This window comes from Misgurnus anguillicaudatus, chromosome 22 (genome assembly GCF_027580225.2).
Source record: "Misgurnus anguillicaudatus chromosome 22, ASM2758022v2, whole genome shotgun sequence".
NCBI classification, from domain to species: domain Eukaryota; kingdom Metazoa; phylum Chordata; class Actinopteri; order Cypriniformes; family Cobitidae; genus Misgurnus; species Misgurnus anguillicaudatus.
This window is the reverse complement of record NC_073358.2, coordinates 11,028,839-11,316,018: the sequence shown is the minus strand read 5'-3', so window position 1 is coordinate 11,316,018 and position 287,180 is coordinate 11,028,839. Positions and strand designations below refer to the sequence as shown.

Here is a 287,180-nt window from a genome sequence, read left to right as displayed (position 1 = left end):
ATATTGGACTTCTGACTCAGAAGACAGGCAAGCGTAAACAGTACCACAATACCAGCAATTACACTCTTAAAAGTAAAGCTTTTATAAAGGGCTCTTTGCAGTGATGCCATAGAAGAACCATCTTTAGTTCTCCAAAGAACCTTTTGGTAAAAGGTTCTCAAAAGAACAATTTTTCTACCTTTTATAGTCTGTAGAAGGTTTTTTATGGAACAGAACCTTTTATTAACCTGTATTTTCAGAAGTGTATTAGGAGTGTAGTCTGCTGTACCTGTGGCTACAGACACATTGAGGGATTCTACTCCCGGCTGCAGGTCTCTGCGTGGAGGAATGGTGAGGAGGACATCACATAGTTGCCTCAGATCGGAAGACAAACCCTGTCCCTCTCCACCTATCAACACAGACAGACAGACTGGTGTTTCAAGAACACAAAGTACACAGCATTTACAGTACTGTATGAATCCAAACATGTTTAAATCACATACCCATTATCAGCAGTGTAGGTCTGGACATCTTAAAATCAGAACACGGCATAATTGGGCCTTCACAATTTCCAATCTCGAATCCAACTGTGCCAACTACTTGCCAACCTTGTACTGCTTTTGCCTATATTGACAAAATTACAATATGATAATTGAATTTACCAATATGCCCTTAAACAGCCTAAAGTAGCAAATTGTGCCACACTACATAGTCAATATTCTTTTCTATAAAAATAATCATGCATTTAACCCATTTAACAGAGTTGTGTTATTAAGCATGACAAAAATTAAATGCAAAGTTAGCAAAATCACTATTTTTAGTTACAGCGAGTTTGACCCAGACAAGTCTGAACACAAACATAACACAAATGAATGCTTTAACTGCCCTCTAGAGGTCGCAAATGGAAACAATTGAACTTATTTTAAAGGAAGTGTTCACCCAAATACGAAAATTCCAAAATGCACACATAATTACCATTAAGGCCAACCAAATGACTCCAGTGGGTTAATTATGTCTTCTGAAGCAAGTTTGTATTAATATTTGAATCTTATTTATCAATCAATTATTTAGTAATAATGAATGAGAGAGTTTTCATAATTGGATCAACTAGTCCTTTAGATAAAGCGATACACTTCCATACCTTTATAATATCTTCCAGACTGCTGTAGCCAAACACTTCCATGACCTCCATCACACCAGCACTGGCTTTGCTTACTGTGGGCGTCAATGGACAGCTAACAAACATTGCACATAATCAGTGTCCATGGGTCAAAATACATCAAACATAATCCATGGTGCACTATAGTAAATCTTGACAAATATGTTTAAAATTATATACACGCACATAGATGAAACCCCAGCCAATATTTACTTTATCCTGGTAACCCCCCATAATATTGGTAACATAAATAATCTACACCAATACATAATTAATAAAGTAAGAAATATTTAATAAAGTATTATTTACAAAAGAATATTTGGTTTCCACCTGTTATGAATGCTGCTGGCCACCCGATCCACTCCCAGGAAGTATGCAGACCGTAAAATGGCACCAAGATTCATAGGATCTTGTATTCCATCCAAAACAAGCCATAATGTCCCTTGGTTCTCCTTGTGCTGTAATGTTACTGATCTTTCTTCTCTGATAAAACCTAGTGAACTTGCTAAAAGACACAACCCCTGGTGCACTTTACCACCACACATCTTGTCAAGTGTTTTCTTATTGACTCTTTGGATCTGCACACCGTGCCTGATGCCCTCCTGACAGACCCTAAGGACTGCGTCTCGCTGGGGCCCTTTATCTTCTTTTACAAAGAGACGACTGGGTTTTCTCCTACCTCGCATGAGGGCCAGCATGCATGGGGCCACCCCATACACAATCTCCAACTGCTTGTCTTCATCAATGTCTTTATGGATACCAAAGATCTTTCCAGATTCAGACTCATCAAAATCTTCAAACCTAAGTTTCTGAAGCTCAGAAGACACTTTTCTCTCTGGTATTGATCTTTTCTCTACAGCCGCTTGAGATTGTCTGCTTGGTATTTTTGTTAATTTGGGAATAGTAGCATCTTGTAAATGTTCATACTGCCTAGATACATTTGTCTTTGTGACTTTATTAGAACGTAAAGGATTTTTTCTCAACCATTCAATATCTCTTGGCAAAAGAAGTGGACTTGCGCAGTGATAAGCAGACATAGGGGTAAAACGTAATTGATACAGGCCTACCAAATAATGGCTATTGCTAACTTGGCTGGAGACTTGGTATATTCTTTTGCACATCTGCATATTTGCAATAAATTTGACAAAAAATTCCTCAAATAGAAAATTATCTACTAAACTAGCCTGATTTTCTGGTCTTAGCTACCCAACAGAAGGTTTCCATTGGTCAGGTTTGATGGTTAACTGTAGAGGAGTTTGGGCGCTTTGTCATCTGGTCAGAATGTAAAAACAAACTGTCTAGTTACTAGTTTGACCAGCTGAAAACCTGCTTGAACGTGCTGAAAGACCAGATAAACTAAGTTAAGCCAATGAAACACCTTTGAAAACAGTTTTGTTAGCAGGATATAAGTTCAGATTCACTCCTACCGAACAAGCAGTGATGTATTTCAAATGCATACCATGTTTTCCAATAAATTCATTCAGTGCTTGCTAGTAAGTTAGTTTATTTCTAACGTTACTCGTTATTGCTGCTAACTCGAAAGCTAACTTTGCCCTTCAACAAATCAGCAAATGATCAAAGCAAACGGTTTGTTTTAGCCTCGTAAATACAATATCACAAACCAGAAATCAAACCGACCTCAAAATTAAGTTCAGCTTAAACCTACAACAACCATGTTAATCCAGCTTGCTTTCAGTACTTTGACAGATTTCAACGTGGATGTGATGCGTGGAGAGCATGTGTGGAGACTGTTTACTACCGCTGCTGCTCCCAGATCAGCTCTCGCCATTAGCACATACTCTACATATCGAGTAGGAACGTACCTCTGGCTGATCTGAAAACAGCGCGTACCGTTAAGTTATCCGCTTATACTGAGCATGCGCACAACTCACTTCCTGTTGCTTCCGTTACCATGTTACTATGCAACGAGACGCCCTGAAGTGTAGCGCTGTCTTTTATAAATGAATCAGGAAAAACAGCTATCTCTCCTTTATATATAATAGTAATCTATGCAAATGATACACTTAAGTTAAATAATTTCTATTTTGAAGCTGGGTGGTAAATATGGCGGACGTCTGGTGTACTGACACAGGGGAAGCGGTTTACCGCTCGAGGGATGCAGTTAAAAACTTACGGATACGGTAAGTCATTGCAGCCTACAGTAGCCGTACTTGTTGTGTTACTCATCGCCTTAACTAATGTTGAATCTTGCCCCGAAGAATTTGACATCTCTAACAAAAGTGGTTTACTGCATTAACAATGTATTCTTTGAAGTGCAATGAATGGCATGATGCATAAAAATTGTTAGCATTTAGCACCATGATATATATATATATATATATATATATGAAAGTACCACTACCGGTATCTCACATTACTATTACTGTGCATTACTGTTCCACGCTACTCTTGCTACATATTTCAATAGAACTAATGTTTCCTTACAAAAAAGGTCAAACAGCAGTGATAAAATCAGAAGATAGGATTTAATGTTTTCGGATTTGTATATACACTGTATTATTTAAATTGTATATTCCGTATGTGTTTTTGCTCAGGGAAAGCGCTTCATTAGCAACGGAAAGCACACTGATAAAATGTATAGCTTGCATGCAATGTAAATTCATTTGGATTAAAGTGTCAGCCCAAATAATAATGCAACCTACATGCATTTTGATGTATCAATTTTTAAACGTGCTACTTCAGAAATATTTTGAAGGTACCATGCTGCAATATCCAAAACACCACTTTAACATGGTGAAGAAATATATCATTACCCTATTTTGTTTTTGTCTTAGTGTCCGCATACAACGTATGACCTCTACAGCTGCCCTGTCGCAGCACCTCCATCAGCAAGTGTTGTCTCAACAGGAAAGAGGAGCTATAGAGCTGGACAACTTCACCTCACAGACACGATCGAGCTCCAGTACGTGAGAATCACAGATACAAAACAGTTTACGGAAGATGACAATAATACTTATGGACTGTCTCTCTGTTTCTTTTTATAACACAGCCATTGATGAGGAGGAAATGGTAGTTGGTTGGCAGGAGAAATTTTTTAGTCAGGTAAGAGACTACTGTGAGGATAAAGCTGTGTGCCCCAAAATAGACTGGAATATGAAAAGATCTAATGAGTTCCTCATTATCTATATCTAGTATGAAGTGGACCTTTACCAGACTGAGTCAAACTGTCAAACACCTTTGGAGCGTCAATATCACACAGAAATATTGGCAATGGAAAGGGCTAAACGAAGAAAAAACCAGCGCATTTTCACCTACACAGACTTTGATCGCTTTGCCAAGTGGGAAGAGGTTGGTTAACTGTAACTGTTTTGTTTCCAAGGCAGTTGATCAATGTCATACAATAATTAGACTATCCGGATATGTGTATAACTATGACAGAATGATTTTCACAAATTATAAATATATTAAAAGTTATATTTTACATCAAAATATTTTAGATTTCAAGATGTTAAGACTGTTATGATTTTTTTGGATAACATTGTAACATTATTTTATGACAATTAGACACCCCCTTCCCTTTTACTGTAATACGTCAACAAAAATAATAAGAGTTTATTTAACTCATAATAAATTACAGGCATTATAATAAATGCTACCATTATGTATCAATACAATAATATTACATATTTTTATGTTGTAAATTGTCATCAAAATAAAATTGCTTAATTCTTTCTATTGATTTGGGGGCGAAATGTGACCTGGTCTTGACAGGTTTTGTGAGATGCATCCATAAAATATAAACATGCATTTCTACAATTTTCTGAAGTTGTTGTTGTGTTGGCAGCAAGCTCAGAGTCTATTGACCCCAGCACAGCCAATACCTACCCTCTTAGCAGAACGCATGGCCAGTGTTAGACACAGGAGGCAAGAGAGACGTCCTGTGTAAGTGCAGACTGTTGGCATTATGATTCTGTTATACACGGTTCCCACGGGTCCTTGAAATCAGTTTAAATCTGGGGAAAAAATTTCAAGGCCCTGAAAGGTTTTTGAAAAGTTGTGTTTGACACATAAAACCGTAACAATGTATCTTACAAGGTAACACAATGTAACCTTGCTCTCACTAGAATGATTCCCAACATTGTCATTGAATTCGACTTTGAGGGTATTGGACCTGGAAAGTCCTTGAAATGTCCTTGAATTTAAAGTTAACCAAGGTGTGGGAACCCTTATACTATTATCTTCATGTTGGAAATTTTAAATGTTTATGCAATTTCAACGTATGTTTAATAGAGACTCCAGTGTTCCCAAGTCGCGTTTAATCATGTGGGAACCTTCAGAGGAGTTCATAAAGAACAGCCACACCATCAACACACCTGTGCAGAGCATGTACATTATGGGAGATCTTGGGCCTTCAGGGAAGTACGTAAGACAATGAGTTTAATACCCATCCTGGGTGAACTATCCCTTTAATTTTCATTTATGAACTAGACCCTTACTATGGTTATACTGGTACCTTCACAGTTCAATATAAAAGTCCTGCATCATGATATGCTAAAACTCTTCCATCTTAAAAGAGAAATAACACTTTTAAGTGTTTGGTAATACAGTTGCTGGCCCTCATTTACCATTTTACCAATGACTGCAAAACATTTTGACAAGTTTATGAAATCTGTTAAGGTCAGACTGAAGTGAGAATGGATCTTTCATGTCACAAAGTCATGGCAGGTCCAGTTTTCGACCACTGATAAGCATTGATTACATGCAATTGTAGGCTGAATGTTTTGAAATTAATACATTGGTGAATGGCTCACAGAAATCGGTGGCCTCATCTGACGTTTATGTTTACATTGTTTGTGTTTTACAGGTTGGGCCTGAAAGAAAATGAATATGTGCTATGTACCATAAGAGCAGACAGTAATGGAGTTATCACAATCAAACCAGACTTTAACAATAACAGAGGAGCTTACAGGCAAGACACACCTCTCCCATATATTTAACAGTACATTGATGAGTGTGGTTGCAGTTATGAAGTTATATGATAGTGTGTCTTTCACACTAGGATAGAGACGGTGGGAGAGAAGAGGGAGGTGTGGCAGCTTTATCTGGAAAACACCTCAGCAGACATTAATGCAGAAGAGAAAGACAGAGAGCAACGCATGTACAGAGATGTAGGTCCTTGCAGATATGTTTCCCCTTATCCATGTCTGTGTGGTATTTTTACTATTTGCTTGAAAGACCGTAGCTCACAGTGGTCATAATCTAATACATTTAACTCTCTTTTAGCTGTACACACGTCACAAAGATTACCTTAACAGCCTGGTAGGCCAGGACTTTGAGATGGTTTGTATTATACATCTTGTTTCATAGTGTCATTGTATGAAAAATATGTACAAATTAATTTTGATTGTCAAATTACTTCCTTCAGCCACCTCCAGGGGTACTTCGCCTGATTGTGAATGGAGAGATTGGTGGGTATAATAAGTTATAGTGATCAGCTTAGAAGAACCCATGTCATTGTTTAATTACTCTCATGTTGTTTCAAACTTGTACTGCTTTCTTTTTTTCTGTGGTGGTCTAAGGGACCGTTTACACAATGTTTTCATCTAAAACTAGAAAACTTTTTTATACGGTTTGGCTGTTCGTTTACACAATGCATTAAAATATGTTATTACCTTAACTAAGAATTGTTGATACATCCCTCTATCATCTGTGTGCGTGCACGTAAGCGCTGGAGCGCGCTGCGACGCTTCGATAGCATTTAGCTTAGCCCCATTCATTCAATGGTACCATTTAGAGATAAAGTTAGAAGTGACCAAACACATCAACGTTTTTCCTATTTAAGACGAGTAGTTATACGAGCAAGTTTGGTGGTACAAAATAAAACGTAGCGCTTTTCTAAGCGGATTTAAAAGAGGAACTATATTTTATGGCGTAATAGCACTTTTGGGAGTACTTCGACTCGGCGCAGTAACACCCTCCCTCTCCCATTATGAGAGTGAGAAGGGGAGCGGACTTTTCCGGCGAGTCGAAATACACTGTTTATTGCTCTGTATGTGTGCATGTAGTGTTGCTTTACAAACGAACATTGCAATCTACCGGCCTGGCACGAGTAACCTTTTACGTTTTGTACTACGTTATTGTTGTGTAAACGTCAATGGCAAAAGATAAAAAATCTGATATCCCATGTAATGACCCCTTAAATTAAATGAATAAAGTGCAGCTCTAGATGTAAATAGTAGACTATTAGAGATTGCAAAGGGTGTCATGAGTCACAACCATAGTCACAAACAATACACACCCAGGCTTTATAACAGTTTATGAGCATTTTTAAATAGTATAAAATGGTGTTATTAATAGAATTTCACTGTTAACTCCAAACTGTCTCAAAAATCATAATATTGCAATTTTCATGTCAGTTTCAGCTCAGGGCTATGAATATGACAATCTCTATGTCCACTTCTTCCTGGATCTACCAAACAGTGAGTCAACATTACCTTCTTTACACATTGTGGCCAGAAAACATACTTGGACTTTTAATGGTTGCCATTGTATTAAATAGTGAAATATGAAGCAAAGTGGTAAAGAGAAATATAAGGTTTGTGACCAGTTTATTAAAAGTTATTTTAAGTTAGCCTTGTATTTGTTTAAAGGGGATATATCATAAAAATCTGACTTTTTCCATGTTTAAGTGCTATAATTGGGTCCCAAGTGCTTCTATCAATCTAGAAAATTTGATAAAGAACAACCAAGTAATTTTGTTTTGGTAAACCATTCTCTGCAAGCACGAGAAAAAACATGTCATTGAAATTTGGCTCCCCTGTGATGTCAGAAGGGGATAATACCGCCTCTTAATCTGCACTTTCCAACCACGACAGATCAGCTCATTTGCATTTAAAAGGACACCCAAAACAGCACAATTTTGCTCACACCTACAAAGTGGCAATTTTAACATGCTATAATAAATTATCTATTTGGCATTTTGAGCTAAAACTTCACATACTTACTCTGGAGACACCAAAGATTTATTTTAGATAATTAAAAAGTCTTGTGAAATGTCCCCTTTAAGTGTAGCTTCAATATCTGAATACCTTGTAAAGCCAGTGCATTACTCTGTTATGTAGATTTTCTCTCAATCACTCATGTTATAGTTTGTGTCTTCAGGTTGGTCCAATGTTCCCTTTCACTGCCTCTCTGGTGTCACTCAGACCTGTCGCACACGCATTCTGGGGAAAGTAAGACATACTATTATTTGCCTGCATGCCTGCAACTGTATTTATGCAAGTAAGGACATGATGTTTTCTGTTTCATAGGAGGATGTAGCCTTCTTCTCCTATCCATTTAGCTTTGAGTCCTTCTTCAGAAAAGAGGATGAGTCTGATGGTGAGATCTTTGTTTGCCATGGAATAGATGTATCTATAAGCATTCCTCTTGATGATATGCTTAAAAACAACACTTAAATGATGAACTTCCATTGTTAATCCAAGTATGTTCTGTGTAGAATCATTACCCCAGTGGCCAGTGTTATATTTTAAAGTTCTGTCCTTGGATTTCTGGCAACGGTACAGAACTGAAGGCTATGGTTTCCTTGTCATTCCCTCAACACCAGGTAGGACAAACCTTCGCTCTGAGTGAGAAGTACTGTATAGTGTGATATTTACTGTATAGTGAACTGAACCGGTTCAGTTATACCTAAAAATTGTCATGGTTTTAGTTAGAATTATAGGACTAATTGAGTCTAGAACACAAAAAACACTCAAAAGCAGTAAGGTTCACTTAGGGTGTATTCACATTATATGAACTGTACCATACATGAGTAGAGCAGACAGGGGCGTGCAGATCTAGTAGACTGCTCAAGGATTTATTATAAAAATCAATTGACTTAGTGAGTAAAGAAAATTCAGCAGTGGAAATATGCTGAAGATCTATGGCCAAAATATCCAGGTTAAACTTTTTCAAGTTTCTGAAACATATTTGACATTTTCCTTTAATGCAGGATAATGGAAGTGGCAGCTCCATTGAAATGACTCAATACGATGAACTCCATCGTGCATATCTTCCAGTTTTCTTCAAAATAATCGCTTTCTCATTCTCTATTAATATTTTTCCACATGTTGAAGTAAAGCTCATATAACACAAATGTAGCTAGCTATGGGAATTATTTCGTCAACAATGGAAATTAAAAATTTCCAATTAGACTGTTACTTGTCATTAATCATAGGCATGGTAGCTTTTGATTTAATTCAAGATTCTAGTCCTAATCCAAAATATAATTTACATAATGAACTGTAGCACAGAGTTCTTGTTTTTATGATGTGTGTGTTAACTTTATGAATCTGTTTTTATGGTTTCAGGGTGTCACAAAATGACTTGCCGCACATGGAGACCCCTGCAGTCAAGCACAGCTGAACTGAGGCGCTTCTTTATTGGGGGAGGTCCTGAACTTGAGGACGTCAGTTATGTCAGAATACCTGGCACTTTCAAGGTGACTCATACCTTGAATATATACGAGAGAGAGAAAGAGAGAGAGAGAGATTTCTTATTGTGATTATTTGTATAATAACCAAATTGAGTAATTTAGCATTGAATATTTGTAAAAGTGCCTTCTCTTTCTAGGGAGAGCGATTGAGTAGATGTGGCTTTCGCACACAGACGACTGGAAGTGTGACCTTTACTCTAAATTGCATACAGCATGCCAGGTTGGCCAACAGAATTAGCAAATCACTTTTTTGTTGAGATTTAAACAAAACCGTTCTGCCCCGCTGAGGTGTCATGAGCTTGTTGTATTTTATTTAGGGCTTTTATTGATGCCAGCACCCTGAAGAGGAGGAGACAGACTGTTCTGGATCAGCTGGGCGGCCACAGTCAGCAGGGCTCTGTCTATAATGTATTGGGTAAGAGGAAGTATGAATCACTTCAGTTATGCTCTTTATTGCTATTTATTAAACGACCCCTCTGATTGCTCAGTCGTGAAATTACAAGGTATGTTATTTCTTGATAACAACTGATAACACACTGCTGATCCAGGTACTGCGAGTCATCTTGACCAGTATTTTTCAGATATTTTTCATATTTCAATGTATCACACAGCTGTCCCTTTTCTTATTTTAATTTGATAAAATAAACAAAAAAGCTGCCCAAATATTTAAAATCAATATTTTGTGACCAATAATTTACTTGTGTGAAAAGTAGCCATGTAATATGCAGCGAAATGTACATTCAGACAGCTTGAGACGAGATTTAAGTTTTTTAAGAAAAACATTCAAGGTTTTTTCTCAATTTAATAAAAATTCCCAAACGAAGCATAAGGGTCTTATCTAGTAAAATGATTGTCATAGTCAGCAAGAAAGATAAAAAATATGCACTTTTAAACCACAACTTCTGGTGTATCACGGCTGGTGCAAGACGTTAAGATGGGGGTGAGTAAATATCTCAAATTTTTAAAAGAAAGATGAGTATGCCTTTAAAGAGTTTGTTTTATAACAATTGTCTGAATGTACATTTTGCTGCTTATCACATTGCTACTTTCCAGTTTACAGTTTAAAATTGGAGTTTCAACACAGTTTTAAATGGCTCTAAATGATTCCAAATGAGGCATAAAGGTCTTATCTAGCAAACAGATTGTCATTTTCGGCAAGAAAAATCAGTAGCGCCTCACTGCAGAACACAACATCCAGTGGGTGGGGTTGGATCTAGATCCAGGGGGCGGGGCTGGATCCAGGTACCACTGCATTTTGATTGGTCGGCAGTATTACCACAAGACACATCATACACTTGTTGTTGCATTACCATTTTCGCATTGAGACGTAACTAAATTAAGTTATTCTTTTGACGGAAAAACAAACTTAACTTATGACTACAATAAAAGTAGTGCATTTAAGGTGAAATGTGAGGTCTTTTGCTATATGTTTTGGAGTAAAACATTTCGGGTACTAAGAGCAATCTTACCATGTGCAGTTTAATACCTATGAATGTATACAGTATAAATATGCATAGTTATTAACATATATGTCATGTTATTTAGAAATTAATAAATTGAATTTTTATCTTGTATGGACTTGTTTTAACGCGTCTTTGATTACATCCATTAGGAAACAGGTTTCCCTCGCAGAAGGTTTACTTATCTTACAAATGTGCTAAAAAAGATATCAAATAAAATTGTGTTTTTATATTTACTCGTATAGAAATAGCCCGGTGTAATAAGTGGGATAATGTACAGCCAACCGGGTCCCAAAGCAATCCCTTCAGTGATATCACCCTGTCGATAACGTGTCCCTTACCTTCCCTTACACCTAACTGTGATCATTACTTACTAAATTATGAATCTTAATTGCAGGCGGCAACAACGCAAATATACTGGTTTATTTGGCGGAGCAAAGTATATAAAGTGGGGGGAGTTGGATTTAGATCCAACCTCGCCCCCTGGATGTCGTGTTCTGCAGTGAGGACCATCTCAGAAAAAATAAAGAATATGCACTTTTACACCAAGTTGTGGTTTAAAAGTGTTATTGGGATTTTTTTAAAGAAAGTGGAATATTCCTTTAAGGGGATACAATACCTCTACTATTTGGGTGTTATTTTGTGATAACAGCCAGCTGGAAGTACACTATCCCTTAAGGCGGGTGTTCATACGAGTTTGCATGCGATTTTTTTTTTTTTCTCTTGGGAGGAAATCGTTGATCGTTGATGGTTGTTTGGTTGCAAACTTGCACTGTGTGAGAGGATTTACGAGCCAAGCACGTAACAAGCAACTCACGACATCCCGATATTTTTTAAACGTGTCAAAATCATTTCTGAAGTTATTGGTATAAATTTGTAGTGTTGGTGCGGGTGAACGAGACGACTTGGCGATGCACTTAAAGTTGACCAATTTAAAGGGACAAAACACAGAAGAAGAAAAAGGACAAATGTGGCACTGCTACCTCGAATCTGGACAATAACAAAAGAGGATAATAATCCTTTTTTGATTATACCAGGCTACCACAATGTATATTCGTCGAGTCGTACAGTAAGATGTTGTCGTGTGTGACTGTGTCCGAATTATTTTCAAATAACCTCACTCGTGACGTGGGAGAGCTCACGACGTTCCAACCATCAGAATTCACACTGTGTATGCCCAGCTTTACTGAATTATATCTAAAATATGCGTCGTGTGTCATTGACAATTAACTTTTTCCACACCACTGACGAGTTTTATCTAAACGTTTCCCTGCCAATGACGAGTTTCTGCGACAATCCATATTTTCACTATTATCCACTAGGTGGCGCTCTTTCCCAACTTATTAAACACTGAAGCATCCAATTCAAAAACAGTAAAAACTCTGTGTATTTTTATCATCATTCTAAATCTCATGTCTAAAAGTCCTTTACAAAAATGCAGTATCTTAGCTTTTTTGCTCAAAATGTGGTATTTTTGAAGAAACCTACCTATATTTGAGAGGTGATAAAAAATGAAGATAGGATGAAAGTTTTTTTTTTTAAAGCAAAGGGTTCCGTTCATTTAATATATTTGTTTATATTGTTAAAGAAGAATTTTTGTCTGGAAGGCATTATGCAAAAATTATAAAAAATGCTGGCTGGCAACTTCTTTTAAAAATGCTGGTGGGGAAAGAGTTATCTGAAGTACAAAAAACAAATCAACTAAATAAAGTTAATTTTTAACCTTTAAACTGCTCAAAACTGCTTTATATTGTTTTACAACTGAAATCATAACTTAGAAAGTCAGGCTGTGTAACTGTTAAGGGAACATGAAAAGCTCCGATGCAAAAGTCGTTAAATGTCACCTCCATCAAAAATGAGATACCGTATTTTCCAGACTATAAGTCGGTCCGGAGTATAAGTTGCATTACTCAAAAAAAGCATCATGAAGAGGAAAAAACATATATGTCGCATTTATTTAGAATTTTTTTTCCACAAAATCCAAGCCCAAGAACAGACATTTAATCTGGAAAGGCAAATTATTCAACTAAACAATAGCATACAAAACAACAGGCTGAAGGGGTGTACGTACATGTTAGCGTAACACATTAACAGTTATTCAGCTAACGTAAACAATAACATACAGAACATACCTGGGAGGCTGAAAAGGCTAAATTAACAAATTAACATAACAAGCCAACGAGAATCAAGTTCACCAAGCTCTCGAACTCATTTAACATCACTGAATCGTGAAAATGAAGGAGCAGCATATAGCGCCCTCTCGCGTCTGTAGATGGTACACTGTAAAAAATACTTTGCTGCCTTAAAATTTTTTGTTGAATCAACTCGGATTTACAAGTCATTTCAACTTGCTATTATTTTTCTTGACTAGAGATGAGTTGTTATAACTGCAGGTGAGTTGTTATAACTTATAAAATTAAGTTGACTTTTCTCAACTATATTTTATAAGTTATGACAACTCATCTTTGTTGACATGACTTGTAAATCTTAGTTGATTTAACAAAAATGTTAAGGCAGCAAAGTTTTTTTTTACAGTGTAATGTTTTCATTTGGTTCATGTTAGTCAGTATGAATAAATTTTGACATATAAGACGCACCTGACTATAATTCACAGGCCAGCCAAACTATGAAAAAAACGTATAGTCCGGAAAATGCGGTTATGATATTTACCAAATGCTCTTGGCACGTATTATACATCCATCAAATACTTTCACTTGAAACACACTTAGTCCCGGCCTCAGCCCATTCATAAATACTGGTTTGTTGGCAGAATACACAACAGTTTTTCAGCAAATTCCTTCAAGTCCACAGAAGAAGAATTGGATTAATAACAGCATTAATACGTCAAGGTGCAAGAGTTTTTTTTACCTGGTTAAAGGAGGTTTACAGAATATATTAGGATATTAGCTGAATTACTGAGCCCTTTACCATTTTCAGAAAGGACAGTGAAGAGTGACTGGAAACCTTTGATAGTAGAGATTTTTGCTTAAATGCCAAAAAATTTTAAATGCCAATGAAATGACTATCAATGAAGTGACATTTGTTAAAAGACATTTCAGTTACTGACTAATAACATTTTCTTTACCATTAAAGGAAAATTACTGAACTGAACCTAAACATTATAAAAAAATGCTTATTTACAAAAAACCTGTCAGATGTACTCAGAGGGTTTTGCATCTAAGCTCTTCATATTCTCCTTAGATATTTAAATATTACACATTTATTCATAGTTAATAGGTGTGAACAGAGCAAATGAGCATTACATCATTGATGCTTATGAAAGTGAAAAGTAAAAAGTGACATGTTTGGTAGCCCATACTCCAAAGTGGTCTCATGAGAATACGTGTGTATTTTTACGTTTCAGTGTGGTTGTACAATACGTACATTAACTTACGTTTAAAACACACTGAAACGTACAATATTGACGTTTTGACAGGACTAATACGTAAATAATTTACGTATTTACAGCTTCACAAACGTAAAAATGTGTACGTATGTTATTCCTATTCATAAATATTAAAATCGCGGGCATTGGCGTTTCTTACTCATAACAATGACGTTTTCAGTCATATTTTCTGACTTATTTATTTAAGACAGTTTACCCATTTACCTAATGAAATGATTATGATATTCAGAGAATTTCACAATATTTAACATTTTAAAACGTTAAAATGAATAGCATTTCTGTATTTATATTTAGTTTGTTTGCCATGACACAAAAAAACGCGATATCTACTGCTGTCTTACTACTAAGCAATACAACAAAATACAACATAAATTCACAAAAGATTTTACTTTTATTCATTTGCTGTAATCGACAACTTTAAATTTCATACGATTGCGAGGAACAGATCCAAATTCAGCCCTTGATCCAGCGATCTTTATCCGCGTTCTCATCAGCAACCGTAATGTCAGATCGCGCGTTCGTTAATGTGAATTCAAATATCCCGCCTCAAGAAGCTTTACGACACATTGCTTTACGGCAGTGATATCAAAAGCTCATTGGCTCTTTGAGTGCCACGTGACATATTTGCGTCATTTCCATTTCCGTTGGTGTACGTTTGAAATTAAAAAAAGCGCGCTGTGACAGAGGGAAGCCGGATCAACGCTGATCAAACTCTTGGATTAATAACTTTAATACTTCTCTGTACTTTACTTCATATACTCCAGAGAGGACCTTGGCTGCAGCACATCGTCATTTTAACTACTTTTGGTACTGATTTTAATATTCGCAATAAATAAGTTGTTGTGATTACACTTAATTGTCTGCCTCTTATGATTTTTTTAAACAGTAACGTTAAATGATTTTAATAAACTGTTTTGCGTATGACTGTAGCACCTTAAAATATCTTTTGAATGCTATATTGTTACTAATATGTTCCTAAACAAATCTGTTGGTTACGTTGCATAATATAAAAAGAATACATGCGTAGGCTATTTAAACATTTTGTATAAAAGAGTTTGGGTTTAGGGTAAGGTTTGGGTTTAGGGTAAGGTTTGGGGTAGGGTTAAGGTGGTAACATATCGCTAAAAGGGTTAAAAGGAAATTATACAGCAATCTTTATGGAATGAAAGATACGTAAAAGTTTTACGTTTTTTATCTGTCAAAACGTAATAATGCTACGTTTAAAGGTTGTAAATACGTCTACATTGTACGTTTTAGCATCTATTTAAACGTACAAAAAATACGTTTTTGTTTTTTAAAGTTACGTGTAAATACTACGTATTAACACTGAGACCAGGCTGCATACTCAAAATGTGACCTCTGCTTTTATAGGCAACCACACACACAAAAATAATCGGGTGGAATTTGTGACGATTGTACCCCTCACGACAGTAAAGTCGTCTGGTGCGTGGTATGTTAAGAGCGATTAAAACGTCGGGGCCGCTTCGATCGTAAATCGTACATCTTTAACATGTTGAATATTTATGATCAGAAATCCTGTTGTGTGGGGGAACCCTGAGTACACACACAGTAGATTGTCACATGGAACAAAACGATACCCAGTCAGAAAGTGTGAAAGACTAAAGACGAAACCAACAACCACAGTCATGGCGCAGCAGGTACAGTCCAAAGTGAGATAGGCTTCAGAGATGTAAAAAGCAGTCCACAGTTTTAATAACATTTCTTCAGATTTCCTCGAGATTTTCTTTGTTTCTCAGTCGAGACTCGCTTTGTTTGTGAAGGTAATCTGATTGGGTGCGTGGTGTTCTCTCAAGACATAGCAGCACTCCACAAACTATAGTAACAAAACTGTTAAATCGTCAATATATTTGTCATCATGTACGTGGTCTTTTACATTTTGAAAGTCTGATAAGATTTTACAAATCTTGTGGCCCTAGCTTAACCCAGTAAGTAGTGAACACACGCACTGCAAGTCGTGAACACACACATAGAGCAGTCGGCAGCTATAGCTACTGGGGTTAAGCTTGCCTTTTTCATTTGGCTATGAGAATACAAAAGCTTGAGGTTACAAAAGCCTGACTTTCTAACCACTATATGACTTGTATTTGACTTATATTTGCTAATTTAGAATGTTTATGTGATTTCAGAAGCGTTTCAAAAGGCCCGTAAGCGCATGCACGACGCCAGAGAGAGTTTACCCAGAGATCTCATCAGTACCGCTGTACAACTTAACTCAGAGTCTTCTGCATAGTTAAACTTGAAACCTTTATAAAATAAATGGAAAAATATGGTTTCTGTTTTTAAACATCTTTTGAAAACCTCATTTGCTGTATTATATTTATGTATATATGCACATAGTTTCTGTGATTTAAAGAAAGTATGTTTTTTTAAACAGTTGTTGTATATAGGATAGTTGTTGTAATGTTTGTATTAAATTTGTAAATCCCTACATACTTCATATATTTCTATGATAAGTATGATAACTCAATAAAGACATGATAGTAAACATGAAACAACATGGTTTGGTTCAATATTAGTATTATCGGTGGTTGGTGTTAGATTGCTTACAAGCTGGTTTGGTATTTTGTTATCAGCAACAATAATGTGGCTTTAGTGTCTACAATCTTTTGGGTGCTAAATGAACAGCAGAGGGCAGCATCCAAGTTATAAATATAACACTCACAGAACATAAAATATATAGCCAATCAGGACATGACATTGCACTGACCTGACACAGTTAACATAAAATTCAAGCTTTGGATGTTTTGATATTTTATTTCCAGCCTGTTCACTTTCAGCTTGAAATATTTATTATCAAAAGTTCTCATTATCAGATTTGAATGGATACAGTGAGAGCATAAAGTCAGCTATCAGCACCCCTGTCTTCAAAGACAGGCACTTGGATTAGAATAGAGTTTGCTGTCCCTCCACCACCTGTCCATGTGTAAAGTGAAGCAATATGTGGAGACTATGGGTAGCGTGTGTCTGTAAAAAAGTGCTCTCCATTTTTTCCTGTTGCATGCGTAAGGCAGGGTGTAAAGAGGCAGCAATGTTAGGAGCTGCCTCGCTCAACCCTGGCGCCTACAGCACCTGTTTCTGTCACAATGCATCCTGTTCATGACCTCACGTCACTGTCTGCAGACACAAGGTCAGAGGTTGTACCACTGAAAAAACATTTCATTATAGGAATATTAAAGGGATAGTTCAACCAAAAAAAATTCTGTCATCATCTGTCATGTATTGACCATATGACTGAACAGAAAACATGATTCTGGAATAAAGAGATGTCAAGCAGACTATTGTTGCTGTTTTCATAAAATGAAAGTGAATGGTGAATAGGGGCTATCAAGCTCATGCACTGTTATCCAAGTCATCTGATGCAAGCAGCTTTGTTTGTGAATTTATTTACCAGCATGCCATAGATGCTCATCAAATATGGATATATGGCCATGTTTATATAGCATAGGTGATCACCGTCACTATGACCTGTGAGCCAAAAAACTTAAACCCATAAGCAATCTTGAACAGTTAGAAGTGTTGAAACATTTAGTTTGGTTGTGAAAGCTATATTTTGTTTAGAACTAACTAAGTGGTACTAAGAACACACCGTTTTGATAACTAAACAGAGCTAGCATGCTATAGATTGTTCAAAGGATGCTAATAAAAGAAGCCCTAAGTACATGGCTGGCGAGTTGATAGGTTTTTTATATGCAGAGGGTGTCACAAAGAGGCTGTCATCTAAAGTTCCTCATAATAATCCCCCAACAACAACACACACCCCTATTATTATCCACATTCATTTGACTATCACATATAAAAGACACCACTTCGTAGTAAAGTTAATCTAATTTTCATGTTAAAATTCATACCAATATGTAAACCTCTGGCATCTCAAATTCGCAACCTGAGCAAGGAATCACTCAGAACCATAGCCCTAGAAACCACCCTTATTGGTTACTACATACTGTAAGAACACTTTAGCAACCACCCAACACAACCCAGAATCACGAGTTGGGTGGTTGCACACACCTTTAAAAAGGTCTTAATATGTACCATTTTGGTACAGAGTATGTACCTCTTAGGTACCAGCATGTACAGGGACAAAAGTGTACTTTTTAAAAAGGTACAACCTCAGTAACAACTTTTGTACATTCATGTACCTTTTTTCTGAGAGTGCAGAAAGCAGCACTTACCACTCAGTTCAAGAAATAGTTCACACCAAAAATTAGCCCATATCTTACACTCAGGCCAAAACACATCGTAGTCATATAAAATAATATGCTGACTCTTTTCAGCTTTATAATGGCATTAAATATCTTTTAAGGCAAAGAATTTGGTGTTTGTAAGAAACTTTTATATTTCAAACTTTACAAATTACAGCCATAAGCATGTTCACGAGAGAGTTGAGGTCTGGCGAAAGTCTGATCTCTGACCCAATGTTACAAAATCTCATCGCCTCACCTTAGAAGACATTTAATAATTGTATAGTTTCAATTTTGATGATGCACTTTTATGAGCTTTAAAAGCAGGACACTATCCAGTGCCATTATAAAGCTAAAAAGAGGATATTATTTAATATAATCCCGACTGTGTTTGGTTGAAAGAAAATAGTCACCTAGAATGGCTTGCAGGTAAGTAAAATATGGGCTAATTTTCATTTTGGGGTCAACTAGTCCTTTAACTTATAAACATCAAGTAATTTTTGCAGTTCTAAATTGAAATTCTAGAATTAAAATTTACCTGCAAAGGAATCTTTTAATGAACACAAAATGTCAAAGTGTAAAATCAATCAATATATGAAGGAAAAGAGCAATAAAATCTGTTCTCAGCTCTTACAAGGTGGAGTTCCAGTGGCTGGCCAGACAGCTCAGCGTGCCTGTCACTGACCTCGTTCTTTCATCGCAGAGACATTTATTAGCAAATGGCTGTCTCTCATTCACTCCTGCTTTAACTGTGGCTTGTCAGTCATGTCAGGCATCTTCATTAGAGAGGCGCGCTGCCCTCTGACTCGTGATTACCCGCTGACCTCAGGTCTGTTAGCCAGATCGACTCATTTCTGTCTCTGCTCTCCAATCATCAGCTTTCCCAATGCTAGATTTGGCCCTGCTCCCTCCACAGGGACCATCTGCCATTTTACACCCATGGGATTGCAAAAAGGATGAGATGCGGACATAAACTGTTTTTCAATAAAAAGATGTAGAAGGCCTATACATATTAAAAATGTTCTTATGATATACAGATCCATAGCTTGAGTCTTTTCTTTAGTGTATATGTTTGTGATTTGTTGTCTGTTTTACAATATATCCAATGTCTAATAGTATAATTTAGCACAAGAACATAAAAGGAAAAGGACTCTGAAACTAATGTAAATATAAGCAATAGGAATAACAATCCTTGCCCTTGCAAATAGTGCTAAAAAATGTTAGTAGGTTAACTCATTTAAAAGGGTTAAATAATAACATAAACATCTTTTACATATTTTAGCAGCACTCCATACTCTTGTCTAACCCATCACTGTGTACAAGAAACATGTTTGGGAGACAATACGTAGTCTTGGCAAGTCGCACGTTTTTATTGCTGGAAACATATAGTGAAAAGCGGAAAAAACATCCAAAAAATATTATCGTTCACACTTTATACAAACATAGCAAACTTTTAAAATATCACAGTCTGCTGGTGGCCATTTTGTGCGTGTGATGCAGGGTGGTTTGAGAAGAGAAAAAGAGACGGCCCGCAGCTGTGCTGGGAGAAAGTAGAGCTCACAGCTGTGAACAACTGTTCTGATCTTTATTTTTTACATGGACTCTGGACCCTAGCCAGACTATTACAGCTGGGACACGTCTCCAGAGACCAGCGGACAAAAGAAAGGCATACCAAATCAATCTTTCATTTGTTTTCCTTTGATAATTTAACATTTCTGAAATATAAACAACAATAAACCTAGATAGTTCATTTGGCAAATGCAGTATAAAATGTTAAAGACTGTTGAAGAATTTTGTGTTATTCCTGTTAATGCTTGAAACAGGACGTTTGGGAAGGATGTATATAAAAGCTTGTCTTTTTTTCCAAAAGGATATAGCTTTTAGTCTAGAACACTTTTACAGCCCTGGAAATGACACGTCCACTTGGATAAAACATGGATAAAGAAAAAAAAGAACACTACAGACATTTCCTTTGCTGGGAATGATATATAATCAATAACGTAACCGAGTCATCTTTTTTTTTTTAGTTTATGATGTTTTAAATAAAACGTATAAAATGTTTATGTTTTAAACTACTAGACTACTATGATGAAGAAACCTCATGTATTCCATATTTAAACATGGATTTTAGTGGCAGCTCGTGACTGCTCTTCCGAGGGGCACAAATTCAAAATATGTGTTTGGATTGTCATGTGTGTTGCTTGTGTTTTCAAAATATGTGTTTGTTGCGTCATGTTCACTCAATGCACCGAAGACATATTTTGAAATTACGAACCGCATGACAGGCTACATACATGTTGTGACGAACTTCGCATCGTGCGCCCTCGAAAAAAGAAGTCCCTGGCCGCCACTGCTGCATGTATATTTAGACGCCAAGGTTTCTCTGCCATTTCACAGATACATACCAAGCTACGTTCCCAACAGCTTTATCATCAAATCGTGTCATAAAATTTGCACACTATTAGTATTATGTAGGCACTAATCCGAAATTCCCATGCTGTACCAGAGATTAGGAGACCTTTATTTGCCCTAATGCTGTGCAACAATGTTCATTTCTTGGTTAAATTCATGCTATCTTGCTTCAGCTATTAAACAGAAGATAATCAAAAAGCAAATATTGATGTCTGGAAGGAAAGAATTCCTGTTTCCACAAATCAGCTTTGCAAATAAACCTCTCTAGGTCAGTTCAGGGATTCGTTGAGGAAAATAAATACATGGATGATTGTGTTTCTGTGGTGGAATAGTTCAGATTGAAACAGTTTTCAACTACATCTGGTTCAGGCTGAGTTCAGAATTACAAACAAAATCAAAAAGACAAACACCTTCTGTAACCGGGTGTTTCAAAGGGCATCTAGGGTTCCATTCGGGTCTAGGATTCTAGAACTGGACGTTTTGCTTAGCAACATGGAAACCCACGGCAAAGTTTTCCAGAGAGTTTTCCAGCTGGCATTCAAGACTCATGGTCAGAGCCAAACCTTGCCAACTATTAGTCAACAACTCCAGAATGACAGAATTCATACCGCAGAAAGTTAAATTCCAAGATATTTAAGATAAACATGTGTTACTATAGTGTTACTTTTGTAATTATTATTACATTTCACATTAAATGCATAGAACTAAGATTGTTTGTGTGTCTTTAAGTTTTTTGCATTTTATTTTATATTTTTTATTGCACTTGTATTTTAATTGTCCTACATCAACTCATATATTTAGAGACTTTATCAAGCTCCTCTTTTTTATTTATCTCAACTGGTACAAAGCCCTTTCATCACTCAATAACAACTCACATTTTACTCTGTTATTCCAGCCCAGTCTCACGAAATTTCGTTATATAGTCACGTATTTTTTTATTCTTTTTTCGTGCTATTATCACGAAATTTCGTGTTTTTTCGTAGTCGTATAACGAATTCCTGTTTTCGTGTGATTATCACGTATTGGTTACTCGACTGTTTTGTCCTATTTTCTTACCATTGTCGCTTCGGTTTAGGGTTAGATTTACATAAAATGACATCCCTAACCAAACCCAACTCTAACCCTAACGCCAGGCGACATATAAAAAAATAAATCAGGAAAAATAGTATAGATCAATATATTAAGTGACATTCTAATGCAAGCACCAAATCCAACCCTAAACCGAAGCGACAATGGTTTAAAAATAGGAAAAAACAGTCGAGCAACCAATACGTGATAATCACACGAAAACAGGAATTCGTTATACGACTACGAAAAAACACGAAATTTCGTGATAATAGCACGAAAAAAGAATCAAAAAAATACGTGACTATATCACGAAACTTTGTGAGACTGGGTAGGTTATTCACATAAATGTGTTGTATGGCTCCGGAAAACTTGGTATATAGCAAGTCATATGGCCTACTTTTTTGGTCATTTTTTTAAGTTTGACATTTACCTTTTCTATACACATTTGCTGCATGGAAAATATTTGCCTCTGCTAAATAACTCATTTTCATGAACAAAGAAAAGTATGATGAAAAATGACAGAATTATCATCTTTGGATGTACTGTCCCTTTATTACTAATATTGTAATGAAGTCAGATCTCTTGGGGAACACTTTACATGACATTATAGCCTATTACTGCACAAGCCTCATAGTTTATCTTTAATCCCTGCCTAGTAAGCAATCAGTTCTTCACTCTGAATACCATGTGACCCGAGGGTGACTTAATCCTATTTTTGACAACACTCAAACAGAGTTAGTATCTTGTCACACAGCACCCGATCGGCATGTCTTACTCTCAGTGGCCTTGCACTGATGGCAGGCGTGTTTGTATGTCCGGTAATGTGTTGTCACAGAAAGGATTAAAACACCGTGTAGTCCGCCGGCCAAGTATAGATCCTGTTTCCATTATGCCTTCATATATGCCAATAGAGCACTCTGGTCATGAAATGCTGTTCTGTGTAGCTGTCTGCTGTGTTGTCACGCTTTTAACATTTGTTTGAGAACATTGAACACTGTTGCTGTTTTGGTGCTGGACAAGCCAGTTTTGTTTCAAAGCACTTAAGGGCACAATATGTAGGATTTTGACCACAGAACTTGTTATTTTTTTTAAATAACAAAGGCGAAGCTTAAAGGACAAGTTCGGTATTTAACACTTAAAGCACTGTTTTCAGATTGTTTATGATGAAATAGAACGGTTTTGACTGAAATTTGGACATATGATGCTGTCCCGAGAATTTTCGGGTGTTTGTTCTAGCACCTCCCACCTCTACAATGGGTGTGCACTGGAACAATCCTTCCTAAAATGCATCAAACTTTCGTTTACAAAGACGTGAAACTCACCGAGTGGTCAGGGGTGTTCACTGATATGCTCACACAAAAATCGCTGCAGAAGATGCTTTCCAACAGGTGTTTTAGCATTCGTTGCTAAAACGCCTCACACCCTTACATTCTTCTGTTGAGAGCTTGAATAATAAACACTCCAGCCCAGTTGGTGGCGATAATCCGCCTTTGCTAATTGCAAGAATACAAACAAAGTTCCCAGCGCGGAGTAATACCGAACCTCACAGCACATCTAATACAAGTCAATGGAGTTGGACAAAAACTACGATAAAACCTGTTGGAAAGCATCTTTGCAGCGATTTTTGTGTAAGCATAACAATGAACACCCCTGACCACTCGGTGAGTTTCACGTCTTTGTAAACGAAAGTTTAATGCATTTTAGGAAGGATTGTTCCGGTGCGCCTGTACACCCATTGTAGAGGTGGGAGGTGATAGAAAAACACCCAAAAAGTCTCGGGACAGCATCATATGTCCAAATTTCAGTCAAAACCGTTCTATTTCATCTTAAACAAACTGAAAACAGGGCTTTAAGTGTAAAATACCGAACTTGTCCTTTAATGACGATGGGAGATGTTGTTTTCATCATCCAGAGATGTATAGCATTCACTAATCGTGTTCATGAGGTAATGAATTCATGTTTTTTTACCTGTACCTATTTGTACCTATTTGATCAAATTATTTTATGCAATCATAATGAATTAGCTGCAAGGCACAACAGCTGCCTGTTGGATGCCATCGTTTTTACATCCCGAAACTGAGGCTATATGTTAAGTCACTAAAAGGGCAACAATTACAAATCCATGGGAACTTTTTGGATAATGTAAGTACACAACTCCATGAAATACACTACCCAGTCTCACAAGGTTATGTGATATAGTCACGTAATTTTTTTGATTCTTTTTTTGTGATATTATCACAAATTTTTACGTTTTTTCATGATTGTATAACGAATTTTCGTTAGGGTTAGAGTTGGGTTTGGGTAGGGATGTCATTGTATGTAAATCTAAAAGTAAATCGAAGCGACAATGGTAAAAAAAAATAGGACAAAACAGTTGATTAACCAATATGTGATAATCACACAAAAACAGGAATTTGTTATACAATCACGAAAAAAAACACAAAAATGCGTGATAATATCACAAAAAAAGAATAAAAAAATTATGTGACTATATAACGTAATTTGGTGAGACTGGGCTGGAAATACAGTACTGTGCAAAAGTCTTAGGCCACCACCACCAGACTTGTTTTAGAAGTTTTAATGTCCATCCATATTTATTTTTCAATCTATTTTATTAAAGTAAAAACAGAAAATACAGGAAATATGTACAAAAAAAAAATTACATTTTCAGGACTAAATGTCTTCTTTAGGCATCGTCAGTGTTTAATGTGACCTCTCTTGGCACTAAACACATCTTGAGCGTTTTTGAGCAGAATTAAAGGATAATTCCGGTATTTAACACTTTGAGTGCCCTGTGTTTGGTTAAATGTTTTTTTTTAATTGTATTGCTTTTTTGTTTACTGGTTTTTGATTAGTATTGTGGATATTTGTACGTGTGTATATCTGTGTATGTATGTGTATGCATGTACATGGGTATGTACATGTTAATATATAAATATGTATATTTATGGAGGTGTATGTAGGTATTTAATATTATAAATTTTATTTGATTTATGTTTCTTTATGAGTTTTTTTGTTTTTGTTTTTTTTTGTTTTTGTTGTTATAATACCATGAATGTGTGGATGATGTGTAGTGATTGTTTTGAATGTATGAGGGAGGATTGGGGTGGATGGGTGTACTAATGTTGTAGTTATTCTCTTTAAAAAAAAAAAAAAAAAACACTTTGAGTCTCATTTCTGGTTTGTTTTGGATGAACTACAGTGATGGACACAGAAATTTTGACAATGGGTCGTGTCTTGAGTTTTTGACTCGTTTAGAAGCGTCTCTTAATAAACCAGAAATTATAAATACCAGAATTATCCTTTAAGCAAAAAGACATTTCTTTAAAATTTTAAATTAGGATTTAATTTTATTTAAGTTTAAGAGATCCTGCAGTTTCCTGCTATTGCTCAAGTGAAAGGGGAGTTTACCCTCAAAACTTGACACGTGTTTACATTTTTATACAGTTTTCAATACTATATACACATTTCCTGTATTTTCTGGATGTATTCTATTAAAGAGACTGAGAAACAATTATATATGATCACTATAACATTGCATAAACAACAAATCTAATTCTGGCATGGTGGCCTAAGACTTTTGCACAGTACTGTATATCACACTGTGCAAGTGGTTTTTAAATATTTTATTACAAAACCTTACATATTGTGGCTGCTGTAGCATAGCCATTAAAATATAACTGGATTTTTACATGTTAAACAAGGAAACTCGCAGGTCCAAAAAGTTTAAAATCATGTGATCATCCTACTGTGATTTCTATTGGATGAAATACTGGGATGCTTGGCTCCCAGAAGATTGATGTTGATATTGCACCACACTGTACTTTTGTACAATGAAAATATATACATTTTACAATTCATAATTCAACATTCTGGTCAACTGAACTGAAAAGAAGTCACATTTGTTGTACACCTTCCTGTGCAGTGATGTAATGCTAGGAAAACTCTGTTGAGAACATTAAGCTGGTTTAGTGTCAAGCTCTGGCAATGACGTCGAGCTCCTGTGGCCTCTACTGTGATAAATGCATTGCATCCCCCTCCTTGTATCCTTTTTATGCACGGCAGCTGCTCAGTAACATGTGGTAAAAGGAGAATGAATCAAACATGAATCTCAATTTTAGGGACAACTGCGCATGCTGAGCACTTCGGCTATTGGAGGGCAGTGGTGCCACCGTGCCAGCAAGGCAAAATAATCTTGCCACATCACTGCTATGAGATACAAAGGAACAAAGATCTCAATCCCACTGTGAAATTTTTTGAATGTTTCAGCTGGTAAACAATCTCTAAAATTTGGATCCTTTCCAGAAACTCTCATCTTGTCTCGTGTTTAGACGAGGTCTCTAGGCAGCAGGTGACACAAGTTTTGATTCCAAGAACCACAACTCAGTGCTGCTAGTCTGTGACTGTGAACACTATATCCTACATTATATTCTACTCATAATACATCAAACTCTCCCTGTATAAAATATATCCACAATTAAAATAAATGTTTTACATGAGATTATTTTATTGAGGCTAAAATGAAGAAAGACGGATGTGGTTATTTCATGCAAATGTTGCAAAGACACACATAAATAAATAAAAGGCTCACAGAGAATCTGCACATCTGAATTATGGGATTATTTTGAAATGGAAAATGTGGTAAAGGGAGGGCTGTGGATTTGTGGGACTATAGTATTTCTTTGACTTATGCTTCTGTTAAAATCTGTGGAGCTTTTCGTAGACCTCTGCAGTCACAAATTTTGATAAGACTAATGGACCTGACTGGTCTAATAAACTTATTATTAATGATATTAATAATTAATATTTATGCTGCATAAAGACTACATAACATATTCCAAGGTTTGTCTTTGGTGCGTGCAATTTAAAGCAACACATTTAAATATCAATGTCAGTTGTTTACTTTGATCATTTTCATGTACATCCTATATGTGTTAATATTCATGCACTTTACAGATTAAACCTTGTTTGATCTAACAAAACTGAAAACCAAAGATCTACTGCAGGTCCACTAAAGGTTAGATATTATCAATGCTTAAACTAACAATAGTTTGGCTTGTATAAATATTTAATTTCTTCAGATATCACATAATTCCTGAGGGAGTCTGTTACATGTCGAGACAGGGGATATAAAACATCTGATCTTATGTAAAAATATTGTAGACCATGTTTGAGACGCATTAATCCAGTCACTTTCTCTTGAGCTCTATTAGCCAGCTGGCTGGACTGACTCCTGAGAATTCCCAATGAGTCTGCTGGAATGTGCCGCTGATGTTGAGGTCTGTCTACGGCTTACTCAGCACACTGCCATTCTCTTCATGTATCTATAATAATCTATTATATCCCTATGAGTTTCTGCAGCCATAATAAAATAATTAATCATTTCAGTGGGTTTCTATTTTTTTAAATGACTTTGTAAAATATTGTGTATTTACATTCTACAGTACAAAGATTAGCAAGGCCGACTGAATACTGTATATCCCAAAACAATAATCCACTGAGTGGTATAAGCAATTTTTGTCTAATTCTGGTCAACCAAATAGCCAAATCTTTCCATTTTATCTAGTCTTAAGATCAAGTTTATTTTCACTTCTATCCATTCAGTTGTTTAATCAGTGAACATCTACTATAGTTGTTTTTTAGAAGCACTTCTTGTAATTATTTTTGATAGGAATTGTACACAGACCACACCAATGTAATTTAAATGTAAATATGTTAAATTTCTATGTGCAACCCCAAATCAGAAAAAGTTGGGACACTGTAGAAATTGTGAGTAAAAAAGGAATGGAATAATTTACAAATCTCATAAACTTATATTTTATTCACCATAGAATAGAGATAACACATCAAATTTTGGAATGTCCTGCCAAATATATTGGCTCATTTTGGATATCATGAGAGCTATACATTCCAAAAAGTTGGGACAGGTAGCAATAAGAGGCCAGAGAATTTAAATGTCGTTGGTTTGGAGGAGATGTTTCAATTCTAATCTGACATCACATTTTGGCACATTCCTGAACCGACCGTTTCTTGACTTGGTGCCAAAAACTGTTCTATTTCAGTAAAGAGGATGTTTTTAGTTCTGAAGCTTGCAGGATGTTCATGATGAGCTCTTATATAACAGAATATCAAGTGAAAATAGATTTTTTGATTCACTGCCCCTTTAAAATTAGGGATGGGCTAATAAATGGTCCAATGATGCTTGCTATGCTTCTCTATATATTACGATGAAATGCCGCTACATCCAAAAGCCAGAGGGCGCTCTCGTGCAGAAACTCAATATGGGCCGCAGAAGAAGAATCATTTACACACGCATCTCTAGGAAATGGCTTAAGCATATATTATATTGCTGTTCTTCAAACCTTCTGAGGTATTTTCATGAAAATAAAGAATATATATAATGATTATGTTTGACGAGTGTAGCTTTTTCAAATGCATGTTATAAACGACTCAAACTAAAGTCTCGGTTACGGATGTTATTCAATTCAATTCCGTTTTATTTATATAGCGCTTTTCACAATTTGGTAATTGTATCAAAGCAGCTTTACATAATAGATGCAGTGAAAAGCACAGAAAATCGACAGATAGCACAACATAATACACGATAGCACAAGCAGCTAAATTTGCTGCGGCTTTAAATCAACATTATAAGCGAACGTATTACTAATGTGACGTATAGAAGATAAGCCCAAGAGGGCTGCCTCCCCGGGTTGAAAAACCCCCTAGGAGAAAAAAACCCCGAATTATTAGCCGGGGAAGTAAAAAAAAGTCCTAGGAGGAAAAAACCCTTTGGATATATATATATATATATATATATATATATATATATATATATATATATATATATATATTTATATACATTGAAACGGATAAGGAGATTAAGCGGATATTAAGCGGGTTCTGCCGGTGGTCATTGGTCAGGCATCGGTTGGACATCACGTTGAAGAACAGCCAGTAGATCAGAGGTGTGCCGACTGTCACATTTACCGGAACTGGATCTGTTTGTCTCATTGTCCTCGGGATCGAGGACGAGACAGGGAGAGAGAAACAAAATCTTATTAGCGTAGGGGCCGTTCACATGAAAAGCAAGTGTCATACAGTGATGTGATTTTAGTCAGCTTGGTTCCGGACAGGCTAACTATTGCTGGTTAAATGAATTACACATAGTTGATGATTTTAGAAAATTTGTGGGCCCAGGGCGAGTCTATGTATGGGGCCCCCCCTATGATCTTTAAAACAGAGACTCGTTTGACTAAGGCCAGAGGCCCCACTGCAGTCGTTAATACGATGCCCTGCAGGGTATTAAATGTGGAGCAGGTGAATTACCAAATCAGCTATATTATTTGCTGAGAAATCAGTGCCTAGCCAGGTAATAGCAATGGAACAGCAAACCGTGGCGACGGGACGTGACATCTCCATTGCCTTCCTTCAGGGAACGAGGGTTACATCCATAACCGAGATGATCCCTTTCAGTCAGTTACTACGACGTCACGCTGAGATCAACGAATTGGGAATCCCTACCAAAATGCCACTGCAGCTGGACCCTTCCAGTGCCTGCAGAGGCCCTCCACCCTCCACGTAGAGCAGGGATGGGCAACTTTGATAATGCCGTGGGCCAGCATTTTTCTTTTTTATACCAAGGGGGCCAGAACCACACACACAATTTACATCATTCTTAATTTCCTTTATTAAGAAACCACAATATACAATTAACTTGTCTTTAAAGATTTTAACTAGAAAACTTAGCAATTATGCTAAATCTAAATCATAACTTTATTTTCAGTGGACAAGCATTTCAGATAAAACTTCTTAACTGCATTGCTTTAACATCTGTAACAAGCAAGGCACTTTTGAATTAGTATAGAGGAGTTTCTCATCCCGCCCTTAGAGAACAAAATTATTTGAAATAAATAACACATAAATTCAATAAATAAATAAATAAATCTGAGAGCAATTCTGGCCCGAGTACGACCCGTCACCCAAACCAGTGGCATTGGTTTTAACCCGACTGGACCCGAATGTAAACTGACGTGTGTGCAGTCTGCAGCCCTGGTGGCCTCGCAACAAATTTGGTGAGCTGCTCCATTTGTTTATATGACGATGACACCAAGGTAACCGCAAACATTTACATTTAAAAATATCTGACATGTCTGTCTGAACGGAAATTAACCTATCGCCAGCCAAACAGTGTCGCAAGCGCTCTTGCAAACAGAGGAGAGGTTTGAAAAGGACATTGACACACACATGTGAGAGTTCAGGGCTTCTCGGGTCCGTTCGGCAAAAACACATTCATTTTAAATAACCCGAGACCGGATTATTGTACCCGACCCGTGTCCGAGGCATGGGTGAAACTTTTAGACCCGAACCTGATAGGGTCTTGGGTCGGACCTCGGTTTTCGGACTCCGTGAAGACCTCTTCTTCACATAAGCCCAAACACGGGACTATGCTTACTGTGAGGATCCATGGGACCTAGGGCCCCCTCCTGGTTGGGAGTATTTACGTCCTAATACAAAAATCATCATTTTAAAAGTATTTGATTAAGTATAATATGGTCTAGCGGGCCGTATTAGAATTTACCCCGGGCCGTGTGCGGCCCTCGGGCCGCCAGTTGCCCATCCCTGACATAGAGGGTGAAACCTAAGGCTTATTGCAGAAGGCCGGTCACTACCTGTTCTTTAACCCACAATAATGAACCAGCCAACTGGGGAAGCGACCTAGACTGGGCAGAACTAGGAACACTGCAGAAGCCATCCCCTAAGAAGGTTAAACTGGATGACATAAAAAATATGAAACAACCAACAGGTTGCTCATAGAGAGATCTCTGAAAAGTACATAGTATGACAGAGAGACGCAGAGTAGTGCTCTGCTAAGGGAAAACATGGATGATTTTAGCCCTACGGCCTATACATACTGTACATATTGTATAGTGGTGCAATTGTGCAGCACCAAAATAGAGGTTGCAAGCCAACATACGAGCCGACCTTTGGTGTTCTCACTGGTTTGAAGAAAGAACCCAAGAGGATACCACCCAGCCTGCAGCTCTACAAATGTCTGTTAGCGAGGAACCGGGAGCCAATGCCCAAGATGAATTTACATGCCACACTTCTTGTAGAGTGAGCATGTAAATTAAATGGGCATGGAATGACTTGCTTTTGGCATGCAAGGGCTATTGTATCCACAATCCAATGGAACATCCTCTGCTTGGTGACAGCTTTCCCTTTCTGCTGACCACCAAAACAGACAAAGAGCTGGGGTCTCAGTGTAATGCTGGATACAGCGGACCCAAACTGAAGGCACGATTCATGCACCCCCGAAGTACCAGGCGTCGATGCGGGAAGGTTCAGGTAGGGGAGGTTCAGTCCACTACAAGCCAACCGCCGCCGCCACCCGAGCGAGCATGGCTGCCATATTGGGGTCGAACACAGACTCCGCAACCCTACCCAAAGGAGGGAGTGGATCTGGATGGGTGTCCGAGGTTGACAGCCCCCCTCCGACGTTACAGTGGAGGGCGAGGACAGTGTAGAACAAGAGTTGCTTGTCTCCATCGGAACCTCCGCTGACGATGGATCAGGACGCTGATGGCCGCTGGACAAACCAGCAGACAGGTTCAGCACTGTTAAATGGAGTTCACCCTTCGTAAGCTTTGTTGCTGCACTCACAAAATGCTGCCTCAGCGTGCTGGAGCCCCAGAAAGAGAACAGTGATTTCAGATTAATAAGGATTTCCTACTGATCAAGCTGTAGTAAGTGAAAAAGCTGTGCATAATATCAACTGTGCGATTCAGAATCGTTATTGCCCAGGTATTATTAGTATGTATCGGCATTTATCGCCCCATCCCTAATTAAAATTGAACTACAATATTTCTTATCAAATTTACCAGAATCAAGATTATTTTATATACAACTTCATGAATTCTACATTAATCTCCAGCACCATTCTCTTTTACCAACTGAATTCTCAAAACTAGTGGGTGTTAAACAACATTTTAAAACTGTCTTAGCAGTTATGCTAAAATATGCTGTTTACAGCGGAACTGCAAAGAGAAACTGTATGCCCCACAAAAAGTGAGCTTTCTCACATGAAGTCTGCTGTAAGTGGACCAAAACATCTCCCACTGTGAATGCACAAAAGCATGCACAAACATTGGAGTCACTCCAGTAAAGAAATATTTTGTTTCCTGACAAAAGAGTCAAATCAAGAGATCTGGGATTTCAGGGACGAACACTGTTGAGAGCCTGGAATCCTTTGTCATTGCTGGGCATTAGTGGTAAGACCGGTAACAGCTGAGGGAGCGGGGGTTTGACAGAGAAACAAACAAAACTCGGCCCACTGTCCTCTTAATCTTGCCTCAGTTTCCTGCTGACAGATGCGTTAACGGGAAACTGCTGCCCTAGACTCTGGCGCCGAACTGTTTTATGGCCCGCTGGGTGAGCTCAGAAATTTCTTTGGGGTGGATGAAACAGGGAATACGGCCACCAGACCGAACCACTTGACCAGTGAATTTTGAGAAGACTTGTGGGGCACTGACACATGTTCCTATTCCCATAAACACTCAAGCAGATGAAGGCCTGTGATACATTGTCATGTGCATCTAATGCTCTTGGTATTGTTACAGCAATTATGTAAATTCATCCTGCGTTCTTTGTGCCATTGTTTACATTAGCATCAAAGGAGCGGATGAGATTCCAGAGCTCATATGAAGATGAGATTGTGTCCTTGCTTGTTGGTATCTGACCTTAGACTAACATGCCTGGTACTATTTCAACCACATATTTCACTACTATTTCAGCTCTGGTTTCAACATCCTTTAATGCAGCATGGCAACACTTATTTCGAACACATACATACAGAAGCAATTTTCATCACTAACTGTACAATAGTCTGTCACCTTGGGTAAAGAAAACATGAGGAGGACATACTCTTTGTCATTGTCAGCGCAAAAGTCTTGCTTGTTCTCTAATGAAGAGAAATGTTTTATATACTATAGAAGAAACATAATCAGCATAGAGATAGATGTTTCAGTGAAATCAATGAGTGAAATCAAAATTTGATGCTCCTAATCTCAACCTTACACTGGTTTCACAGGCAGGGTCACGTTTTTTATTCTTGTTAGATAGTCAATAACGGAGAGTTGGTTGATAGCAGATAAGTTCTGTGGTCTAGTGCAGTGTTCACAAATGTCAGACAACAGTTGTTATTGCTATGCTTTGCATCAAGGTGTAGATCTGCATTGCATTAAGTTGATGTGTGTATTTTTACGAAAAGTGTGGATGCACCACACGTACAGTACATTTAATTACGTTTTTATACACACTGAAAATAAATTTGTACATATTCCTATAAAATAATAACGGGCATTAGCTTTTCTTACTCCTATTAATGCAACAATGCGTGTGCATTTTTACGTAAAGAGTGGTCTACTTTAGCCTGGCTAACACCAGACCAGTCTCATGGAGAATGGAACCACATGCTAAATTTCATATTTGAGGCGTGGTTTACGAATTCCCAGAGCCGTTTATTGGGCGCTATGAATGTTTATCAAATGCGACTGTACATAGCTCATAGCCAATCGTTTCAATTATACCAGATGCGTATGTAGAGCGACATAAATTCAAGCGTCAACAACTTTTATCGGGTATGTGTGCAGACAGCTGAAAGCTACAGTATGCAACTAAACCGGTAGCTGTATATTGATATTGAAAAGCAACACAACTTAGTGGCACTGTGACAACCACAGCAGGTAGGCTACAGGCATAATGACAATATGGTATTAATTAATACCACTCACCATTTAAAGGTTAAATGGACTTCGGTGACGACGATGCCTAGCAAAAAAATAGTTTAACCCCAAAAGTTGCTCTTTTTTTAAAACAAGCTTGCGTTCAAAACTACTTAGAACACTATCTAAGGCTGCATCGAAAAATAACTGCTATTTGGGCGGAGTGATTTGCTCACAGGATCCAAGAAGCTCCTGGTGAGGAGCAGAGAGTTCGGTCAGAGTTGTGCAAATCACTCCGCCCAAGTAGCAGTGCTTCGCCTTCTGAGAATATAGTTCCCAGTATGTAAACTGTTAAAAGATAGCTGTGTCTCATATGACCTTTTTATTTGTACACGGCGTGACTACAAAAATCACAACACATAAATAGGAAAATGTTCGCGTTATTTTGTCACTTATTGGGAGCAGTATGATAGCTGAAGCCATTCACTTGCGGTCTTTGCGCTAAGCTAAGCTAGCGGGGGCTGCGTCAGACAGAGTTAGAGCATGCACAGATATGAGAAAGGTATGTATGGACTTATCTATCTCTGGAGGATACGGTGAATAAGCTAAATTCCCAAAATCAGGGCGTGTTCCTTTAAGTAGGTCGCTAAATGAAAATTTTGGGAACCCCTGCTCTAGAGTCAAAATATGATCAAAATATGTCTTAAGACTTCAAATTGCACACATACACTGGGTTCAACACTACCCAAGCAACTGCCACCTAAATGATGGGGAATGCTAACATATATTTTTCTTCAGGTTTTATAGGTTTAGATGCATTCAGACCACTATCAAACAGAGCAATAATTTGATTCAGAGCCACAATACACTTCAAATCAAACCGTGGACGGTTTGTAATTTGTTAAAGGCGGAGTCCACGATGTTTGAAAGCCAATGTTGATATTTGAAATCACCTAAACATACACGCCCCTATCCCAATAGAATCTGGACCTTCTGTTGATAGACCCACCCCACACATACGCAAACCCGGCAAGGATGTCGGTTAGTAGACACGCTCCTTACTGCTGATTGGCTATAAGTGTGTTTTGGTAGTCGGCCCGTCTCCTTTTCCAAAGCGTTTTTCAAACATCGTGGACTCCGCCTTTAATGTATGCTATTTCCCAAAAACACCAGTGAATTACAGTTATTTAACGGGGTCATATAACTTCTTTTGACCCCATCTCTTGATGAATTTAGCTTGACCTGTTTCCACTACAATTCATTTTAAAGTGTTGTTTAAGCAGCAGACCTCATGTATGAGAACTATGAAAACAATCTGGCCAAGACCACACTTCACCTTTTAAATGATCATATCAACACAGATGATGTAGCGAAAAGCTGATGCAGAAGGGTTAGATTGTGGCCACATGTACTTAATTTAGCTTAGCCAAACACAAATACAGTAATAGTGGCTTTGTCAATCAGGGCTTTGCCTTTCCTGGTTACTCAGCACTGAGGCAGGGTGTGGTGGTACGGAGAAAAACCCACATCCTTCTGGACTTCATTGTACTGGAGCAGGCACCTGTTAGAATATTATTGGCATCATCACCTTCCTCCCACTCGCTGTACTCCCTTTGACCTGAAAAGTGGTTGTATTTGAACTGTTTTTAGTTTTCCAGTACTTTTATTTTCCAGAAAGCTACACATAGCAATAACATATAGTGTTATGTTACTGCCTTGGTCTTCAGCTTTTCCGGGCTTTTCTGTCCTCACTACCCTTCTAGTCATACACTGAACAAAATTATAAATGCAACATGAGCTAAACTCTTTCATTTCTTTGCCTTTTTTATGTACATAAAAGGCCTATTTCTCTAAAATACAGTCCTCAAATCTGTCTAAATCTGTAACTGTATGGGGCAGTTGTAGCCTAGTGGTTAGAGTGCCGTGCTCGTAACCTGAGCGTTGCCGGTTCGAGGCTCACGACAGGTGGGTTGTGACTGTGGTGCCCTCGAGCAAGGCACCTTAATCCTAATTGCTCACGGGAGCTGCAGGGAGAGCTGCCCACTGCTCTGGGTGTTTGTGTGTTCAAGACTTGCAGTGCGTGTATTCACTGGATGGGTTAAATGCAGAGGTCACATTCCAAGTATGGGTTACCATACATTGGCAAATACTCACTTTGCTTTTTTCACTATGCACTATCCTGTATATGGGATATTTCTCGAATGAGGGACTCAGTCCTTGGTTGAAATTCTGAGGATCCTCGACATTGGAACAGTCCTTCGACGAATGTCGATGACGTAACATCCTCGAAATTCTGGCTTCCGAGGATCCTTCCTTGACATTGAGAAACGGCTCTTGTTAGTGAGCACTTCTCCTTTGCCAAGATAACTCATCCACCTCACAGGTGTGGCATATCAAGATGCTGATTAGACAGCATGATTATGCACAGGTGTGCCTTAGGCTGACCCTAATAAAAGGACACTCTAAAATTAAATGGTTTTATGCGTACCACATTTTTTATATTTTCTTCTAACGAACAATGCAGAATTTATTTTGTCAGGCAAATACAGTTTGTGAAGAAACATAATTTATATAGAAAATAATGACAATTATTACTTGAAAAAAAAATAGGTATCAAGTAGTAATTCAGTTTTGCTGGGCTGTGTACCAAGTCAAACTCTTTTGACTAAATAAAGAGCCTCAAAAGCTTCTGGTTTCAATAGGACATGTCAACACTGGAAAAAAAAAGATAGTTAAATACTTTCCCTGTATCTTTAAATGGCTCTAAAGGACTTTGTTTCATCTGTAAACAAGAGTACATTAAAAGACAGCTGAATCACAGTAAGACCTTGAAGCCAGTAAGATACCCGGTCATGCTTGGACTGACTGAATGTTATGTTCATCCTCAAGTCTCAGTGATGTATGAGTCATCAGCTGTTGTGAGAGTGAGGTCATGGTAATATTTCTTTATAATCAGCAGTGGTACGAGCTCTAACATACTCCACTGATCCGCGGGGGCAGAGAGACACATGTGGGAGATCAGTATGCAAACAATGGACACATTGAAGTGTTCCAGATGGCAGCAAAGAAGGTGAAAAATGTATGTGTACACTTTCATTTCACTTGGTAAAAAATTATGTGCTAAGACAGTAAATGTAATGTAAAAATGGCCTGGGCTTCTGTTAATGGCTAACTACTTTGCTTCAAAAAGTGGGAAATGTTTAGAATCATAACAACTGTAACTATTATAATAGGAATCCAAAAACTGTTCAAAGATTGCATCCCAACTCTTACCTCCTTAAAGGATTATTTGACCCAAAACTGTACCCACCCCTGTGATGGGTGGGGTCCGTGTCAAGGGTGTTTCTTAGCTTTCGGACAGAGATGTTGGGATAGGCTTCAGCACTCCTTGTGACCCAAGGTAGGATAAACATTATAGAAAATAGATGGATTTACACACCCTCATAATGTTCCAAATCTGTATAATCTCCAAAGAAAATAAAAAAGAAAATATGAAGAACTGAGCTGGTTGAATTTTCTCATGTAATTACAATGCTTAAAGTTTTCCAGCTTCAAAAAGGACTGAAAAGCATCATAGAAGTGTCACAAAACTTCACCGGGAACAAAGATAGTGATAAAATGTATAGCTTGAATGCAGTGTAAGTCCTGTGTTCCTGTGCTGTTTTCTCAAATAGAACTCAGTGGAAAACATTTAACATCTTACCATGAACAAATAACTACAGTGTTTTTTTATTTGTTAAGGCTGACAATTTTTAATGCAAGGCTAACAAAATATAATATTTTGTGTTTCTTGTAACTTAGTGGTAGAGCATTGTGTTAAACAATGCAGAAGGTTGTGGGTTTAGTCCCAGAAAACACTGGAAGTTGCTTTAAATAAAAGCGTCTGCCAAATGCATAAGTATAAACCTCATGCACTTTACATTTAAGGAATTAAACAAAAAGTTAATAAAAAAATAGGTTTGGATAATAAATATTTGTTACATCAGGTTTGAATACATCAAGGTAAAGGGCAGGACAATGTACCTAAAAAAGATAAATGACTCATAAATAGATTTATAAAATAATTATAATTTCTGTAAACTGTTTTGTTTCATGTCTAATGTTACCAGTGCTAGAACATACATTAATATGGGATTAAAATAGAAAGTTCTTTAAAATTTTGAGCAAATAGCATTGGTATTTCTTAACAGCACCAATCAAATGAAATACTTTGTCTATTCATCACTGTTTTACACATAACCATGGAAAATGTAATTATAGAAAATTGCTAATAAAGCCAAGAAAACAAAATTTCACAGTCCTAATGGGTGCAACAAATAATGACTAGTGTGCTCATTTTAACATACTTTAATAACCGATTGCATCTTCTCAAACTCGCCAAGAGGGGGGAGGGAAGACAAGCAACTGAGTCACTTTTGCATGTTCACTATTTATTTGCGTGTCTTGTGCCAGGCTCTGTGACGCCAGCTGGCCCTTAGAGCTCCAGGGGAACCAGTGTGAGGTGCCAATGTACCTAGTTTCCTACTCTTAAGAGGGGCTAAACATTAGCATGTGTACCAGCTGGGGCTTTCTGCTTTATTAGTCTTGTGTGTCTCATCTCGCTAATCACAAGAACACTGACAGAACTGCCATGGGACGTGTGTTTATAAGAGATGCATATAAAAACAAGTATCACTAATGTTAGCAATTAGGCACTTTTCCTTTCCCATGAGTTTTCTTTTATTTACAAGGATACATGCTATACATTGTTAGCCTTAACCCAAAAACACTTCAGTAGTTATTTGTTAATGCTAAGATTTTAAAGGTTTTTCCACTGACGCCCACTTGTCTGGGAATCCTAACTGATCCTTGTTACACACTTACCAATTTTTTTATTAATCTACAAAATCCATAAACAATATCTGTCATTTTAACACAGTTAACTTAACATAGATAACACTTGTAAGTCCAACATACCACAAATCAATAAACAAATAACATTAAAGTCTTAAAGCTGTCATGAGCTGTTTGCAAGACAATAATATAATATAATATAATATAATATAATATAATATAATATAATATAATATAATATAATATAATATAATATAATATAATATAATATAATATAATATATTACAATATATAGCACCTTTAAAAATTGTGTCATTTAATAATAAAAATCAAACATTTAGGAAAGCCCTGAAATAAAGGCTTTTTGTGGCATAATACCATGCTAATACCATGGTCTCTTGGCATGTACTTTGAGAACGGATTGTTTTCTTGACATGTACCTGTATCATGTTAGTACCGTGGTGTTTTTTTTTTTTACATATTTTGGAGTACCATGTAAAGAGCATGGTACATGTATATTGTTGTTATTTAGTAGCATGTATTTATCAAATTGCCAGCATTATCATCTGATCTCTGTGTCCTTAATTGTGAAATGTTACATTTAAACGAGAGAGCTACCTGAACAGTGAACCACTATAATGTTTTTAGCAGGGCAGGACTTAACAGGGTGGAGGCCCCTGGGCTTGAATAAATTTTGGGCCCTACACTATCAGAACAAAAGGTACAAAAGCTGTCACTGGGACGGTACCCTTTAAATGGGTCCTAATATTTACCATTTAGGTACAGATATAGGTACATTTCTACCCATTATATGCACTCTTTAGGTACAAAGGTGTACTATTTGAAAGGGTACAATCCCAGTGACAGCTTGTGTAAATTATCTTCTGAGAGTGCACATACAGTAAACAACCTAAAATAAAAAATATATAATAGAACTACATTTTAGGGAAGTTTCCCGACAGGGTTTAGATTAATCTAGCACTAGGCCTATTGCTAGGTTATATTAGGGCATTCAATTAGTTTTTACAAACAAACCTTACAACAAACATCACTGGTGTGCGTCTTGAGACAAAACAATGGCAATGATATATGTTAAGATATATCAGTGCAATATGTGTTTAAATTAAGACAGATTAAACATGCATTTTAGTCTTGGACTAGGATAAGACCTGGCTAGGAAACTGCCCCTATATCTCTATAGCAGAACATAAGCCCAGTCTAAAATTAAATCATGTATTTTTAGGGATGTCACAAATTCAAATTAATCATGCACATTAAAAAATACCCCATAACAACATTTAAAATCATTGTGTTAGACTTAGCTTAAGAAGAAAATGATATGTTTTGATTAACATTCACCTTATTACACACCATATAAAGTTATAAACATATTCAACAAGCGTATTTTGTGCATATAGCCTAAGTGGTGCAGTGAAAAGAAAAGATTTTAGGATGTTATTTAATCATTTTGACAAGACCAGCATGTAATATTAGACACCAAAAAACCAAAGTGGAGAAGATGATCATTAATTAATGTTTGCGGCTGATATGAACGTAATACATTAAAACCTTGAACGTAGATACAAAAATGAACACTTTTCAGAAGTTTAAACTGTGATTCTGTTAAGCACAAGCAAACATGCTGAAAGAGAAACTACAGGTAGCTAGTGGATTATATCAAAAACCATCAGGACATCAACATGGCCATGATTTAGTGAATCCTCACCTCCAGATGAAGTAATAAACTGGACTGATGATTTAAATGTTGACATAATCATATGTGCGTGGTTAACTCTCCGGATTTTGTTATGTTTCGTAGCTCTGCTCCACTCGTTCATAGTGTGGTTACAGTGTCGTGTGAGCTGCAGACTGCGAGCAGATTGGATTTAATTTGGCGCTACACAGACCGCTTGGTGATGATGTCAAAGTACCGCGAGAGCGATTAGAAAGCAGACTTTTCCGTGTGATTTCTCGAATCGCTCTCGCGGTTGTTGAACCACATGAATGCACCCGTCTGCTTTACAGTCACTTTTGCGCCGTGATAATTTGATTTCATATAATGATCGGATCGCGCAGTGCCGCATGAAGTCAAATGTACCAAATATTAAATAGCCGACTGTATATGAGGTTCAACCCGCCAAAGTAGCAAGTGGAGCATGCGAATGGTGAGTGATTCAGATGTCAATTTATGAATGAAAGTGTCAAAGTTTTGTCACACACTGTTAAGTATTTTCACGCTTTTTTAAATGGGTATACGAAAATCCTTGATCTTTCCTAGTGGGTATACTGCGTATACCTGCTGCGTATCACGTTAGATTACAAACAAACAAGAAAAAACAGAGTTACAAGACCTACTCTAGTATGTTAATCTTTCATACGGAGCGCTTCATTTTCGCGTTGCTCTTGCTCGTTATCTGTAAAGCTCATGTATGACTCTCATTTCGCGTATTCGCTATTATACTAGCATCTATGGGTTTCAAAAGCAGTAAACTCAGCGCGTCATATTCAGCACCAAAATGACTGACATATATTAACGAATTAAATGCAGCACCAACCAATAGGCTGTAAAATAAAAAATGAAAACGACTGAACAAATCAAACGAACGCAAGCCGGCACGGAGGCCCCTATTGGCCGGGGCCCCTGGGCTCAAGCCCACTCAAGCCCAATGGTAAGTCCGGCCATGGTTTTTAGACATGTTTTTTTTTAATTCCAGTCTGTTGTGATGTAAAAAATGTTTGATTTTACTAAAAGGCTAATTTACTTCTTGTTCATGTTGGCTAGGTGATGCACCAACTGAACAATTCTCTCAAATCCAACTTGCTTGATTTGTATGACCACTGGAAATGGGAGCGCAACAATAGATTATATAAACCTATTAAAATGTCATCTTCACTATGACCATAACTTAATTATTTGTATTTTTCTTAACTCCAGGCAGCAGTATGTTTTAGGAGAGAACAGGGCCTACGTTTATTCCAGTGAATTTTTTTAATGGATCCATTTTATGTATACACACATGGGTGATTCTCACGAAAACTTGGTTTTAAAAATGTCAAGCATGAAAATGTAAAAATTGCTTAAATTTACTTTTTTTCCCACCAGACATTGAAAAACAAAGTCTGGAGTAAATGGGAACATTAATTTAAAAACGTTTACTTATCATTTAACACTTTTTGTAACATAATTTAAAAAATTAGTCCTAAATAATCTCATTACCGCAACAGTCAGAAAACATCAACACTGACATATTTTCAAAATGACAAACCTGAAAGAACTTAATTTGGAGATTCTGCACATGCATTTAAAATCAAAGTATTATGCTTCTATTAATTAAATTAACATTTAATAAGCATCTGTTGCGGTAATGATAATCAAAATGTCGTGCAAGCATTCTGACAAGATAATATTTCAAATTAACTGTAAAAAAATGATCTTACCTGGTAGCCATCTTGAAGTAACTGGTCCATGTGCTTGGTCACTCAAAATCAAACTTTATTAAAATTCTGTATGTGTGCTTAAACTGTTCGCAAAAAGTGTTGCGGAGGATGAGAACATCAGGCATGGACACATCATTTTCCTAATTTTTCTTCATTATTATTATACATGAATATTCAGTAAATATTTTTTCTGTTATCTAAAGTAGTCTAGCAAAACATCCATTTATTTTTTTTCTTAATATTTTTGTGTCAATTTGATTAAATTACAACATAACGCATGTTCAAACACAGCCGGACACATTGCGGTAATGAGAATTTCAGCAGAAAATGAGATAAAATTTCCAATTATAAATTCTTATGTTGAAATCACACATTGTGCAAGGTAGAAGACAGTATTGTGTTAATTCTGATGCTTTTTAATGTTACTATATTACACATTTTAAAGCTAAAATCATTAGTGACGTGGTGTTTCAATGGTTTCGTGAGAATCACCCACATAGTAAGTGTTCACACTGTTAAATATTACTACTTTTTTTCTGGACGAAATGTTTGTTTGAACACACATTGACCTTTTGTGATAACAAGCCAATTGTCAAAATAACATAAATTACCAGAACATGCCATTAAGTAGACAATTACAACACTTTCAGCAAAATTTTAACAGTTAACCAAATAAAAACATAAATTATTTCCGAAAAATACTCTTGTGCTAGGAGTAAAGTTGAGCTTTTATTTAACCCTTGCCTAAATATTTATCTGTGTATTGTTTACTTGCTTACACCAGAGGTTTTACCAGTTATTTCCCTCCGGATTACATTACCCATCATCCTCCATGCTCCCTCACCTGTCCCCGTGTTTGTCATCATTCTTGCCTGCCAGCCATCATCCTCATCATCATCCCCACATCATTTAAGCTCCCTGTTTCTCTGCTGTCGGTGGTCCGTTCTCTGTTGCATTTAGTGTGTGCCATCCATGCTTTTCTGGTCATTCCTGAATTCCTAATTAAAATGTATGATTTGATTGTTCACTCCATGTCTCTAGTCATTTCCTTCCTCACGAATGGTCTAACAGCTTTGTGAAAAGATGACCAATTTGTAACATTTTTCTAAACTACAAATGTCTTAATCTTTACATGCAACTTTTTCATTGCTGGATGTGAAATATTTAAAGGAATGTTAATTATAAGAAATGTGTAGCCTACTGTTCTTTGTGCAATAAATAAAAAAGATGCGTCACCTTTTAGCAGTGACAAATACACACAGATTGTACAGTTTCAAGTCCAATGTCAAATGTTTATCAAAAACAAACAGAGAGTGTGTTTGTGTGGGCTGTTGGACAGGTGGGCCGTCACTGTATTGGTAACACTCACAGCTTAAAATAAGACTCTAGCATTTTGGTATAAAGTCCTTCTGGTCACAACAGCTTCTCAATGGTCTCTTAACATAGTCTTATTTCCATATCAAATGCTGAGGAAGGGGATAGTCCCATGGGGTAGAGAGTAATGAAGACTCTTTATTCCTTTTCTCCATTCCTCTGGCTTCTTTAAAGAAGAGGGAAAGTCCCTGATGCTTTAATGATCCTCCTTTAACCAGACAAAACGCTTCTCATCCAAACTAGCAGACAATTACAACGCTATTCTATCTTGTCAATTCTCAAGCTCACTGACATGGCCATTAACGTTCACTTGATAATGCACTTATTGGCAAATGGGGTGTCTTTGAGTAGGCTTTGCGTAAAGAACAAAAAATCTTAAACATCAAAATGAACAATGAAGCCTTTATTCTCTAGGTTTTGATGGGCAAAATAATGAACACTGTTGCCCTATAAATGGAAAGCTTTTCTGCACACAAATGTGGCAGACAACTGCTTCACCTAAGAACATTCATGTAGACAGAGTTGATCTTGGCAGAATCTACATAAAAAATATGTATGTATAAACCAGTTACTTTCGGGTGTGACTGGGAATAGACAACGAGCTGTTACATTTGTACAGGTATGTTGGTTTAAAACATTATTGCCTGAAAACATTATTATAATGATACTCTGAGGTCCAATTGATTAAAATGTATATCTGCATTGATGCATTAAGTGCTAAATGCCTGCAATTTCTATTGATCTATCCATCTATCAAAAGCAAACATTAATCTAACATTTCTATACAGTGTGTATACAACCATATTTCTTATTTTTAAAACTGTACTGATTATCAAATTAAAGAAAACTGAAATTGTATTCAGTTCTGAAAACCAAAGAAAACTCATTTTAGAATGTCAACAAATTCGTACTCAAACAGTTATGTATAAACAATAGCACAGCTTTACCCAAATACGTTGCCAAATGAGTAATGTCTTAGTAGTACTTAATAGCAGCTAAACATTAATCTTCCACTACATTAACATTCATTAAGTCTTTCCGAGTCTGCTGGCTGATGCAGCCGGGTCTGTTTTTGTCTTACAACTCCAGTGTTTACGCATGCTACTGCACTGTAAACTTAAATCCTGAAAACAGCAATGTATTAATGGAGCTTCAAGTGGCTGCTTCATGTGGTTAATGCACTAAGTTTAAGCTATGAGCTCCAAGACAAACATGGGCCTTTTTACAGCCAAATGTTACAGCAGCTTGAGATCCAACACCTGAGCTCTGCCAAACCGTTGGACAATATGCAGTCAGGCACCGAGAGTGCATGGAAGATAAATAAGACATTCAACAAAAAATGTATAGAATATTTAATATATACCCCTGTAAGAAATAATAGTTGAATTTTAAAAATTCAAATATATGGTTTATATATTGTTGGTTTTTAGAGGTACATTTTAAAATAAAGTATATTTTCCCACAGTGTGATTTTGGAACTGTAAGTACAGGAAAAAAATCCTAAACCACTCATCACACAACACGCGTGCGCAAACACACACACGCACACACAGCTATAGTACAAAGCTATAGCTCATCATCTACCCACAGCTCTATTATCGTAACTTGTAAACAACCCAAAACATAAGGCCTTGCCATGAACTAATGCACTCTCGTCCCATTATCAGCTAAGGCTATGAACCCCCAAAAACTATCTTTAATAAATTAGCTGCAAAATAAAATTATTAATTTCAAGGAAGCTTCAAGTCTAGCTAAGAAACACCATTAATTCCCACTTACCTATTTTGTTTCTGCAGTTGGCTGCATTTGTGTACTTTTATTGTTGCATGAGAGCATGTGAACAATTATCTAATATAATATTTACCTTAAAACCAATCCTAATAAAAATAAGAAGAGAAAATATACTGTAATAAATGTTTTATTGCTCCTTACTTGAGTCAAATATACTGTCAAATTATTTTAAATTATCTTGTCACATTTGTCCTTATATACAGTATATTACATACAGCAGTAATCTATCCAACCAGCATTACTTAAATACTTATAATAAATAAACTGTTCAGCCTTGTAGCCAAACACACCAATACATGTTTTCTGGTTTAGCAACCTTCCCTTTATTTACCTCAGAAGTGCATTTAATGTGGGGAAAGATTTATAAATGCCCAAACATCTTATTATGATATAGTGCTTTTAGGTCTGTGCATGGAAGTGGCTCCAAACCATGTAGTCTCAAACATGTGTGGGGTTGTCTGTGTACACATCTGTTTTGTTCATGTGAAGCGTCACAGCCGGCGCTTTGTAATGGCAGTGGGAGCCACTGCAGCTGACACTAGAGCGGGGCTTGCGGTTCGACCGCGTGGCCATCCTCCTATTACACAGTCCCTGCCAAGTCTGAAGTGTTTTTGAGCTCCATACCCAAACTCCACTGGTTATACCCACTACCAATGACATAAAAATTTTCAGCATGAACACAGCTACTGTGGGCACCGAGGAGTCCAGTGAGCAGTCCTCACTCCTGCGACCGGGAAAGGAAGTGCACTTGCTTTCCAAGGCTTGGAACTTCCAGTATTCCATATTCAGTCTTTCATAGAAATAGCATATGATGACAATTGTAGCAGGCACTGTGTAGAGTATCGAGAAGACTCCAATCTTCACCATGAGCTTCTCTAGCTTTTCTGTATTGGTGCCGCCAGTTTTCATAATTTTGCGGATATGGAAAAGTGCCACAAAACCGGTAAGAATAAAAGAGGTCCCAACAATGAGATAACAAGACAGGGGAATCAGTACGAAACCAGTGAGAGCATTAGTGTCCATGCTACCCACATAACAGAGTCCTGTCAACTCATCTCCAGCCACCTTCCTCATAGTGAGGATGACTATGGTCTTAACTGCAGGTATACCCCAGGCAGCCATGTGAAAGTAGCTGCTGTGTGCCTCAATAGCCTCATGACCCCATTTTCTTCCTGCAGCAAGAAACCAGGTAAGCGTGAGGATGACCCACCATATCGAGCTGGCCATGCCAAAGTAGTAGAGGATGAGAAAGACTATAGTACAGCCTGTGCTCTCCAAACCCTCCTGAATGATGTACAGCTCTCCATTTTCACGATCACACGCAATATTCTCAGCCCCAGACACCGAGCGAATGATGAAGGCCACAGAGTAGACATTGTAACACATGGACAGGAATATAATAGGGCGCTCGGGATACTGAAAGCGTTGGGGATCAAGGAGAAAGGTCAGAACTGTGAAAGCAGTAGAAATGAAGCAAAGTGTTGACCACACCACCATCCAGATGAAGGCAAAGTCTTTATCCTGTCTCGACCAGTAGACATCTACTGTAGATGAGCATCGAGGTGCACAGGACTCACTTTTCTCCACATACTGAAATTTCTCAGAGTTATCACAAGACCTTGAGCTGCTCGAGGAATGTCCACTCCCAGCTGTAGGTTGTTTGGAGCGCGGTGGCACTGGCAGCATACCCTCACCTTTCTTAGTTTCGGGCTGAGTGTCATTTTCAGGAGCTTCGATGCACAGTGCATTAGGGTCATTGTTAGTTGGAAGCTTTGAGCAATCCAATGAGTCTGGCCAGCCAAAACTGAATTGTTTCATAATAGGTGAACACCTCTGCCTTGCCTGCTCACACATAGGGCGGCATGCCGGGATAGTGGCGGACACCTGATCAGCACACATTGGCACATACAGAGAGCATAGGAAAAATCGCAGGTGTACATCACATCCATATGCCACCAATGAAGCAAACTCATTCAATTTAATACCTGCCTCCTCTTGACTTTCATATTTCAAAAAATTGGGCATTCGTGTCATGTTGTAGCCGATTCCCTGGCACATGGGAATGGTGATGGGTTCACATTTTGCTGGACGGCCATGCTCAATGTCATATCCTCCAATCTCTAATGTATTTCCAGCAATCGCAAATAGGAAAAGTAAAATCACAATCTTTATGCAATTGACCATTGTGACAATGTTAGGAAAAATAAAAACATCCACTGCCATGCATGCGCTATTTTATGGTACTGCCGTAGCAGAAATTATTATTAATGTTTGTTTACCCAAGTTGTATTTAAATGAAGAAAAAGTCATGGTCCCTCGATTATTTACGTGCATCTTCATTTGTATAGAAAACCTTTGTAATGTCCTGAAAAAAAAGGATTTCAAATGAAATTAAAATAAATCCATTGTGATTTAGTCTTTAAATATAAATCCAAAACGTCTACGCATTCGTCGACAATTGATTCATTTGAAAGTCGCTTCGCAAGACTAACAGCTGTCAGTACTGAATGTCAAAATCAAAACAGCCCGGTAAACGATTTCAAACTTAAAAACAATCTTGTTTCAAACGGGTGTCGCTCAAATACCCGTTCCCGTTCATATCCGCGAGAATTAACTTTCATGAAGAAGCAGGAGAAGTTAAATGATCCATGTCCGAAAACTTCCGATATTATAAAGCTCATCGCTATACAGTCACTCGCTTTACAGTCAGTGCTCGTCCTCGTTGTGTGGTTAAAACGGAGCGTAGATCAGTGACTAGCTCCTCCTAATATTCCACCCTCATAGCAAAACTTAACATCAATAGAAGCGCTTTGCAGGCAGCTCATGACTTCAAGAGGAGTGGACAATATAGAGAACAAACAGCGGAATGATATAAACAGATATGTTGAAATTATTGAAGCATTAAATAAAACACCGAATTTTGCATTAAAGATTGCATTTTTACAAGCATAAAACTGTGTGGCAACACTTTAAAATAATAATGTTGTATTTGTTAACATTAGTAAATGCATTTCCTAACATAAAATAACAATGAGCAATATTTTTCAGCAATTGTTCATATTTTTTAATGTTAGTTAATACCAACACAATTGTTTGTACAGTGTGCATTAATACGGTTAAGCTATACGTGTTATATTGTTCGTTGTTAAAAAGATAGTTCAGCCCAAAATTATAATTTTATCATAAATCACTTACCCATGTGTCATTCTAAATCACCAAGTGCTCCGATGGTCGTCAGAACACATTTTTAGATATTTTTGATAAAAACCGGTAGGCTTCCGACTGTCCCATTGACTTCAGTTAGTTTCACAATTCTTTCCCCCAGAAAAGAAAAAAAGACATCGCCATAAACGTCCATGTTTCATCAGTCGTTCAATAATAATTTTTTAAGTGATGAGAACACTTTTGTGAAAGAAAACAAATCGATTTTTTCAACAATGTAAAAAATATACAAAGCTGTAAATGCTGTGAAACTTTAATAATGACATACAAAACAAGACAAGGCTTAAATGCAGAGGTGTCATGCACCAATTATTTTTAAGGGGCACATTGTGCACAGCTAATCTACTGTTATCATAATGATTAAGTCAATTAAACATCAAAACCTTTTATACCCCATATTTATATAGACTGAAATACAAAAAGAGAAGCGTTTATGAATGATTTTATTGCAATTTTACACATTAATGAAAAACTTACTCATCAGTCACACCTGTAATTGATCAACACTGCAAAAACTGTGAAAAAAAGAAACTGTTGATGAAATGTAAACAGATCTAAATGCTGTAATTTACATTTATGTTTTATTGTTTTTTTTAATTGCATTGAAAGAATATCATTTTTAAAAACGATCCTATAAACATATTAGTAACAATTTACCATAAGATTGTATTAGCAAACATTGGTAAATGGATTAACTAACATGAACAAACAGGGAGCAAGTTTTTCAACATGTATTAATCCGTGTTAATGTTAGTTAATGTAAATACAGTTATTCATGTTAGTTCATGGTGCATTAACAGTTACACTGTTAGACTTAACTGTATTTTCTACAGTTACTTACCACAAAATGTCCAGTAAAATACCATCATTTTCTTTTCCAGTTCATTACTGTAATATGCATTGCATTATGGGTATTAACATTTAATTTACAGTGTCTTGTATGTTTTGAATTTTCGGTAGACTGTTGTAAAACAACAGCAGTAGTGCTACTGTAGTTGAATAAAACAGTGTTATAAAAGTATATAAAATGGAAAAATAAAATATATCTATGAAATGAAATACATTTTTAGTAGTGTAAATAATTTATTGAGAAACAAGAAAGGGATTATGGATAAATGCTTGACCGTCAGATTTGAATTTGACCTCAAGACATCAAAACACTAGTGAGTAACGCCAATATTTTGCTCTTCGGAGTTTTGGGAGAGTGACAGAAGAGGCTACTTAGGGAGTGTAGCGAATAATTTTGGTCAAGTGACACTGTGGTAGTGTTACGGACCTACGACACGGGCGACCCAGGTTCGAAGGCAATATATTTTTGAAAACTAGGTTACAGTAAGGGTAAAATGGAACTGTGGTAAAGGCATCAAACCTTAAAAAACATGTACAGTTATGGTACTGTAATGGGGAAGTACCAAACATTGCCAGTGAGTTACCGCATATATACAATAAAAAGTCTAACAATGTACGTTAAAGGGTTACTCCATCATTTTGTCATATTAAGCTATGTTATTACCTTAACTAAGAAGAGTTGATACATACCTCTATCATCTCAGTGCGTGCACTTAATCGCTGTAGCGTGCGGCGACACCTTGATAGCACTTAGCTTAGCCCAGTTCATTCAATGGCACCAAACAGAGATTTAAAACGAGTAGTTATATGACCAAGTATGGTGGCACAAAATAAAATGTGGTGCTTTTCTAAGCGGGTTAAAAAGGGTAACTATAATGTATGGCGGAATAGCACTTTTGGGAGTACTTCGACTCGGCGCAGTAAAACTCATTATGAGAGGGAGCGGATTTTTCAGGCATGACTTTTTACTGCGCCGAGTCGAAGTACTAGAAAAGCACCACGTTTTATTTTGTGCCACCATACTTGGTCGTATAACTGCTCGTTTTAAATAGGGAAAACCCTGATGTGTTTGGTCATTTCTAACTTCATCTCTGTTCATCATTGAATGAACTGGGCTAAACTAAGTGCTATCAAAGTGTCGCAGTGCGCCACAGCGATTAAGTGCACACACTAAGATGATAGAGGTATGTATCAACTCTTCTTAGTTAAGGTAATAACATAGTTTAATATGACAAAACGATGGAGTATCCCTTTAACAGCGCTTGATTTTATAAATGTATTAGCCTAAATGACTAAATTAACATAAACTTAGATGAAATAAGATGATGTATTTATCATTGTTAGTTCATTTTAGCTAATGCATTAACTAGTTGTTAACAAATACATCCTAAAACCCCATTCACACAGACCTTTAGTCCCAGAAAATGCATGTTAAATTGCCAGACAAGCTCTGTGTGAACGAAAACACGTCCTGAAAAATCTTCTGGGATTGTTGCCGGAAAGTGGACCTATAGTAAGATACCCGGAAAACCCTCCGGGTGTGAACAAGAAGCTGAAACAATGGCGTAATGGGCGTGTCGTAGTGAGATTTACATGCAGATCAACATTCACAACGAGAAATGTCACAAATTACACTAAAGCACTTATCAGGAAATGATAAATGAGATGCATAAACAATGCTGGGTGTGCCATAGTGAGAAAGCGCGTGTCATGGCAACATGAAGTTAGTTCAACTCACCATGCTGAAGCGAAGATCATTGAGCAGCATAAAAGAATATCACGTCACATGCTCATTTGAGCTTATAATAAACAAAAATGCCCACGCGTCATGGGCAACAAGATAAATCGTTCAGCTCCTCAAAACTGGGGTTTTAAATGCATATTAACAATCACAATGAGAAATGTCTGCAAACTGGATTAAAGCAGAGATCAGGGAGCTCGTCAAATATTCACTCTGAAGCTGAGATCATTCACCAGCATAGAATGGCGCGTCAAACGCTCCTTTATAGAGAGAATAATAAATAATATGATGTCGCCTTTACCTACCTTCAGGCAATGAGGGTTACATACGTAAGAGACGTTCACTTTCAGTTGGTCTCTACGACATCACGTTGTGAATGACGTATTGGGAATTCCCACAAAAGCCCCATGAGAGCTGAATCTGGGCTTACTGGAGAAGGCCAGTCACTACTTGTTCCTTAACCCACAGTAGTGAACTAGGCAGACTGGGAAGCAAACTCGTCTGGGCGGAACTAGGAATGCTGCGGAAGCCACCCTCTTAGAAGGTTTACTGGGTGGTGTAATATATTATGGAATAACCAATAGGTTCTCAATATAGGTCTCTGAGACAGAGACACAGAGTAGGCTCTGCTGAGGGAAAACGTGGTCTGGTAGTATTACCCCGATGGAATATACACACATAGGGGACGCTATATGGCTGCCAGGCCTAATACAGGTTAATACAGTGAATACAGCTGATAAAAGGCTGACAGCCGATGCCCGCAACATCACTGGCCAAGGGCGGTGGAGGAGTACCATACTTTTCTCAAAGCATTTATGGAAATCATTTAGCTCCACAATGGCACCACGAATGTAGCACCAGAATGGTGCTGCACCGGCATACGAGCCGGTGCTTAGTGTTTCAGTGGTTTGAGGAGAGTACATGAGAGGAACCCAGCTCAACGTGAACACTATAATATCTAGTAAACAGGTTGGGTGTCGCTCAGCCAGCAGTTCTGTAGATGTCTGTCAGCGAGGAACCACAAGCTAATGCCCAAGATGATGCAACACTTCTCATGGACTGAGCTCTTAACTTAAACAAGCATGGGATGCCCTGCATTTGGTAAGCAAGGGCGATGGTGTCCACTATCCAGTGAGACATCCTCTGCTTGGTGACAGCTTTTCCTCTCTGCTGACCACCGTAACAGACAAAGAGCTGGTCTGAGGTCCTAAAGCCTTGAGTTCTGTCAACGTATAACTGCAGTACATGTACGGAGCATTACAAAGCTAGGGCTGGTCTTGCTTGCAGGCTCACCTCCTGATCTCTTAATGGAGTGATGGGAACCTTGGGCATGAAGTCAGGCCAGGGTCTCAGTGTAACGCTAGAGACAGCAGGCTAAAACTGAAGGCACGAATTGTTGACCGAAATGCATGGAGGCCCCCTACCCTCTTAACGGAGGCCAATCCAACCAGAATCATAGTTTTCATTGAGAGAAAATTGATGCTAACGTTTTGTAAAGGCTCAACGGGAGCATCCTGAAGGGCTTTTAGCACCACAGACAGGTCCCAAGGAGGAATAGAGGGAGGGCGGGGGGGATTCAGTCTCCGTGCTCCTCTCAGAAACCTAATGACCATGTTCTGTTGACCCACTGACCTGCCGTTTATCAGGGCATGGTGAGTGGAGATCACAGCAATGTCTACTTTGATGGTGGAGGGGGACAGGCTCCTCTCCAACCAATGCTGAATAAAAAAAAGCAGAATGCTGATCGGGCATGTGTTCACATATCATTTTTACATCCGAACCGCGGTACGCTTGCATATTCAAGCTGCAGCCGGCGCGTTCTCATGTTGCTTGGCAACCGCTGTAAACGAGAAGACGACAAGCTTGATTGACTAACTCTGCAAGCAGAGAGATGATTTCTGAATGCCTCCGCAAAAATTGACGTCGGCGGACAGACCGTTTTCATCGACTTTAGTATGTTTGCGGCAGACAGACGAAAGTGTGGTTCTGTATTATTTCTTTGAAAACAAAACCAAAGGTTTAAAAAGTAAGAACAAAGTCAAGCAAGCATTCTATGCATTTTGTTGTCAAGGTAAGTGCACGCACACAAACACACACGTCTGTTTTGGTGGGACATTCCATATAATACGTAATTAACAGCGGTTCACTTCCGCGATTTGATACGATTGTGCTCACATTAGCAACGAACCGATCTGGAGTTCACATGAAACGAACCCCAGACCACCCTTTTTAAGCGGACTCGAGTATGTTTCGCGGGTGCGCACCCGAGTTCGGAAGACAGCGTTCACATCATCCAAATGTACCGAACTCTGATGTCAATCGAACCCGGGTGCGCACCAAAAGTGCTAATGTGAAAACGCCCTTAGATAATGCTTGCGGTATATCACTTAGAACCTCTGCATTGCATTCAGAGACCATACCTGGAAGTTTCACAGGTCGGGATGTGGGTGCCATATTGTGCCTCCTCCCTGAGAAAGAAGGTCCTTCCTCAGGAGAATCTTCCGGGGGGGGGGGGGGGGGCTGTCGCGAGGAGCATGAGTTCTGGGAAAATGTAAAATGTGCTCCTTGTTTTTCCTTACTTTGTGTCTGTGTGAGTAGGTTTACTGGTGAAAACGCATATTTGTGCAGGCCCCACACCCAGCTGTGTGCCAGTGCATCCATACTTAGTGTTCCCTCAATTAATGAAAAAAAAACAGGTGACAGTAAGACGTGCCTTGCCGAAACATCTCCAAATAAGTGGAACCAACTGGGGGTGGAGTCCCATTCGCTGAGGAGTGCTGCTCGTGAGAGAGAGAGAGACAGCCTGAATGGTAAGACTTTGTACTTATATGCTTGTCCCTCAAATGCAAAGCCGAGAAACGGCTTGTGTCGAGGAAGAATTGAGACATGAAAGTACGTGTCCTTCAAGGCTAAGGCTGCAAACCAATATCAAGACGGATGCATTGAAAAATTATTTTCTGCGTCAGCATGTTGAATGGCATTTTGTAAAGTGCAAGGTTTAGTGAGTGCAAATCTAAGATCAGTTGTAACCCAACGCTTTTCTTGGGTACTATGAAGTAAGGGCTGTAAAACCCTGACCTCATCTCAGCTAGAGGGACCAGCTCTATTGTCTGTGCTGCTGAGATGTGGTCTGTAGAGGAGGAATGGAGGCGGCCACAGCAGGTAGCCATCGGCAAGCAGCAGACTGAGGAGCCGACATCGATGGACCCGGAGTGGCAGCTTTTTCCGACTGCGTCACTGAAGAGGCCGTTCTGGGAAATCAGATAATCCGTCCTTATCGACATCCTTCATGTCCATCAGACGTCGCACGACTGACAGCCTGTAGTACCTGCAACAATGCCATAGCATGAAGTGCAGAGGCCGTCTCCCCGCAGGTCGATACGCAGATGCCTTTAATGGGGAAGACTGCTTACCACCCCGGGAAGGGTTGACTTGTTTCTCCAAGAGACAGCGGTGGCTGGACACAGCTGCATTGCAACTGGCTGTTGCACTGTCGGGATGCCAGAGTAACCCTTAGTGGCCCCACCATTGAGAGAGGTGAAAAGTGACGGCTGAAAAGGCCAGTTATGGTAGGAAAACAGGGTTTTCCACAAACTGGTCAGCTTGCCATGCACCTTGGGGAAGAAAGGTGTCAGAGATGAGTGTTGAGAAGCACAAGCAGCTCCAAAGTACCAGTCATCAAGGCAGGACGGTGCGGGTGGGGAAGGCTGAATCCACTCCAAGCATACTCTTTCTTAAGGAGCACCGGCAGATATGGGAGGCACCGTAAGACACAAGCCAGCTGTACTGGCTGTGGATCTGGTTGCTGAGAACCAGAGAAGGAACCAGCCGGCTGATCCAGCACAGTGATGCGGAGATCGTCCTTCCGGAACTTGCAGCCATGAGATCTATAAGAGCATGAGCCTCCACAAATGGTGCCTCAGCATGCTGAATGCCCAAGCAAGAGAGACAATGATCGTGACCTTCCACAGGACCCATATATTTGCTGCATCCAGAACTATACGACTGAAATGACATTTTCAAAAAGACGCACCACGCTGTGACACGAAGGAATGGCTATCTTGAAAAAGACACAAATTCAACTACTGCTACCCTTAAAGGAAAATCGCTCTTTAGCTGTGCTGAGTTAATGGAGCACATAGGGGAGTGGCAATGCACACACTCAAGTTCAAAACTAGAAAAGAAAGAGGTGGAAATCCACAAGCCTCCGCTATGGTGCTGTCTCTCCAACCAACTTTAGCAAGCGGCATACTTCTGAACAGATACAGAGCTTCTCAATAGCAGTTGACTGCTGGCTTTCAAAGCGAAAAAAGCTGATTTGGATAGCACCTGCCTCTCGTTTTATACTCGCGTGGCAGGGCGGCGCCAGCAGAGGCAACTACCTGCATGCCAAGTTCATTGCTGTTTTACAAGTTTCTCAAAGTTGATTGGTCCCAGTACGTTGCTCACAACGTGATGTCATAATGACCGACTGAAAGGGAACCATGGTTACTGCACATTTACCACAAAAAAAACCATGGTAAATAAAGGGATATTTCTATAACAATGCATATGTATTTAAGATCATTATGTATTTGAAGGATTTTTAAATGTGCCTAACAAATATACTGTAAATTCCATTTTTACCTTGACAAAGTGTAAAACAAAACGAACACACGCACACACAAATTAAAATATTCTCCGATTTCCTGATGCCATCTAAATGTCCCTGTTTTCTTTTTGTGTGTGAGTGTGTGTGTAGGGCCATACTCAAACAAATAATTTTCTCCTCTCAAAGTCAATTCCACAGGTACATCATCTTTTCTATGAAGCCTAGAAGGGTCTCTCCTCATCATTAGTCCCTGCTATGCTACATTCCCGGAGTTAAGGCGGAGAGAGCACCACCTGTGTTACATGGTCTATCTTTTTGACATTCTTATGCTAAACAGTAGTGCAGAGGGACCTCTAGAGTTTTAGACTAGGCATTTATTAACCCTCAATTAAGCTCTTAGGGATGCCGGCACAGCAGACATGTTTCCTGCAGAACAGAGTATCATTTTCCTGCTTCTCCGGTACCCTGACGGGTCAATTTCCTGCTCATATAAATGAAATGGGATTCCTTTTGGCGGACGTTTTTGTTTTGGCTGAGAGCTGTTTAAGCCCAGCTTTCCACATCCCCGACCACAAGTCTGCCATGAAAGGGACTATTCTTCGTGCTTACTGAATGGAGTAAAAATAAAAGCGTAGCAATCAGATCTACAAGGGCAATCAGTCAAAGCTACAAATGTAGGCATTAAAGCTAGTAAAAGCGTTTCCATGAACCACGAACATGCTGAAGAAGCCTAATTAGGACAAATGACACCGAGATGCCACAGTTACAAGGGATAGATGAAACAATTGGTCCAAACTTTGGAAGTACTCCAAATAAGAATAAAATGGGAAAATGTTGATATAAACAACAATAAATCATTGCAGTCTATATGTATGGAGTGCTATGGTACACTGTATGGTGTTATTATGTTTTGACAAGGTTAACACTAAATAAATACATGATTAAGAATGTTTTTACATACATTACTTGACTGAATTGATATTTCTCATTACTTTTTGTAGACAACTGCATCTTAATGCAATTTTTTTTAAATATACAGTAAATATACAGGCAATACAGTAAAGCCGCCAAACAGGTGTTTTATGCAAAACTGGTGAAGTATCAGCCAATTCAATAAATGTTCTTCAGATGCATAGGATATAAAGAGACAGAGAGGCAACAGAACAATTGAACTAATTTTTCAAATAAAATAACCTATTCTGAATAAATATGGAAAATGATCCACTCTGCAATGACCTAATTCTGTGAGTACATGAATATTCGTAATCTAACTATTAGCCTTCGACAGAAAAGGCATTATGTCTTCACACGCCTCTTATTTAAGCACAGCTTTTCTGGCACCTGGGAGGACTAAACCTTGTCCAGGCTATGAGCCCAACATAAGATGCCAAAGAAAATGAATTCTTTAGGAAAAAAATGGTTCCAAATAAGTTGTTCAACTCAATTTGCAGCACTGCAGTCTCATATCATCACTCCATAAAAGCTGACATTTACAAAAAATTCACCCTTATACTTGCTGTTAAAGGAGTACCCCCCCCAAAAAAAAAATACTTTTTAATTACCCTCATGCCATCTCATCAAATATAGCAGCATATTCCTCTTAATAAACAGCTTGGGATCCTTTTGTGAAGCTCTGGAGACATCAAATTATGTGTAACACTTTACAATAATGTTGTATTAGTTATAATTAGTAAATAAACTTACTTAAACAAACAATGAACAATTGTTTTTGTTTCTATTTTCATCATGTATTACTGTGTTAATGTTAATACAGTTATTCATGTTAGTTCATAGTGCATTAATTAATTTTGACAGTTACAACACTTGATTTTGTAAATGTATTTGTAAATGCTGAAATGAACATGGACAAAGATGAATAAATGCTATAGAAGTATTTTAATGGTTATGTAGTTCATGTTAGCTAATGCATTAACTAAATACAACCTTATTGTAAAGTGCTACCACTTAAGTATAATGTTCTTAAATCAATGTATTATTATTATTATGATGATTATTATTATTGTTATTATTATTATACAAATAATAATAATACATTTATATATTTAAAATATAATTTATTAAAGCTATAGCGTTATTACCAATATCACCCCTAATTTCAACATACTGAATAAAATTTTTCTAGGAAAGAACATTTTTATTAAAGTATGTAGCAGTGGTCTCTCTAAACAGAAATCATGCAGTGGGTATCTTTTACAAGTAGATTAAAATAAATTGGACAGGCCTAACACCCTTACCTCATGCCAACCGCCCTCCAGCTATGTTTTCAGCAAGTCACTGACACCTAACAAGTCCTATTAATATGGTGTGGATGGCAACAGGAATCGGGTATCATCTCACTGGCTTAAGTTCACAGGAGTGTAGTGGGGTACAGTATCTGTCTTCATATAATGACATACTGTCTCGTATGTGCCAATACTTTGTGTTTACAGGCTGAGAGAGAAACAAAAGACATCAGCAAGGAAAAATATATTTATTATTTTCCTGCGATATGGAATCACATCAATTCAGTTCTTAACCCAAAATTAGTTGACTTTACTACAAAATTGCGTGGAAACCTGTTGCACTAAATCACTTTTGTTTTTACACAGGGTGAATCTAAACAGGTTAAGTTGTATTAACATAGAACCTATAGTTGGTGCAACAGACCAATCAAGTTGACATTACTATTATTACTATTATGATTTTTTGAGGATATGTTTTATAAAATAACTTTCAAGTTGAAACAAATAATAAAAAATAGTACATTTAACTTACAATTTCTAGTTCAGTAAACTTTATATTAATTTGATTTAATTTATAATACAGATAGCTCTGTCAAAGATTTTCTACTTTTAATTTATTTATACTTTTGGTGTTATAAACGGTATTATAAGACAAAATTCAGGACTGACTATAAGTCAATCATTGAATGAACTTGACTCTCCACAGAAATACATACAAAAATGCTGAACAGGGTTCATGTAAGGAAACACTGATCACCTGAACGGTGACTTCACAAAATTATAATTTACAACAAAACAACAACAATAATATAAGAGCTTACACCCCTATGATATTTTATTAACAAATATTTAAGTAGAGTTCTTATCAGGTCTTATTCTGTGAAAAGCAGAAATAATAAAAAAATTCAGGTGCAAATGGTTATGGGTATTCATCACAACATGTACTAATAATTTTAAGTTTGTTATACTTGAATGTTTTAGTTTAATGAAATCTGTACGCCTACTAGTTTAATTAACTAAATGTTTAAGCATAGGTCCAAAACACAAAATATAAGGGGTGGGCGATAAACCGGTTTGGATCCAGACTTTGGTCTTAAAAAGGAAGTTACCAACTTTTTCTTGTGTGTGTCATTCATGTTTTTGTGAAAATCTTTCAGTGCTCTTGACTAAATCACTTTTCTTCCTTTAATAAAATTATCATTCTTTCATCGCTAACTGTTTGTCTTCAGTGAGCTTGAATTTATTTGTTTTTATTTTCTTTTTTATGCATGTATAATTTTTTTGTGAGAATTATGAAAATTCTTTGACATTAAATATTTAAATAACATAAAACCTTATTAAAAGATAAAAAACGTGATACATATAATTTTCATAATATAAAATGAATCCTATTGTGAAATGAAATTTTGGTTATATCGCCCACCCCTAATATTAAGTGATGTTTATGTTTACTTCATTGTTTATGTAAAGACAATACCTGGGTTAACAGTGTATGTGTAAACATTTATTTTGTTCTTCAGTTTAAGTTTTGAAAGGGTTTTAATAATATACATATACATGTACTAACAAAAGTAAATTAAGTGCAAAAATGTTATAAATAGAATTTATAGTTATTTTAAATGTATTGAAAACATAACATATTCAATTCCAAAGTATTAACAAAACTAATCAAGTCTATCTTGTTCTTTTAAAGGGAAGCAAAGAAAATTTATATTAAGCAGTTTAAAAAAATAGCAATGTAAACATTTTTCTCTGTAGACCAACTTCTGGCACATCCCCCTCAATGCATGTTATGGTTATTATGGTCATGCATGCAATAATATATTTGTTTTGAGGAAACAATTAATAATGATGATCCAACATACAAACCTACAAAACCACTGCTAAATAATAATAATAAAAAAAAGTTTGACTCAAAACCTTGTAATAACTTAGATATAAGCCTTGTGACAACTTTATCATGTGATAACAACTACTGGTCTGCCATGTATCAGTATTTCAAGTACTGTTGGTTACAGACTGACAAACCAAAGCACACAGAGGGGACTCTTATTATACTTTATACATTGTGATGCTATTTCCCACCTGCAAGGGTAGCCATAAAAAAGGCTGACATTTTTTTTCTTCTGCCCTGCTCCACATCTTTGAATGTTGTGATTGGAGCGCAAGGAAGGCATCCCACTCCAAGTTCTTAATCACCTGCCACTCAAAGACATTTTTCATTTAATTCTCCTGCTTTCCTCCCATTCCATCATTACAGCACTTGGTTTATTTCATATTACTTCCCCTCCCAAGAATTCTACACTCCTTTCTCTTCTGTTATTGCTCAACTGCTAAGTTAACATAAACACAAGGTTCACATTCACATAGAGCCGATTCTTCTCTGGCATGCAGGATAATAAAAAAATAAAACATATATGGTATTTTTTTGGCAAAGACTGGCAGAGGAACACAATATCCAGCCTTGTTCTTCGAACCTGCTGTGTAATTTCATAAAGAATTATAATGTTAAATAAAACGAACTCTTACAACTTACATTCCACTGAACAGATTAAAACAGAGACTAAATAACTGAGACTAATATTAAAAAAGGAACTAGCTGTTACTGGGACTGTACCCTTTCAAAAAGTACACTTTTGCACCTAAGGAGTTCATATGAGCTTATTAGCACCTCAAAGATACTGTCTCAGTGACAGCTGGGGTACATTTGAGGAGCTCAGATGTAAAAGCCACTAAACACCACTCCTGTCAAAAATTAGATAATGATATTAACCAAATGCTCTTGGCACATATTATATGTTCATCAAATACATTTGCTTTAAATTCGCTTAATCCTGGCTTTAAGCCATTCAAAATGACTGCTTTGTTGGCAGAATAGGCTAAACTTAAATTCCTTTAAGTGCACAGAAGATAAATTGAATGAAGGTACAAAACAACTGTGGATCACATTCAACCAACTTGTCCTCCAACTTTGCAAATACAAAAAGGCAATTTGAGTAAAAATGCAGAGGTGAACAAATAAATATACTGTGTTTTGCAGCAAAGATTCTCTTAGCTTTACTTTCTCACAAATGTGCAGCCCTAGTAAGTTTCTAATAGGGGTGTAACGATATTACAAACTGAACCAAAAGATTGCGATACAACACCCACGAATTGTGGAACTCTCATGGCATGCCGCGTTACTCTCACGCCTCCTGCTGCCCATTGTTGAGGGTATAATGTCACTTATCTCTGAATAACTAACTTATTAATTTCAATTTCTTTGCATACATTTGATTAAATTGTATTAGTAATGACTAATAAGAGCTTTTTAAATGCTGTTCTAAATATTATATTTCAAAGTTACTGTTTTCCAAGTGCATGTCATGACACATGACTTGAGAGTGAGTGCAGAATGGCTGCTCCGCCTGAGATAGCAGATCCCCCAGACACATTTAAGTCTCTTGTGTAGGAACATTTTGGTTTTCCAGTGGAGTACAGGAATGGAATTTGTGTCTTAGACAAAGCACACACAATCTGTCGTTACTGTAAATGTGTGTGCTTGCGTGCGTGCATGCTAGATTGGGTGAACAAGACGTCTATCTGAGGTAAAAACACGGAGTTTACACGTTTGTTGCCATTTTAATCGCAACAGTGATTTGATTTGCTTATATTTGCCTGTTCAGCACACAGCAAAAAGTGTGTGTTTTATCGCCTCCGCAGTCACTGTGAGAAAAAAATAATTCATCTGTTTCATGATGTTAAACATGTAAAGTGATGCATGGTCTCTGTTCATCTGTTCTCTTCTTCACAAATAAACACATTTTAACTTGTATGCTCGTCTTGTAAGTTCATGATTAGAAATGAACGAAAGCAATTATTATCATTAAAGCATGAAATAATGGATAATAAGCGATGGCGGAATTTCTTAAAAGTGAAAAAGTCTAATGAACCTCTGGTTTGTGTTTGCTTGCTTGTTTTGTTTGTACCTGGTAATTATCACGTTGTGGGGACCAATTGTCCCCATAAAGATAGGAATACCAGTAAATTTGTGAACTTGAGGGGACAATTTGAGGTCCCCATGAGGAAAAAAGCTTATAAATCAAACAGAATGACGTTTATTGAAAATTTAAGGTAGCAGAAAGTTTTCTGTGATGGTTGGGATTAGGGTTTGGGGAAGGGAATAGAATATACAGTTTGTACAGTATAAAATGCATTACGTCTATAGAATGTCCCCACAAAACATGGAAACCAGAGTTGATCAGATCTTTTACACAGGGAAGACCTTCTCACTTACTCTTCTACTGCTCTAACAGGGCATAACAGGAAAAGCTTGTTGATCCGCCGACTTGTGAGGAGGAGGATAAAAGACCTGAAGAATTAAGGTCCTTGCCCCATGACTGGGAACCTTAGGTAGATAACCCAGCCTAGGGTATAGAATGGCTTTAATTCTACCTGGAGCAAAATCCAGACATGAAAGAGAAGCAGATCCTGCATAAAGATCACCTATCCTCCTCAGAGAGGTGATGGCCAAAAGAAATAATAATGGAGTGACAGAAGTGTATATATGCAAAACTCAATAGGTTCAAAGAGTGCCACGATCCTTTCTAAAAATAAAGTCCCCTATCTGAACTCTCATTAAGGTGGCGGCCTCAACCTTAAAAATATACCACACAGAAACTAACAATTAAGGGATGACTCCCAAAAGCCCCTTTAATAAGAAAACAGCTAAGGCTGCAGTATTAACCCTTAGAGTAGAGGGCGCAGAACCTGAGTAAAACCAATCTTGTACAAATTCCAGAACTGAAGACACTAAGCAGTCAACTAAACTTTGTCAATATGCTTTTAACTACAAACAAAGTAAAAAACTCTCCACTTTGATTTATGGTGGAGAGAGCTCTAGAGTCAAGTATGGTCTCAACAACCTCAGTCGATTCACAAATTGACCCCCTATAGGGCCCAAACCAACAATTTTCATTTCCTGGGAATATAGGACCCTTGGCCTGCATCAAAAGGTGCCTCCTCAGAAGAACCTCTCATGGTTGACCTGCTAGGAAGTCTGAAAACTAAACTCGGGCTGCAGAAGGTGGGGGTTTCAATTCTCTAGAACTCCCGGGAGCAGAATAATTGGGGTAAAAGGTGTATAGGCATCGCCTTGGCCACATCTGTATCAAGGCTGGACGTGTCAGGGGAAAACCATAAACGGCAAATGGGTTGTCTCCTGAGACACAAATAGGTCCGTTAGACCATTTTTGTACAAAAAATTGCTTCAACACCTGAGGGTGGAGTCTCCAATCCCCTGAGCCTCAGTCCGCTCATGTCTGCTCTCACGTTCTGGGCACTTGTAATAGGCATCGCCCTGGGCGACAAAAAGACCACAGTTTCTTCCATATAGACAGGGAACAAAGGCATTGCACAACCCTGAACATACAGAACAGTTTGAGCCACTACTGAGAAGGTCTCATGTGCAATAGGCACATGTCAGTGTTCTTTGTTTGGAGGGCTTTTTGGCTTTAAGCCGTAGCTCCAGAAGTTTCATATGCCCAGGGATGGCATCTTAATGCTGAACTGCCATTTTGTGATACTTTTGAGACTGTACTATTACTTTTAATGTAACAAACCATGTTAAACGAAGGGAACGAAGGCATTTGCTCATAACCCTGAACATACAGAAGGTCTGAGAAGGTCTTATGTGCAATAGGCTTAAAGGAATCACGTTGGTTGCTGCTGCCAAACCCAATATTTTCTTTAAAAAAATTTAGTGTGAACACAGACCTATATGATCCTGGACACTGTTGTCAGGATTGACTTGGTGCAAGCGGGAAACAGATATGCCTGCATTGTCACAGAATCCCAAATCACCCTGAAAAACAATGTTCTTTGTTGAGGGGTTAGATTGCTCTTTTATGGCCATAAGCTGTAACCTTGGACATTTCATATGGCCAAAAACAATAGCTCATGCCGAACTGCCATTTTGTGAGGCTGAGCTAAATCCAGCCAGGATCTAATCGGATCCCCTAAAGTGTCGGTGGCACAGTGGCTGAATCCATTCATATTGATACGCTTTGCCCCTAAAAACGAACCTCAGAAACTTCCGAAGAAGTTGTGGAAGTACACATTTTCCAGATCTTAAAATACTGTCCGTAAAGCTGGTACTGAATCTCAAAGGAGGGAAACATACCCTATGGCCCCTTTAACCAGATTTAAAATTTCTTCTTTCAACACCAGAGCTTTCATTGTGTCCACCTCAGTGGAAAAAAAACCCCTATAAACCTGGGAAGATGAACAGTGAACTGCATCCTGTACCCTTTTATAGTGAGAAGAAGCCATCTGTTAGATTCTGTAATTTTCTCCACTCATGGAGGAAATGTCATAAAGGAACTAGCCTCTTGGGGCTGGGTTCAGGTGTGAGATATGAAACAACTGATCGGCAGGGCATGAACGTTTAGTTTTTTTTACAGTGTTTTTTTAGCTGATTCATCAGGTCTAAAAGCCTTCATTGGTAGAGAAATTAACATCCCCTAAGGCAATATAAATGGTGAGGTTAATGCCATAATTCCCTGCAGGGCTCTGCAGGAGAGCAGATGCAATCTACCTTCCGAAAGGGGATGCCCTCTGACCATTAGGATCTCTACGCCTTATGGTTTGTGATAATGACTGACCTGAGGTCAGGCTTACTGTCTCTCTTTTTATTTTGTGACTGTTGTCTTGGCCCCAGAGCTCTCTGAGGAGTGCCTCGAGAAGCCACACTTTGTTTTTGTAGCTGTCTGTATGAGGAACTGGTCGAAGGGTGAAGTTGCTCTTTAACTGCAGCCTTCTGATTGAAATTTCTGCTATATATCCCTTGCCCACTAAACTAGATGTAATACGACATTGATTAGTGGGTAATGTCGGAGGTTTAAATATGACGCAGTTTCGGAAAACAAATAGGTAGCCAGTGTATTTTCTACCCAAGGCATTTCCCTATACCCATTCCTGCAAATTACAGAAGTCAGATGATGTGTTTGTGTTAACATGGGGAGAGAATGTTCTTTTCCTGTGTCCACCGGCTCGCCTTCTTTGATTTCCCCCAGCAGGTCAGGCTGGTATGCCTGAAGGATACCCATAGTATGCAGGCATGCACCAGCCCAACCTGCTGCTATATATCCCTTGCCCACTAAACTAGATGTAGTACGACATGGTTTAATGGGTAATGTCGGAGTTTTAAAGATGACGCCGTTTGGAATACAAATAGGTAGGCAGTGTATTTTCTACCCGAGGCATTTCCCCATACTCATTATATTTGTATCCCTGCATATTACATAAGCCAGATGATGTGCTTGTGTTAACACGGGAAGAGAATGGTCTTTTACACGATTTAGTGATTTTATGGTGGAGATCAGTGAAAAAGGGTATGCTGTTTTCCCAAAGTGTCAGTTCATGACGCAGCATTGACTTCTCTTGAAAGGGAACATGCCATACGCACTTAGAGGGTTTTGCATATGAACTTCTCATATTTTAATCATTTTTTCTAACAGTGCACATAATGGCTTTTAAGGAATTTAAATGACAAAGGGACATACAAGCAACAAGAGGGATATAAAACTAGATTTTTTAAAATATAAAATAATGATGACATTATGTCTAGACAATGTATTTTCATTAGGTTTGTAAGAAATATAATACACAGCAGACAAATTTGTAGAAGACAAAAATTCAAAGCCTGTATTACCTGCCTGAACAAGCCTGAGATGGCAGCGATACCTTGTCACTATCTGAAAACTGGATCATAAACATAAAGTCTCCACTGTGCCATGATACAGTACCTCAACGTCACCTCTGAGGTAAACAGTAAGTTTAAGTCTGCTTTATTGTCAGTTCTTCCACATGTACATACATACATAGAATTGAAATTTGCGTTTCTCTCATACACTGAAAAAATGATTAATTGAATTTAATCTTTTTTTTAAGGTAAGTGGTTGCAATCAATTTATTTAAGCTACATTTAAACAAAAAAGATTAGTAAAGTAAAATAAAATATAAAACTTTTGTTTAAATGTAGCTTAAATAAATTGATTGCAACCACTTACCTTAAAAAAATTGATTAAATTCAATTAATCTTTTTTTTTTCAGTGTAACCTTTGTGCATACAGATAACATTAACAGTAGAACATTAAATACAGATAATAAAATATAAAGTACATCTATCCTAATATATAAATAGGTCATGTAACAAAGAAAGATAATTGAAGCAGCACAATGCACATGATAGATTCCAAACAATAAAGTAGACAGTGCAGATATAATGATATAATGATTGTAGTGCAAAAGAGCTTATTCAGGCTGATTAAAGGGTCAACAATCGCAAAAAGCAGTTCTTTATTTAAACTGACAAAAATGGTGGTTGAATGATGTCAGTTAACTGCTGAATGAGGAAGAGAGAAGACCAATGCTGTACAAAGTGTCTGGTGCATGTCTCAGAGTAAAAAAAGAGAGAGGGCAGCTTCCTGACAGTCTTATGAATGAAGCTGTCCTTCAGTCTGCTGGTTCTGGCCTGGAGACACCCCGAGGTCTCCTCCCTAATGGCAGCTGGCTGAAGAAGCTGTATGTCGGGTGTGTGGGATCACCTGCGATGCAGAGGGCTTTACTGGTGAGACGGGTTCCATAGATGTCCTGGGAGGGGAGAGAGACACCAAAGATCTAGTCAGCTGCTCTCACTATGCGTTTAAGGGTTTTCTGGCAGGACGCGTTGCAGGCGATATACCACACAGTGATGCAGCTCATCAAAATGCTCTCAGTAGTGCCTCTGCAGAAGGTGCACATGATGGGGGCCAGTGCTCTGGCTCTTCTCAGTTTGCGGAGGAAGTAGAGAGCTGCTGTGCTTTCTTGGCCAGTGCTGCAGTGTTTACAGTCCAGGAAAGATCCTCTGTGATGTGCACACCCAGGAACTTGGTGCTGCTCACTCTCTCCACAGATGCCCCCTTGATGTTCAGAGGAGCATGCTGAGTGCATTTGCACTCTCCTGAAGTCAACAACAATCTCCTTTGTCTTCTCCACGTTCAGAGAGAGAGATTGTTGTCACTGCACAACCCGGCCCTGTAGTTTGGCTCATTTCGGTTGCTAATGAGACCCACAATAGTTGTGCCATCCGCAAACTTAATAAAGAGGTTGGAGTTGTGTGACGGTATGCAGTCGTGGGTCAGCAGAATGAAGAAGAGGGGGCTCAGGCTTGTAGTCCCTGATGGTCTGTATCCCCTGTCACAGGCTTCAAGTGTCTCTGCTGTTGCTGAATCAATGTACTATCCTCATCCGGAGTACTGTCTTTAACCTCTCTGATGCTGCGGGATGGGTAGGCCCTGGCTGTTCTCAGGTCCACCTCATCTCCAGCTCTGAAAGCAGCATTCCACATCTTTAGGGGTCTGTAGACCTCCCCTGTCATCCACAGCTTCTGGTTGGCCCAGACAGTGATGGTCTTTGTGACTGTTGCATCATTAATACACTTGTTGATGTAGGCAGTGACAGTCTCTGAGTACTCTCTGAGTGTTATTGTATGTGGCAGCCTAGTCAGTGGTGACAGAGCCTCAGACAACCCTCCCAAACTTATTTCTGTTTGTGAACTGGTTTGGCAACTTTAAAATGACAGTGATGTAGTCTGAGGCACGGAGTTGGGGAGGGCTTTGTAAGTTCCTCTGGGTGATATAAACAAGGTCTAAAACGTTTTATCTCTTTTTGGAAAGTTAATGTGTTGGTGTATTATTGGGAACACACTCTTTCTGCGTGGTTGAAATCTCCAGGTTAATGCTCACTGATACGCTGCTACAGTTAATTCAGTGCCTCACTCCTGTTGTGGTTGTTGGAGCTGACAGGAACGTAAACATAAACGACCAGTATGGCTGAATATTCCCTCGGAAGATAGAACGTCCGGCAACTAATAATCATAAACTCCACCGGGGCGAGCAGTGTTTGCAGACCACAACAGCATCGTGGCACCACGCATCATTGATGTAAACAGAAAGCCCGTTACCGCATGATTTACCTTCCGTGACGAGAGCTATGTTCACTCAATAACATGTCATCTGATCGAGGTGGATACTGTAGTCTGGAACACTGTCGTTGTGCCATGTTTCAGTGAACACAAAAACACAACAGTCTTTTTCAGTCCTTTGTGTTAAACGTAGTAAGAGGGTTAGCCATAAGCCTTGCCCAGATACCTCCACATTTACCCCTCTTAAGCTTCCTCTCATGCCGCTTGTGGTGCCTCCACTGTGGTGAGATACAGCAGTGGGGGTCGGAGATGGTGATGTCCTCCAGAGCAGAGTGAGATCCTGACTGTATGTGCGCTTAAATACAGGTAGACGTGAAGGAGGTGTACAAAACAACATGATTTCACAAAGTTCCGTGGTATAGTCACCGCATTTTTCCGTGGCATTCTCACAGATCTCCGCATTTTTCCGTGACTATGCCACGGAACTTTATGAGATCAGGTTGGTACAAAAAGAAGTACACAATGAAGACGTATGTTTTTTTCTTCTGCAATCACAAGAAAAAAACCCACAAAAACACTGTTTTACGAGTTTGCCTCACTGACAATTAAGTGGGACTGCCCCGCGTTCAGAACGCTCGTCCCTTGACGGAGGAAGGAGCCCCAGGCTTGAAGCGTGTCCTGACCTGGGTTATCCCCGGTGCTGATCTAAATGTAAATGGTAAGTTAACGGGGTGGAGGTGGGTTGCGATAGTTCCGAAGAAATAAGTGGAACTGCTGATAGGCATGTTTGGTGTGCTGTCCCGGGGCAAGAGTTCCGAGCTCTGGAAATACCCGAGCTGTGAAGAGATAAGTTGGAAGGGACAGTATGAAGCGTAGCAGAAGTCTGGACCAAAAGGCTGTAGTTTGAAGAATCTAGGGGGCTCTGAGGGAGCGAGTGTAGCTGCTGCCAATATATAGAAAGAGGAGAAATGGTGCTCTGAAGGAGAGTGAGGTATCGCTAAAGTGATTGCAACATGTAAAAATAGCATAGTGTTTAGTGAGCTCTATACCATGGAGGGAGTGTTGCAAAGAGCAAGGTAGGGCTCCAGGGGAGCGAAGGAAGCAGTTTTGTGCCCTGTGATGGGGGTGTGCTCTAGAATATGAGGTAGTTGAAAAAGAAAAGCTCCTGTGGGAGCAGTACGAAGGAAGCACTGGGCTCCTGCGGGGTGGTCGCTGCAGCAATACAGGCTTCAAGGTTGGAAGAAGTCTGTTGCGGCAGAGCAAGAGGAAATGGCATGGGCCCCTGCGGGGGCGGTCGCTCTGGTGATACTGGCTTAAGTTGGAAAAGGGAAGGTTTTATTGGCAGAGCATGTGAAAGAAGCACGTGCCCCTGCGGGGGTGGTCGCTGTGGCGATACATGTCTTCAGAAAGTTGTCTGCTGCAGCAGAGAGAGAACGAAAAGCACGCCCCCCTGCGAGGGCAGAGTGTGAAAGAAAGACTCAGGCTTTTGCAAAAGTGGTCGCTGCGGCGACAGTGACTTTGTGATTGGGAAGGAGTCTGCTACGGCAGGGCTCGATGAGATTTGGTGGGGGTGTCTGCTTTGAAGAGTTGCTGATAATAGCAGCCTAGCTTCAAAAGACCAGCGGCCTAGGGGTTGTATCTGGGAATCTCAGAGTCCATTCTGGGTGGCTGCTTTAATGTGGAAGGAATGACTCAGGAAATCATTTGGGGGGAAGCCGGATAGTTGCAAAACTTGTTTTAGATGCTTCTGGAACCAAAAACTGGTTACTGGGTGGTTAAATTAATTCCCAAAAGTGGGTCAGATGGGAATTTAATCTGGGGGTGACGGTAAAAAGTGTAGGCCTTGAGAACTTGGTAGGGTTGGATGGGAGTTTGAATGTTAAAAATGTATATATGGTGTTCCTCCTTCATTTGACATCTAGGGTGCGGGAAGTGTGAGCCGAGGAGTAGCCTTTGCGGAGTGTAGCTAGATATTTTAACAGAATTTTCAGGGTTATGGGTACCCTGGGATCCAAACTCTTAGGTTGTGTTTTTTCAATGCCTTTTAAAAGCATGGTGGTCTGGGGAATGGTGATGGGAGATGAGAGTGATCCTAACATGAGGTCTTGAAAAAATTGGATTCCGCTAATGTACCGTTTAGTTGTGCTGATTCGAAGGTGTTTAACTGTGTGCAGATACGATATAACTGAGGTTATGGTGAGTAGAGAAAAGCTGGCTAAGGGGATCTATTATAATTGGTGGAAAACTCTGAAGCTTCTCCAAGCTGTCAGAAAGGTTTTAAAAAGTTCCCGGGGAGACCGTCTGAAGTACGGTATCTAGGGAGGCATTCAGAAGATCTTTGAGTGGATGATTTATTGGAATATTAGTGTTGAATAGGTAGGCACTGGCATTGGGTGGAGATCTGCTCCCGGTGTCAGCTGCCTGAATTTCTGGAAAGCAAATTGAGAGAGTGAGTCGGCTATTGTATTGTTACAGCCGGGGATGTGTGTGGCAAAGATCAAAAATTGATCATGCACTGAAATCCATATTAGACATCTTAGTAATTTATGTGAGGGAATGAGAGCGAGAGCATCCCTTGTTGATGCATTGTACACTGTCGCTGTGAATGACAATGCTGGTGGCAGTCCACTCTTTCCCCCACAAAAAAGTGGGAACTACTATGGGGTTTAGCTCAAATAACGCAGATGAATACAGGGGCTCTGGGAGATCAGAGAGTTGATGGGCCATGTCGACACGAACCAGCGGCCTTGGTAATAACTGCCAAAACCAAAGGATAGGGCGATGTTGGTGTATAACTGGATGTCTGTGGGATGTGAAAAACACGCTTTTGTAAAAGAAAAAAATGCCATTCCACTGCTTTTGGAATCCTATCCATAGGTTGAGCTCGTTAAAGGGATAGATCTGCCAAAAATGATATTAAACCCATGATTTACTCAATGTGAAGCCAACCGAGATGCATATGTCCATCATTTTTTTAGACAAACACATTTTCAGTTATTTTAGAAAATGTCTTATATCTTTCAGCAGCTAAACCGTAAAGTTACGGGGTCCACGTCCTTCAAGTTAAAAAAAATGTGCATATATCTTTCCCAAAGAAATTCAAATGGCTCCAATGTGATAAACAAAGGTCTTCTGACACTGAAATATTCATATTTAAAACTTTATAGTGCTACTGTGAAATCCCAGCAGTTGAAATCAGTCTGGAGAATTGACAGTGGTGAAAGCAGTGTAAAAAGGTCTACGTCCACACCTGCGAGGATCTGCTGCCTGATGGTATTGATGACAGGGGAAGGTTCCATGACCGATGCATTGGGTGCGAAGGGCATCACGCGGTAGCCAGCGTGAAAGGTTGACAGACCTGTGGGAATGAATTAAGTGCAAAATAAGCCACTGGTGCCGCCGAGACCTCCGTGTTTTTCCTACAGTCTATTGGGAATACGATGTTCTCCGTGCTTGCGGGGATAAGGAGTCTGAGCTTGCTGACGTGGCTGTTTGCGGATGATGAGTAGCCATACGGCTTGAGCGGAAGAAGGCTGAACAGTTCCGCCTTTGTTTGCCACAAATTGAATGTCCGCATTCTCAATGGCTTGTTTGAGGCCTTGGACGGTCCAAGTTTTAATGTTGGGGAGGCCTCGGGCTTGAGTGAAGCATCCCGACTGTTGTTTGGAGACCTGGGAGGATCCTGCTCGGTACGGTGCATTTTCTTGGGGGAGTTTTTTTGTCTGGACATCTTGTTATAGTTCCAGAGAATGAGAGTAAGAAGTCTTGTTTATTTATAGAGCTGGTGTTGAGTTGTTATGGTGATTAGCAGCCGTGTTCATTGACTGATCGGCTCCTCCCAAACCTTGTTTATAAAACATAATTCTGACAAGAGAGAGAGAACCTGCTGCGTGTGGACGCTAGTGTTGGGCGATATGCCCTATTTTGAGATCGTCCTATCGTCAGCCTGTGAGATCGGCGATAAACAATAGTATTGGGGGGGGGGGGGGGTTGACGGGGCATTAGTTTACTCATTTTTTATTTGTTAATTTTTTAACAAGTCACTTGATGGGTGGACAAAAAAGAACAAGAGCTACACCGACATGACCGCAACCTTCTTAAAACTGATGCCATTAATGCGAGCGCGTCATTAAAACCCTAACCATGATTACTTAATAACTGTAAAAACATGCATCTGCGCACGCACACACACACGTGTGCGCACATACAAACAATTCAATGCATTTTTCTTAGTGCTGTTGCAGAAGGCTACACGTGTCAAGCAGTGGTGCTCTCAGATGAGACTTTTTAAACACATCAGTCCAGCGGAACGCGATCACAATCATATATTAAACACGAGGGATGTATTGCTACAACTCCTTGAATCCTTGAAATGCATATCATAAACAGGATTAATACCTAGTGATCTGACTTCGGACAGAGCGCAGCTCTCTGCACGTACGCGAAAGTGAGAGTGGCGCCATGCAGCGGGTCATATTTTAAACAAAAAGTAAAGTTTGCCTCAGCTCGCATGAAATGCATTAAACTGAACAAAGACATAAGGATTACTACTTTAGTTTATGTTTAGACTTCGGACAGACGCGAGAGCGCGTGCACGTGAGACAGAGAGAAGCGCAGCTGGTCATGACGCGGGTGCTAGAAGCAGTCCAAGATGCACGCATTAAGTGCAGGTACGTGCAAGAAGGAATTCTCTCTTTACAAGCCCTCCGCGTAAAGTGAAGCCCACAAACCCTCATGTGAGGAAAAGCATGCATTGTGGATGTTAATGTAAAACTATGATGATAATAATAATATTAGTAACCATTTGCCAACTATCGTCATGACAATCGCCATGAAAGCCTGCCATTGGCGATATGTCTGAAGATCGTCGATACACGATACTATTGTCTATCGGCACAACCCTAGTGGACGCGTCACCATCTTTTCTAAGACAAATCAGATACACAAAGATACCAGATCTATTGCTCAATTTTCCTTTTTAACATTCATGTTTTTAACTATTATAAATAAATATAACTATTTATTTAACTGTTATAAAATTATTATTTACTTTTCTTCAAATTATTATATATAGTTTACTCAGGACCTTACACAGCATAACGTTTTTTTTTAAATAAGGGAGTTCTTTGCAAGAACCACTGAAGTACTTTTAATTTTGTACTGAGTATATTAAGAAAATAAATGTGGACGATTTTTACGAAAGTGCACTTAGCAAAACAGAATTTAATAAATAAATTCCCTCTTTTCTCATTTTAAGTGATTCCAGGTCAAACACAAAGCATGTATTCATTAGAATCCAGCAGGTAAAAGTCTACAGCAGCATCAAAACAAAGCCAAAAGCCATTTCTAACACGGATTGTCGTGGACACTAAGGACCAATAATGAAGTCAATGTGGAACAGAAAACACAGAATGAAGGAAACAGTCCTGAGGCACAGCCTCATTGTGTACAGGTTATAGTAAACCAGTTTGTTTGCTGTACAACGTTTCCACTTGGAGGCTAATGGTCTCCATTGGCCTGTAAAATCTATGCAGGATAGATGCAGTTTTTGCCAGACCTAACTCAAATTTGATACAAGGACTACTAGAGATAATTACAGAGGCATGAAAAACCTATGGTTGTTTTTGGATATTGTAATATATATTTCAATACATGCATCTCTAGTTTATGTACATGTTTTTTAGACTGCTGATTTATTTACAGCTTATCAAAATGTATATGAATTCACATTTGAATCCATTTCAGGGATGTAATTCAATAAAAACTAAAGACAATAAACATCACCATCATACTCGCTCTGACCTGGTGCAAGAAATGGGTGCAACCATTCTGTAGCAACCATGGTGCATCGAACCAAATCCCCAACCCTGAGCCAGGACAAACAGTGTCCCAGAAGGCCTTAAACAGTACAACAGCAAAGTCTAGTTGTAAATGGAGCATAGAATGCCCTGATACATTTGAGCCGAGCTAAAACATTATCAACAAGATTTTTATTGTTTAAAAACTATGTTTGATATTAAACACATTGAACACAATCATAATGAACATATTTTATAGCAGCAGGTTCTCTCTCTCCATGCATGTCTAAAACATGCATGGACACGAAAATGACGAGGTCTTTGTGTCTACGGCTATCAGCTTCTTTCTTTTGGAGATATGAATCTGCTACGAGCTTGCACGCAGAAGTTTGTATACACACCAGTCTGCTTTGGGATCTCTGAATCTATCTTGTTGACCATGATTTTGCCAAGTAGGACATGTTCTTGAATCAACATAATTTGTTGTTTGTCTTAAAACAGCATTCCTGTCAAACACACATACCCTTAATCCCACCCCTAACCTTCGTCAAAATCAGTTTAAAAATGGAAGGTTGTTTCAAATATGTTTCAAACAACTATCCCTAAATCTAACCACGACCCTTAAATCCTAATGATTTTGTAATGTTGTTTCAGGAAAAACAATTACTTTGAATTACTTCAAAGACATATCCTATTTGGCAAAATCACAAGTGTCATCCAGACATATAGCTCATTCACTCCCACACAATCCAAAAATCATGCGTAACTTCTGATACCCAACATTGTGCTCTTGGCAGCAAAATGAGAAAAATACACACACACATTACGCGCTGGGATAGCTGCACCCTGCTCCGAGTGTGTTCACAACTTGCAGTGCGCGTGTGTTCACGACTCACTGGGATGTGTTAAATGCAGAGGTCACATTTCGAGTATGCGTTGCATACTTGACAAGGTTGTCACTTTAATTAAGAGCATTATAGACGGTTTCATCAGACGCACATGATACACGTCTTGATCCGAACTTTACTTCCGTTTCGTTTTTTTAATGTTCTGACTAGTTGCTAAACTGATCTCTTGAACAAATGCCTCATCGAAAATAACACTTTTTGGTTTCCTAGGTAATCAATGTGTTGTTTTTTTTTGCTTGTTATATAAATAAACTACATTTAAAGAACTTTGTTGTTATTTATTCTTAGCGGAGTTTACCGGAAGTTACGCGCAGACCGCGTCAGCCGCTTGTTTATGTTGTTACTGCTGAAACCGTCTATACATTAAAGATAAATTTAGGTAACAAATAAATACCCACCAGTACCTAAATGGTACATATTAGGACCTTTTAAAAGTGTTTTACCCTCCCAGCGACAGCTCCTGTGGAACTGACAGAATATATAAAAAATGAAAGATGTTTCATATGAACAATGATCACATTTTTACTTAAGTAAACAGAATTTATTTGTATTTTCAAAGTTGCTATTAATTGCTAAACAAATCTAACGCTGGTCAGGTGAAACATCTTCATTTTACACAATAACTTGGCATTTTTAACTTAACATACAAAGTGGATTGTCAGTGCTGATAGTGGAATTATTGAAAACTTTAAACATAAAAAAATACCACATACACTGTGTGATATACAAAATATTGACAAAAAATATGTCAAAAGAAATATGATTCTAATGATCCAAAGAGAACACTAAACAACTAAGCATGGATGTTGTAAAATAGAATTAATATATAATTTGTGATAAGAAAAGTCAAAGGAACATGCAAAACATAGTAATGCACTGCAATGCAAATGACTATTTCTTGTGCTTATACTGCCTACTTGTGGTCAATCTGGGGGATTTGGAAAATGGTGAAGGTGGGCACTTGAAGTTATGCACACACCCTTACTTCTTTTCACACTCACTTTTTGGCTTAAAGCCTGAGAACATCTTGGAACACATCTCCTTCTCTTTATCCAAATACTCCTTATAGCAGCTGTAAAGTATCAGTAGATCTGTTACGCATACCTCTATTTACATGTGTAAATTACATTGAGAAAGGACAAACTTACAGAGCAAGTTTCTTCAGCAAAGTATTGATGTCAGGGTCAAAGGGCTTTTTCGACTGAGCAAGTGTGAGGTAATCTTGCGCCTTCTCATAATCGTTCAATTCCAAACAGGCCTGATTTAAAAAATAAGGGTAACACTTTACAATAAGATTGTATTTATTAACATTAGTTAATGCTTTAACTAAAATAAACTAAAAATGAACAATATTTCTACAGCATATATAGTTCGTGATAATTTCAGCATTTACTAATAACTGTTTTTTTATCAAAGGGTTAAAACAAAAACAAACATACATGAAAAGTTATACTGGAATTTACTAATATTAACAAAGATAAATAAATGCTGAAAAACTATAAGGAAAACTGGTCTTTAAAGCAACACCAAAGAGTTTTTGCTCTTTGCTACCCCTACAGGTTAGAAGCGTAATTGTCCATTACCCACTGTCATAAATACTGAGGCATAGCTGGCTCTGATTGGATTGTAGGTCTGCCGTAAAGCAAGTTTTTGTAGTTTTCACTCAAACTACAGGACCGCTACCCGACGGTTGGAAACTTCTTTAGTGCGGTTTTGGCCGATAGAGGGCTGCAAAGCGAATGTGAAAGTGCTGTTCACCCTGTTTCGAGTGGATGAACGACTGAAACTGTTTTGGAAGCGTTATTTTAAGGTTAAAATAACTCTTTGATGTTGCTTTAACAAGCAACATACAGTATTTTTACACAAACATTAGGTACGTTTACATGCAACCAAATAATCTGTTTGTAATCGCATTGATGGCTCAATCGTATTGAAAAGCCTTCATGTAAACACCTTAATCAATACGATTGAGGATGATCGGATGCAAATTTGGATCATATTGAAGTGGATGGTGTACTCCGATCTGTGATCCGATCCGCAGGAGAAAAGTACGCATGTAAACGCGTGAATCGTAGTATTTTCGAATGCAAAAATACCTTGTGCACATGCGCAGAACATTTGTGCTCAAGTTCACGTCTTATATTTAACTCTTATATCACATGATTCTCGTCACAGAAACACGCAATAGCAAGGCAGTGGCATCACACATTATTAAGGTAAGGTTACTGGGGTCACGCGATGTACATTCTGCCGCGTTTATGTGTTCTTTTAAAACATTAGGCTACTTAAAGCAATCAAATAGGGTTGTGACTTTTGAAAAGTGTGTTTTCATCCCCTATATCGGACAACTTCTTAAGAAAAACTTTCTCCAACTCCGTTTTGACTTTAATCCAGAGATAAAGCCTGAATTTGACAAGAGATGCTGTCCGCAGCGAGGCGTTGCCAAGTCCTCTGCTTTCTTTCAAGTTTAGATTTGAGCTACTGTTTAAACTGTTTCCACCAGTTGTTTTTATCTGCGGGTTAAAGATGAAAGTATTTTGTTCATTAGTTATTGGTATTTGGGCTGTGAATAGTCATTGGGATGCTTTTGGGCTAGTTTTGAATGTCCATTTGGAATAGTTCTGATACGCAAATCTGGCAACCCTGACTGTGCGCTTGTGCAGACGTTCGGTTCGGATTCTATAGAATGTACATGTAAAGGAACATTTTAATCAGATTACAATCTTCAGGGTGCATGTAAACTGTATTGTCGTAAACTTCAATCGGATTAAATTCAATCGGATTAACAAAATTTTGTGCATGTAAACATAGCCATTGTGTTCTAATATCCAAAAAATAAAAAGGCAAACAAAGACCTCTAACCTGGCCACAGCGGAACAGTGCTTTGGTGTTCTCAGGGTTTATGACAAGGGCTTTCTGGCCATAGCCAAGTGCCTTATGGGGCTTCTCAAGTTTGAGGTACGTGGCTGAGAGGTTGAGTAGGAAAGTTAGTTTTGCTTCCTCAAGATGTTTTTTCTCTTCATCGTTCACTGCCTCACGATACTGCAAAAGTGACACGGCCTGTTGAATGGACCAAAAGAATTTTACCAGAAAACATCTTGGGAAAGTATCTTAGATAAAAATTCTAAATGTCCCTGTTCCATTGCTTTGTTTATAGTTATTTTTACCACAGAGTGTTGTTAGCCCAAGCCCACTGCTGATTTTAAATGTTTATAAAACAGACTTAATCATTTCAAGTGATCGTTTATGTAGAAATTTAAAGGAACAGCTTAACCTAAAATATTTTACTCTCGTGTCATATCAGGAGTTTTTTTTCTTTCATTGAATTCAAAAAGAGACCATTAAAATATAAAGCGTTCAATTTTAATTTAATTTTACTTTCAAGTTTAATAAAACAAAAGCTGTGTCTGAAACCGCTCCCTATCCACTATATAGTGCACTATATTGGGTGTCGGCCATTTTGTAGTGGTGTCCGAAACCTGAGTGCATAACTTCATTCCCTACATTCATTCACTACTTTTTATCCACAATGCACTCTGATTTTGAGGGAACATTCGATGTACACTCGTTCACTCATATTTCCCATGATGCACCGGGAAACGAACACGCAAGTTAAATCAGCTGAAGGATACTGACAGTAAACACCAAACATTTAGGTTTATATACTTTTGTTACTTCTTGTTGTCACTTATTTTCTACTTTTTGAAAATAAACAAATGAAAAATAATTGCATTATCTTTTATTTAAAATCGAATACACATTTTTATTAAACAATAAATAAACAGCAGTAAATAAATATTTTAAGTAGTTGTTTTGCTCTCTTTATCAACTAATAGAATAAACATGACAAATGTGAAAAACAGTAAGAAAGTAAACTTTACCATTTCACAGCACAATCAAGCCACACAGGTGTTTATGATGAATCTCTGCGACAGCTCTCTGACGCATGGTATTTACATGAGTGTCCGAAATCGCATACTCATGTTCATTAGTATCTTCCCCATATAGTGGACTCAATTGTCATCCCCTATATAGGGAATAAAGAATAAGTGAACGAGGGAACGGTTTCAGATACAGCTAAAGTACAAAACAATTAGTTATTTTAGTCTTTATTTTAAGGCAAAATATAGTGCTCTGTGAGGAAAAGACACTGTTCACTGATATTATTAATTCCTGCATAACATGTGGCACAATAATTTGACCTTTAAGAGCCAAAACTGAAGTTCAATCAATAGAAGTAGAAACTGTGTAGATGTTAAGAAACACTAACAAGAGTTGAAAAAAGTAAAATAACAGAATGTACTTTTTTCTTATGAATTTATGCTAACTACATCAAAGTCTATAATCGGAGTAAATTTTAAGTTTAAAGAAAGCTGATGAGAGTTTCTTATTAGCACATGCTTGATTTAAAAATTCTGTATCAATAATAAAAAAATATGTCATTCATGAGTTAAAATAACAATACCTGCTGGTATCTCTCTTTAGCATCTTCGTAGCGCTTTTTATTGAAGCAGAGGTTTCCAAAGTTACGCTGGGTGTCCACCACGGTCAGCAGTGTGGACAGTGGGACAGCGTTCTGCTCCTCCTGAGAAACAATTCTTTAAATCACTTCTCAGACACTACAAACTACATACACACAGCCTTAGACCCATACAACATGGTTATATATTTCTTAGTGGTATCAAAATTAACACTATAATGCATGTTAGCTATGGTAGCTGACAGGTATCTGCAGATATGACGTCACGCTGAACAGATCGTGCATCGGAGCTCCGTCGAGTTCTTCATCTAAAAGCCTTTTTTACTATCTTATTCCTATTTATATAATATAACTTATTAATTTTTACCTAGGAATACTTTACCGTGAGGATTATTGAACAGTACTATCACGTGAAACTATTTATCACTAATAAACACCCAGTGTTAGCATATAGTCGCTAGCATCAACAAACGCTGCCGACTGAAGCTAGCATTTTCCGATCTAATGGCGGATTCATCTGATATATGCTTTTCTGACCTGTCCTCGCCTGAGCGGAAAGCTGCGGAGGAGTTGATCGGTTTGAGCAGATCCAACGCGAGCTACAGCGCCCACTTCACCATGTCTCCGGACGTCCACAAGCGACCGAGGCATGCAACAAACGAGCGCTCCACGCGATGCAGCTTCACGGACCGTAAACGAGTGAATGGAGACGCCATTGCCAAACATGAAAGCGATCGGGAAACTGTGGAGGAGCCGCTGCCCGGCCTTCGCAGATTCAGCATGCCCCACATCACCCTGGACCCAGACGTTCGCAGGCGACTGAGGCGTACCACAACCGAACACCCCACGCGATGCAGCTCCACGGAGCGCGTTTGGGTAAACAAAGACGCCATCGCCCAGCATGAAAGCGGTAAGACTCCGCTTGTTATTGTAACATGTACTACCTGCTACATGTATAGTTTAGCTTCTGCCGTTAGCATAGATGGGTTTACATGCACTAAGTGTATTGAAGTATTAAGATTAACTGAGAAGGTTGCTGAACTAGAATCGCGCATCCGAACGCTAGTTGAGGATAGCAAAACCGCTAATGTTACTGTTGTAAATACTGTATCGAGCGAAAAGACTAATGGCTCGGTTCCGACATCAGATGCTAATGTAAACATTACAAATACTGTATCGAGTGCGCATAGTGTTCCGACATCAGATGCTAATGTAAACATTACAAATACTGTATCGAGCGCGCATAGTGTTTATCATAATACACATGGCTCGGTTCCGACATCAGAGTCAAGTCGGCGGTCTAACTGGGTGACTGTCAGGCGGCATAGTCATATACGGCGTCCACCTAAGACCCATAACGTTACGGTACTTTTTAACAGATTCGATCCCCTAAGGAATACACTAGCTGAAACACCTGTTAAAAGTGCCCTGGTCATTGGAGATTCTATACTCAGGAACACTAACATTGTGGCACCAAACACCTTAGTCGACTGTATACCGGGAGCCAGAACGTCTGACATTAGATCCAAACTTAAAGTGCTGGCTAATGCTAAACGGAAGTTTTCTAAGATTGTTATTCACGCCGGAACAAATGACACCAGACTCCGACAGTCGGAAATCACCAAAGATACTATTAAAGAGATGTGTGAAATTGCAAAAACAATGTCAGACAATGTAATATGCTCTGGTCCCCTCCCCGCCTACCGGGGAGATGAAACACATAGTAGATTAGTGTCTCTTAATGGCTGGATGTCAAAGTGGTGCCCTCAGCATAATGTAGGGTTTATAGACAATTGGAAGCATTTCTGGGGTAGACCATTCCTCCTAACCCGAGATGGCCTTCATCCGACATCAGAAGGAAGTGCTATACTCACCAGAAATCTGATTAATAGTCTTAATTCTGATATAGTATGACTGTCCAGGGCCCAGGTCAGGAAACAGACGGATCAGCTTAACTGTCCGTCTGTTAGCTGGCATGATATGTCAAGATCACATATATCCCAGCACTTCGAGTCGATCTTACCAGAATATCAACACATTTCAACTGTATCTGTTCCCCGAACAAGCAAATACAGAGCACCGCTTGCCACATCACGTACAAATTTGATCAACATAAAATTAGAAAACAATACATTACAAGATGAACCTCGAATGTTAAAATTCGGCCTTCTTAACATTAGATCGCTTACCAATAAAGAACCTATTGTTAATGAAATAATTAATGACCAAAACTTAGATGCACTCTGTTTAACAGAAACCTGGCTTAAAGCAGATGACTACACTAGTTTAAACGAATCCACCCCACAAGATTATTATTATAAACACGAACCTCGATTAAAGGGGAGAGGGGGTGGTGTAGCTACAATATACAACAACATTTTTAAAGTTAACCAGAAATCTGAACTAAAATTTAACTCATTTGAACTAATGTTATTAAATATGGAAATAACTGATCGTAACAACAAACAGCTTTCTTTTGTCTTAGCTACAATCTATAGACCTCCGGGCCACCATGCAGATTTCCTTAAAGAAATAGCAAATTTCCTGTCTGAGCTTGTAGTCACTGTAGATAAAGCTCTTATCGTTGGTGATTTTAATATTCATGTGGATAACTCAAAAGATGCATTAGGACATGCATTTATGGATGTTCTAAATTCTCTCGGTATTAAACAAAACGTGTCAGGGCCCACGCATACTCGTAAGCACACATTAGACTTAATTCTGTCACTTGGACTCAATATTAATGACATCGAAATATCACCTCAGAGTGATGCAGTTTCTGACCATTACCTTGTGTCATACACTGTACTTCTAGATAGGATTACTCAACCCACAACATGCTACCGACTAGCCAGAGCTATAATTTCCACCACTAAAGATAGCTTTATCAGCAGTCTTCCAGACCTGTCCCAAATTAAACATGTAGCAGATAAATGTGACGATCTAGATACTGTAATAGAAAACCTGAACAATGTCTGTTCTAACACACTGGATGCCGTTGCTCCCATTCGAAAAAAGAAAATCAAAGAAAAACCGCCAGCTCCATGGTATGATCATCACACCGCAGCTCTTAAAAAGGCAGCTAGAAAAATGGAAAGAAATTATAGAAGCACAAACTTAGAGGTATGGCGTGTAGCATGGAAAGAGAGTGTTAAACACTACAGACAGGCTATAAAAACGGCCAGATCTACCTATCTCAGTACGCTTATTAAAGAAAATCATAATAACCCTCGTTTCCTCTTTAGCACAGTTGCAAAACTGACAAGAAACAAAGAACAAACAGAAACCAATAGTAAACTCCAACACAATAGTAACGATTTCATGAACTTCTTTTCTAACAAAATTACGGCTATTAGGGAAAACATCGTAACTACCCAAGCAGCCATCACTCTACCCATTAGTTCACTAAACACTAGATTACCATATGAACATCTTGATTCATTTAAACCTACTACAATAGATGAGCTCTCTAAACTAGTCACATCATCCAAATCATCGTCCTGTATATTAGACCCCGTTCCCACAAAACTACTTAAAGAAGTATTCCCTGTAGTGTCAACCCCGGTTCTAAATATCTTTAACTCATCGCTAAAAATAGGATACGTTCCAACAGCTTTCAAGCTAGCAGTTATTAAACCGCTGATTAAAAAAACACAGCTTGATCAGGGAGAGCTTAATAACTTTAGACCAATCTCAAATCTCCCTTTTCTTTCGAAAATATTAGAAAAAGTAGTGGCAAGCCAGTTACGCACATTCTTGACAAATAATAGTACGTATGAAAAGTTCCAATCAGGATTCAGGCCCCACCATAGCACAGAGACAGCGCTGCTTAGAGTTACAAATGACCTCCTGTTAACATCCGATCGTGGTGAAATCTCAATCCTTATATTACTAGACCTTAGCGCAGCCTTTGACACAATAGACCACACAATCTTACTCAATAGACTAGAAAACTATGTTGGTATCAGTGGTCAGGCGTTAGCCTGGTTTAGGTCGTATCTAACCAATCGCTATCACTTTGTTTATGTAAATGAGGAAGAGTCATATCACTCCCTGGTTAAATATGGTGTACCGCAGGGATCAGTTTTAGGTCCTATCCTGTTCTCATTATATATGTTACCTCTAGGAGACATTATCAGGAAACATAACATAAGTTTTCACTGCTATGCGGATGATACCCAGCTTTACATCTCCTCACATCCCAGCGAAACACACACGTTTTCTAAGCTAACAGACTGCATTAGCGATGTTAGTGACTGGATGGCACATAACTTTCTTAAGCTCAACTCCAATAAGACAGAGATGCTTATTATTGAACCGAATCGCTACAAACATAATATGTCAGATTACAAGTTGCACATAGATGGCTGCACTGTGGTACCATCTTCCTCGGTTAGGAACTTAGGTGTGATGTTCGACAGCAATTTATCCTTCGATAGTCATATCGGCAACGTCTGCCGCACAGCATTCTTCCATCTTAGAAATATCTCAAAAATACGCCATATACTGTCTACATCTGACGCAGAGAAGCTTATCCATGCTTTTATGACCTCTAGAATAGACTATTGTAACTCGCTACTTGGGGGATGCCATGCAAATCAGGTAAACAAGCTGCAGCTAGTTCAAAACGCTTCTGCAAGAGTGCTTACTCGATCTAAGAAGTATGACCACATAAGTCCAATTCTAGCATCTTTACACTGGCTACCAGTTAATTATCGCATACAATTTAAAATATCACTTACCACCTACAAAGCCTTAAATGGCCTAGCACCCTCATATCTTAGAGAATTACTATCAGAATACAATCCATCACGTGCACTGCGTTCGCAAAACTCTGGTCTCTTAGTTATCCCTAAAATATCAAAAGTGTCTAAAGGTGGAAGATCCTTTTCCTACTAAGCCCCTAAGCTCTGGAATGATTTACCAACCGTTGTCCGAGAATCAGACACACTAGATACCTTTAAATCTAGACTTAAAACTTTTCTCTTTAACAAGGCATTCACATAACTGTTTTAGTAATGGTACTCATCTCACAATAGATAGCTTGTACAACCTGATAAATAAATAACTAAATCCTAATTTTCGTCAACATTTCAAAGCATGGTAAATGCTATTAATAAACTTAAGAAAATGTTTAATCTCTCCTTACTTGTTTACATATGTGCAGCAAACCATGAGCCGAGGCATAAACTTTCAAAAACAAATGTCACGTATAAAATAGAAAAGGCTACATACAAGGAAAAGAAACGCTACTTTGTGCACATACAAACCACAATACAAGGCCAAAACTTCAACACTTGACCAATAAAACCCCGAATCGGGCCATTAATTGCCAAGCGCAGAGGAGTGATTGAAAATTATGTATGGCATTATGTTATCACTTGCTCGGCCCTCCACCTGAGGTTTCTGAGTCGAGTAGGGGAGTACTGTGAAGCCCAGACAGGCATCAGGGAGATGGCTGGCGCAGTCACGTCCCCGTCTCCCCTTTACTCCCTTGCTCGTCCGGATTTCAATAAAGCTCGGTGGGTATAGATTTGTGGTGTTAAGCCCACTAGTCGGGGGCGGGACTTCAGTCCTTAAAAGGGTGTCACTGAATCCATTTCCTAAAACATTCGCCGTCCCGTGCATTTTTCTCGTTCTCCCTAAACCAAACTGTGCAGAGTCTGTCACTGGGATGACGTTGTATCTTCAATACGTATATGTGCATGTGTGTGTATGTGTGTATATGTATATATATGTATAATATATATATATATATGTGTGTATATATATATATGTGTATATATATATATATGTATATATATATATATGTATATATATATATATATATATATATATATATATATATATATATATATATATATATATATATATATATGTATATATATGTATGTATGTTTGTGTATATGTACATGTGTATACATATGAATGGCCCCTACGCTAATTGGGTTTTGTTTTTCTTTCTTCATGTCTCGTCCTTGTCTCCGAGGACACTGAGACAAACAGACCCAGTTCCGGTAAATGTGAAAGTCGGCACACCTCTGACTCACCGGCAGACCGTCAACGTGATGTCCAGCTGATACATGACCAACGACCACCAGCAGAACCCACTTTACCTCCGCCTAATCTCCTTAATCGTTTCAATGTATATATAAATATATCTCCCAAGGGTTTTTCCCTCCTAAGACTTTTTTTTACTTCCCCGGCTGAGCCTGGGGTTTTTTTTCTCCTAGGGGGTTTTTCAACCCGGGGAGGCAGCCTTCTTGGGCTTAACTTAGCACCCTCTTCTTTACGTTACATTAGCAATACGCACGCTTATAATGTTGATTCATAGCCGCAGCAAATTTAGCTGCTTTTGCTATCGTGTATTATGTTTTGCTATCTGTCGTTTTTTCTATGCTTTCACTGCTTCTATTATTGTAAAGCTGCTTTGAAACAAATCACAAATTGTGAAAAGCGCTATATAAATAAAATTTAATTGAAAAAATTAAAGATGCTTAGTGCTGGTTAATTATCATTAAACATTAATTAAATTTGACATTGTAGCTTTTATTCTGTTTTTAGCCTACAGCACCACTATTATGCTGCGTTTACACCAACCGCGGTAGAGGCGTGAAGCGCGAGTGATTTCAATGTTAAGTCAATGTGAAGACGTGTTGACGCGCGTCTGGAGGTCCCGCGGCGCGGATGATAATCGGTCCACATTTATGTCCAAGAGACATAAATGTGTTTAGTTTTCCAACTAAAATCGGCAATGACTAACTAAATCCTGGTCTAAAGTCTAATGTAAATTTTTACAGAACAAACCTTTTCTGGCATATTTGTAAATTATTCTGTCTATACATTTACAGCAATTAAAAGCCTGCTACTGTAATTTTACTTCCATGACTGAAACAAAATGACTTTTAAAGGTTTTAATACAAAAAATCAATACAAATAAAAAACTAGAGGTCTTCATTCCTTCATTTAGTTTTTCAGTTTGCAAAATCTGCCATCTAAATATGGAATCGGCATGGCGCCAGTGCAACTTTTTTTAAAGGGGATGAGAGCTGAGGTTTATTGCACGTTATGCCCAAAACACACCCATAAATAAAGTAATTAGGAAAATGAAAAGGTTTAATACATAAATCTTACCGTAGTCAGATCCATAAATTCATCCACTTGTGCCGAGTCAAAGAAATCAAGGACTTGCACCTCATAGAGGACTGTGGCTAAAGGGGGTATATGCGGGGGGCAGCCAATGTCTCCATAAGCATATCTGGGCTTAAAGAGAAAACGAGAGAACTCGCCTTTCTTCATAGTAAGAAGGCCAAGTTCTAGTCCATACAAAGTAACATCTATGAAAAAGGGGAACAAGGTGATTTACATTTATTTATTTAAAAGACAACATTAGAGAACATTTAAAGGCGGAGTCCACGATGTTTGAAAAACGGTTTGGAAAAGAAGACGGGCCGACTACCAAAACACACTAATAGCCAATCAAATCAAATCAAATGCCGGGTTGCATATGTGTGGGGCGGGTCTATCAACAGAAGGTCCAGATTCTATTGGGGTAGGGGCGTGTTTGTTTAGGTGATTTCAAATATCAACATTGGCTTTCAAACATCATGGACTCCGCCTTTAACATTTAGTTAAATTTAAGTGAATTGAATTTTCACCCTACCTCTACCAAGCTTCATCATCCGTGGATGTTTCTGATTGCTTGTTGTCTCAAATGGTACATCAGAGTACTCAAGGAAACCGGAAAAATGAACTGTGGATGAAATAAGAAAGAAAACAATAATTGTGCAAAAGAAAACTATTTTAGGGCCTAAACCAAGTCCTGAAAAACAGCCCTATACCATTATCCCTCCTCTACTAAACTTTACAGTTGGCACAATAGAGTCAGGCAGGTAATGTTCCTCTGGCATAGACCAGACCAAGATTCACCCTGACGGCCAAAAAAAAGTGCCTATAGTGTTAAATGGTGAAACATGATCCAGTTCCTAACAAGTTTATTAAAGCAGCATTTCACCCGTAGAAAAATTAATCTTTATTGAAAGTGCGTCATATTTGTAGTCAAAATGTAACATACATTTCGAATTTAGTGCCTATTTGACAGAGAAAAGGGGTGTTTGTAGTCTCACCCCCTCAACAAAGATATTGGACTTCCTGCTTTCAATGATGCAAAATGATGATGATTACATCATTGAAAGAAGGAAATGCAACACTGAAATATGTATTTCTCCTGTCTTAGGGGAAACTGAGGAAATGATGCACGACCATTCAAAAACATGACTGGGGTTCTAACAATACAAAGCTTAGTGCAAATGGGTGAGGTGTCCCTTTAAAGGGGTCATGACATGTTTTTTATTATTTTATTATGTTTTCTGAGGTGTACTAGCTTTTTTCAGGCATGTAATTGGCCAAGGACAAAAATGAAGGAAGCAAGGAAGGAAGGCTGCAACACTAAGAATCAACTCTTGCTCTCTCTGCTATCTGAGGCAGAGTCATGTCACTTGCATATCTACAATGAGAAAAACATGTATATCAAACAAGTGATATGTAAATAGGCAACCATGACAACAACTAGTGTTTCTTGTTGAAAATCAGGTTTTTTTGTCACTAAGATTCACAAATGGAAACATGTCTGGCAACTTTTGGAGAAAAAGGAAAAAAATTGATGATATCCGAGAACATCTGGGTCCAAGCTAGGGCTGGGCGGTATACCGGATTTAGGGCATGCACTCGATATGGGGCCCCGACGCAATGCGGAATTAGCCAATACCGTTCATATCGATATGGTTTAATGCAACTCAAGCGCGCATACACGCGCTCTGCGCGAGCCCGCCCGTCACAGTACGCAACATGGAGAAGCACGCAGAAACTCTGTGACGCTTGGATGTGCCTCATGAATGTGGACATTCAAAAACTGCGGCTGCATGCACTCGGAGCATTGTAATAATTGAGTTCAAGACTAAAATAAAATGTCTCCTCAACCTGCTTTTACAGAGAGATCGTTGGAATAAAGTTACCGCTGCATATGTGTGCTTTCATCCCAACAACATGTCTGACGCTCAATCACAACACCTATTTATCTAATACGCTATTGCAGTTATTTTTTCATCACTATTATAGCAATATCAGGTGAGTGATACTGCGTTTATACTTTAATTCGACGGGACAAGTGCGTAGATAAAACAGAAACTCCGAAGGAATTTTATTTTGTGGTGAACCTTTTCCTCAGATTCAAAGCCCAGTATAACAGCCACAAACAAGTCTCCGTTATTTAATTTTAAAACGTCACTTTATAATTAGTAACGAATGATTGTGCTGCTTCAGTTAAGCTATTAGTGTGAATTAATGAGATTATTATTAAGAAATAATAAGGGAGGATGTGTGTGAATGAAACAAAGACACTTTAAATGTGCTGAATGTGTGCACCTTATAGTTTCAGTTTGCACGTAGTCAATCAGATTCCAGAACCACATCTGTTCTTAATTATTTTGGATCATATGTTTTTAAGTTTTGTCCATTTTTGTGACTGGAATACACTGTAAGGACAAAAGGACTGTGACACCCCCTTCTAATGAAGAGGTTTGACTACTTTAGTAAATTCTGTGAACACAAATCTTAATGCTACAGACAGTTCAGTATATTAATGAGAATTGTGTGTTTCTAATTTTATGGACAATAATTTCAATAGTATGGGCAGGACACTTTTCTATAATTATATTATAGATTAAAGATTATATTACATGATAATCCCCATGTGCACAAAACAAAGTAAAAAAAAAGAAATGATTAAGGGGCTGTTTACACTTGGTATTAAGATGTGTTTTCATCGATCGGATCACAAGTGGACGAGAGAGACACATTACGTTTACACCTGGTATTTAAATCCGTCTCTTTTGTCCACTTTCGACCGCTTCTGTGCTGAATACTATGAGGGGGTTGTCTGTGAGACGGTGGGCGAGTCTCTCTGCTGTCATTCAAACCCGAGCGGGAGTAATTATGAGTTTATATGGACGCAAACTAATATTATGTCGGAGTGCACTGCTTGTTTAGCAAGTAAACATGCTGCACAGTGTTTTGTACATGAGTATGTAAGATCTTTCTTTGAATTTTCAGCGCAATTGATATAGGATCGCGCAACTTTCACACGCTTTCAAAACGAAACTACGGAGATCAGCCGCTTAGTTTTATCAATGAAAGGCTAAAAATAGCGCTGTTCACAGAATGTTCACGCCAGAAGTCAAAAAAGACGTAAAACTTGTGTTTAATACCTCAGATTAGATAAATGGGCGGAGAGAAGGAGGTCGCGTGTGGCTGTTCGAACGCATTCAACCACATGTGCGTTCCGCAACTCCAAAGCGATCCGATCGAAAGTGGTTTCGACCACCTCTGGATGTGGTTGAAAGTGGTCGAAAGTGGGCGAGCTCAAAACGTTTTGAACACCGTTTACACCTGGCATTAACGTCGTCCACTTGTGATACGATCGACGAAAACACATGTTAATGCCAAGTGTAAACAGCCTCTAGAGCTTCACTGGTTTGTATATAAAGTTAACTAAACCCAGCTAAACAACTTTGGTATGACAAACATTTACCACCCATCAAGGACATGAGCATACAGTCATTTCGTGTAAGATAAAGGCTCTAACAAAGATGATTTTTTTATACTGCATGGTACTGCATGGTATATAATTTTTGTTTTGATTTGAAGTGGAATAGATAGTTTATTAGGGAGTGTTTACAACTTTATTGTACAACAACTTCTGCCACAAAGATTATAAAAGCTTTGACTTTCAAGTAACATTTTTATCCTTTTTGTAAGAAATACCGGATATATATCAGATACCGGCATTCCTAAAAAAAATACTGGGATATGAATTTTTGCTCAAACCGCCCAGCCCTAGTCCAAGCATGATAATGCTATAAGGGTTAAACTGTCAAGTGGCAGTTTTGATTGGAGACAACCTGCACAGCTAACATACTGTAGGCCTGGATTATCTTCATTCTAAAAGTCTTGGTAACAGGGTGGTCCTTCCCAAGTTGATCCAAAATGTTTGAGGCCTCAAAGTCAACAAAAGGTTTTGACAGATAAAACCCATTTGAATTTAGTTCAGCAATCATCTTTAGCCCAGACAGAATACACCCCTTGCTGTCAATCAATGATTCTGGCTTGATAAAGCAGGAAAAAAATTCCCTCATGAGTTTCTCTTGTTCATCATGGAGCTTATGAACCCTTGGATCTTTAGACTGAAAGAGCAAAACATATTGTTTGAGCAAGGGAATGACTGCCAAGTAGAAATTAAGCTCAATGAGGGTTTTCTTGTCCTTTAGCAACATCCTAATTGTCCAAGAAGGCATAGAAAAACAAAACAAAACTAAAGCATTCCACATGCGCAATGTGTCCAGACTGACCAAAACTGAGAGCCATCTATGTGGAATATAGCAGTCAGGATGTGAAAATCTGATTCCAAGTATGCTGCAAATTTCTCTGAGGCCTTCTTTTATATCAGCTGACTATTTGTGGTCTGTGTGTAACTCTGTAAGTAGATCTTCAACCCAGGACCCAAAAGTGCTACAAAGTTTCTTACTGCCATTATGAAGGTGATGAAATGAATCGCCATTAATTTCAAGGAGGTGAGGGGCACAACAATCTCAGGTTTTTTTACAAGCCATTTTTAGAGCCCCTCATAACAGAATGGACACTAGATTTTCCCATGGGAGAGCCATTCTTGTAAAAAGTCCATCCAGTGCAGTGAACAGAACCTCTGATGTTAAGATATGAGTTCCAGTGCTGCAAGGTCTTATACAACCATCCAAAGTAACTAACCAGCACCCCTAATACCTTTTAATTTGTCCTGCTAGTGGCCTCATCAATGTTGAGAGAGAAACGGACGTTTCTTATTTCTTGAAGTATTTCATCTTGTATAGTCTTCTTCACACCATGTGTAAGCTTGTATGATGCAGATGTCCACCAGTCTACCCTGCTATTGAAAGTAACCAAGGGGACTATTTTCAGGCAGTGCATAATAGATTCACTACACCTGCTCCAGCCATGTTACAGCAGCAAAGTCCTTGATTATTACGCCAGAATGAGAGTATAGTTTCTAGTAGAGTAGTAATGGGTCTTGGTAAAGAATCGAATCGTCCCGGTATCCTTCCACAGTTCGGCATGCACAGGCACCGCAGTGCACCGTGTTTTAATCGACAACGCATTTCTAATACAGTTTGGTGAAAAACAACGCATAAAACCTCTAACGTATGGTTCTGAATAAGCTATGCGCGTGTTTACGTGAGAGTTCCTCTCCAATCAACTCGTAGTATGCAAACCTCACAGTTCCTCCTCACGTGTTGGTGCGTGCGTGTGTTGCGGGCCGTTTAGTGCGGCAAGCACAGGACAAAAGCCACTAATAGAGGTACCGCCAGCTTCATTTAAGTCTACTGCAGCAGCGATGCTCAAGAAAACAAGGATTTTTCATTTTATGTTTATTTTGAAGTGCACTGTATGTTGGTACATGTAGTATAATAATACAAGTCCCTTTAAGTGAAAATTAGATTTTGGCAAAGGTTAAAAACTGCTTAGGTTTTTATTTTTGTAAAGAAGCCGGTTGTTACCAAAGTGTTAGGTGTTTGTAACCCAATAAATAATTTTATTTTCTTTGAATTTGACAGTAGCCTTTTTAGTCCCCATAAACAGAGTACTGAAGAAAGCATGGGCTGAAACGTCTACTCTGTGGTCTGTTTTTACACTTTTTATACACTTTTCACTATTGTCACTTCTTGCATATGAAATAATAAAAATATTTTTTGGTCTGATTGAATTTTTTAGTGTGCAAACAATTTCCATCTACTGTCCCCATAAACATATACACACCGAAACGTATCGAAACCGTGACCCTAGAACCGTGATACACATCGAACCGCGAGTAATTTGAACCCTTACACCCCTAGTTCCTAGCCATATCGCCTAGAAAATCGCAACTTTAAATTTTCCGTCAGTCTTAGTACACAATGTAACTACAGAAAACTCAAGTTTAAAATAGGTAAAATATCGAAACTGGATATTTTTAGCGGAATGCTAATGGTCTAATTAGATTCAATGGATTATGCTAAGCTATGCTAAAAGTGGTACCGCCAGACCCGGAGATCAGCTGAATGGATTCCAAAATGGTAAAAATCAAATGTTTAACTCTAGAGGAGTCCCTTTAAAAATTTTTTTTTGCTCCCTTATCAATTGTCTTTACACTTCAGGGCTATTTACAACTATTCTGGCCATCTCTCCAGTTTATTGCACACCTAAAACAAATTTTTGACAAATATTTATCTGGCCACACAAGTATACACAAAAATACATACCATTATAATTGTTTAATTTTGATAATACATTTTAAATACATTTAAAAATTTTAAATTCAGCAATTTACTAGTAAATGCTTAATGAAATGTCTTGATAATTGTGCAAAGCTGTAACAAGTGGACCCCTCTCACTACTTTACATCTGCAATAATTTTATTTTGCAGTAATTTCTAAGTAAAACTGAAGTATACTGTGGATCAAGAGAGTTCCTAAAAAAGAGCCGCTAGATGGCACAGCTAATTCATATAGCCCAGGCAGCCTTAATCCATATGTATTTATGGGTTGAAATTAGACTCAAAATAATTAACAAATACATACACATTTATCTGTGAACTTGATTCACATTACAAATGTATTTTACAATCCACGAGCATGTGAAATTCAGAATTAAAATAAATGTGCATCTATTTGTACAAATGGAGACATATATGTGAATAAAATTGTCTTATTTTGTATTCAAATATTATAATTTGGGCATGCAAAAAAAGGAGATGTGCATTTGTGGACACGCCTGAGTTTATCACTTCTATTTATTTGGATTTTGAGACTTTCGTTTTGGCGTTTTAAACATTTTATGAGCTAAATACAAACAACTATCAATGAATGAACAAAAAAAAGTCATTTTGTAGCTGCAAAAGGTAATCTTTACGTGACATTCATCAAGGGAGATGGCTGGCGCAGTCACGTCCCCGTCTCCCCTTTACTCCCTTGCTCGTCCGGATTTCAATAAAGCACGATGGGTATAGATTTGTGGTGTTAAGCCCACTAGTCGGGGGCGGGACTTCAGTCCTTAAAAGGGTGTCACTGCACCCATTTCCAAAACATTCGCCATCCCGTGCATTTTTCTCGTTCTCCCTAAACCAAACTGTGCAGAGTCTTTCACTAGGATGACGTTGTATCTTCAATACGTATGTGTACATGTGTGTGTATATATGTGTATGTATGTATATATATGTATATATATATATGTATGTATATATATATATGTATATGTATATATATATGTGTGTGTATGTGTGTGTATGTATATATATGTGTATATATGTATTTATAGATATGTGTGGATATATATAGATATATATGGATATATGTTTGTGTATATGTACATGTGTATACATATGAATGGCCCCTACGCTAATTGGGTTTTGTTTTTCTTTCTTTATGTCTCGTCCTTCTCTCCGAGGACAATGAGACAAACAGACCCAGTTCCGGTAAATGTGAAAGTCGGCACACCTCTGACCCACCGGCAGACCTTCAACGTGATGCCCAGCTGATGCATGACCAACAACCACCGGCAGAACTCGCTTAACCTCCGCCTAATCTCCTTAATCTCCTTAATCGTTTCAATGTATATATAAATATATCCTTAATCGTTTCAATGTATATATAAATATATCTCCCAAGGGTTTTTCCCTCCTATGACTTTTTTTTTACTTCCCCGGCTGAGCCTGGGGTTTTTTTTCTCCTAGGGGGTTTTCAACCCGGGGAGGCAGCCCTCTTGGGCTTAACTTAGCACCCTCTTCTTTACGTTACATTAGCAATACGCACGCTTATAATGTTGATTCATAGCCGCATCAAATTTAGCTGCTTGTGCTATCGTGTATTATGTTGTGCTATCTGTCGTTTTTCTGTGCTTTCCACTGCTTCTATTAATGTAAAGCTGCTTTGAAACAATCACCAATTGTGAAAAGCGCTATATAAATAAAATTGAATTGAATTGAATTGGTACAAACAGGGACATTTTTGTGAAATCAGTGGTTATAATTTGTATCATCACTTCACAAGCTGTGCACGCAAAAAAAAAGGATGTGAATTTGTGGATCAGGCAATGCACGTGCAATTATCCAGTTCTGATCATTTGGATTTTGAGACTTTAGTTGCGTGGTTTGCATTGGACAATCCACACGCACAGCATTGCCTAAGAAAAGCAGTCACTGTTTTAGTATTATAAGTTATGTTTTGTGTTAATATATTATTCTGTTTATGTTGCGTATATTTGTAAGATTGATTCATTTGACATACTGTTGAATAGTTTAATCTATATCAACGCGTCGTATTTTCTCAAATAAATAAATATTTTTCTGATTCCATATTTATTTTAATAAGTCAGAAACGTCTTCGCTGTGTCCTGCTGACAGGGGCGGTGGGCGCAAGCAGCAGGTGACGCAAATTATGGGTCCTCCGAAGGTTAGACCCATAGACTGTAAAAAAAACATGGACGTAGTGTCTGTGACATCACCCATAGGTTTCTGAACATCGTTTTTGAAGCTTAAAATAGGCGTTGCCTGCTGTCGCTATCTTGGCTGTGTGTCACTGCGCATTAGAGTTCTCAACGGGTCGGGCCGGCCCGACAAACCCGACGGGACCCGCGAATTCGGGCCGGGTTCGGGTCAAAAATATAAGCAACTGAGTCGGGTCGGGTCGGACCTCGGGCTTAATCTTTTACGCTCTGCGAAAAAAATTATTAATCATCACTGCTGTTCACCGTAAAGAAAGTCTGGTCTGGCTGCTGCAACATGCATCACAGAAAGGGGCGGGGGATAGCAATAAGCTCCGGGGCGGATCAGCAACGGATCCAGACCGGAGCTGCCGGCTTTAGAGCGGATCCGTTGCGGATCCGCTTCAGAGCAGATCCGTTGCGGATCCGCCCCAGAGCTTATTGCTATCACTGCGTGCACGCCTGTTGCCTGGAGAAGAAGAGATGGAGAAAACTAAACTTGCCGCAGGTGAATTCATTTTTAGGCATATTTATATAGCCTATATTTAAAGTTTATTGTTTCAGTTGTTTGTATTGTTATAAGGCGTGAACCTTAAAGCTTGGTTTGAAATTCCGTCTGCTGGTCATGATAATAGCATAAAGTTACGTGTATGAGACAAAAAGGGAGGGAGGGGGGGGGGTAGGAGGCGTCGGGCAGCGGGACGGGTTAGGACAGATAATTCACTTTGATGTGTCGGGTTACATCGGGTCCGGGCTTTAAAAGCCACGGGCCGGGTCGGGTCGGGTTGTAATTTTCAGGCCTGTTGAGAACTCTACTGCGCATCACTCGCGGATATCCGAAAATGGGTAAAAGGCAGGACGTGGGTGAAGCTGAGGTGACTGGTTGCTGAAACCACGCCCGCCTAGCTCGACTCTAGTGACAGCAGTGGCTGTTCAACCATCAATCAGTTTACCACGTCCTTAATTATGCAGAATTTTAAGGCTTAATAATATAATTTAAATGGAGTTAAAAAAAATTCACCCCCCTCACAGTTGTCATGAAGGGCAAAATTAGCTATACAGACCAATAACTATTTTTGTACCAGGCTGTAAACATATTATCTTCAACTGTAAAGTTGGCCATTTTAACATGGAGGTCTATGGGAATTGACTCCCTTTTGGAGCCAGTCTCTAGCGGCCAGTCGATGAATTGCAGTTTAAAGGTCCCGTTCTTTCTGTGTTTTTGAAGCTTTGATTGTGTTTACAGCAAGGTTACACATTGAAGAACTCATAGCAGGTGCGCTAAAAGTTTGAGGTTTTGACTTTAAAATGTCGTCTTGCTATGTTTTGGGCTGTTTTTTTTAAACTAAAGTTTTACTGGATCTCGGCAGACATTCCTTCGCAGAAATAAAGAAGACAATTGTGGTTGAATGGCCGGGGACGATCATAAATAATGCTTGTGTTTGCAGTGCACACTTCATATCAGGGAAAATAATCTATGCATATGTACTGCTGTGTTGGTTTTATCTAGTACAAATCAGCCAGTTTCTGTTTTACAGGTTAAAAGTCACCAAACTTCAGCACACTAGCTAGCTTAAATGTTAAACAAACATACGGCGATAGCTGTGTGTGCCATCCTTTGAATGGTCTCTTAAAATAATCCACATTGCTAATCATAGTTAGCACAGCGATAGGTTACATTAGACCAGGGCTATTCAAATCTTACCCTGGAGGGCCGGAGCACTACAGAGTTTACAGGGAACTACACTGCGACCAAAATGGTCGCATATGCGACCTTTTGAACTGCCGTTGCGACCTTAATTTTTAATGGGTCGCAAATGTGCTACCTAATGTTTTAGACAATATGCTATGATTTACTATGAGCATTTATTAAAACAGAAATGTGGATTTTAAGAATGCGTTTTATAACGTGCTCTGAGCCTTCAACACGTTGGCTTCATTTTTCGTGAAAGCACGTCGTGTCTCTCCCTATGAGTGTGCGTTCGCGTGCTCTCCGTTTCTCAATGAATTTGGTGCGACGCGGAGCAAGCTCAGTGTCTTCCATGTTTCTGAACTTGAACAGAGGTCTTGAGGATGCGGGAACCGTATGGTTCCGGGTTTATATTTTAAATGGTCAGTCGGGTCCGGTTAGGACCTAGTTTAATTACTTTTAGTCCCAAGTCTGATTAATATTGTGTGTAAGTTAGTCGATCGGAAAACGGCCATGAGCGCTACCGCGCTAAAGCTCGAGTGCAGTTTCAGCGTGCCTCCGGTTTCTATGGCGATGGTTCTTGTTACGACCACACGCTGCATTTTCTTTCTCACATTTTTTTAATAATCTTATTATTAATAAACCATATCTTTTCTAAAACCATATCCATATTTAAAAAGTTTGCACAGAGATTGTAGCCAAAAGGCAGTGCTAATGTCAAGACCATTGCACTGAACGAGCAAAGCTCAAGCTGACCCAGGATATAAAAAACGCAAAGCAATGTAAAGTCTTTCATCGGGACAGCAAGTAGACTTTTAAATCTGAAATAATGAGTGGATTAAGTTTTTTTAATCGGCAAGAGAGAAATAGAAAGATAGAACATAAGCAGTAAAAGTGCCTATCTAATAGAAATTATAACCATTATAACATCAGTCACATTTATAATCTATGGACCTGCACTGTCTATTAATATACTATACATAGTATTGTATTATATTGAGTTTGATGAAAGGGGTCTAATTGCTTCATATATCAGTGCAAAAACAGTGTTTTCATGGTGCTTTGACAAACAGTGTCAGCTTTGTTAATGGCAAAGAAAGTTTGGGGTGGTTAGATTAATGAAATATTATGTGAAATTAATATTAATTTTCAATAAATCAAAGTATTGTGTTGTGTCAAACATTATTAGTTCTTCGTCACATGTATAGTATTTGTCAGTGGGTAATGACCAGCTACCACCACAAGTAAATTTCAGATCTGTGGGAAACACTGCAACGTTTAAGAAAACAAGAAGGCATGTGGTTTAAAAGATGGCAAGTAAAATAAAAAGCATATCTGTATGTTTCATTATTGTTCATTATTATCCAGAGCGCCTTAATAAAACTTTAAAAAAATATGTGCGACCAAATAATATTTTGCGCCAGTAACTGAAAAAGTTGGTAGCGCAAGTGCCACCAGTGGAAAAGGTTAGTGTAGTTCCCTGGTTTAGCTCCAACCCTAATCAAACTTACCCACCTGTGATTTTCTAGTGATCATGAAGACCATCCGTGTGTCTCAATTCGTTCCCTAGCTCCCGAGGTCGTGAATCAGTATATCGTGTATACAGGTTCGGGCACTGGTAAGGACCCTAGCTCACTTCACATTGGGACAACGTTCACTTATTTTTCTGTCACGTGGCTGCTTAAGCGCGTTGTGATTATTCACAGCTGTACTCATCAACAACCGGCAAAACCAACATCTCTCTGACTTAATTTTAAAAACAGTACATTGTAAAAAATGCTGTCATTATTCTCTTACATATCTGTGCATAAAATTGGAGGCATATAATTACATTTTAAATGTAATGAATATATTTACAATTTTAAATAAATATTATTATTTTAAATATTGAGTAGATTGTGGTCCCTTACTGTGTAGCAATGTTTGTTTATATTTACAACTAAAACAAACGTTTGTCTTTATAAAAGTTCTGTAACATTTCATAAAGTTTATTGAGTTGGATCACGTGATGTTCGGTTGGCATTGGTTTTTGCGTTGCATTGTGGGAATTTTTAGGGAACGAACGTTCTAGTGCACTGAAAGGATTTTGCGATTGAGATAGCCATTCAAATAGTCGACTCCCTGATCAGTGCCCTGACTACTGAACAAGGGAGCTGTTTGAGACACACGGCTTGATTAGCTTGCTCAGGTGTGTGTTTGATTAGGGTTGAAGCTAAACTCTGCAGTGCTCTGGCCCTCCAGGGTAAGATTTGAATAGCCCTGCATTAGACGATAAGCCTTGACATAATTGCCCAAACCACCCAAAAGTAAATCATATGTTTTCTAGGAAATATCCAAAACCAGGTTAAATGTTTCCAATGAGAACAAGCTACAAGAACTAACTGTTACAGAGTTAATTTACAAAAATAGCTGTCACGGTCCCGCAGAGTCAGTGACTGTACATTAGAGCTGCACGATAGGGGTGGGCAATATGACCAAAATCTTCTCTCACGATAGGATTCATTTTATATCATGATAACGATATGTATCACGGTAGAGGTTTTTTATGTTTTAATAAGGTTTAAATCTTTAATACCATAGAAATGTTCATAATTCTCACAAAAAACATATACAAGCATAAAAAAAGATAAAAACAAACTAAACTCAAGCTATCTGAAGATAAACAGTCAACGATAAAGGAATGATAATAAATAATTATGTATGCATGTATATTTTTTTTATTTAAGGTAGAAAAGTGATTTAGTCAAGAGCATCGAGAGATTTTCTCTTAAAGGGATAGTTCGGCCAAAAATGATATTAAACCCATGATTTACTCACCCCCAAGCTGTCCGAGATGCATATGTCCATCGTTTTTCAGACAAACACATTTTCCGTTATTTTAGAAAATGTTTTAGATCTTTCAGTTAATTAAATGAGAAGTTACGGGGCCCACGACCTTCAAGTCCAAAAAATGTGCATCCATCCTTCACAAAATAAATCCAAACGGCTCCAGGATGATAAATAAAGGTCTTCTGAGGGTAATCCAATCCGCGTGGTGCTGTTGTAGAAATATCCATATTTAAAACTTTATGAACCAAAATAACTACCTTCCGGTAGCGCCGCCATCTTAGACTCCTCTGTAGGAGAGAGTATTAGCGTAGTGTACGCACTTTTCTTAGTGACGTATGACAAATTCGGAGCGCGGGGACACAGAGCAGCAGCAGAGTAACCTCCGTACGCTGCGTAAGCTCTCATCCTGAATGCGGATGCGACTAAGATGGTGGCATTACCGGATGCGAGTTATTTTGTAGGGCTGCAGCTATCGATTCTTTTTGTAATCGATTAATCTAGCACTGAATCGATCGATTAATCGAGTAATCGGATAAAACTTTTGTGTGTGTTTTTAAACAACCAAAACAAATAATGCATAACGAAAATGACTTGGCTGTAAAATGTTCAAGCGTTTTGCTTTTAGTTCTAAAAAACCAGAGGTATTTGGCTCCAAAAAATAAGCCTATTTATTTCAATTTTTACCCATTTAGTGTTTATAAGTGCCAGTGCCAACAATTAAACACTTTAATTTATTAATATGCACAACAGGTTTCATGCTGTAATCTAGCCCTGACATCAAAGTAAATATCTGGTTTATGTACATTTCTACACCTGCAGCATTTACCATTAGGCTACTAACATATAGTATATTATTTCTGGGGTGAGCCTATTTGCTATGGTAACATCCTGTGTGTGTGCGCGCGCACGTGCACCTGTGTTTGTGTTTGTCTGTGCACGCGTGAGGAAGAGTGACACCCCAGTCAGACGTTCAGTTGCTTCATTCATTGCATTTTGGTATGGCAGAAATACATAAATTCCTTTTCAATAGAACGCTGCATTTGGTTTGCATCACTTGCATTGCGGTGCATTTTAGGTTAAGAATCCGTTCGAAAAATCACAACATAACGTTCCTCTGTATACAGTAAATGCATGCTGAAATTATTGTTGCGTGGCTACATTAAAGTGTAAGCATATGTGATGCATTGCGCGATCGGTCTGACTCGCGTGAGAGAGAATAACTTCCTTATGCTAAACTCCAATAAGACAGAGATTATTATTATTGAACAAAATATGTCAGATAAGTTGCCCATATATGATTGCACTGTGGTGCCGTTTTTTGGTACACACACCTGTAAAGTGCATGCGTGTGTGTGAAGGGGTTCTTTTTTAAGCTATACTCTCCTGCAATTGAACGTGAATACGAAAACATCAAAGCTAAACATCATATCTAGTCAAACCGCATAACGACGTCGCTACAAATATAGTATGGGATTAAAATCAGCGGAAGCTATGGAAGCTTGTTTCATCGACGCTTGTGAAACAGCAGTGGATGTTTTCGGTTCAGATGCTGAATGTAATGATCCCAAACTTTAGACATTCTCTCTCTGCCGTTTATGGACATATTCGCTCCACCATCGCGCCAACTAAATTCAAAATGTACCACGCGCTATGATGTGCTTCCTGAACATTGAACAACGGTCCGTGTGAATCAGATCTCGGCGCGTGTAGTGCGCGTCAGAGGAATTTAACGAGGCTTCGAGGCAGAATTTTTGCCTCGAGGGATTTTTTGAATAGAGTAACTCGATGAATCGTTTCAGCCCTATCTACCGGTTGACAAATTTCAACCGGTTAATCATGTCTACCGGTTTATCGCCCACCCCTTCTGCACGATTAATCGTTAAAAGATCGTGATCTCGATTCGACCCCCTAAATTATCTTAATCCAGCATTTCTACGATTCAGGTAATTATAATTCCAAGGAGGAAAGACGCAGTTTCGGCGGTTCTTTTGACAACACGGCACGCAATCACTAACAGCAGCCGCGATGACGTCTAATTTATTATTGCGCCTGCCAGATGTGCTCATGTTCGCTCCACCGGTACAGCTGATGCTTTCGCTGAGAAGTTAGACAGAAAGAAACAGAAACTTAAGAGAATGAGTGAGGCAGAGCAATGCGCAGGTACGTCTGACAAAGATCCTTGACGTTGTTTTAGTACCAAAAAGAAGATCTTATTCCGGATCTTATCCTTTCCGAACAGGTTTTTAGCACAGAGGGAGGCATTGGCTACATCCAAAAAAAAACACTTGCTGTCTTTGCATTTGATCACTTGACTACTTACATGATTTTTTCCTGTATTTGGCCCAAGTGTTCTAGTGGGCGATTACAAAAGCGTCAAAAAACTCTCTGGCTGCCCTGCACTCTGACGCTCAAATGCATTCTCTGGAATCCTCTCAAGCGGAGGTTTCTGCCTTCCGATTGGTTGCCAACGAACGTTTCCGCCTTCCGATTGGTTGCCGCTGAACCGCGCATAGCTCATTACCATAAAGTTAATGTCAATCCATGTGCCAGCAATCTGCACCAAAACTTATTCGTTTTTTATTTAGGCTACTTAAAATTTATTTTTTTAAGTTCTTTTAAATAAAATGAATACATAATCACTCTACAGTTAACATTAACTAAATTTAAAGATTATCTAAACTTATCTGAAACTTTCAGTTACATAATTCTTTGCAACATGTAAAAACTAATGTTAACCTAATGTTCAGGGGTTGGAAGTCTTTAAAATAAGAAAGTTCTTGAATCATAAGAGAATTGTGATCTTTATTTTAAGCAAAAGAATCGTGATTCTCATTTTATACAGAATTGTGCAGCTCTACTATATTCGAACAGTTCCGAACCTTCTTATGCATCCATGTTTATTAAATCCCGCCTAAAACGCTAGCTTACGCTTGTCAGCATTGCGTCCGCCTCTTCTTGCCTCCAGCTAGGCCCCACCCACCCGGAGATGTTGTAATGTTTACAAACTTTTAAAGGGTCTTTACCTGTAGATGGCCCTTTATGCATGTGAGGTTAGCTGAGGCTGACAGCAACATCAGTTAAAGGCTAAGTGCACAATGTTTGAAAGCCAATGTTGATATTTGAAATCACCTAACAAACACGCCCCTAGCCCAATAGAATCTGGACCTTCTTTTGATAGACCCGTCCCACACATACGCAACCCCGGCAAGGATGTCGGTTAGTACACGCCCCTTACTGCTGATTGGCTACAAGTGTCTTTTGGTAGTCGGCCCGACACTCTTTTCCAAAGCGTTTTTCAAACATTGTGCACTCCGCCTTTAACTGATAATAAATATGTCAGACAGTCTAGGTGCTGTTAGCTGCTAAACTGTAATTACCAAAACTATAACTGAAACTAGAGCTGCTCAGATCAGCATTTTTGGGGCCGATCACCAAGATCATGATCTGCCGATCGCCGATCAGTGCCGATCACAGAATGGCAGTGGAATGGGAATCTTTTATCTTTAATCTAGCAGAGTTTGCACCATTTGTAGAAATGAAACTAACTATAAATTAGGTATATTATTGTTTTAATAGATAATCAAATAAATAAGCACAACAAATATTTCTTCTTGCAAAGAGAAATGTAATATGCCTTTAAAAAGGTTTATGTCTGTTAAAAGTAATTAAAATAAAACACTTCACAGTCTTTACTGTATGAATTAAATATACACGCATTCGTATGAAGTACAACAGTTCTTCACTGATGAGCAGAGAGTAATTTCATTGAGAGATGAATTAGGATACTGTAGCTTTAAGACGTGGGAGAGATCGTTCTCTTCACGTGCACTGATGACTGGCTGCTGTGTATGCGTGCGACGGGTGTCCGCAAACAAGAGCAGCTGTGAGGAAAATGGAAGTTTAAACCTTCAAAACTTTAAAACGAATGAAAGCAATAAACTTTCGGCATGAGGATGCAATTGTCCGCGATAGATATGTGTTGTATACGTTGTTTGATAGGGATGTGAAGACGCATCGTGCTGAGGACCGGAGCACGTCCTCATAGAAAATACGCATATCTCTGTAAAGGCAGAGAGAGAAATCCAAATCTGAACGTCAGACATGAGCAACGGGTTACAAAATGCTCGCACTGTGTAAAATGGTCTCTAATTGCAGCCGCATCAGGAACGCTATGATGACAAAAGTAAACAGAAAGATTGGCTCATGAGATCTGCAAATTTAGCGAGTGCCAATCGCATCATTTAATGCCGTTATCGGACGATTCCGAAACTAACTAAAACTAAACTTAAATTTAAAGCAAACGATATTAAAATAAAAACTATAATGGTTTACAGTGCGCAATATAACATGTGTTCATGTTTCACGTGTAAAAAAACGCTGTATTTTTCACACAATTTACTTATCTATATGCAGCTGTTTTCACTGTCCTCAAAACGGGCTGATGTCTTCCTTGTTCTGTGAAGTCCCTCCTTCAGATATACGTAACGAGTTCTGATTGTGTACTTTGTTTAGTGTGTTGTGATTCGATTGCAGCTTAGCTTGCCGTTAGCTTAGCTGGCGACTGACGTATTCCTGTGGGCGGAGGTTAGTCAAAAAACTGTTCTACTGATGTAATTAAAGCAGGAAGTAGAGGGCTGTAGTCCAAGCCAGCCATTCATTGTAGGCTTTGAAAGGCAAATTCTGTTAAAGAAAATATATCGCCTGGCAGTGAACGTTGAGCTTTAACATTTCACAGGTTTTATTTATGCTATTATAGCAACATTACACACTAACTAGGGTTTTAAAATGGAATCGGAAAGAATGTGACCTTTAAATCACTTCCGTATCCGCTTCATCAGAGAGATCGGAAGGTTGCCCCTCGGTTAGACTGTCTCATTTCAGTTCTCTTGGCGGACTTATGAGGCTGCCTCCTTATAAGACAGAGTGCTCGCCTTTTAAGGTCGCAGCCCTTGAATTGGGATACAGCTTTTGACTGACTGCTTCATTAAAACACATTTAATTACGTCACTTACTTGATACGGAAGCATTCAGAGGTATGGGCGGGCCTTCCCCTGCATGGATTACCTCTTTAAGGATCCCTCCATCTCCTAGTATGTCTTGCATTTGCCAGGCCAAACGCTGGTAAGGAGTCTAAGAAATAATTAGACATTACTTAAAATTTTTAATAATTCATATCAGTTGATATCAACAGTTCAGATCAGTTATTAGAGTATATATGATGGCATAATTAATAGAAAATTCTAATGTCAAAATCTACTTATTGTTTTAAGTATCTTGTAAAATATTACCCTGGTATGTAAACCATTACCGGTAACTTTACCATGGTTATCAAGCTGTATGGTATCAACATCTGTAACTGTACTTTTTTGTAAGAGCACGCGTTGCACTCTGTAGTATTTACTAATCACTCAATATGATTAATGGTTTTGCTGTACATAGCGCAACAATTATGTGATCTCTCATACTGCTGTTGTTTTAAAACACGCCGTGTAATTTCTGGATCACGTCCATGTGACACCTAGCATGTGTAAATCAATAGATTTTTAAAGTTAAACTAATTATTTATTTCACATTTTAATGCAGTTCAGCCTGGGCAGTAGTGTTGTTGCGTCGTAGTGAATTAAGGTTAAAATAAAAGGCATTAAGCACATGTACCGTGTAAGTGCACATTTACCTCAATTCCAAATTGATGGCGTTCCTCTGGAGCCATAAACTGTAATATTCTCGCGCTATTGCCGTTTGATGACATTGCGCGCGTCTTAAAAACAGCAGAAAGTTCTTAACTGTGAACTTGCAATTAATTCCGACACAAAATGGGCGTGTTCGACTTCAAGCGGCGCTGCGCAGACCGATCGGCGTATGACATAAAATACCGCGAGATCGACTGGCAAGCATGTGGCGAAATACGCACAACCGGCGCAACGTCTCTGAACATGTTCACGCCCACTTTTGAGGGAAACAGACTAGACCTTCCATTGGCTTCCATTCAAAATAGCGGAACAAAGCAACCTTCGTGCACAGCCGGCAGGCGTGAATGACTTATGAGATCGCTCGGATTGGACATGTTGAGTGGTTGTCTGTCCACCCTGCCTGCCATGGAGCGCGAAAGATACATTAACATATTTAATTTGGTCAATATAAAAACATGTCTCTTTCATTCTCCCAGCATCATATTTGTGTAACAACGCTCCCTATTGGCCAGAGGTGTCTTACCCGGACATTTACTCGTACCTCATCGAGTCAACAGGGAAGCAAGTGACTGATTTTACTTCGTATTTGAAAGTTACTTAAGTTAGTATTTATTTATTATGTCTTTATATTTAGAGTAATGAGTGCACTTTTCCGTCGAGTCATACAACTAACTGGCTTAGCGATATTTTCAGCAATCACTGGATGCCGTTGTTACACAAATTGGACGCTGTGAGAATGAAAGGGACATGTTTTTTTATTGAACAAATTAAATGTGTTAATGTATCTTTCGGGCTCTATGGCAGGCAGGGTGGACAGAGACATACTCGACATGTTTAGTCTGAGTGATTTCATAAGTTATTTACGACTGCCGGCTGTGTAAAAACGTTGCTTTGTTCCGCTATTTTGAATGGAAGCCAATGGAAGGGCTGTTTTTTTATCCCCCAAAAAGGGGCGGTGACGAAATTTACAGTCAAGTTCCCGGATGTGCCAGTAGTCCGTATTCTGGTGCTTTTCTAAAAAACAGTGGCTGTTTCTCAGTATTTTTCATAGAGCGCAAAAACAGAATTTAGGTTGTGTCTTCGCCAAATTTAAAGGGATAGTTCACTTTAAAATGAAAATTCTGTCATCATTTTCTCATTCTCATGTTGTTGTAAACCTGTATGAATTTCTTTTTTCTGATGAACACAAAAGAAGATATTTTGAGAAATGATGGTAAACACACAGCAGTAAGTGACCATTGACTTCCATAGTAGGAAAAAAATATTTTGGAAGTAAATGTTTTGATAAATGATGGTAAGCACACAGTTGACGGTATTAAATTCCATATTTTTTTTATTCCTATGGAAGTCTATGGTCACTTACTGCTGTGTGTTTACCATCATTTCTCAAAATGTCCTCTTTTGTGTTTATCAGAAAAAATAAATTCATACAGGTTTAGAACAACATGAGGATGAGTAAATAATGAATGAATTTTCATTTTAATGTGAACTATCCCTTTAAGCCTATTGACACGACACCTGACACTTGTGATGCTAGTCAGGAACTGAGGGGCATGCACAGTTTCATCACAGTGGATGTGACGACTTGGTGGTCCAGATGAATGTATTACACGCCCATAACTTTGGCTGCCGTCAACGTATTCATATGTGACTTGTTTCGTTGGAGTCCTGAATAGTTGCCGATTCCAATGATACGAAACATGGCAAAATTCGCCTTACAGTTAGCCCTGCGCAGCAAAAAAGCACTTAAAAAACATGTGCAAATATCTCTGCAAGCGTTATTCCAATCGACTCTAAACCACCATAGGAAGAACATTACATTACCTTCTGAACGAAAAACGCTATTAGCGTTATATTAAAATTTCCATCAGAAATGGCCAAAAATAGCAAAAAAACAAAAAAATTACCTTGTAATGTTGTGTTGTTACACATAAATGGTTATAACTCCCTAACGAAACGTGATTTGTACACCAGATTTGATACACTGATGTATGAGCGGAGTCTGAGGCCACACAATTTTTTTTTATTCATCCACCACTAGTTGGCCTTATAATTGAACAAAACCTTTCATATCAAGCAAGCCCTATGGTCATACAACTATATCTTTGCTAAACTAAAGTGTATAGTCATAAAACTAGCTAGATGTAACACAGTCATGACCTGAGGTCGCATGCAAAATTCTGTCATTGTGCCACCTAGTGGTTTTAAGATAGAAAAAGGTAATTTTTGCCTAAAAGTACTGCAACAAAACATCTAAAACCTTGAGTCATCACGGATTAATCCTTTCATGGCTTGGAGTATAATCATTGGTGGATACCAATTCACGGCCTATCAACCAATGACAATACCTTATCAACCATTTTTGCAAGAGCTATATCTTTGCATCAGAGCATTGAAGAGACATGGGGGTGGGCTCTTTTGACATATTACAGTTTTTCTCAATTGCTAAAACACTTTTTCGAAACCTTGCTCCATTTTGTGAAAACATTAAACACAAAACCTCATCTTCAAGCACTATTTGCAAAACCTCTGACTGAAATTCAAACACTGCTCTCAAAACAGTTTTACCTGTGTTCAAAATCAAACACTGCTCTCAATCCATAAACAAAGTGATCAAAATATACACTATCAAACAGTAAGTAAACACTACACCAAAAAATAGAAAACACACTGTTCAAAACACATAGTTATCAGGGAGAAGTAAATTTTTACAGTGTAACTCTCATTGTTTTGGACAAATTGCAAATGCTTTGATACAATCAAGCAGATGATTATGTAAAAATGTTTGCTGTTTGCATTTTCAATTTAATTTTCATAAAAATACATTATACTGGTTTCTGTTGAATATTCTTACACCTCAAAACATTTAGGAATTAGTTCATTGTGCAAGGCATGTCATGCAAAATTGTTGACTATATATGTGTTATAATCTGTGCAAGGCATGTCATACTATATAAGCATTGTTACTATAAGCATGAAGCATGTTTTCTAGGGGTTTTTTCTAATTGTGAACTGAATCGATAAATTCATTAAAAAATTCAAAATCACAATTTGTGTAATATGTTTACAGAAAAAAAGGTGAAAATGTAAAGTCATCCACAGTTTACATAAAAAATACTGACACATATAATTGTGTACACTGGGTATATTGACGACATGGCAACATTTTGACTGTCTTGTTCGTGAACAATGACACACAGACTTGCCATCTTGATGGGACTGACATGTTCACTAATGTAAAAATGTACTTTTGAGAGATGATCTAAGGATTTTTACCCTTATTTTTACAGTACTGTACCCTGCATCTCACAAACTTGTCCTTTGTTTCTGTGATACTGTAAAACTGTAAAGCAGTGAGTACAGTAACAAAAGGAAAGCACAATGTTCAGGGACATACAATTTGTTCATTGTACAGTATACAGCCTAAGATGCACTGTACTACAGTATACAACAGTGAACTGGCTTATATTGGTTGTGCCACATCATTTGAAACTGGTTAAATCCATTTTGAGTGGTTGCGTTTAATAAATGACATGTGTGCTCTATTTGTAATTAATTGTTGCCGCTTGTGTTTACCAGTATGCATGACATGTGCACTAGTGTGCAGAATGTGTTTTAATAATGACTATGTGTTTGGAGTTTTGCTAAAAAGTCTAAGTGAGATCTGCAAATTGGCCTTACACCTCAAAACAATTAGGAATTAGTTCATTGTGCAAGGCATGTCATGCAAAATTGTTGACTATATGTGTCATAATCTGTGAAAGGCATGTCATACTATAAGCATTGTTACTATAAGCATATGGCCTTACTATAAGCAACCGACCACGTGGCCGCATGCTGTTCAGCCAAGGTTTGTGCTAGTGCTGTAGCATCAAGTGGCAAATCTGGAAACGGGCTCATCCGGGATTTGAACCTCACGCACCCAAAGCGAAAATGGTACCCCTAGGCCAACAAGTCGAGCGCTGCAGTTGGCTCTGGAAGGGGAATTAGCTCAAATGGTAGAGCGCTCGCTGCGCAAAGGAAGGGGGCCCAATCTTTGCGCCCCCGCAAGCAAACGAAAAAGACGCAAAAAGCGGGTATACGGCACCAGATTTTGCATTTTAAGCATGGTAACTACGCTTTTACCACAAAAATACATGGTTAGTTTAACTGCGCAACTATTTAGTTATCTATATGGCATATTATTATATTGACTTATATTTATTATTTTGTGCAACTTTATATTATTTTTTAAAAGAACATTACCTGTTTATATAAAAATGAATAAAAACCATACTACACTTTTACCACCAAAAATACGGTTAATTTAATTATGCCTCTATTATCTATGATCATTATATTGGTTGATATTAATAATTTTGTGTATATTATTATTTAAAAGAATATTACCTGTTTATTTATATAAAAATTAATAAAAAGCATGGTTACTACACTTTTACCACAAAAAACATGGTTCATTTAACTGTGCCTCTATTAGTTATCTACTATGACATATCATTATATTGATTGATATTCATTATTTTGTGTACATAATTTTTTTTATAAAATATTACATGTTTATAAGGTAATGTAAGTAAGCTAAATTTTTATGTTTTTATGTTTATATAAAAATGTTTCTTTAAAGACGTGTTTTTGTGTGGGATATGATTTGATTGATATGATTTATCGGATTTATTTATCAGATCCACAGACACTTCAGATGTAAATTTTTTTATTAAAATAAATACACACAAATATTGAAATGATCACACACACGCACACATATGTACAATATATACAGGAAGGATGTTATTTATTGAGGTGGTGGAGTTTGACATCTTTCTTGCTGGCACTGCTCTGACAACCATTCCTCTAATGATTTGCCATTTGAGGCATGCAAGCAAAATGTGGCATTACCATATTGGCTATGGCCAAACTCTTTCGTTTTGGGCTGCCTACATTTGCTGCACATGTTAAAAGTAACCCTTCGCACGTACTTCCTCTTCTGGACACCACTTTCATTCTCCACAGCCCGTCGGCGCCTGTTCCTTTGGGTGTAACGGGACACAGGAGCAGCAGACAGCACCAGAAGGTGGAATCACCACTGACACAGTCATGTCTGGATTAAAGACTACCATGTCAAACCACAACCCCGGTGCTAAAATGTGCTGCATAACTCCTGATGCTGTGGGGGCAGGTGCGATGGGAAACTCCCTGGTGGCAGCAGCTGGCTTTCGACCTGGTCGCAGAAGAGGAGCCTGTCCTTCACGATTTGGTGGAAGGAAAAATTTATGTTTTGGGCCCAATGTCGATGGTACTTCATTCAATTTTTCCCTCGGTGGAGGCAGGTACGTTTTAGCCACAGCAATTGGGTTAGATGGAGTCAGACCCTGACCGAGGACGCCCATTTCCTATCTATTCTTCCACGTACGAAACCTGAAAAAATACATTTTTATTATAAATATGTATGTAAGTATTCAGTTAATTTGAAGCGAATGATGTGCCTTGCTTACCACTGAGTGAGTGTCCTATGGTTTATCTCAAACAGCTGGATTGTTGTTTCATCCATCAGCGTGGGATTGTTAAGCACCAACTCTCGGATGTGGTGGTAATCTGAAAGAACTTTAGACCACCTGGGGGTGCAAACTCCATCTTTCTTGGTTGGCGACTTGTGTAAAGCACACAGCTTCATACAAATGGTGTCAACCAAGCGGTTGGCGTCGAGCCACTGTGCTGGACCCCCAGGATGTCCAATCAGACATCGTTTCACACTCCACACCTGGTGTGACTCCAGACCGCTTCGGTGCCTTATAGCGCCCATGTGTCAGCTGAGGCTGATGTCGAGGCTGATAGTTGACCCGCTGCTTATCGAAATCTAGGAGAGCTGTCCACAGCTGGATGGCCTCTGTCACCTGCTGGTCAGTAAGGTAAGGAGCCTCGCGAAGACCCACCAGGTAACCAGCCAAATCCTGGACCTTGTCCCACCCAGAGATGCCATCGGGTCCAATGACTGCTCAAATAATGTTCGAGTATCAGACACAGTCGATCAATTTAAATCTAAACTTAAGACATTCTTCTTTAACAAAGCATTCACATAAAATGTCCAGTAAATGTACTTTTCCCGCAGTAGTTAGTTTGTCTAGAACAAAGCACTCACATACCTCATATGGGTAATATACTACTGCTGCAATAGTTAGCCTGTCTGGAACCGAGCTGACTTGAACCACTATAATGTTTGACACTTGCATTACATGCGAACGGCCCCTACGCTAATAGAATTCTGTTTTTCTCTCCCTGTCTCGTCCTCGACACAGTTCCTGTTGCTGTGAAGATCATCGCACCACTGATCCACTGGCTGTCCTTCAACGTGATGACCAGCCGATGCCCGACCAACGACCACCGGCTCAACCAGTTTAATTCGCTTACCCGCCTCCTATCCCTACCGTATCTATATATATATATAAATATATATTAACTCCTCCCAAGGGTTTTTGTCCTTCTAGGAGTTTTTCCCATTGGGTTTTTTCCTAGGGGGTTTTTTCGTCTTAGGGAGAGCCAGCCAACTTTGGCTTAACTTAGCACTTTACTGTGTATGTTACATTATTAATATGCTCGCTTGTACGGTTTAACCGCTATCTCTACTTCTTATATTATCTTTTGATTTTCTGTGTTCTCCTCTACATCTTCTCATGTAAAGCTGCTTTGCAACAATTAACACTTGTGAAAAGCGCTATATAAATAAAATTGAATTGAATTGAATTGAATTGTAGTTCCTCAGCTTTTGACTGCCACCATCTATTCTTCATTTCATGCAGGCAAGTTTGTGCTGTATTTCTTGCCCGTGTATATGCTGACTTCTTTACAGTGCTAGGTTTATCATTGACCCATGCCAAGTGAGCTGTGTGCATAGTGTTCAATAGGGCTTGCGCTTTGACATCCTGCTCGTCAAACCAGTCCTTATGTTGGAATGTGGTGAAGCCGAGGACTTCAGCAGCTGTGTTGTATGTGAAATCCCTGATTTTGGACCATATCTGTTCAGCATTACTGACAACTTGATTGTCCAAGGTGCTGAGCCTGTCTGAAAGAGTCTGACAAAAGTTAATGTGGCAGGAGTCAACACAAAGCTTAGAGACATCCAGTCGCTTCCGCCTTTTGGCTTAATGCCGGCAAGATCGAGCTAGGTCCAGAGACATCACGCTGCCCTCCTTCTGGTCATCACTAGCAGTCATTGTGGGTGCATAGGCACTGATCAAGACAGCACTGTTGCCATTTTTAAGCATCAGCTGCAGGGTCATCGGCCTTGGTGACAGACCACGAGGTTGCACTTCTAGGAGTGGTAGCAGTAATGTCTTTACTGCACACCAACTCTAGCCTGGCTTGGCTGACCTTCGGGCTGCCCAATACAGAAGAATGTATAGCCGCCGTTGACTTCTGTGAGTTGGGTTTCTCCAGAAATTCTTGTCTCACTGTGGGCAGCAATGTCTATACTATACCTTGCCAGTTCACGGGCAATGATTGCAGTTCTCCGCTCATGACGATCAGCAGAGTCCAGAAGTGTGCGCACATTCCAAGAGGCTAAACGCAGTTTAGTCTTTATCTTTTGTACTTTTTGTCTACCGCAGAATTGGATACTCAGCTGCGGCCAGAAGAGTGAGTGGAACGAGCGATGTTTAAGGAACCTTTTCTATCCCCTTCTTCCGTGGAAGAGAGCAGCGCTATCCCTGAAAAGGGCTGCTCTGTCACCTGGGCAGGATATGGATGGTGCTGTCGTTCCAGTCAGCATCAGGCGACCATCACACCCAGGCCGCCTACATGCAGGTTCGTGACTAAGTGCTCCCAGTGGTATCCTCCACCTGCACCCGTCGCCACTTGCCCATCGCTGCAGGACTTGGCGTCTGTGACATACCATCACGATGAGTGGATTAAAGTGAGAAAATCTTGTGTGACCGATCCCACTCTCTCTTCCAACAGTGACCATTGCCAACCGGCTCAGAGCCTGAGACGTGAAGGCTGGTGGCTGCTGGCGCAGCAAGCTGGCCGGAAGTGATCCCAAAACTGGAACCCATCCGCCCTCCAGAGTGGCTTGTGACTACTCAGCTGCGGTGCTGTCTTTGCCATTGTCGTGACGTACCGAGTAGTAGCCAGAAGACACCATGGCAGTCTTTGCCGGAGCCCACTTAGCCAGTCATTTTCAGGGTTCCTGCATGGCCTTTCCACCACGCGAAGCGCCCTAGGTGATACTTCGATGCGAGCACCTTCATCACTGATGGCATAGCCCGAGTAGGCAGTCCCCTACTTGACTGTTCACCCCCTCACCACGTTGAGGTGTGGGTCGAACGTAGAGGGGGCAAAGAGGAGGGCGATAGCGCTAATCCCAGGGCTTTCCGAAGACAGTTCGGGAAAGCTTGTCCACAGCCTCTTTCATGGCACTGCCAAATGTCCGGATGGAGGACGTTCATTTTATGGCATCTTCCATCCTGTCATCATTCCAGCGCATCAAACCCTCAAGAATATGGCCTGAAAATGTGCATCACTGGCACTGGTTCCTAAAAGTCAGATAAACAAAAATGGTTTTATGTGTCACACATGTACAAGATATGTGCTGCACATGAGGTGCTATGTAATTACATAAACAATTATTGGTATTATAACCAGAGTTACTAGTGACTGGCAAGACAGCTTTGTCAATGCTTATGACATCAGAAAAGAACTGTAATATTACTGTAGAGTGTGACATTTATCAATGTGACATGACTTTAAAGAAATATTTTTAATCCATATGTATGTAATACCTGGAATAAAATGGTTTAGATGGAGGTGGAACCATTCCAAAGAGGTAGAGCCACGAGCACATCTGTAGCAGCACAGCTCCACATCGCCTTTCTTCAAAGTCCCTGTCTTCGTGTAGAGGAGAAAGTTCTCTGGGTCTTGGATACACTGTACGTGCTTCCGCTGTTCTTTCCATATCTGCTGGATCCGTTCATGGCCCAGCAGAGGAACCCCCAGAGTGTCTTTACCACTCGCACTGTCAAACAGATCAACCAGAGATCCAATCAATCTGGTGGTCTCCTCCACACCCCTGGTCCTCCTCCGGCAGTGCATTGCCAACTCTCTCCGCGTAATGCGGGCACTCGGCGCCTTTCCTGAGATGTGGCCAGCCTTCTTTACTGCCAGCTCACCCTCCTTTGCACGGTGAAGAGCAGCCACATCATCTGGATCCCACTGAAAGATGCACAAGGTCCCGTAGAGCGGATGAGCCTCTGTCTTGACACCTGCAGCAAATCGCCGCATGAAATGCCAGATGTCAAGGCGCACTTCAAGCTCATCCCACTCCGAAAACATGACCTTCACCTGAGACTTGCCATTAAGACTGCAGCAATCTCTGTCCACGTACATCACTTTCGGGGCTGCCTCTCCTGCCTCCCGGTAGTGTTTCATAAGGCCAGCTGCCATAGGGTGCAGTCCATGTCCCTCTGCGGCTGTCAGCACAGAGACAAGGACTTGGCCGTGTTCATTTCCCACAATTGTACACCAGGCAGCTGTTCCTGCAGCAGCACCGGCAAGTTTCTTTGTGACCTATTGCAAAAAATAAAATAATTAAAAACTGTGTTTATTATGTACACACTAGGGGTGACCTCGACTAAGGATTTACATATTCGAATCAGAATTGTCAAATCTTTCCATAGTCGACCGATAGTCGAATCATCTATGTGTGTGCATGGGTTGGGAGGGGGTCAGACCAGGTAAAAATTGGTAACTTTTATTTTCCTTCACAAGCAGCACACATATACAACTTTCTGATAAAGTGACCAAAACTGTATTTCAAGTGATGAACAAAGACAAAACTGACGATGCATTTATATATTTTAAGGTAAAATGTAAGTCAACATTTGTTTAATTATTCATAACATTTTAAAGCCACGATCTACAGAACATCACACAAAAAAACTTTTTGATAACTAAACCTAAAAATATACCGCAAAGGTGATCCTGCCTTGGAAACCCTGGCTACAATTCAGTGTTTTTATTTAATTTGGAGATTTAGCGCTTCAAAGCAGTCATGACCCAAAAAAAACGACAAATGAGAAATGACAAATAATTTGTGATTGTTACTGCAAATTATAAAAACTAAGCTTTCAGCTTACAATTCATTAAACGTTAATTTATAACAAGAAAAACACTGAAATGAATGATTATAGATACTATGCGTATTATTTAACACAGAAATACCTGCTTGCTTGCTTTGACTTTGATGATCTCTGTATTCACTTTAGATACAAAAAAGACCTGATGATATTATTTATTTCAGGAATCTCTTTGCTATCATTTGAAAGTGAACACCGACCGTAAATCACAAGAAAGACAAGCGTGTCAGGCATAAATATAGGTTCGGTGCAGATATTTTCCGTTTCATCACCGAAATTTAAAGAAACTGCTTACCTGTTTTGTAGTTTAACTTTTGACAAGATAACCACTGTTTTAAATACATTTTAAAAACGTATACCCGTCGAAAAACATCAGTTTTTTAATGTTTAGTTTGATGAACTCCTAAATATGAGACGCAGATCACCTAGCGCGGCCTAAATTGCATGCGCAATGGCCAGCACGCAATAGCGCAACAACGAAAAGCAATCCAAAATTTACAGACTTAAATAAGATCAGAATTTACATTTATAATAAATTTTAAAAAATTATAAAATAAGAAGTAACAAAGTGCAGAACAAATGTGCAAAATGCCTCAAGTGCACGGAAACAAAACAGAAGCCAAATAGATAAATCAGATAACCCAGAGTGATTTATAAATCAAATAAAATAAAGAAATTATTAAAAGAACGAATGTATAGCCAGAATTGCCAGCTTTGTCTTTTAAATGTAGAAACAAAGAGGCAATGGTTTATTAACATAGGAACCTCTTTTTGGACGTGTAGCCGTCACAGGGATTGTTGGATTTATTAACGCATTTTAAAAATATTTATCGAAAGCTGCTACTTCACATATTATTTGCAGGCCTATAATAATATGCTGTATATTAATATATTGGGAGAAAGCTGTTATATGTGAAATCAGATAATGTGTGCAGTGTGCACTCATATGGCCAAAATTGAAGGATCCTCATTTCATAACACATCTGCGACGATTCGACTGTGAGATTGGTAGTCGAATCAGGCTTCTCCTATCGATGCATCGAATCTTCGACTATTCGGGGTCACCCCTAGTACACACACATGTCCATATGGCAAATTTCTGGATACAGGGATGTGTTACCTTCTTTGTGGAGTCCATCTTCAGAACACAGCCCAAGACAGATGTAATTTTGGCTTTGACCTCGTGCAGTCACCCCAGAACATCCCTGGCGTACACGGGTAACAGCCACTTAGGTTTAGGTAGGGCAGGTAAAGAGGGTGGCTCAGCAAACACAGGTGGCTGCACAAGGGAGGACCTTGTAAATGGTTCACAGGCAGTCAGGTACTGAAGGACACTCTGTGTTCATGCCTCACTGTGTTGTTCCATGAGCTTCTTGTACAGCTGAGTCACACTGTTGCCCTGTGTCCTCTCCCTCATCATCCTCAGCACCCGGTTGTCACATGAGTATCTAAAAAACAACAGTATAATCATGCAAATGCTTTGGTTGGTAAAAAAATCACAAATTAAAGTGCCTAATAATGAATGATTGTCATTATGAATTACCTGTATGTCAGCAAAGCTGGAAACTGACTGCGGTGGCCCATATCCAGTTGCCCTAAAATGTCCTCGGACCAGGCGGGATATTTCTTTTTGCAGCGTTTGCACTCCATATACTCAGTGGCAAGATCATACCAACCGTCGATGTCCCAGACTTTGCGCACGGTACGGTAAAGTCCTGCGGCTGTAATTTTGTGCTTACCACAGTCTGGTCGAACACAGACAAGAGGAAATAGCCACATCTTGAGCGGCATCCATAAGAAAAGGGGCCGACAGAAGAAGAGGTCAGGTGAGGCGCGCGGCTGAGTGTGAATTAAAGGGACCTGAGGAGGATACCACCAAAGCTTCAGTTGGGACACAAGTTCTGGCTTGACGGTTTGCAGGTTGGCCTTAAATAGTGTGTTCCGTATCCACGTGAACTGGAAGCTCAGCTGGTGGCGGATGATGTGGAAGACCTGGTGCTTTTGCTGTTTCCGCTGATGGACCAGAACAGGACTCTGAGTGAATTAAAACAAAAACAATATAAGGATGAATGTTGCATTTCATATTTAAATACCACAAAGCAGCCCACAAACAGTCTGCAAAACAGAATTTTGGACAAGTATTAATAATTATTAGGATTATATTTAGGAATAACAGTGAGGAAAATGGTACTAGTGTTAAGAAGCAAAGAACCTAGTGTACACTTTATTGATGTAAGATCCCAGCAAGCAATATTGGCTAAAATAAGGCAGAATTTGGGCTGCCCATGAAAGTCTAATAGATGTCTAACCATAGCACACAAATAGATGATGCATATACTTTAAGAACATGTAAAAGAAATGAAGTGAAATGACCTTAAACACCTGTTGACTTTGCTTACATAATTGAATATCATACATCTCAAAGTTATTTAGGCAAAAACAGCATGTAAATGTATTCAAGGTTATTTTAGGGTAGAAGTGGGTTACTCATAGCTGGACTACATTGGGTTTATAGTTAGCCGTCATTTCACTGTCTCGGTTTTTGCTGGCTGGGATAAAATGTAGATGTGTAAATTAGATAGAATGGAGCGAGGATATGAGGCGTGGTGAATTTAGTATAAATTAATGATGCCCACAGACCTGAAGCATGCACACAGACACAGTAAGGAAAAGCTGTTCCTCTAATACTTAGAACAATGAATTCCAACCATCCTGTATGCTAAGGTGGAGCTAAAGAGTGAGTGAGAAGTGCAATTGCTGTGAAAAAATTATGCAGTGATTGTTAAACAACAGGTACGTTCGGAAACCCAAATACACTGACACCTTTAAACATCCTTACGGTTTTGAAGAGGCAAGATGTGACATAATTCTGTATTGTTAACAAAAAAAATGTTAAATATGTTGATTATTTAAAAAAAATGCTTCTGCTTTTCCGTTTTCACCAAAACATTCTTATAATATTTGCATGTGTGTCATATGCCACACCTGTATTTAGCTGTGCTTCACATTGTGATGCAGCAAATACCAGTTCCTCATCATCATCATCTTCAGCAGTGGAAACGGAAGTGCCTGGATCACAAATAATAATAGAACTGTTATTATGTTATGTTGTTCACCGTAAACTTATGAGACAAATTTATGTAAGATGGTGCTTCGGGTCAAATGTGTGGCTGGGGGTTCTGCTGCTGGTGGAGGTAAAGTGGACTGCAGTAATGGATCTGGAAACAAAAAAACAAATTTGCCATAATAAAATATTAAATACATGTAAAACTGCTGTAAGGAAAACTCAATATTCACACAGTCCTACTCACAGTGTTTCACTGGTGACATGAGTTTTCTCGCCAGGTGTGAAGGAGACAAATGTTTGCCACGCGTCATCAGCGCTTTCACAGTGGCACTCTGGTGTACACCAGTTTGGATGGCTGCGGGTGAAGGTGCAGAGACACTGGAGGTTGCACGTGGACGTACAGAGGCACTGGAGGTTGCAGGTGGAGGTACAGAAGCACTGGGGGTTGCAGGTGGAGGTGCAGAGGCACTGGAGGTTGCACGTGGATGTACAGAGGAACTGGAGGTTGCAGGTGGAGGTGCAGAGGCACTGGAGGATGCAACTTGAGGTGCAGGCTGGCATACGTCTTGAAAATGGCCATGTTGGTGTTGGGGTTGGGATTTGCCTTTACCAGGTACCTGATGAGGGCTTGGGCCTGCTTGCTCTGGTCCTCATAAACATCCTTCATGGACCGGCCCTGGAAGTCACCAAACTCCACCATCAAGCAGCCTTGGTCTCCAGTTGCATGGGCTTCTGCTTGCATTTCCTGCTTTCTCTTATACTTCTCCACTTCTTCTGCCATCTCTCTTATAAGAGAAGTATACTGCAGGTACAGCTGTTTGTTTTCTGACAGTGGGTTTGGATGGGCTTTCTCACTGGAACTGCTAAGCACCAAATACACTGCATACCCCAGAGAGTTTTCCAGGAGCCATCTAAATCGCTGGCCCTGGTACTTCCCAAACTGAAGTTTGCAGTGAGCGAGAACTAAAAACTGGTCACTGGGGTCTCCACCATTTGTGCTGACAAAAGCTCTAGCCTCTGCCAGCACCTCCTCTTTACTTTTGGCCCTTCCGGACTCAAGCTTTTCTAAGTGCTTTGCCTCTGCTGATGGTGCCATGAGGAGTCGGCTTGATGTTGCCGATTGGCGTTGAAAAACAGGATACGCATACATTTTCTGAAAAGAAAATTAGAAAGACACTATTACCACTAGCAATCTGACGTTAAGTGTGTAATGGTAATTTAACAAGCTACACGTAAACCATATTACTGTGGTAATAAATATGGCTATGACCATAAACTGGCTTGCTGATGAGTTTTCTACAGGGGAAGGAATTTCGGATACCGTATATAAAATATGTAAAGTCAAATATTAAGTCTAAAATTTACTTCTATTTCCAAAGCTGTCGTCTTAAACATCACGATTCTAGGGGCCTAGACAAGCCTTGTGCATGATAGAGAATAATACTAAGTAATTTAAAGTTGGTTTGATACCTTTAGGCCAAACAGTATTGTAGTTTAAAGGATGTACAGTAGTGCATACATTTAATATTCCCAATTTTTTTTAAATATATAAAATAATAAATCAGAGAATTTTATAATGTAAGGGATTTTTTGACCATTTTACAATTAGTTTGGTATTAAAAAGTCGTATAAAATAGTAATTGTATATATAGTTTTTTAATTAAGCCTTGTACTATGCAAAGGAAATGTGTTTATGCATATCTGACGTACGTTACTGCAGTAAAGTTGATTTTATATTTGATATTCGTTTGAATAATAATAATTCGTTTGACTCTAGCACTTGCTGCTTTTATTTAATCAATTATCAATACGACCCAATGGCAGAAGGATGACAATTTTTTCCTAACAATATCCTTTTATAGCAAAAAAAATACACATTACCCTAAAAGGGTCCTTGCGCTATGAGGGGGATATTTTCGAGGAATGTTTATCTTTCATCCAACTGTCATGAGGATATTGTTACATATCATTTATAAAACCAACTTTACCACAGTTATCTCTTATTGTTTTGGACTGAAAACATGAACCGAGAGTTAAACTTTAATGAGTATGAAACCGAATGTTTAATGAATGTCAAACGTTGAACTAACGTTAATTTAACCACCGTGTTAAACTGCACAGAAGAAAACATTTCCAATACATGCCAGACAGCGATATAGGCAAGTTTAATTTCCGAAACATATACACATTATATTAACAATTAATGACCGATATCCAATAACGAAGTTAAAGAAGTAAACAAGACTTACCTATCGCTAACTCAAAGATGATAATAATAGCTGCCGGTGATTGGTTAAAAAGTTAACATCAGGAGAGAAACGCGATTGGTCAAAAGTGAGCCACAAGAGAGGAATCCGCGATTGGTCCAAAGTAAGCCATGGGAGTGAAACGCGATTGGTCAAAAGTAAGCCACAGAAGAGAAACGTGATTCGTCAAAAGTAAGCCACAGGGAGAAACGTGATTGGTCAAAAGTAAGCCACAGGGAGAAACGTGATTGGTCAAAAGTAAGCCACAGGAAGAAACGTGATTGGCTCACGCGGGCTTACTTTGGCTCACTCGGTGGGAAGCAGTAGGAGCAAGCGAGAAGTAGCGGGATCGATGCCCGCATTCTCCACGTAAGCATGACTTTGGGTTGTTTGTTTTACTGATCTAACAGACTGGGCCGTCTCAGTGTGCTTGCGCTCCCCATGGGAGCGGCTAAGACTCGCTCAAGCAGCAAAGGGCCTGTTTGATCCAGCTCGCAAATTTTGCAGCAAAAAGCCAACTTCTAGTGTCGGTTTTCAGCATGGCAACTGAAATACACAGGACAGTCTCCCATATGCAAATTTTGTCACGAGGCAACAGGGAGCACAAACTTTTCCTCCGGAGAGCATTCAGTCGCCATTCAAATTGGAATGATTTGTCCACAGGTTATGGTAAGTTCTTACTGCATTTCATTTTGAGATTGTTCACATGAGCTATGTTTTTCACTTTCCTTTCATTTAATTTCTTGAAATATGTTTTCTCATTGTGGGAGAGTGTCAAAATGAGTACTTGTCAAAAGTAGTATATGCTAAATGCTTGAAATTTACAACACACCTTGGCGTAAATGTTGATGTATTTTCTTAAATTTGCGTTCCTAACTAGCGGTCACCACAGTGGGCAGTTACTCAAAAAGCCATGTCTTTGATTTGCATGATGGCAAAGTTGCACATCAATCGCTGCAGGGGACATTAGTGAAGAAATGCCAATGACACTAGTGAAGACGTGTCAGAAATGCCAAGTGGCTCTGGAATATCACTCACCATTCACTCTATCCTAGAAGACTCTTGCAAATTAAAGAATGTTGACACATCAAGTGACATCTAAGAAGGCATATAATGGTTGCATTTTCCAAGTATTGATTTTAGATTGAGAAAAAGTTCTGATTAATCATCTGACACCAAATTGGACACCATGCATCCCTAGCTGCGTTTTAGTCTCATAGCTCCAGGCACCTCAGGGTACCTACTGAAGCCCAGTGCCCAGTATGGTGCACCTTTCCTGGCTAGAAGGGAGTAGTACAAATAGCGTGGTGGTTTTCCAGGGTTCTGGACACAACAAAGCGAAGGTAGCACAATCTGATAGCTAGCAGAAATTGACAGAATACCGGACTTCCAGGGTGTTCAACCTGGCAGCCTACACCAAACAATGTGCATCTTTGTTGGCTTAGACAAAGACTGAGGCCATCAAGGAACCCCTCACCTAGAGGAACTGGCTGTCAGGCAGATCGCCAGACCGGGGCCATCAGGGATATATGGAGATACAAATGGTACATCAGGGAGACCACCTAAACCCAGAAATAGGCCTTCAATGCGGATACAGAGCCTTGTGATTATTACGCTATCTCTTCGTTGTGTTGACATTTGTGCATTTGTCAGAAGCTTTCATCCAAGGCAATACGCATTCAATGTACACATTTTTGTCAGCACATGTTTTCCGGCAACCCGCAACCTTTTGCAAAGCTGTACAAATCGAGACACAGGAACACAGTTAACTTTGAATAAGGTCAAAAATGCATACTTTCCACACAAGTAGACATCTGAAAATCAATTTGAAAAATACCTTTGGACAAGCAGAAATTTCAATCTTGTCTTGCCTGGCCAAAGAGAAATAAAAACACATTGAAAGAAATTCTAACTGAGGTTGTCATATGTTATGCATGAAAAATTTTAGGTGTGTGATTTGTTCTGTTGCATTTTCCTTGAAATTATTTGAAACGTGGCACCCTGTAGGTCTTTTGTCACTGTTAAGAGATATGAGGGCTACCCTTGCCGTTTGTCATGGACATTTCTGTCCTGCCTTTAAGCAACGAGTCTAAAGACGGGCTCGTCCGGGATTTGAACCCGGGACCTCTCGCACCCTAAGCGAGAATCACACCCCTAGACCAACGAGCCAAGCCGCCGAGCTGGCCCAGCTGAACCTCCGGGATACGTATTTTCACCTCTACGCAGCCGGCTTCCACAAGCCAAAGCGGTCACCTGTCTTCTTTAAGGGGAATTAGCTCAGCATGCGAGAGGTAGCGTGATCGATGCCCGCATTCTTCACGTGAGTGTGATTTGTTGCTGATTTCTTTGACGCGACTCACCGGGCCATCACAGTATGCGTGCACTCCCTGTGGTAGCGTTTGCGGCTCACACTTGCAGAAAAGGGAATAAGCGTACATCAAGGTTCGTACTCCTGTCGTAATTCGATAGGTTTAAATGCACTTCCATGATTGCTTGTAGACATCCCTATTCTGTACAGGTCACTACTTGAGCCTGGCTGCGTAAGAACATTGAAAGTCGGGCTCGTCCGGGATTTGAACCCGGGACCTCTCGCACCCGAAGCGAGAATCATACCCCTAGACCAACGAGCCAAGCGCCGCCACTGGCATTCCACCTTCCATTACGTTGCCACCAGCATCCACATGCAAAGAGGTCGTCAGTTGGACATGAGGGGAATTGGCTTGAATGGTAGAGCGCTCGCTTGATGTGAAAGACTCGGCCATCGCAGTACACGTGGGTTCCCTATAGGAGCTTTTGAGGCCCACCAGCTACAGAAAAGTTCTTCTCATTGGGTCCTGCTCATACATTTGGCCAGAAAAAGCCAGCAGTTCCTCAGTTTGGCAACTGAGCACACACACGAAATGCTTCCATACGTATATTCATTCACAAGCAGCTGGAGGTTTAAATTCCAAAGGTGTTTAGTTGCAATTTAGTATGGGAAACATTTTCTTTTAACGTCCATTTGTCTTCCCGTCATTTCTGGTAAGTTTATTATTACATTTTACTTTAAGATTGTAAACATGACGTGTGTGTTTCCTTTGGCCTGTACACATGAGCCGTGTATTTCACGTGGCCTGTTCTTTGGCCTAAGCATAGATTTTTCGTTCATTTTAAGGTTTAATACATGCTTAATTTGTTTTGTTGAATGGTACTTGTATTTGCTGAAATTTGACCCCTTGTATACTGTAGGCCCAATGCGACTGTCAAAAGAATGAAGTGCTAATGTGGCTTAAATTACAACATATTTAGTTTACAGTGTGTGCGCACTGGTTGAAAAATGGTGGGGGGAACAAACATTGGCCCCACAGACACGGTTTTGCTTGGAAAGCCCAAAGTCCGACAGGTCCCACCGAGACTTGAAAGTCGGGTCGCTGGATTCAGAGTCCAGAGTGCTACCCATTACACCATGGAACCCTGTTGTGGTTGGACGCCTGGCCCACTGGGTCACGGAGAAAAGGTCACACTGCTTGGGCCATATAGGGTAACCATCTCTCAGAAAGGGGCTTTCAATGCCGAAACCCGGGATCGAACCAGGGACCTTTAGATCTTCAGTCTAACGCTCTCCCAACTGAGCTATTTCGGTCAGACACCCCTGTCCTGCAAGAATTTCCGTGAAAGTTCACAACAAGCAGCAGAAAGCGGCAGAGAAAACCGCATGGCCCGTACGGGGATCGAACCCGCGACCTTGGCGTTATTAGCACCACGCTCTAACCAACTGAGCTAACCGGCCACGTGGGCGCAGGCTGTTCGGCCAAGGTTTGTGCCAGTGCTGTTGCGTCAAGTGGCAAATCTGAAAACGGGCTGGTCCGGGATTTGAATATCACGCGCCCATAGCGAAAATAGTACCCCTAGGCCAACGAGTCGAGTGTCGCAGTCGTCTTTGGCAAGGGGAATTAGCTCAAATGGTAGAGCGCTCGCTTAGCATGCGAGAAGTAGCGGGATCGATGCCCGCATTCTCCACGTAAGCATGACTTTGGGTTGTTTGTTTTACTGATCTAACAGACTGGGCCGTCTCAGTGTGCTTGCGCTCCCCATGGGAGCGGCTAAGACTCGCTCAAGCAGCAAAGGGCCTGTTTGGTCCAGCTCGCAAATTTTGCAGCAAAAAGCCAACTTCTAGTGTCGGTTTTCAGCATGGCAACTGAAATACACAGGACAGTCTCCCATATGCAAATTTTGTCACGAGGCAACAGGGAGCACAAACTTTTCCTCCGGAGAGCATTCAGTCGCCATTCAAATTGGAATGATTTGTCCACAGGTTATGGTAAGTTCTTACTGCATTTCATTTTGAGATTGTTCACATGAGCTATGTTTTTCACTTTCCTTTCATTTAATTTCTTGAAATGTGTTTTCTCATTGTGGGAGAGTGTCAAAATGAGTACTTGTCAAAAGTAGTATATGCTAAATGCTTGAAATTTACAACACACCTTGGCGTAAATGTTGATGTATTTTCTTAAATTTGCGTTCCTAACTAGCGGTCACCACAGTGGGCAGTTACTCAAAAAGCCATGTCTTTGATTTGCATGATGGCAAAGTTGCACATCAATCGCTGCAGGGGACATTAGTGAAGAAATGCCAATGACACTAGTGAAGACGTGTCAGAAATGCCAAGTGGCCCTGGAATATCACTCACCATTCACTCTATCCTAGAAGACTCTTGCAAATTAAAGAATGTTGACACATCAAGTGACATCTAAGAAGGCATATAATGGTTGCATTTTCCAAGTATTGATTTTAGATTGAGAAAAAGTTCTGATTAATCATCTGACACCAAATTGGACACCATGCATCCCTAGCTACATTTTAGTCTCATAGCTCCAGGCACCTCAGGGTACCTACTGAAGCCCAGTGCCCAGTATGGTGCACCTTTCCTGGCTAGGAGGGAGGAGTACAAATAGCGTGGTTGTTTTCCAGGGTTCTGGACACAACAAAGCGAAGGTAGCACAATCTGATAGCTAGCAGAAATTGACAGAATACCGGACTTCCAGGGTGTTCAACCTGGCAGCCTACACCAAACAATGTGCATCTTTGTTGGCTTAGACAAAGACTGAGGCCATCAAGGAACCCCTCACCTAGAGGAACTGGCTGGCAGGCAGATCGCCAGACCGGGGCCATCAGGGATATATGGAGATACAAATGGTACATCAGGGAGACCACCTAAACCCAGAAATAGGCCTTCAATGCGGATACAGAGCCTTGTGATTATTACGCTATCTCTTCGTTGTGTTGACATTTGTGCATTTGTCATAAGCTTTCATCCAAGGCAACACGCATTCAATGTACACATTTTTGTCAGCACATGTTTTCCGGCAACCCGCAACCTTTTGCAAAGCTGTACAAATCGAGACACAGGAACACAGTTAACTTCGATTAAGGTCAAAAATGCATACTTTCCACTCAAGTAGACATCTGAAAATCAATTTGAAAAATACCATTGGACAAACAGAAATTTCAATCTTGTCTTGCCTGGCCAAAGAGAAATAAAAACACATTGAAAGAAATTCTAACTGAGGTTGTTATATGTTATGCATGAAAAATTTTAGGTGTGTGATTTGTTCTGTTGCATTTTCCTTGAAATTATTTGAAACGTGGCACCCTGTAGGTCTTTTGTCACTGTTAAGAGATATGAGGGCTACCCTTGCCGTTTGTCATGGACATTTCTGTCCTGCCTTTAAGCAACGAGTCTAAAGACGGGCTCGTCCGGGATTTGAACCCGGGACCTCTCGCACCCTAAGCGAGAATCATACCCCTAGACCAACGAGCCAAGCCGCCGAGCTGGCCCAGCTGAACCTCCGGGATACGTATTTTCACCACTACGCAGCCGGCTTCCACAAGCCAAAGCGGTCACCTGTCTTCTTTAAGGGGAATTAGCTCAGCATGCGAGAGGTAGCGTGATCGATGCCCGCATTCTTCACGTGAGTGTGATTTGTTGCTCATTTTTTTGACGCGACTCACCGGGCCATCACAGTATGCGTGCACTCCCTGTGGTAGCGTTTGCGGCTCACACTTGCAGAAAAGGGAATAAGCGTACACCAACGTTCGTACTCCTGTCGTAATTCGATAGGTTTAAATGCACTTCCACGATTGCTTGTAGACATCCCTATTCTGTACAGGTCACTACTTGAGCCTGGCTGCGTAAGAACATTGAAAGTCGGGCTCGTCCGGGATTTGAACCCGGGACCTCTCGCACCCGAAGCGAGAATCATACCCCTAGACCAACGAGCCAAGCGCCACCACTGGCATTCCACCTTCCATTACGTTGCCACCAGCATCCACATGCAAAGAGGTCGTCAGTTGGACATGAGGGGAATTGGCTTGAATGGTAGAGCGCTCGCTTGATGTGAAAGACTCGGCCATCGCAGTACATGTGGGTTCCCTATAGGAGCTTTTGAGGCCCACCAGCTACAGAAAAGTTCTTCTCATTGGGTCCTGCTCATACATTTGGCCAGAAAAAGCCAGCAGTTCCTCAGTTTGGCAACTGAGCACACACACGAAATGCTTCCATACGTATATTCATTCACAAGCAGCTGGAGGTTTAAATTCCAAAGGTGTTTAGTTGCAATTTAGTATGGGAAACATTTTCTTTTAACGTCCATTTGTCTTCCCGTCATTTCTGGTAAGTTTATTATTACATTTTACTTTAAGATTGTAAACATGACGTGTGTGTTTTCTTTGGCCTGTACACATGAGCCGTGTATTTCACGTGGCCTGTTCTTTGGCCTAAGCATAGATTTTTCGTTCATTTTAAGGTTTAATACATGCTTAATTTGTTTTGTTGAATGGTACTTGTATTTGCTGAAATTTGACCCCTTGTATACTGTAGGCCCAATGCGACTGTCAAAAGAATGAAGTGCTAATGTGGCTTAAATTACAACATATTTAGTTTACAGTGTGTGCGCACTGGTTGAAAAATGGTGGGGGGGAACAAACATTGGCCCCACAGACACGGTTTTGCTTGGAAAGCCCAAAGTCCGACAGGTCCCACCGAGACTTGAAAGTCGGGTCGCTGGATTCAGAGTCCAGAGTGCTACCCATTACACCATGGAACCCTGTTGTGGTTGGACGCCTGGCCCACTGGGTCACGGAGAAAAGGTCACACTGCTTGGGCCATATAGGGTAAGCATCTCTCAGAAAGGGGCTTTCAATGCCGAAACCCGGGATCGAACCAGGGACCTTTAGATCTTCAGTCTAACGCTCTCCCAACTGAGCTATTTCGGCCAGACACCACTGTCCTGCAAGAATTTCCGTGAAAGTTCACAACAAGCAGCAGAAAGCGGCAGAGAAAACCGCATGGCCCGTACGGGGATCGAACCCCCGACCTTGGCGTTATTAGCACCACGCTCTAACCAACTGAGCTAACCGGCCACGTGGGCGCAGGCTGTTCGGCCAAGGTTTGTGCCAGTGCTGTTGCGTCAAGTGGCAAATCTGAAAACGGGCTGGTCCGGGATTTGAATCTCACGCGCCCATAGCGAAAATAGTACCCCTAGGCCAACGAGTCGAGTGTCGCAGTCGTCTTTGGCAAGGGGAATTAGCTCAAGTGGTAGAGCGCTCGCTTAGCATGCGAGAAGTAGCGGGATCGATGCCCGCATTCTCCACGTAAGCATGACTTTGGGTTGTTTGTTTTACTGATTTAACAGACTGGGCCGTCTCAGTGTGCTTGCGCTCCCCATGGGAGCGGCTAAGACTCGCTCAAGCAGCAAAGGGCCTGTTTGGTCCAGCTCGCAAATTTTGCAGCAAAAAGCCAACTTCTAGTGTCGGTTTTCAGCATGGCAACTGAAATACACAGGACAGTCTCCCATATGCAAATTTTGTCACGAGGCAACAGGGAGCACAAACTTTTCCTCCGGAGAGCATTCAGTCGCCATTCAAATTGGAATGATTTGTCCACAGGTTATGGTAAGTTCTTACTGCATTTCATTTTGAGATTGTTCACATGAGCTATGTTTTTCACTTTCCTTTCATTTAATTTCTTGAAATGTGTTTTCTCATTGTGGGAGAGTGTCAAAATGAGTACTTGTCAAAAGTAGTATATGCTAAATGCTTGAAATTTACAACACACCTTGGCGTAAATGTTGATGTATTTTCTTAAATTTGCGTTCCTAACTAGCGGTCACCACAGTGGGCAGTTACTCAAAAAGCCATGTCTTTGATTTGCATGATGGCAAAGTTGCACATCAATCGCTGCAGGGGACATTAGTGAAGAAATGCCAATGACACTAGTGAAGACGTGTCAGAAATGCCAAGTGGCCCTGGAATATCACTCACCATTCACTCTATCCTAGAAGACTCTTGCAAATTAAAGAATGTTGACACATCAAGTGACATCTAAGAAGGCATATAATGGTTGCATTTTCCAAGTATTGATTTTAGATTGAGAAAAAGTTCTGATTAATCATCTGACACCAAATTGGACACCATGCATCCCTAGCTACATTTTAGTCTCATAGCTCCAGGCACCTCAGGGTACCTACTGAAGCCCAGTGCCCAGTATGGTGCACCTTTCCTGGCTAGGAGGGAGGAGTACAAATAGCGTGGTTGTTTTCCAGGGTTCTGGACACAACAAAGCGAAGGTAGCACAATCTGATAGCTAGCAGAAATTGACAGAATACCGGACTTCCAGGGTGTTCAACCTGGCAGCCTACACCAAACAATGTGCATCTTTGTTGGCTTAGACAAAGACTGAGGCCATCAAGGAACCCCTCACCTAGAGGAACTGGCTGGCAGGCAGATCGCCAGACCGGGGCCATCAGGGATATATGGAGATACAAATGGTACATCAGGGAGACCACCTAAACCCAGAAATAGACCTTCAATGCGGATACAGAGCCTTGTGATTATTACGCTATCTCTTCATTGTGTTGACATTTGTGCATTTGTCAGAAGCTTTCATCCAAGGCAACACGCATTCAATGTACACATTTTTGTCAGCACATGTTTTCCGGCAACCCGCAACCTTTTGCAAAGCTGTACAAATCGAGACACAGGAACACAGTTAACTTCGATTAAGGTCAAAAATGCATACTTTCCACTCAAGTAGACATCTGAAAATCAATTTGAAAAATACCTTTGGACAAACAGAAATTTCAATCTTGTCTTGCCTGGCCAAAGAGAAATAAAAACACATTGAAAGAAATTCTAACTGAGGTTGTCATATGTTATGCATGAAAAAGTTTAGGTGTGTGATTTGTTCTGTTGCATTTTCCTTGAAATTATTTGAAACGTGGCACCCTGTAGGTCTTTTGTCACTGTTAAGAGATATGAGGGCTACCCTTGCCGTTTGTCATGGACATTTCTGTCCTGCCTTTAAGCAACGAGTCTAAAGACGGGCTCGTCCGGGATTTGAACCCGGGACCTCTCGCACCCTAAGCGAGAATCATACCCCTAGACCAACGAGCCAAGCCGCCGAGCTGGCCCAGCTGAACCTCCGGGATACGTATTTTCACCACTACGCAGCCGGCTTCCACAAGCCAAAGCGGTCACCTGTCTTCTTTAAGGGGAATTAGCTCAGCATGCGAGAGGTAGCGTGATCGATGCCCGCATTCTTCACGTGAGTGTGATTTGTTGCTCATTTTTTTGACGCGACTCACCGGGCCATCACAGTATGCGTGCACTCCCTGTGGTAGCGTTTGCGGCTCACACTTGCAGAAAAGGGAATAAGCGTACACCAACGTTCGTACTCCTGTCGTAATTCGATAGGTTTAAATGCACTTCCACGATTGCTTGTAGACATCCCTATTCTGTACAGGTCACTACTTGAGCCTGGCTGCGTAAGAACATTGAAAGTCGGGCTCGTCCGGGATTTGAACCCGGGACCTCTCGCACCCGAAGCGAGAATCATACCCCTAGACCAACGAGCCAAGCGCCACCACTGGCATTCCACCTTCCATTACGTTGCCACCAGCATCCACATGCAAAGAGGTCGTCAGTTGGACATGAGGGGAATTGGCTTGAATGGTAGAGCGCTCGCTTGATGTGAAAGACTCGGCCATCGCAGTACATGTGGGTTCCCTATAGGAGCTTTTGAGGCCCACCAGCTACAGAAAAGTTCTTCTCATTGGGTCCTGCTCATACATTTGGCCAGAAAAAGCCAGCAGTTCCTCAGTTTGGCAACTGAGCACACACACGAAATGCTTCCATACGTATATTCATTCACAAGCAGCTGGAGGTTTAAATTCCAAAGGTGTTTAGTTGCAATTTAGTATGGGAAACATTTTCTTTTAACGTCCATTTGTCTTCCCGTCATTTCTGGTAAGTTTATTATTACATTTTACTTTAAGATTGTAAACATGACGTGTGTGTTTTCTTTGGCCTGTACACATGAGCCGTGTATTTCACGTGGCCTGTTCTTTGGCCTAAGCATAGATTTTTCGTTCATTTTAAGGTTTAATACATGCTTAATTTGTTTTGTTGAATGGTACTTGTATTTGCTGAAATTTGACCCCTTGTATACTGTAGGCCCAATGCGACTGTCAAAAGAATGAAGTGCTAATGTGGCTTAAATTACAACATATTTAGTTTACAGTGTGTGCGCACTGGTTGAAAAATGGTGGGGGGGAACAAACATTGGCCCCACAGACACGGTTTTGCTTGGAAAGCCCAAAGTCCGACAGGTCCCACCGAGACTTCAAAGTCGGGTCGCTGGATTCAGAGTCCAGAGTGCTACCCATTACACCATGGAACCCTGTTGTGGTTGGACGCCTGGCCCACTGGGTCACGGAGAAAAGGTCACACTGCTTGGGCCATATAGGGTAAGCATCTCTCAGAAAGGGGCTTTCAATGCCGAAACCCGGGATCGAACCAGGGACCTTTAGATCTTCAGTCTAACGCTCTCCCAACTGAGCTATTTCGGCCAGACACCCCTGTCCTGCAAGAATTTCCGTGAAAGTTCACAACAAGCAGCAGAAAGCGGCAGAGAAAACCGCATGGCCCGTACGGGGATCGAACCCGCGACCTTGGCGTTATTAGCACCACGCTCTAACCAACTGAGCTAACCGGCCACGTGGGCGCAGGCTGTTCGGCCAAGGTTTGTGCCAGTGCTGTTGCGTCAAGTGGCAAATCTGAAAACGGGCTGGTCCGGGATTTGAATCTCACGCGCCCATAGCGAAAATAGTACCCCTAGGCCAACGAGTCGAGTGTCGCAGTCGTCTTTGGCAAGGGGAATTAGCTCAAGTGGTAGAGCGCTCGCTTAGCATGCGAGAAGTAGCGGGATCGATGCCCGCATTCTCCACGTAAGCATGACTTTGGGTTGTTTGTTTTACTGATCTAACAGACTGGGCCGTCTCAGTGTGCTTGCGCTCCCCATGGGAGCGGCTAAGACTCGCTCAAGCAGCAAAGGGCCTGTTTTTTTTTCCAGCTCGCAAATTTTGCAGCAAAAAGCCAACTTCTAGTGTCGGTTTTCAGCATGGCAACTGAAATACACAGGACAGTCTCCCATATGCAAATTTTGTCACGAGGCAACAGGGAGCACAAACTTTTCCTCCGGAGAGCATTCAGTCGCCATTCAAATTGGAATGATTTGTCCACAGGTTATGGTAAGTTCTTACTGCATTTCATTTTGAGATTGTTCACATGAGCTATGTTTTTCACTTTCCTTTCATTTAATTTCTTGAAATGTGTTTTCTCATTGTGGGAGAGTGTCAAAATGAGTACTTGTCAAAAGTAGTATATGCTAAATGCTTGAAATTTACAACACACCTTGGCGTAAATGTTGATGTATTTTCTTAAATTTGCGTTCCTAACTAGCGGTCACCACAGTGGGCAGTTACTCAAAAAGCCATGTCTTTGATTTGCATGATGGCAAAGTTGCACATCAATCGCTGCAGGGGACATTAGTGAAGAAATGCCAATGACACTAGTGAAGACGTGTCAGAAATGCCAAGTGGCCCTGGAATATCACTCACCATTCACTCTATCCTAGAAGACTCTTGCAAATTAAAGAATGTTGACACATCAAGTGACATCTAAGAAGGCATATAATGGTTGCATTTTCCAAGTATTGATTTTAGATTGAGAAAAAGTTCTGATTAATCATCTGACACCAAATTGGACACCATGCATCCCTAGCTACATTTTAGTCTCATAGCTCCAGGCACCTCAGGGTACCTACTGAAGCCCAGTGCCCAGTATGGTGCACCTTTCCTGGCTAGGAGGGAGGAGTACAAATAGCGTGGTTGTTTTCCAGGGTTCTGGACACAACAAAGCGAAGGTAGCACAATCTGATAGCTAGCAGAAATTGACAGAATACCGGACTTCCAGGGTGTTCAACCTGGCAGCCTACACCAAACAATGTGCATCTTTGTTGGCTTAGACAAAGACTGAGGCCATCAAGGAACCCCTCACCTAGAGGAACTGGCTGGCAGGCAGATCGCCAGACCGGGGCCATCAGGGATATATGGAGATACAAATGGTACATCAGGGAGACCACCTAAACCCAGAAATAGACCTTCAATGCGGATACAGAGCCTTGTGATTATTACGCTATCTCTTCGTTGTGTTGACATTTGTGCATTTGTCAGAAGCTTTCATCCAAGGCAACACGCATTCAATGTACACATTTTTGTCAGCACATGTTTTCCGGCAACCCGCAACCTTTTGCAAAGCTGTACAAATCGAGACACAGGAACACAGTTAACTTCGATTAAGGTCAAAAATGCATACTTTCCACTCAAGTAGACATCTGAAAATCAATTTGAAAAATACCTTTGGACAAACAGAAATTTCAATCTTGTCTTGCCTGGCCAAAGAGAAATAAAAACACATTGAAAGAAATTCTAACTGAGGTTGTCATATGTTATGCATGAAAAAGTTTAGGTGTGTGATTTGTTCTGTTGCATTTTCCTTGAAATTATTTGAAACGTGGCACCCTGTAGGTCTTTTGTCACTGTTAAGAGATATGAGGGCTACCCTTGCCGTTTGTCATGGACATTTCTGTCCTGCCTTTAAGCAACGAGTCTAAAGACGGGCTCGTCCGGGATTTGAACCCGGGACCTCTCGCACCCTAAGCGAGAATCATACCCCTAGACCAACGAGCCAAGCCGCCGAGCTGGCCCAGCTGAACCTCCGGGATACGTATTTTCACCACTACGCAGCCGGCTTCCACAAGCCAAAGCGGTCACCTGTCTTCTTTAAGGGGAATTAGCTCAGCATGCGAGAGGTAGCGTGATCGATGCCCGCATTCTTCACGTGAGTGTGATTTGTTGCTCATTTTTTTGACGCGACTCACCGGGCCATCACAGTATGCGTGCACTCCCTGTGGTAGCGTTTGCGGCTCACACTTGCAGAAAAGGGAATAAGCGTACACCAACGTTCGTACTCCTGTCGTAATTCGATAGGTTTAAATGCACTTCCACGATTGCTTGTAGACATCCCTATTCTGTACAGGTCACTACTTGAGCCTGGCTGCGTAAGAACATTGAAAGTCGGGCTCGTCCGGGATTTGAACCCGGGACGTCTCGCACCCGAAGCGAGAATCATACCCCTAGACCAACGAGCCAAGCGCCACCACTGGCATTCCACCTTCCATTACGTTGCCACCAGCATCCACATGCAAAGAGGTCGTCAGTTGGACATGAGGGGAATTGGCTTGAATGGTAGAGCGCTCGCTTGATGTGAAAGACTCGGCCATCGCAGTACATGTGGGTTCCCTATAGGAGCTTTTGAGGCCCACCAGCTACAGAAAAGTTCTTCTCATTGGGTCCTGCTCATACATTTGGCCAGAAAAAGCCAGCAGTTCCTCAGTTTGGCAACTGAGCACACACACGAAATGCTTCCATACGTATATTCATTCACAAGCAGCTGGAGGTTTAAATTCCAAAGGTGTTTAGTTGCAATTTAGTATGGGAAACATTTTCTTTTAACGTCCATTTGTCTTCCCGTCATTTCTGGTAAGTTTATTATTACATTTTACTTTAAGATTGTAAACATGACGTGTGTGTTTCCTTTGGCCTGTACACATGAGCCGTGTATTTCACGTATCCTGTTCTTTGGCCTAAGCATAGATTTTTCGTTCATTTTAAGGTTTAATACATGCTTAATTTGTTTTGTTGAATGGTACTTGTATTTGCTGAAATTTGACCCCTTGTATACTGTAGGCCCAATGCGACTGTCAAAAGAATGAAGTGCTAATGTGGCTTAAATTACAACATATTTAGTTTACAGTGTGTGCGCACTGGTTGAAAAATGGTGGGGGGGAACAAACATTGGCCCCACAGACACGGTTTTGCTTGGAAAGCCCAAAGTCCGACAGGTCCCACCGAGACTTGAAAGTCGGGTCGCTGGATTCAGAGTCCAGAGTGCTACCCATTACACCATGGAACCCTGTTGTGGTTGGACGCCTGGCCCACTGGGTCACGGAGAAAAGGTCACACTGCTTGGGCCATATAGGGTAAGCATCTCTCAGAAAGGGGCTTTCAATGCCGAAACCCGGGATCGAACCAGGGACCTTTAGATCTTCAGTCTAACGCTCTCCCAACTGAGCTATTTCGGCCAGACACCCCTGTCCTGCAAGAATTTCCGTGAAAGTTCACAACAAGCAGCAGAAAGCGGCAGAGAAAACCGCATGGCCCGTACGGGGATCGAACCCGCGACCTTGGCGTTATTAGCACCACGCTCTAACCAACTGAGCTAACCGGCCACGTGGGCGCAGGCTGTTCGGCCAAGGTTTGTGCCAGTGCTGTTGCGTCAAGTGGCAAATCTGAAAACGGGCTGGTCCGGGATTTGAATCTCACGCGCCCATAGCGAAAATAGTACCCCTAGGCCAACGAGTCGAGTGTCGCAGTCGTCTTTGGCAAGGGGAATTAGCTCAAGTGGTAGAGCGCTCGCTTAGCATGCGAGAAGTAGCGGGATCGATGCCCGCATTCTCCACGTAAGCATGACTTTGGGTTGTTTGTTTTACTGATCTAACAGACTGGGCCGTCTCAGTGTGCTTGCGCTCCCCATGGGAGCGGCTAAGACTCGCTCAAGCAGCAAAGGGCCTGTTTGGTCCAGCTCGCAAATTTTGCAGCAAAAAGCCAACTTCTAGTGTCGGTTTTCAGCATGGCAACTGAAATACACAGGACAGTCTCCCATATGCAAATTTTGTCACGAGGCAACAGGGAGCACAAACTTTTCCTCCGGAGAGCATTCAGTCGCCATTCAAATTGGAATGATTTGTCCACAGGTTATGGTAAGTTCTTACTGCATTTCATTTTGAGATTGTTCACATGAGCTATGTTTTTCACTTTCCTTTCATTTAATTTCTTGAAATGTGTTTTCTCATTGTGGGAGAGTGTCAAAATGAGTACTTGTCAAAAGTAGTATATGCTAAATGCTTGAAATTTACAACACACCTTGGCGTAAATGTTGATGTATTTTCTTAAATTTGCGTTCCTAACTAGCGGTCACCACAGTGGGCAGTTACTCAAAAAGCCATGTCTTTGATTTGCATGATGGCAAAGTTGCACATCAATCGCTGCAGGGGACATTAGTGAAGAAATGGCAATGACACTAGTGAAGACGTGTCAGAAATGCCAAGTGGCCCTGGAATATCACTCACCATTCACTCTATCCTAGAAGACTCTTTCAAATTAAAGAATGTTGACACATCAAGTGACATCTAAGAAGGCATATAATGGTTGCATTTTCCAAGTATTGATTTTAGATTGAGAAAAAGTTCTGATTAATCATCTGACACCAAATTGGACACCATGCATCCCTAGCTACATTTTAGTCTCATAGCTCCAGGCACCTCAGGGTACCTACTGAAGCCCAGTGCCCAGTATGGTGCACCTTTCCTGGCTAGGAGGGAGGAGTACAAATAGCGTGGTTGTTTTCCAGGGTTCTGGACACAACAAAGCGAAGGTAGCACAATCTGATAGCTAGCAGAAATTGACAGAATACCGGACTTCCAGGGTGTTCAACCTGGCAGCCTACACCAAACAATGTGCATCTTTGTTGGCTTAGACAAAGACTGAGGCCATCAAGGAACCCCTCACCTAGAGGAACTGGCTGGCAGGCAGATCGCCAGACCGGGGCCATCAGGGATATATGGAGATACAAATGGTACATCAGGGAGACCACCTAAACCCAGAAATAGACCTTCAATGCGGATACAGAGCCTTGTGATTATTACGCTATCTCTTCGTTGTGTTGACATTTGTGCATTTGTCAGAAGCTTTCATCCAAGGCAACACGCATTCAATGTACACATTTTTGTCAGCACATGTTTTCCGGCAACCCGCAACCTTTTGCAAAGCTGTACAAATCGAGACACAGGAACACAGTTAACTTCGATTAAGGTCAAAAATGCATACTTTCCACTCAAGTAGACATCTGAAAATCAATTTGAAAAATACCTTTGGACAAACAGAAATTTCAATCTTGTCTTGCCTGGCCAAAGAGAAATAAAAACACATTGAAAGAAATTCTAACTGAGGTTGTCATATGTTATGCATGAAAAAGTTTAGGTGTGTGATTTGTTCTGTTGCATTTTCCTTGAAATTATTTGAAACGTGGCACCCTGTAGGTCTTTTGTCACTGTTAAGAGATATGAGGGCTACCCTTGCCGTTTGTCATGGACATTTCTGTCCTGCCTTTAAGCAACGAGTCTAAAGACGGGCTCGTCCGGGATTTGAACCCGGGACCTCTCGCACCCTAAGCGAGAATCATACCCCTAGACCAACGAGCCAAGCCGCCGAGCTGGCCCAGCTGAACCTCCGGGATACGTATTTTCACCACTACGCAGCCGGCTTCCACAAGCCAAAGCGGTCACCTGTCTTCTTTAAGGGGAATTAGCTCAGCATGCGAGAGGTAGCGTGATCGATGCCCGCATTCTTCACGTGAGTGTGATTTGTTGCTCATTTTTTTGACGCGACTCACCGGGCCATCACAGTATGCGTGCACTCCCTGTGGTAGCGTTTGCGGCTCACACTTGCAGAAAAGGGAATAAGCGTACACCAACGTTCGTACTCCTGTCGTAATTCGATAGGTTTAAATGCACTTCCACGATTGCTTGTAGACATCCCTATTCTGTACAGGTCACTACTTGAGCCTGGCTGCGTAAGAACATTGAAAGTCGGGCTCGTCCGGGATTTGAACCCGGGACCTCTCGCACCCGAAGCGAGAATCATACCCCTAGACCAACGAGCCAAGCGCCACCACTGGCATTACACCTTCCATTACGTTGCCACCAGCATCCACATGCAAAGAGGTCGTCAGTTGGACATGAGGGGAATTGGCTTGAATGGTAGAGCGCTCGCTTGATGTGAAAGACTCGGCCATCGCAGTACATGTGGGTTCCCTATAGGAGCTTTTGAGGCCCACCAGCTACAGAAAAGTTCTTCTCATTGGGTCCTGCTCATACATTTGGCCAGAAAAAGCCAGCAGTTCCTCAGTTTGGCAACTGAGCACACACACGAAATGCTTCCATACGTATATTCATTCACAAGCAGCTGGAGGTTTAAATTCCAAAGGTGTTTAGTTGCAATTTAGTATGGGAAACATTTTCTTTTAACGTCCATTTGTCTTCCCGTCATTTCTGGTAAGTTTATTATTACATTTTACTTTAAGATTGTAAACATGACGTGTGTGTTTCCTTTGGCCTGTACACATGAGCCGTGTATTTCACGTGGCCTGTTCTTTGGCCTAAGCATAGATTTTTCGTTCATTTTAAGGTTTAATACATGCTTAATTTGTTTTGTTGAATGGTACTTGTATTTGCTGAAATTTGACCCCTTGTATACTGTAGGCCCAATGCGACTGTCAAAAGAATGAAGTGCTAATGTGGCTTAAATTACAACATATTTAGTTTACAGTGTGTGCGCACTGGTTGAAAAATGGTGGGGGGAACAAACATTGGCCCCACAGACACGGTTTTGCTTGGAAAGCCCAAAGTCCGACAGGTCCCACCGAGACTTGAAAGTCGGGTCGCTGGATTCAGAGTCCAGAGTGCTACCCATTACACCATGGAACCCTGTTGTGGTTGGACGCCTGGCCCACTGGGTCACGGAGAAAAGGTCACACTGCTTGGGCCATATAGGGTAAGCATCTCTCAGAAAGGGGCTTTCAATGCCGAAACCCGGGATCGAACCAGGGACCTTTAGATCTTCAGTCTAACGCTCTCCCAACTGAGCTATTTCGGCCAGACACCCCTGTCCTGCAAGAATTTCCGTGAAAGTTCACAACAAGCAGCAGAAAGCGGCAGAGAAAACCGCATGGCCCGTACGGGGATCGAACCCCCGACCTTGGCGTTATTAGCACCACGCTCTAACCAACTGAGCTAACCGGCCACGTGGGCGCAGGCTGTTCGGCCAAGGTTTGTGCCAGTGCTGTTGCGTCAAGTGGCAAATCTGAAAACGGGCTGGTCCGGGATTTGAATCTCACGCGCCCATAGCGAAAATAGTACCCCTAGGCCAACGAGTCGAGTGTCGCAGTCGTCTTTGGCAAGGGGAATTAGCTCAAGTGGTAGAGCGCTCGCTTAGCATGCGAGAAGTAGCGGGATCGATGCCCGCATTCTCCACGTAAGCATGACTTTGGGTTGTTTGTTTTACTGATCTAACAGACTGGGCCGTCTCAGTGTGCTTGCGCTCCCCATGGGAGCGGCTAAGACTCGCTCAAGCAGCAAAGGGCCTGTTTGGTCCAGCTCGCAAATTTTGCAGCAAAAAGCCAACTTCTAGTGTCGGTTTTCAGCATGGCAACTGAAATACACAGGACAGTCTCCCATATGCAAATTTTGTCACGAGGCAACAGGGAGCACAAACTTTTCCTCCGGAGAGCATTCAGTCGCCATTCAAATTGGAATGATTTGTCCACAGGTTATGGTAAGTTCTTACTGCATTTCATTTTGAGATTGTTCACATGAGCTATGTTTTTCACTTTCCTTTCATTTAATTTCTTGAAATGTGTTTTCTCATTGTGGGAGAGTGTCAAAATGAGTACTTGTCAAAAGTAGTATATGCTAAATGCTTGAAATTTACAACACACCTTGGCGTAAATGTTGATGTATTTTCTTAAATTTGCGTTCCTAACTAGCGGTCACCACAGTGGGCAGTTACTCAAAAAGCCATGTCTTTGATTTGCATGATGGCAAAGTTGCACATCAATCGCTGCAGGGGACATTAGTGAAGAAATGCCAATGACACTAGTGAAGACGTGTCAGAAATGCCAAGTGGCCCTGGAATATCACTCACCATTCACTCTATCCTAGAAGACTCTTGCAAATTAAAGAATGTTGACACATCAAGTGACATCTAAGAAGGCATATAATGGTTGCATTTTCCAAGTATTGATTTTAGATTGAGAAAAAGTTCTGATTAATCATCTGACACCAAATTGGACACCATGCATCCCTAGCTACATTTTAGTCTCATAGCTCCAGGCACCTCAGGGTACCTACTGAAGCCCAGTGCCCAGTATGGTGCACCTTTCCTGGCTAGGAGGGAGGAGTACAAATAGCGTGGTTGTTTTCCAGGGTTCTGGACACAACAAAGCGAAGGTAGCACAATCTGATAGCTAGCAGAAATTGACAGAATACCGGACTTCCAGGGTGTTCAACCTGGCAGCCTACACCAAACAATGTGCATCTTTGTTGGCTTAGACAAAGACTGAGGCCATCAAGGAACCCCTCACCTAGAGGAACTGGCTGGCAGGCAGATCGCCAGACCGGGGCCATCAGGGATATATGGAGATACAAATGGTACATCAGGGAGACCACCTAAACCCAGAAATAGACCTTCAATGCGGATACAGAGCCTTGTGATTATTACGCTATCTCTTCGTTGTGTTGACATTTGTGCATTTGTCAGAAGCTTTCATCCAAGGCAACACGCATTCAATGTACACATTTTTGTCAGCACATGTTTTCCGGCAACCCGCAACCTTTTGCAAAGCTGTACAAATCGAGACACAGGAACACAGTTAACTTCGATTAAGGTCAAAAATGCATACTTTCCACTCAAGTAGACATCTGAAAATCAATTTGAAAAATACCTTTGGACAAACAGAAATTTCAATCTTGTCTTGCCTGGCCAAAGAGAAATAAAAACACATTGAAAGAAATTCTAACTGAGGTTGTCATATGTTATGCATGAAAAAGTTTAGGTGTGTGATTTGTTCTGTTGCATTTTCCTTGAAATTATTTGAAACGTGGCACCCTGTAGGTCTTTTGTCACTGTTAAGAGATATGAGGGCTACCCTTGCCGTTTGTCATGGACATTTCTGTCCTGCCTTTAAGCAACGAGTCTAAAGACGGGCTCGTCCGGGATTTGAACCCGGGACCTCTCGCACCCTAAGCGAGAATCATACCCCTAGACCAACGAGCCAAGCCGCCGAGCTGGCCCAGCTGAACCTCCGGGATACGTATTTTCACCACTACGCAGCCGGCTTCCACAAGCCAAAGCGGTCACCTGTCTTCTTTAAGGGGAATTAGCTCAGCATGCGAGAGGTAGCGTGATCGATGCCCGCATTCTTCACGTGAGTGTGATTTGTTGCTCATTTTTTTGACGCGACTCACCGGGCCATCACAGTATGCGTGCACTCCCTGTGGTAGCGTTTGCGGCTCACACTTGCAGAAAAGGGAATAAGCGTACACCAACGTTCGTACTCCTGTCGTAATTCGATAGGTTTAAATGCACTTCCACGATTGCTTGTAGACATCCCTATTCTGTACAGGTCACTACTTGAGCCTGGCTGCGTAAGAACATTGAAAGTCGGGCTCGTCCGGGATTTGAACCCGGGACCTCTCGCACCCGAAGCGAGAATCATACCCCTAGACCAACGAGCCAAGCGCCACCACTGGCATTCCACCTTCCATTACGTTGCCACCAGCATCCACATGCAAAGAGGTCGTCAGTTGGACATGAGGGGAATTGGCTTGAATGGTAGAGCGCTCGCTTGATGTGAAAGACTCGGCCATCGCAGTACATGTGGGTTCCCTATAGGAGCTTTTGAGGCCCACCAGCTACAGAAAAGTTCTTCTCATTGGGTCCTGCTCATACATTTGGCCAGAAAAAGCCAGCAGTTCCTCAGTTTGGCAACTGAGCACACACACGAAATGCTTCCATACGTATATTCATTCACAAGCAGCTGGAGGTTTAAATTCCAAAGGTGTTTAGTTGCAATTTAGTATGGGAAACATTTTCTTTTAACGTCCATTTGTCTTCCCGTCATTTCTGGTAAGTTTATTATTACATTTTACTTTAAGATTGTAAACATGACGTGTGTGTTTCCTTTGGCCTGTACACATGAGCCGTGTATTTCACGTGGCCTGTTCTTTGGCCTAAGCATAGATTTTTCGTTCATTTTAAGGTTTAATACATGCTTAATTTGTTTTGTTGAATGGTACTTGTATTTGCTGAAATTTGACCCCTTGTATACTGTAGGCCCAATGCGACTGTCAAAAGAATGAAGTGCTAATGTGGCTTAAATTACAACATATTTAGTTTACAGTGTGTGCGCACTGGTTGAAAAATGGTGGGGGGGAACAAACATTGGCCCCACAGACACGGTTTTGCTTGGAAAGCCCAAAGTCCGACAGGTCCCACCGAGACTTGAAAGTCGGGTCGCTGGATTCAGAGTCCAGAGTGCTACCCATTACACTGTTGTGGTTGGACGCCTGGCCCACTGGGTCACGGAGAAAAGGTCACACTGCTTGGGCCATATAGGGTAAGCATCTCTCAGAAAGGGGCTTTCAATGCCGAAACCCGGGATCGAACCAGGGACCTTTAGATCTTCAGTCTAACGCTCTCCCAACTGAGCTATTTCGGCCAGACACCCCTGTCCTGCAAGAATTTCCGTGAAAGTTCACAACAAGCAGCAGAAAGCGGCAGAGAAAACCGCATGGCCCGTACGGGGATCGAACCCCCGACCTTGGCGTTATTAGCACCACGCTCTAACCAACTGAGCTAACCGGCCACGTGGGCGCAGGCTGTTCGGCCAAGGTTTGTGCCAGTGCTGTTGCGTCAAGTGGCAAATCTGAAAACGGGCTGGTCCGGGATTTGAATCTCACGCGCCCATAGCGAAAATAGTACCCCTAGGCCAACGAGTCGAGTGTCGCAGTCGTCTTTGGCAAGGGGAATTAGCTCAAGTGGTAGAGCGCTCGCTTAGCATGCGAGAAGTAGCGGGATCGATGCCCGCATTCTCCACGTAAGCATGACTTTGGGTTGTTTGTTTTACTGATCTAACAGACTGGGCCGTCTCAGTGTGCTTGCGCTCCCCATGGGAGCGGCTAAGACTCGCTCAAGCAGCAAAGGGCCTGTTTGGTCCAGCTCGCAAATTTTGCAGCAAAAAGCCAACTTCTAGTGTCGGTTTTCAGCATGGCAACTGAAATACACAGGACAGTCTCCCATATGCAAATTTTGTCACGAGGCAACAGGGAGCACAAACTTTTCCTCCGGAGAGCATTCAGTCGCCATTCAAATTGGAATGATTTGTCCACAGGTTATGGTAAGTTCTTACTGCATTTCATTTTGAGATTGTTCACATGAGCTATGTTTTTCACTTTCCTTTCATTTAATTTCTTGAAATGTGTTTTCTCATTGTGGGAGAGTGTCAAAATGAGTACTTGTCAAAAGTAGTATATGCTAAATGCTTGAAATTTACAACACACCTTGGCGTAAATGTTGATGTATTTTCTTAAATTTGCGTTCCTAACTAGCGGTCACCACAGTGGGCAGTTACTCAAAAAGCCATGTCTTTGATTTGCATGATGGCAAAGTTGCACATCAATCGCTGCAGGGGACATTAGTGAAGAAATGGCAATGACACTAGTGAAGACGTGTCAGAAATGCCAAGTGGCCCTGGAATATCACTCACCATTCACTCTATCCTAGAAGACTCTTGCAAATTAAAGAATGTTGACACATCAAGTGACATCTAAGAAGGCATATAATGGTTGCATTTTCCAAGTATTGATTTTAGATTGAGAAAAAGTTCTGATTAATCATCTGACACCAAATTGGACACCATGCATCCCTAGCTACATTTTAGTCTCATAGCTCCAGGCACCTCAGGGTACCTACTGAAGCCCAGTGCCCAGTATGGTGCACCTTTCCTGGCTAGGAGGGAGGAGTACAAATAGCGTGGTTGTTTTCCAGGGTTCTGGACACAACAAAGCGAAGGTAGCACAATCTGATAGCTAGCAGAAATTGACAGAATACCGGACTTCCAGGGTGTTCAACCTGGCAGCCTACACCAAACAATGTGCATCTTTGTTGGCTTAGACAAAGACTGAGGCCATCAAGGAACCCCTCACCTAGAGGAACTGGCTGGCAGGCAGATCGCCAGACCGGGGCCATCAGGGATATATGGAGATACAAATGGTACATCAGGGAGACCACCTAAACCCAGAAATAGACCTTCAATGCGGATACAGAGCCTTGTGATTATTACGCTATCTCTTCGTTGTGTTGACATTTGTGCATTTGTCAGAAGCTTTCATCCAAGGCAACACGCATTCAATGTACACATTTTTGTCAGCACATGTTTTCCGGCAACCCGCAACCTTTTGCAAAGCTGTACAAATCGAGACACAGGAACACAGTTAACTTCGATTAAGGTCAAAAATGCATACTTTCCACTCAAGTAGACATCTGAAAATCAATTTGAAAAATACCTTTGGACAAACAGAAATTTCAATCTTGTCTTGCCTGGCCAAAGAGAAATAAAAACACATTGAAAGAAATTCTAACTGAGGTTGTCATATGTTATGCATGAAAAAGTTTAGGTGTGTGATTTGTTCTGTTGCATTTTCCTTGAAATTATTTGAAACGTGGCACCCTGTAGGTCTTTTGTCACTGTTAAGAGATATGAGGGCTACCCTTGCCATTTGTCATGGACATTTCTGTCCTGCCTTTAAGCAACGAGTCTAAAGACGGGCTCGTCCGGGATTTGAACCCGGGACCTCTCGCACCCTAAGCGAGAATCATACCCCTAGACCAACGAGCCAAGCCGCCGAGCTGGCCCAGCTGAACCTCCGGGATACGTATTTTCACCACTACGCAGCCGGCTTCCACAAGCCAAAGCGGTCACCTGTCTTCTTTAAGGGGAATTAGCTCAGCATGCGAGAGGTAGCGTGATCGATGCCCGCATTCTTCACGTGAGTGTGATTTGTTGCTCATTTTTTTGACGCGACTCACCGGGCCATCACAGTATGCGTGCACTCCCTGTGGTAGCGTTTGCGGCTCACACTTGCAGAAAAGGCAATAAGCGTACACCAACGTTCGTACTCCTGTCGTAATTCGATAGGTTTAAATGCACTTCCACGATTGCTTGTAGACATCCCTATTCTGTACAGGTCACTACTTGAGCCTGGCTGCGTAAGAACATTGAAAGTCGGGCTCGTCCGGGATTTGAACCCGGGACCTCTCGCACCCGAAGCGAGAATCATACCCCTAGACCAACGAGCCAAGCGCCACCACTGGCATTCCACCTTCCATTACGTTGCCACCAGCATCCACATGCAAAGAGGTCGTCAGTTGGACATGAGGGGAATTGGCTTGAATGGTAGAGCGCTCGCTTGATGTGAAAAACTCGGCCATCGCAGTACATGTGGGTTCCCTATAGGAGCTTTTGAGGCCCACCAGCTACAGAAAAGTTCTTCTCATTGGGTCCTGCTCATACATTTGGCCAGAAAAAGCCAGCAGTTCCTCAGTTTGGCAACTGAGCACACACACGAAATGCTTCCATACGTATATTCATTCACAAGCAGCTGGAGGTTTAAATTCCAAAGGTGTTTAGTTGCAATTTAGTATGGGAAACATTTTCTTTTAACGTCCATTTGTCTTCCCGTCATTTCTGGTAAGTTTATTATTACATTTTACTTTAAGATTGTAAACATGACGTGTGTGTTTCCTTTGGCCTGTACACATGAGCCGTGTATTTCACGTGGCCTGTTCTTTGGCCTAAGCATAGATTTTTCGTTCATTTTAAGGTTTAATACATGCTTAATTTGTTTTGTTGAATGGTACTTGTATTTGCTGAAATTTGACCCCTTGTATACTGTAGGCCCAATGCGACTGTCAAAAGAATGAAGTGCTAATGTGGCTTAAATTACAACATATTTAGTTTACAGTGTGTGCTCAAGTGGTAGAGCGCTCGCTTAGCATGCGAGAAGTAGCGGGATCGATGCCCGCATTCTCCACGTAAGCATGACTTTGGGTTGTTTGTTTTACTGATCTAACAGACTGGGCCGTCTCAGTGTGCTTGCGCTCCCCATGGGAGCGGCTAAGACTCGCTCAAGCAGCAAAGGGCCTGTTTGGTCCAGCTCGCAAATTTTGCAGCAAAAAGCCAACTTCTAGTGTCGGTTTTCAGCATGGCAACTGAAATACACAGGACAGTCTCCCATATGCAAATTTTGTCACGAGGCAACAGGGAGCACAAACTTTTCCTCCGGAGAGCATTCAGTCGCCATTCAAATTGGAATGATTTGTCCACAGGTTATGGTAAGTTCTTACTGCATTTCATTTTGAGATTGTTCACATGAGCTATGTTTTTCACTTTCCTTTCATTTAATTTCTTGAAATGTGTTTTCTCATTGTGGGAGAGTGTCAAAATGAGTACTTGTCAAAAGTAGTATATGCTAAATGCTTGAAATTTACAACACACCTTGGCGTAAATGTTGATGTATTTTCTTAAATTTGCGTTCCTAACTAGCGGTCACCACAGTGGGCAGTTACTCAAAAAGCCATGTCTTTGATTTGCATGATGGCAAAGTTGCACATCAATCGCTGCAGGGGACATTAGTGAAGAAATGCCAATGACACTAGTGAAGACGTGTCAGAAATGCCAAGTGGCCCTGGAATATCACTCACCATTCACTCTATCCTAGAAGACTCTTGCAAATTAAAGAATGTTGACACATCAAGTGACATCTAAGAAGGCATATAATGGTTGCATTTTCCAAGTATTGATTTTAGATTGAGAAAAAGTTCTGATTAATCATCTGACACCAAATTGGACACCATGCATCCCTAGCTACATTTTAGTCTCATAGCTCCAGGCACCTCAGGGTACCTACTGAAGCCCAGTGCCCAGTATGGTGCACCTTTCCTGGCTAGGAGGGAGGAGTACAAATAGCGTGGTTGTTTTCCAGGGTTCTGGACACAACAAAGCGAAGGTAGCACAATCTGATAGCTAGCAGAAATTGACAGAATACCGGACTTCCAGGGTGTTCAACCTGGCAGCCTACACCAAACAATGTGCATCTTTGTTGGCTTAGACAAAGACTGAGGCCATCAAGGAACCCCTCACCTAGAGGAACTGGCTGGCAGGCAGATCGCCAGACCGGGGCCATCAGGGATATATGGAGATACAAATGGTACATCAGGGAGACCACCTAAACCCAGAAATAGACCTTCAATGCGGATACAGAGCCTTGTGATTATTACGCTATCTCTTCGTTGTGTTGACATTTGTGCATTTGTCAGAAGCTTTCATCCAAGGCAACACGCATTCAATGTACACATTTTTGTCAGCACATGTTTTCCGGCAACCCGCAACCTTTTGCAAAGCTGTACAAATCGAGACACAGGAACACAGTTAACTTCGATTAAGGTCAAAAATGCATACTTTCCACTCAAGTAGACATCTGAAAATCAATTTGAAAAATACCTTTGGACAAACAGAAATTTCAATCTTGTCTTGCCTGGCCAAAGAGAAATAAAAACACATTGAAAGAAATTCTAACTGAGGTTGTCATATGTTATGCATGAAAAAGTTTAGGTGTGTGATTTGTTCTGTTGCATTTTCCTTGAAATTATTTGAAACGTGGCACCCTGTAGGTCTTTTGTCACTGTTAAGAGATATGAGGGCTACCCTTGCCGTTTGTCATGGACATTTCTGTCCTGCCTTTAAGCAACGAGTCTAAAGACGGGCTCGACCGGGATTTGAACCCGGGACCTCTCGCACCCTAAGCGAGAATCATACCCCTAGACCAACGAGCCAAGCCGCCGAGCTGGCCCAGCTGAACCTCCGGGATACGTATTTTCACCACTACGCAGCCGGCTTCCACAAGCCAAAGCGGTCACCTGTCTTCTTTAAGGGGAATTAGCTCAGCATGCGAGAGGTAGCGTGATCGATGCCCGCATTCTTCACGTGAGTGTGATTTGTTGCTCATTTTTTTGACGCGACTCACCGGGCCATCACAGTATGCGTGCACTCCCTGTGGTAGCGTTTGCGGCTCACACTTGCAGAAAAGGGAATAAGCGTACACCAACGTTCGTACTCCTGTCGTAATTCGATAGGTTTAAATGCACTTCCACGATTGCTTGTAGACATCCCTATTCTGTACAGGTCACTACTTGAGCCTGTCTGCGTAAGAACATTGAAAGTCGGGCTCGTCCGGGATTTGAACCCGGGACCTCTCGCACCCGAAGCGAGAATCATACCCCTAGACCAACGAGCCAAGCGCCACCACTGGCATTCCACCTTCCATTACGTTGCCACCAGCATCCACATGCAAAGAGGTCGTCAGTTGGACATGAGGGGAATTGGCTTGAATGGTAGAGCGCTCGCTTGATGTGAAAGACTCGGCCATCGCAGTACATGTGGGTTCCCTATAGGAGCTTTTGAGGCCCACCAGCTACAGAAAAGTTCTTCTCATTGGGTCCTGCTCATACATTTGGCCAGAAAAAGCCAGCAGTTCCTCAGTTTGGCAACTGAGCACACACACGAAATGCTTCCATACGTATATTCATTCACAAGCAGCTGGAGGTTTAAATTCCAAAGGTGTTTAGTTGCAATTTAGTATGGGAAACATTTTCTTTTAACGTCCATTTGTCTTCCCGTCATTTCTGGTAAGTTTATTATTACATTTTACTTTAAGATTGTAAACATGACGTGTGTGTTTCCTTTGGCCTGTACACATGAGCCGTGTATTTCACGTGGCCTGTTCTTTGGCCTAAGCATAGATTTTTCGTTCATTTTAAGGTTTAATACATGCTTAATTTGTTTTGTTGAATGGTACTTGTATTTGCTGAAATTTGACCCCTTGTATACTGTAGGCCCAATGCGACTGTCAAAAGAATGAAGTGCTAATGTGGCTTAAATTACAACATATTTAGTTTACAGTGTGTGCGCACTGGTTGAAAAATGGTGGGGGGGAACAAACATTGGCCCCACAGACACGGTTTTGCTTGGAAAGCCCAAAGTCCGACAGGTCCCACCGAGACTTGAAAGTCGGGTCGCTGGATTCAGAGTCCAGAGTGCTACCCATTACACCATGGAACCCTGTTGTGGTTGGACGCCTGGCCCACTGGGTCACGGAGAAAAGGTCACACTGCTTGGGCCATATAGGGTAAGCATCTCTCAGAAAGGGGCTTTCAATGCCGAAACCCGGGATCGAACCAGGGACCTTTAGATCTTCAGTCTAACGCTCTCCCAACTGAGCTATTTCGGCAAGACACCCCTGTCCTGCAAGAATTTCCGTGAAAGTTCACAACAAGCAGCAGAAAGCGGCAGAGAAAACCGCCTGGCCCGTACGGGGATCGAACCCGCGACCTTGGCGTTATTAGCACCACGCTCTAACCAACTGAGCTAACCGGCCACGTGGGCGCAGGCTGTTCGGCCAAGGTTTGTGCCAGTGCTGTTGCGTCAAGTGGCAAATCTGAAAACGGGCTGGTCCGGGATTTGAATCTCACGCGCCCATAGCGAAAATAGTACCCCTAGGCCAACGAGTCGAGTGTCGCAGTCGTCTTTGGCAAGGGGAATTAGCTCAAATGGTAGAGCGCTCGCTTAGCATGCGAGAAGTAGCGGGATCGATGCCCGCATTCTCCACGTAAGCATGACTTTGGGTTGTTTGTTTTACTGATCTAACAGACTGGGCCGTCTCAGTGTGCTTGCGCTCCCCATGGGAGCGGCTAAGACTCGCTCAAGCAGCAAAGGGCCTGTTTGGTCCAGCTCGCAAATTTTGCAGCAAAAAGCCAACTTCTAGTGTCGGTTTTCAGCATGGCAACTGAAATACACAGGACAGTCTCCCATATGCAAATTTTGTCACGAGGCAACAGGGAGCACAAACTTTTCCTCCGGAGAGCATTCAGTCGCCATTCAAATTGGAATGATTTGTCCACAGGTTATGGTAAGTTCTTACTGCATTTCATTTTGAGATTGTTCACATGAGCTATGTTTTTCACTTTCCTTTCATTTAATTTCTTGAAATGTGTTTTCTCATTGTGGGAGAGTGTCAAAATGAGTACTTGTCAAAAGTAGTATATGCTAAATGCTTGAAATTTACAACACACCTTGGCGTAAATGTTGATGTATTTTCTTAAATTTGCGTTCCTAACTAGCGGTCACCACAGTGGGCAGTTACTCAAAAAGCCATGTCTTTGATTTGCATGATGGCAAAGTTGCACATCAATCGCTGCAGGGGACATTAGTGAAGAAATGCCAATGACACTAGTGAAGACGTGTCAGAAATGCCAAGTGGCCCTGGAATATCACTCACCATTCACTCTATCCTAGAAGACTCTTGCAAATTAAAGAATGTTGACACATCAAGTGACATCTAAGAAGGCATATAATGGTTGCATTTTCCAAGTATTGATTTTAGATTGAGAAAAAGTTCTGATTAATCATCTGACACCAAATTGGACACCATGCATCCCTAGCTACATTTTAGTCTCATAGCTCCAGGCACCTCAGGGTACCTACTGAAGCCCAGTGCCCAGTATGGTGCACCTTTCCTGGCTAGGAGGGAGGAGTACAAATAGCGTGGTTGTTTTCCAGGGTTCTGGACACAACAAAGCGAAGGTAGCACAATCTGATAGCTAGCAGAAATTGACAGAATACCGGACTTCCAGGGTGTTCAACCTGGCAGCCTACACCAAACAATGTGCATCTTTGTTGGCTTAGACAAAGACTGAGGCCATCAAGGAACCCCTCACCTAGAGGAACTGGCTGGCAGGCAGATCGCCAGACCGGGGCCATCAGGGATATATGGAGATACAAATGGTACATCAGGGAGACCACCTAAACCCAGAAATAGACCTTCAATGCGGATACAGAGCCTTGTGATTATTACGCTATCTCTTCGTTGTGTTGACATTTGTGCATTTGTCAGAAGCTTTCATCCAAGGCAACACGCATTCAATGTACACATTTTTGTCAGCACATGTTTTCCGGCAACCCGCAACCTTTTGCAAAGCTGTACAAATCGAGACACAGGAACACAGTTAACTTCGATTAAGGTCAAAAATGCATACTTTCCACTCAAGTAGACATCTGAAAATCAATTTGAAAAATACCTTTGGACAAACAGAAATTTCAATCTTGTCTTGCCTGGCCAAAGAGAAATAAAAACACATTGAAAGAAATTCTAACTGAGGTTGTCATATGTTATGCATGAAAAAGTTTAGGTGTGTGATTTGTTCTGTTGCATTTTCCTTGAAATTATTTGAAACGTGGCACCCTGTAGGTCTTTTGTCACTGTTAAGAGATATGAGGGCTACCCTTGCCGTTTGTCATGGACATTTCTGTCCTGCCTTTAAGCAACGAGTCTAAAGACGGGCTCGTCCGGGATTTGAACCCGGGACCTCTCGCACCCTAAGCGAGAATCATACCCCTAGACCAACGAGCCAAGCCGCCGAGCTGGCCCAGCTGAACCTCCGGGATACGTATTTTCACCACTACGCAGCCGGCTTCCACAAGCCAAAGCGGTCACCTGTCTTCTTTAAGGGGAATTAGCTCAGCATGCGAGAGGTAGCGTGATCGATGCCCGCATTCTTCACGTGAGTGTGATTTGTTGCTCATTTTTTTGACGCGACTCACCGGGCCATCACAGTATGCGTGCACTCCGTGTGGTAGCGTTTGCGGCTCACACTTGCAGAAAAGGGAATAAGCGTACACCAACGTTCGTACTCCTGTCGTAATTCGATAGGTTTAAATGCACTTCCACGATTGCTTGTAGACATCCCTATTCTGTACAGGTCACTACTTGAGCCTGGCTGCGTAAGAACATTGAAAGTCGGGCTCGTCCGGGATTTGAACCCGGGACCTCTCGCACCCGAAGCGAGAATCATACCCCTAGACCAACGAGCCAAGCGCCACCACCGGCATTCCACCTTCCATTACGTTGCCACCAGCAACCACATGCAAAGAGGTCGTCAGTTTGACATGAGGGGAATTGGCTTGAATGGTAGAGCGCTCGCTTGATGTGAAAGACTCGGCCATCGCAGTACATGTGGGTTCCCTATAGGAGCTTTTGAGGCCCACCAGCTACAGAAAAGTTCTTCTCATTGGGTCCTGCTCATACATTTGGCCAGAAAAAGCCAGCAGTTCCTCAGTTTGGCAACTGAGCACACACACGAAATGCTTCCATACGTATATTCATTCACAAGCAGCTGGAGGTTTAAATTCCAAAGGTGTTTAGTTGCAATTTAGTATGGGAAACATTTTCTTTTAACGTCCATTTGTCTTCCCGTCATTTCTGGTAAGTTTATTATTACATTTTACTTTAAGATTGTAAACATGACGTGTGTGTTTCCTTTGGCCTGTACACATGAGCCGTGTATTTCACGTGGCCTGTTCTTTGGCCTAAGCATAGATTTTTCGTTCATTTTAAGGTTTAATACATGCTTAATTTGTTTTGTTGAATGGTACTTGTATTTGCTGAAATTTGACCCCTTGTATACTGTAGGCCCAATGCGACTGTCAAAAGAATGAAGTGCTAATGTGGCTTAAATTACAACATATTTAGTTTACAGTGTGTGCGCACTGGTTGAAAAATGGTGGGGGGGAACAAACATTGGCCCCACAGACACGGTTTTGCTTGGAAAGCCCAAAGTCCGACAGGTCCCACCGAGACTTGAAAGTCGGGTCGCTGGATTCAGAGTCCAGAGTGCTACCCATTACACCATGGAACCCTGTTGTGGTTGGACGCCTGGCCCACTGGGTCACGGAGAAAAGGTCACACTGCTTGGGCCATATAGGGTAAGCATCTCTCAGAAAGGGGCTTTCAATGCCGAAACCCGGGATCGAACCAGGGACCTTTAGATCTTCAGTCTAACGCTCTCCCAACTGAGCTATTTCGGCCAGACACCCCTGTCCTGCAAGAATTTCCGTGAAAGTTCACAACAAGCAGCAGAAAGCGGCAGAGAAAACCGCATGGCCCGTACGGGGATCGAACCCGCGACCTTGGCGTTATTAGCACCACGCTCTAACCAACTGAGCTAACCGGCCACGTGGGCGCAGGCTGTTCGGCCAAGGTTTGTGCCAGTGCTGTTGCGTCAAGTGGCAAATCTGAAAACGGGCTGGTCCGGGATTTGAATCTCACGCGCCCATAGCGAAAATAGTACCCCTAGGCCAACGAGTCGAGTGTCGCAGTCGTCTTTGGCAAGGGGAATTAGCTCAAATGGTAGAGCGCTCGCTTAGCATGCGAGAAGTAGCGGGATCGATGCCCGCATTCTCCACGTAAGCATGACTTTGGGTTGTTTGTTTTACTGATCTAACAGACTGGGCCGTCTCAGTGTGCTTGCGCTCCCCATGGGAGCGGCTAAGACTCGCTCAAGCAGCAAAGGGCCTGTTTGGTCCAGCTCGCAAATTTTGCAGCAAAAAGCCAACTTCTAGTGTCGGTTTTCAGCATGGCAACTGAAATACACAGGACAGTCTCCCATATGCAAATTTTGTCACGAGGCAACAGGGAGCACAAACTTTTCCTCCGGAGAGCATTCAGTCGCCATTCAAATTGGAATGATTTGTCCACAGGTTATGGTAAGTTCTTACTGCATTTCATTTTGAGATTGTTCACATGAGCTATGTTTTTCACTTTCCTTTCATTTAATTTCTTGAAATGTGTTTTCTCATTGTGGGAGAGTGTCAAAATGAGTACTTGTCAAAAGTAGTATATGCTAAATGCTTGAAATTTACAACACACCTTGGCGTAAATGTTGATGTATTTTCTTAAATTTGCGTTCCTAACTAGCGGTCACCACAGTGGGCAGTTACTCAAAAAGCCATGTCTTTGATTTGCATGATGGCAAAGTTGCACATCAATCGCTGCAGGGGACATTAGTGAAGAAATGCCAATGACACTAGTGAAGACGTGTCAGAAATGCCAAGTGGCCCTGGAATATCACTCACCATTCACTCTATCCTAGAAGACTCTTGCAAATTAAAGAATGTTGACACATCAAGTGACATCTAAGAAGGCATATAATGGTTGCATTTTCCAAGTATTGATTTTAGATTGAGAAAAAGTTCTGATTAATCATCTGACACCAAATTGGACACCATGCATCCCTAGCTACATTTTAGTCTCATAGCTCCAGGCACCTCAGGGTACCTACTGAAGCCCAGTGCCCAGTATGGTGCACCTTTCCTGGCTAGGAGGGAGGAGTACAAATAGCGTGGTTGTTTTCCAGGGTTCTGGACACAACAAAGCGAAGGTAGCACAATCTGATAGCTAGCAGAAATTGACAGAATACCGGACTTCCAGGGTGTTCAACCTGGCAGCCTACACCAAACAATGTGCATCTTTGTTGGCTTAGACAAAGACTGAGGCCATCAAGGAACCCCTCACCTAGAGGAACTGGCTGGCAGGCAGATCGCCAGACCGGGGCCATCAGGGATATATGGAGATACAAATGGTACATCAGGGAGACCACCTAAACCCAGAAATAGACCTTCAATGCGGATACAGAGCCTTGTGATTATTACGCTATCTCTTCGTTGTGTTGACATTTGTGCATTTGTCAGAAGCTTTCATCCAAGGCAACACGCATTCAATGTACACATTTTTGTCAGCACATGTTTTCCGGCAACCCGCAACCTTTTGCAAAGCTGTACAAATCGAGACACAGGAACACAGTTAACTTCGATTAAGGTCAAAAATGCATACTTTCCACTCAAGTAGACATCTGAAAATCAATTTGAAAAATACCTTTGGACAAACAGAAATTTCAATCTTGTCTTGCCTGGCCAAAGAGAAATAAAAACACATTGAAAGAAATTCTAACTGAGGTTGTCATATGTTATGCATGAAAAAGTTTAGGTGTGTGATTTGTTCTGTTGCATTTTCCTTGAAATTATTTGAAACGTGGCACCCTGTAGGTCTTTTGTCACTGTTAAGAGATATGAGGGCTACCCTTGCCGTTTGTCATGGACATTTCTGTCCTGCCTTTAAGCAACGAGTCTAAAGACGGGCTCGTCCGGGATTTGAACCCGGGACCTCTCGCACCCTAAGCGAGAATCATACCCCTAGACCAACGAGCCAAGCCGCCGAGCTGGCCCAGCTGAACCTCCGGGATACGTATTTTCACCACTACGCAGCCGGCTTCCACAAGCCAAAGCGGTCACCTGTCTTCTTTAAGGGGAATTAGCTCAGCATGCGAGAGGTAGCGTGATCGATGCCCGCATTCTTCACGTGAGTGTGATTTGTTGCTCATTTTTTTGACGCGACTCACCGGGCCATCACAGTATGCGTGCACTCCCTGTGGTAGCGTTTGCGGCTCACACTTGCAGAAAAGGGAATAAGCGTACACCAACGTTCGTACTCCTGTCGTAATTCGATAGGTTTAAATGCACTTCCACGATTGCTTGTAGACATCCCTATTCTGTACAGGTCACTACTTGAGCCTGGCTGCGTAAGAACATTGAAAGTCGGGCTCGTCCGGGATTTGAACCCGGGACCTCTCGCACCCGAAGCGAGAATCATACCCCTAGACCAACGAGCCAAGCGCCACCACTGGCATTCCACCTTCCATTACGTTGCCACCAGCATCCACATGCAAAGAGGTCGTCAGTTGGACATGAGGGGAATTGGCTTGAATGGTAGAGCGCTCGCTTGATGTGAAAAACTCGGCCATCGCAGTACATGTGGGTTCCCTATAGAAGCTTTTGAGGCCCACCAGCTACAGAAAAGTTCTTCTCATTGGGTCCTGCTCATACATTTGGCCAGAAAAAGCCAGCAGTTCCTCAGTTTGGCAACTGAGCACACACACGAAATGCTTCCATACGTATATTCATTCACAAGCAGCTGGAGGTTTAAATTCCAAAGGTGTTTAGTTGCAATTTAGTATGGGAAACATTTTCTTTTAACGTCCATTTGTCTTCCCGTCATTTCTGGTAAGTTTATTATTACATTTTACTTTAAGATTGTAAACATGACGTGTGTGTTTCCTTTGGCCTGTACACATGAGCCGTGTATTTCACGTGGCCTGTTCTTTGGCCTAAGCATAGATTTTTCGTTCATTTTAAGGTTTAATACATGCTTAATTTGTTTTGTTGAATGGTACTTGTATTTGCTGAAATTTGACCCCTTGTATACTGTAGACCCAATGCGACTGTCAAAAGAATGAAGTGCTAATGTGGCTTAAATTACAACATATTTAGTTTACAGTGTGTGCGCACTGGTTGAAAAATGGTGGGGGGGAACAAACATTGGCCCCACAGACACGGTTTTGCTTGGAAAGCCCAAAGTCCGACAGGTCCCACCGAGACTTGAAAGTCGGGTCGCTGGATTCAGAGTCCAGAGTGCTACCCATTACACCATGGAACCCTGTTGTGGTTGGACGCCTGGCCCACTGGGTCACGGAGAAAAGGTCACACTGCTTGGGCCATATAGGGTAAGCATCTCTCAGAAAGGGGCTTTCAATGCCGAAACCCGGGATCGAACCAGGGACCTTTAGATCTTCAGTCTAACGCTCTCCCAACTGAGCTATTTCGGCCAGACACCCCTGTCCTGCAAGAATTTCCGTGAAAGTTCACAACAAGCAGCAGAAAGCGGCAGAGAAAACCGCATGGCCCGTACGGGGATCGAACCCCCGACCTTGGCGTTATTAGCACCACGCTCTAACCAACTGAGCTAACCGGCCACGTGGGCGCAGGCTGTTCGGCCAAGGTTTGTGCCAGTGCTGTTGCGTCAAGTGGCAAATCTGAAAACGGGCTGGTCCGGGATTTGAATCTCACGCGCCCATAGCGAAAATAGTACCCCTAGGCCAACGAGTCGAGTGTCGCAGTCGTCTTTGGCAAGGGGAATTAGCTCAAGTGGTAGAGCGCTCGCTTAGCATGCGAGAAGTAGCGGGATCGATGCCCGCATTCTCCACGTAAGCATGACTTTGGGTTGTTTGTTTTACTGATCTAACAGACTGGGCCGTCTCAGTGTGCTTGCGCTCCCCATGGGAGCGGCTAAGACTCGCTCAAGCAGCAAAGGGCCTGTTTGGTCCAGCTCGCAAATTTTGCAGCAAAAAGCCAACTTCTAGTGTCGGTTTTCAGCATGGCAACTGAAATACACAGGACAGTCTCCCATATGCAAATTTTGTCACGAGGCAACAGGGAGCACAAACTTTTCCTCCGGAGAGCATTCAGTCGCCATTCAAATTGGAATGATTTGTCCACAGGTTATGGTAAGTTCTTACTGCATTTCATTTTGAGATTGTTCACATGAGCTATGTTTTTCACTTTCCTTTCATTTAATTTCTTGAAATGTGTTTTCTCATTGTGGGAGAGTGTCAAAATGAGTACTTGTCAAAAGTAGTATATGCTAAATGCTTGAAATTTACAACACACCTTGGCGTAAATGTTGATGTATTTTCTTAAATTTGCGTTCCTAACTAGCGGTCACCACAGTGGGCAGTTACTCAAAAAGCCATGTCTTTGATTTGCATGATGGCAAAGTTGCACATCAATCGCTGCAGGGGACATTAGTGAAGAAATGCCAATGACACTAGTGAAGACGTGTCAGAAATGCCAAGTGGCCCTGGAATATCACTCACCATTCACTCTATCCTAGAAGACTCTTGCAAATTAAAGAATGTTGACACATCAAGTGACATCTAAGAAGGCATATAATGGTTGCATTTTCCAAGTATTGATTTTAGATTGAGAAAAAGTTCTGATTAATCATCTGACACCAAATTGGACACCATGCATCCCTAGCTACATTTTAGTCTCATAGCTCCAGGCACCTCAGGGTACCTACTGAAGCCCAGTGCCCAGTATGGTGCACCTTTCCTGGCTAGGAGGGAGGAGTACAAATAGCGTGGTTGTTTTCCAGGGTTCTGGACACAACAAAGCGAAGGTAGCACAATCTGATAGCTAGCAGAAATTGACAGAATACCGGACTTCCAGGGTGTTCAACCTGGCAGCCTACACCAAACAATGTGCATCTTTGTTGGCTTAGACAAAGACTGAGGCCATCAAGGAACCCCTCACCTAGAGGAACTGGCTGGCAGGCAGATCGCCAGACCGGGGCCATCAGGGATATATGGAGATACAAATGGTACATCAGGGAGACCACCTAAACCCAGAAATAGACCTTCAATGCGGATACAGAGCCTTGTGATTATTACGCTATCTCTTCGTTGTGTTGACATTTGTGCATTTGTCAGAAGCTTTCATCCAAGGCAACACGCATTCAATGTACACATTTTTGTCAGCACATGTTTTCCGGCAACCCGCAACCTTTTGCAAAGCTGTACAAATCGAGACACAGGAACACAGTTAACTTCGATTAAGGTCAAAAATGCATACTTTCCACTCAAGTAGACATCTGAAAATCAATTTGAAAAATACCTTTGGACAAACAGAAATTTCAATCTTGTCTTGCCTGGCCAAAGAGAAATAAAAACACATTGAAAGAAATTCTAACTGAGGTTGTCATATGTTATGCATGAAAAAGTTTAGGTGTGTGATTTGTTCTGTTGCATTTTCCTTGAAATTATTTGAAACGTGGCACCCTGTAGGTCTTTTGTCACTGTTAAGAGATATGAGGGCTACCCTTGCCGTTTGTCATGGACATTTCTGTCCTGCCTTTAAGCAACGAGTCTAAAGACGGGCTCGTCCGGGATTTGAACCCGGGACCTCTCGCACCCTAAGCGAGAATCATACCCCTAGACCAACGAGCCAAGCCGCCGAGCTGGCCCAGCTGAACCTCCGGGATACGTATTTTCACCACTACGCAGCCGGCTTCCACAAGCCAAAGCGGTCACCTGTCTTCTTTAAGGGGAATTAGCTCAGCATGCGAGAGGTAGCGTGATCGATGCCCGCATTCTTCACGTGAGTGTGATTTGTTGCTCATTTTTTTGACGCGACTCACCGGGCCATCACAGTATGCGTGCACTCCCTGTGGTAGCGTTTGCGGCTCACACTTGCAGAAAAGGGAATAAGCGTACATCAACGTTCGTACTCCTGTCGTAATTCGATAGGTTTAAATGCACTTCCATGATTGCTTGTAGACATCCCTATTCTGTACAGGTCACTACTTGAGCCTGGCTGCGTAAGAACATTGAAAGTCGGGCTCGTCCGGGATTTGAACCCGGGACCTCTCGCACCCGAAGCGAGAATCATACCCCTAGACCAACGAGCCAAGCGCCGCCACCGGCATTCCACCTTCCATTACGTTGCCACCAGCATCCACATGCAAAGAGGTCGTCAGTTGGACATGAGGGGAATTGGCTTGAATGGTAGAGCGCTCGCTTGATGTGAAAGACTCGGCCATCGCAGTACATGTGGGTTCCCTATAGGAGCTTTTGAGGCCCACCAGCTACAGAAAAGTTCTTCTCATTGGGTCCTGCTCATACATTTGGCCAGAAAAAGCCAGCAGTTCCTCAGTTTGGCAACTGAGCACACACACGAAATGCTTCCATACGTATATTCATTCACAAGCAGCTGGAGGTTTAAATTCCAAAGGTGTTTAGTTGCAATTTAGTATGGGAAACATTTTCTTTTAACGTCCATTTGTCTTCCCGTCATTTCTGGTAAGTTTATTATTACATTTTACTTTAAGATTGTAAACATGACGTGTGTGTTTCCTTTGGCCTGTACACATGAGCCGTGTATTTCACGTGGCCTGTTCTTTGGCCTAAGCATAGATTTTTCGTTCATTTTAAGGTTTAATACATGCTTAATTTGTTTTGTTGAATGGTACTTGTATTTGCTGAAATTTGACCCCTTGTATACTGTAGGCCCAATGCGACTGTCAAAAGAATGAAGTGCTAATGTGGCTTAAATTACAACATATTTAGTTTACAGTGTGTGCGCACTGGTTGAAAAATGGTGGGGGGGAACAAACATTGGCCCCACAGACACGGTTTTGCTTGGAAAGCCCAAAGTCCGACAGGTCCCACCGAGACTTGAAAGTCGGGTCGCTGGATTCAGAGTCCAGAGTGCTACCCATTACACCATGGAACCCTGTTGTGGTTGGACGCCTGGCCCACTGGGTCACGGAGAAAAGGTCACACTGCTTGGGCCATATAGGGTAAGCATCTCTCAGAAAGGGGCTTTCAATGCCGAAACCCGGGATCGAACCAGGGACCTTTAGATCTTCAGTCTAACGCTCTCCCAACTGAGCTATTTCGGCAAGACACCCCTGTCCTGCAAGAATTTCCGTGAAAGTTCACAACAAGCAGCAGAAAGCGGCAGAGAAAACCGCATGGCCCGTACGGGGATCGAACCCGCGACCTTGGCGTTATTAGCACCACGCTCTAACCAACTGAGCTAACCGGCCACGTGGGCGCAGGCTGTTCGGCCAAGGTTTGTGCCAGTGCTGTTGCGTCAAGTGGCAAATCTGAAAACGGGCTGGTCCGGGATTTGAATCTCACGCGCCCATAGCGAAAATAGTACCCCTAGGCCAACGAGTCGAGTGTCGCAGTCGTCTTTGGCAAGGGGAATTAGCTCAAATGGTAGAGCGCTCGCTTAGCATGCGAGAAGTAGCGGGATCGATGCCCGCATTCTCCACGTAAGCATGACTTTGGGTTGTTTGTTTTACTGATCTAACAGACTGGGCCGTCTCAGTGTGCTTGCGCTCCCCATGGGAGCGGCTAAGACTCGCTCAAGCAGCAAAGGGCCTGTTTGGTCCAGCTCGCAAATTTTGCAGCAAAAAGCCAACTTCTAGTGTCGGTTTTCAGCATGGCAACTGAAATACACAGGACAGTCTCCCATATGCAAATTTTGTCACGAGGCAACAGGGAGCACAAACTTTTCCTCCGGAGAGCATTCAGTCGCCATTCAAATTGGAATGATTTGTCCACAGGTTATGGTAAGTTCTTACTGCATTTCATTTTGAGATTGTTCACATGAGCTATGTTTTTCACTTTCCTTTCATTTAATTTCTTGAAATGTGTTTTCTCATTGTGGGAGAGTGTCAAAATGAGTACTTGTCAAAAGTAGTATATGCTAAATGCTTGAAATTTACAACACACCTTGGCGTAAATGTTGATGTATTTTCTTAAATTTGCGTTCCTAACTAGCGGTCACCACAGTGGGCAGTTACTCAAAAAGCCATGTCTTTGATTTGCATGATGGCAAAGTTGCACATCAATCGCTGCAGGGGACATTAGTTCTGATTAATCATCTGACACCAAATTGGACACCATGCATCCCTAGCTACATTTTAGTCTCATAGCTCCAGGCACCTCAGGGTACCTACTGAAGCCCAGTGCCCAGTATGGTGCACCTTTCCTGGCTAGGAGGGAGGAGTACAAATAGCGTGGTTGTTTTCCAGGGTTCTGGACACAACAAAGCGAAGGTAGCACAATCTGATAGCTAGCAGAAATTGACAGAATACCGGACTTCCAGGGTGTTCAACCTGGCAGCCTACACCAAACAATGTGCATCTTTGTTGGCTTAGACAAAGACTGAGGCCATCAAGGAACCCCTCACCTAGAGGAACTGGCTGGCAGGCAGATCGCCAGACCGGGGCCATCAGGGATATATGGAGATACAAATGGTACATCAGGGAGACCACCTAAACCCAGAAATAGACCTTCAATGCGGATACAGAGCCTTGTGATTATTACGCTATCTCTTCGTTGTGTTGACATTTGTGCATTTGTCAGAAGCTTTCATCCAAGGCAACACGCATTCAATGTACACATTTTTGTCAGCACATGTTTTCCGGCAACCCGCAACCTTTTGCAAAGCTGTACAAATCGAGACACAGGAACACAGTTAACTTCGATTAAGGTCAAAAATGCATACTTTCCACTCAAGTAGACATCTGAAAATCAATTTGAAAAATACCTTTGGACAAACAGAAATTTCAATCTTGTCTTGCCTGGCCAAAGAGAAATAAAAACACATTGAAAGAAATTCTAACTGAGGTTGTCATATGTTATGCATGAAAAAGTTTAGGTGTGTGATTTGTTCTGTTGCATTTTCCTTGAAATTATTTGAAACGTGGCACCCTGTAGGTCTTTTGTCACTGTTAAGAGATATGAGGGCTACCCTTGCCGTTTGTCATGGACATTTCTGTCCTGCCTTTAAGCAACGAGTCTAAAGACGGGCTCGTCCGGGATTTGAACCCGGGACCTCTCGCACCCTAAGCGAGAATCATACCCCTAGACCAACGAGCCAAGCCGCCGAGCTGGCCCAGCTGAACCTCCGGGATACGTATTTTCACCACTACGCAGCCGGCTTCCACAAGCCAAAGCGGTCACCTGTCTTCTTTAAGGGGAATTAGCTCAGCATGCGAGAGGTAGCGTGATCGATGCCCGCATTCTTCACGTGAGTGTGATTTGTTGCTCATTTTTTTGACGCGACTCACCGGGCCATCACAGTATGCGTGCACTCCCTGTGGTAGCGTTTGCGGCTCACACTTGCAGAAAAGGGAATAAGCGTACATCAACGTTCGTACTCCTGTCGTAATTCGATAGGTTTAAATGCACTTCCATGATTGCTTGTAGACATCCCTATTCTGTACAGGTCACTACTTGAGCCTGGCTGCGTAAGAACATTGAAAGTCGGGCTCGTCCGGGATTTGAACCCGGGACCTCTCGCACCCGAAGCGAGAATCATACCCCTAGACCAACGAGCCAAGCGCCGCCACCGGCATTCCACCTTCCATTACGTTGCCACCAGCATCCACATGCAAAGAGGTCGTCAGTTGGACATGAGGGGAATTGGCTTGAATGGTAGAGCGCTCGCTTGATGTGAAAGACTCGGCCATCGCAGTACATGTGGGTTCCCTATAGGAGCTTTTGAGGCCCACCAGCTACAGAAAAGTTCTTCTCATTGGGTCCTGCTCATACATTTGGCCAGAAAAAGCCAGCAGTTCCTCAGTTTGGCAACTGAGCACACACACGAAATGCTTCCATACGTATATTCATTCACAAGCAGCTGGAGGTTTAAATTCCAAAGGTGTTTAGTTGCAATTTAGTATGGGAAACATTTTCTTTTAACGTCCATTTGTCTTCCCGTCATTTCTGGTAAGTTTATTATTACATTTTACTTTAAGATTGTAAACATGACGTGTGTGTTTCCTTTGGCCTGTACACATGAGCCGTGTATTTCACGTGGCCTGTTCTTTGGCCTAAGCATAGATTTTTCGTTCATTTTAAGGTTTAATACATGCTTAATTTGTTTTGTTGAATGGTACTTGTATTTGCTGAAATTTGACCCCTTGTATACTGTAGGCCCAATGCGACTGTCAAAAGAATGAAGTGCTAATGTGGCTTAAATTACAACATATTTAGTTTACAGTGTGTGCGCACTGGTTGAAAAATGGTGGGGGGGAACAAACATTGGCCCCACAGACACGGTTTTGCTTGGAAAGCCCAAAGTCCGACAGGTCCCACCGAGACTTGAAAGTCGGGTCGCTGGATTCAGAGTCCAGAGTGCTACCCATTACACCATGGAACCCTGTTGTGGTTGGACGCCTGGCCCACTGGGTCACGGAGAAAAGGTCACACTGCTTGGGCCATATAGGGTAAGCATCTCTCAGAAAGGGGCTTTCAATGCCGAAACCCGGGATCGAACCAGGGACCTTTAGATCTTCAGTCTAACGCTCTCCCAACTGAGCTATTTCGGCAAGACACCCCTGTCCTGCAAGAATTTCCGTGAAAGTTCACAACAAGCAGCAGAAAGCGGCAGAGAAAACCGCATGGCCCGTACGGGGATCGAACCCGCGACCTTGGCGTTATTAGCACCACGCTCTAACCAACTGAGCTAACCGGCCACGTGGGCGCAGGCTGTTCGGCCAAGGTTTGTGCCAGTGCTGTTGCGTCAAGTGGCAAATCTGAAAACGGGCTGGTCCGGGATTTGAATCTCACGCGCCCATAGCGAAAATAGTACCCCTAGGCCAACGAGTCGAGTGTCGCAGTCGTCTTTGGCAAGGGGAATTAGCTCAAATGGTAGAGCGCTCGCTTAGCATGCGAGAAGTAGCGGGATCGATGCCCGCATTCTCCACGTAAGCATGACTTTGGGTTGTTTGTTTTACTGATCTAACAGACTGGGCCGTCTCAGTGTGCTTGCGCTCCCCATGGGAGCGGCTAAGACTCGCTCAAGCAGCAAAGGGCCTGTTTGGTCCAGCTCGCAAATTTTGCAGCAAAAAGCCAACTTCTAGTGTCGGTTTTCAGCATGGCAACTGAAATACACAGGACAGTCTCCCATATGCAAATTTTGTCACGAGGCAACAGGGAGCACAAACTTTTCCTCCGGAGAGCATTCAGTCGCCATTCAAATTGGAATGATTTGTCCACAGGTTATGGTAAGTTCTTACTGCATTTCATTTTGAGATTGTTCACATGAGCTATGTTTTTCACTTTCCTTTCATTTAATTTCTTGAAATGTGTTTTCTCATTGTGGGAGAGTGTCAAAATGAGTACTTGTCAAAAGTAGTATATGCTAAATGCTTGAAATTTACAACACACCTTGGCGTAAATGTTGATGTATTTTCTTAAATTTGCGTTCCTAACTAGCGGTCACCACAGTGGGCAGTTACTCAAAAAGCCATGTCTTTGATTTGCATGATGGCAAAGTTGCACATCAATCGCTGCAGGGGACATTAGTGAAGAAATGCCAATGACACTAGTGAAGACGTGTCAGAAATGCCAAGTGGCCCTGGAATATCACTCACCATTCACTCTATCCTAGAAGACTCTTGCAAATTAAAGAATGTTGACACATCAAGTGACATCTAAGAAGGCATATAATGGTTGCATTTTCCAAGTATTGATTTTAGATTGAGAAAAAGTTCTGATTAATCATCTGACACCAAATTGGACACCATGCATCCCTAGCTACATTTTAGTCTCATAGCTCCAGGCACCTCAGGGTACCTACTGAAGCCCAGTGCCCAGTATGGTGCACCTTTCCTGGCTAGGAGGGAGGAGTACAAATAGCGTGGTTGTTTTCCAGGGTTCTGGACACAACAAAGCGAAGGTAGCACAATCTGATAGCTAGCAGAAATTGACAGAATACCGGACTTCCAGGGTGTTCAACCTGGCAGCCTACACCAAACAATGTGCATCTTTGTTGGCTTAGACAAAGACTGAGGCCATCAAGGAACCCCTCACCTAGAGGAACTGGCTGGCAGGCAGATCGCCAGACCGGGGCCATCAGGGATATATGGAGATACAAATGGTACATCAGGGAGACCACCTAAACCCAGAAATAGACCTTCAATGCGGATACAGAGCCTTGTGATTATTACGCTATCTCTTCGTTGTGTTGACATTTGTGCATTTGTCAGAAGCTTTCATCCAAGGCAACACGCATTCAATGTACACATTTTTGTCAGCACATGTTTTCCGGCAACCCGCAACCTTTTGCAAAGCTGTACAAATCGAGACACAGGAACACAGTTAACTTCGATTAAGGTCAAAAATGCATACTTTCCACTCAAGTAGACATCTGAAAATCAATTTGAAAAATACCTTTGGACAAACAGAAATTTCAATCTTGTCTTGCCTGGCCAAAGAGAAATAAAAACACATTGAAAGAAATTCTAACTGAGGTTGTCATATGTTATGCATGAAAAAGTTTAGGTGTGTGATTTGTTCTGTTGCATTTTCCTTGAAATTATTTGAAACGTGGCACCCTGTAGGTCTTTTGTCACTGTTAAGAGATATGAGGGCTACCCTTGCCGTTTGTCATGGACATTTCTGTCCTGCCTTTAAGCAACGAGTCTAAAGACGGGCTCGTCCGGGATTTGAACCCGGGACCTCTCGCACCCTAAGCGAGAATCATACCCCTAGACCAACGAGCCAAGCCGCCGAGCTGGCCCAGCTGAACCTCCGGGATACGTATTTTCACCACTACGCAGCCGGCTTCCACAAGCCAAAGCGGTCACCTGTCTTCTTTAAGGGGAATTAGCTCAGCATGCGAGAGGTAGCGTGATCGATGCCCGCATTCTTCACGTGAGTGTGATTTGTTGCTCATTTTTTTGACGCGACTCACCGGGCCATCACAGTATGCGTGCACTCCCTGTGGTAGCGTTTGCGGCTCACACTTGCAGAAAAGGGAATAAGCGTACATCAACGTTCGTACTCCTGTCGTAATTCGATAGGTTTAAATGCACTTCCATGATTGCTTGTAGACATCCCTATTCTGTACAGGTCACTACTTGAGCCTGGCTGCGTAAGAACATTGAAAGTCGGGCTCGTCCGGGATTTGAACCCGGGACCTCTCGCACCCGAAGCGAGAATCATACCCCTAGACCAACGAGCCAAGCGCCGCCACCGGCATTCCACCTTCCATTACGTTGCCACCAGCATCCACATGCAAAGAGGTCGTCAGTTGGACATGAGGGGAATTGGCTTGAATGGTAGAGCGCTCGCTTGATGTGAAAGACTCGGCCATCGCAGTACATGTGGGTTCCCTATAGGAGCTTTTGAGGCCCACCAGCTACAGAAAAGTTCTTCTCATTGGGTCCTGCTCATACATTTGGCCAGAAAAAGCCAGCAGTTCCTCAGTTTGGCAACTGAGCACACACACGAAATGCTTCCATACGTATATTCATTCACAAGCAGCTGGAGGTTTAAATTCCAAAGGTGTTTAGTTGCAATTTAGTATGGGAAACATTTTCTTTTAACGTCCATTTGTCTTCCCGTCATTTCTGGTAAGTTTATTATTACATTTTACTTTAAGATTGTAAACATGACGTGTGTGTTTCCTTTGGCCTGTACACATGAGCCGTGTATTTCACGTGGCCTGTTCTTTGGCCTAAGCATAGATTTTTCGTTCATTTTAAGGTTTAATACATGCTTAATTTGTTTTGTTGAATGGTACTTGTATTTGCTGAAATTTGACCCCTTGTATACTGTAGGCCCAATGCGACTGTCAAAAGAATGAAGTGCTAATGTGGCTTAAATTACAACATATTTAGTTTACAGTGTGTGCGCACTGGTTGAAAAATGGTGGGGGGGAACAAACATTGGCCCCACAGACACGGTTTTGCTTGGAAAGCCCAAAGTCCGACAGGTCCCACCGAGACTTGAAAGTCGGGTCGCTGGATTCAGAGTCCAGAGTGCTACCCATTACACCATGGAACCCTGTTGTGGTTGGACGCCTGGCCCACTGGGTCACGGAGAAAAGGTCACACTGCTTGGGCCATATAGGGTAAGCATCTCTCAGAAAGGGGCTTTCAATGCCGAAACCCGGGATCGAACCAGGGACCTTTAGATCTTCAGTCTAACGCTCTCCCAACTGAGCTATTTCGGCAAGACACCCCTGTCCTGCAAGAATTTCCGTGAAAGTTCACAACAAGCAGCAGAAAGCGGCAGAGAAAACCGCATGGCCCGTACGGGGATCGAACCCGCGACCTTGGCGTTATTAGCACCACGCTCTAACCAACTGAGCTAACCGGCCACGTGGGCGCAGGCTGTTCGGCCAAGGTTTGTGCCAGTGCTGTTGCGTCAAGTGGCAAATCTGAAAACGGGCTGGTCCGGGATTTGAATCTCACGCGCCCATAGCGAAAATAGTACCCCTAGGCCAACGAGTCGAGTGTCGCAGTCGTCTTTGGCAAGGGGAATTAGCTCAAATGGTAGAGCGCTCGCTTAGCATGCGAGAAGTAGCGGGATCGATGCCCGCATTCTCCACGTAAGCATGACTTTGGGTTGTTTGTTTTACTGATCTAACAGACTGGGCCGTCTCAGTGTGCTTGCGCTCCCCATGGGAGCGGCTAAGACTCGCTCAAGCAGCAAAGGGCCTGTTTGGTCCAGCTCGCAAATTTTGCAGCAAAAAGCCAACTTCTAGTGTCGGTTTTCAGCATGGCAACTGAAATACACAGGACAGTCTCCCATATGCAAATTTTGTCACGAGGCAACAGGGAGCACAAACTTTTCCTCCGGAGAGCATTCAGTCGCCATTCAAATTGGAATGATTTGTCCACAGGTTATGGTAAGTTCTTACTGCATTTCATTTTGAGATTGTTCACATGAGCTATGTTTTTCACTTTCCTTTCATTTAATTTCTTGAAATGTGTTTTCTCATTGTGGGAGAGTGTCAAAATGAGTACTTGTCAAAAGTAGTATATGCTAAATGCTTGAAATTTACAACACACCTTGGCGTAAATGTTGATGTATTTTCTTAAATTTGCGTTCCTAACTAGCGGTCACCACAGTGGGCAGTTACTCAAAAAGCCATGTCTTTGATTTGCATGATGGCAAAGTTGCACATCAATCGCTGCAGGGGACATTAGTGAAGAAATGCCAATGACACTAGTGAAGACGTGTCAGAAATGCCAAGTGGCCCTGGAATATCACTCACCATTCACTCTATCCTAGAAGACTCTTGCAAATTAAAGAATGTTGACACATCAAGTGACATCTAAGAAGGCATATAATGGTTGCATTTTCCAAGTATTGATTTTAGATTGAGAAAAAGTTCTGATTAATCATCTGACACCAAATTGGACACCATGCATCCCTAGCTACATTTTAGTCTCATAGCTCCAGGCACCTCAGGGTACCTACTGAAGCCCAGTGCCCAGTATGGTGCACCTTTCCTGGCTAGGAGGGAGGAGTACAAATAGCGTGGTTGTTTTCCAGGGTTCTGGACACAACAAAGCGAAGGTAGCACAATCTGATAGCTAGCAGAAATTGACAGAATACCGGACTTCCAGGGTGTTCAACCTGGCAGCCTACACCAAACAATGTGCATCTTTGTTGGCTTAGACAAAGACTGAGGCCATCAAGGAACCCCTCACCTAGAGGAACTGGCTGGCAGGCAGATCGCCAGACCGGGGCCATCAGGGATATATGGAGATACAAATGGTACATCAGGGAGACCACCTAAACCCAGAAATAGACCTTCAATGCGGATACAGAGCCTTGTGATTATTACGCTATCTCTTCGTTGTGTTGACATTTGTGCATTTGTCAGAAGCTTTCATCCAAGGCAACACGCATTCAATGTACACATTTTTGTCAGCACATGTTTTCCGGCAACCCGCAACCTTTTGCAAAGCTGTACAAATCGAGACACAGGAACACAGTTAACTTCGATTAAGGTCAAAAATGCATACTTTCCACTCAAGTAGACATCTGAAAATCAATTTGAAAAATACCTTTGGACAAACAGAAATTTCAATCTTGTCTTGCCTGGCCAAAGAGAAATAAAAACACATTGAAAGAAATTCTAACTGAGGTTGTCATATGTTATGCATGAAAAAGTTTAGGTGTGTGATTTGTTCTGTTGCATTTTCCTTGAAATTATTTGAAACGTGGCACCCTGTAGGTCTTTTGTCACTGTTAAGAGATATGAGGGCTACCCTTGCCGTTTGTCATGGACATTTCTGTCCTGCCTTTAAGCAACGAGTCTAAAGACGGGCTCGTCCGGGATTTGAACCCGGGACCTCTCGCACCCTAAGCGAGAATCATACCCCTAGACCAACGAGCCAAGCCGCCGAGCTGGCCCAGCTGAACCTCCGGGATACGTATTTTCACCACTACGCAGCCGGCTTCCACAAGCCAAAGCGGTCACCTGTCTTCTTTAAGGGGAATTAGCTCAGCATGCGAGAGGTAGCGTGATCGATGCCCGCATTCTTCACGTGAGTGTGATTTGTTGCTCATTTTTTTGACGCGACTCACCGGGCCATCACAGTATGCGTGCACTCCCTGTGGTAGCGTTTGCGGCTCACACTTGCAGAAAAGGGAATAAGCGTACATCAACGTTCGTACTCCTGTCGTAATTCGATAGGTTTAAATGCACTTCCATGATTGCTTGTAGACATCCCTATTCTGTACAGGTCACTACTTGAGCCTGGCTGCGTAAGAACATTGAAAGTCGGGCTCGTCCGGGATTTGAACCCGGGACCTCTCGCACCCGAAGCGAGAATCATACCCCTAGACCAACGAGCCAAGCGCCGCCACCGGCATTCCACCTTCCATTACGTTGCCACCAGCATCCACATGCAAAGAGGTCGTCAGTTGGACATGAGGGGAATTGGCTTGAATGGTAGAGCGCTCGCTTGATGTGAAAGACTCGGCCATCGCAGTACATGTGGGTTCCCTATAGGAGCTTTTGAGGCCCACCAGCTACAGAAAAGTTCTTCTCATTGGGTCCTGCTCATACATTTGGCCAGAAAAAGCCAGCAGTTCCTCAGTTTGGCAACTGAGCACACACACGAAATGCTTCCATACGTATATTCATTCACAAGCAGCTGGAGGTTTAAATTCCAAAGGTGTTTAGTTGCAATTTAGTATGGGAAACATTTTCTTTTAACGTCCATTTGTCTTCCCGTCATTTCTGGTAAGTTTATTATTACATTTTACTTTAAGATTGTAAACATGACGTGTGTGTTTCCTTTGGCCTGTACACATGAGCCGTGTATTTCACGTGGCCTGTTCTTTGGCCTAAGCATAGATTTTTCGTTCATTTTAAGGTTTAATACATGCTTAATTTGTTTTGTTGAATGGTACTTGTATTTGCTGAAATTTGACCCCTTGTATACTGTAGGCCCAATGCGACTGTCAAAAGAATGAAGTGCTAATGTGGCTTAAATTACAACATATTTAGTTTACAGTGTGTGCGCACTGGTTGAAAAATGGTGGGGGGGAACAAACATTGGCCCCACAGACACGGTTTTGCTTGGAAAGCCCAAAGTCCGACAGGTCCCACCGAGACTTGAAAGTCGGGTCGCTGGATTCAGAGTCCAGAGTGCTACCCATTACACCATGGAACCCTGTTGTGGTTGGACGCCTGGCCCACTGGGTCACGGAGAAAAGGTCACACTGCTTGGGCCATATAGGGTAAGCATCTCTCAGAAAGGGGCTTTCAATGCCGAAACCCGGGATCGAACCAGGGACCTTTAGATCTTCAGTCTAACGCTCTCCCAACTGAGCTATTTCGGCAAGACACCCCTGTCCTGCAAGAATTTCCGTGAAAGTTCACAACAAGCAGCAGAAAGCGGCAGAGAAAACCGCATGGCCCGTACGGGGATCGAACCCGCGACCTTGGCGTTATTAGCACCACTCTCTAACCAACTGAGCTAACCGGCCACGTGGGCGCAGGCTGTTCGGCCAAGGTTTGTGCCAGTGCTGTTGCGTCAAGTGGCAAATCTGAAAACGGGCTGGTCCGGGATTTGAATCTCACGCGCCCATAGCGAAAATAGTACCCCTAGGCCAACGAGTCGAGTGTCGCAGTCGTCTTTGGCAAGGGGAATTAGCTCAAATGGTAGAGCGCTCGCTTAGCATGCGAGAAGTAGCGGGATCGATGCCCGCATTCTCCACGTAAGCATGACTTTGGGTTGTTTGTTTTACTGATCTAACAGACTGGGCCGTCTCAGTGTGCTTGCGCTCCCCATGGGAGCGGCTAAGACTCGCTCAAGCAGCAAAGGGCCTGTTTGGTCCAGCTCGCAAATTTTGCAGCAAAAAGCCAACTTCTAGTGTCGGTTTTCAGCATGGCAACTGAAATACACAGGACAGTCTCCCATATGCAAATTTTGTCACGAGGCAACAGGGAGCACAAACTTTTCCTCCGGAGAGCATTCAGTCGCCATTCAAATTGGAATGATTTGTCCACAGGTTATGGTAAGTTCTTACTGCATTTCATTTTGAGATTGTTCACATGAGCTATGTTTTTCACTTTCCTTTCATTTAATTTCTTGAAATGTGTTTTCTCATTGTGGGAGAGTGTCAAAATGAGTACTTGTCAAAAGTAGTATATGCTAAATGCTTGAAATTTACAACACACCTTGGCGTAAATGTTGATGTATTTTCTTAAATTTGCGTTCCTAACTAGCGGTCACCACAGTGGGCAGTTACTCAAAAAGCCATGTCTTTGATTTGCATGATGGCAAAGTTGCACATCAATCGCTGCAGGGGACATTAGTGAAGAAATGCCAATGACACTAGTGAAGACGTGTCAGAAATGCCAAGTGGCCCTGGAATATCACTCACCATTCACTCTATCCTAGAAGACTCTTGCAAATTAAAGAATGTTGACACATCAAGTGACATCTAAGAAGGCATATAATGGTTGCATTTTCCAAGTATTGATTTTAGATTGAGAAAAAGTTCTGATTAATCATCTGACACCAAATTGGACACCATGCATCCCTAGCTACATTTTAGTCTCATAGCTCCAGGCACCTCAGGGTACCTACTGAAGCCCAGTGCCCAGTATGGTGCACCTTTCCTGGCTAGGAGGGAGGAGTACAAATAGCGTGGTTGTTTTCCAGGGTTCTGGACACAACAAAGCGAAGGTAGCACAATCTGATAGCTAGCAGAAATTGACAGAATACCGGACTTCCAGGGTGTTCAACCTGGCAGCCTACACCAAACAATGTGCATCTTTGTTGGCTTAGACAAAGACTGAGGCCATCAAGGAACCCCTCACCTAGAGGAACTGGCTGGCAGGCAGATCGCCAGACCGGGGCCATCAGGGATATATGGAGATACAAATGGTACATCAGGGAGACCACCTAAACCCAGAAATAGACCTTCAATGCGGATACAGAGCCTTGTGATTATTACGCTATCTCTTCGTTGTGTTGACATTTGTGCATTTGTCAGAAGCTTTCATCCAAGGCAACACGCATTCAATGTACACATTTTTGTCAGCACATGTTTTCCGGCAACCCGCAACCTTTTGCAAAGCTGTACAAATCGAGACACAGGAACACAGTTAACTTCGATTAAGGTCAAAAATGCATACTTTCCACTCAAGTAGACATCTGAAAATCAATTTGAAAAATACCTTTGGACAAACAGAAATTTCAATCTTGTCTTGCCTGGCCAAAGAGAAATAAAAACACATTGAAAGAAATTCTAACTGAGGTTGTCATATGTTATGCATGAAAAAGTTTAGGTGTGTGATTTGTTCTGTTGCATTTTCCTTGAAATTATTTGAAACGTGGCACCCTGTAGGTCTTTTGTCACTGTTAAGAGATATGAGGGCTACCCTTGCCGTTTGTCATGGACATTTCTGTCCTGCCTTTAAGCAACGAGTCTAAAGACGGGCTCGTCCGGGATTTGAACCCGGGACCTCTCGCACCCTAAGCGAGAATCATACCCCTAGACCAACGAGCCAAGCCGCCGAGCTGGCCCAGCTGAACCTCCGGGATACGTATTTTCACCACTACGCAGCCGGCTTCCACAAGCCAAAGCGGTCACCTGTCTTCTTTAAGGGGAATTAGCTCAGCATGCGAGAGGTAGCGTGATCGATGCCCGCATTCTTCACGTGAGTGTGATTTGTTGCTCATTTTTTTGACGCGACTCACCGGGCCATCACAGTATGCGTGCACTCCCTGTGGTAGCGTTTGCGGCTCACACTTGCAGAAAAGGGAATAAGCGTACATCAACGTTCGTACTCCTGTCGTAATTCGATAGGTTTAAATGCACTTCCATGATTGCTTGTAGACATCCCTATTCTGTACAGGTCACTACTTGAGCCTGGCTGCGTAAGAACATTGAAAGTCGGGCTCGTCCGGGATTTGAACCCGGGACCTCTCGCACCCGAAGCGAGAATCATACCCCTAGACCAACGAGCCAAGCGCCGCCACCGGCATTCCACCTTCCATTACGTTGCCACCAGCATCCACATGCAAAGAGGTCGTCAGTTGGACATGAGGGGAATTGGCTTGAATGGTAGAGCGCTCGCTTGATGTGAAAGACTCGGCCATCGCAGTACATGTGGGTTCCCTATAGGAGCTTTTGAGGCCCACCAGCTACAGAAAAGTTCTTCTCATTGGGTCCTGCTCATACATTTGGCCAGAAAAAGCCAGCAGTTCCTCAGTTTGGCAACTGAGCACACACACGAAATGCTTCCATACGTATATTCATTCACAAGCAGCTGGAGGTTTAAATTCCAAAGGTGTTTAGTTGCAATTTAGTATGGGAAACATTTTCTTTTAACGTCCATTTGTCTTCCCGTCATTTCTGGTAAGTTTATTATTACATTTTACTTTAAGATTGTAAACATGACGTGTGTGTTTCCTTTGGCCTGTACACATGAGCCGTGTATTTCACGTGGCCTGTTCTTTGGCCTAAGCATAGATTTTTCGTTCATTTTAAGGTTTAATACATGCTTAATTTGTTTTGTTGAATGGTACTTGTATTTGCTGAAATTTGACCCCTTGTATACTGTAGGCCCAATGCGACTGTCAAAAGAATGAAGTGCTAATGTGGCTTAAATTACAACATATTTAGTTTACAGTGTGTGCGCACTGGTTGAAAAATGGTGGGGGGGAACAAACATTGGCCCCACAGACACGGTTTTGCTTGGAAAGCCCAAAGTCCGACAGGTCCCACCGAGACTTGAAAGTCGGGTCGCTGGATTCAGAGTCCAGAGTGCTACCCATTACACCATGGAACCCTGTTGTGGTTGGACGCCTGGCCCACTGGGTCACGGAGAAAAGGTCACACTGCTTGGGCCATATAGGGTAAGCATCTCTCAGAAAGGGGCTTTCAATGCCGAAACCCGGGATCGAACCAGGGACCTTTAGATCTTCAGTCTAACGCTCTCCCAACTGAGCTATTTCGGCAAGACACCCCTGTCCTGCAAGAATTTCCGTGAAAGTTCACAACAAGCAGCAGAAAGCGGCAGAGAAAACCGCATGGCCCGTACGGGGATCGAACCCGCGACCTTGGCGTTATTAGCACCACTCTCTAACCAACTGAGCTAACCGGCCACGTGGGCGCAGGCTGTTCGGCCAAGGTTTGTGCCAGTGCTGTTGCGTCAAGTGGCAAATCTGAAAACGGGCTGGTCCGGGATTTGAATCTCACGCGCCCATAGCGAAAATAGTACCCCTAGGCCAACGAGTCGAGTGTCGCAGTCGTCTTTGGCAAGGGGAATTAGCTCAAATGGTAGAGCGCTCGCTTAGCATGCGAGAAGTAGCGGGATCGATGCCCGCATTCTCCACGTAAGCATGACTTTGGGTTGTTTGTTTTACTGATCTAACAGACTGGGCCGTCTCAGTGTGCTTGCGCTCCCCATGGGAGCGGCTAAGACTCGCTCAAGCAGCAAAGGGCCTGTTTGGTCCAGCTCGCAAATTTTGCAGCAAAAAGCCAACTTCTAGTGTCGGTTTTCAGCATGGCAACTGAAATACACAGGACAGTCTCCCATATGCAAATTTTGTCACGAGGCAACAGGGAGCACAAACTTTTCCTCCGGAGAGCATTCAGTCGCCATTCAAATTGGAATGATTTGTCCACAGGTTATGGTAAGTTCTTACTGCATTTCATTTTGAGATTGTTCACATGAGCTATGTTTTTCACTTTCCTTTCATTTAATTTCTTGAAATGTGTTTTCTCATTGTGGGAGAGTGTCAAAATGAGTACTTGTCAAAAGTAGTATATGCTAAATGCTTGAAATTTACAACACACCTTGGCGTAAATGTTGATGTATTTTCTTAAATTTGCGTTCCTAACTAGCGGTCACCACAGTGGGCAGTTACTCAAAAAGCCATGTCTTTGATTTGCATGATGGCAAAGTTGCACATCAATCGCTGCAGGGGACATTAGTGAAGAAATGCCAATGACACTAGTGAAGACGTGTCAGAAATGCCAAGTGGCCCTGGAATATCACTCACCATTCACTCTATCCTAGAAGACTCTTGCAAATTAAAGAATGTTGACACATCAAGTGACATCTAAGAAGGCATATAATGGTTGCATTTTCCAAGTATTGATTTTAGATTGAGAAAAAGTTCTGATTAATCATCTGACACCAAATTGGACACCATGCATCCCTAGCTACATTTTAGTCTCATAGCTCCAGGCACCTCAGGGTACCTACTGAAGCCCAGTGCCCAGTATGGTGCACCTTTCCTGGCTAGGAGGGAGGAGTACAAATAGCGTGGTTGTTTTCCAGGGTTCTGGACACAACAAAGCGAAGGTAGCACAATCTGATAGCTAGCAGAAATTGACAGAATACCGGACTTCCAGGGTGTTCAACCTGGCAGCCTACACCAAACAATGTGCATCTTTGTTGGCTTAGACAAACACTGAGGCCATCAAGGAACCCCTCACCTAGAGGAACTGGCTGGCAGGCAGATCGCCAGACCGGGGCCATCAGGGATATATGGAGATACAAATGGTACATCAGGGAGACCACCTAAACCCAGAAATAGACCTTCAATGCGGATACAGAGCCTTGTGATTATTACGCTATCTCTTCGTTGTGTTGACATTTGTGCATTTGTCAGAAGCTTTCATCCAAGGCAACACGCATTCAATGTACACATTTTTGTCAGCACATGTTTTCCGGCAACCCGCAACCTTTTGCAAAGCTGTACAAATCGAGACACAGGAACACAGTTAACTTCGATTAAGGTCAAAAATGCATACTTTCCACTCAAGTAGACATCTGAAAATCAATTTGAAAAATACCTTTGGACAAACAGAAATTTCAATCTTGTCTTGCCTGGCCAAAGAGAAATAAAAACACATTGAAAGAAATTCTAACTGAGGTTGTCATATGTTATGCATGAAAAAGTTTAGGTGTGTGATTTGTTCTGTTGCATTTTCCTTGAAATTATTTGAAACGTGGCACCCTGTAGGTCTTTTGTCACTGTTAAGAGATATGAGGGCTACCCTTGCCGTTTGTCATGGACATTTCTGTCCTGCCTTTAAGCAACGAGTCTAAAGACGGGCTCGTCCGGGATTTGAACCCGGGACCTCTCGCACCCTAAGCGAGAATCATACCCCTAGACCAACGAGCCAAGCCGCCGAGCTGGCCCAGCTGAACCTCCGGGATACGTATTTTCACCACTACGCAGCCGGCTTCCACAAGCCAAAGCGGTCACCTGTCTTCTTTAAGGGGAATTAGCTCAGCATGCGAGAGGTAGCGTGATCGATGCCCGCATTCTTCACGTGAGTGTGATTTGTTGCTCATTTTTTTGACGCGACTCACCGGGCCATCACAGTATGCGTGCACTCCCTGTGGTAGCGTTTGCGGCTCACACTTGCAGAAAAGGGAATAAGCGTACATCAACGTTCGTACTCCTGTCGTAATTCGATAGGTTTAAATGCACTTCCATGATTGCTTGTAGACATCCCTATTCTGTACAGGTCACTACTTGAGCCTGGCTGCGTAAGAACATTGAAAGTCGGGCTCGTCCGGGATTTGAACCCGGGACCTCTCGCACCCGAAGCGAGAATCATACCCCTAGACCAACGAGCCAAGCGCCGCCACCGGCATTCCACCTTCCATTACGTTGCCACCAGCATCCACATGCAAAGAGGTCGTCAGTTGGACATGAGGGGAATTGGCTTGAATGGTAGAGCGCTCGCTTGATGTGAAAGACTCGGCCATCGCAGTACATGTGGGTTCCCTATAGGAGCTTTTGAGGCCCACCAGCTACAGAAAAGTTCTTCTCATTGGGTCCTGCTCATACATTTGGCCAGAAAAAGCCAGCAGTTCCTCAGTTTGGCAACTGAGCACACACACGAAATGCTTCCATACGTATATTCATTCACAAGCAGCTGGAGGTTTAAATTCCAAAGGTGTTTAGTTGCAATTTAGTATGGGAAACATTTTCTTTTAACGTCCATTTGTCTTCCCGTCATTTCTGGTAAGTTTATTATTACATTTTACTTTAAGATTGTAAACATGACGTGTGTGTTTCCTTTGGCCTGTACACATGAGCCGTGTATTTCACGTGGCCTGTTCTTTGGCCTAAGCATAGATTTTTCGTTCATTTTAAGGTTTAATACATGCTTAATTTGTTTTGTTGAATGGTACTTGTATTTGCTGAAATTTGACCCCTTGTATACTGTAGGCCCAATGCGACTGTCAAAAGAATGAAGTGCTAATGTGGCTTAAATTACAACATATTTAGTTTACAGTGTGTGCGCACTGGTTGAAAAATGGTGGGGGGGAACAAACATTGGCCCCACAGACACGGTTTTGCTTGGAAAGCCCAAAGTCCGACAGGTCCCACCGAGACTTGAAAGTCGGGTCGCTGGATTCAGAGTCCAGAGTGCTACCCATTACACCATGGAACCCTGTTGTGGTTGGACGCCTGGCCCACTGGGTCACGGAGAAAAGGTCACACTGCTTGGGCCATATAGGGTAAGCATCTCTCAGAAAGGGGCTTTCAATGCCGAAACCCGGGATCGAACCAGGGACCTTTAGATCTTCAGTCTAACGCTCTCCCAACTGAGCTATTTCGGCAAGACACCCCTGTCCAGCAAAAATTTCCGTGAAAGTTCACAACAAGCAGCAGAAAGCGGCAGAGAAAACCGCATGGCCCGTACGGGGATCGAACCCGCGACCTTGGCGTTATTAGCACCACTCTCTAACCAACTGAGCTAACCGGCCACGTGGGCGCAGGCTGTTCGGCCAAGGTTTGTGCCAGTGCTGTTGCGTCAAGTGGCAAATCTGAAAACGGGCTGGTCCGGGATTTGAATCTCACGCGCCCATAGCGAAAATAGTACCCCTAGGCCAACGAGTCGAGTGTCGCAGTTGTCTTTGGCAAGGGGAATTAGCTCAAATGGTAGAGCGCTCGCTTAGCATGCGAGAAGTAGCGGGATCGATGCCCGCATTCTCCACGTAAGCATGACTTTGGGTTGTTTGTTTTACTGATCTAACAGACTGGGCCGTCTCAGTGTGCTTGCGCTCCCCATGGGAGCGGCTAAGACTCGCTCAAGCAGCAAAGGGCCTGTTTGGTCCAGCTCGCAAATTTTGCAGCAAAAAGCCAACTTCTAGTGTCAGTTTTCAGCATGGCAACTGAAATACACAGGACAGTCTCCCATATGCAAATTTTGTCACGAGGCAACAGGGAGCACAAACTTTTCCTCCGGAGAGCATTCAGTCGCCATTCAAATTGGAATGATTTGTCCACAGGTTATGGTAAGTTCTTACTGCATTTCATTTTGAGATTGTTCACATGAGCTATGTTTTTCACTTTCCTTTCATTTAATTTCTTGAAATGTGTTTTCTCATTGTGGGAGAGTGTCAAAATGAGTACTTGTCAAAAGTAGTATATGCTAAATGCTTGAAATTTACAACACACCTTGGCGTAAATGTTGATGTATTTTCTTAAATTTGCGTTCCTAACTAGCGGTCACCACAGTGGGCAGTTACTCAAAAAGCCATGTCTTTGATTTGCATGATGGCAAAGTTGCACATCAATCGCTGCAGGGGACATTAGTGAAGAAATGCCAATGACACTAGTGAAGACGTGTCAGAAATGCCAAGTGGCCCTGGAATATCACTCACCATTCACTCTATCCTAGAAGACTCTTGCAAATTAAAGAATGTTGACACATCAAGTGACATCTAAGAAGGCATATAATGGTTGCATTTTCCAAGTATTGATTTTAGATTGAGAAAAAGTTCTGATTAATCATCTGACACCAAATTGGACACCATGCATCCCTAGCTACATTTTAGTCTCATAGCTCCAGGCACCTCAGGGTACCTACTGAAGCCCAGTGCCCAGTATGGTGCACCTTTCCTGGCTAGGAGGGAGGAGTACAATTAGCGTGGTTGTTTTCCAGGGTTCTGGACACAACAAAGGGAAGGTAGCACAATCTGATAGCTAGCAGAAATTGACAGAATACCGGACTTCCAGGGTGTTCAACCTGGCAGCCTACACCAAACAATGTGCATCTTTGTTGGCTTAGACAAAGACTGAGGCCATCAAGGAACCCCTCACCTAGAGGAACTGGCTGGCAGGCAGATCGCCAGACCGGGGCCATCAGGGATATATGGAGATACAAATGGTACATCAGGGAGACCACCTAAACCCAGAAATAGACCTTCAATGCGGATACAGAGCCTTGTGATTATTACGCTATCTCTTCGTTGTGTTGACATTTGTGCATTTGTCAGAAGCTTTCATCCAAGGCAACACGCATTCAATGTACACATTTTTGTCAGCACATGTTTTCCGGCAACCCGCAACCTTTTGCAAAGCTGTACAAATCGAGACACAGGAACACAGTTAACTTCGATTAAGGTCAAAAATGCATACTTTCCACTCAAGTAGACATCTGAAAATCAATTTGAAAAATACCTTTGGACAAACAGAAATTTCAATCTTGTCTTGCCTGGCCAAAGAGAAATAAAAACACATTGAAAGAAATTCTAACTGAGGTTGTCATATGTTATGCATGAAAAAGTTTAGGTGTGTGATTTGTTCTGTTGCATTTTCCTTGAAATTATTTGAAACGTGGCACCCTGTAGGTCTTTTGTCACTGTTAAGAGATATGAGGGCTACCCTTGCCGTTTGTCATGGACATTTCTGTCCTGCCTTTAAGCAACGAGTCTAAAGACGGGCTCGTCCGGGATTTGAACCCGGGACCTCTCGCACCCTAAGCGAGAATCATACCCCTAGACCAACGAGCCAAGCCGCCGAGCTGGCCCAGCTGAACCTCCGGGATACGTATTTTCACCACTACGCAGCCGGCTTCCACAAGCCAAAGCGGTCACCTGTCTTCTTTAAGGGGAATTAGCTCAGCATGCGAGAGGTAGCGTGATCGATGCCCGCATTCTTCACGTGAGTGTGATTTGTTGCTCATTTTTTTGACGCGACTCACCGGGCCATCACAGTATGCGTGCACTCCCTGTGGTAGCGTTTGCGGCTCACACTTGCAGAAAAGGGAATAAGCGTACATCAACGTTCGTACTCCTGTCGTAATTCGATAGGTTTAAATGCACTTCCATGATTGCTTGTAGACATCCCTATTCTGTACAGGTCACTACTTGAGCCTGGCTGCGTAAGAACATTGAAAGTCGGGCTCGTCCGGGATTTGAACCCGGGACCTCTCGCACCCGAAGCGAGAATCATACCCCTAGACCAACGAGCCAAGCGCCGCCACCGGCATTCCACCTTCCATTACGTTGCCACCAGCATCCACATGCAAAGAGGTCGTCAGTTGGACATGAGGGGAATTGGCTTGAATGGTAGAGCGCTCGCTTGATGTGAAAGACTCGGCCATCGCAGTACATGTGGGTTCCCTATAGGAGCTTTTGAGGCCCACCAGCTACAGAAAAGTTCTTCTCATTGGGTCCTGCTCATACATTTGGCCAGAAAAAGCCAGCAGTTCCTCAGTTTGGCAACTGAGCACACACACGAAATGCTTCCATACGTATATTCATTCACAAGCAGCTGGAGGTTTAAATTCCAAAGGTGTTTAGTTGCAATTTAGTATGGGAAACATTTTCTTTTAACGTCCATTTGTCTTCCCGTCATTTCTGGTAAGTTTATTATTACATTTTACTTTAAGATTGTAAACATGACGTGTGTGTTTCCTTTGGCCTGTACACATGAGCCGTGTATTTCACGTGGCCTGTTCTTTGGCCTAAGCATAGATTTTTCGTTCATTTTAAGGTTTAATACATGCTTAATTTGTTTTGTTGAATGGTACTTGTATTTGCTGAAATTTGACCCCTTGTATACTGTAGGCCCAATGCGACTGTCAAAAGAATGAAGTGCTAATGTGGCTTAAATTACAACATATTTAGTTTACAGTGTGTGCGCACTGGTTGAAAAATGGTGGGGGGGAACAAACATTGGCCCCACAGACACGGTTTTGCTTGGAAAGCCCAAAGTCCGACAGGTCCCACCGAGACTTGAAAGTCGGGTCGCTGGATTCAGAGTCCAGAGTGCTACCCATTACACCATGGAACCCTGTTGTGGTTGGACGCCTGGCCCACTGGGTCACGGAGAAAAGGTCACACTGCTTGGGCCATATAGGGTAAGCATCTCTCAGAAAGGGGCTTTCAATGCCGAAACCCGGGATCGAACCAGGGACCTTTAGATCTTCAGTCTAACGCTCTCCCAACTGAGCTATTTCAGCAAGACACCCCTGTCCTGCAAGAATTTCCATGAAAGTTCACAACAAGCAGCAGAAAGCGGCAGAGAAAACCGCATGGCCCGTACGGGGATCGAACCCGCGACCTTGGCATTATTAGCACCACGCTCTAACCAACTGAGCTAACCGGCCACGTGGGCGCAGGCTGTTCGGCCAAGGTTTGTGCCAGTGCTGTTGCGTCAAGTGGCAAATCTGAAAACGGGCTGGTCCGGGATTTGAATCTCACGCGCCCATAGCGAAAATAGTACCCCTAGGCCAACGAGTCGAGTGTCGCAGTCGTCTTTGGCAAGGGGAATTAGCTCAAATGGTAGAGCGCTCGCTTAGCATGCGAGAAGTAGCGGGATCGATGCCCGCATTCTCCACGTAAGCATGACTTTGGGTTGTTTGTTTTACTGATCTAACAGACTGGGCCGTCTCAGTGTGCTTGCGCTCCCCATGGGAGCGGCTAAGACTCGCTCAAGCAGCAAAGGGCCTGTTTGGTCCAGCTCGCAAATTTTGCAGCAAAAAGCCAACTTCTAGTGTCGGTTTTCAGCATGGCAACTGAAATACACAGGACAGTCTCCCATATGCAAATTTTGTCACGAGGCAACAGGGAGCACAAACTTTTCCTCCGGAGAGCATTCAGTCGCCATTCAAATTGGAATGATTTGTCCACAGGTTATGGTAAGTTCTTACTGCATTTCATTTTGAGATTGTTCACATGAGCTATGTTTTTCACTTTCCTTTCATTTAATTTCTTGAAATGTGTTTTCTCATTGTGGGAGAGTGTCAAAATGAGTACTTGTCAAAAGTAGTATATGCTAAATGCTTGAAATTTACAACACACCTTGGCGTAAATGTTGATGTATTTTCTTAAATTTGCGTTCCTAACTAGCGGTCACCACAGTGGGCAGTTACTCAAAAAGCCATGTCTTTGATTTGCATGATGGCAAAGTTGCACATCAATCGCTGCAGGGGACATTAGTGAAGAGATGCCAATGACACTAGTGAAGACGTGTCAGAAATGCCAAGTGGCCCTGGAATATCACTCACCATTCACTCTATCCTAGAAGACTCTTGCAAATTAAAGAATGTTGACACATCAAGTGACATCTAAGAAGGCATATAATGGTTGCATTTTCCAAGTATTGATTTTAGATTGAGAAAAAGTTCTGATTAATCATCTGACACCAAATTGGACACCATGCATCCCTAGCTACATTTTAGTCTCATAGCTCCAGGCACCTCAGGGTACCTACTGAAGCCCAGTGCCCAGTATGGTGCACCTTTCCTGGCTAGGAGGGAGGAGTACAAATAGCGTGGTTGTTTTCCAGGGTTCTGGACACAACAAAGCGAAGGTAGCACAATCTGATAGCTAGCAGAAATTGACAGAATACCGGACTTCCAGGGTGTTCAACCTGGCAGCCTACACCAAACAATGTGCATCTTTGTTGGCTTAGACAAAGACTGAGGCCATCAAGGAACCCCTCACCTAGAGGAACTGGCTGGCAGGCAGATCGCCAGACCGGGGCCATCAGGGATATATGGAGATACAAATGGTACATCAGGGAGACCACCTAAACCCAGAAATAGACCTTCAATGCGGATACAGAGCCTTGTGATTATTACGCTATCTCTTCGTTGTGTTGACATTTGTGCATTTGTCAGAAGCTTTCATCCAAGGCAACACGCATTCAATGTACACATTTTTGTCAGCACATGTTTTCCGGCAACCCGCAACCTTTTGCAAAGCTGTACAAATCGAGACACAGGAACACAGTTAACTTCGATTAAGGTCAAAAATGCATACTTTCCACTCAAGTAGACATCTGAAAATCAATTTGAAAAATACCTTTGGACAAACAGAAATTTCAATCTTGTCTTGCCTGGCCAAAGAGAAATAAAAACACATTGAAAGAAATTCTAACTGAGGTTGTCATATGTTATGCATGAAAAAGTTTAGGTGTGTGATTTGTTCTGTTGCATTTTCCTTGAAATTATTTGAAACGTGGCACCCTGTAGGTCTTTTGTCACTGTTAAGAGATATGAGGGCTACCCTTGCCGTTTGTCATGGACATTTCTGTCCTGCCTTTAAGCAACGAGTCTAAAGACGGGCTCGTCCGGGATTTGAACCCGGGACCTCTCGCATCCTAAGCGAGAATCATACCCCTAGACCAACGAGCCAAGCCGCCGAGCTGGCCCAGCTGAACCTCCGGGATACGTATTTTCACCACTACGCAGCCGGCTTCCACAAGCCAAAGCGGTCACCTGTCTTCTTTAAGGGGAATTAGCTCAGCATGCGAGAGGTAGCGTGATCGATGCCCGCATTCTTCACGTGAGTGTGATTTGTTGCTCATTTTTTTGACGCGACTCACCGGGCCATCACAGTATGCGTGCACTCCCTGTGGTAGCGTTTGCGGCTCACACTTGCAGAAAAGGGAATAAGCGTACATCAACGTTCGTACTCCTGTCATAATTCGATAGGTTTAAATGCACTTCCATGATTGCTTGTAGACATCCCTATTCTGTACAGGTCACTACTTGAGCCTGGCTGCGTAAGAACATTGAAAGTCGGGCTCGTCCGGGATTTGAACCCGGGACCTCTCGCACCCGAAGCGAGAATCATACCCCTAGACCAACGAGCCAAGCGCCGCCACCGGCATTCCACCTTCCATTACGTTGCCACCAGCATCCACATGCAAAGAGGTCGTCAGTTGGACATGAGGGGAATTGGCTTGAATGGTAGAGCGCTCGCTTGATGTGAAAGACTCGGCCATCGCAGTACATGTGGGTTCCCTATAGGAGCTTTTGAGGCCCACCAGCTACAGAAAAGTTCTTCTCATTGGGTCCTGCTCATACATTTGGCCAGAAAAAGCCAGCAGTTCCTCAGTTTGGCAACTGAGCACACACACGAAATGCTTCCATACGTATATTCATTCACAAGCAGCTGGAGGTTTAAATTCCAAAGGTGTTTAGTTGCAATTTAGTATGGGAAACATTTTCTTTTAACGTCCATTTGTCTTCCCGTCATTTCTGGTAAGTTTATTATTACATTTTACTTTAAGATTGTAAACATGACGTGTGTGTTTCCTTTGGCCTGTACACATGAGCCGTGTATTTCACGTGGCCTGTTCTTTGGCCTAAGCATAGATTTTTCGTTCATTTTAAGGTTTAATACATGCTTAATTTGTTTTGTTGAATGGTACTTGTATTTGCTGAAATTTGACCCCTTGTATACTGTAGGCCCAATGCGACTGTCAAAAGAATGAAGTGCTAATGTGGCTTAAATTACAACATATTTAGTTTACAGTGTGTGCGCACTGGTTGAAAAATGGTGGGGGGGAACAAACATTGGCCCCACAGACACGGTTTTGCTTGGAAAGCCCAAAGTCCGACAGGTCCCACCGAGACTTGAAAGTCGGGTCGCTGGATTCAGAGTCCAGAGTGCTACCCATTACACCATGGAACCCTGTTGTGGTTGGACGCCTGGCCCACTGGGTCACGGAGAAAAGGTCACACTGCTTGGGCCATATAGGGTAAGCATCTCTCAGAAAGGGGCTTTCAATGCCGAAACCCGGTATCGAACCAGGGACCTTTAGATCTTCAGTCTAACGCTCTCCCAACTGAGCTATTTCGGCAAGACACCCCTGTCCTGTAAGAATTTCTGTGAAAGTTCACAACAAGCAGCAGAAAGCGGCAGAGAAAACCGCATGGCCCGTACGGGGATCGAACCCGCGACCTTGGCGTTATTAGCACCACGCTCTAACCAACTGAGCTAACCGGCCACGTGGGCGCAGGCTGTTCGGCCAATGTTTGTGCCAGTGCTGTTGCGTCAAGTGGCAAATCTGAAAACGGGCTGGTCCGGGATTTGAATCTCACGCGCCCATAGCGAAAATAGTACCCCTAGGCCAACGAGTCGAGTGTCGCAGTCGTCTTTGGCAAGGGGAATTAGCTCAAATGGTAGAGCGCTCGCTTAGCATGCGAGAAGTAGCGGGATCGATGCCCGCATTCTCCACGTAAGCATGACTTTGGGTTGTTTGTTTTACTGATCTAACAGACTGGGCCGTCTCAGTGTGCTTGCGCTCCCCATGGGAGCGGCTAAGACTCGCTCAAGCAGCAAAGGGCCTGTTTGGTCCAGCTCGCAAATTTTGCAGCAAAAAGCCAACTTCTAGTGTCGGTTTTCAGCATGGCAACTGAAATACACAGGACAGTCTCCCATATGCAAATTTTGTCACGAGGCAACAGGGAGCACAAACTTTTCCTCCGGAGAGCATTCAGTCGCCATTCAAATTGGAATGATTTGTCCACAGGTTATGGTAAGTTCTTACTGCATTTCATTTTGAGATTGTTCACATGAGCTATGTTTTTCACTTTCCTTTCATTTAATTTCTTGAAATGTGTTTTCTCATTGTGGGAGAGTGTCAAAATGAGTACTTGTCAAAAGTAGTATATGCTAAATGCTTGAAATTTACAACACACCTTGGCGTAAATGTTGATGTATTTTCTTAAATTTGCGTTCCTAACTAGCGGTCACCACAGTGGGCAGTTACTCAAAAAGCCATGTCTTTGATTTGCATGATGGCAAAGTTGCACATCAATCGCTGCAGGGGACATTAGTGAAGAGATGCCAATGACACTAGTGAAGACGTGTCAGAAATGCCAAGTGGCCCTGGAATATCACTCACCATTCACTCTATCCTAGAAGACTCTTGCAAATTAAAGAATGTTGACACATCAAGTGACATCTAAGAAGGCATATAATGGTTGCATTTTCCAAGTATTGATTTTAGATTGAGAAAAAGTTCTGATTAATCATCTGACACCAAATTGGACACCATGCATCCCTAGCTACATTTTAGTCTCATAGCTCCAGGCACCTCAGGGTACCTACTGAAGCCCAGTGCCCAGTATGGTGCACCTTTCCTGGCTAGGAGGGAGGAGTACAAATAGCGTGGTTGTTTTCCAGGGTTCTGGACACAACAAAGCGAAGGTAGCACAATCTGATAGCTAGCAGAAATTGACAGAATACCGGACTTCCAGGGTGTTCAACCTGGCAGCCTACACCAAACAATGTGCATCTTTGTTGGCTTAGACAAAGACTGAGGCCATCAAGGAACCCCTCACCTAGAGGAACTGGCTGGCAGGCAGATCGCCAGACCGGGGCCATCAGGGATATATGGAGATACAAATGGTACATCAGGGAGACCACCTAAACCCAGAAATAGACCTTCAATGCGGATACAGAGCCTTGTGATTATTACGCTATCTCTTCGTTGTGTTGACATTTGTGCATTTGTCAGAAGCTTTCATCCAAGGCAACACGCATTCAATGTACACATTTTTGTCAGCACATGTTTTCCGGCAACCCGCAACCTTTTGCAAAGCTGTACAAATCGAGACACAGGAACACAGTTAACTTCGATTAAGGTCAAAAATGCATACTTTCCACTCAAGTAGACATCTGAAAATCAATTTGAAAAATACCTTTGGACAAACAGAAATTTCAATCTTGTCTTGCCTGGCCAAAGAGAAATAAAAACACATTGAAAGAAATTCTAACTGAGGTTGTCATATGTTATGCATGAAAAAGTTTAGGTGTGTGATTTGTTCTGTTGCATTTTCCTTGAAATTATTTGAAACGTGGCACCCTGTAGGTCTTTTGTCACTGTTAAGAGATATGAGGGCTACCCTTGCCGTTTGTCATGGACATTTCTGTCCTGCCTTTAAGCAACGAGTCTAAAGACGGGCTCGTCCGGGATTTGAACCCGGGACCTCTCGCACCCTAAGTGAGAATCATACCCCTAGACCAACGAGCCAAGCCGCCGAGCTGGCCCAGCTGAACCTCCGGGATACGTATTTTCACCACTACGCAGCCGGCTTCCACAAGCCAAAGCGGTCACCTGTCTTCTTTAAGGGGAATTAGCTCAGCATGCGAGAGGTAGCGTGATCGATGCCCGCATTCTTCACGTGAGTGTGATTTGTTGCTCATTTTTTTGACGCGACTCACCGGGCCATCACAGTATGCGTGCACTCCCTGTGGTAGCGTTTGCGGCTCACACTTGCAGAAAAGGGAATAAGCGTACATCAACGTTCGTACTCCTGTCGTAATTCGATAGGTTTAAATGCACTTCCATGATTGCTTGTAGACATCCCTATTCTGTACAGGTCACTACTTGAGCCTGGCTGCGTAAGAACATTGAAAGTCGGGCTCGTCCGGGATTTGAACCCGGGACCTCTCGCACCCGAAGCGAGAATCATACCCCTAGACCAACGAGCCAAGCGCCGCCACCGGCATTCCACCTTCCATTACGTTGCCACCAGCATCCACATGCAAAGAGGTCGTCAGTTGGACATGAGGGGAATTGGCTTGAATGGTAGAGCGCTCGCTTGATGTGAAAGACTCGGCCATCGCAGTACATGTGGGTTCCCTATAGGAGCTTTTGAGGCCCACCAGCTACAGAAAAGTTCTTCTCATTGGGTCCTGCTCATACATTTGGCCAGAAAAAGCCAGCAGTTCCTCAGTTTGGCAACTGAGCACACACACGAAATGCTTCCATACGTATATTCATTCACAAGCAGCTGGAGGTTTAAATTCCAAAGGTGTTTAGTTGCAATTTAGTATGGGAAACATTTTCTTTTAACGTCCATTTGTCTTCCCGTCATTTCTGGTAAGTTTAATATTACATTTTACTTTAAGATTGTAAACATGACGTGTGTGTTTCCTTTGGCCTGTACACATGAGCCGTGTATTTCACGTGGCCTGTTCTTTGGCCTAAGCATAGATTTTTCGTTCATTTTAAGGTTTAATACATGCTTAATTTGTTTTGTTGAATGGTACTTGTATTTGCTGAAATTTGACCCCTTGTATACTGTAGGCCCAATGCGACTGTCAAAAGAATGAAGTGCTAATGTGGCTTAAATTACAACATATTTAGTTTACAGTGTGTGCGCACTGGTTGAAAAATGGTGGGGGGGAACAAACATTGGCCCCACAGACACGGTTTTGCTTGGAAAGCCCAAAGTCCGACAGGTCCCACCGAGACTTGAAAGTCGGGTCGCTGGATTCAGAGTCCAGAGTGCTACCCATTACACCATGGAACCCTGTTGTGGTTGGACGCCTGTGATCTTCACGGAGAAAAGATCACACTGCTTGGGCCATATAGGATAACCATCTCTCAGAAAGGGGCTTGCAATGCCGAAAACCGGGATCGAACCAGGGACCTTTAGATCTTCAGTCTAACGCTCTCCCAACTGAGCAATTTCAGCCAGACACCCCTGTCCTGCAAGAATTTCCATGAAAGTTTACAACAAGCAGCAGAAGTGGCAGAGAAAACCGCATGGCCCGTACGGGGATAGAACCCGCGACCTTGGCGTTATTAGCACCACGCTCTAACCAACTAAGCTAACCGGCCACGTGGGTGCAGGCTGTTCGGCCAAGGTTTGTGCCAGTGCTGTTGCGTCAAGTGGCAAATCTGAAAACGGGCTGGTCCGGGATTTGAATCTCACGCGCCCATAGCGAAAATAGTACCCCTAGGCCAACGAGTCGAGTGTCGCAGTTGTCTTTGGCATGGGGAATTAGCTCAAATGGTAGAGCGCTCGCTTAGCATGCGAGAAGTAGCGGGATCGATGCCCGCATTCTCCACGTAAGCATGGCTTTGGGTTGTTTGTTTTACTGATCTAACAGACTGGGCCGTCTCAGTGTGCTTGCGCTCCCCATGGGAGCGGCTAAGACTCGCTCAAGCAGCAAAGGGCCTGTTTGGTCCAGCTCGCAAATTTTGCAGCAAAAAGCCAACTTCTAGTGTCGGTTTTCAGCATGGCAACTGAAATACACAGGACAGTCTCCCATATGCAAATTTTGTCACGAGGCAACAGGGAGCACAAACTTTTCCTCCGGAGAGCATTCAGTCGCCATTCAAATTGGAATGATTTGTCCACAGGTTATGGTAAGTTCTTACTGCATTTCATTTTGAGATTGTTCACATGAGCTATGTTTTTCACTTTCCTTTCATTTAATTTCTTGAAATGTGTTTTCTCATTGTGGGAGAGTGTCAAAATGAGTACTTGTCAAAAGTAGTATATGCTAAATGCTTGAAATTTACAACACACCTTGGCGTAAATGTTGATGTATTTTCTTAAATTTGCGTTCCTAACTAGCGGTCACCACAGTGGGCAGTTACTCAAAAAGCCATGTCTTTGATTTGCATGATGGCAAAGTTGCACATCAATCGCTGCAGGGGACATTAGTGAAGAAATGCCAATGACACTAGTGAAGACGTGTCAGAAATGCCAAGTGGCCCTGGAATATCACTCACCATTCACTCTATCCTAGAAGACTCTTGCAAATTAAAGAATGTTGACACATCAAGTGACATCTAAGAAGGCATATAATGGTTGCATTTTCCAAGTATTGATTTTAGATTGAGAAAAAGTTCTGATTAATCATCTGACACCAAATTGGACACCATGCATCCCTAGCTACATTTTAGTCTCATAGCTCCAGGCACCTCAGGGTACCTACTGAAGCCCAGTGCCCAGTATGGTGCACCTTTCCTGGCTAGGAGGGAGGAGTACAAATAGCGTGGTTGTTTTCCAGGGTTCTGGACACAACAAAGCGAAGGTAGCACAATCTGATAGCTAGCAGAAATTGACAGAATACCGGACTTCCAGGGTGTTCAACCTGGCAGCCCACACCAAACAATGTGCATCTTTGTTGGCTTAGACAAAGACTGAGGCCATCAAGGAACCCCTCACCTAGAGGAACTGGCTGGCAGGCAGATCGCCAGACCGGGGCCATCAGGGATATATGGAGATACAAATGGTACATCAGGGAGACCACCTAAACCCAGAAATAGACCTTCAATGCGGATACAGAGCCTTGTGATTATTACGCTATCTCTTCGTTGTGTTGACATTTGTGCATTTGTCAGAAGCTTTCATCCAAGGCAACACGCATTCAATGTACACATTTTTGTCAGCACATGTTTTCCGGCAACCCGCAACCTTTTGCAAAGCTGTACAAATCGAGACACAGGAACACAGTTAACTTCGATTAAGGTCAAAAATGCATACTTTCCACTCAAGTAGACATCTGAAAATCAATTTGAAAAATACCTTTGGACAAACAGAAATTTCAATCTTGTCTTGCCTGGCCAAAGAGAAATAAAAACACATTGAAAGAAATTCTAACTGAGGTTGTCATATGTTATGCATGAAAAAGTTTAGGTGTGTGATTTGTTCTGTTGCATTTTCCTTGAAATTATTTGAAACGTGGCACCCTGTAGGTCTTTTGTCACTGTTAAGAGATATGAGGGCTACCCTTGCCGTTTGTCATGGACATTTCTGTCCTGCCTTTAAGCAACGAGTCTAAAGACGGGCTCGTCCGGGATTTGAACCCGGGACCTCTCGCACCCTAAGCGAGAATCATACCCCTAGACCAACGAGCCAAGCCGCCGAGCTGGCCCAGCTGAACCTCCGGGATACGTATTTTCACCACTACGCAGCCGGCTTCCACAAGCCAAAGCGGTCACCTGTCTTCTTTAAGGGGAATTAGCTCAGCATGCGAGAGGTAGCGTGATCGATGCCCGCATTCTTCACGTGAGTGTGATTTGTTGCTCATTTTTTTGACGCGACTCACCGGGCCATCACAGTATGCGTGCACTCCCTGTGGTAGCGTTTGCGGCTCACACTTGCAGAAAAGGGAATAAGCGTACATCAACGTTCGTACTCCTGTCGTAATTCGATAGGTTTAAATGCACTTCCATGATTGCTTGTAGACATCCCTATTCTGTACAGGTCACTACTTGAGCCTGGCTGCGTAAGAACATTGAAAGTCGGGCTCGTCCGGGATTTGAACCCGGGACCTCTCGCACCCGAAGCGAGAATCATACCCCTAGACCAACGAGCCAAGCGCCGCCACCGGCATTCCACCTTCCATTACGTTGCCACCAGCATCCACATGCAAAGAGGTCGTCAGTTGGACATGAGGGGAATTGGCTTGAATGGTAGAGCGCTCGCTTGATGTGAAAGACTCGGCCATCGCAGTACATGTGGGTTCCCTATAGGAGCTTTTGAGGCCCACCAGCTACAGAAAAGTTCTTCTCATTGGGTCCTGCTCATACATTTGGCCAGAAAAAGCCAGCAGTTCCTCAGTTTGGCAACTGAGCACACACACGAAATGCTTCCATACGTATATTCATTCACAAGCAGCTGGAGGTTTAAATTCCAAAGGTGTTTAGTTGCAATTTAGTATGGGAAACATTTTCTTTTAACGTCCATTTGTCTTCCCGTCATTTCTGGTAAGTTTAATATTACATTTTACTTTAAGATTGTAAACATGACGTGTGTGTTTCCTTTGGCCTGTACACATGAGCCGTGTATTTCACGTGGCCTGTTCTTTGGCCTAAACATAGATTTTTCGTTCATTTTAAGGTTTAATACATGCTTAATTTGTTTTGTTTAATGGTACTTGTATTTGCTGAAATTTGACCCCTTGTATACTGTAGGCCCAATGCGACTGTCAAAAGAATGAAGTGCTAATGTGGCTTAAATTACAACATATTTAGTTTACAGTGTGTGCGCACTGGTTGAAAAATGGTGGGGGGGAACAAACATTGGCCCCACAGACACGGTTTTGCTTGGAAAGCCCAAAGTCCGACAGGTCCCACCGAGACTTGAAAGTCGGGTCGCTGGATTCAGAGTCCAGAGTGCTACCCATTACACCATGGAACCCTGTTGTGGTTGGACGCCTGGCCCACTGGGTCACGGAGAAAAGATCACACTGCTTGGGCCATATAGGAAAACCATCTCTCAGAAAGGGGCTTGCAATGCCGAAAACCGGGATCGAACCAGGGACCTTTAGATCTTCAGTCTAACGCTCTCCCAACTGAGCAATTTCAGCCAGACACCCCTGTCCTGCAAGAATTTCCATGAAAGTTTACAACAAGCAGCAGAAGTGGCAGAGAAAACCGCATGGCCCGTACGGGGATCGAACCCGCGACCTTGGCGTTATTAGCACCACGCTCTAACCAACTAAGCTAACCGGCCACGTGGGTGCAGGCTGTTCGGCCAAGGTTTGTGCCAGTGCTGTTGCGTCAAGTGGCAAATCTGAAAACGGGCTGGTCCGGGATTTGAATCTCACGCGCCCATAGCGAAAATAGTACCCCTAGGCCAACGAGTCGAGTGTCGCAGTTGTCTTTGGCATGGGGAATTAGCTCAAATGGTAGAGCGCTCGCTTAGCATGCGAGAAGTAGCGGGATCGATGCCCGCATTCTCCACGTAAGCATGACTTTGGGTTGTTTGTTTTACTGATCTAACATACCGGGCTGTCTCAGTGTGCTTGCTCAGAGTCCAGAGTGCTACCCATTACACCATGGAGCCCTGTTGTGGTTGGACGCCTGGCCCACTGGGTCACGGAGAAAAGGGCACACTGCTTGGGCCATATAGGATAAACATCTCTCAGAAAGGGGCCTGCAATGCAGGAACCCGGGATCGAACCAGGGACCTTTAGATCTTCAGTCTAACGCTCTGCCAACTGATCTATTTCGGCCAGACACCCCTGTCCTGCGAGAATTTCCGTGAAAGTTCACAACAAGCAGCAGAAAGCGGCAGAGAAAACCGCATGGCCCGTACGGGGATCGAACCTGCGACCTTGGCGTTATTAGCACCACGCTCTAACCAACTGAGCTAACCGGCCACGTGGGCGCAGGCTGTTCGGCCAAGGTTTGTGCCAGTGCTGTTGCGTCAAGTGGCAAATCTGAAAACGGGCTGGTCCGGGATTTGAATCTCACGCGCCCATAGCGAAAATAGTACCCCTAGGCCAACGAGTCGAGTGTCGCAGTCGTCTTTGGCAAGGGGAATTAGCTCAAATGGTAGAGCGCTCGCTTAGCATGCGAGAAGTAGCGGGATCGATGCCCGCATTCTCCACGTAAGCATGACTTTGGGTTGTTTGTTTTACTGATCTAACAGACTGGGCCGTCTCAGTGTGCTTGCGCTCCCCATGGGAGCGGCTAAGACTCGCTCAAGCAGCAAAGGGCCTGTTTGGTCCAGCTCGCAAATTTTGCAGCAAAAAGCCAACTTCTAGTGTCGGTTTTCAGCATGGCAACTGAAATACACAGGACAGTCTCCTACCTATCTTAGCAAGCTTATAAATGAGAATCATAATAACCCTTGTTTCCTCTTCAGCACCGTTGCAAAACTGACTAGAAATAAAGAACAAACAGAAACCAATAGTAAACTTCAACACAATAGTAACGACTTCATGAACTTCTTTTCTAACAAAATTACGGCTATAAGGGACAACATCGTAGCTACCCAGGCAGCCACCACTCTACCCGTTAGTTCACTTAACACTAGACTACCATACGAACATCTTGATTCATTTAAACCTACTACAATAGATGAGCTCTCTAGACTAGTTACATCATCGAAATCATCATCCTGTATATTAGACCCCGTTCCCACAAAACTGCTTAAAGAGGTATTCCCTGTAGTGTCAACCCCGGTTCTAAATATCTTTAACTCATCGCTAGAATTAGGATACGTTCCAACAGCTTTCAAACTAGCAGTTATTAAACCGCTGATTAAAAAACCGCAGCTTGACCAGGGAGAGCTTAATAACTTTAGACCAATCTCAAATCTCCCTTTTCTTTCGAAAATATTAGAAAAGGTAGTGGCAAGCCAGTTACGCACATTCTTGACAAATAATAGTACATATGAAAAGTTCCAATCAGGATTCAGGCCCCACCATAGCACAGAGACAGCATTGCTTAGAGTTACAAATGACCTCCTATTAACATCCGATCGTGGTGAAATCTCAATTCTTATATTATTAGACCTTAGTGCAGCCTTTGACACAATAGATCATACAATCTTACTCAATAGACTAGAAAACTATGTTGGTATCAGTGGTCAGGCGCTAGCCTGGTTTAGGTCGTATCTAACCAATCGCTATCACTTTGTTTATGTAAACGAGGAAGAGTCCTATCACTCCCTAATTAAATACGGTGTACCGCAGGGTTCGGTTTTAGGTCCTATCCTGTTCTCGTTATACATGTTACCTCTAGGAGACATTATCAGGAAACATAACATAAGTTTTCACTGCTATGCGGATGATACCCAGCTTTACATCTCCTCACATCCCAGCGAAACACACACGTTTTCTAAGCTAACAGACTGCCTTAGCGATGTTAGTGACTGGATGGCACATAACTTTCTTAAGCTGAACTCCAATAAGACAGAGATACTTATTATTGAACCGAATCGCTACAAACATAATATGTCAGATTACAAGTTGCACATAGATGGCTGCACTGTGGTGCCATCTTTCACGGTTAGGAACTTAGGTGTGATGTTCGACAGCAACTTATCCTTCGATAGTCATATCGCCAACGTCTGCCGCACAGCATTCTTCGATCTTAGAAATATCTCGAAAATACGCCATGTACTGTCTACATCTGACGAAGAGAAGCTTATCCATGCTTTTATGACCTCTAGAATAGACTATTGTAACTCGCTACTCGGGGGATGCCATGCAAATCAAGTAAACAAGCTTCAGCTAGTTCAAAACGCTTCCGCAAGGGTACTTACTCGATCTAAAAAGTATGACCACATAAGCCCAATTCTGGCATCTTTACACTGGCTACCAGTTAAATATTGCATACAATTTAAAATATCACTAATCACCTACAAAGCTTTAAATGGCCTAGCACCCTCATATCTTAGAGAATTACTATCAGAATACAATCCATCACGCACACTACGGTCGCAAAATTCTGGTCTCTTGATTATCCCTAGACTATCAAAAGTGTCTAAAAGTGGAAGGTCATTTTCCTACTTAGCCCCTAAGCTCTGGAATGATTTACCAACCGATGTCCGAGAATCAGACACAGTCGATAATTTTAAATCTAGACTTAAAACTTTTCTCTTCAACAAAGCATTCGCATAATTTGTCTAGTAAAAGTACTTAACTCGAAATAGTTATCTGTACGGAACAAAGCACTCGCGGTCATAACACAGACCAACCAAATAAATAAATAAAAACCTTATCTTAACCTATAGTCGGATTGCGATTTTGGAACTTTCGTGTTCTTGTGAATAGTATGCCATACAAACCCGTTTGCCACTGAACCTGCATTAACGACGACAGTGGGGCTTCCAGCCTTAGTCAGACGGGTTGGCACGTATGGTTGGGTTGTGATTTTGGCGCTTTCTTTGTATTGCAAATAGTATGCCATACAGACCCGTTTGCCACTGAACCTGCATTAACGACGACAGTGGGGCTTTTGGCCTTAGTCAAACGGGTTGGCACGTATGGTTGGGTTGTGATTTTGGCGCTTTCTTTCTATTGCGAATAGTATGCCATACAGACCCGTTTGCCACTGAACCTGCATTAACGACGACAGTGGGGCTTCCGGCCTTAGTCAAACGGGTTGGCACGTATGGTCGGGTTGCGATTTTGGCGCTTTCTTGTGTCTTGTGAATAGTATGCCATACAGACCCGTTTGCCACTGAACCTGCATTAACGACGACAGTGGGGTTACAGGCCTTAGTCAAACGGGTCGACAGGTTTCATTTTCTCTTAAAAATCGGAAGGTGACCCTTAGTTACCATATATACCGTCGCAGTGGGCCCCCAATTTGCAAAATCCTCAACTGTGGATAAAACAATTATGCCTCAATAGTTAGTCTGTCTGAAACTAAGCTGATTAAACCACATCACTGTGTGACACTTGCATTACATGTGAACGGCCCCTACGCTAATATGATTTTGTTTTCTCTCCCTGTCTCGTCCCTGGGTCCCATTGACCCTGAGGACAATGGGACAAACAGACCCAGTTCCGGTAGATGTGAAAGTCGGCACACCTCTGATCTACTGGTCGTCCTTCAATGTAATGCCCAGCTGATGCCTGACCAACGACCACCGGCAGGACCCGCTTAATATCCGCTTAATCTCTGCTTAATCTCCGCTTAATCTCCGCTTAAGCTCCTTATCCGTTTATATGTGTGTATATACATGTATATCTCCCAAGGGTTTTTCCCTCCTAGGACTTTTATTTTTATTTCCTCGGCTAAACAACCCGGGGTTTTTGTTTTTTTTCTCCTAGGGGGTTTTTTACCCCGGGGAGGTAGCCTGCTTTGGCTTAACTTAGCTTCTTCTTCTAGACGTTACATTAGTAATATGCTCGCTCATAATGTTGCGTCATAGCCGCAGCAAATTTGACTGCTTATGCTATTGTGTATTATGTTATGCTTTCTGTCGTTTTTCTGTGCTTTTACTGCTTCTATTAATGTAAAGCTGATTTGAAACAATTGAGTATTGTGAAAAGCGCTATATAAATAAAATTGAATTGAATTGAATTGAATATGCAAATTTTGTCACGAGGCAACAGGGAGCACAAACTTTTCCTCCGGAGAGCATTCAGTCGCCATTCAAATTGGAATGATTTGTCCACAGGTTATGGTAAGTTCTTACTGCATTTCATTTTGAGATTGTTCACATGAGCTATGTTTTTCACTTTCCTTTCATTTAATTTCTTGAAATGTGTTTTCTCATTGTGGGAAAGTGTCAAAATGAGTACTTGTCAAAAGTAGTATATGCTAAATGCTTGAAATTTACAACACACCTTGGCGTAAATGTTGATGTATTTTCTTAAATTTGCGTTCCTAACTAGCGGTCACCACAGTGGGCAGTTACTCAAAAAGCCATGTCTTTGATTTGCATGATGGCAAAGTTGCACATCAATCGTTGCAGGGGACATTAGTGAAGAAATGCCAATGACACTAGTGAAGACGTGTCAGAAATGCCAAGTGGCTCTGGAATATCAATCACCATTCACTCTATCCTAGAAGACTCTTGCAAATTAAAGAATGTTGACACATCAAGTGACATCTAAGAAGGCATATAATGGTTGCATTTTCCAAGTATTGATTTTAGATTGAGAAAAAGTTCTGATTAATCATCTGACACCAAATTGGACACCATGCATCCCTAGCTACATTTTAGTCTCATAGCTCCAGGCACCTCAGGGTACCTACTGAAGCCCAGTGCCCAGTATGGTGCACCTTTCCTGGCTAGGATGGAGGAGTACAAATAGCGTGGTTGTTTTCCAGGGTTCTGGACACAACAAAGCGAAGGTAGCACAATCTGATAGCTAGCAGAAATTGACAGAATACCAGACTTCCAGGGTGTTCAACCTGGCAGCCTACACCAAACAATGTGCATCTTTGTTGGCTTAGACAAAGACTGAGGCCATCAAGGAACCCCTCACCTAGAGGAACTGGCTGGCAGGCAGATCGCCAGACCGGGGCCATCAGGGATATATGGAGATACAAATGGTACATCAGGGAGACCACCTAAACCCAGAAATAGGCCTTCAATGCGAGCCTTGTGATTATTACGCTATCTCTTCGTTGTGTTGACATTTGTGCATTTGTCAGAAGCTTTCATCCAAGGCAACATGCATTCAATGTACACATTTTTGTCAGCACATGTTTTCCGGCAACCCGCAACCTTTTGCAAAGCTGTACAAATCGAGACACAGGAACACAGTTAACTTCTATTAAGGTCAAAAATGCATACTTTCCACTCAAGTAGACATCTGAAAATCAATTTGAAAAATACCTTTGGACAAACAGAAATTTCAATCTTGTCTTGCCTGGCCAAAGAGAAATAAAAACACATTGAAAGAAATTCTAACTGAGGTTGTCATATGTTAGGCATGAAAAATTTTAGGTGTGTGATTTGTTCTGTTGCATTTTCCTTGAAATTATTTGAAACGTGGCACCCTGTAGGTCTTTTGTCACAGTTAAGAGATATGAGGTCTACCCTTGCTGTTTGTCATGGACATTTCTGTCCTGCCTTTAAGCAACGAGTCTAAAGACGGCCTCGTCTGGGATTTGAACCCGGGACCTCTCGCACTAGAAGCGAGAATCATACCCCTAGACCAACGAGCCAAGCGCCTTAACCTGCATTCCACCTTCCACTACGTTTTCGCCAGCATCCACATGCAAAGAGGTAGTCAGATGGACATGAGGGGCATTGGCTTGAATGGAAGAGCGCTCGCTTGATGTGAAAGACTCGGCCATCGCAGTACATGTGGGTTCCCTATAGGAGCTTTTGAGGCCCACCAGTTACAGAAAAGTTCTTCTCATTGGGTCCTGCTCATACATTTGGCCAGAAAAAGCCAGCAGTTCCTCAGTTTGGCAACTGAGCACACACATGAAATGCTTCCATACGTATATTCATTCACAAACAGCTGGAGGTTTAAATTCCAAGGGTGTTTAGTTGCAATTTAGTATGGGAAACATTTTCTTTTAACGTCCATTTGTCTTCCCGTCATTTCTGGTAAGTTTATTATTACATTTTACTAATACTTAATACTTAATTAATACTTAATTTGTTTTGTTGAATGGTACTTGTAGTTGCTGAAATTTGACCCCTTGTATACTGTAGGCCCAATGCGACTGTCAAAAGAATGAAGTGCTAATGGCGTAAATGTTAATGTATTTTCTTAAATTTGCGTTCCTAACTAGCGGTCACCACAGTGGGCGGTTACTCAAAAAGCCATGTCTTTGATTTGCATGATGGCAAAGTTGCACATCAATCGCTGCAGGAGACCTTAGTGAAGAAATGCCAATGACACTAGTGAAGAAGTGTCAGAAATGCCAAGTGGCTCTGGAATATCACTCACCATTCACTCTATCCTAGAAGACTCTTGCAAATTAAAGCATGTTGACACATCAAGTGACATCTAAGAAGCCATATAATGGTTGCATTTTCCAAGTATTGATTTTAGATTGAGAAAAAGTTCTGATTAATCATCTGACACCAAATTGGACACCATGCATCCCTAGCTAAATTTTAGTCTCATAGCTCCAGGCACCTCAGGGTACCTACTGAAGCCCAGTGGCCAGTATGGTGCACCTTTCCTGGCTAGGAGGGAGTAATACAAATAGCGTTGTTGTTTTCCAGGGTTTCGAAGGTAGCACAATCTGATAGCTAGCAGAAATTGACAGAATACCGGACTTCCAGGGTGTTCAACCTGGCGGCCTACACCAAACAATGTGCATCTTTGTTGGCTTAGACAAAGACCGAGGCCATCAAGGAACCCCTCACCTAGAGGAACATCAGGGAGACCACCTAAACCCAGAAATAGGCCTTCAATGCGGATACAGAGCCTTGTGATTATTACGCTAGCTCTTCATTGTGTTGACATTTGTGCATTTGTCAGAAGCTTTCATCCAAGGCAACATGAAATTTTTTTTTTTATTAAAACCTTTAAAACCCGTTTTCATTTAGTCAAAGAAGTAAAAAAGCAGGCTTTTAATTGCTTTAAATGGCTATCCAATATCATAAAAAAAACGACAAGTTTGTAAGAAAAGGTTTGTACTGTAAAAAAAACTTAATTTGTTACAAACAGGAGATAAAGTATTTACAAACGGCTCTCAAACAGAATCATACCCCAGACTAACAAGCCGAGCGCTGCAATTGACCTTCCAACTTCCACTAAGTTGCCGCCAGCATCCCCATGCAAAGAGGTAGTCAGTTGGACATGAGGGGAATTGGCTTGAATGGTAGAGTGCTCGCTTGATATGAATATGGATGTAATATGGAAAAAATATAAATAAAGAATAAGTGACCGGTAGTTTATATCCTACTAAAATGCTGAAATCCAGTGGCTAGCTAATCTGCACTGACAATTAAGCTTAAATATTAGATAGATGATGAATGTGTTGTGAAGTGATGGATAGCCTATTACCTTTTAATAAGCATGGCCTGCAGGTTGTGCTTGTGTGTTAAAAAACATTTTAACTGAACTCTGGCCTGTTGTGAGACATTACATTATTATTATGTTAAATTCAACAGAGGAGACAGGAGAGAGAAGTCAGACAGTCGAGGAGGAGAAAGAGTTAGAAGGAAATAACAGATGGAGGACCCTCCCAAGACAGTCAGGTTTTGCAGCCAATGACCCTGCATTTAAAAATGCAGAAGTGAAGCCACTACTTTGATGAAGAGAGGCAGAGCATCTTTCTTTCAGAAGCAAAATTATTTCTCAAGTTTCATTTTTTTGGGGGGGGTGTCCTCGGTATTTGAAAAGTCCTGGCTACGGCCTTGGTACACACGCTTTATGAATGAGGCCCTGTTATCTCAACGTGGGGATTTATCACCCACACCCAGCAGGGTGGCTCTTTGGGTCTGGCCCGTGAGAGGACAAACTTAAACACGCTTGGACTCCACCCGTGTTTGGTTGCTACCATTCAAATTGCCAGGGCTGTTTCAACACAGTCTTTATATGGTTGTAAGTGGCAAGTGTTTGAAGGGTGGTGTGATGGGCACGGCCTCACATCATATCAGTGCTCAGTTCCTGATATTTTGTGGTTCTTACAAAACCTTATGGATAAAGGAAGGTCTTTCTCCACAATTATGGTTTACCTGGCGGCTATTTCTGCTTATCATGTAGGCTTTGAGGGCTCTACTGTTGTGCAGCATCCTTTAATCTGCATTTTTTTTTTAAGAGTGCCCGTCGCTCCTTGCTAGTCATCAGGAAAACTGTCCCTGAATGGGACCTCTCCATGGTGCTGGAGGCCCTGTCTCGATATCCCTTTAAGCCCCTGGGTGGTATTTCCCTGTAGCTGCTGTCTTTTAAAGGGCGTGTTGCAGGTTAATCACCACTGTCGATTAAAGGGTACATAAATCACTCAAGATATGTATATCATTTTAAAGTGTCTCAAAACTGGTCTAAAAGACTATTTACATTTTTGGTATTAACGTTTTTTACGCAATTCGGCGATGACGTCACATTGTCATGCTGAGAAGTAAGAGATAAATTGTCCTGCTATATACAATTAATGGACGAGGTGCAGCCATACGCAGGGTAGTTCTGCTTCGAGTTTTTTAAGTGTGCTCAACTTTACGCAGCGCCTCAAGAACTGACAAGCAGATGAATCATCAGAGTACCGGGAAAAATCTTGTGGAGGAGGCTGATTTCAAATTGCTCTCACAAATTCCTGCAGCGCCTTGCCTCATGAAGTCGTACACACCCATAAATGCATCCTACCAGGCAATCAGAAAGAAATTAGAAGTTGTTTCTGGTTAAATGATATTATTCCACTGCAAGCACGTTCGTTACTAACATAGATTTAATGGAGTGGAAGTTGGATGAGCAAGATCCCATGAATGCTGTAGATATCACCCATTTTTTAAGCATTTTATGATTTCTGGACGAAATCATTGCCTTTGATCAAAGAAAATGAGAGGTAATATTGGGGAATAAAGCCAAATTCATGCTAAATTATTATTGATTCTGTCAAAAACTCCAACAGCTTTGCAACCAGAAGCTTGATCTTACCTGAAACTAAGAAGAGTACTAGAGACTTCCTAAAATTAATGTAATAGAGATGCATTTCATTATTATTGCCCTTTCATCATTAAATGTTCTGCAATACAGTACGTGTACAGTAAGCTCAAGTTAAAAGAGTACAATTCCATAATCTACTTAAAGTGCTCTATTTTCACGTACTAATTCTGTACTTAATAGCCTCGATTTTTTTTTTGTTCTTTAGTACATAAATATGAAATATGCTAAAATGTAATTTATGTATTTAGGTACCACTTGTAATATATTTGAAACCCATCTTTGTATGAAAGATGAGTACAAGTTTACTTCAACTGGTATACATTTTTGTAATGCGGGGTAGTATGTTTAATGCATTTCAGTTCATATTCATGACATCTCAAAATAACACAGATTAGGACACCTATGTTTTTAAGATTATCTAAGTTTTGGTATATTATGTAGTGTGTGAAAATAGGGAACTTTAAAGGGATAGTTCACCCAAAAATAAAAATTCTGTCATCATTTTCTCACTCTCATGTTGTGACAAACCTGTATACATTTCTTTGTTCTGAAGAACACAAAGGAAGATATTTTGAGGAATGTTTGTAACCAAACCTTTAATGAGCCCTATTCATTTCCATAGTAGGAAAAAGAATACCATGGAAGTCAATGGGACTCATTAATGATTTGTTTACAAAACTGTTAGCAAAAACTTGAGAATTGGGTGGGGCCAAGGGGTTGCTGTCGCAAATACCCCCTACCCTGACCGATGTAATCTCACTCCAAACTTTTGGTAAAACTTGAGAGCCCTGGTATTAGAACTATGGCGACTGACTGGGATGAGGAAGTGGTTGCAAGAGTCAACATTTGTGAGTTGGGACCAAAAAATCTACCTGGAAATTTCGTAGACCACCGGCCCTCGGTGGTCAAAAAATAAATAAAGAATAGGGTTGAACGTGCTCATAAACACAAAGTAATAAATGGAATAATGTGTGCATATTTGAATAACTTTAAAGGAATATTCCATTTTTTTAAAAGAAAAATCCAGATAATTTACTCACCACCTTGTCATCCAAAATGTTGATGTCTTTCTTTGTTCAGTCGAGAAGAAATTATGTTTTTTGAGGAAAACATTGCAGGATTTTTCTCATTTTAATGGACTTTAATAGAGCCCAACACTTAATACTTAACTCAACACTTAACAGTTTTTTTCAACAGAGTTTCAAAGGTCTATAAACGATCCCAAACGAGGCATAAGGGTCTTATGTAGCGAAACGATTGTCATTTTTGACAAGAAAAATAAAATATATGCTCTTTTAAACCACAACTTTTCGTCTAGGTCCAGTCCAGCGCGACCTAACGTAAATGCGTAGTGACGTAGGGAGGTCATGTGTTACATATATAAAATGCAAATTTGCGGACCATTGTAAACAATAAACTGACACTAAGACATTAATTAGTATCAGTTGACAGACAACAACGTAGGAACGGTCCTCTTTCAACGCACTTGTAAACACTGGGGCGGAGTTTCGCGTTCGTCCTCTGTGACCTCTTGGCGTCATGGCGTATTGCGTGGGGTCGCGCTGGCGCATCACGACCGGATCTGGATGAGAAGTTGTGGTTTAGAGGTGCATGTTTTTTATTTTTCTTGTCAAAAATGACAATCGTTTCGCTAGATAAGACCCTTATGCTTTCTTTGGGATCGTTTATAGTCCTTTGAAACTCCGTTGAAAAAAACTGTTACGTGTTGAGTTAAGTGTTAAGTATTGGTGTACATTAAAGTCCATTAAAATGAGAAAAATCCTGCAATGTTTTCCTCAAAAAACATAATTTCTTCTCGACTGAACAAAGAAAGACATCAACATTTTGGATGACATGGTGGTGAGTAAATTATCTGGATTTTTCTTTTAAGAAAATGGAATATTCCTGTAAGAATATTTCCTTTAACTCTTTCACTGCCAGCGTTTTTTTTAAAAAGTTGCCAGCCAGCGCCAGATGATAATGATTTTCACAAAAGTTTAATGCCTTCCAGAAAATGTTCTTCTTCAAATATATAAACATACAAGATACTAAATGAAAGAACAGACCCTCTGCTTTCAAACAAAAAACCTGTTTCATCCTACCTTCAGTAGTTCTTTTGTAATCAGCTTTTGAATATGGGTAGGTTTCTGCAAAAACACCACATTTTGAGCAAAAAGCAGAGATAATTCAATTTTGTGACAGACTTTTCATAGAGATCCCATTCAGAGCGATCTTTAAAACAGACACGGACATGCAGCAGCTTGCCATAGGGCAATACTTCCGGTTTTAAAAAGTTGCGGAAGGGCGCCACCTAGTGTATAATAGCGGTATTGCGGAAAGACGGAAATACTCGTCATTGGCGGGGAAGCGTTTTCTCTTGATTGACGAGATATCTCATCAATGGTGGCGAAAGAGTTAAATATAATTTTGGTCATATAAAGTTTTGAGAGATAATAATTTTTTTTCCACTGTTATTGCTTATTTAGACTTGTTAGTGCAGTTAAAAGTGTGTTTGGTGCATTTACCTCAGAGTTTATTTCAGTAATATTGCTGTTTTCCGATAATAATGATACAATTTACATATTAACCCTGCTTCCTTCTCTGTTTATTCATTTCATTATGCTGTTATGTTAAATTATGTAAATTTATTGCCATGACATTCATTGTCGTTATATGAATACTCTTGTCTAATATTCAAATCATATGCGGAATAATGTGTGCATCATTGAATAACTGTATAAGAATGCAGCTTTAAAATTAATTTTTGTTTTAAAGTTTTGAGAAATAATAATGTTGTGAGGATATTTATTGCCATGTGAGACGTTTATTGCCATTGAATACTTACGTATATAACATGGAAATTATATATACAAAGTAGGAAATATATAATGTGGTATAGGCCTACTGCAAAGTTACAATGTTAATTATTATTTATGATATATGTGGAGATAAATAAACATTTGCAAATCTGCTGATTTGATCCATTCATTCATTAAACCTCCTTAATCCACACTTACTAATCTATCAAATATCTGAAATATATTGTTTTGTGAAATAAAAGGATGCTTTGTTATATTGTTTATGTGATCATAACGAATCACACGATCATTTTATACGCAGAAGCAGTGGTCACCAGCTGCAGCGCACTTGGATCCTACCGCATACATACTGCAATAAACAGGCTATGCCATTTGGGGAGGACGGCAGGATCATTGTCCCCCTCACGCCAGCACGCACGAGTATGTTAATTGTTTGTTTACTTTCTACACAAAGTTATGCTAACGTTATGCTATCTGGCTGTCTGCCTATCGCTCTATACTAGCCTATCTGTCTTTCTGTCTGTCTGTCTATATCTATGTATTTATCTATAATCTGCGCTATCTGAAGACTTTACTTTACTCGTCTCTCTAGTCAATCTCAATGCTCTCAAGACAGGCTTTGGTAAATTTGGTAAATTTCTTGGTGGGAAAGGAGAATTGTTGCAAACCGCTGTACTTCTTCGTATTATATTCAGTTTTGTGATACCCAACAACATAAAATACAATGGATAACAGTTTAAATGTTTATTACCAACAAGCAAATTGCACAAATCTGTTGAAGAATTAACCCTGTAACATGCCCTTTAAGATGGCTTTGCTCTTGGCCTTGACATCAGCTAAACGTGTCAGTAAGCTGCATGCATTTTCTGTACACCCTTAATGCACTAAATTCTCTCTGAGTGGAGACAAGGTTTTTCTTAAACCTAATCTGGCTTTTATGCATAAGTGCTTCCCCGAGTTCACATCGAAGGTGTTGGAGCTGTCAGTCTTTCACCTTTCACCTTTTTCCTCTGCGGAGGATCAGAGGCTAAATGCTCTGTGTCCTGTTTGTGCATTACAGACGTATATTGCCAGGACTAGTGTTTTTCGGAAGAGTGACCAGCCCTATTATTTAAAGCAACACTATGTAGTTTCCATGTAAAAATGACTTACAGCTCCCCCATGTGGTTGAAAAGCGCAACAGTTCCTGGTATCAGACACTCTTCTGCAGGCAGGGGGAGGGGCGGGGCTGTGTTTCCTACCCTCCACTGCCACTTTCAGAGTGTGCTTGTAGCCGCTAGGAGGCTGCTCAGGTTGCAGCAACAGTACAATTTGTCCAGTTAAAAGTTGTTGTATCACTGAAATAATTTTAGAGACATTACTTAAAGGTAAAAAACTACATAGTGTTGCTTTAATGGTTGCCCCTCACAGGAGGAATCCCATATCTAAGCAATGCTTCTCACATTGGCTTGTGGAAACTATTGCCTTGGCATTTGAATCGAAGGGAGTGCAGCTACCAGTGGACATCAGAGCCTGGGCTTTGTTCAGGGGAGTGTCATTGCAGGACATCTGCTCTGCTGCAAGCTGGGCTCATCCCCTTAGGTTCGTGCGTTGTTATTTGTTGGATGTTACTAAAACCTCAGTAGCACATTCTGTTTTAGGAGTGGGTTTATCATACCCCCTTCCTGCCTTTTCCGTTCCTATTTACACATTATAATAGGAACAAAGGGTGAATAAGCCGGCGAGCTACGCACATTCATGTCACCAGGCATGCATTTACATTCCTGTCTGGGTGTTCATTTTTGTATTGATTGGTTGTTCACAAGAGTGTTCTTTATACATATTTCCTGCCCTGTATGCACATGGAAGCTATTATGGTGTGTTAGGGTGCATGATTATGGGACGTGTTGGGCACTGCCACTTGGTTTACAGAACCTTACTGTGAGTGTGTTAGGCAATCAGGGAGCTGTCCATGTCTTTCCCATAGGTGGATCTCGAACACGAGATAATGAAAGAGAACAATAGGTTTCCAGCTTTGCCCCGCTTGCCGCACGAGAAGCGAATATACTTACTGGAAAACAAAGTATATTCGCGTGGGCAGGTTTTATATGCCATCAGGTAAGAGGGTAGGGTTTTACCTGCATTGGCTGCGCACTTCTGTCTGTCTAGCCAGACTTTGTGCAATTGATGCTTCTGCAGAGGTCAGATACGGATGCCCTTCCTATAGGTGGTCTCTTCACTCGTTGTTTCAGAGAACCAGGGTTACGAAAGTAATCTATTGTTTTTGAGTAAATGCTGTAGTGTTTAATAACTTGGGTAAGAGTACCACCTAGTGGATAATAGCAGAAATATGGATTGCCATAAAACTCGTCAATGGCAGGGAAGCATTTTCTTTATTTGCATTTAAATTCTGTAAAAAATACATTTGATTGTTATTTAATGTAGTAATTTTTTATGCCCTTTTAAGTCCGTCTGCCCCTGAGGAGGTTCGATTCAATTCAATTTTATTTATATAGCGCTTTTCACAATAGTTAATTGTTTCAAAGCAGCTTTACATTAAGAGATGTAGGAAAAGCATAGAAAAGCAAGCGTAGTAATAATGTAACGTATACAGTAAAGTATTAAGTTAAGCCAATGGTGGCGGACTCTCCAGGGGAAGAAAAAAACCCCAGGAGAAAAACCCTCCTGGCTAGTCCAGGGGGAAAACTCCTAAGAGAAGAAAAACCCCTGGAAGAGATACTGTACATATATATTTATATATATAAATACAATCGAGGTATGTGAACGGGTAAGCGGATTAAACTGGTCCCGCCGGTGGTCGTTGGTCAGACATCGTCTGGGCATCACGTTGAAGGACGGTCAGTGGTGTAGATCAGTGGTGTGATGACCTTCACAGCATCAGGCCACTGATAGTTTTTACTAGCTGCTGACCTCATATTTTTGCCTGAAAAGTTCAATGTTTCTTGGTTATAAAAATATTTTAATTTTATTTACTTTTCATTATTGCACTTTAACTGTAAAGGTGTTTCTTCAATTAAAAACAACTAGTTTGAGATTTATATTCTCTTGTGCTTTTTGAACTATACTAGAATCCACCTCACCCCGCTGAAAAAAGTAACTCTGTAAATTTTACTCGGAGTAAAAATTGACCTATACTTTTTACTTAAGTAGATTTAGACGAGTAACTTTGTACTTAAGTAAAATATTATTAAAGTAATGGTACTTTTGCTTGAGTAGAATATTGTATTACTCTTTCCACTTCAGTTGCTAACAAACTGCTACGTAAGACAACAGATTTTGTCGGGGACTTTAAACGTCATCATGCATAAAGACCTCAAAAACAACACAACGTGCAAAATTGCCAACAAATATTGATCATCAGAGGGAACATGTTTTAAATGTGTTTAATAAAGTTTGATCCTTGTCAAGTTAATATGTTTGATAAAGTACTGTAAAATATCTTAAGAATAGCTTATTTAGTTTTCCTATTGCTTCAAACATGCTTCAAAATTCATCCTTCTAACAACTTCCTAATCAAAAATTGAATATAGAATTGGTCCACTGTTTTTTCGGCAATAGCAATTCTGAAGACATTGATCATATCTTTATTTCATGCAATTTTTCCCAAATCTTTTAGATATCAGTTCAGGACTAGGTTTATAGAAAAAGAACTGGTTGATGGAATACCAAGATACTACTGTGTTCAGTTTTTATCTGGTTAAAATCATTGTAATATTGGCAAAATATTTTATTTATAAATGTAGATATATTATTTCAAAAATGCCTAAAGGGGTGATTTCCTGATTAGGGTTTATCCTAGTCCCAGACTACAATGCATGTTTGAGCTGCCTTAATTTAAAAATCTCTTGCATTTACACATCTTAACATATATCAGTACCATTGTTTTATCTCAAGATGCACATCAGTAATATTATTGTAAGGTGTTTGTAAAAAACTACTTAATGTCATCCAAGGTAGTCCTGGTTTAATATAAACCCTGTCCTGGAAAACAACTTTTTTCAAAGCCCTTGCTAAAATGAGAGGTCGAAATGCACCTAGAGCCAAATCTCGCGAGATGTTGGGTTTAGGGTTTAAAAGATGTAATTACATTAAGCTACCACTAGATGGCACTTCTGTTACATCAACAAGCTAAGTTTATGTCCCAACCTGCTTATGTTGTTGTGTTGTTCACTGCAGGTTCCAGCTACTGTTGAAGTTTTAAGGTTTGGAGGAAAGATTGAATCAACATTAAAACATTGTTAATCTATGTGTTGTAATGTGCAAACTCAAAACTTGTCTCAGTAGTTTTAGTGGCAGTAGTGAAATTGTTTCTAAATTTTCCTCATGTTTTTTAGACCATATTTCTCATTCATTTGTATTTAAATATCAAATACTGTACCTTGTATAATTTCTTCTCTTAGACCATGCTGGTTAAACATCTAGGATTTTCTGGCCCGGCTCTGTGCTTTTCAAAAGCTTCCTTCTTGCCAGAGAACAAAGAAATAGCTGACCAACCTCATCTAGCTGTACAAAGCGGAAACAAAAGGACACAAAACAAGAGATTTGACCAACCCCAACACGCCAGCAAATATTTCGGCTTGTCTGTGCCAAGTGTACAGTTCACTGTCCGGTCACATGAATCTGTGAGTTTAGCACGCCTAAAGCAGCGATCGGCACCCGGCTCCTCTGTGGAGGCCACAGCCCGAGGCCCAAAACATTGCCTGGCTCATTATACCCGTAGGAAGGTCACGGCCCGACCCATCAGACCGGAACTTGCCCACTAATTAAGCATGCTGTTTTGCCACTGGATGTGTCGTGTCTGTAGGACTTTTATATTAGGATTAAAACTGTTCGTGTTTTCATAAATGGGCAACGGTGCAGATTTACACCCTCCGAATTGTTTCTTCACCTCGTCCCCTGAAACTGTGGAAAAGATTTTGGTGTGTGCTTATTTATACATTGCTGTCCTAAAAAGATACATCAGTCTTGTATTTGAATTGTTGATGATGCTGTACATGCACAGGGAGTTGAAGAAGAGATGCTGCTGCTGCTGTTGTTGGAGGCACAGCAGCGTCTGGTGTGATGTTCCTCCCCTGGCATCTGAAAATGTATCCTATTATTGATTCTCTCTCTCTTCTCTCTGCATCTGTGTGCTGGAGAGACATGGCAGTAAAGGCCAACAGGCTTAGCTTAGTTAATATATTGCTGTCCACAGAGTTTTCGCATTTGCAAGGTTCGACTAAATAATTGATTTTAGATCATCAAACAATGTTTTGGAAAATTACAAGGGTATTGTTCTCCACAATCTACATGCACGTGTTGTCCAGTCTTTTGTATTATGAAAACTCTTTTTATAGATCAAATTGCAACACACTGGTTGCTATTTTAGGAAAGTAAGTGCTATGTAAGAAATCAGACTATGAAGCAGAACACACGAAATTTCGTTTTCCACCGTCCAAGCTTTCTGAGGTTTTAAAAACCCACACTTAAAGGAATAGTTAACTTAATAACTTAATATGAAACACTCTTTAAAATAAACATCTGAAGAACCTTTCTGCTTCACAAAAGGTAAAAGGTTCTTCAGATTTAAAAAAATGTATAAAGAAATGGTTCTTAAAGGAACCAAAAAAGGTTCCTCTATGGCATCGCTGTGAAGAACCTTTTAATCGCCTTTATTTTTAAGAGTAAAATTCCCTCTTAATTTATTCAACCATTCTTTTAGATCAGATGTATACATCTTCCTTCATTGGTTGAACACAAATACTTTTATATTAAAATGCCACAATGTTTTCTTTTATACAAGGCTTAACATGGCAAAGCTCCAAGAAGCACAAACATCCATCATTAAAGTAATCCAAATGACTCCAGTGTCTTCTGAAGCAAAATGATACATTTGTGAGAGAACCGATTAATATTTTATATTTTTATATTAATATTAAACATATTAACTCATTCACCGCCAGCCTTTTTTTTAAAAAGTTGCCGCCCGCATTTATTGTGATTTTCACACAAAAAATCAGGAAATTTTTCTTCTAAAAATATATAAACATGCAAGTTTATCAAATTAAGGAACAGACCCTCTGCTTTCAAACAAACAATAAACAAAAACAAACATAACTGGTGGAAAAAAACGTTTAATCCTATCTATATTTGTTTCTCTGCTTATAAACTCTTAAATATGGGTATTTTTTAGCAAAAAGCTGAAATAATTGCATTTTTTGTGAAGGAATTTTGTTAAAGATCAAGTTCAGAATGATTATCAAAACATAAATGCAGTGAGTGTAAAATTAATAAAAAAAAAATTATGTCAGTTTTTTTATAAATTGGGATTTTCCATCTAGTGGATAATCGCAGTATTACGGATAACCCTAAAACCTCATCAGTAACACTTTTTTAGGCAAATGTTTTCTCTTAAATGAGATATCTCTCATCAATGGCTGGCAAAGAGTTAAACAATTAATTCATTGCATATTCATGTAAAACAAATCAGTGCTGTAAGCATAAATATGGCGACATGTCGACAACATCTAATCTCATTAGTTCTTGCGTGTCTCGTAACAAAACACTCATATAACAATAGGTGTGTTTGACTCCTGACAGGTGGATGACATCAAAGTACTGCGAGAGCGAGTCGAAATTACATTTCTTTGTAAAATCGGTACTTTGACATCATCCGCCTGTCATTTCTTGCGGCACCACATAAAGTCAAACAAGCCTACACACGCAGGAACCAATCAAATTTGACATTATCGATGTTTCGCGATATGCCGCTACCCTGTTGGTTTGCAAGGGAATTGCAGGGGGTTTTTGAGTTGATGAGAAACAATTAATTAATTACTTTTACTACAATTAAATCGTAAAATGTAAATAAATGTAAACATCTCTAATTGATTATTGTTCACTGTAATAAAATTAAATATTTGTTTCTTAAAGTTATAGATCAGTGGCGGCTTAAGTTGTGACTGTTCATCCGAGGATGCGCTAATTCAAAATAAGTGTTCGGATTGTCACGTGTGTGGTTCCCTTTTCCAAAATATGTGTCCTGCATGTCAAGAGATCCTGTGTGCATCAAGTGTTTTGTCAAAATAAGTGCCTGCTGTACACGCTTCAAAACCATTTATGATAAAAAAGACACTCACGTTCCCAAAATACACGCTAGACACTTCCTTAACAGTAAACTCTGATTACGCATGAGATTATGCGAGTATCTGGCAAACGCGAGCGTCTCTTTTATCATAAAACCATTTAGACGCATCTGCAGCAGACACTTATTTTTTCGTGATGCACACACAATCTCTCAAAGCGCAGAACACATATTTTGAAATTAAGAATCACACACATGACTACATACATGTTGTGACGAACTTCGCATCGTGCGCACTCAAAAAAAAAGGAGTCACCAGCCACCACTGTTATAGATGTATGTGACTGTATTTATATATACATAATTATATGGTGTAAACAAAAACTTTTATTTTGCAAACGACTAGTTGCGATTAATTGTTATGGAGACCTAAATAAAATCATGTTTAATGAAACCATTGTTTAGTGCATGATGTAATGTGTCATGTGATGCCTAGATGGCACTCTTCCTCTAGATTGTCTATTAATTGGCCCATTGTTTCCTGTGTGTTTTCTGATTTAGATCAAGTCAGAACTGTACAAAGGTCAGTTTCGCACACCAAACATGACCTCTTTTCATCAAACACAGGTAGGCTTTGCTCATGTTGTCTCGTCTTGCTTTGCATCAACAAATTTTTATCCAGCTGTTCTTTAACCATTATGTAATTTGTTTTTAATATTTTGTAAAGTTTAAAGACTGTCCCAAGAGATGTTATCCAATGAAATCTATTTCTAGCAAGGTTAAGGCCAGAGGCTGTCTTACTCCTGCCCTTGTCTTCTCATGGTTTTATATTCCCATTCCTCTCATGTAAACAGTGATCATGTTGCATCAACTTCCCAACGTATCTAGGCATATAAAACACAAAGAATTTACCCCCGTAGACCGCTTCTCAGGTCTAAGCTCAGTTCATCAAATGACAATGAAGGAGGGTTTCTCATCTTGAAGTTGTGTTTACTTCACATGTTAGACATTTGGCTTTGAATACCACATCCATCTCTGTCTCAATACTCTTCAGTACTTGTTTAATCTCTTTCATATGGAACTGACACTTGCCAAAGATCTCTACGGGTCCTTCACTCTTAGCATGAAGTCAGGTATAGTTCAGGAAAATCCAGGACTCCAGTTGTTGAGCGAGACAGCTGTGTCTACTGATGTGACTCTCACACTCATCTCTGACAGCAGCGTGACTTTGCATGGATTAACCGGAACGATCTTTCCCACAGCTCGCACACCGCATGCAACCCGCTCCAGATGTGCCGCTCAAAATCATTCATCACACTTTGTGCTTGCTGTTTTCAGTCGTTTCATCTTTTTGTTTGGAGGAAATTCAAGAAGAAAAGAGTCTGTGGCTTTCTGCTATTTTATTTGTTTCTTTCTCTCGGTGGCCAGGCTGGAAAAAGTTGAGCCGATTGCTTGTTGATTCATCGGAAAATGGGAATGAGGTTTGGAATTGGGGGATGGGTACGAAGAAGAATGCTGAGGTCATTGCAGGATGTTCAGCTCATAAATGATCATTAATCTCCATCTCCATCTGACTCCGCCCATAATGTCTCATTCTCATCTCATCTCTGAGTGTTTCCATAGGAAGGGTGGTATGCAAATTAAATAGCCCAGTGTTCGAGCTTTAAACTTTATATTCTTTATTTCAGAATTGAAACAAATGTGAGATTGTTTGTTTTGCAGGAGTGGAGAAGTTCTTTATTTTTAGTTTTACAGAATTTAATTGTGTTTACATTTGGCAAGTTTGGTTTGATTTAAACAAATGCTTGTGCAATTGTTCTGTTAGTGTGAATCGATTGATTACGTGTGAATGTATTGGTGTGCACCAAATAAGCGAACCGTGACTGTTAAAAAGGTGTGTTTCGCTCCCCCTCCAACCGAACTCTAGGTCAGGTTGACTAAAATATGAGTGCAACATGGACCAAAGACCTCTTAATGAACTAAAATGGGAAGTGATGAGATGCGACCCTAAACAGTTTGTTAACATAGGAAGAGCATTTCTTATTATTTTGTTTGCACATTAGGAATTTTGGTACTGTTTTGGTTTGTTTCTCTATTAAAAATGCCAATGTGACTGCTAAGCGAACCAGGAAAATATTTTTTTTGTCTTGACCAAACAGACCAAGAGTATTGAACTGCTATATATGTATATAATATTTGGAATATGTCATATATATATGATACTAATATTCGGTTATTTAAAATGACATCTGCCGATAATTATTTATTTTTACTCATGAAATCCTTGAAGTGTAGAATGTACAAACTTTAGTTCTATTGTCATAGTCACCCAATTCAAAATAATCACACAGTATGAGATTTGATGTGTTTTTCCAACACTTTTGATTGACAGGATACAATCTGCCCTGAACAGCGGCTGTTTTTAAACAGTTGGCGTTGTCCAATAGTGGGAAAAATGCTTTTATCTGCTGATACCAATTATAAGCTGATATGTTGGTGCATCCCTAATATTAATGTCTATATAAGATGTAGAAGTACTAGAATCTTCTACTAAGGAAAATTGATAGAATAACCCTAAAACTATTCAAATTTATGGATGAGATTTTGCACTAGTACCAATGCTGATGCTGAACACATAGGCCTCTCTGGATATCCGAGAGCTCTTTCTGAGAGCCTATGTTTTTAGAATTCAACACCTTTCTGTGTGCTCAAGTGCATAGACATGACCATGAATAACTGATCCTTTCCAATCATCACACACTTGCTGTCCCTTCAGGTTGAATAAAGATCTCACTTGACAGAAGTCAATCAGTCAGAAGCCTGCTTCATAGAAGCTCTTCAAGCAGTCATTTACAAATACCTAAGACAAAATGGACATTAATACACAAACAGCTGCTTGTTCAACAAATTCAGAAAATCATTCAGTTCAGACAGGGGCATACATATTAATGATTCCCTTAACTGCTGAATAAAGTCCTTTAGGTTAGACATTTTGCTTTACTTTATATGGGCTTCATTTATATATTGTGTCTTGTAGTTCAGGGCTTGAGTTTGTAGCTGCTGTCAGGATGTGGAGAAAAGCCGTTGAGGTGCTCTCTACTTGTGCTATTGTGCGGTTCAGCATCTTGAATAAAAATGCAATTCTTTGATTTCTTTACAGTCAAAGTTTTAGTAACCTCACAAAGTAAGAATACATCAATATCCTTACAGAAAAGTAAAGCAACAACGAAGAATCTTAAAGCATCAAATTGTTATACAGGAGCAACAACTGCAATCAAGCGTTTGCCATAACTTGCAATGAGTCTGTTAAAGCGCTGTGGAATTTAGACCCACTCAAATGAATTGTTGTAATTCAGCCCCAATGGAGGGTTTTCGAGCAAGAAATGCCATTTTAAGGCAATAGGATTGAGGTCAGGACCTTGACTAGGCCACTCCAAAGTCTTCATTTTGTTTTTATTCAGCCATTCAGAGCTGGACTTGCTGGTGTGTTTTGGATCATTGTCCTGCTGCAGAACTCAAGTTCGATTTGGCTTGATGTCATGAACAGATGGACAGACATTGTCCTTCAGGATTTTTTGGCAGACCGCAGAATTTATGGTTCCGTTTATCACAGCAAGTCAGGTGCTAAAGCAACAAAACCGCCCCAGACCAACACACTTCCACCACCATATTTTACTGTTAGTATTATGTTCGTATTCTGAAATTATGTTTTACTTTTACGCCCGACGTAATGGGACACACACCTTCTAAAAACTTTTGTCTCATCAGTCCACAAAGTCTTGGGGATCATCATGTTTTCTGGCACTACTGAGACAAGTTTTTTTGCTCTGCATCAGTTTTCCTCTTGGAACTCTACCATGCAGGCCATTTTTGCCCAGTCTCTTTCTTATGGTGAAGTCATGAACACTGACCTTAACTGAGGCAAGTGAGGCCTGCAGTTCTTTGGATGTTGTTGTGGGGTCTTTTGTGACCACTTGGATGATTCCTCGCTGCACTCTTGGGGTAATTTTGGTCAACCGGACATTTCTGGGAAAGTTCACCACTTTTCCATGTTTTCGCCATTTGGGGATAATGGTTCTCACTGTGGTTTGGTTGAGTTCCAAAGCTTTAGAAATGGCTTTATAACCTTTTCCAGACTGATAGATCGCAATTCCTTTTTTTATTTTTTTCCTGAATTTCTTTGGATCTCAACAATATGTGTAGCTTTTGAGGTGTATCTTATGGTCTACTTCACTTTGTCAGGCAGGTTCTATTTAAATGATTTCTTAATTGTGAATAGGTGTGGCAGTAATCAGGCCCGGGGACCAACACTTTTTTACACCACAGTACTTACACATATTTTTTCCTCCTTTTGACCTTACTTACACACAGAGGGACAGAAGCACCTGCTCGCTATCCATAGTGACGGGATGGAGGTCATGACATCATGCGGTCCCAATCTCAGAAGGACAATAACCACTCACCATCATCTCCAGGTCATGTAAGGTCCTCACATGCAGTGGCTTGTTTAGTTAAATCAATGTAAAGAGCAGAAGTTATAATCTGCAGGTAATCCTCATCATTCAATCTGTGTCCCTCAATCAATGTCTGTAATTGTGTCTCTGGACACAAAATCAGCAAGATTACAATGTGTAACTCATTTAATGTAATTAAAGTCATTTTAATGCACCCTACAACAAGATATAAACTCTTTGTTCTGTGTCTCTTTTAGGTTTCTCATTTGATTCATTTTTACTTTTCTGTGTGTTCAGTGTTGATTGCATTTATTATTCATTCAATCCTCTTTCTCTGTTTTTGTTAAAAAAAAGAGTAAGCAACTTTGTGTATATGAAGAGTTTGGTTCCAAAACGCAATAAATCCATTTTGACAAATTTCGGTAAAAACGTGTTTTCTATACCAAGAAAGTGACAAGATGAAAACCACTATTTTCTGTTACAAACTTTCACATAGCATCTTTAGGTTATAAAAACATAAAAAATTCAAATCCATAACTTGATTTTCAAAGATTTATTATAAAAACTAATTCTTTTTTCCACAAAATGCAATAAATCCATGACAGTTTTTTATTTCAAAATGCTATAAATCTATTAAATCAATGTATAAATGTGCATTCATCTTTACCATTTTATATTTATTTAGTTGACTAGTGGTATACAATGATTAAAAAATAAACATTAATGGCATTAACCAAAACACTTACTTTGTAAGAACACAATGTTTTAGCATGAGAAGCTTGATGCTGTCTGGAGAACAAGCAACCGAGTGCCTCTCGCGGAAATTATTAGCTGTTGATGGCTTACGTTTCTTTCCCGTCACAGAAAACCATCACAGGTTTGGCAATGCTATTAAAGTATTATTTTGTTATGTTTGTTGATCACGAAGTACAAAGTAGATGAGGAAAACTAGACTCCGTGTACTCAGCGCGCCGCCATGTTTGTTTACATTGCGTGAATGGTCCGCTGTAATATCAGAAATGGATTTATTGCATTCTGTAAAGAAGCAGGAGTGGCGTTTGTCGCATTTTGGGAAAAAAGGGAGAAAAGATGACAGAATATCACGGCGGGTATTGGATTTTGCGTAAAATTAATTATTTACTTTTAACTACTGACCTGATATAATACTGATTTTGGCAGTAACTCATTTTTTTCAAAAATGGCGTTTATCGCGTTTTGGAACCAAACTCTTCATATATATATAAGAAATTTATCATATTTTTTGCTCCAGTAGTAGAGCGTTGTGCTAGCAGCACAAAAGGCCATGGGTTCGAACCCAAATAACACACATACTGATATTTTTTTAATGCACTGTGAGAAGCTATGAATAATGCATAAATGTAGATTATTACCCATTCTGGTGTAGTTTTATTGCTTTTATCTTTTTTATCTTTTTCGTTCAGTTTTAGAAATAAAAAACATACATTCGTTTTTTTTACACATATCAAATTTTGTTAACAGGTTTGCATAATTCGTAAGCCTTATACAAATGAGTCAAAATCGGTAAGCTTTATACAAAATAAGTCGACAAAATAAGTAAAAATCTGTAAGCTTTATACCAAATAAGTCGAAATTCGTCAGCTTTATACAAAATAAGTCAAAATCTGTAAAATTTATACAAAAAAGTTGAAATCCGTAAGCTTTGTAAGTGGACAAAATAAGTTAAAAATCTGTAAGCATTGAACAAAATAAGTTGAAATCTGTAAGTTTTGTACAAAATAAGCTGAAATCCGTAAGCTTTATACAAAATAAGTCAAAATCTGTAAGCTTTATACAAAATAAGTTTAAATCCGTAAGCTTTGTAAGTGGACAAAATAAGTTCAAAATACATAAGCATTGTACAAAATAAGTTGAAATCCATAAGCTTTGTACAAAATAAGTTGAAATCCGTAAGCTTTATACAAAATAAGTAGAAATCGTAAGCTTTATACAAAATAAGTAGAAATCCGTAAGCTTTATACAAAATAAGTCGAAATCCGTAAGATTTATACAAAATAAGTCGAAATCCGTAAGCTTTATACAATATAAGTTTAAATCCCTAAGCTTTGTAAGTGGACAAAATAAGTTAAAAATACATAAGCATTGTACAAAATAAGTTGAAATCCATAAGCTTTGTACAAAATAAGTCGAAATCCGTAAGCTTTATACAAAATTAGTGGAAATCATAAGCTTTATACAAAATAAGTCGAAATCCGTAAGCTTTATACAAAATAAGTCGAAATCCGTAAGCTTTATACAAAACAGGGGCGTAGCCACGATGGGGCCTGGGTGGGCCTTGGCCCCCTCATTTACATGTCCGGCCCCCTCAGATTTCCAATTACTTAAAATAAAATAAGAAAATGTTGATTTCTTAGTCTGATTGATAGATTGACCAATCAAAATGCTGCGCGGTAAAATGCAGCTGTTTTCAAACTTGATTGGATTAGCTCATGTCACACGTTGTTGTGCGTAACTTACGCTGTCATCTTCGCATGAGAGTTCATTAATATTAATTAATAACGCGTTACTGTAACTCCACTACTTTTAGCAGTAACGAGCATGTAACGAAGTATTTTTTTAAATCAAGTAACGCAATTACAATTACTGAAATTTAAATGAGTTCGTTACTCGCGTTACTCTATTTTGTAAAAAAATAGACAAGAAATATCTGACGTCGCAGGACCGTAGTTGGCGGCGCAATGATTCATTACACTTCATCATAGCTGACAGTGCATATAGAATGAACATGAAAAATCTAAACGGGACAACACACCTTTGTTTAAAAATTGTGCGCAAGTCATAATCCATTCGGTCTCATGTTTGTAAATTATCTTCACCAAGCAATCGCAGTATGACATCAACTTGCATTTGTAGTCCACAAAGGTAATAAATCTAAGAAATGTTCATATATTCTTAGATGTTTACATCGGCTTCATGGAAGAGAACGATCCGCGATTGTTGTTTCCACTAAAATATTCACACTGCACTGTACACCCGTGTTAAAACTCCATAGTATGTATGAGCTCGCTTTTAGTTTTAGTTTCAGTCTCTCCGTATCCGAACAAACAATCCACTCGCTCTGTGTCCGTCTGACAAAACAATCCACTCGCTCTGTGTCCGTCCGACAAAACAATCCACGTAGCCTACTCCGTTTTCTGATTAAATATCTTCCTTTAATCCTGTGTATCATTTAAATCCAACAGAAAACAAACAATATATTCATAATAGTTCGCGAAGAGAACTGAAATGAGACGGTCTAACCTTCGCAGGACCCATAATTTGCCTCATCTGCTTCACGCGCATAGCGCCTGTCAGCAGGACACAGCGGAGACGTTTGTAACCTATTAAAATAAATATGAAATCAGAAAAATTATAATTTATTTTAGAAAATATGACATGTTGACACAATTATCTCCAAATTTTTAAAGAGACACTACACAATTTTAACACATTTTATATTTTTGTAAACATGCAGAATATTTGTCTAAATGGTCTAAATGATATACATAAATAAACTAAGTTTACATATTAAGATAATTTCTAACAAAAAGAGGTTAGAAAATTCAAAGGTTGAATCTAAAGCCAAATAGGCTCCTACAGTATGTGATATATAAGAGTCTTACGTGTAAAATAGCCCATCCATATCATTTTACTGTTTGACTGTTCAGTACTGTTCATATTTACATTTAAAAAGCAGACATAAAAGTAACTTAAAAGTTACTTTTCTAAGTAACTAATTACTTTTGATATACAGTAACTGGTAGAGTAATTCAGTTACTTTTAAAAGAAGTAACTAGTAAGTGCAACTAATTACTAATTTTCAGTAACTTGCCCAACACTGCTTTCAAGTGATGAATGAAGACAAAACTGACGACGCATTTATATCATTTTTTTAAGGTAAAATGTAAGGCAACATTTGTTTAATCATTCCTCATAACATTTTAAAGCCATGGTCTACAGAACATCACACAAAGATATAACAAAAAAATTGGATAATTAAGCCTAAAATATATTCTAAGTGATCCTGCCTTGGCAACCCCGGCTACAATTCAGTGTTTTTATTTACTTTGGAGATTTAGCGCATCAAAGCAGTCATGACCAAAAAAAAAACGACAAATTACATTTTGTGATTGTTACTATAAGTGATAAAAACTAAGCTTTATATAATTCATTAAATATTAATTTATAACAAGAAAAATGCTGAAATGTATTGTTTTATAGACACTACGCGTTATTCTTTAGCACAGAAATACCTGCTTGCTTGCTTTGACTTTGATCATCTCTATTCAATTTAGGTACAGGAACAACTGATGATTCTTATATTATTTATCTCTTTTCTATCATTTGAAAGTGAACACCGACCATAATATTAAAATCACAAGAAAGACAATTGTGTCGGGCATAAATTAAGTTCTGTGCAGATAGTTTCCGTGTCATAACCGAAATTTAAAGAAAAGGCTTACCTGTTTTGTAGTTTAACTTTTGACAAGAAAACCACCCTGTTTTAAATACATTTAAAAAACTTATACCCATCGAAAAACATCGTTTTTTTATGTTTAGTTTGATGAACTCCTAAATATGAGAAGCAGAGCACCTAGCACGTTCGGCTAAATTGTATGCGTCAGCCTCATGGCCAGAATGCAAACAGTGCAATATAAATGCAACGAGAAGCAATCCAAAATGTACAGAACTAAATTAGATCAGAATTTACTTTTATAATAAATCATTTTTTAAAATAAAATAAGGTCAGAAGTAACAAGGTGCAGAACAAATTATGTGCAAAATGCCTGAAGTGCACGGAAACAAAACACAAGCCAAATAGTTAAATCAGATAACCCTGAGTGAAAATAAAATAAAATAAAATCTGTAAGCTTTATACAAAATAAATGGACAAAATAAGTCAAAAATAAACATCCCAAATAGCCTGTGACCTAAGAATAATGAATATGATTTCTCAAAGGTTAAAAATCTCTTTCTTCTTTAAAGCCTTCGCTGGTGAAACGTTCCTAACTCACCCGGACAGCTCTGATGATAAAGGCCTGATGATATAAAGCAGGTATACACAGAAAAAAGATGAACCATTAAAGCTGTTGATGAAGCAATCTAAGCTAATAGCACGTCCTTGTTATGTTTTAGCACATATTAACAATCCTGACAAATTACAGCTTGAACACAATGAGATACAATCAGGCTCTCTGTTCGTGCCCTCTCAGTTTCAGGTGGGCATTTCACTGATCTACGGTCAGAGAACAAAAGATCATCACCTTCTGTAATTCACTAGATGGATCTCTTACAAGCCGTAATAGCGTGTAGTCCTGAATAGAAGATTTGTCCTCCTTTGACTGATCTAAAATCTGTTTGTCGTTCTTTATCTATCACCTTGCTGTGTATTTCAGCATCGCCATCATTGAAACAGGAATGATGTAAAGCCCACCTCTGCCCGCGGATAATAACACGTCACTATGATAGAAGGTTCGGCTAAATAATAGGCAAGATGTTATTACATGCTTGATCATCAGAAGGGATTTTGTGTACCTGTCAAAATGAAATAATGGGATTGTTTTAAGAGACAATGTTTCCTTGCGCAGGTGTCAGAGTAGAGGAGTTGTTTCGTACAGGGCTCATTTCGGCTCCCCGTCCGCTCTTTGATTCTCTTTTTTCATTTTCCACTCCAGCAGGACTCAAGAGAAGAGCACTTTAAAATCAAAGGGAAAGGAGAGCGAGAGCTTTTGAGCAATCATACTGACGCTTCGAGGAGATTGACTCGCGCATTGGCGTTTTATGTGTGTGTAGCAGCTATTAGCTTCATCTAAAGAACATCTGCCTTTGTCTTTCTTTTTCTCCTAACAGAAAAGAAAACATTACACGTGGCACATATGGCTTGCCGTCTGGTTTTGTCTGTAGAGATAGATGCCATGTTGCGTTCCTGAGCAGGTTCCTGTTATGTTTTTGAAGATAAAGTCATGTTGAATAATTAAAGCTGGATGGGTGGTTTCATCTGTGTGATAAAAAATATATATTTCTCCATCATAACCATATTCACCATTGTGTTACAAAGCGAACCATAATACAGTGGGCTGCAACAAAAACTAGGGATGCACCGATATATCAGCCATTAATCGGTATCTGTATAGTATTTTCCTACTATCAGACATCGGACGGTTGTTTAAAAACAGACAATGAGCAGAGAAGATTACATCCTGGCAATCAAAAAGGGCTGAAAAGCGCAAGGAGTATAAAAGCAAAGATATTTGGTATACATCGGTATTGGTAGACCGCATATACGTAAACGAATATCGCTATCGACACAGAAATTTTGTATCGGTGCATCCCAGCAAAAACAATTTACGTTTGTCAGGCGACTTTTTTATGTGATTGTCATTTTTCTGTGCATTATCCGTCTCTTTCTTTTCATTCACTTAATTTGTTTCATTTATTCCAGACAAACCCAATGGTGTCTCTCTCTCCCACCTCCCAGTTTGATTTAATTTGCTCAGCGATTGATGCAGGACAGGTTGAATTGCTGTTAAGAGAGGCTCTTACAATTCTCTGTAATTGACGTTATTATTGGTTCCATCTGCTCGGTGTTCAACAATGCTCTGTAAACATTGTCATATGTAAAATTATGACAGACAAGCATTGGATCAAGTGCATGTGACTGCCATTTCACAAGCTTTCTGAAGCATATAAAAACATGACTGCAATTCTGATATCTAGAGCTCACATTTATTTGTAGCGCTGTTATTGTGGTCTATGATCAGATGGGCAATTTTGAAGCTTGAGATTAGGGGTAAATATGCATATGAATTTTCCATGGTTTAAATGGACTAAACCGGGCTCATGGCCTGCAATTTGCCTAATTTTGTTTGCTCCCATCGCAATACTGAAGAGGTTTCAGCTTCACAAGTTATCTTTAGCAATACAGAAATTATATGAGATATAATATGAGATAATAATTAAAATTTTAGAAATACGGGTCTTGAGTCTGCGCAGTAGCGATTTCGGGACCAGTCCTGCGCAGTAGTGAGCAGGAAGTAAAGCCACGAAAACTTATTTTAAAAACAAACACTTGTATTTACATCAGCGTGATAAAAACTACAGCAAATGACAGAAACCAGCTTCGGAAAAAAGATAATTGAAGTGTAATTAAATTGTTTAGTTAGTCCCATTGAATAACATGGGGAGGCGGAGTTTACGACCTATACTGGGACCAGTCACTGGGGGGCAATCGAGACGTTTTGGCTTCACTTTTCAGGGCTTGTTCAGCATGCTTGGTTATTTTGCACTATTTTGAGCCATTTCGTTCTTCCGGTTCGAATAGTTTACTCTTTCTAGCCTGGTTCTACCAGACTCTCGTACATTTTATTTATACAGAGAGTCTAGCCTCTCTCCATTGAGAAATGTTTACTTCCTTGTAGGTGGTTTCTCTTTTAAAGTTCAACACTATTGGATCTGCCCAGAGTCACTCAGGATCTAACGTGTGGTCGTGATGTATACCATGCGCCGAAACCGGACGGAAACAACAAGTCCGAATGATCAGACCAACAAAACTTAGCAAACATTGTTCTTGCTCTGGCTTTAACTTCTGTATATTCGGCAGTTTTGCAATAATGGACCGAATAGCTTTTTTCACGTCTTTCTCCGCTGCCATTACTGAACTACACCTCATGAAGCACAACGTCATTGTTTTCAGCCACTCCCTCTGATTGGTCCTACAAAAATGTGATTTCTTGAAACGCTAGAATAGACCGAAATCCCAGACGTAGTACTGAAGGAAATTGAGCGGAAGTGCGTAGGAGGGCGCAGCCAGGCTATACTCTTTCCTTTAAAAAAAGGCTTTTTTAAAGATGCCAGCCAGCGCCAGCATTTTTCATGATTTTCATAAAAGTTGAATGCCTTCCAGAAAATGTTCTTCTTTAAATATATAAGCATACAATATATCAAATGAATGAACAGACCCTTTGCCTTTCAAAAAAAAAAAAATTTAGTTTAGTTTTCTTTTTATCACCTCTTAAATATGGGTAGGTTTCTTCAAAAACACAAAATTTTGAGCAAAAAGCTGAGATAATTTCATTTTTGTGAAGGACTTTTGATAATTGGATTTTGGATAATAGCGGTATTTACAGGAAATACTCGTCAGTGGCGGGGAAAGTTGAAGCGACGTCATAGCATGTGAGATAAATCCAAGTTTTCTAAGTGTTAGAGTCTCTGCAGAAAGCGCATTTACATCATTGCTTTATAAGCATTGTAACAGTATTTATGAGAACAGAGTCAATAGGCATGTGCCAATAAAACCGAAATAAACAATGGTGGCCTACAGGATTGTTTTTGTGTTGCTCAAGATACTGAGTTTATTAATGCTCCTTTAAAAAAGTTTACAATTTTTTGTCGCTTTATAGTCCAGGGTAGAGGTCTTCAAGGGTCCACTTGGTCCGACCGGGCTCGGGTCTAAAGGTTTCACGTGTGCCTTGGACAGGGGTCAGGTATAATATTAGCAGCAAATGGCTTCAGGTAATTTAAAATAAATGTGTTTTTGCAGAATGGACGAGAGACGACCTGAACCACCTTGCGTGTGTGCCTCCAGTCCTTTTCCCCTTTGCCAAGGGTGCTTGTGACATCGTGTGGCTGGCGGTAGATTAATTTCGTTAAGACAGACCTGTCAATAAATTTTGAATGTACATTTTAGCGGTTACCTAGTCCTTGTCCGACAACAAAGAAAAATAAATTGAGCAGCAGGCCACCGGGGTTTCTTTCTGTCTCACTGATGCGTGCAGGGATGCAGACAGCACACACGTCGATGCCGTTTACATTCGGGTCCAGTTGGGTAAAAAAAATTACCACTGGGTCGGGTCAGACTCTGGTCTAATTTTCTCGGGTTTGTCTGTGGTATTCTTTCTTTAAAAAAAATGTTTTATGCATGTTGAGTTTGGGTAAAAAGTGATTCAGGTCAGTTCGGGTCGGGTACATTTCTTTGGACCTGAGAAGACCTCTAGTCCAGGGTCACTTGTAGTAATAAACCTACCTCATCATCCATCTAAATAGTGCATGATGCTTTCGCCGTCTCGGTTGCTTGTTTTATCTTGTCTATCTGTAGATGAATGTGTATGTGCACGGTTGTAATTTTTCTTCACAATGAAACATCGCCATCTACTGACTTGGCATATGCAATATTGCATTAGCAACATTAGTTGTCTTTGCGAATTTGTGTAAACGCAGATCCTTTTGACAGCGCTGTCATGTGTACATGACATTTTTTAAGCATCTTCTCCATTTAAGTTGCAAATTAACAGAACAAAGTTATTTTCCGATAGCTTTGCCCTTATCTGATAAGAGAAAAGGCATCGTAACAAATTGTGCTGCTCAATGAGAGCAGTTTGTCGGCCTTGCCATGGTGATTCAAAGTAAATGTGTTTCATATCGCTGTGTATAGAGCCATATTTGGTAAGTCTCTCTTTTCTTTTTGCGTCTGGATTCTATCAGATTAATGTTATGGCTTTTTAAAGTCACACACTACCTCCAACAGTTTGCAGACTTCTATTTGAAAGAGAAAGTGGGACACAGAATTTCCACATATTTCTAAACATGATGTTATAACCTTGTATTTATATCAGAAAGTGTGAAATCTGACATTGATTCAGTCTATGTGGCGTGATCCTCATACTGGTGGTGTTGTGGGCCGAGGACACTTATCTGACGCATTTGTGCCTTTGCACACAATGGACCGCATTGATATTAGAGGAAACGCAACCGATAAGCACAGACTATCATCTTTGTGATTCTCTGTTTGATCATGACAGATTTATGACTGTTTTACTAGGAAAGTGTTTTTTGAAAAGGCCAGCTGCATTTCAAATAGATCTGAAGAGTGAGAGAGATCTTTGATACGGACAGATAATAAATCGCCTTGATATGCTAACAGGCGCAGTGCACCAGTATTAGCCTGTGTCCTGCGATGACCTGTGATTTAATTATCTATTTAATTTTACGAAAACATGTCAGCTAGTTAATGGACATCCAAGCAACCAGAGACGAAACTTGCATATGGTCAATTTATTGCACTGTAATGGAGATGTTATTTCATGTGTTAAGATGCAATGCTTGTTGGTCACCGGTCGTTTCCAGAAACACAGCCCAGCAGAAGCTCTTGTGTCAGGAAGTGAACAGCACGAGTCTTGCTATTGACCTGGGAATGTTCCTGTTTGCTGCAGTTGCTGGACCCAAGCTCGTCCTCGGCACATGCATCACTGTAATTACTGGGCCGGGCATGGCCGGTTATTAGTTTAGGGAATGTCAGGGGCGTACATCAAACCCAATTTGCTCCCTGGCTTGAGAGGTCACCCATCTTCCTCTCTCTCATTGCCTCGGAGGCTCTATTGGATCCACAGTGCTGTGATTCTGTTTTTGCCATAATGGTTTGCAGTATTTCTTTTCTTGTTTTGAGTACCTGGTGTGCATTGTACTGAACGACCTTTATAAACATTGTATGTATTTTTTGCTATTAGCTTGTATACATTAACATTAGTTAATAGTTAATAAATCATAACTAATTATGAACAATACCTTTACTGCAAAAATATACTAGTACATATTTTACATTAAAGCTGCAATCTGTATTTTTTTTAATAAACATCAGTGTTCAAAACTGTCTGCTTAAGATGAGCTGTCATGTCAGAATATATGGTAAATGTCAGTTGTTTTTTTAAAACGCGTAAATCTAAGCAGATCAAGTAACCTGCAATTTTATGTTGGTGTCATTATAGGTCGCCGTGATTTCACAAAAGTGATTTGGATCAACATTTTTTGTTGGTCCTGGATCAACGTTTTAATGAAAGAAACCCCAAATTACTATTAACTGAAACCCAAACCACAAAACAGCGTGAAGTGCACTTGAATACTTTATTTCATTTATTTCAGACAGAATTGTTTTGGATTTGTTTGTTTTTTTGTTGTTTTTTTGCAAAATCGGGACAATAAATGGACAGTATCGCTTTGTGGCAGCGCAGCACAATAATTTAAAATTTATTTTTAAATTTGGTTATAGGAGGTCTGGAACCACCCTTCAATTTGAACACTGTCTTTCAGTGGGGGCTGGTGACTTGTGTAATTTGTGAACATGAGCATCTCTTTTATCATAAACGGTTTTAATGCGTCTGCAGCAGGCACTTATTTTGACAAAACACGTGATGCACATTGTTTACATGACGCAACAAACACATATTTTGAAAACAGGAGCAACACACATAACACTCCGAACACATATTTTGAATTTGTGCCCTTCGGAAGAGCAGTCACAAGCCGCCACAGCTGTCTTTATGCATTAAAGGAATAGTTTGCCCACACATGAAAATTAGCCTACAATTATCTTGTTAAGGTAGAGACACACTAAAAGATTTTCAAAATATTAGAGACCACAAACATGATAACACAAAAATTAACGATTTTCTTCTTAAATTCATAAATTTGTAAATATTTGACTTGCTTATGCCCGTTGTTTACTGTGAAGTCACGTTTGACCATGTTCTCCCTCGAGACTCAAGTTGTTTGTGAAGGGAATATGATGGTGTGTGGTGTGCTGTCATGACGACATAGCGGCACTCCACACACCATCAAATTCCCTTCACAAACAACGCTCAGTCTCGACTGAGACCATGGTCAAACGTGACTTCACAGTAAACAACGGGCATAAGCATGTCAAATATTTACAAATTTAGCCCAATTATCTTTTACTGTGTGGCAGCCTTAACTTGATTGTTGGTTGAGTCTCTTGACTATACGTTGTGACAAAACACAGTAACGAGATATGTGAGAAGTCATGATCATCTTATGTACCGACATGGACCGGCGTGCCACCATTTTAGATCTAGGGTTTTTTACAACCCATCCTCACCCCATGTCGTCGGTGGTTGGCGACACTTGACCATTCGTCAATGTGTGGCGGGGAGGGTATACCTTTCGCGTCATTTTTTGACGAGCTGGGGACTTCAATACTATTACGTCCGTTGCATTCTCTTTCCTATTTTCTTACCATTTTCGCGTCAGTTTAGGGTTAGATTTACATAATGACATCCCTACCCAAACCTAACTCTAACCCCAACGCCAGGTGACAACTGTCGTACCTAACTCTAACCCCAATGCCAGGTGACAACTGTTTAATTTCGCGTACACTGTTTAATTTTGCGTAATCTAACCCTAAACCGACGCGAAAATGGTAAGAAAATAGGAAAGAGAATGCAACGGACGTAATAGTATTGAAGTCCCCAGTTCGTCAAAAATTGACGCGAAAGGTATACCCTCCCCGTCACATATTGACGAATGGTCAAGTGTCGTCAAATATTGACGACATGGGGTGAGGATGTGTTGTTTTTTACAAACAAACATTACAAAAACATACAAATAGTTTTCTCTCACAAATGTGTAATTTCAAACTTTTTCTGTTGATGGATGGGCATCAAAGAAACACCTACTATTCAATGGTATTGCAAAGCTATGATAGATTTTAATATAACTCTGAATGTGTTTGGCTGAAGAAAGGAAGTTATACACCTTTTGGCATTAAATTGTAAATGATGGGCTCATTTTGATTTTGGGGTGAACTATTCCTTTTTTGTCAGGTTATTAAAACGCTGTAAAACCTGATGAAACAAATGAACTGCTGTGATTCGCTTGATAACACAAAACCTCAGACATCAGGTTTTAATTTCATGCACACTTTAATCCTGTGATTCACAGTGATGCTTCACTTGACCAGTATGAGACCTTTAAACAACCGAATCACTTCTGTTTCCATTGTGATCACTATTTCCTTTGAAGCTTCACCGGTTTGCCTGACCGTCCCAGTTTCATGCGCATCCAGAGTTCTGGTGATGTCTGCTGCCAGGTGGTCTCAGAGGCGGCCAACGGACCCGTCGTTCCTTTGACGGCTGATTGAAATCTTGATAGTTTCCTTGAGTCCGGCTCTCTCCCGGTCGTGAGCGCTTCTGTTTGGATCACAGGAACGCAGCAGATGGTAGACTTGGCACTGCCACAGGGGTCTAGGGGAGCGATGGGCCTTCACTTCAAAATGCTCTGTTGCCCATCATACGTCTCCGGAGGTCCCCGGCAGGCATCTGCAGAGCTGTATGGAGTATTTCACTCCTGTCCTGAACATTGCATTAGAGAGAAAACCTTAAATGTTAGGCGTTTTACTTATACCGCATTAGTAGCTGGCAATTATATTGGGTTGATTGACGAGATTTTGACAAGCCTCAGGGCAGAACATTGAAGTCTTTCACCTTGAGCCGCAGTGAGCGGCTGGCGTGTTTACCCACGAGAACGGACTATTTGTTTATAGCTGGCATGTAAATATTCCTGGTATGCAGATCGTTGGCCGCGAGTCCCGCTAGAAGTTGTTTGCTATGAATTCTGACCTTTCGCACGTGGAGAGCCTACAGACTGCAAACGGCATCCACATGGGAGATTTATGTGCGTTTTTACAGGTTGTTTTTCTTACATCCCTGCTGGCCACAACTCCTGCTTTGCAAGTATAACTAGAATGCATTCAGAGAATATTGATTCAGAGCCAAAATGACCAAAACAAGTCTCTCGTTCTTATAAGACACAACCTTTATACCTCCATTACAGTATGTCTATGTATTTGTATCTTACACTTAAGATTAAATAGTATAACAGTTTTAACAATATTACGGTTTGCATTAAAATTGCATCATGCCAGTGTATAGGTGTCTATATTCGCAGCCGCATTAAAGCCTTGTTGATGTCAATATAATACCAGAGGGTGTTGCCCCCTGCCCCAGCTGGATTTCTACTATGCCGACTTTCTGCAACGAATGTTCTAGCCCCAGGCATCATCCGTGTGTAGTGCACTGCGAATATTTTTCGACTCATTATACTGTGGATGGCAAAAACAAAATGCTAGTGAGGAACTGTAAGTATGAGATGCCATGGTTTGATCCAGCACATTATGATGTAAAATCATTAGATACATCAGGTAGAGGATTACATCTCAAGCTTTTATTAGCTATGTTTTTTTCCTTCACCAAAGCTAAAGCAAAGCATCTAGAGCAAAGATCTGCTGATCTGCTCTATTGTTTATAAATATGCAGTTAAAGTCATAGTTCAGTCGAATTTATTTCTATAGCACGTTCATAATTTTTCATGGTGGCAAAGCAGCTTTACAATAAATTCAGTAGTAGTAGTAGTGCAGGCAAATGTATAAAAAATAAGGTAACACTTTACTTGAATGGGTGTTCATAAGACTGATATGACATATTCATAATCATGACATGGCACGTGCCATGGACATGAAGGAGATTTTGTGCACGTTTGTGACAACTGTAATTAAGTGTCATTTGTTCAATTATGTCATTTTTAATGCAAAGATGACATTGTTTGAGATGTCTTTGTTATGACAACTTGACATTAACCAATACATCAGACATTACCAAGACAATATAACTGACCACTTTTTACCAGTGATAAAAATTAAAATTTTCCTAAAATGTCATTAAGTGTTAATACTATGTCATATAGTTTTATAACAGCGTTGGTAATAATTTTCTTGACCTCAACTACAGTGGTACAAATATAATTTTTCATTAAAATGTCATTAAGTGTTAATAATAAACAAATAGTTTTATAACAGTGTCATTAATATTCTTCAGTTCATAATGTTTTTTTAAGTTTTCTCCATGTGTTTAACAAATAAAATAAATAATTCAATAATAACAATTATAATAATTATAATAAAATTGATAAAATTATACTTTATTGCATTTGGAGACTGATTCACCTAAAATTAAATGAAAACAGTACAATAATGGGTTAAGTCATGCAGCGTTGGGTCCATATTGCTGCAAAGTTAATTACATTAAATTTAATTCATTTAAATGTTTTGTTATTTTTTTCTTTTATGTCAGAAAATTTTAGAACCCTCTGTGTGATGAAGAACAAGTTATGTTATATGTCAGTTTTTTATGTATTGTGCACATACATAAAGTTAAGTATAATATTTTGACGTGTCTGTTACATTTTGTTAAGGTATTTAAAGGGGACATTCCATAAAAATCAGACTTTTTCCATGTTTAAGTGCTATAATCGGGTCCCCAGTGCTTCTACCAACCCAGAAAACATGAAAAATAGCAACCCTGTAACTTTGTTTTGGTAAGGCTCTCTCTGCAAGCATGTGAATAAATAGGTCATCCGGATTTTGCTCCCCCCATGACGTAGGTAGGGGTTCTTATTATAAAGATACCGCCCCTTCATCTGCGCTATCCAACCATGACGCTACCTCGAGTGCGAGAGACAGAGAGAAAGAATGACTGACAGCATGATGCGTTTGTATTCCCTCAAACACAAACAGGAGCCTACAATCTTATAACTTGTAGTTTTAATAATCTTTCTAAAGATTGAATTAACGTTCTAAAGGATTAACCTTACCTTAAAGCAACAGAGAGAGCGAGTGAGTGAGAGAGAGTGAGTGAGCAAACGAACAAGAGAGAGAGAGAGCAATGCGACGGTTCGCTTTCAAGTATGTTGTTTAATATGTTTCTCTGAAGTTTATATGAATAAACATGAGGATTGATGCACAGCACGAGACAGAGTGAGAGAACAACACGTACTCACTATCATACACAATAAGCATAAATATGTTGTTAATGTTTCTCTCAAGTTTCAAATGAATACGAGGAGTTAAAAGATAGAGTGAGAGACTGACAGAAACGCGAATGTGTTCAATATGTGTACACAATAAACTTAAACATGTCATTTGATCTGTTTCTCTAAAGTTTAAGCATTAAACGTGTTGTTTTATTACAGATCATTTAATGTCCTCACGTGGTTTGGTCAAAAAGTAAACTTCTGAGTGTTTGTGGAGGTGTATTTTATTGTAACATGCTGAAAATCATTGTGCCTGTTTAAAACACTGGCAGCAGCATGAGACCTAAAAGTCTTTATTTTTATTGCACAATGTTCCCCATCTGCTGATAAACATGTATTTAGTATGCATAAAACAGATGATTGTCTTTTTAAACTTGTTCAAATATATAATGCTTAGCATCGCTTACATAACTTCTTTCGTGAGAAAATCTCCCTGATGCTCTGTCTTGACTACAGCACGAGCGCTTGAGACTCCGCCCATCTGAGCAGCTCATTTGGATTTAAAGGGATACACACAAAAACGGTGCATTTTTGCTCAGACCCATAAAGTGCCTATTTTAACATACCACAATAAATTACCTATATGGTATTTTGAGCTAAAACTTCACATAATGTACTCTGGGGACATCAAATACTGTATTTATTTAATATCTTAAAAACGTCTTGTGGAATGTCCCCTTTAAAATTATTTGACAGAGTATTAACACTTAATGACATTTAAATGACAGTTTAATGTAACGTTAACACATAAAGCTAAGTAGTTTCTTATGTTTGATAATTATTATGTCATGTTTATGATGTATTGGTTTATGTCAAGTTGTCTCAGAAGAGTGGCACGCGTAGCTCAGGGTCCACATAAGCATGCGTGCACACCAGTGTTGCCAACTTGACAGAGGCAATCGAGATAAATCGAGATATCTGGCTAAAATGCTAACAACATTCATTTTTATGCAAACAAACACACTATGACAATATATCGCCTCTCCAAAAATCACTTAGGTCAGTTCATTAATTGTGCGATAAGTCGATAAAGTAATTATCGCAACAGGCCTAGCCAGTGAACACGCATACTAAAAAAATTTAATGCACTGTGAGTTGTTTTGGATGAAAGTGTCTGCCAAATGCATAAACATGAAAAAATATATTAAAAATATAGATTTAATTTATGCCCAAACAACTCAGGAGTCCTTTAGTTTTACTGACAATAGAGAATATTAAATGTATATTTTAACCATTAAAATTAAGATACATCAGTGGACGACCTGATATATACTCAACAGTTAAGGCCCCCAGTGTTTTTTTCATCGACACGTCCTGTTATAAGCAGCAGCTCTGTATTTAATCGTTCTCCTCATCCTTTGAAGTCCTCTTCTATTGTGAAGCTAAACCGGCTTTCATCTTTATACATTGTCCCAGTAATTGGACTGTATGAAAGTGAGGTTCTAAGATCCTTAAACATGAAAGTGCAAGAGAGGAAGAAAAAAGCAAATCCATAGGTGACTGTAATGAAAGGCCCTGTGAGCCCGCCTGATGCTGACTTGGTCAAATGTAGTCAAGCATCTCTAGATCTGCACTGTGTGGCAAGACAAATAACGTGAACCTTCAGTTAGTGCTAAATCCATTACTTCAGAGCCTTTAGAGTAATATTTTACTGTTGACAGGGTGTTATCAGCAATTTGGCCTAACTCTGTCTTTGTCTGTAATAGTTGACAGTCAGGTTATTGGATAGTGTCTGGGTTGTGAAGATTGTGTTTTTGTTTTAATTACAAATATAAGATTGTGTTTTGTATCAGTATGTGTAACAGATAGTTCTTGAACATGCAATGTATTGTTAACAGTTTGGTAACATTTTGTGCAGATTCCGATTCAGTCGTGTTTTGGTAATATGCTGTGCGGATTTAATATTTTTTATTGGTTACAGTAGTTTGCTTAAAGTGTTGCGAACTATGTACAGTGGTGTAAAAAGTGTTGGCCCCTTCTTGATTTTTTGTTGTTGTTGTTGTTGTTTTGTTTGTCACACTTTAATGTTTCAGATCATGAAACAAATTTAAATATTAATAAAAGAAAAAACAAGTGAAAACAACATGCAGTTTGTAAATGCCCCCCCACGTTAAAACATAACTTAACTATGGTTTATTACACCTGAGTTCAGTTCTCTAGCCACACCCAGGCCTGATTACTGCCACACCTATTTGCAATCAAGAAATCACTTAAATGAGATCCAAAGAAATTCAGGAAAAAGGGAATTGAGATCTATCAGTCTGGAAAGTTAAACTAAACTAGCTTCCGGTAGCGCCGCCATTTTGGAGTGATGCGCATTCAGGATGAGAGCTTACGCAGCGTACAGAGTTTCTCTGCTGCTGCTCTCTGGCTGAAAAGTGCGTACACTACGCTAATCCTCTCTCCTGAGTCTAAGATGGCGGCGCTACCGGAAGCTAGTTTATAAAGTTAATAACATTTTAAATATGGATATTTCTACAACAACACCGCACGGATTACCCACAGAAGACCTTTGTTTATCATCCTGGAGCCGTTTGGATTTAATTTGTGAAGGATGGACGCACTTTTTTGGACTTGAGGTCGTGGACTATTGCTGGACCCCGCAACATCACATCCAACCAACAGAAAGATCTAAAATATTTTCCAAAATATCCGAAAATGTGCCCGTCCGAAAAACGATGGACACACGCAACTCGGACAGCTTGGGGGTGAGTAAATCATGGGTTTAATATCGTTTTTGGTCGAACTATCCCTTTAAGCTTTGGGACTCCACTGTGAGAGCCATTATTCACAAAGGCGAAAACTTGGAACAGTGGGGAACCTTCTCAGAAGTGGCCGGTTGACCAAAATTACCCAAAGAGCGGAGCGGCGACTCATCCAAGATGTCACAAAAGACCCCACAACAGCATCCAAAGAACTGCAGACCTCACTTGCCTTAGTTAAGGTCAGTGTTCATTACTCCACCATAAGAAAGAGTCTAGGCAAAAATAGCCTGCATGGCAGAGTTCAAAGATGAAAGCTGTTACTGAGCAAAAAAAACATAAAGGCTCGTTTCAGTTTTGTCAGAAATCAACTTGATGATCCCTCAAGACTTTTGGGAAAATACTCTGTGGACTGACGAGACAAAAGTTAAACTTTTTAGAAGGTGTGTGTCCCATTACGTATAGCGTAAAAGTAACACAGCATTTCAGAAAAAGAACCCTATACCAACAGTAAAATATGTTGGTGGTTATGTGATGGTCTGGGGCTGTTTTGCTGCTTCAGCACCTTGAAGACTTGCTGTGATAAATGGAACCATGAATTCTGCTGTCTACCAAAAAATCCTGAAGTACAATTTCCATCCATCTTTTCGTTACTTCAAGCTGAAGCGAACTTGGGTTCTGCAGCAGCACAATGATCCAAAACACACCAGCAAGTCCACATCTGAATGGTTGAAGAAAAACTAAATTGAGACTTTGGAGTAGCCCAGTCAAAGTCCTGACCTCAATCCTATTGAGATACCGTGGCATGACCAAAAAGGCGGTTCCTGCTCGAAAACCATCCACTGTGGCTGAATAACAACAAGTCTCCAAAGATGACTGGGCCAAAATTCCGCCACAGCGCTGCTGTTACAGACTCATTGCAAGTTATCGCAAATACTTGATTGCAGTTGTTGCTGCTAAGGGTGGCCCAAACCAGTTATTAGGTTTAGGAGGCAAGCACTTTTTGACATATGGCCATGTGTCTTTGGATTTTGCTTTCCCTTCATAATAAAAACCTTAATTTTAAAGGTGCCGTTGAATGTAAAACAGTATAGCCATAGATGAATAATATGTGCTCTGTAGGGGACAGCGGGGTAAGTTGTCACATGGGTAAGTTGTCACAGTGGATCTATCTCAAAAATGAAATAGCCACTTTGTGTTACGACTTCTTCTATAGTCAACTTTGTGTTTACATGTGGTCCAGAAATCTAATCTATTTTGTTTTGCTTATAAATGTTAAAAATTATTATTTTGCACAAAATAAAGGAGACAATAATGTGTATTTTGATATTTTAGCTGATTGAGCTAACCATGAGATTTAGCCAACATTAGCACACATGTCAGTTTGGGGCAAGTCGTCACATGCTTTTCACACTGGAAATAGTTAACCCCGGGTTATTCTAAACCCCGGGGTATCTGTTTCACGTTTCACACTGTTTGTACTTAACCAGGGGTTAAGACATGAACCTGGGTATTTATAATCTGTCATTTCACACGGTGCATTCCTAAACCCTAGGTCAGGTGTATGAAACCTTGCTCATACACCTGCACTGAAAACAATTATTCATTCAATTTACTCAATTTTTTAAGGTAAGCGTTTGCAATCAATTTATTTAAGCTACAAAGCAAATTGTCACATTCTCTGATCAACTGTCTACAACTTCGTAATGAGATATGAAAGATATGTTACAGTCTAGATGCACGCCCCAACATTAAATTGAACATTTTTAAGATTTAACTTCACTTTTAACTATTGAATTACTAATATTTAGTTGAATAACCATTGTTGTTGATAACTGCTGCACAACTGTGTCAAATCGATTCAACCAACTTCTGGCACCCAGAAACAGGTATTTCAGCCAAGGATCCACACTTCTATCAATTGTTAGGTTTTGCTTCAGAAACTGCATTTTTAATGTCACCCCACAAGTTTTCAATAGGGTGGAGATCAGGGCATTGAGCTGGTCACTCCATAACTTGAATCCTTTCTGTCTGGAACCAACATTTTGTCCTCTTGCTTGTGTGTTTGGGGTTGTTGTCTTCTTGAAAAACTAATTCTAGGGGCATTTCCTCTAATCTCTTCAAGTATTCTACTGTAGTCAAACTGATCCATGTTCCCTTCTATATGATAAATAGGCCCAACATGGTAGTATGAAAAACATCCCAATACCATCACCATGTTTAACTGTTTTTGCTTGAATTCAGTACCCGGGGGTCGCTAGGGTAGTGTCGAAAACTACTAGACATGAAAAGAACAGTTTTACTCTAAACAGGCCACGCCATGTTTCTTTGGGTCAGTTGATGTATTGATGTGATTCTGCAAATGCCTTTTTTTCATTGGGGGGGGCTTTTTTACGGGGGGCTTCTTGCAAACAGCTTAGCTTCAGTCAGACGTCTTCTGAATGTCACAGTACTTACAGATCATTTTAGATCTGTTTGATCTTTCTAGAGGTGATGAAAGGCTGAATATTTGCCATCATGACTATTCTTCACCATAGTTGCTTGTTTTCTTCCATGTGCTTTGGGTTTTTGTTGCCATTTTAAAGCATTTGAGATCATTTTAGCTGAGCATCCTAAACTTTGCTGCAATTCTTTATATGTTTTTTATATTTTTTTACTTAAATTGTTGTTCCTCTCAGTAATGATGGAACGGTCCATTTTACTTAGAAATTCAGCAGCAGATATTTATAATAATGGGTGAAACATTTGCTTCCCTTCTTTCTTAATAAAGGACAAAAAAGAAGCTGTTTATTCACAGAATTAACTCATTTTTTTTTTTTATTAAACTTCACACTGCTATTATTTTGATCACGCCACTTTCAAAAAAGGAGTCTAATAATTTAGAACAAGTAGTGTGGATATCATTACCAATGGGTCTATTGTTTTTCTATTACACTACTACATCTGTAAGTAAATTATTTCCAATGCAAAAATATATTACTACTAATAACAATGGTTATCAGGTTACTGATGTTGCACTGCAATTATTTTGAACATAACTGTACATGTTTTGATGAGCTTTGAATCGTTTGCCCTCGAAGTTACCAGCCGCCACTGATTTTATTGGCCCAGCCCCGTTTTGTTACGTATATCTGATAACCCTGACAGGACAATGACGGAAGCAAAAGTGCAAATGAACACTGGTTAATAAAGGTTTACATTTTTTAACTTTAATCCAAATGAGTTTGTATTTGTTTAATTATTAAGAATTTCATAAAAAATAGTACTGAACCACAAACTAAGCAAGGGGAAATCCATTTTTTATTACTGTAACAACGCATGTATATCACTTTCATATCATAATGACTTATTAATGTTGTTACTAACAAGGTCTTAAATTGACGATTAAAATGAGTTAATTCTGTGGCAAAATTTTCTCACCAGCACATTCCTGAAGACTCAATTTATTTTGTTTATGTTTTGACATTTAAATATGTTTTACTATTTAAAAGCTGCACAAACCTTTTTTTATTTAAAGCTTAAAATATTAAAATCAGAAAGATGATATTAGTAAAACTCTGTAGTAGTGTGTGGCTTTTGCACTTTTTTAAAAGTACATTTCTACACGGGAATACTTTAACTCTTTCCCCACCAGCGTTTTTTTTTAAGTTGCCAGCCAGCGCCAGCATTTTTCATGATTCTCACAAGTTTAATGCTATCCAAAAAATGTTCTTCTTTTAAATATATAAACATACAATGTATAAAATAAAAGAACAGACCCTCTCCTTTCAAACAAAAAAAATGTTTCATCCTACCTTCATTAGTTCTTTTTTATCACCTCTCAAATATGGGTAGGTTTCTTTAAAAACATCAATTTTTTAGCAAAAAGCTGAGATAATTCTTTTTTTTTTTTTTGAAGGACTTTTGACAGAGATCAGATGCATAGCGAGACATACAGCTGTTTGCCCTAGAGCGATACTTCTAGGTTTTATAATTTGCAGAAGAGTGCCAAATGGTGGATAATAGCGGTATTGCGGAAGGCCTGAAATAGTCGTCATTGGCAGGGACGCGTGTTCTCTTAATTGACGAGTTAACTTGTCAATGGCAGGGAACAAGTTAATTTAGTGCCTTTTTAGCTATAAAAAAACTCAGTAAATATTTATGTTTTATTCGATTAGTTGATTAATCTACCGGTTAATCGATTATGATAAGAAACGTTAGTTGCAGCCCTATACTTTCCATTACTGCTATAAGAAATTTCAGCACTATGCCATGCCAATGCCATTTGAATGTCTGTTAACCATCTAAACATTCTTACTTCTATTTAATGTACTAACGTGACATTGCAGCAGTTTGCAACAGTTGAAAACTTTTACATTAGACGTGTTTAAGTGAGAAAACACTTCCAGCTGTGTTCCTCATAGAATTTATTTGATTTCTTCTGAACTGTAATGGCATATTCAAGAAGCTCTTTCTCTCTGGATCTCTTGAGGCTCACCTCAAAGCTCTCTACTGATGCTTTAAAGGCTTCAGGCAGTCAGTTAGCTTGAATCATAGATCTGTAGACCTACCAGATTTTCAGAGGAATATGAAGGCTTCTGAAGTAAAGAGTTAATTTAGAAGGGCTTGAAATCATCTAATCTTTCGCTTGCTTTCACTGCATGCTGTTCACAGTCTGGAACACTAACAAAATGTGTCTAGAAATACAGCTAAACTGAGAATAATCACTTGGCAAACTTCGACATTCTTGATATACAATATCAAACATTTATGAGGCAATGCCTTTTTAAAGTAATAGAATTTCACTGTTGTAATAGCCTCCATTGTGGTGAAATTAGACACGGCATGTTTGAGTTTTGTGTCTGAAAATGAAAGCAAATTGCCCTTATTTGGTAAAATGATGAATGGATATTAGCTGCAGTTGAAGTACAATGCAAAAAACAACAGGTTTGCGTGGCTTGCTTGCATGCATGTAGAGCAGCGGAAATGGGCTAGCAGTTTAACAAGCACATTTAAAAAAAATAACTTTCTTATAATATAACTACAAGCTTTCATCTTTGCATGCATCTTTCATTTTGTTTGTGGATTACAAAACCAGCATCAACACTTATCCTAAAGCAGGGGCCTCAAACTCAATTTGGTTTGGGGCCATTTCTGAAATTGACGTCTTATAGGAGGGCCACAGAGCTTTTTCTATCAGTGGTTTTTATCTTTTCAAAAAACATTATTTTATAACAGTCCTGACCAGATTAATTGTTCACATGTTGACATTGACATGATTGACATGAGGTGCAAATGAGCGATTAAAATACATTCACGCATTTTGTTTATCTCGGCTTTACGGAGAGCTCAGCTCATGGTTGCTTGGCAACGGAAGATGCCACAGGAGTGCAACAACGAGCCCATTGGAAAGAAGGACAACGCGTACATTCAAGCTGTGTCTATTGTCTCTGTAGCGTAATTTTCATACATTCGTATTCAGTTTGTGCGGCTGTGCATCATTTATAGCTATGTGAAAGGTTTTCTGTTGTTGTAGGTGCGAGTGTTTTGTCGAGTGGACTGTTTCTCATTTCTTGTGCCTTGCTACAGTAGGGGTCGACGAAACATTTGATCATAAGTCTCCAGTTCTTTTCCCATTTTCAAGCTCTTTCAACTTCATTCTGCACTGTGGCCACAATAACAACAGGGAATCCCATGAACCAATTTGAATTTAAAGTGAATGGAGAGTCCCTGGAGAGTCATGTCTGCTGTTGAATGAAGGGCAATTGGGCACCTTCTAGCCGAATTCATTGAATACCTGATGTAATGGAGCAAAAAAGTCTTTACCCCCTCACCAAGAGATGCTTTCTTTCAGAAATATTTCTTTCAAATGAGCACTAGTCGAATTACCTTCGCAGGCACATATTGCCTATTTTCTATTAGCATCATCATTCTTATCTCTGTTAGCCTGATGTTTTTTTCTTTTGAGGTCAATATTACTTCAAAGGTTTTTCTTATGAAGCAGCTTACAGTTTATCATTAAATCTTTAACATTATATATTATTATGCACCCTTATATCGCAAACGCTCGTTTTGCTCAGTTTTAGCTTAAAATATGCAAATTAACTAATTCATATTTGAGTGGTTCGGCCTAATTTAAATTTAAATGGAAATTATAGTGAAACCTTGTAAACAATGAGGTTACACATATAGACAGTTTACTTTCTTCCATACATTGGGGTTTTAAATAACGTTTAGACAAAGATGTGAACCATACGTAGTTGTTTTGTTTATTTTAGATATGCAAAGTAAAACTGAGTATAGTTTTTTATTGCATCAGCAAAAATGTAGGCATACTGTAGAATGGCATTGATGCATAAAATATATTTAATTTTTTTATAGTATAAAAAATTTTCATCTTTACTGAATAGACAAAGTGTTTCATGATTTCCAAGTGGATCCTCTTTGCAGGGAGTTAAAAGACCAAGTTATTTCTCCTGAATGGCAAGACAGATGGAAAACACATGTAGATGGACAGTCTTGATGCCTGATGGTCTTTCCATCCTTGTACATAGTTGTTTTTTTCTTTCTCTGTAACCCAGCCCATAGGTATTGCTTTATGGTATCTAGTGTATATGGTATAAAAATATGATTTGAAGGCTTTAATTACACTGTTAAAAGTGATTTGTTAAAAGAGTAAGTCACCTGGTTGCCTTAAAATGTTGAGTTCTTTCAACCTAAAAATATTAGTTGACTCAAAAAAGTTGTGTAAAAATTGTTGTGGATATTTTTAAATTGAATTAACTCAACATTTTAAGGCAATCAGGTAACTTACTTTTTTAACTTGTTTACAGTGCAGTAAACATAGACAGAAATTTCTTATTTTATATATATCTAAAAAAAGGACAAACTCAGCCATTGGGTTAAATAAACCTAGAAAATGTTTATATTTGACCTAGTAATGCCTTAAAAATAACCAAGCATTTTGGGTTGGGTGCGTCTCTTTTTGACCCAGAGCTGGGTTGAAAATAACCAGGCATTTGATAACCAGTGCATGTCATAAAATATATAAGATTATGTGAGATGATGTCAGTCAACATTGTTTTCATAGTCAACATTCTCTTGAAGCTTTGCTAACTGTTTTATGTACGAGTAACATCTGCGTTTGATAAATGAAACCAGGCGTTAAATTGCACTGAGTCTACTGAAAAACTCCAGTTCAGCTGAAGGATAAGAACATTGATAACATTTGCTCATCTATATCCCACTATATCCGTCCTGTGCATGCATTCTCGGCCTGCATTTAGCCTCTCCTGGCTCACGTTCCCATCCTTCTGACTGTGAGCACTTATAAAGCAGTTAGATACGGTGGAGGTGAGGTATGTCATCTGGAATAATTTCACACTTTAATGTATCCCGGAGTACCATGTGTGCCACTAAATCAAGTCTTTGGCTGCCCACGCTACAAATTGGTCATAAGTCTGCTTTAATGGAGACCATGTGAGGCTCGGAGTCCCGTGGCATTTTTTAAACTACCCCTTCTGTCGGTTTGCCAAAGTGTATAGTGGGAAATAATGAAGCAGCATACATCGACACTGTTGTGGTTCACAACAGGAGTCACATGCTAACTGGTTTCGCTGTATGATGGGCTTATGGAATAAAGATACTTGACCAAATGTGATCTGGGTTGTTAAACACCAACCCACCCATGACTTTATTTGGCCTCATCATTACGTCCTTAAAGCCTCAGGGCTGTACTTCCATTCTGCTACATTTTTCTCCATTGTTTTTCTGTGTTAAGATACACTAGCTGGATCTGTTCAGTCGTTGCGCTCGGATCTAATGACTTTTGCAGCTTCTTGTACATGCTCCACATCATCAATGTCAGTTTTAAGAGTGGACCAATCAGAAGACCCCAGAGGCGGGGCAAACATTGTGAGATTTTGTATGAGGGGAACCTATTCGGTCTTGTTTTTCTCGGGGTAGACTTTTTTGATGTGAACAACACTTTACATCTTTAGCACATCTTTAAGATGTTTTTTAAAGCAACACTAAAGAGATTTTGCTCTTTGCTCCCCCTACAGGTTATAAGCAGCATTGTTCATTACCACTGTCGTAAATACCGCAGCATAGCTGGCTCTGATTGGATTGTAGGTCTGCCGTAAAGCAAGTTTTTGTAGTTTTCACTCGAACTACAGGACCGCGACCTGATGGTTGGAAACTTCTTAAGTGCGGTTTTGGCCAATAGAGGGCTGCAAAGCAAATATGAAAGTGCCGTTCACCCTGTTTCGAGTGGATGAACGACTGAAACTTTTTTGGTAACGTTATTTTAAGGTAAAAAAAACTCTTTGGTGTTGCTTTAACATCTAACCTTCAACAACTTGAACGTTTTATTAACACGTCATTGATCAATACTTCAATGGTAACCACGAACACCTTGTGTTACCATGTTACCATTGTTCATCGATGAGGTTGAATGTTGTTATGAATTTATGGATTATTTAGAAGTTTCCCAATGTATGTTTGGATATGCAGAGGACCATAGTAACCTCACCACCACATGTAAAGTTTCCGTAGTGAAGATTTAATAGCACAAAGCTATCAGTCGTCAGTTACTCTGTGGTATTGGTCTGATGGGTGTCCTTCAGTTCCAAGATATAATTTTCCGTTCACCTCGAGCTGCTCTGTGGCCTTCCCAAAACATAGACCGGTGTGATGTTCTGCTTACACCAGCAAAACATCTGTAACAAGCAGGTATGAGGGTCCCCGCAGCCTTTTTCGTCTATCACCTGCGTTCCGCCTCTCTGCTTGCCACTGATTGTTGTTTTTGTCTCCACTCTGGCTTCCTGTCGAGCGCCCTGGGGTCCGGACTCGGGTAGCTGTTTGTACACCTGCATAGGATAAAGCAGACCTCCAGACCTCCGAGTCCTTGATTTGGGACCCACAGAGCCAAGAATCCAGTGACCAACCCTTGCTCAGGCCGGTCGTTGCTCCTCTGTTGCGTTGAGTGATATGTTTTGATCTGTTGACCCTCATGTCCTCAGCGTTCCCACCTCTTTCACTGGTTCATGGGTTTATGCAGTGTCAGTAAAACAAAAACATTCATCATGCTCTCGTTGTGCATCTGAGCATTTTTGGCTTTAGTGGTTCGGAGGCTTTGCGTGTTTTGGAAATGGATACATTCGTTCTGACAGCGAGCCTGCATGAGGGCTTCTGTTATATGGTAAAAGAATCCACACTCAGGATGAGTACGACGAGGAATGTAAAAACATGAGACTACTGCCACAGCATCCATATAGCATCCATTTGATTTACTTTATCTTGACAGTTAAAGGTCATTTTGTTTTGGGGAATTTTGACATTAATGCTTTTCTGCAGCTCTTTGGTTTTATCAGTGCATTCAAAGTGTTATTTGACACTCTTTCACTGCAAAAACCTCCACTTCTTAAAAATGCCCACTGCAAAATCACTAAAGATGCAACTAAACATTGCAAATGATGAAAGTTTCAAAAGGTAAACCACAAATTAGGAGGAGCTGTCAGGTCAAAGTATTCACAATAAACTGATCTTGAATATGATCCACAGTTGTTTCACGTTTGGCTTCTGTGCACTTTAAGGACTTTGATGAAAAATTGACGTCACATTTAACGTATTCTGCCAACAAACCAGTATTTCCAAACGACTTGAGGACGGGATAAGCTAAAGTATTTAATAAATCAATTTTGACTAATTTCGGTAAAAATGTGTTTTCTACATACCAAGAAAGTGACATGATGAAAACCACTATTTTCTGTTACAAACTTTCACGTAGCATCTTTAGGTTATAATTAAATTAAAAATTATAATCCATAATTTGATTTTCAAAGATTTATTATAAAAAAATTATTATTTTATATTATATTATATATATTATATTATACGTTTTCTTTTCAAAATGCTATTAATCTGTTGAATCAGTATATAAATATGCATTCATAAACATTAATGGCATTAATCAAAACACTTACTTTGTCATATTAAGAACACTGTCATTGCTGCCGTCACCCTTGGGACGTCGTCGCTGAACTTTTTTGACAGCGATCAGCTGTAAAATGTTGTGGTCCTGCTCGATTTTTGTTGACTTCGAGTAAAATAATAGAAAGTTGTTTATTAGATCTCCTGTGGTCAATGTGTTAGCTTGAAAGAAGCTTGATGCTGTCGGGAGAACAAGCAACAGCCGGCATTTTTCCGTCACTTGAGTGGCTTCCCTGCCACAGAAAACCACCAGAGATTTATCAAAGTCATCAAAATTATTATTATTATTATTATTTGTTGATCACAAAATACAAAGTAGATGAAGAAAACTAGGATTCCGTGTGTATTTAACGCACCACCATGATTGTTTACAGTGCGTGGAATGGTGTGCTGTGATTTGTTGAGCGGATTTATTGCATTCTGCAGTGAAGGAGGACTGGCGTTTATCGGATTTTGGGGAAAAAGGAAGAAAAGATGACGAATAACACGGCGGATATTGGATTTTGCGTAAAATTAAGAATTTACTTTTTAATAATGACCAGATACAAGACTGATTTTGGTGGTAACTAATTTTTTTTTTAAATGGTGTGTATCGCATTTTGGAACCAAACTCTTCATATGTACCGAGAGCATTCAGTTAATATCATTATCTCATTTTTGATAGGTGGCGTTTAGCGGCTTTTGCATCTAAGCTCTTCGTTTTTTTCTTTAGATCACTGACTAAAACACTACTTTATTTTACTATATTTTGCCTGGACCTGGATTTTATTTTTTATTTTGTTATATTTTTTGTGTGTATATTTTTTGCTTTGGACAAAAGCGTCTGCTAAAATGAATAAATGTGTGTGTGTATGTTTTTATGTAATTTTTTTGCACTGTAAACAATAAAGGTGCTCAAAGTTGTTCTACTCAATTAAAGTAGGCCTGTATCCCAATTCTTCTACTATGCCTAAGAGGGTGTGCACACCAAAGCTTTTAAACGTGTCTGAAAACACCAGGCATACGTCGATTGCCAACATTTATTTTCATCTGACTGCCAACTTTTTTCATCTGAGCGCTTTGGTTGCTGTGATACTTCTGCTTTGTTTATCAGTTGTTGAACATCGCTGGTTGGTTGTTGTGATGTTTATCCCACCTCTCCTCCACTGTGAATGGACGGCCGTGTGAGAACTGACATTGACGAGTTTTTTATCCAAAGTTGAATATTTTTCAACTCTAAGCACTGAACACGAAAAAAACCCGCCAGCAGCTGGCTTTTTATAAAACGCTGGCCTTCCATTGAAAACAATTTTAAACATACACTGGCCATCGGCGTAAAAGCTTTGGTGTGCACGCTACCTTATGCCCTAAAAAGTATGTAATGTTTTGGTTATTGGAAAGTTTGGACATTTAAGTGTTTTAACAGAGATGAGATTTACTAATTTTGACTATTATTTAGTACTGATAGTATTTAAATTGGGACGCATGGTAGGTCTTTGGATGTTCTTTATGGACCCATTCAGCAAAAAATGTTCCTTCTATTGCATCATTTAAGACCCTTACTTGTCCAATCAAACAGTTAATATAAAAATAGAGAAAATTTCCTCTCATACCCTCTTGAACCCCCCCACCCCACCTGCGATCCATATGAGTCATGCTGAGGTATTAAGGTCTTCCTGTGTTTCTGCCCCTACCCCAATTGACTGTTGTCTTGGTGACGTAGTGAAAATTGGAGGACGCTGAGCTGCGCTCTCCCTGTGGACCTCCTCAGCTGCACCCCTAAGGACGAAAATCCAGACCTACATTAACCCCTTGTAACTCCCATCTCCTCCTCCATCGCAGGCCGCGGGCTTTAGTGTGTCCTACATTATTCATGCTCCATTGTAGTGATATGAAATCTACCTGTGACCAAACATAATGAAGTCTGACACTGTTTAGAATTCTAACAAGCCTCAGTAGTGACCCTGAGGAAAGATGAGAGATTAGACGCCTTATCTGCTCTCGCTCACAATAAATGCTGAGATTGAATTTTTCGTAAGAAGTCATTTTTACAGACTGCACACTTAATACAATTTTTTTTTTTTACATCAATGAACTTCCAAAATGAAATGATCGTTAGTCATTCTGACATTTCATATGCTTGCACTTTGAAAAGTGCTGGAGTTATTTTCAACCCAAAATTGGATAAAAAAATTGACAAACCCAGCTGTTGGGTTAATTTAACACATAGCAACACATATTGCTACTTTTTAATATATTTACGGTAGAACATTTACAAAATATGGAACATGATCTTTACTAAATATCCTAATGATTTTTGGCATAAAAAATAAATAGATAATTTTGACCCTTACATTGATTGTTGGCTATTTCTACAAATATAGCCATGTGACTTATGACTGGTTTTGTGGTCCAGGGTCACATATATGCATATCTTACAGCAAGAGCAGAAGGAGATTGCAAAACCAATTAAAGGAAGTTATATATCATGCTTGTTTTGTGCTTCCTATCTTAGAGGACCAGGACTAGTAAAAGTCACGCTTGGTGTAGAGACCAGAGTTCCGGAGATGTTGGTAAAATGACCCATCTGTTTGTAGTATCTCAAAAAAAGCCCACACCCTCAAAATGCAAAGCTGGAGGGGGGATGGTGGTCCGGTGTCCTCGCATGGGGCGCCCCTTTCTGCCTGAGAGGAGATGCACATTCCAGGAACTTCATCAACAGTGGAAGACATCCATCATTCGGTCCAGCAACATTATAAACAACCTTAGACCCAGCCATGGAGAACCCCAGACGCTGTACCACCTCTGCTTTGACAAGATAGATGTTCTGGCTTCTGGAACGGGCGTTCGACGGAGTGCAGACAAAGCGGCCCATCTGCTGGTGGATTAAGACAAGACTGCGTGATTTATTTTGATATTTAGACGTGCATACACAAAGCGTTATTAGCCATTTGGAGGGTTTGTCCCGCTAGCACTGTAAGTAATTGCAATAAATGGCCGTGTATAATGAAAGATCTCGCAGCGCTAAAGCGAATCGCCTCCCTGTCACTAAACAATTGCCGTTAAACACGTTTAGCATGCGACCATATGTGGCTGCAACAGGGGTGCTTGGATTTACATAATTACTTTTCTGGATTTCAATTATGGCCGTAAACTGTTCGTAGGAACAAATGAAGGAGAAGACATGTGGGGTTACGATCCAGCATGCAAATGTTTAAAGTGAAGAATCGTGTTTACACGAGCACAGAATGTTTGGAGCGCATGATTTCCACTGTCCTGCATCGTTCAGAGCAAACAGCAGGACTCCTCGAATGTCACAGTGGGGAGGGAAAAAGCTTTGTTGTACTCCAAGAAGGGACACGGGAACCACCTGAACCTCAAAAATGACAGTATGAACTGTCATTAAAACAGCTCTAAAAGCAACAGCTCTTATAAAGGTGTTAAAACGGGTTCACATAGAACGTGTCCGAGCATGAATGCCAGTCATTACCAGCAATTATTTAAAAGGATAGTTCAAACAAAAATTAAAACCCAGGGGGCTTTAATTTCTGAGGGCAATCAATGTGATGTTGTAAGAAAAATATCAATATTTAAAACTTTACAAATTAAAATAACTTGCTTCCAGTAACGACCGATGCGCGTTCACGAGAGTGCGTTTCCAGAATATGACACAAAACTCCTCCATGTATTGGAGTTCTTGATCAGTGTATACTGGTGTAAATTCTCGATTTTTCCCCTATTAAAGCAACACTATGTAGTTTCCGTGTAAAAATGACTTACAGCTCCCCCATGTGGTTGAAAAGCGCAACAGTGCCTGGTATCAGACACTCTTCTGCAGGCAGGGGGAGAGGCGGGGCTGTGTGCTCTACCCTCCACCGCCACTTTCAGAGTGTGCTTGTAGCAGCTAGGAGACTGCTCAGGTTGCCGCAACAGTACAATTTGTCCAGTTAAAAGTTGTTCTATCACTGAAATACTTTTAGAGACATTATTTAAAGGTAAAAAATGACATAGTGTTGCTTTAAGATACAGGTAACTATTTTCTGACTGCCATTTTGTTTTGCTCTCTGCACTTTCATGTTTGTCACTATGCCATCGCATCTTTTATGCTATGTCATACACTGGAAACGCACTCTCATGAACATGCGTCGGTTGTTAGTTATTTTAGTTTGTATCCCATCAAGCAATTTCAAAAACGTCTAATAGCCAGCCGTCCAAACACAACGCACACATCTAGGCTAAAATAATGCAAAATTTGGGTGAAAATCATTGAAAATTTTATAGACGTCTAACCGTAGCCCAAAAATAAACAAAATAATAAATAAAATAAATTAATGAAACCAAATATCTTATAATCACGGTTGACTTGCCTACAATAATGAAACCAAACACCTTATAATCACGGTTGACTTGCTTACATGAATATCATATTATTATCAGGTTATTTTTGCAAAAATGAAAAGAAGTGGGTTACTTGTAACGGTGTCTATAGTAAACTTAGAAGTGATATCTTTTGCTTACTGGGATTTTTTTGTTAATGTTAAGATGGTATACCACTTTGTGGTGTGTTGTGCAAAAATTTACCATATTAATGTATGTCTGATATGTTTCTTTAATCTCAGATAAGAAATCCGGCTTCTTTGTTTAGGTTAATATAAAGCGTTTAGTGCTCTGTGATAGGGAATCATCTGTTATTGATTATATATCAGAATCTGTATGTTGAAAGTTTAAACTGCGCTCCAGTTACACTATCTGGTCTCTTAAAAGGGTTTTAAAAGTGCTTATGAAGTTACACAGCATTTGAGACAGACTATTATTCAATACCCAATTAAAAGCAGTCATTATCTCCAGGGACTGTGTTTTAATTGTTAACCGATCCACCCGTTCAGCCTATCTCAGCATCACATGAATTTTAAAAACGTTAAAGCTTTAGCTTCGCTAAAAGGCCTAACAATGATGTTGCGATTGTCTTATGCCTATTCTAGGTGTTAATAATTGCTTTTCATATTTTATATTTGTCTGTTGTCACCTCAAATACAACACCTGAATTCTCCAAATCACGTTTGATGTTCAGAGGAGTCACTATGGCACAGATTTTAATTTGAAGGAGAGCGTGAGTGAAGCTTTGATGTTTTATTCACCCGCTCTGCTCTTTAGACCTTATTAATACTTAAAGAGGATCTGCAGAGAAAAAAGCTTTAAGTAAAAAGCCTGATGTGCACAAATGTGCACACTGTAGGTTTTTCAAAAAACAGCAACGCTTTACTAATCTCTCAAATGGATGCCAAGGTCTTGACCGATCAGATGCGGTCTGCTCTCATGCGACTTGAATCACGGCGGCCGGCCGTGTGCCCAGCTGCATGCGAATGACCTCATTATGTCCAAAAATCACATACAGTACATTTCTTTATAAGCAACTGTTTTAATTTTTAGCTATTCCAGATATATAGACACGTACAGTATATATTAACGGATTTTGCTGGGGGGGCATTAGCTAATGTTAAGCTACCCTGAAGCTGAAGCACCTGCTGCCCCTGTGTGGCATATAAATTAGCTTTTTCTCTCTCCATCAAAGCTGCGGGACGTCTTGGTGAGGGGCAGAGAAAGCAAACGATGTGTGTCATTGTCGTTTGCTATACACATCAGTTTGAACCGCTGTGCAAGTTTGTCTATATCGTTCAGGGAGTTGCCAGTGAGCCCTGACTAGATTCTGGAAATGCTATTGATTTACCATAGTTTTCTTTTAGATTGAAAGTGAATACGTTGGTGAAAGAGACTGTTTACTTTTAGACGTAACGCGTCTGCCAGCTTTGTTTACTTGTTTGCTTTACAGGCTTTCAAAGTTTGGTGTTTTAGGAGTGCGTTAGAGCAAACTGGTGGAAATAAAAGCTTGAAATGGTTTTTAGTGTTTCGCCCTCAGTTGATGGAATCCACTGGTGCTCGGTCGAACAAAGGCTGTATTGATATGGATTTGTAATCCTCCAGCAGCTGTATCCTCCTTCTGTCGTTCCTGCTCTAGGAATGGAAAACCCAAACTTGCATGAGACGACCGTTATAGATCCCTTTTAAATGAACTGGATTTTCTTCAGATGTTTTGAGTCCACAGCACACACCTTATCTGTCAGATAAGATCAAAGGATGAGCCAGGTTCAGCGATCGATTTGAGGATTCTGCATTTCATTAAACTCTAATTGGCGCACGACTAAACAAACTCACAGGTGTAAACAAGCTGGAATACAACCTATGTGACGACAGGGAAATCTCCCGGGAGAAAAAAGAGGCGGGTTGGCTCTAGACAGATTAAATATAGTATTTGGGTAAAACAGGCTGATAAAATTACAGTAATGATAATGCATGGTTGAAACGTGAATATATTTAATATCCTTTAATGATTTCTGCAATATAAAAGTCCTATCCGCTCCAGATTTAAAGCTGTCTTATATTCTGCATATACATTTTATTTTAAACAGGATATATTATTGAAATGTGGACATGTGGCTTTTTAATCCATTAGTAATGCTAGTCAATTTTTCCTCTAAACACGTCCCTCATGGTATTTTTTCTCTTTTGATGAAAGAACACAGCTCAGCTGTTGGCCTGCTGTTCATTTTTTTCCATTCAAACCTGAAGAGAGATCCTGAAACGGAGCCAAAGTAGTACCTATGCAAGAGACTTATAAACCACCCGCCTTATCCAAATAAAAATTACTTTTGTCTCCTTTTGCTGAGTAATGCATCGTCTCATCCCTCACGGAAGCAATATTTCCATTTGAAACCATAATATAAAGTATGCCTTCAAAGTGTTCCTGTACCAAAGCCAGAGATGAAAGTATACTCTCCATTGCTCTCCATTAAGCCTTGTCAGGACTTAATGTAGAGATGTTTCTTTGCACCCTCTGAATAGATCACGGTTTTGTATTATGCTGTTAGCAGTAAACAGAAAGAGAAAAAGTGAGAAAGAGCTTTTAACCTTTAACCTCTGTTAGTTTATTTCACAATTATGATCAAATGGCTGAAACAACTCTTGAAAGGAATCTGAATCTGCTCAACATGTGACTCGTAAATGGAGGTCTGACTGTTTACAAATTAAACATTTTAGCAATTATTTTGAATATTTTGATTTAATGAGGAGAACAGATTTGTGTTAATCCAGGCAGAGCCAAGCATATACGCACCAATTAACCAGATGACACATTTGATCACGCTCCTGTAATTTACGTGAAACGTGTTTATCTTACATTACAGAGAATGTAATGGGGTGGAAATGAAGTGCTGTAACTATAAGGATGAATTCAAAACAACACAACACATTTTCAACTGGGTTAAAAATAACCCACCATTTTTAGAGTGTAAGTCAGCCGGGTTTTTGTTGGTTTCCAACATTGTTCCCACATTCTATTAATAGCCTCAATTTTAATATTTATTCTTTACATATTTTTATGTTGGTAAAATATTTTTATAATTAAAAAATGAAATAAATTAAACAAGCAAGTTTTTAATAAACTATATAAAACAAGTAGCCCTCCAGATTGTTTTATGCATTGTGGTAGCCCTTGCTCAAAAAAAGGTTGGAGATCTATGTTAGATCATTAAATCAGATTTTGTTCATTTATGTCCAAATGTCTATATTTTCTGTGGTACATTAGAGATAAGCAGAAGTAGTACATCCTCAGAAAAAGATGCAAAAGCTGTCACCAAGGGTGGCAGCCTTTCCTTTCAAAAAGTACACAGTTGTAGCTAATAAGTGCATATTAATACCTCAAATGTACCAAATATATACATATCTTTACTTTATAAAGCTTTTGTACAGTTTTTCTAACATTGTAGATTTAATGACTGAAGTGCACATACCATAAGAAACAAAGATTCAGATGTTGAAACATGTTACAACACTCCCCGGTTTCCCCTACCTGAACCGTTCGGGTTGTAATACTAGTACAGTACAATATTGTTCAATTATATGTTTCCTCTCAGTGAACTCGCAGTATGACAGCGTACCAAAGTCTAAATCTCTGTTCTCTGAGGGATTTCCATCTCTTCCTGCTCACTCAACACATTCATTTATCTGAAAGTTTGCCTCTGAGGTGGCACAGCAGTTTGAAATCTCATGAGCTAATAAGTTTATTCACGACACGCCAGTGCTTTTCATTGAATAATTTATTGTAAATGTGTCAGATAAGCACCATGACTAGACAAGCATATCATTTTTCCAGATAGTAAGCAGATTCACTTCACTTGCCTAAAGCTATGCTTTATTGCTGATTTGGCTTTTCTGGGTTGTTGTTGTGAACACGAACTTGTGCTGTCACCAACAGGATAGTGTTTTTCATCAGATTTATTTGCCTAGAAGTTATAGATATATTTTATAGTGATTGATCGATATATTGCAATGGGCGATAAATTGGTCAATATTTGAAATATTTAAATGATCTGTATCTGCCTATAAATCTTTCTGTTTCTTAAATGTTTAAATGCTGATGTAAAGCCAAAGTCTGACAGACGGTGGTGTGCAGCAAAATCTAATTCAAACAGTATCCATATCCATATTCAATACATATGTATTCAGTGCATATGTTTGTAAATATTTTTTAAGTACTTAAAAAGGGGGTTTAAAAATTCACATAACAAATGCATTAAAGAGCACCTATTTCATTGCTAAAATGTTGTGTATTTGGTATAATATTTCACATACCGTACATTTTGTAGCTCCAGATTTAACTCTCTTCCTGAAACGCATGGATTTGAAAAGCTCTGTGACCCTGATTGGCCAGCTAATCTGTACGTTGTGATTGGCCTGATACCTCTGACGTCAGCCAGAAATGTGACGCTCTTTACCATGTTTGAAAGATTCAGTCACAATGCAATGCTAACAGGAGTTAACTTACAGGCTGTTAGACAAAGCGGGAGGAATTATGGGTGTTTTCACATATAGTTCATTTTAAAAGAACCGAACTCAGTTCACTTAAAGTGAACCAGAAAAGGAACTAGCCGAATGTGACCTCAGTCCTTTTGGTGTTCACAATATATAATAGTGGACTCAAAAGAGAAGAACTTAGTCCCCAATTCTCTGTGCAGCAGTTGATTTTAAAACAGTGTCCAAACGACACGCGAAGCGGACCAGGACCTCATTGATTTCACATATCAAAAAGAAATCGAACCACAAAAGAACCCAAAAGCGAACCGTACTCAGACCACATCCGGACGTGGTCTGAGTTCGGTTCACTTTTGGGTCCTTTTAAGGGGGTCTGAGATCACTTGGTTTGTTCACATATACACCCTGAACTGCATTTGTAGGGCTCAAATGAAATAGGTGTGAAAACACCCTAAGATAATGTCAGTCTTCTCTACATCACTAATCCCAGGAAGTAAACTTGCCAACAATCCGTGTGTTTGTTTAAGTCCAAGAAAAGAGATTTACGTTGAAGATGATAACTCACGTCATCGTTTACTTTGGTGTATGTACTTTTTGCATATTGTTTACATGAACTAATACAGACTTACACATAGGGCTGGGTATTGTTAGGAATTTCACAATTCAATTAGATTTTGATTCTTGAGGCTTCGGTTCAATTCAATATTGATTTATTTGCTTCGATATCAATTCGGTAATAAGTAAATACACAAGTAATTAAGTACCTGAGTATATTTTTACAGTGTTTCCCACAGGGTTTTGAGAGACTGTGGCGGTGATGACGTCACACGCCAATTAGCATATATGTGACATCATTGCATTTGATCTGTCACATTATATTGCATTTTAACACAACTGAATGCTATTTTTTACATATTATCTGGTCTGTAGTATATAAAATAGGGACTAAACACAACCCAGTAATGACCCACGACCCAGTTACTCCTTGTTTAATCCAATCAGCTCTTTCTTTAACTGCTGCTAAAAACTGGACATTGTCTGACAAAATCGCCATATATTTACATTGAGGCTGTAGTGATGTTGCTCTTCTCATCAGTGTTGTTGCTTGCACACAGACTCACAACAAGAGAACGGGTATGTGTGGAAAACACTACTGCTAACCTTTCGTTAAGTCATGATGAACTCGATCATCCGTCTTCTCTGTCAGTAACATCCATGACTGTTGACGTTTACGCGAAAAAAAAAAGGACATGGAGGGACGCAAAGTTAAAATACGTTTCACTGTATTTTATGCGCGAGAGGCACGCTGCACGCAACATGAGAGAGGGGAGGTGGCGCGCGCTGTTGAGGTGCTGCACGTAACATTAGAGAGAGAGAGGGGTAGGGAGGGAGGCACTCTGAGCACTCGCTACAATGAATTAAGCCGTTTTAAATAGTAAAATAAAATCATGCTGTTTTGGTAAAGCGCGTCTTGTACAATGCTGAAGGCTCTCACTAGTGTGTTGCCCACAGCGCCGCCACTGGCTGGTGGGCTGAATCGATTCATAGGATTTGATGAATCCATATTGAATTGAGAAAATAATAATTGCAATGCATTGATGAATCAATATTTTTACACAGCCCTACTTACACACCAAAGGAAATTCAAAAACGTGAATCGGACAATAGGTGCTCTTTAATGTAATTACATTTGTGTTATATCTGCCACACTGCTTTCTCAATATTAGTATCGGTCGATCACTAATATTTTACTGACATTAATATGTACAAATGTTTAAAGAGTTTCGAAGCATTTGGACTCCCTCACTTTGCACCAGCTGTCTCTCTTAAAGGAACATGGCCACATTTTGGGAATTTAGCTTATTCACCGTATCCCCCAGAGTTAGATAAGTCCATACATACCTTTCTCATCTCCGTGCGTGCTATAACTCTGTCTGATGCAGCCCCCGCTAGCTTAGCTTAGCACAAAGACTGGAAGTGAATGGCTCCAGCTAGCATACTGCTCCCAGTAAGTGACAAAATAACGTGAACATTTTCCTATTTATATGTTAAGATTTGTATAGTCACATCGTGTAAAAATAATTATTATCATTATTTACTTTATAGCACAAAGCAAATTGTTTTTGCACAATAAACCCACAAACATTAGCCAACTAAAATGAAAACTGCCCTTCCCCCTCTGTTTCAATAGCAAGGTAAAGGGTACAGTCATGAGTTACCTCAAGCACTGCTTGTTTGTTACTGGGGTGATAGAGCGCGTTCGTACAACATAATAATTACTAACATTACATAGAGCCCGGGAACAACTGCAATAGTAGTGACCACCCTGTTCATGTAATAGTGTTACTAACGTTACATTAGATCTAGCTAATGGCACTGTTACAGTAAATTAACTTAGTCATCTAAAAACATTACGGAACACTTACCATAGCCACAGGTGATCCGCTGTCCTGTCTGTACAATCGATGGGATGGCTGTGTCCTTCAGCACACATTTCATTGTCCCTGTGGCAAATACAAATTCCATTTTTGAAAATAGTCATCCTCGGTGAAATATTCTGAGCAATGATGGTGGCTACAGGTGTGTGTGGAGCTATATCCAGAGCAAGCAGCCATTGTTTTATCAGGTCAGTGTTTTTGGTTGGAATTCTATAAAATATCATGGTACTTGTTCTCCCTTGTTTATTGTTGCAGCTCTTTACAATACAGTAAACACCCATGATTGTAATACATTTACTATCTAGCAATCGCTAACTCTGTTACTCGAAGCGAACTCTCTGCTCCTCACCACAGGGCTTCTCACTCAGGAGCTGCCAGCAAATCACTCCACCCAAGCAGCAGTGCTTCACCTGAGAATATAGTCCCCAGTATTATACGATTAAAAGTTGTGTGTGTCTCATACAACCCTGTTATTTGTACACGATGTGACTATACAAATCACAACATATAAATAGAAAAATGTTGGCGATATTTTTTCACTTAATTGGGAGTAGTATGCTAGCTGGAGCCATTCACTTTCAGTCTTTTTGCTAAGCTAAGCTAGCGGGGGCTGCGTCAGACAGAGTTACAGCCACTGATCTATATAAGTGACTGGATTGCGCATAGAACGCTTAACGTAACAGCGTGAGGTGAAGCCAGCGCAGAGTTCGAGCCGCCATCTTGGTATACCCAACCGGCAGACGGCGTCATTGACGTCCATTCAAAATCATGTTTTAAATTCACCCGCTTTACAGCGTATCAGTCACGCAAGATTATTTTATGGATATGTGTACGTAAATTAACTGTTAATTCTGGTGTTATTTTCAATGTTTATGTTTTAATCGGGCAGGAAAATGGATTTATAAAAACCCATTAAGGTGAGTGTTTCTGCTGCGTTCTGTTAATGACACGGGTATAAATAAAGGTTTTTTTTAAATTCAGCTACACGGTCAGCGTTATTTCTCTAAATAAGTTTAGGTAACTTGTAAGTTTAGATAACATAAAACCAGCAAATTATTGCATGAAAATACGGTACAAAGTATGATTATTTATATAGATTTCAGAATGAGCACGTTTGTCATTAATACTAAATGCTGCGGTCTGTCTGCTGATCTGATACTGTAATGAAGATGAATGTATAATAACTGATTAAAAACTAAAATGTACAACTTTCAGTAAATAACTATGTACATGCTTATGACGTTTGTGTTGTAATAATGTACAGGGTAACTTCAGATATAAAAACGAAGACTTGTAAAGTGATGTTTTATCATTAAAATCTGATCGCATCCATTGATTTTATGGAATGTTTGGGTATACCAACATTGCGGCGCGGTGGCTTCACAGTTGTGACGTCATGCGCAATCCAGTCATTTATATAGATCAGTGGTTACAGCACACACGGAGATGAGAAAGGTATGTATGGACTTATCTAACTCTGAAGGATACGGTGAATAAGCTAAATTCCCAAAATGTAGGCATGTTCCTTTAACCAGCTGTTCATCTGGGTTCGGTTTTACACCTAGCCTTGACCTTGTGAGGGCTTTCAAATGTGGTCTGCTTTGAGAACAAGTGCAACAGACAGGGTGGTCCTCGCTCCTCTCGCGAAAGAACATGTGACCGTAACCACATGACCTGTGAGTGTGTGACTCCATTGAAAAGAATAAAACAGAATGTTTGTATAAAGGTGCTTTTCACAGGGAATCCATATATTTATATTTATGTATTTGCCAGATGCTTTTATCCAAATCGACCTACAGGTACAGTGCATTACATACATTTTACCAACCTGTGTTCCCTGGGTTCGAACCCATGAGCTTTTGCACTGCTAACGCAATGATCTACCATAATACAGGAGCATATATAAGATCAATTTTTGGTTCTTTGGGGAACCATTAGTCACAGGTTCTTAATTACATTATTTCTTTCTTACCTTTTTATAATCTAACAACCTTTGGTGAAACCATACAGGCCAAAATGGATTTAAGACTGCCGTGTTTTAAGACTGTATGCTTCACTTACTGCTGGCTTTCTAGCAGGTGCATTTATTCTAACTAAGAGAAACAGAGAGACTTGGGGTTAACATCTTCCTAAATCAGCCGTCCTCTTGACGGTCAGTGTGGTCTCTTTGCTTGGCCCGTCAGATCTCCTATTTAATTCCCTTCATCTCTCTACATCTTGTGTTTTCTTTCTCTGGGTTGCTAGATCTCAGATAGTTTCTCTTCTCTCTGGTAATCCATCCTGTTCTACATGGTAATGGTCCATCAGTGGCGATCAATATTTCATACAGAAATAACCCAACTGGAGTGTGCTTGTGTAAACCTCCCTCCTCCAGCCTTGGGGTCATCAAAACTGTTATTTCAGGAAAAAGAGCCCTGAGTGTGCATTAGGATGTGGAGAAGAAGGCCCGAGCATCAATCATTCATGATACACCGCTGCCTGCCAGGAGAAACACAATGATTTATGCAACACTTGTTATGACGCCTCAGTACGGTCGGGCTGCTCTGCCATGCGTCGGTTTTGAAATGATGGAGGGACAAGTCATTTTTAAAGACCTCTGATGTTGTGCTTTGCATGTGATCAGAAGCTTATACGAAACCTTTTTCCTTTAGTTATGAAGCTCGGACACAGTACTTAAAAATGTGACACAGATGTGTCTGTTTTTCTATTACTCAAATCTCATTTGACTGTCTGTCTGTTTATCTAGCTGCCTATTATTTTGTCTGTCTATTTATTTGCCTGTCTATTATTCTGTCTGTCTGTAAATTTATCTATCTGTCTAATCATTCTGTTTGTCCGTCCATCTGCCTATGTCTGTCTGTTGATAATCTGTCTATTCATCCATCTGCCTCTTTGTCTGTTGATTCATATGCTTGTGTATCATTCTGTGTGTATGTGTGTGTGTGTGTGTGTGTGTGTGTGTGTGTGTGTGTGTGTGTGTGTGTGTGTGTGTGTGTGTGTGTGTGTGTGTGTGTGTGTGTGTGTGTGTACCTGGTAATTATCACGTTGTGGGGACCAATTGTCCCCACAGAGATAGGAATACCAGTGTTTTTGTGACCTTGTTTGAGACATTTTGATGTCCCCATGCGGAAACAAGCTTATAAATCAAACAAAATGATGGTTGGGGTTAGGGAATGGGGTAGGTAAGGGGAATAGAATATACAGTTTGTACAGTATAAAATGCATTACGCCTATGGAATGTCCCCACTAAACATGGAAACCAGAATGTGTGTGTGTGTGTGTGTGTGTGTGTGTGTGTGTGTGTGTGTGTGTGTGTGTGTGTGTGTGTGTGTGTGTGTGTGTGTGTGTGTGTGCGTGCGTGCATGCGTGCGTGCGTCTGTGTGTCTGTTTATCTATTCATCTCTGTCTGTCGTATGTCTGTTGACCAATCTATCCCTCCATCCATCTATCCGTCTACCTGCCTTTGTGTCTATTATCTGCCAGTCTATCATTCTGTCTGTCTGCTCATCTATCCATCTCTCTACCTCTCTCTGTCTACCTACCTATCTGTCTGTCTGTCTGTCTGTCTGTCTGTCTGTCTGTCTGTCTGTCTGTCTGTCTGTCTGTTTGTCTGTCCGTCCATCCACCTGTATCTGTATCCTTTCTGTCTATCTTTCTTTAGGTCTATCAATTTGTAATTTATTGACATGACAAAAACTGTACATTTATTTTTGCAAATTAAATTAAAGGCAGGGTTCATGATCTCTGATAGCCAATGTTGATATTTGAAATCACCTAAACAAACACGCCCCTACCACAATAGAATCTGGACCTGCTTTTGATAGACCCACCCCACACATATGCAAACCAGGCAACGATGTCAGTTAGTAGACACGCCTCTTACTGTTAATTGGCTACAAGTGACTCTCTCTTCCAAAGCGTTTTTCAGATATCGTGCACTCCGCCTTTATAAATATATGCCTATGCATATAAAATACTGCAAATAAAACAAAGTCTATAGTGTGAAATTAGAAGTAAAATATTAATGGTATATGCATAAATTAAAATAGAAGAGTAGGAGCAAAGTTAAATAATAGAATAAAGCAGTCATATACATTAAGTATCTTGTCAGGGCAGATTGATTTTATCTTATATTATGACATGCAGACACACATTGTGCTGCTAACACACATCAGTCCTTGTGTTCTCAGAAAGATCAGTTTCTCATTGTTTGATAGGCTTTCAAATGTCTTGTTTATGCAGTTTATTTTTTTGGTAGAAGATTTTCTGTATGTCTGTGTACTTTGTGCATTCTGTTAGAAAGTCTCAAATTGGTTTTGGACACAGTGGGGACACAACCTCTCCTCCTGTGGCAGCCATGTTTTTCTGTGTCTGCCTGTCTTTATAATGAGCTTGTGTCCACTAAGTCTGTATCTGGTCAAGATGGATCTCGTTTTTTTATCTGTCACCGTGTACAGATAGTTTGCCACTCTGTCTCCCTAAAGTCAAATAACATTGCACTTTACTTTCGGGGGATTATAATGATTTGAGTGGGGGCCACTTTTGGATGTTTGCAGAATTTGATTGCCCGTTTTTGTACTTTTATTGTGAGTGGATATTTGGATATCCTAATTTAGCTCTGCGTTCATTATTTGTTGTGTGCCGGTGCACTTGAAGGATGTTTTTATTACAAGGTTCTGTATGCAGGATCTCAATTGGATGTTTTTCCCATTTGGTAAAATCTTGGTTTGGATTTGTTAATGGACCCCACACCTCACTGCCTTAGAGGGCAATCAGTTCAATCACTGATTCTAATATTTTAAGCCAAATTCTATCAGGGATCTCTATTGGACATTGACACTTTATGGCATAAAAAGCCCTACTGTACGTGCATTATCTCTCAGTTTATTCACTGCAGGATTTAAGTTTCATGTAGATGTGATTTTTAAGCCCAGTGTAATTGTAGTGTGATGTGTGAGTTATGTGGTTAGTTTCTAATGTAAATAAGTGTTGAGTTCCTTGGGATCTGGATCTTTTTTCGGAAGGTAATAATTTTAGTTTTATTAAGGTTGACTGTCAAGGCTCAGGTCTGACAGTATTGTACTAGCAGGTTTAGGTTCAGCTGTAAATCGTGATCAGGGGGTGACAACAGAACTAGATCATCTGCATACAGTAAAACATTTGATTTCTGAAGGGATTTTTACACCTGAAATTGTTAACCATGGGTTATTCTAAACCCCAGGTTACTGGAATACTGGGTTATCTTTACGTTTCCCCTGGGTATTCATAATCTGACATTTCACACTGTGCATTCATAAACCCCGAATTAACATTTTCATTTGCATATTTGTGGTCATGATTGGATAAAAAGTGATGTCAAACTGACTCAATTAAAATAGCGCACTGTTGCTTTAAATAACCGCTTCCGCGTCAGTGACAGAACAGGTCACAACATAAATCTCTCTTTGCTGTTTGAAGTCTTCTGGGATGTCCTTTTTACTCCAATTCAGGTGTTTTCAATACACAGATAATGATATGAGGTATGTGTACTTCAGTTTCTGATTGGCTGTCTGTTGCTAAGCATCAAGTCACAACATTCTAACCCTGCTTCGTTTCACTGCTTCCGAGCAGGGTTTCATAACCCTGGGTTAATTTCAGGGATAACTCCGCTTCTAAATTACAAGTGTGAAACACTCCTTAACCCAGGGTTAAAAGCAGGGTTTAGAACGAAGATAACCCAGAGTTAAGCGCAGTGAAAAGCCCTTGAGTCGTGTAGGGTGAGGCCAGGCGCTGTTGATCGCTCCAGACTGGTTGCCAGTTCATTAATGTAAATGTTAATGGTGGGCTTAAAGAGCCACCATGTCTCACTCCATGCTCCTGAGAAAGATACTTTGTTCTTTTTGTGATAATTTTCACTCCGCATTTACTTTCAAAGTACACTGATTTGATAGGGTCGTACTGTAGATTTTACCACCTATATCACTTTCAATGAGTTTGTAAAATAATCATTGTGGTGCGATAATTTGGTAAGAATCTGCATTTCTGTCTCTCTTTCTGTTCATCTTCCATCCTGTCTGTTCATCCGTCTGTCAGTCTGTCTATCCGCCTGTTCATTTATCTTCACACAGGTTGTGTGCTGCATTGCAAGATAGGTCTAATATAAACAATCTTTTGCCCAGCATGGATGCATTGTGCACAACAACAATATAATATATTTATAATGAACAATTTTCATGTTTTAGGAATGAGGTCTGTGTGAGAGTAGACACCAAAATAATACCAGAGCTTATGTATACATAATAATATGAAGCTAAACATAAACTCCTCTCTACCTAATTCTCTGTCCATCCATTCATCTGTCTGTTAAAATCTCATCTAATATTAGCTTTCTCTGTACATTTATTCTGTATTCCTTAAAATAGCAACATACAAGCCAAAAACATTGTTTATTAGACATTGTCGTTCATACTGAATTATAAATGTAACTCAAAAGTATTAGTGGATTAAAAGCTGTATGTCTTTCTCCTCAGAGATTAAAACAGCACGCGTCGGACAGCTCCGCTGGGCTTTTTTGATGCCATAACTTTGTTCTCTCCTTCTCCACCCATTCTTTAATGTCAGTATCATCTGAAGATCACAGTGTGAATATCAGTCTTCTGTCAGGTTGTGTGAGAATCTCTGCTCAGATAGGCTTTGGAAGACCATTAAAGAGTCCAGAAAGACCAAAGAGAAGTTCATCCCTTTCCTCGCTCTGAAAACTTCAACTGTAAAATGCGACAGAGGGTTTGGACTGGATCTGTCAAGGTCTCGGCTGTTCGGGTAAAATTAATAACTGCGCTGAAGCCGTCTAATGTCTTTCAAGGGTTCACTAGATGTCATCATCTTGCACCATATACTCAATCATACGACCCTGGCCAGCTGTAAAGAAATGGCACAGGAACCGTACCCTTACTGTATTTAGGGACATTGAAAAGTTTTTATGAGCTCATCCAGAAAAGTCTGATTTATCCAGTGACTCGACAGAAACTTAACAAGCGTGGGTGAAAAAGTGTAACATGGTTTGCATATAAACAGGCGCTGCCAATTCCACAGTGTGGTTAGTGATGTGGTGTACATAATGTGTACGACAGGCTGAAGGCTGTGTGTAAGTGTGTGCCGATTTCAGCTGTGGTGTATGGTGATGGGTTGACAGGCATGGACTTCAGCCCAGACCTCCCTGTGTAGGAGGCTTTGGGCAGCACAGGCCTGATTAGGCAACATGAAGCAGACTGAGTGTTGACATCATCCCCTTAATAACTCCCTCACTGTTCAGACACACGGCCCACGCACACACATGATTCCTGCCCATCATTACCGCATACGCCCTGGGATAATAAATGTGACACCCGGAGCAGAGTGCGCCTGATAGGGTGACACCTGTCACAGACCTTCGAGATAGCCAGATCACCCGGTACATTCAAATGCAAAATGAATATCTGGTGTTGCTGTAGCTCAACTGGTAGAGCATTGTGCAGCACAAAAGGTTGTAGGTTTAAAACCAGGAACAACCTTACAAAAATTAACCATGGTTTTGATGTTAAAACTAAAAAAAAACATAGTTACTGTAGTAAAACCATGGTAACCACAAAATACTACACTTTTACCATAAAAACCCATGGTTAGCTTTTGTAAGGGCACACATAGGACCTGTTTACATGACATACCATTTTGGAAAAAAAAAAATGCAAATAGTATCATTTTGGAGTCCTGAAAGTGCAAACTTTACATTTAGGCATTTAACTGACGCTTTTATCCAAAGATTCTTACAAAGATAAGGAAACAAACTTCTGAAAACGGGTTTTTAAAAACGACACTGTTACCGTTTCTACGTAAACAACAAAAACGGAAATCTGTGAAATTTGTGTCTTGTACATGTATATTACATGCTTAGTCTACAAGTCATGAATGAGTTCTTGACAACCATAACAACATTGGCGGCTTACAGTACTGTGTTTGTGCTACTTGAGATACTTTTATAAACGGCCGACAAAGTATACGAAATTTTGATGCTTTAAGGCTCACTTGTAGTAATAAACCAACCTTATCGTCCGTTAGCCTGGGTTTCCCCATGCTGCCTTGCGCGCAAATTTATTCACGCTGCAAGTCTAGCATGGAAACTATGGACATTTTTTCCCCTGAAATAGGGAACCAATCACAGAACGGGGAGGGGGCAGCAAGACGACGACGACGTCTTTGCGACACACCGAAGCAGTTTTGTTTATCCAATGCGGAGCAGACGAGAAGTTATTTTTCAATGCAGCCTAAGATAGTGTTCGAAGTAGCTTTGAATGCAAGTTTATTAAAAAAGAGCAACTTTTGGCGTTAAACAATTTCATATCCAAGAAGGATGTTTGGATATGGCAAGACATGACAGCCACTGAGTTTTATTGGATCAACCTGCTAGGCATCGTTGTTGACTAAGTACAATTAACTTATAAATGGTAAGTGGTATTTATTTTTATCATATTGTCATTATGCCTGTACTGTGGTTGTCACAGTGCCGCTAAATTGTTTTGCTTTTAAATATCAATATACAGCTACCAGTTTGCTTGCATAGCTTTCAGCTGTGTGCACAAGTAACGATAAAGGCTGTATACGTTTGAATTTATGTCGCTCTACATACGTCATCTGGTATAATTAAAACGATTAGCTATGAGCTACGTACAGACGCATTTGATAGACATTCGTAGCGCCCAATAAACGGCTCTGGGCATTTGTAAACCACGCCTCAAATACAAAAAATGAGCGTATGGTTCCCAGACCACGTTTGATTCTCTATGAGACTGGTCTGGTGTTAGCCAGGCTAATCGTACGTCCAAACAAAATTGCAAAACAATGCTTTCTACATATCGGTTGTTTGTATTTTTTGCTCTGCAGAAGTGTTTCTTTACTAAGTGACGGATCTGTGTAAACATGGATCGTTTATATATAGTTTTCACAAGCGTTTCAGTTTTTTACTACATGGTCATTAGGGATGCGATGATGATTGCTATGCTTCTCAATGAAATACGTTGAAACATCTGAAAGCCAGAGGGCGCTCTTGTGCAGAATCTCAATATGCGCTGCAGATGAAGAACCATACACACGCAGCTATGACACGCAGCTCCAGGAAATGGCTTAAGGATATATTTATATTGCTGTTCTTCAAACCTTTTAACCCGTTTTCATGAGAATAAAGAATATGTATAATGATTATTTGACGAGTGTTGCTTTTTCAAATGCATGTTTTAAACGACTTTAACAGTGATTTTAGATCGATAAGGACTTACTGATCAAAAGCCGTAGTACATGAAATAGCTGTGAATAATATCGGCTGTGCGATTCAGAATAGCTATTGGCCACGTATTATTAGTGTATATCTGCATTTATTGGAGCACCCCTAATGGTCATCATGTAAATGTGGCCATATTCCTTAAATGTATAACCTACATTTGCTGTAAGTCACTTTAAATAAAAGCACTTGCCAAATATAAAAATTTATGCTTTGTCAACTGCTAAGATTTTCTTAACCCTCCCCACTTTGCGCAATGGAAACAGAATTTCTTTCATAAATCAGAGATCAGATTTGGAGCTTACATCTGTCAGAAAAATGTTCTTCATCGCACCTGCATGAAACCAAGGTACCTTGCTCAATCCAAAACTCTCTTAAATGTTTCTCCGACACGCTCTCCAAGTCAAACACATCTCCCTCTCCGCCCCTGAAATCCAGCTTCACCTAGGTGGCCCGGCTTCTTTGGGCTCTTTGTGTGTGTGGTCCCTACCGAGGAGGCAACCGCACGGCTTGAAGCCGTCCTCCGTGGCAGCCTTCGTGCTGCTGGTGGGACTCGCCGTGGCCCGCTCTCTAGCATTGCCAGGCCGCCCCTCCCTTCTCAAGGAGAGACATCCACACCAAATATTTACATAAGGACTGCTGGAATGCAGGTCTGTTGTAACTGTATGCAGTTCAAAACCCTGCTGAAATAATAGCCAGGGGTGTTTTGACTCATCGGAGGAGCTGCGTGAGGTTCCTTTGATGTGGCCGTGAATTTTGTTATGTTAAATCAGCCGTATAAAGTCTGGTTTATACTCGACGGGTCCGCACGAGCATCTGTGTCTGCATGGCAAAAATGACGTCATGGTGCTCGAAGCCTCATTTTGAGTGGCACATGGCATTTTTTGTAACATTCCATTCAGTTTTATACATATGCTATTATGTTTGTGTAATATTATTTTGTTAAGTATACCTTATGGAAATTATTTTACTATACTGTAGCAGATTGCCATTTGTGTTACCATAGTTTGACTAGAAAAATACTTTATGGTTACTAGTCAATGGTAAATTTGTGGTTTAACTAGAAATATCATAGTGAAACTATGGTTATTATAGTGAGACACTGCTACATCTGGGGTTACTATGTTTTCACTACAGATACCATAGTTTAACTACGGTTACTATAGTGAGACAATGCTACATCAAATTAAGATACATCTGTGGTTGCTATGGTTTTACTACAGAGACCATAATAAAACTAGTTACTATACTGCGGCCATGGAAATGGTAAATTGGTTAACCTGGTTTTAAGATGTGTTTTTGACTGCCTCTGTCCTGATGACTTCAAGGGGATGGTCTAAGGGTAAGTCATTAAATGCGAGCGGGAGAAATCACAGGTTTAAATTGACATGCACTAATATTTTGTCAGAGCATCGCTGCTTTTGTTGTTAGTAAACATGCTGCACGTTTTGTACGTGTATATGTAAGAGCTTTCTCAGATATTTCAGAGCAATTGATGAAATAAGGTTGCACGCTCGCAAATTAAAACATAAATGTAAAAGTTGATGCTTTCGTTTGATCAATGATAGCCTAAAGACTACGCCGAACACTGTGAGTCAGGTCCGTTGTGAAAACACATTAGATCAATAGGCAAATAGTAGGCGGTTCTTTGTGGCTATTCAAACACATTCGTCTACACCACAAAAGTAATCCGGTCAAATGCGTTTTCGACTACAACTGAATGTGGTTGAAAGTGGACGAGCTCAAAACGTTTCATATTTCATTTACACCTTTCTTTAGCGTTGCCCACTTGTGATCCAATCGATCAAAACGCTTCTGTAAACAGGGCGTTAGACTCGGTCAGTCTCAACTGCCCTTGGTCGTTAAAAAAAACTAAGGTAACCCCTTCAAGTTGTTTGTTTGGTAAGAAGCGCAGTGAGAGGATAAACAAGGCTTAATGTTCTTCTCATTTAATTTGTCTTAAAGTAGTGACTTTAATAGAGCATATTGAACAGTGCATCTAACTAGTCACTTTACAACATTGCTTGCTTTCACAATGAAAGACTTGTAATTAGTACCGTAAATAGAAAGAGTGGCAAGAACATAAAACTCGCTCATGAAGACAGAGGGCACCACGGCAAGATAAAATGTGGCTACTACTTTTGGTTTATTAGTAAGACCTTTCTGGCTGTCTACCAGAATCTTTATGTTGGCTGAACCCATTTTTTTCTTATCTAATTTATGTGAGCTCTTGGTCTGAAAAGAGCTCTGGTGAAACACAATTTACTTTATAACAAGATAATGTCGGAGTATCGGGCATCTGTGTTGGTTGTATCTCACCATGGCATTCCTTCACAATGCCTTGTGTCTCTTCACCTGCAGGTGATGGTGATGACCTTGGCTTTCAGCCTGCTGTTATTTCTTTGTCTTTTACCGGCTGTCTCCATATCAGTGTCTTGGCGGGTCTGTCAGGGGACTTGAACCTAAATCCAGTTTATTTCAGATAGGCTGAATAGAATACCTGACACGTGTCTTGACCCATGCCCTTTCAAATATTGGTTTTACACTAGGTTTTATTGTTTGGCCAACAATGAGGACCCTTTTAGGAAAGGCAGCATTATTGGTTTTGGATAGACTAGATTGAAACAGCATGGATTCGTTCGGGGGTTAGCTAGTTGAAGTTTTATCTGACGTATTTAAATTGATTCATGTCAGGTCATGTTGAAAGTATGTTAATTCATTTACTAGAATAACACTATGTGTACCGTTTGCCAGTAAGTTATTGCCACCCAGTAGGTGGTGTTTTGGGGTGTTTTTTGTTCTGTTATTTGATCGCTATAACTGTGTGTTTAGTTTATAATGTATTATGTATTAATGTATAATGTATTTTTTTATGTATTGTAATTAAAAAAAAATTATTGTCATCTTGTAGTCCATTCAAGTTCAGCCTCAGATGTGTGAAATAAATGTGACCCGCTGGCAAATTGGGTCGAAATGAGCACATTTTAAAAAATGAATTATTTATATTTTGACATTCTCTATTGAAAAAAAAAATCAATATGATGTATGATTTGTTGGAATATGACATAAAAATGACAGAGCTACACCTGTTTGAGGATGAAATAGTCAGCAAAGTCAATTTTAGGAAAAATCGAGTTAAAGATTTTTTTAAGGTTCAAAACCAAATCACAGTGCACAGTAAAAAAAATCCGTAGAAATTGCAGCTGGGTTGCCGGTAGCTTACCGTAGATGTTATTTACTGGCAATATTTTGTTCAAAGTTAAATGAACATTTAACATTTACAAGTCTTTGTCTTTACACAGTAAATCTAAAAAACAGCATCAAGCAAAACATTCTGGGAAACAAAATCTGAAGCAAAAAACAGAAAAAGGTTGATGATGATTTCTGGTTCCCAGAATGCTTGGCATGAGGCTGTTATTGTATAGTTTTATTTTGTAAAGATAAAGACTTGTTAATAGCTGCAATAACATTGTAATTTCTATAGATGTTTTTTTACAGTGTATCCATACCTTAAAATCAGTGGCACACAAAAAGTAAAAAAACAATATCTATAGTAAAAATATATGTTAAAACTTTCTTTTATTGTGTGATTTGACATTAAGGCAGACAGCTTTAAGATACTGTAATGCAAGGATCTAATATAATGTTACATATCAAATATTTTTCCAGAGTTAAAGGTGCAGTGTGTAATTTTTAGAAGGATCTCTTGACAGAAATGCAAAATAATATACAAAACTATATTATCACGAGTGTATAAAGACCTTTCATAATGAACCGTTATGTTTTTATTACCTCAGAATGAGACGTTTTTATCTACATACACCGAGGGTTCCCCTTACATGGAAGACACCATTTTGTGCAGCCATGTTTCTACAGAAGCTTTTAATGGACAAACTTTTTTATTAAGTTGTCTCCAACAATGACATGTTTGTCCTGTGTCGGCTACCGTAGCTTCTTTTTGCGTTTTAAAAGCAAGGGGTGAGCTGTGAATTGCAATTTCCAACCTCACCACTAGATGTCGCTACAATTTACACATTGCACCTTTAACCAAACATTCACGTAAGATGTAACAGATGTAACAGATTATATCTGTACATGCGTCAGATCTGTCAGTCAGTGTGAGTAAGATAGTTTTCGAGTCTTGTCACTCTTAATAACTCTTTTAACATCAGTCAGGTCCCGCATTTTATTTTCTAATTCGTGCATGAAACCAAAATGTCTGATGTTGATAGACACGCATCTCTGTATTAGATTAAGCATTTAGGACCTCTCAGAAAACATACAAATAAAGATAATTTTAGATGTTGTATGACGATTTACAGCATTGGAAGTGCTAGACAAGGGCTTAATGTACTTAATTTTATGAAAACCTACATTTCGACCAAAATTTATATTTATACTTTCTTTCACCTGTAGCTCAAAATTAGACTCTTTTTGCCAAATATCATGGGTCTCAAATATCAGCCACCTCCATACCATCAATCCATTTAGGTCAGGGGTGGGCAATTCTGGTCCTGTAGGGCCACAGTCTTGCAGAGTTTAGCTCCAACCCTAATCAAGCACACCTGAACTTCATTTGCAAGTGATACTGAAAACTTTGATTAGATTTTTCAGGTGTGCTTAATTAGGGTTGGAGCTAAACTCTGCAAGACTGTGGCCCTCCAGGACCAAAATTGCCCACCCCTGATTTAGGTGATCTGGCATTTATGGCATTATACATCACACCTTTATTTCTCCCATCTTCAGAGGGTCACTCTCCCTCCACCACATCTCCACAGACAACCGGTTTAAAATTCACCCAGCGTCAATGTAAACCTCCCGCTTCAGTTATCTGTCAAAGAAACATAAACACAAGGAAGCTTGCACGCACGTGGAGCTTGCTGGAAAACCAGCCTCACTGTGAATGTTTATACACGCTCATTATGGCGGTTAATGCCCCCGTGTGATTTACAAGCTGTTCTTGAAATCGAATGTTTAACTTTGCCCAATAAAGCTGTGAGAACCAGCTCATGACTCACATTTACTGACTGCACATATATGTGCAAATGTGTGTTTGGTTTACATTGCGAAGACCGCCATCACATAAGCAGATTTAAAAATTTTGCGTGTAATGGTTTCAGAAGTTTTAGCATGTGTTTCGGCTACGAAAGTAATTGTTTTTTGTTTTTTTGCAGTGGTTTCCAAGAAAATTGCACAGAAGTAGAGAGAGCACTTAGATTTTGCACCTGCTCTAATGCACCTCCAGACTCTTCTGATGCTCAGACGCTATACAGGAGCAGAATACGTCCTAGGGCCGCTCTGCGGGAGCTTGGATACGATTCACCTAAGAGTGCTGAAAGCTCTCATTGGAGCTCCAGTCGAGCGACCCTTGGTCAAGTTCACAAAGCAGAGAGAAAGGCAGCATCTGTATGGCCCGGAGTGTGCTTGCCATTTAGACTGTCTCCCTGCATGGACTATTACAGTTACTATAAGGTCAGAAAGTGGTCAGACAGACACCAGGGGATAAAGAATCTTCAACGGTAAACACAAGGTAAAATTAGGTCAGAATGCAGAGTGAGGGAGAGAAAGATAGAGAGAGAGTAAATAGCTCATGAAAAAAGTTTGGGGTATGAATCGGACCTGTAGAAATAAAGGCAAAAACTGCTGCAGTTCATAAGTTGAAGAAGACATGTTGATCTAAGCAAACAATTTTGTATTTTAGTATTTCACATTAAGCACACTGTAAAAAAAAATGCAAATTGCTGCGTTACTGACAACTCATAGATTAATTTATAACCCGTTTTGACCCAACACTTTTTTAGAATGTGTTACCTTCATTTAAAGGTCACCTTATATGAGAAATTTACTTTAATATGTTGTTAGAACATAATTGTGTGTCGTCTGTTTGTGTACACTACCACCTTGCAATGATCAAAATCTGCCCACTTCTTTATTTTAAATGCCCATAAAACCTCAACAGTGTTATGGGACAAGCTAATCGTTTTTCTGAGGAAACTGACATTACTTTACTCAGGCCCCGCCCACAACCGTCCACAGTTGGGTCATAATTTCTATTTTAAATCTTCTGAACAATGTTGATTGTCTTATTATAAACTCTGTATGTTTTCGATATAGGGCTTATTCGCAAACACCGGAAGTCGCTAGCCGCGGCCATCTTGTTGACATGACATCTGTCCTGCTCATAGCCGCACGTAGATTTGAGTCGAGGGGAGCAGTAGCCTAATGGCTTAATCTCGTCTGTATTAAGAGAAGATGAGCTTGATTATTGTGGAACAATATCAAATAGACCCAATAGGTTTAAGTAAAGATCCGTCCTTATTGCCAGCCGTAACTTATCCGGATATTTATTCATACAGTATCCGCATTCATCATACAAGCACTGAAGGGTCGTTCACATTATAACTATAACGATAACTATAATGATAACTATATCATCGTCCACATCACCAAACAATACGTTTATGCTAATTCGCTCACGGCACTCGCGCAAATCACTTGCCTTTAATATTGCTTGTAATAAAAAAATTTTGCAGATGTCCTCAACATGCTGCGTTTCGCGTAACTCTAAACAGTGAATCTAATAGTTTTTGTAATCTCTTACCTTTTGGCATAACAGTTAGTTAATGTAATAGATTAAAAAGCATTACGTAGTCAATTTTCACAGCAACTGGAGGTAATCTAATGTTATAGACCTCAGCAATGAGCTTCACCAGGGACGTCACTAGGATTGGAAGACAGGGGGGGCTCAGCCCACAAAGTATTTGTAACTTGTGTTTGCTAAATTTTTGCACTCACATCTGAGCTACAATTATGTCAACAACCAGTCAAGAAACCAAGATGTTAACAAGTAAAACATGACAGACATATCCTCCTCTTCCATTTCTACTCTGTTAAATAAAAGTTACTGTAATGTTAGCTTTTAGACACATCAAAGCTGCATGGGGGAATTTAGGCCAGACTTTGCTCCTGATTAGTTATTCTATAAGCAATGACTTAAATGCTATATGTATGCTTTTGTAACTGTATGATAAAGTAATAGCATACTGTATCTAATTTCTATATTAAGTTGTCCACACACAGAATGCTATGGTGGGTAGGTTCAATCAGATTGCAATTTTGTTTGACTTGCATACAGTTTAACCCAAGAACTAGAGTTTTAAAGTCATAGTGATATTTGACAACACACAGGTTTGAGCATTTCTCAATTAAAGATGATTTATTCTGCCAAATGAATACAATGTATAATATAAATCAACAACAAAAAGGCAGTATTTTACCAGGTAAGCTATTGATATGGATCCTTCTTAAAGTGGCTACTGTATAAATACAATAACCTGATGGCGGAAGGAATAAAAGATTTGGAGTAATGATTACTGTATAATATGTACTGTATGACTGCTTTCATTTTTGTTTCACATGTGTATCTGTGGAGAGTGTGGGCATTTACTCATCTTTAGCCTACTTTTAGGTAACATCTACGTATTTAATATTTAATTTATCACATTATATGATTAAAATAGTCTCAGGCCTAGTTAGAATATAGCTAGCATATTAAATATAATGAAAAAAATTTAGTGTATGCTATGCATAGTGCCTAGACCTGCCAACAAATGCTTATTTTTATAAGAAATTCAAGAAAAGAAAAGAAAAACAATCCTTAGACCTATAGACCATTACTGACCTCAATCACACCGGCTCCCTCAGAATCAACTGGCCTGCCAATCTCCTGCAGCTGCTTCTCTTTCTCTCTCCTAAAATATTTTCTAATATCCATCTCATCTGCTCAATGAATTGAAGGATACAACAGTATTGCATTAACAGGGACCCTGATGACATTTAGTTTTCAGTGACAACAACATTCTATGGGGATTGATACTGTTGAATATGCCTCTTTTAGAAATATTTTATTTTAGAGATATTTTATTTTAAAGATTATTAGGCCTATATTGTTGGCAAAGAATAAAGAGTTGTGATTAGATTGCTAAGTTAACAATTTCTTGTATTTTGCTTGTGCAAGACTAAAGTTTTTCATGACATAGCAAACCAAAAAATTCCCATTCCTTTACCTCAAGAAAACGTAGCTAAAGGTAAGCAGCCAGCAGGTAATTAAAAACAACTTACAATTTCACTCCTCCGTATCACGACACTTACCAATCTTTATTTCACCATTAGCGTGCGTACTAGCGTGTGTATTAGTGATGGGCAGTCCGGCTCTTTCCATTGATTCGGCTCTTTCGGTTCTAGCGCTGGCTCTACATTTTAGTGATGGCAGTCCGGCTCTTTTCATAGATTCGGCTCTTCTAGCTCGGCTCCCTTAGAAGAGCCGGCTCCCCTGCCTGCGTCTGAAGATTCGGCTCTGCTCGCTCGCTACAAAGAATCAGCTCTTAGAGCCGCTCGTTCGCGAACGACCCATCACTACAGGCAACCGGAAGCGATCGCCGTTTTCCGGTTTGGTCACTTGACGTTCGACATCTAACGTATTCTGTCCGACTTGTCAGATGTTTTTTTGTAGCTGGATATATAACATTTGTTGAGTCTAAATATTAATGAGGAAACGGTTTTTGATAAATCAAATTTTACTGTTCTTATAATCATTTAGGGGGGCTTAGGAACATTTTGGGGTAGCTTCAGCCCCCCTAAAATAGGCCTAACGACGTCCCTGAGCTTCACTGTCATTTTAAGTGGCCGTGCACTTGAAGTTCAAACATATTTTAATGCTATCAATGGTTTATCCTTCATCAGCTGGGAAAAATCGCTCAGAAAGTGATCCCAATGATGTCGTTCATTGTATCTGTACCGTTATAGTTTTGGTGTGAGCTCCGCTATTCTGTTTAATATAAAACGATTTTCAAAACTATGTGAACGGCCCTTAATTCCCTTCCTAGTATCAATGCCAGACCTATTATTATGTTCATATAGTTATTAATACTAATTTAGTAACTGTCTCAATGTGGCAGCTTATTTGAAAGAGCAGTTTCAGCCACTGCTTACAGCTAACCATATGTGATCAAATTATGGGGATAGACTTTGCTGTGAGCATATATCCCTAACGTTACCTGTGGTAAAATGATGGGGACAGACTTTGCTGTTGGGAGTCTCTCCTTCGCTGGTTCGACTCCTCTGTCTCCTTCCTTTCATGTTTTCTGACAGTCGGTATCGCATAAAAACTAATTCCGGGGTTCTTTTTGCTGTTGTTAGAACATCCGTGTATTACACCACACACCATCGCGCGGTTTAAAAAAAATTACACCGATAATACATAATACCCACGCTGCCTCGCTTGTCAATTGACAGACTGACAGTTTTATGTCAACAATATGGCCGCCGCGAACATTGATGACGTAGATCGAATAAGCCCTATAGATAACAGTACATGGGGAGGGAAGCAGTAGCTTATTTGCATTTAAAGAGAAAAACACACAAAACCGCCCTTTTTCATGCACACCCAAAAAAAGGCCTTTTTAACATGGTATAATAAATGATTTATATGGTGTTTAGATCTGAAACTTCACAGGCACAATCTGATTACATTTTGAAAAAAAATGGATATTAGGTGGCCTTTAGTTTTTCATTCTATCATTATATGATATTTTTCAGAAATTTCTCTTTTGTGTTCGTTCCACAGTAACATGGGTTTGGGATGACATTAAGGGCCAGATTTACTAAACGGGGCAAATACACGTAAGAGCGCAATTCCAAAAAGGTGCAGATGGGAGTGGTAATATCTGCAGGTTATTTACTAAAAAAGTGCAAATTAAATAACACAGGCGCAACATGTGATTTCCATAATGACCAATGAAATCTACTAAGAGTAGCACAAATTAGTTCAGGTCAGTCGCAAAAATAACTAGACCACACCTTTACAGCACTACTTATCCACTGCCCATCTTCTGTAAATCCGGACAGTCCTTATTTAACGATAAAGTGATGTTTTGTGCTGGCGCAAGCCGTTAGTAAATTTGGCTCTAAATTTTTTAACCTTTCAGAATAACTTTTGTTAGTGTATGCTATAGTCAAACTGATTCAGTTGTTTTTTAATGGTGTTTCTGTAGTGTATTGTGTCAGCAAGAGAAAAGTTGTGGGTTTGATTCTGAGGGAACGCACATACTAATAAAAGTGTATCCACCTGGAACGGAAGTAAGTGATGTGACATATTTTCCTTCTTTGTGCGAGATGTCTATTTCAATAGTCAGCCGGTAGAAAACAGTGTAGTGGGAGCACGTATGATAAAACATGATTTAAACAGTTATGGTAAATATTTACTACACCTGCCATGTATGAACCAGTTTGAGGATGAAATTAAGAAGTGGCCTGATGTATTATATGAAGATATATTCAATAATTTTGCGTTGTTGCTCGGGGGTGATGGTTCTTCAATGCAGAAATATAAAAGCATAGAGACATACCAGTATCTTAACAATGGGAAAGTCAGTCGAGTGTTTGTACATGGAACAGACCAATAATTTGTGTTTTTAACATTTTCAGGCGATTGTTCAAAATGTCACGATTCCTCTGGTGTAAGATTTTTTTTAATTGACTTTAACTCTTCACCCGCCAGCGTTTTTTTTTTTTAAAGTTGCCAGCCAGCGCCACAATTTTTAATGATTTTCACAAAAGTTTAATGCCTCCCAGAAAATGTTCTTCTTTAAATATATAAACAAGCAATATACTAAATGAAAGAACAGACCCTCTGTGTTAAAAAAGGTGCACCACCTGGTGGATAATAACGGTATTGCTGAATGCCGGAAATTCTCATCATTTTTTCCCTTAATTGACGAGTTATCTCGTCAATGGCGGGGAAAGAGTTAAAAAAAGTTTGAGTTTTTATGACGACACATCAAGCTTCTTGCAGTTCGACAGTCAGCAGCATCTTTTTCATTAAACATATTGTAAGTTATTTGAACAAACCATAATAAACATATTAAACTATTACATGTATTCAGTATTCAGTATTGTTTTATGAAAATATTATTACATCGCTACATTATTTGTTTTTTCATTTAAAACATAACAAAAGTACATGCAAACACATTAAGAACTATTATAAACATTAACTAAGCAGATTATGTTGTATATATTCTGTACTGTAATCACATTTTTGTAGTAATATATAGTAGCAGAATAAATAAACTTATATTTTTATCAGCATAATATTCGTTGTTTTTTTAACAATTATTGTATTTATTGTTTACTGACAGTTGTTATGAAAGGTTTTACTGGATGGATTTGTAAATACAGATCATGGGTGCACGTGCGCCACATACACATTCAGCTCAGGTGCGTGAATTATGGTTAAAACAAATGTTTTGTAGAGATATACTGTGTTTGTACAAGCTATTATGGCAACCCCTAACTGCACAAATTATGCCAGTCTTTCTGGATTTCATAATAAACATTAAAAAGCCAGTCAAAAACGGCAAACGTGTTTCCTTCGCAATACGACTACCATTAGATTTAGTGGCTCCCCGGAAGTCTTACACAAAGGAGCTCAAAAATGGCGGCGCTCACATTTACATGAAAAATAAGGTGGATATCTTAAATTCACTGTAAGACGCTTGGTTAAAATATAATTTTAAAATATGAAATTATATGTTTAACTTAAATTACCCCATGATTTACTCACCCTCAAGCCATCTGAGATACATTTGTCCATCATCTTTCAAACAAACACATTTGAAGTTGTTTTAGTAGCAACTTTATAAACGGTAATAACTAACTTCCGTTAACGACGCCATCTTTGGACTCAATTTACGAAAAAGTTTTAGCGTAGTTCACATTGGTTGCCATTGGTATGTTGCACAGTGACTCTCGTGAATCACAGAGTATCTCTCTAAGTTACATATTATAACATTAAGCACATTTAACAGTGTCTTGTATATGAATAAACATTGTTTTCCTTTCTCAGCTCATTTTCATTTGTGTCATAAAGAGAAATGGTGATGTTCATATTTATTTAAATAGGCACATGTATCAAGTTCAATTTGCATGTCTGCCTGAATTTGTTTGCTCCGTGTCTTGAAATAGGCCATTAGGTTCATAGAATATTTATGCTGCTTAAATGTTTATAATTGACACCACCAGCATATTTCCTCTGGAAGAGACGAGAATTATTGATTTCTTTTTTCAAATCCCATGTCCATTTTTTTCTGGGTAAAACTGACGCATCTGTAGGACTGGCAGACAATTTCATTTGCTAGTCTTTTATTGTGTTTCTCGTGTTCTCTCTACAGACGAAAGTGGTTTCAGGACGCATTAGTCCCTCCTCTGCATCTGTCTTCCTCCGACAGCTCAGGAGTGAAAACAAAAGAAAGAATGAAAGAAGAGATGAGATAAGACAAGCCAAAAAGCAAGTGAAGTCATTCTGTGCTTTGTGCCTGCAGCATTTAGTTAGAAAAGCCTTTATTCTCCAAATTCTGCCAGTTTGCATTATTCATGAGCATCGCTCTCACTTTTCTGTATACTGATGCTTTATCTATCTACTGTCCTCCCTTTCTCTCTCTCCCTTTGTGTTGTAATGCATATTATAGCTGTCTTTCTCTCTCTCTCTCTCTCTCTCTCTCTCTCTCTCTCTCTCTCTCTCTCTCTCTCTCTTTCTCTCTCTCCCTCTCTCTCTCTCTCGTATTCTATCCCTCCCTCCCTCGCCCTTTGTGTTGCCTTGTTGAAACGCTAATGGCTGGGTACAAGTCATTTCCTTTCCGAGTCCTAACGTGATTACGCTATTTTTGTACCGTGTTTTTTTTCTCTTACGCCTTTTCTTCCCATAAACAAATTTGTCATACAGAAGCAAACATCACATGACCCCGGCGAGCGGGCCCGCAGCACAAAAAGCCTCTGACCATTAAGTCGCTTGCAACAGAAGTCAATCTCTTTAATTACACAGTTATATCCAAAAGGCTTTGAACATTACGCACGTCATCCTCAGCTAATGTGTCTCATACGGACATGAACGCGAGTGGAGCTGAATATTAAACCGCTGATGTGGACACAAGATGATGCGCTTCGGAAACATGCTCGGGCAGAAACTGAAAACAGAGTAATGGATTTAAAATGACTATTGCCTTCTTAAAAGCATACTTAATATTCCATGTATTTTTGAAGTGAACTCAGTCAACAAGCAGAAGCTGCGACATAGGACATTTTGTGTTACAGTATCTACACTTGCATACTAACTCAACCACTGGCCAAACATTTAATCACAGTCACTGGAGCCGTTGCACTTTCCCAGTTTCAAGGTAGTTTGTCCATTAGATCCTACAGTACAGTATCTGGACATGCAATATCCCATTTTGTTACCTTAAAGCAGTGGTTCTCAATTCCAGTCCTCACCCCCCCCCAGAACATTTTAGATGTCTCCATATATATAAAAACACCTGATTCAGTTCATCGGCTTGTTAGTGTGTTAATTAAGGAGCCTGATGAGTGAAATCAGGTGTTTCATATAAGGAGACATCTAAAACATTCTGGGAGGAGGCCCCCAAAGACTGGAATTGAGAATTACTAGGTGTTTTTTCAATATCAAAGATACTTCCTTGGCAGGACTGGTCTTTGCAAGTCACTTTCTTCAGAGGCTAGGCGAGGCTCCCCTTTAGCATTCGGAAAACATGTAAATGAAACAGGCTAGCAAGTGCACGTCATTGCGTCATTACGTCAGTAAAAAGATGTGCTTTCGGCACTGCGCGCATAGGATTTTGGGTGATTTGAGAGAGCGAAGGATACACATATGCATCCTTTTGTCACGGAGTATACTTCCGCCCGGGCCGATTTTCACAAACACCATGCCAGTTCCGGCCGACTCCAGGCAGAGATAACAACAAATCAAGCGCTATTGGGATCAGGTGTACCAAGTGAGCGTGTCGCACAAAGATTGGACACCGTAGTGAAGAGGAGGCTCATAAAAAGGGCGTCGAAGAAACTGAAGGAGGCAGTTGTTCCGTGAGTTCACTCTGTGAGCCCGCTGGGGTTTTGTTATGAAAGGGGGCGGGTGAGGGGAAGTGGCAGAACCGAAACTAAGAGTAAAAGATGACCGTCTGGAAGCAGCCTTCAAAGAAGGAGTTGAAAAGCCACGTTTGTCCGGCGTTCGCGGAGCAGCGAAGCGGAAAACTACGGTTGTGGAAAAGACACGTTGTGTGAAGTTTGCTCCAGGTGAAGTTTGCTCCGGTTGAAGCTGTTTTGGCGTGTGCTGGGAGTTTGGTGGAAGCGCTGGTGTGGAGAAGGAGACGATTTGATGTGGATTACTGGCTGGGTGAAGAACTACGGATATTGTGCTGAACTCGATGTGGAGATAACGCCCAAATCATTCCCCGGGGTGGTTGCCGCGACACCAGAGCCTGTTCCTGCGAGGGTTGAATCAGTGCAGTTGGTTCCCCTGCTGGTCGAGTCGTCTGGTCTGATTCCTGGGAGGTCCACCACCGTGCTCGATTCGGGACTCGGAACGTACGCCATGCCAGATTATTTCCCCGTGGTGGTCGCCACCGTGTGTGAGCCCTTTCCCCAAGATGGTGGGAGTCAACTTCTGGGGGGATCAGATCTCCGTCGGTTCCCAGGAAGGTCGAGTCGTCTGCCTCGGTTCCCGAGATGTCTGCTCCAGTCTTTCCGGCTTCCTGCCCTGCCGGCTTCGTCCCGGCTTCCTGCCCTGCTGACTTCATTCCGGCTCCCTGCCCTGCTGGCTTCATTCCGGCTCCCTGCCCTGCTGGCTTCATTCCGGCTCCCTGCCCTGCCGGCTTCGCACCGGCTCCGCCGTGGTCTCCAAGCCCTCCGTCCCTACCCCCAGACTCACCCTCCCGGACTTTTGTTTATGTTTGGGTGGTTATGTCTGGAAGCCACTCTTTGGGGGGGGGTACTGTCACAGTTAGTCCATGTCATGTTTTGTGTCTGTTCTGATTATTATCACCTGGACACTTACTCATTGATTGCCTGTCTTGTTTTACCTGTTGTCTGTTAGTGTGTGTGTGTATATATTTATATACCCTTGTCTCTGCCATACTCACTGCCGGATCATTGTCGTTTCTCTCATGTTTGTTCCTGTTCCACGTTTACCCGTTCCTGTGTGTTACTTACCTGTTCTTTTGATTCTCGTGTTTTGTTTCCTGTTTATTTATTAAATGTTATTTATTCAAGCCAAACTCTGCAATTGCGTCCTTACTCACATACCCAGTCATGACACATTGTAATCCTGTCATGTGTATTGAAGGAATTGGAGATGTCTAACGGATGTGATGAGTAAATCTAAAGAGAGGAAGTGGAGTTGGAGGATTAAAACGTCTGTTGTGAGTCTGTTTCAGTCACTGTAAGTGTGGAAGTAGTGGAGGAGAAGGAGTAGTTTTAAAATCGCAACACCTATGCCTTCACGTGCTGTTCTCCTGCCCCCCTGTCACCTACTCGTCCAGGTCTCCGAACACAGGCTGAAGCTGTGATACTGACCTTAGTCACTGTGAGTGTGAAGAGTGCGGTGGGTGCTTTTTATCAAAGTGAGTACACGTGGAGAATTGCTTTGCTGTGCTGTCCTCAATGTTGTCAGTATTCATATCCTAGGCTGAGGAAAGAGCCCTGTGTATGAGGAGTTGAGTGGTGGCATCGGACGGCCGTTTCTTACCTGTGTACGATCAAAGGACTGGTTTCATCCTCCTACGCCTGTGTAAAGAGGTGTTGTATGTTCTGCTGCATAAATAGTGAAGTGTGTGTTCTCTACTACCAGCCACAGGTCCCGAGCCAAGGGCTCGTATCGATGTTTCCACTGACTGTGGGAAAGTGAAAGCGTCTGGAAGTTCTCCGGGAGTCTGCTAGCAAGCAGAATGCTACGATTGGATTATATCCACGCTCGTTTCTTCCACCTGTAAAGCTCCCTGCCCGCTAAAGCTAAAGCCCAGTGTGCCCCCAGCCTGTTGTAAGTCAAGCTTACCTGAATACTCACCTGTAAATCCTCTTGCTTGCCAAAGTTAAAGGCCAGTGTGTCCCGAGTCTGTTGTAAATGGAACTTACCTGAATACTTATCTGTGGAGCCCCTTGCCTGTTAAAGCCAAAGTCCAGTGTATGCACTGTGTGTTGTTGAAGTTAAAGGCCCCGTATACGTACTTACCTGCTGCCCATGTTAAAGGCCCCATATACATACGTACCTGTTGCCCACGTTAAAGGCCCCGTACATATACTTACCTGCTGCCCAAAGCTAAAGGTCCTGCATACCTACCCACCTGCCCAGAGTTAAAGGCCCCCTGTACTTACCTGAATGCCCATGTGAACATCCCAGAGATGAAGCCCAAAGGACTCGATGCTCTCTTTTAAATATTTAAATCTCCCTTTGTGTGTTTTTACTATTTAATAAATATGTTATATTTTATTCCTTCGTCTGTCTGGTTATTGGAGTGTTTTGGGACCTCCTCGGGTGGGAACCGAAGGAGGAGCGTGACCCACGACAGGGGCGGTCCGCTTCTCACCTGTGACACTTTCTTGTATATGGGATATATTTTAAACGAAGGACTCGCTCCTTGGTTGCAATTCCGAGGATCCTCGACATTGGAACAGTCCTTTGACGGATGTCGATGACGTAGGGAAACACCTTCACATTGGGAAACACCTACTGCCTTAAAGGTAAAAATTGCAATGGAAAAATGTGACTCTCCTCTTTCTTACTCCCTAAAAAATGTTGGGTTATTTCAGCCCAACAATGGGACAAATCCCATTACATTGAGTTAAATAAACCCAGAAAATGTTTATACTTGCATAATTACAACCCAACGGCTTTACTCTTTTTGACCCAACACTGGGTTGAAAATAACCTAGTATTTTTGATAGTGTTTTTGTTGTATAATAGCATTTGTGTCTTATATCTTGTGTAGTCTGAAGTGTGTCTTGTGTTGTCCTACAGTGTCTTGCGGTGTCTTATATTGTCTTGTGTTGTCTAGCAATGTCTTGTGTTATCGTAGTGTATATTTTGGTCACTTACAATGTCTAGTCTTGTGTTGTCCTACAGTGTCTTGTAATATCTCGGGATGTCTTATAATGTCTCTTGGTGTCCTGTAGTATTTTTTATTATCCTATAATGTCTTGTCCTATAGTATCTTAAAGGCTTAACTTAAGGGTTTATTATAGTTGTGTGTCTGTCCTATGGCATAGCCGCGACGGTGTAGGATACGCAATTAAAATTTTTTGTTGGTCTCAAGTCCCATTAAATAACATGGGGAGGCGGGGTTTATGACCTATACTGGGACCATCGGGGGACGATCGAGACATTTTGGCTTCACTTTTCATGGCTTGTGTGGCACGCTTGGTCAGGCTATGGATAACCTACGGCGTAACTACGGCGTAGACCTTACACACGACTATTAATTGGACTTTACTTCTACTGATGGTGTAAAGCACACCGAAAAGAAAAACTAAGTTAGACGATGCTCAAAACCTGCCTGTCTGCTGACCGCCAGCGTGGTGTGTACCTAGCTTTGTTGTATGTCTTGTGTTGTCCTACATTGTCTTGTGTTGTCTTCTGTTCCTAGAGGAAAATTACTACATTATACACGCTGAATTTGGCTGAATTGACAATAAAGGTACTCGTAATCCCTGACTCATGATGTAGCTTACACATAAGAAATCTTGTACAAATATAGTTTCATGCACTTCTCATATTTGGCAGAAATGCAGTATTCCTTTATTGACTAAAGCCGTATTACGACAATATTTCAATATTTCTTTTCACATTGACTTCACTGTTATTGAAGCTGAGTGTGGAGAAGTAGCTTTATTACATTACTTAGCATTTCTCATTGAGAGATTTTGAATAGATTGAATAGACTTGGAAGTGAAAGCATTCAGAAGCCCAGCTCTCAGTCTGAATGTTGTATTCAGAGCTGTATTCAGACCTGTAGAGGATTTACACTTTAATGAAGTGAACTGAGATGTGAGGGTACGGTGTGAGAGCGGATAATGAAGCTCAGGTGTGTGTGTATATATGTGTGTTTAGAGAGGTTATACCCCAGAGACTCCTAACAATATGATTTGCAGGTAACATCAGATATATAGAAGATCCATAAACCAGGTAATGCTGTTTACCTGGGACATCAGATAGAGTCAGATGGTAATGCATAACTCCTGCAGTAAAGATTTCGTTACCAACTCCATGTTTACATTTTCTACAAAAAAATATGTGACGCTTGTCTATGCAAAACTCTTCACAACAACAATAGCACAGTTGTTAGGGTGTTGTTATTGTATGCGGTCTGGATTGTTTGTTCTTTATGATAATCTGGCCCCAAAGGCTCCGGTACCGTTTCCAATGTAGGTCATTTTTTTAGCATCTGCCAGACGAAAACCGAATAATTGCTTAGGAAGTCAGAGAAAATCTGTTCTCGACATTCTGATGTGCACAAATATAAGCATTAATAATAATGCATTCACATACGCCCCTAACACGACTCACAACAAGCCCTGTCAGGTCTTCACATCAAGCGTTTGCTCAATAAGACACTGCAATAAAACATAACCTTTTTAGGCGTGTTTCACAGATTGACGTTTTAGATATGGGTTCATAGACAGTGCTTGATCTGCTTTAGGCCTCATTATTGGTCTCATTATTAAATGCAGTATTTAACCATTCACAATCGTCCCATTGCCGCAGTGTCATAGTCATTATGTTTACTTATTTACAGTACATGTGTGTGCATCCGTGTGTCTCTCTATGCATTTATGTGTGCTCGCATGTATCCTCCAGCTGTCCCAGTACGGCTCTGCTTCTAAGTCCACATCCAGCTGTTTGTTTCATCATGTGTAATTTGAGTTGCACTTAGTGAACCATTTCCTGTCCAGTGGAAGTGGAGAGGTTTGATTCGGTTCATATAGGCATTAGCAGATCTGGGATTATTCAAGTTTAACCAGTGGCACCAGCACAAAAGAGATGCTAAAAGAACACATGTTGTCACGGCGACACATGACATCACATTTGGTCATTGCCTTTGTATAATAAGCATATAAATTCAATAGATTCAGCAGTAGATTCAAGGACATGCAGACAGATGTCGACTTTAGTCATCACCGTTTGAAAGAAATCTGAAAACCACGTTCTTGATCTACCAATTCAAAATACTTTTCTTGTACTATCCAGCGAGGCAGTCGGTAATTTCGTGAAAAAATAACGGGTGGGTATTTTTAAGGCAACTGTGTTATATCTGACATTATGAGGCACACAAATAAAATATTGAACTTTCAACACCTTGCAGGTGTTTAACTGCAATGCGTCCCCTGAGTGAGATTGAAATGTTTAATGGTTTGTTTGGTTTGGAGTCTGTCTGGACTATTCTTAGCCACGTCTGGGGAAACTCTCATGAACTTTCTGCTTCTATACACGTGTGGTGCTTTCTTAATATTCCTGTTTTATTAGTGTACTGTGCTTTGCTTGCGCATGTGATTTTGTAAATATGGCTGTACTGTTATATAGTAGTTCTTTAGAATTTCAGAGAAAGATTACAAACAAAGTTTGTTTGAAAAGTACAGCAGCCGACACCAGCTGTCATCCCTGCTGTGGTTACTGTACACAATGTACGGTAAAATAGAAATTTTTAATATAAAAAATAAGCTTCAGTTTGTTGTTATTCCAGATGATACAACCTGCCAAAAACATTATTGTATCTTTTTTCTTTTTTGAAGTTTTTAGCAATGTGTGACACAGTGATAGCGTTGTGTGAGTAACAGACTAATATTAAAGTAAATACTTACAACAATTGTGCGCTTTTGTTGAAGCCCATGTAGCGGCCAAAACCTCACATGAAAAAATTCTGTAGTATACTTATATATATATATATATATTTACCATAGTAATCTGTAGTAAATTGTAGTATACTGTAACATATAGTAATTACTAGTTTGTTATTGTATATTACAGTATACTGTAGTATTAACTCAAGCTAAATGATAAACTGTATTAAATACTGTATGAACTAGCTTATAGTGAATTGCTAAACTGTAGTAAATACTGTGATATACTTTAATATTTATATTTTATGGTTAAAAACACTAAAAGAGGTCAATAATAAACACTAATAACTAGGAATTACACTACAGTTTACTATAGTAAATATTAAGTAGGCCTATACAACAGCATTTTAAGTAGGATTTGGCATTTTTATACTGTACTTAAAGATCATAAAAGAAATAATAAAGTGACTTTCGACAGGAGAATGAGTAAGTGTTTGTTTTAGGTCAACTATTGCTTTAAAGTAAATTCTGAAGAGCGTAGGTGAAACACAATCTTGATGTCTCAAGAGAGACAGAAACAGTGACACATTGATCTCAGAACATCTCCTCCTTATGTGGCTTTGTAAGAGAAACTATAAAACTGGCCTGAGATCAGGATGAACAGACAACCTCCGGCAACGCCCATGTTAGAGCTGCAGTCAATAATGACTGCTGAGCCCTGAGTGATGCCCTGCTGGTTCAGTCCTGCTAGGACTAATGGACCGGCCCTGACCTGTTTTCTTCAGACCCAAATGTTCTTCTGGGAAACAGATCTGGCATGGCCTGGTCCTCTGCAGCTGCAGTGTGTGCGTGTGTGTGTGTGTGCGTGTGTGTGTGTGTGTGTGTGTGTGTGTGTGTGTGTGTGTGTGTGTGTGTGTGTGTGTGTGTGCGTGCGTGCGTGCGTGCGTGCGTGCGTGCGTGCGTGCGTGCGTGCGTGTGTGTGTGAGAGACAGAAAGCCAACAGCCGTTAGCATGAGTTGAAATGAGAACATCCTTCAGGGGATTTCCTTGGTTATGTGTGATGGAAAGAAGCTGTTAAACAAGTTTGCTCTTAAATCAGGATCCTGCTCTTAACACTACCGCGTTGCCCTCTCAGTGCGTGACATTTAATATAAAAACAGATGAAGTTATGAAACTGTGGTTTGTTTCGTAAGTAATGTAAAATTTGCAATGATCTTGCATGGTTTGGCATTAGTTAACATTAATTAACTGCATTACCATTAACCCATTAAAGTGCTACAGAAATTGTTTATTGTTAGATCACGATACATAATGCACCTAAAGTTAATATGTAGAAGATAATTTCATTAAAATGCAATTCCTCTTACTTTATAATTGATAACTTTTTTACAGTTTAGCTCGTATTGAGTTTTATATATACATAAATATAACACTTTGCAATAAGACTGTATATGTTATACTACAAGTAAATACATTAACTCCCAAAAAATAACAGATTGCAAAGCATTTTTACAGCATTTGTAATCTTTATTAAAGCTCACCTAACATGAGAAATTTACTTTTATATGCTTTTTGAACATAATTGTGTATCACCTGTGTGTACAAACTGTTACCACCTGTAATGATCAAAATATGTCAACTATTTTCATTTTTATTCCCTGTAAAACCTCAACAGTATCGTAGGACAAGCTGTTAGTGTTTTTTAAGCAAACTGACATCACTTTGCGCAGGCCCCACCCACAACCGCCCAATGACCACAGTTAGGTCATAATTTCTATTTTAAATCTTCTTGACATAATTAATTACTGCACATTCATTATGAAAAATGAAGAAAGGTGATTGTCTTGTTAAAAACAATGTTTTCATTATAATAGTAAATGGGGAGGGAAGCAGAAACTCATTTGCATTTAAATAGACAGAGACACACACAAACAGCACACACAAAAATGGGCACACACACACACAAAGCTAGCTACATTAAAACTACTTAGATTTTTTTACAATGACATTATATTACAAATAACTGAATGTAGTTGTTAATGAAGAATGTTTAAGAAAAGTTTTGGTGCTTAGGTAACACTTTACTTGAAGGGATTTTCATAAGACTGACATGGCATCTTCATAATCATGACATGACACGTTTCATGAACATGAACGAGATTTTATGCCCCTACAGTATATGACAACTGTCAATAAGTGTAATTTGCTCAATTATGTCATTTGTAATGCAAAGATGACATTCTTTAAGATAACTTTGTCATGACAACTTGACATTACCAAAACAACATAACTTGTCATAAATCTGTCAAAACATGACATACAATAAATTGTCATGTGGTTGGTTTTGACATTGGCTGTCATGAGGCCATTATAATTGTGTCTGACCACTTTTTACTAGTGGTACAAATTAAATTTTTATAAGTTTTATAACAGTGTCATTAATATTTTTCTTGACCTCAACTGCAGTGGTACAAATATATTTTGTAACTAAAATGTCATTAAGTGTTAATACTCTGTCAAATAGTTTTAAAACAGCTTCATGAATATTCTTCATTTCATATTTTTTGTTTCCTCCAGGTGTTAAAATCAATCATCCAATAATAATAATAATAATAATTAAAATTTATAAAATATATGACAAGTTATGTTGTCTTGGTAATGTCAAGTGGTCATGACAAGTTATGATGTATTGGTTTATGTCAAAGACATCTCAAACATTGTCATCTTTGCA

General features: G+C 40.5%; 6 protein-coding genes and 66 non-coding genes across 74 annotated transcripts in view; 1 reads left to right on the top strand and 71 right to left on the bottom strand.

The window, feature by feature from the left end:
• The window catches only part of mrm1 (mitochondrial rRNA methyltransferase 1 homolog (S. cerevisiae)), a 4,171-nt gene extending 1,289 nt beyond the window's left edge, over window positions 1–2,882 (bottom strand). Inside the window, exons 1-4 of the mRNA XM_055200918.2 lie at window positions 1,469–2,882; window positions 1,121–1,214; window positions 483–603; window positions 269–388 (exon numbers count right to left, since the gene is read on the bottom strand). Coding sequence (XP_055056893.2) covers window positions 269–388; window positions 483–603; window positions 1,121–1,214; window positions 1,469–2,265 — 1,132 coding nt within the window. The 5' untranslated portion in view covers window positions 2,266–2,882. The remainder of the gene's footprint in view (window positions 1–268; window positions 389–482; window positions 604–1,120; window positions 1,215–1,468) is intronic.
• Window positions 2,883–3,048: 166 nt separating this feature from the next.
• Window positions 3,049–16,957, top strand: mks1 (MKS transition zone complex subunit 1). The gene is made up of 18 exons (XM_055200917.2): window positions 3,049–3,279; window positions 3,934–4,061; window positions 4,149–4,201; window positions 4,292–4,447; window positions 4,944–5,041; window positions 5,390–5,518; window positions 5,964–6,068; window positions 6,159–6,267; window positions 6,383–6,439; window positions 6,525–6,567; window positions 7,516–7,578; window positions 8,261–8,331; window positions 8,410–8,479; window positions 8,598–8,705; window positions 9,451–9,581; window positions 9,713–9,795; window positions 9,893–9,990; window positions 16,589–16,957. The coding sequence occupies exons 1-18, from the start codon at window positions 3,203–3,205 to the stop codon at window positions 16,690–16,692; spliced, it is 1,683 nt and encodes a 560-aa protein (XP_055056892.2). The 5' UTR covers window positions 3,049–3,202; the 3' UTR covers window positions 16,693–16,957.
• A 28,434-nt stretch (window positions 16,958–45,391) lies between these two features.
• fzd9a (frizzled class receptor 9a) lies at window positions 45,392–48,026 on the bottom strand. Its single transcript, XM_055200913.2, has one exon. It carries the CDS (start codon window positions 47,500–47,502, stop codon window positions 45,718–45,720), a length of 1,785 nt encoding a protein of 594 aa, XP_055056888.2. The 5' UTR covers window positions 47,503–48,026; the 3' UTR covers window positions 45,392–45,717.
• Window positions 48,027–75,093: 27,067 nt separating this feature from the next.
• fkbp6 (FKBP prolyl isomerase 6) lies at window positions 75,094–105,038 on the bottom strand. 3 transcript variants are annotated; one of them, XM_055200910.2, is made up of 8 exons: window positions 104,812–105,038; window positions 104,150–104,267; window positions 86,718–86,807; window positions 86,189–86,391; window positions 79,040–79,159; window positions 77,572–77,634; window positions 75,723–75,832; window positions 75,094–75,646 (listed from the first exon to the last, which is right to left on the bottom strand). In XM_055200910.2, the coding sequence occupies exons 1-8, from the start codon at window positions 104,884–104,886 to the stop codon at window positions 75,556–75,558; spliced, it is 870 nt and encodes a 289-aa protein (XP_055056885.1). In that variant the 5' UTR covers window positions 104,887–105,038; the 3' UTR covers window positions 75,094–75,555. The 3 variants fall into 3 exon arrangements, with proteins under 3 accessions (XP_055056885.1, XP_055056884.2, XP_055056886.1); XM_055200909.2 differs by having other exon boundaries at window positions 77,437–77,634; window positions 104,812–105,032; XM_055200911.2 differs by lacking the exon at window positions 77,572–77,634 and having other exon boundaries at window positions 104,812–105,037.
• An 8,264-nt stretch (window positions 105,039–113,302) lies between these two features.
• LOC129441130 (uncharacterized) lies at window positions 113,303–116,966 on the bottom strand. Its single transcript, XM_055200908.2, has 4 exons — window positions 116,495–116,966; window positions 116,072–116,399; window positions 113,599–114,382; window positions 113,303–113,352 (listed from the first exon to the last, which is right to left on the bottom strand). The coding sequence occupies exons 2-4, from the start codon at window positions 116,087–116,089 to the stop codon at window positions 113,303–113,305; spliced, it is 852 nt and encodes a 283-aa protein (XP_055056883.2). The 5' UTR covers window positions 116,090–116,399; window positions 116,495–116,966.
• Window positions 116,967–117,963: 997 nt separating this feature from the next.
• LOC129440517 (uncharacterized) lies at window positions 117,964–120,619 on the bottom strand. Its single transcript, XM_073860724.1, has 2 exons — window positions 118,263–120,619; window positions 117,964–118,169 (listed from the first exon to the last, which is right to left on the bottom strand). The coding sequence occupies exon 1, from the start codon at window positions 119,166–119,168 to the stop codon at window positions 118,338–118,340; it is 831 nt and encodes a 276-aa protein (XP_073716825.1). The 5' UTR covers window positions 119,169–120,619; the 3' UTR covers window positions 117,964–118,169; window positions 118,263–118,337.
• Window positions 120,620–122,822: 2,203 nt separating this feature from the next.
• Window positions 122,823–122,894, bottom strand: trnap-cgg (transfer RNA proline (anticodon CGG)). Its single transcript has one exon. It is a non-coding gene; the product is annotated as a tRNA-Pro (tRNA).
• A 1,065-nt stretch (window positions 122,895–123,959) lies between these two features.
• Window positions 123,960–124,033, bottom strand: trnai-aau (transfer RNA isoleucine (anticodon AAU)). The gene has a single exon. It is a non-coding gene; the product is annotated as a tRNA-Ile (tRNA).
• Window positions 124,034–125,992: 1,959 nt separating this feature from the next.
• On the bottom strand, window positions 125,993–126,064 carry trnap-agg (transfer RNA proline (anticodon AGG)). The gene has a single exon. It is a non-coding gene; the product is annotated as a tRNA-Pro (tRNA).
• Window positions 126,065–126,453: 389 nt separating this feature from the next.
• On the bottom strand, window positions 126,454–126,525 carry trnap-cgg (transfer RNA proline (anticodon CGG)). Its single transcript has one exon. It is a non-coding gene; the product is annotated as a tRNA-Pro (tRNA).
• Window positions 126,526–127,445: 920 nt separating this feature from the next.
• On the bottom strand, window positions 127,446–127,518 carry trnaf-gaa (transfer RNA phenylalanine (anticodon GAA)). The gene has a single exon. It is a non-coding gene; the product is annotated as a tRNA-Phe (tRNA).
• A 2,106-nt stretch (window positions 127,519–129,624) lies between these two features.
• On the bottom strand, window positions 129,625–129,696 carry trnap-agg (transfer RNA proline (anticodon AGG)). The gene has a single exon. It is a non-coding gene; the product is annotated as a tRNA-Pro (tRNA).
• A 389-nt stretch (window positions 129,697–130,085) lies between these two features.
• On the bottom strand, window positions 130,086–130,157 carry trnap-cgg (transfer RNA proline (anticodon CGG)). Its single transcript has one exon. It is a non-coding gene; the product is annotated as a tRNA-Pro (tRNA).
• Window positions 130,158–131,077: 920 nt separating this feature from the next.
• trnaf-gaa (transfer RNA phenylalanine (anticodon GAA)) lies at window positions 131,078–131,150 on the bottom strand. Its single transcript has one exon. It is a non-coding gene; the product is annotated as a tRNA-Phe (tRNA).
• Window positions 131,151–131,223: 73 nt separating this feature from the next.
• Window positions 131,224–131,297, bottom strand: trnai-aau (transfer RNA isoleucine (anticodon AAU)). The gene has a single exon. It is a non-coding gene; the product is annotated as a tRNA-Ile (tRNA).
• A 1,962-nt stretch (window positions 131,298–133,259) lies between these two features.
• trnap-agg (transfer RNA proline (anticodon AGG)) lies at window positions 133,260–133,331 on the bottom strand. The gene has a single exon. It is a non-coding gene; the product is annotated as a tRNA-Pro (tRNA).
• A 389-nt stretch (window positions 133,332–133,720) lies between these two features.
• On the bottom strand, window positions 133,721–133,792 carry trnap-cgg (transfer RNA proline (anticodon CGG)). The gene has a single exon. It is a non-coding gene; the product is annotated as a tRNA-Pro (tRNA).
• A 920-nt stretch (window positions 133,793–134,712) lies between these two features.
• On the bottom strand, window positions 134,713–134,785 carry trnaf-gaa (transfer RNA phenylalanine (anticodon GAA)). The gene has a single exon. It is a non-coding gene; the product is annotated as a tRNA-Phe (tRNA).
• Window positions 134,786–134,858: 73 nt separating this feature from the next.
• Window positions 134,859–134,932, bottom strand: trnai-aau (transfer RNA isoleucine (anticodon AAU)). The gene has a single exon. It is a non-coding gene; the product is annotated as a tRNA-Ile (tRNA).
• Window positions 134,933–136,891: 1,959 nt separating this feature from the next.
• On the bottom strand, window positions 136,892–136,963 carry trnap-agg (transfer RNA proline (anticodon AGG)). Its single transcript has one exon. It is a non-coding gene; the product is annotated as a tRNA-Pro (tRNA).
• A 389-nt stretch (window positions 136,964–137,352) lies between these two features.
• Window positions 137,353–137,424, bottom strand: trnap-cgg (transfer RNA proline (anticodon CGG)). The gene has a single exon. It is a non-coding gene; the product is annotated as a tRNA-Pro (tRNA).
• A 919-nt stretch (window positions 137,425–138,343) lies between these two features.
• Window positions 138,344–138,416, bottom strand: trnaf-gaa (transfer RNA phenylalanine (anticodon GAA)). The gene has a single exon. It is a non-coding gene; the product is annotated as a tRNA-Phe (tRNA).
• A 2,106-nt stretch (window positions 138,417–140,522) lies between these two features.
• trnap-agg (transfer RNA proline (anticodon AGG)) lies at window positions 140,523–140,594 on the bottom strand. The gene has a single exon. It is a non-coding gene; the product is annotated as a tRNA-Pro (tRNA).
• A 389-nt stretch (window positions 140,595–140,983) lies between these two features.
• On the bottom strand, window positions 140,984–141,055 carry trnap-cgg (transfer RNA proline (anticodon CGG)). The gene has a single exon. It is a non-coding gene; the product is annotated as a tRNA-Pro (tRNA).
• A 910-nt stretch (window positions 141,056–141,965) lies between these two features.
• trnaf-gaa (transfer RNA phenylalanine (anticodon GAA)) lies at window positions 141,966–142,038 on the bottom strand. The gene has a single exon. It is a non-coding gene; the product is annotated as a tRNA-Phe (tRNA).
• Window positions 142,039–144,144: 2,106 nt separating this feature from the next.
• trnap-agg (transfer RNA proline (anticodon AGG)) lies at window positions 144,145–144,216 on the bottom strand. The gene has a single exon. It is a non-coding gene; the product is annotated as a tRNA-Pro (tRNA).
• A 389-nt stretch (window positions 144,217–144,605) lies between these two features.
• trnap-cgg (transfer RNA proline (anticodon CGG)) lies at window positions 144,606–144,677 on the bottom strand. Its single transcript has one exon. It is a non-coding gene; the product is annotated as a tRNA-Pro (tRNA).
• Window positions 144,678–147,601: 2,924 nt separating this feature from the next.
• Window positions 147,602–147,673, bottom strand: trnap-cgg (transfer RNA proline (anticodon CGG)). Its single transcript has one exon. It is a non-coding gene; the product is annotated as a tRNA-Pro (tRNA).
• Window positions 147,674–148,593: 920 nt separating this feature from the next.
• On the bottom strand, window positions 148,594–148,666 carry trnaf-gaa (transfer RNA phenylalanine (anticodon GAA)). Its single transcript has one exon. It is a non-coding gene; the product is annotated as a tRNA-Phe (tRNA).
• Window positions 148,667–148,739: 73 nt separating this feature from the next.
• On the bottom strand, window positions 148,740–148,813 carry trnai-aau (transfer RNA isoleucine (anticodon AAU)). The gene has a single exon. It is a non-coding gene; the product is annotated as a tRNA-Ile (tRNA).
• Window positions 148,814–150,772: 1,959 nt separating this feature from the next.
• trnap-agg (transfer RNA proline (anticodon AGG)) lies at window positions 150,773–150,844 on the bottom strand. The gene has a single exon. It is a non-coding gene; the product is annotated as a tRNA-Pro (tRNA).
• Window positions 150,845–151,233: 389 nt separating this feature from the next.
• On the bottom strand, window positions 151,234–151,305 carry trnap-cgg (transfer RNA proline (anticodon CGG)). The gene has a single exon. It is a non-coding gene; the product is annotated as a tRNA-Pro (tRNA).
• Window positions 151,306–152,225: 920 nt separating this feature from the next.
• trnaf-gaa (transfer RNA phenylalanine (anticodon GAA)) lies at window positions 152,226–152,298 on the bottom strand. Its single transcript has one exon. It is a non-coding gene; the product is annotated as a tRNA-Phe (tRNA).
• Window positions 152,299–152,371: 73 nt separating this feature from the next.
• trnai-aau (transfer RNA isoleucine (anticodon AAU)) lies at window positions 152,372–152,445 on the bottom strand. Its single transcript has one exon. It is a non-coding gene; the product is annotated as a tRNA-Ile (tRNA).
• A 1,959-nt stretch (window positions 152,446–154,404) lies between these two features.
• Window positions 154,405–154,476, bottom strand: trnap-agg (transfer RNA proline (anticodon AGG)). The gene has a single exon. It is a non-coding gene; the product is annotated as a tRNA-Pro (tRNA).
• Window positions 154,477–154,865: 389 nt separating this feature from the next.
• Window positions 154,866–154,937, bottom strand: trnap-cgg (transfer RNA proline (anticodon CGG)). The gene has a single exon. It is a non-coding gene; the product is annotated as a tRNA-Pro (tRNA).
• A 920-nt stretch (window positions 154,938–155,857) lies between these two features.
• On the bottom strand, window positions 155,858–155,930 carry trnaf-gaa (transfer RNA phenylalanine (anticodon GAA)). The gene has a single exon. It is a non-coding gene; the product is annotated as a tRNA-Phe (tRNA).
• Window positions 155,931–158,036: 2,106 nt separating this feature from the next.
• Window positions 158,037–158,108, bottom strand: trnap-agg (transfer RNA proline (anticodon AGG)). The gene has a single exon. It is a non-coding gene; the product is annotated as a tRNA-Pro (tRNA).
• Window positions 158,109–158,497: 389 nt separating this feature from the next.
• On the bottom strand, window positions 158,498–158,569 carry trnap-cgg (transfer RNA proline (anticodon CGG)). Its single transcript has one exon. It is a non-coding gene; the product is annotated as a tRNA-Pro (tRNA).
• A 920-nt stretch (window positions 158,570–159,489) lies between these two features.
• On the bottom strand, window positions 159,490–159,562 carry trnaf-gaa (transfer RNA phenylalanine (anticodon GAA)). Its single transcript has one exon. It is a non-coding gene; the product is annotated as a tRNA-Phe (tRNA).
• A 73-nt stretch (window positions 159,563–159,635) lies between these two features.
• Window positions 159,636–159,709, bottom strand: trnai-aau (transfer RNA isoleucine (anticodon AAU)). The gene has a single exon. It is a non-coding gene; the product is annotated as a tRNA-Ile (tRNA).
• Window positions 159,710–161,483: 1,774 nt separating this feature from the next.
• On the bottom strand, window positions 161,484–161,555 carry trnap-agg (transfer RNA proline (anticodon AGG)). Its single transcript has one exon. It is a non-coding gene; the product is annotated as a tRNA-Pro (tRNA).
• Window positions 161,556–161,944: 389 nt separating this feature from the next.
• trnap-cgg (transfer RNA proline (anticodon CGG)) lies at window positions 161,945–162,016 on the bottom strand. The gene has a single exon. It is a non-coding gene; the product is annotated as a tRNA-Pro (tRNA).
• A 920-nt stretch (window positions 162,017–162,936) lies between these two features.
• trnaf-gaa (transfer RNA phenylalanine (anticodon GAA)) lies at window positions 162,937–163,009 on the bottom strand. The gene has a single exon. It is a non-coding gene; the product is annotated as a tRNA-Phe (tRNA).
• A 73-nt stretch (window positions 163,010–163,082) lies between these two features.
• Window positions 163,083–163,156, bottom strand: trnai-aau (transfer RNA isoleucine (anticodon AAU)). The gene has a single exon. It is a non-coding gene; the product is annotated as a tRNA-Ile (tRNA).
• A 1,959-nt stretch (window positions 163,157–165,115) lies between these two features.
• Window positions 165,116–165,187, bottom strand: trnap-agg (transfer RNA proline (anticodon AGG)). The gene has a single exon. It is a non-coding gene; the product is annotated as a tRNA-Pro (tRNA).
• A 389-nt stretch (window positions 165,188–165,576) lies between these two features.
• On the bottom strand, window positions 165,577–165,648 carry trnap-cgg (transfer RNA proline (anticodon CGG)). Its single transcript has one exon. It is a non-coding gene; the product is annotated as a tRNA-Pro (tRNA).
• Window positions 165,649–166,568: 920 nt separating this feature from the next.
• trnaf-gaa (transfer RNA phenylalanine (anticodon GAA)) lies at window positions 166,569–166,641 on the bottom strand. The gene has a single exon. It is a non-coding gene; the product is annotated as a tRNA-Phe (tRNA).
• A 73-nt stretch (window positions 166,642–166,714) lies between these two features.
• On the bottom strand, window positions 166,715–166,788 carry trnai-aau (transfer RNA isoleucine (anticodon AAU)). Its single transcript has one exon. It is a non-coding gene; the product is annotated as a tRNA-Ile (tRNA).
• Window positions 166,789–168,747: 1,959 nt separating this feature from the next.
• Window positions 168,748–168,819, bottom strand: trnap-agg (transfer RNA proline (anticodon AGG)). The gene has a single exon. It is a non-coding gene; the product is annotated as a tRNA-Pro (tRNA).
• A 389-nt stretch (window positions 168,820–169,208) lies between these two features.
• trnap-cgg (transfer RNA proline (anticodon CGG)) lies at window positions 169,209–169,280 on the bottom strand. The gene has a single exon. It is a non-coding gene; the product is annotated as a tRNA-Pro (tRNA).
• Window positions 169,281–170,200: 920 nt separating this feature from the next.
• Window positions 170,201–170,273, bottom strand: trnaf-gaa (transfer RNA phenylalanine (anticodon GAA)). The gene has a single exon. It is a non-coding gene; the product is annotated as a tRNA-Phe (tRNA).
• A 2,106-nt stretch (window positions 170,274–172,379) lies between these two features.
• trnap-agg (transfer RNA proline (anticodon AGG)) lies at window positions 172,380–172,451 on the bottom strand. Its single transcript has one exon. It is a non-coding gene; the product is annotated as a tRNA-Pro (tRNA).
• A 389-nt stretch (window positions 172,452–172,840) lies between these two features.
• trnap-cgg (transfer RNA proline (anticodon CGG)) lies at window positions 172,841–172,912 on the bottom strand. The gene has a single exon. It is a non-coding gene; the product is annotated as a tRNA-Pro (tRNA).
• Window positions 172,913–173,832: 920 nt separating this feature from the next.
• On the bottom strand, window positions 173,833–173,905 carry trnaf-gaa (transfer RNA phenylalanine (anticodon GAA)). The gene has a single exon. It is a non-coding gene; the product is annotated as a tRNA-Phe (tRNA).
• A 2,106-nt stretch (window positions 173,906–176,011) lies between these two features.
• On the bottom strand, window positions 176,012–176,083 carry trnap-agg (transfer RNA proline (anticodon AGG)). Its single transcript has one exon. It is a non-coding gene; the product is annotated as a tRNA-Pro (tRNA).
• A 389-nt stretch (window positions 176,084–176,472) lies between these two features.
• On the bottom strand, window positions 176,473–176,544 carry trnap-cgg (transfer RNA proline (anticodon CGG)). The gene has a single exon. It is a non-coding gene; the product is annotated as a tRNA-Pro (tRNA).
• A 920-nt stretch (window positions 176,545–177,464) lies between these two features.
• On the bottom strand, window positions 177,465–177,537 carry trnaf-gaa (transfer RNA phenylalanine (anticodon GAA)). The gene has a single exon. It is a non-coding gene; the product is annotated as a tRNA-Phe (tRNA).
• Window positions 177,538–179,643: 2,106 nt separating this feature from the next.
• trnap-agg (transfer RNA proline (anticodon AGG)) lies at window positions 179,644–179,715 on the bottom strand. The gene has a single exon. It is a non-coding gene; the product is annotated as a tRNA-Pro (tRNA).
• Window positions 179,716–180,104: 389 nt separating this feature from the next.
• On the bottom strand, window positions 180,105–180,176 carry trnap-cgg (transfer RNA proline (anticodon CGG)). The gene has a single exon. It is a non-coding gene; the product is annotated as a tRNA-Pro (tRNA).
• Window positions 180,177–181,096: 920 nt separating this feature from the next.
• On the bottom strand, window positions 181,097–181,169 carry trnaf-gaa (transfer RNA phenylalanine (anticodon GAA)). Its single transcript has one exon. It is a non-coding gene; the product is annotated as a tRNA-Phe (tRNA).
• Window positions 181,170–181,242: 73 nt separating this feature from the next.
• On the bottom strand, window positions 181,243–181,316 carry trnai-aau (transfer RNA isoleucine (anticodon AAU)). Its single transcript has one exon. It is a non-coding gene; the product is annotated as a tRNA-Ile (tRNA).
• A 1,959-nt stretch (window positions 181,317–183,275) lies between these two features.
• Window positions 183,276–183,347, bottom strand: trnap-agg (transfer RNA proline (anticodon AGG)). Its single transcript has one exon. It is a non-coding gene; the product is annotated as a tRNA-Pro (tRNA).
• A 389-nt stretch (window positions 183,348–183,736) lies between these two features.
• Window positions 183,737–183,808, bottom strand: trnap-cgg (transfer RNA proline (anticodon CGG)). The gene has a single exon. It is a non-coding gene; the product is annotated as a tRNA-Pro (tRNA).
• Window positions 183,809–184,728: 920 nt separating this feature from the next.
• On the bottom strand, window positions 184,729–184,801 carry trnaf-gaa (transfer RNA phenylalanine (anticodon GAA)). Its single transcript has one exon. It is a non-coding gene; the product is annotated as a tRNA-Phe (tRNA).
• Window positions 184,802–184,874: 73 nt separating this feature from the next.
• Window positions 184,875–184,948, bottom strand: trnai-aau (transfer RNA isoleucine (anticodon AAU)). Its single transcript has one exon. It is a non-coding gene; the product is annotated as a tRNA-Ile (tRNA).
• Window positions 184,949–186,907: 1,959 nt separating this feature from the next.
• trnap-agg (transfer RNA proline (anticodon AGG)) lies at window positions 186,908–186,979 on the bottom strand. Its single transcript has one exon. It is a non-coding gene; the product is annotated as a tRNA-Pro (tRNA).
• A 389-nt stretch (window positions 186,980–187,368) lies between these two features.
• Window positions 187,369–187,440, bottom strand: trnap-cgg (transfer RNA proline (anticodon CGG)). Its single transcript has one exon. It is a non-coding gene; the product is annotated as a tRNA-Pro (tRNA).
• A 3,094-nt stretch (window positions 187,441–190,534) lies between these two features.
• Window positions 190,535–190,606, bottom strand: trnap-agg (transfer RNA proline (anticodon AGG)). The gene has a single exon. It is a non-coding gene; the product is annotated as a tRNA-Pro (tRNA).
• A 389-nt stretch (window positions 190,607–190,995) lies between these two features.
• Window positions 190,996–191,067, bottom strand: trnap-cgg (transfer RNA proline (anticodon CGG)). The gene has a single exon. It is a non-coding gene; the product is annotated as a tRNA-Pro (tRNA).
• A 1,065-nt stretch (window positions 191,068–192,132) lies between these two features.
• Window positions 192,133–192,206, bottom strand: trnai-aau (transfer RNA isoleucine (anticodon AAU)). Its single transcript has one exon. It is a non-coding gene; the product is annotated as a tRNA-Ile (tRNA).
• A 575-nt stretch (window positions 192,207–192,781) lies between these two features.
• trnai-aau (transfer RNA isoleucine (anticodon AAU)) lies at window positions 192,782–192,855 on the bottom strand. Its single transcript has one exon. It is a non-coding gene; the product is annotated as a tRNA-Ile (tRNA).
• Window positions 192,856–287,180: the final 94,325 nt, after the last annotated feature.

Excerpts from the sequence above, each read along its gene's own strand:
- fzd9a (XM_055200913.2), bottom strand. The coding sequence starts at position 47,502 with ATGGCAGTGGATGTTTTTATTTTTCCTAACATTGTCACAATGGTCAAT.
- fkbp6 (XM_055200909.2), bottom strand. The coding sequence starts at position 104,886 with ATGTCATCAAACGGCAATAGCGCGAGAATATTACAGTTTATGGCTCCA. Across the intron at positions 86,808-104,149 it reads TCTGAATGCTTCCGTATCAA|TTCATTTTTCCGGTTTCCTT; the intron begins GTAAGTGACGTA and ends TTTCATCCACAG. Across the intron at positions 86,392-86,717 it reads GATGATGAAGCTTGGTAGAG|ATGTTACTTTGTATGGACTA; the intron begins GTAGGGTGAAAA and ends CCTTTTTCATAG.
- LOC129441130 (XM_055200908.2), bottom strand. Across the intron at positions 113,353-113,598 it reads TCTAAACCATTTTATTCCAG|GAACCAGTGCCAGTGATGCA; the intron begins GTATTACATACA and ends TCTGACTTTTAG.
- mks1 (XM_055200917.2), top strand. The coding sequence starts at position 3,203 with ATGGCGGACGTCTGGTGTACTGACACAGGGGAAGCGGTTTACCGCTCG. Across the intron at positions 9,796-9,892 it reads AATTGCATACAGCATGCCAG|GGCTTTTATTGATGCCAGCA; the intron begins GTTGGCCAACAG and ends TATTTTATTTAG. Across the intron at positions 9,991-16,588 it reads CTCTGTCTATAATGTATTGG|AAGCGTTTCAAAAGGCCCGT; the intron begins GTAAGAGGAAGT and ends ATGTGATTTCAG.
- LOC129440517 (XM_073860724.1), bottom strand. The coding sequence starts at position 119,168 with ATGTATGCGTATCCTGTTTTTCAACGCCAATCGGCAACATCAAGCCGA.